This window comes from Protomyctophum bolini, assembly GCF_963924005.1.
Source record: "Protomyctophum bolini genome assembly, chromosome: 19".
Lineage (NCBI taxonomy): Eukaryota > Metazoa > Chordata > Actinopteri > Myctophiformes > Myctophidae > Protomyctophum > Protomyctophum bolini.
The window spans coordinates 20,254,259-20,513,107 of NC_137880.1; the positions used below are offsets into that span (position 1 = coordinate 20,254,259).

Here is a 258,849-nt window from a genome sequence, read left to right on the forward strand (position 1 = left end):
AGACTCTACAACCCAGACCCACTAGATGTAGACCCGCTAGACTGTATACATCAATAGTGAACAACTGTCCTTAAAAGTTCTTAACACATCTGTCTTAGCCATTGACTTGACATATTACACTGCTCCCAGCAGCCAAGGGCGCTCACGTTTTTCTGTGCCATGATGAAAGGCAAGAGGCTTGACTACTTGTCCGTCAAAGGCGGTATCTCCAGCTGATGTTTCTACCGTCGTCAGTCAAAACACTGTCTGTCTGTTTGGAGAATGTGTTAGGGGCAGAGGAGACAGAACACTTGCTTCGGAGTGAGCCCCCCTTCATCCCCCTTTTTAATAACTCTCCTGGATTAAGATAAAGAGGGGGGTATTATGAGCCTGGCAGAGGAAGAGTAGTGGAGACACAGCAGGGACACTCTGTAAAAGACATCACTGACCATCACACTTCACTACAAGATGACTTGATCCACAGACGCTGATGGAAAACCACATGGTTCCAGGTTATTGATAGTTGACTTGGATGGGTGGGTGCATGGTTAAAAAACCAAAACACCAACAAAGATACAGGCAGGAACTAAAATGTATGTAAGTGTAGCAGAGTGGCTCACAGCCTCAGCTAGATTACCTAAAAAGTCTAATATCTCCCCTGGGCTTTAGAGAATTCCCTTTGGTCTTGCGGTTAAGATGTTGGCCCAGATTTGAATCCCGAGCGTTGCATAGGCTAATAAACGATACCCATACAGTGGATGTGCTAACATATACTAAATAAAGACAACCATGGCTTTTATCACAAGACATTGATCAACACTGATCATTTGTAATAACCTATTGGATTGGCCCTATACTTCCAGGTTCAATTCAATTCAAACAACAGTTTAATAAAGATTAATAAGCATTTAATTTAATGTACATACAACTATTTCCACAGTGCAGTCAGGCAGAGGAGGTGTGCAAACAGTGCATGACAAATCCAGGTGTGCTCATTCAACAACACCTTGCACAGCCTCAGGCTCCACCAGTGAACTCACGTCGGCTCCTAGTGGACAAACCCAGTATAGCAACAGGCAACCAGAGCATCCTATACCCATGGAGAGTCCAACTCTATTTCAGCTGCATCCATCATGGGAGATAAAATGTTAAAGAAAAAGATGATCACCCTTTGACTTGAAATGAAACCATTCGAAATAGGCTATATGCTATAGCCTATTATAGCAGGCCAGACCTATCTATATTATACCACGTATAAAAGAGTGCATGTTTGTGAAAAATTAAGTGGATGTGTGGAATAGCATAAAAGTTAAAGGCTATTAAAATATCAGAGAAATGGCCCAGTGACCGGAAACCCCGGTAATAAAGTATGAGTCCAGTAATGGAATTTGGTCCCTCATCCCATCGTGGAATGTGTTTGTCTTCTCTTCTCTTCTTGTGTGCAGACGAGCGTCCTGCGCGCTGTGAGGTGCGGGCTATAGGCTCGTCCCTTTTTCTATACACATTTTGATTGGACGAGGAGACTTCTTAGGAATTTCACGAAACTATTTAAATAGCACTTTGTCCCTTCGGCTTAAACTTCGTTTTTTAGCGGCCGATTAACAACACCAAGGACAACTTACAATCAATAATATATATATTTAAAAAAAACGCTATACACATTAGGATTTAACTGCACTGAAATTTTGGACCTTTTCATTGTAACATTGTTTTCTTTTTTTTATCCTCGAGGACTATTGTTGGATTTCTATATATTTGTGGATTTTATATTTTTGTCGGCTGCTTTCGTTAAACAGGTGGGTGAGCAATACTCTATAGCCTAGTAGCCTATAATAAAGCCTACAGATAGGCTAAGTGATATAATTTATTGAATGTTTCCCAAATCCAGCCTAATTGATCACAAGTGGATTTATTTTTAATATTTGACATTGACATCAAGTGAATAATTGACAACTGTTAATTTTCTGTTATAGGCACCGACATATTGTTTGATCATGAAATTGACAGGGATATTTTTGTTATTGATGCTTTGGACCTGCGAGAGCCAAAGAGTAGCAGGTGAGTTTAGTCATGCTGTATTTCAAGCTTTGGCATTTTTTTTATGTAGAAAATTAACATTATAACTTTAACGGTGGTATGCCTAATGTTGATTAAAATAAATCACATATAGCCTACCCCTGGTTTTAAAATGTTCATCGTTCAATCAGTGCTGCTATGCCAAACAAAAGGCTGACTGCTTATCATTCATGCGCAGAGAGCCGAGATGACAATAGTGTGTTCGACTTATTTGAACGGGTGCAAGTCCCCAAGAAGAACCACGGGGTAACGATGGTGAAAGGAGACGACCCGTACAGTCCCGCCTACAAGATCCTCAACCCGGACCTGATCCCCCCGGTCCCCGAGAACGCCTTTAGGGACCTCGTAGACTCCATCCACGCCGAGAGGGGCTTCCTGCTGCTGCTCAACTTCAAGCAGTTCAAGCGGACGCGCGGAAGTCTGCTGACCGTGGAGAAGCGCGACGGCTCCGGGCCCGTGTTCGAGATCGTGTCCAACGGCAAGGCCAACACGCTGGACATCGTTTACTCCACCGAGAACAAGCAGCAGGTGGTGTCCATCGAGGACGTGGACCTGGCCACGGGCCACTGGAAGAACATCACGCTGTTCGTGCAGGAGGACCGCGCGCAGCTGTACGCGGGATGCGAGGAGGTGAACACCGCGGAGCTGGACGCGTCCATCCTGAGCATTCTCACGCTGGACACGCCGGAGACCGCGCAGCTCCGCATCGGCAAGGGAGCCGTGAAGGACCGATTTATGGTGAGAACACGAAGCTTTATCATGGCTGCACACTGCACAGTAAATCCTAAGTATTCATTGAAATCTGAGAGTGTAGCCTACAGCTATTAGTTAATAGGATATGTGTAGGCTGCTATACGGTACGGGTCAATTTGGTTCTAATTTGTAATAGCCTACCAAATAGACCCGAATATAAATGGGTAAATTAACACTATATGGGATATATGACACTGATGACTTTACTGAGTGGAAACTAAATAGGCTATAAACATGGATTGATTTATGGCTTTTGAAGTCTGATATTGTTGCGTGAGAGAGATTAAGAAATGTCGTGCGCACAGTAAAGTGTTCAGACGCGCCAGGCGCGCACATGCATCAGCGCAGTGCAGAGCCCCAATGTGATGATTTATCTGCGGTTTATATGTTGCTGTTGCGTTGTCATTTTGGGAGGGTTCGGTATTGTGCAGCTCACAAAGCTAAAGTCAGCACTGATGCTTGCAGGGGGTGCTGCAAAACGTGCGCTTTGTGTTTGGAACCACTTTGGACGCCATCCTGCGCAACAAAGGGTGCCAGAACTGTGAGTAAGCATGAGCAAAACCTCTTTTGTATTTATTCATCATTTATCCTCCTGCTTTGCCAAATCCCCTTAGTTAAGGCATGCCTGAATGTGTACAGCTTCCTCCCAAGGAAGTGTTTCAGTTTTCCTCTCATTAACTCAGTTTGCAAACATCTCATGTATGAATTCAAAGTACCATTCTCTGGGCTGCAGAACACATTACCTTAATCACTTTCATTGTGATTTAAAGGGCTGATGACACGCCCCTCGGTAGGTATTAAGATAATGTGGGTGTGTTTAATATCCTACTACACCAAGAACAATTTTCCTGTCACTCGTAATGCACTTATATTCCTTAAATGAACCTGGAGAGAGTTTGCTTGAGGCTCAGTTGAGTCAGTTTATGTGATTGTTACTGGTTGGCTTATACATTATCTTTTTGTTGTTGTGGTCTTTTTCAGCCATACCGACTGATAGCATTATCCTGGAGAATCTCAATGGCTCCTCAGCAATCAGAACAGAGTACACCGGCCATAAGACTAAAGGTAAACACCGCTGCTGAGGCTGTGCCATGTGAATTTACACACTGCTTCTAATCTAATGACAACAGTAACGTATAACTGACCACACTAAGCCCAAAAGTAAAACTTAAATGAATACTACAAATAAAATAGAACACAAGTTCTATTTTATTTTTAACACAAGTTACAACAATAAGCAAGAATGATTTACTTTTGAAGTGCACGTGTCAACCAAGCAATCACCAAGCATTGACTGTGTGTGTGTGTGTGTGTGTGTGTGTGTGTGTGTGTGTGTGTGTGTGTGTGTGTGTACTTGTGTGTGTGTGCGCGTGTGTGTGTGTGTGTGTGTGTGTAGATCTGCAGATGGTGTGTGGCTTCTCTTGTGAGGACCTGGCCAGCATGTTCAAGGAGCTGAAGGGACTGGGTGTGGTGGTCAAAGAGCTGTCCAACGATCTCCGCAAACTGGTAAAACACTGTCTGTCTGTCTGTCTGTCTGTCCTTCTGAGTTTCTCACTTTCTGTATGTATGTGTGTGTGTTTTGTAAACACTGACGACACAGAGGGCCCTGCAATGTTATATGAAGATAGGCATGCCTTCATTCCATATTCATATCTGATATCCGTCTTCCTGTCTGCCCCCCCCCCCCCCCCCCCCCCCCTAATCCCCAGACGGATGAGAACAAGTTGATAAAGAACCGCATCGGAATTCACAGCGGGGTCTGCATTCACAACGGCATTGTGCGCAAGAACAGGGATGAGTGGACCGTTGATGACTGCACTGAGTGTACTTGTCAGGTAATTCACGTGCATGCACAATTGCACACGTTGCAGCCCCTTAAATACACACGTACTGTGCAGTGTTTGCATTTGCAGACCCTTAAATACATCTGCCACTTAATATCTCCTCTATGGTCAATAATTTCTATCACTGGTGGGGATATGTTTTATCCCTGCTTCTGAATTAAGGAGAAATTGGGAAATGAAGTCTGATATATTTGAATTTTATGTTCGATAATATCAGAATTGAACCACATCAACACTAACCCCAACCCTATGTGCGCAGTGCACACACATGCACAAAAAGACAGACACATGCATTAAGTTGCAGACACTCACTCACCGCCCCCCAGCTCCTCCAGCCAGTAATTGCTTGTAGTGTGAATGTCTGGCAGCAAGCCAATGAGGGTTATTGTCGTTTCAAGTGCTAAGTGATTGTCTCATTTCTAGTGTTGCCAAGAGGGACTTGACCAGTGCCACAACAGGATTCTTGCCTATAATTAAGACTTTGGCTCAGATAAGTGGCTAGGATAGAAACGCTTAGGAGAAAAATACCTACAGTATTAATAGGTGTAGTGTAAGGTCCATTTATGTTTTCTTAGTTCCAAAGTGAAAATAACATCCATTATTAGGCTGTTGGCCTTGTTCCCACCTCCCCAGTAGGCAGGTGGATGTCCGCAGGGGTCTCCGTTTGCAGCCAAAATTCCTCCGATTCTGATACAGAGTGGATTTCTTAACGAGTTGGTTACACATGGATTAAGCCTAGTCTCTAGTTTAAAATGGTCCACTAATTGGTTTACACAGTAATCAAAGCTGTGTCGATTGAAATAGTTTCAATGTGCCTCAGTGCCATGCTGAAACAGCAACATCATCCACTCCACTATGGAGTAAACCTATGACATTGCACTGGGTAAATATCCATTATATTTGAGCATATGATCCCTGAACTTTATTTCTGTACTTCTGTAGAATTCCGCTACTGTCTGTCGCAAGATCTCCTGCCCCCTGATCCCCTGTGCCAACGCTACTGTGCCTGATGGAGAGTGTTGTCCTCGCTGTGGAACACGTAAGAACTGCACAGAAAGCATTTATCTCCTCTGTTCTACTCTGAATCTATGTAGCCATATGCAACTTATAACTGCAGATGTGAGTTGGTAGTGGTACTATATTGCTACTGTATGAATGGACCATGTAATCCAGAATTTATATATGTTTCTGAAACAGACGGGCCATTCAAATGCTGCACTATTTACTTTAAGCCATTTGTATGTTATTTACCATAAAACAAAAACTCAGTTATTTCCCTCCCTAGATGTATATGTTTCTACCACAGAGAAAACCATGTTAATTTTAGTGATGATTTAACTGCAATAACATCCCGGTAATATGTTTATGGAACATTGGCGCTTTGTGCCCTGAAACATCTTTGAATCTTCAAGTTGTAATGGCTGCAATTGGCCAAATTGGTTAAAGTGAGATGGAAAATCGGTTGGCTGTTTTTAGTGAAGCCATCTTCCACGCAAGGAGAAGTGACATGTTCCACATACCTATGTGGGCTGGGCCGCGGCGGTTCCCAAAAAAACTAAATAAACAACGAGAGCCGCATTCATCGCTACCTTGGTGCCTTGTTGAAGTCATTACATTGCCCCGGGGCCATGTTTGCAAAATGTGTTTCCTCTTTCGGAAAACGTAAGTCAGTGGGACATCCCTGTGTGTTGTGAGGACAGTGGCTCTCTCTATTTCTTCACTGGCTCTCTCAACACATTGGTCTCTGCCCTTCCTCTCAACAGTGAACCCTCTCTCTGTCCCAGAGACCCAGCTAAATACACACCATTAGCCCTCTGCTTTAAGAGCTTTTCCCTCCTCATTTAGGGCTTTCGGGGAGGAGGTGGGGGGGGGGCGTTCATTCCCTTGCTGAAATAGCTCTTTTATTGTCTCTCTCTCTCTCGTTCTCTCCGTTAGCGAGTGACTATGCAGAGGACGGCTGGTCCCCCTGGTCTGAATGGACCCATTGTTCCGTATCATGTGGGCGGGGCATCCAGCAGCGCGGGCGCTCCTGCGACCGCATCAACAACAACTGCGAGGGCACCTCTGTGCAGACCCGCGACTGCTACCTCCAGGAGTGCGACAAGCGCTGTGAGTTAAAACATGCGAACCCCACTCACATCCACGATGCAGTCACTGCCGTTACTGAATTTGACCTCACTTTGCACTAGCCCTTCCAGACCGGTCTGTTCCCTCTTGACTCCTAATCTCTGACCTTCGACCTGTTTTTGTGACCTCCAGTCAAGCAAGACGGCAGCTGGAGCCACTGGTCGCCATGGTCGTCCTGCTCGGTCACCTGCGGCGCCGGCGTCATCACCCGTATCCGCCTCTGTAACTCCCCCACCCCCCAGCTGGGAGGCAAGGACTGCGAGGGAGAGGGCCGGCAGACTGAGAAGTGCCAGAAATCTCCATGCCCCAGTAGGACCCCCTATTGATTTAATTTAACTCAGTGATGATAACTGTGTTATTTTAACTCGGAGAGTGAACAAATGGAGTCATCCATTTGTACACTCTTGGAGGTACAGACCTGTAAGAGTCCATTTGGTTTCCAACTATCAATCATTTAGCTGGGAACTCCCTGGAACCTGTTGAGAACTACTGATTTAACTTATTTACACTAGTTTATATTCCTGGGTTGCCCAACCAGCTGCATTCACATGTTCAGCATAACAAATTATCATGTCATATCTTCCTCAGTCAATGGCAACTGGGGACCATGGTCACCGTGGGATACCTGCACAGTCACCTGTGGAGGTGGGGTCCAGGCACGTAAACGTCTGTGCAATGACCCTGGTCCCAAATACGGTGGCAAAGAGTGTATTGGTGATGCCAAGGACACCCAGGTCTGCAATAAGAAAAGCTGTCCCATCGGTGAGTCAGTGTCACTGTAATCTCACTTTGTATCATTCATGAGAGTCTTAAGTAGATCTATATCTTTCCCGAGAGTCTTTGGTAGATCATATGACATTCAGGATGCATCAATATTCTTGTGTTCAGACGGGTGTCTGTCCAATCCGTGCTTTGCTGGAGCCAAGTGCACCAGCTTACCCGATGGTTCTTGGAAGTGTGGGAAGTGTCCGGCCGGCTATACCGGCAATGGCATCAAATGCAAGGACATTGATGAGGTGAGATTTATTACACTTACAATTATTTGTTAGTGTAACTGTAAGTGTATTTGTCCCCCTTCGTTATTTATTTATTTATTTATTCATCCATCTATCACTTTGTGACAATGCAATCTATGGTTTCTAAACACAAAAACAGTGCAAAGAGGTCCCTGACGCTTGCTTTGAGTTCAATGGTGTTCACCGCTGTGAGAACACCATCCCTGGTTACAACTGCCTGCCCTGCCCGCCACGTTACTCTGGATCCCAGCCCTTCAGCAAGGGAGTAGAGGAAGCTGCTGCTAAGAAACAGGCATGTACTCGTCCGTCTGTCTGTCTGTCTGTCTGTCTGTCTGGTCTATGGAGCCGTCTGTCCATCAATTAAATTGATTAGTCTGATCAACCACTTAAGTCCTATTATACAGGCAAAAATAGCTTATTTAAAAAATAAGAATCGTTCAATTAACGTACTGAAGGTAAAAGTAATTGTGATGCTAATTTGACATACAAAAACTAATAGAATACGCACATCACTTAGTAGAGGTGCTGGGCTCAAAAGAAAAAGAGAAAAGAACCATCTCATCTGCTCCAAAAGCTATATACTTAACTTTACTGACGACGTTTCGAGCGAAGGCTCTTCATCTGGTCAAACTCGAGATGTGAGTGATCCACCCATTTAAATAGACACCCACGGGTCACGTTACTAGTCAGTGGGTGGAACCAACACAACATGGTTATCAAATCAACTAATCAAATATCACTATATACAGTGTTTCACATTTTACAAATCCACAACAGTGGAAAAAGCATAAATGGACATCATGATTAATAGAATCTATATAAAATAATGATTCACATAATCAGGTATTATTACTTATAATACATTTGAACTCACATCGCCCAAGCCTATAGTTTATGCAATGGTGGACAGATATAAACCTGACATAGTGCCCAACACACTCCTTCATTTTGATCGGGTACTTCTCGGAGCCGAGAACAGAATGCTCTGGACCTGAACCCTCCGTGAACAATCCTTCACCTCATCTTCCAGGTGTGTACGCCCCGCAACCCATGCCTGGACGGAAGCCACGACTGCAACAAGAACGCCCGCTGTAACTACCTGGGGCACTTCGCTGACCCAATGTTCCGCTGCGAGTGCAAGCCTGGCTATGCCGGGAATGGACACATCTGTGGGGAAGACACTGACCTGGACGGATGGCCTAACGCGGACCTGGTGTGTGTGGAGAACGCCACCTACCACTGCAAGAAGGTAGCTTACCAATGGTGAATTTACTCAAGTATCGTACTTCAGTACAATGTTGAGGTACCTTTACTTTACTTGTGTGTTTCGACTTTTCGATACTTTAAACGTAAATGCCACTACATCTCAGAGGCAAATATTGCACTTTTTACTCCACTACAATTATTAGATAGTTGCAAGAATTCAAGGTAGATATTGTAGTTATAGTGGCAGTGGTCTAAAGTACCGTAACTATGTAGTTAGGGTTATGGCGAGGTTTTCGCACCAGAGCATTTTAGGTCTGAGTTAAGTCTAGGAGAGTCAGACAGAGACAGACTTTGTTTTACTTAAGGTTCAGCCAGCAGGCCAAAGCTGTCATTGAGGGTTAATGGTTCAATGCGCTTTACAGAATATAAATGATATATGTCTGTTATAATGTCTGACTGTGACACGTTACATCTAACCTGGTGTTTTCCTCTACTCCAGGACAACTGCCCCAACCTCCCCAACTCAGGTCAGGAAGACTATGACAAGGACGGCATTGGAGACGCTTGTGATGATGACGATGACAACGATGGCATCCCTGATGACAGGGTAAGCAGCTATTGAATAGTGATGATAAAGGTTGGGCTTAGTTATTGTGTGTGTGTGTGTGTGTGTGTGTGTGTGCGTGTGCGTGTGCGTGTGCGTGTGTGTGTGTGTGTGTGTGTGCGTGTGCGTGTGCGTGTGCGTGTGCGTGTGTGTGTGTGTGTGTGTTTTCCTAGCGGGTAATAAGCCAGGAATTTCATTTCATATATTCATCATTCATGACATGTCACATAAAAGTGTGTGTGTGTGTGTGTGTGTGTGTGGGGGGGGGGGGGGGGTGATGCAGCAGGAAAGTGAATGTTTCTCCCTTGGTCTGAGCCAAACCTCAAATTCCAGCACAGAGGTAAAACTCTGAAGGAGCCACAGTGTGTCCTGCTAATCCAACCGTTAGATTTGGGCCCTGGGGGTGGTTTGTGTGAGGGGATTGGGGGACTAAATATGAAGCAACCCTTTCATCGCCATTCTCCCCCTCCCAGCTGTAAATTTAGAGCTACAGCGAGTGACGCGCACCGAATCAGAACATTTGCATCTGGTGTGATTCCAACCACATGAACCACTGCGGCCCTATTCTGAGGCGTACATTCGGCAGAAATAGCCATTCTACAAGCTTGCAACGTATCAGACCAAGTACAGAGTTGAGTTTGAAAGTATATAGAGGGTTTTAGATGTTAGGGGCCAGAAAGTGTGAAAGTGCACGTCCGTTCTCTCCATCAGCCATCTGCCTCGTTCCCCGTCACTGTCCAAACAAAACGACTTAACCTCGCTATCGCTTATATCACCTGTGTCCCTCCAAAACAGGACAACTGCCCGTTCATCTACAACCCCCGACAGTACGACTACGACCGTGACGATGTGGGCGACCGCTGCGACAACTGCCCCTACAACAGCAACCCCGATCAGACAGACACGGACAACAACGGAGAGGGAGACGCCTGCGCTGTGGACATTGATGGAGACGGTGAGGATGATGTCTGTCTGTTGGCAAGGTTGATTTGCTGGGAGCCGGGAGGGGGGGGGGGGGGGGGGGGGGGTTCATGCCTCTGCTTTTGATACATTTTATGTTATCTCCCTGCTTCTGGTCAGACTGGATTAATTACATGTATTTCCGTTTCCGTATTTATTAATCACAAATTGCTGGTTGATGGTTATTTTTGCTATTTGTATATAGAGCTTAAGTGTTATTTATTTTGTACAAATCACTCTCTGTTGGAACCAGTGTTGTAACAATGTATAACACCAAAAGATTTTCAAAAGCTGAATAACTTTTTCCGTATGACCTACTTTATCTACTTTACCTACAGTAGTAGATACCTAGTCAAATCAGACATAGAAAATAATTGCTGCATATCATTCGATCTGACTCTGGAACTAATATGAGTAAAAAAACCAAAAACTTAATCTAAAATATATTACAAACTGAGACAGAAATACAGTATGTGGCAGTGGCCATCTGAGAATGGGAAGGTTCCCGGATTGGCCATAACTGCTTCCGATGAGCAGGTGGTGCCTTGCATGGTTGCTTTTGTTGTCAGTGTGTGAATGGGTGACTGTTACGCTTTGTAAATCACACTGAAAACCTCACAAAATAATTATATAAACATTGAAGCTATAATAATAGTGGGTGGAACCACTGTGTCTGTTTTAACATAAATGCTATATTTATCCGTCAGGCATTCTGAATGAAAAGGACAACTGTCCATATGTGTACAACATTGACCAGAGGGACACAGACCTGGACGGGGTTGGAGATATGTGTGATAACTGCCCCCTGGAACATAATCCTGACCAGGTGTGTACACACACACACACACACAGGCTCACACACACACACACACACACAAACACACACACACACACACACACACAGTTCTGTTTCATTCCAGTTCACCCGCCGACTACAATCCCTCTGCCTTTCTCTATAGCTCAGCATCTCTCTCTTTTTCAGCTGAAAGGGAGCCTTAAGCCCGATTCATACTTCGTCGTATGACAGCGCAGCAAAAATAGCCGACCCACAAGCTCACAACACGTCACATCTGCAACACTTTGTGAGCTTGTAGGTCTGGTATTTTTTCCGTGCGACAGAGCATAAATTAAGCAAGCCGTCTAGGCTTTAGCGTGCTACGTGGAAGGGGGGCGCAAATCCCATGCGAAGCCCAAGGGCACATCAGTTCAATAAGGCGTGCTAGGGGCCGGGGGACCTTGTCAATGGCCCAATGACGTTAGTTGATGTTGCCAGAGTGCATAATCTGACAAAAGAATAAAATGTCCACCACATGAATATGGTAAATTGCTGTGGAAAATGATGACCGTGTGCTGTGTGCATGTTCCATCAGCAAACTATGGCCTGGCCCAGTCCACCTGTGCCATGGTACACTGAAGAGTAGGAATGCTGGAACAGTAGACCTCTGTAGTGGGTGTAGTTTCCACACATTTTCAAAGGGTTTTGTTCTTTTAAAAGTACATGTGTGAAATATCTTGTCCAAATGTTTTGGCCCTTTAAAGACAATGCCCCTCGCAACACCCTCATTTCTTCCCTCCATCACTTAACCCCAGCTGCATGACACCGTGTGTGTGTGTGTGTGTGTGTGTGTGTGTGTGTGTGTGTGTGTGTGTGTGTGTGTGTGTGTAGTTCTGCTTACTACAAGTATGCAGAGCAGGGAGTCGTGTGGTGGGAATCGTGTGGTGGTGTCAACAGATGCAACATACTTTGGAAAAACTGTCAGCTTTAGAAAAGAGAAATAATTGGAAGGCCTAAGAACTGACCCAAAATGAAAGCAGGAAGAGGAGAGGAGTTGAAAGAGAACAGCATGTTGAAAATCACAGCGGTGTAATGAACTGTGAAATTTAATCACATGAATCCTACCATCCTTATTCAGGGGGAACAATTGCAGAAAAGTGTGAAGTCAAGTGAGGGCACCTCGTAATGTTTGTTAAAGGTGCTGTAAAAAATACATTTAAAAGTCCATAGACTTGGCTGACGTGACTTCACGTTTAGTGCTCTAAACAAACATTAAAAGTCCATAAACTTGGCTGCCATATGACATCACTTCAAAAGCCAGACGTTGCTCAAAAAGCATCTGTGACATAATTAATCTCAAGGAGGAAAAAAAAGAGCAGGGAAATACAGAGCCGACCCCAGATTGACTAATAGTTCACTAAGCATAATAAGAGTACTAAGAGAGTTGGAGTGGTTAATCACCAATGCCAAAGTAACTAACTGATCTCTCCTCTACTCCCATCATCTCAGGTGGATTCAGACGACGACCGCGTGGGAGACAAGTGTGACAGCAACCAGGACATCGACGAGGACGGACACCAGAACAACCTGGACAACTGCCCCTACATCCCCAACGCCAACCAGGCTGACCACGACAAGGACGGCAAGGGAGACGCTTGTGACCACGATGACGATAACGACGGCATCCCCGATGACAAGGACAACTGCAGGCTCGCCCACAACCCTGACCAGCTGGACTCCGATGGTGAGTTGGAGTTAAGCTATTGTTGACCGACGAGACTCAGCAGGAGACGCCACTGGTCAACAAATCATTGGAATGCGACAAAAACATCAAGTGAAGGCTTCATGGGGTGTGTAATTGATAGAAAATGTCGTTTTTTGGGTGAACTACTCCTTTAAGTATATTAAGTATTTATGTTTAGTACATCGATTAGAGTAAATTGGACACCTCCTCAACGCTTAGGATAACAGCGCAGAGAATATATTGAATGAATATACTACTGTAATTATGTAACTTTTACAGGTGACGGCCGTGGAGATGCTTGCAAAGATGACTTCGACCAAGACAACGTGCCAGACATCTACGACGTGTGTCCGGAGAACTACGACATCAGCGAGACAGACTTCCGCAAGTTCCAGATGGTACCGCTGGACCCCAAAGGCACCTCCCAAATCGACCCCAACTGGGTGGTTCGCCACCAGGGCAAAGAGCTGGTCCAGACTGTCAACTGTGACCCTGGCATCGCCGTTGGTAAGGCCGATTCTACACAACCTTTTCATGTCAAGCACCACTGAAATTATATGTATTTGACCGCAGATCCCCATCTCATAATATTAATTGCACAAAATGTTCACAATTTTTCAAAAATAGCAGACAGACAAGCTCATAGCGTGCCACTTTGTGCCACACTATGAGCTTGTCAAAGTATAAAATAATAGTTAAAGTGGTTAAAATCTAAAAGACACAGATGCATTCCCAGTTTTAGTCAGTGGATAAACTGAGCGATTGATTCTCCAATCAATATATCATTACTTTGCATTATACAGTCAACATTCCCTAATCAGACGATACTAGTGTATTACAATTTACACCAATTCACCCAAAACAAGTTGACTGACAAATCATGAACACATTCAGAAAGGATGCAAAAAGTAGCACATATGACGTCCATTTCAGGGTATAACTGCCAACTGGTATAACTAGCTCTCAATTATGACGTAATAAAGATGTGGATTAAAGGACCCAATGCCAGGGTGTAATTGGTTTTCGATGGTGACGTAATGACGATATGTTTTAGTGTCGGGAGGATTAAAGGTAATGGCCCTATGGTATGTAATCTGACATCACTGCCATATCAAGCACAAGTAGTCATTACGTCATACGCTGGCACAGCGCATACACATCAAACGGCGACATACGCATCTGTTTGAAGCACTGTACGAAAACTATTACTTAAGTAATGAAACAAAACAGTGTCATTTTCTCACCACTGTTGGTTCTCTCTCACCAGGTTACGACGAGTTCAACGCAGTGGACTTCAGTGGCACCTTTTTCATCAACACTGAGCGAGACGACGACTACGCTGGCTTTGTGTTCGGCTACCAGTCCAGCTCTAGGTTCTACGTGGTCATGTGGAAGCAGATCACTCAGACCTACTGGTCCAACAAGCCCACCAAGGCACAGGGTTACTCGGGCCTGTCCATCAAGGTGGTAAACTCCACTACTGGCCCAGGAGAGCACCTCAGGAATGCTCTGTGGCACACAGGCAATACCCCAGGACAGGTAAGACATGGCGTCAGTCGTCAGATGGGTGGAACGGGTAATCTGGCACGGGTACAACGGGTATTGCATAGCCGGGTGGGGCATGGATCTCGAACTTATGTGCTCTACAGTCGGGCACCAGTCTATAAACTATATATATATATATATATATTTTTTTTTTCTTCTTCTGATTCACAGTGTGATGGTGTTCTGTTTTTGTTGTCTACTTTCTTAGGTGCGCACTCTCTGGCACGACCCGAAGAATGTTGGATGGAAAGACTTCACCGCCTACAGATGGCACCTAATCCACAGACCGAGAACTGGACATATTAGGTGAGCTAGAGGCTAGCGCTGGTCCCATGTAGTTGGGGGAAACAAAGATTATGAGAGATCCGAAAGATTTCTTCAAACTGCATTATTCAAGTCGTTATGTGATTCCGTGTAATTTCACACAACATGTAATGTGCTTTACTTCTACAGAGTTGTGATGTATGAGGGTAAGAAGATCATGGCAGACACTGGTAGCATCTATGACAAGACATACGCCGGTGGGCGACTAGGCCTTTTTGTCTTCTCACAAGAAATGGTATACTTCTCTGACCTCAAGTATGAATGCAGAGGTAAGGATTATAGGTTTATATTGATATTGTGCTACATTTATCATGTATAATTTGGTGAACAAAAACAACATGCTCATTATACTGGACATTAAATACTCAATAAAATGGCAATCAAATAGATCATGATTAAAAAAATACTTTTACTAATAATATTTTTTTCTTCACAGATGCATAAACGCGCTGCACAGGAAGCTCTGAGGAATGCACCTTTCTGTATAAAGTATGAACTCGAGGTATTCCAATGTAAAGGCCAGGGACCGATTTATCTCCGTAACTCTTTCTTCTGCGAGCACGCACACACACACGGATGGAGCTAATGGGCACGTGTGGTCAGCCTCAGGGTAACTTGAAGCTGGTTGGAGTGCAGCACCAACCGGCTGACTGCCAGTTGAGGATCAGAGCCCCCCCCCCCCCCCCTCACCTGCCACCCTTCTCCCTGACCCTGCCATCTACAGAGAGAAGGGGAAGCTAGGGAAACAAATGGACCTTATTGCCCTGTTGCTTTGCACGAGCAGGGAGACCCAACATCTCTGTCCCCAAGCAGGGAGACCCAACACCTCTGTCCCCGAGCAGGGAGACCCAACACCTCTGTCCCCATGCAGCTCTCCTCACTCTGAAAGACCTCGTTCATCGCTGCACGGGAGCAGCTCCCCATAGAGGACTATGCACTTGCAAGCCTTTACATCTCTCTCTCTCTCTCTCTCTCTCTCTCTCTCTCTCTGTGGAACTCAGTGCCTCTCTTCCTTCCTCTCTTCCCATCATAACCTCTCTCTCTCTCCTTCAGAACTCAGTGCCTCTCTCTCTCTCTCTCTGTCTCTCCTCAGTGCCTCTCTCTGTCGCTCCTCTGTGCCTCTCTTACTCTCTGGATGGACGTCCCAAAGAAAAGACTGGTGAATTGATTCCTTTCGCTTTAAAAATCTACCAGGATGTAGATTCCAGAATGACGCAGCACTGAGGCGTCGGAGGATGAAGAAAGCAATAAGACATTTGTTTAGGTAGATTCCAGAATGACGCAGCACTGAGGCGTCGGAGGATGAAGAAAGCAATAAGACATTTGTTTATTTCTTTCTGTCACAGACACTTTTTTTCCTTTTTTTAAGAACCCATTAGGAGTGAGCAAGAATTGGAGGGAACATTATGTTGCGTATGTTTGTGAGTATGTGTGTATGTGGAAGAATGGTTATAAATGTAACATGAAACCTGCTTGCTTTGACCCATCAGGGCAAGAATAGATAGAGAAGAGTTTGCGGAGAATTATTAAAGTAACATGGAAATTTGCTTTTAAGTGTTTTTTAAAACATACCGGGCTTTCATTATCACTGGCTTTGTGGCAGATATTAGAATGATCTATGTTGGTTGACTGAACAGTATTCTCAGGGTGAGATGGAAATAACCATCTTAGCATATCAAACAAAGAAAAAACATGGCGGTACCATGCAAATGTTTAACAAGACAGACATGGAGCCGGTTATATTGAGGCCTCTGAAACACTCCCCCCGACTCAGACATCAAATAAGGGGAATCTCCCTCAGCTCATGAGGCTTTGAATTTGAAAATATGTAAATAAATGTAATTTATTAACTCTTGCCTACAATGTAGGCAGCAAAATAAATTTGAATACTTAATTAAAAAAAAGTGAGACTCCCCCAAAACCTCATGTTGAACAGTGACCCAAATTCAGGTACAGTCAGCCATAATGGTGTCATAAATAAGAAGCACGCTCTGGACAATGTCTACCGTTATCATATCATTCTCTACAAATTAGGTGATTCTTAAGGTAGGTCTACTTAGTGTAATACGTATGTGACCTGTGTGCCTTTTCTTCAGAGAGAGATAAAAAACAAAGGATACTTATGATGTACAAATATTACCTCATTGCTGTTATATAATTCGATCAAACAAAACAAAAAGTACTTTTATTCATTAGCTTTCAAAATGATTGACATCTTACTGCTACTGTAACATGAGCTGTAAATAGTATTATGATTCTTTTAAAACCCCCACTTCCTACCCCATGACCCACCCCAGTGGAAAATACAATGGGAGAGTTTTTTACAGTATATATATAAATGATTTGTGCTATATTATGTATGTCCAATGCTCTTTTTCGCAGATAAATTATTGTTCTGTTTTGTCCTTGCTGTGTTGTGAGAGGTTGATTTGTGTGTATGAGTGTGTAGATAAATGCTATTTAAATAATTTATCGGGATCCGTCGCCAAATTAAGGGGGCGTGTCCATCTGTATAAACGGTTTGCACACTGACGTGAGGATGTTCTGTTCTTTATCGTTTTTACGTTTTTGTTATTGTGTATCATTGTCACCATTATTTTTGTACAATTAGTGTTGCTTGTTTGTAAACATTTTGTACAATGCAAAATGCTGTTTTTATCCATAGCAATTATTTTGTTACGTACTTCCAGAACAATAAATAGTTCTTAAAAGTCAATGCTTGCGCACATTTTACATCTTCAAATGGATAAGATTGTAATACTTTGACTGGCTAGTAAGTTATAGTTTATCCATCCGAGTTGTCAAGGGACATTTTTCTTATGAGGAAAACTTGGCAATGAAACTATAGATGAATCCACGGAGGGGTGCCCTGGGCGCGGCCATAGCTGCGGTGTACCATTAAGTGCTGCGTTACACCGCAGCACTGATTAGCTACACCTGGCCTACAGGGCACTGCTCCGTGGATTAGTCTATAGACATTAGACAACAGCATCATATTGATTAGCTACAGATGTGCTGATGCAAGCATGTCTTGCATTAAAATCCCTAAGTGATAGCTGACTTTTACACCACACTCTTCTTGCAGCTGACATGTGCAGTATGAACGTATAATAACTAAGTTAACCACTTTTAACCTGATGTCCCTATTTTTGGCATGTCATTATAGGCTAAACATTTGACATTTATTTATTTTTTATTTCACCCCCAAAAACTCCGATCTACAAGCTCACAACATGGCACGATGGGACACATCGTGAGCTTGCAGATACGCTATTTCCACTGCATGAAATATGGCATACCGGTAAGTGGTTAAAATTCGTCTGACAGGTTAGAGATACAAATGGGGGAAATGCATACAGGCCGTGACCACTGCTAAAGGCACACATGGCCTGTGATGTGGGCCACGTGAGGAATGTGGCACTGCACTCTCTTCCACAGCTTGATGTTTCCGAACTCACTGTGATCCTGGGCAGACCTTTGAGTGCACGGGTTAAAGAACACCGAGAGCAAATAGTAGGCAGACACAAAGCTTGACATTGACAGGCAGGCTTTGGGCCATGTACGGGAGTGAAGTAATTCAGTTGTCAAGATCGATATACTTAGACAAGCCCTTAATCATACACCTACAGCTACTGCATGGTGATATCCAGATCAAGAATATGCAGTGACATTTCAGTCAAAAGTCCCGAAGTCCTGACGTTGTTCATTCCTGGATCACGGAATTTCTCTATGGAGAATAACATTGGGTCATCTTAGAATTGTCTCAAATAAGAATTGTGAAAAATAAACAAATTGTCCCGGTCAGTCGCTCATATTTAATACAGTCAGTTTCTGGCAAAAAATTATAATTTTGGCGGCAGTAACGTTAGCGTTTGCGTCAGTTGCTTCATATCCATACGAGTCAAAACACATTGGTTTATTTATGGAGCACAGTTCTTATATGACGTGATATTAAACACGTTTATGGGAATTCAGAAGGGGGGGGGGGGGGGGGACGTGACCCAGGTAGGATGCATAAATTGGTGCTCTGTACTATCTATTTTAACTAGGGCAGCAACGATTAACACAAAAACTGCTCATGATGGAGCGTTCCGCCAATTCAATTCCAACTGTCAACTGCTCCTGGCGGAACGCTCCGTCAAATAAGCCAGGTGGTGAGGGAGGGATAGCACTAGTGACTCAAACGGACTGTGGCGCTGCCTATCAGTGGGGTCAGGTGGAGTTGAACGAAGAGGAGCAGTGTATTTCTCTACATGCTATGTCCTCTCGATGGCACTCCTTGCTGGCAGGGGAGCCAGAAGACCTCTCGATGTCGCTCCTCGCTGGCAGGGGAGCCAGAAGGGATCATCAGGAGTAAGCATTAACACACCAGTAAGACGCCTGAGCCCTAAAGGGCGAGGTTGCGTGCACGCATCCTCCTAGGTGACAGCAGACTGCTGGGCGAGCGCCAACATATGGAATGAATTCTGTACTGGCCATATATGGAGCGTGTCTTGAGTGTACATGGTTTGATGTGGTCAGATCAACATATGGAATGTCAGCTCCATAAGATCGAAGGGTGGCAGCGTCATGACCATATGGTCATGATCATATATTGTCATGCATGGGGTGACCAACCAACCAAACAACTGACTGACGGGAAATGTGACCTGCGGTAGCAATAAGTGTGTGTGGAATCTGAGAACTGGCATAACGACTAAATTGGCAGATGGAGAAAAAATAATTGGCAACTAGTAAAAGACACTTTAGTAGACACCATTGACATGAAAGTTCTTGCATGAGAGAACAGAGTCCATGTTTCTTTCTTTTCTCTTTGCCAATGTTTTAAGCAGGTCCTGCAGGGCTCCAAACCTTCCAAATCACAAGCTCCAACCATCACAACTCACCCCGGAGTAGTAATGACAGACCAAAGTGGAGGACCCGTCCAATTATCACCACTACCTTTAATGGGCCAGGAAATAGTGTGTTAGCAAGTCATTCACTGCAAAGGAAATCAAAACGACCCGTGAATTGTAGTGAGTCAGTGACTATAAGGCAAAGTGTTCAAGAATGGAACAAAGGCCATCCACCCCCTAGACTTACAACGCCTTTACAGTATATTTAGTTACTGTAATCCACCCCTGGAAGTGGGTAAAGTGCACTCCCATTCCAGGACCCACTGCCGCAAGACCTCAGACCCAAAACATTGCATTTGGTCTAGTCTCATTTCGTCTCTCAACACCTTTGTACTACTTTGTTGATGTTTATTGAAGTGTTATAGTCCTACATTAAGATGTGGAAGACCCCCCACAGAATCCTATTTCATCCCCCAGCTACCGCAGAGCTCTATAAGCACTTGAATGCTATGGGTTGGAAGAATCGCCTTCTATAGTTCTACAGAGACCACCTGTGCATACAGTATTTGAGACTCAAAGAGGCATAGAAAAACATTTTTATGAACAATAAAGGCTTAGAGAGTCTCAGTGAAAATATAGGGCTGGAATGTGGTTTAAGACCAGGAATTTTCTTTTCATTATGGTATTAATGGTGCGTGCGTGTGTGCATGCGTGGTGGGGGCATCTCAATAACCGAGTGATGAAAACCTACATTCAGTACTTGTTCTAAGTCTGTATTAGTGCGCAAGCATGACATTAACAACAATTCCCGGCTGCAGCCCACATATTGCATTACCCCCCCCCCCCCCCCACACACACACACACACACACACACACACACACACACACACAGCTCATCTCCAAGCTCATAGCGTGTTTGTGCTTGGAGATCCACTATGTTTGGAAAAGGATAATGATAATTTTGAATGTCCAAAATAGGAATGTTGAAAGTGGTTGAACTGGCAATTGATCCCCCTGGCGCCCTCTAGGAGGGGGGGCACATTGAAAACCACTGAGTGCTAGAACAGGTAGCTTACCTTCTAGGGTTCAACTTTCAGATTTAATCCCAGGGTTACCGCACTGGGATAAACCATTCTACCAGCATAACTATTAGCACTGTGTTGAATGGCAATACTGAAACAAAGACATGTTTCTGTTGATTATGTCAGTGTTTGTGACATAACGGCCCCAGCATGGATGCTGTTCTGCTACTGTCCTGCCCCTTAGGGGCCCATAAAATAATTCCCCACGCAGAACAATAAGGTTTCTGTGATTGTTGGCATTCGCAGTGAGATTCCAGACTAGGAAGAGGCATGAACTCTGAACCGGGGGCACCGAGTGCACCTGGTGAACTCCAAACAGGAATGTTGATGTTCTAAGGGGAAAATGGTGACTTTGGACACGAATGATGATGGGAAGGGGGAGAACGTTGGAAACATAATTAGGAAAATATTTATCATGATGTTTACACTTCACCACGTTCAACCTGGCATCCCTATTTTGGGCATTTGTGGCATTTTCCCCCATTTTTAACAATTTGTTTACATAGTTTTTTCTAAAGAGAGCGAAAATAAACAATCTACAAGCTCACAATTGAATTGCATCACAATGAATTGTGAATTGTTTTCCTAATACAAGAGTATACTGTAGGCCCTACAGTATACTCTTGTATTAGAAATAGAAAAATAAATAGAAAAATAAGGGCTTTTAGTGGCTGTTATTTTATCTAACGTTGTGTGCGTATAGATCAATGTATACCTCGATTTATACTTTGATGTATGATGAAATATAAATGGGACTTTATCTTGTGTGTGTGTGTGTGTGCGCATGTGTGCGTGCGTGCACACAGTGTTGTGATACTGTGTTGAGGTAGAGGCAGATGTTTGTCATACATGTTTACTCGCCTCTTCAACTCTCCAACATTGGCTTGGCGTGCTACTTCTCTGTCCTTTACTACCGTTTGTTTTTCTCCAGACATCCCCTGGCTGAAATCCTGAGCGTTAATGTAACTCCAAAGAGTTGACAAATGGCACCAAATGGACCTGTAACTGAGATTTTACTGTGCGGACACTGAGGCAGAGAATGTTCCAAAACATCTCAGAAGAACCCTGCTGGCAGCTGTAGTGTGTGTCTGTGTGACAAGGGTTCCATTATGGATGGAACTCCATTTCTGTTGTTGTTCCTCTTTACTGCTTTGAGACGAGCGCCAATGCCTGCTTTTGCTCCAAGTTTAAAATAAAAATAAAATAAAATAATAAATGAACATGCCGTCTGCTTGACTTTCAAGTGCAGTTCTTCCATTATTCAGGTGGTGGAACACATTGGAATTTAATATTTCTCCAAGCATAGCCAGTTATCGAAAATCTCAAAAAGCAAAGCAGACCATAAAATCCTCAGTCATTTATGTATCCAGTTGAAAGAGTGTACAAATGTAAGCAAATAGACCATTACCAGGCCATTTGCTTTGCAATGAGTTATACTTTGAAAATGGCAATGGGTTTTCTACAGTAAGTTTAGAGTGTACTGTAGAAAACCCATTGCCATTTTCAAAGTAGAACTCATTGCATTTAGTAGTGGTGGAATGTAATTTGACGCAGTCTATTCTATGTCAAATTAACTACAGTACATCAAGTTCAGGTTTCCTACTGTAAGTGTATTAAATGTGTATTAAAGGTCAGGTTATGTTTTGTATTAATGAACAGTATAGAGATGTGAAGCCCATGACCCAGACCCCTAGTTTGGGATGGCTCAGGGTTAAGCAAATATAATGATGAATTAAATACAATCACAATGGAAGGTCGCCTGAACCTTTTTGTGTTTAGCCTTACTGTACTACGTACTGTTTACATTTCTGACTAATAAATAAATAAAATAAATGAAATCTAATATACTGTATAGATTAACTGGTTAGGGGTGACTTAGGGTGATCAAGCTAATCGTTGCACACAGCTAGGATACATCAGACATGTGTCTTCTTATTTCCTTGTGAGTAACTATACAGTTACAACTAAAGGCATGGCAAGCAGTGTTGGTAGTAAAGAACTTTGTTCTAACTTCTAAGAACCTTGTCTGTCATCTGTCCTATCATTGAGCTTGTCTCATTGTAACAAGCTGTTTGCATTGTGGCTCTGCAGAGTAGACACATGAGCTCACAGTGGTGTGTGATGTCCTGTGACATCCCCCTCTCACTATCACATGTTCTGCCTCTCTCCATTAGCCACAGTGGTGTGTGTGATGTCCTGTGACATCCCCCTCTCACTATCACATGTTCTGCCTCTCTCCATTAACCACAGTGGTGTGTGATGTCCTGTGACATCCCCCTCTCACTATCACATGTTCTGCCTCTCTCCATTAACACAGTGGTGTGTGATGTCCTGTGACATCCCCCTCTCACTATCACATGTTCTGCCTCTCTCCATTAACCACAGTGGTGTGTGATGTCCTGTGACATCCCCCTCTCACTATCACATGTTCTGCCTCTCTCCATTAACCACAGTGGTGTGTGATGTCCTGTGACATCCCCCTCTCACTATCACATGTTCTGCCTCTCTCCATTAACCACAGTGGTGTGTGATGTCCTGTGACATCCCCCTCTCACTATCACATGTTCTGCCTCTCTCCATTAACCACAGTGGTGTGTGATGTCCTGTGACATCCCCCTCTCACTATCACATGTTCTGCCTCTCTCCATTAACCACAGTGGTGTGTGATGTCCTGTGACATCCCCCTCTCACTATCACATGTTCTGCCTCTCTCCATTAACACAGTGGTGTGTGATGTCCTGTGACATCCCCCTCTCACTATCACATGTTCTGCCTCTCTCCATTAACACAGTGGTGTGTGATGTCCTGTGACATCCCCCTCTCACATGTTCTGCCTCTCTCCATTAACCACAGTGGTGTGTGATGTCCTGTGACATCCCCCTCTCACTATCACATGTTCTGCCTCTCTCCATTAACCACAGTGGTGTGTGATGTCCTGTGACATCCCCCTCTCACTATCACATGTTCTGCCTCTCTCCATTAACCACAGTGGTGTGTGATGTCCTGTGACATCCCCCTCTCACTATCACATGTTCTGCCTCTCTCCATTACCACAGTGGTGTGTGATGTCCTGTGACATCCCCCTCTCACTATCACATGTTCTGCCTCTCTCCATTAACCACTTTCAAACTGGCATCTCTGTTGGGGTGCATACTTAGTTTAGACTAGTCATTGGTTAGACATGGGTTAAGGTTAGGTTATATACAGTACACACACAAACAAATTACAAATCTAAACTTTGCAAACACTTCCAAACACTTTCCAAAATGTTCAGACATCTATCTATAAATGCACAAAAATAGAACACAATGCTAATTTCACAATATCTTGCGACACCAAAGAAGTACAATACAAGATAGGGCTTAACTGGATTCACAGTTAAAAATGAATATATGTAACGTATTGATGGGTATTTTCAGACTTGTTTGTAGATTTGTTGTTTGTGAGTTTACATGTGCCTTCTTCATGCCCTATGTCCTGTATTTTTCTTGTGGCCTGTGCCCTGTGTCCCACTGATTTTAATTCTCCCCTCCATCAGGCGCCCCGGCTGGCAAGGGGGAGGCAGTTTAGAGACCAGGATTACTGCATGTTTTTGTGAGGGTACCTACCCTAGGGGACAAGGGGAGAACATGCAAACTCCACACAGAAAGGCCCTTTCGCCAACCCCGCCTTCGGGTATGGGCACTGATGACGCAGAGGAGGAAACACGCCGCCAGCGCCCCGAGCGGGAATCGAACCCAGGACCTTCTAGCTGTGAGGCGACAGCACTATACCAACTGTGCCACCGTACAGTCCTTTCTGATTAGCATTATTAATTAGGTTAATTATAAATATTCCCATCAAATTTGGTGATAACCAAAATAACCAGGTGAAAGGTGTCCCTATACTAATCTCAATGTAAGGTCAAGGGGTGGTTCTGGGATAATTGGTTACGGGGAAATAAAGGCAAAATATTTAAATGGAGGGATATTCCAAAATCAGAAGTAAAATATGAATCAAATATGAAATCTAAAACGTATGACGATCTCATTTTAGGAATTTCTTTGTGGGTGTAACTGTATGTCCTGATGTATGATGTCACACATAAATCTAAAAAATAAGTTTATGGCACCTTACACATGAGAAGTTATAAATCAGGCTTTATGGTGGCCAAATGATTTCCGAAATATTTACAGGAATTGTCCAAGAATCGGCCTTAAGGAAGCATATTATCATGCTTTCTTCCGTGGCAAACCGCCTGATCACAGCGTGCAAATGTGAACACAGGCCAGCTGTTTCTCCAATTTGCTGCAGGTGTGATTAAGTGTGGGTTACAGTTTCACAATAAACCGGTTAAATATAGCAACCCTTCATCCAACCATACTATTTCTGCCACTGTAAAAACACAGCACTCCACAGACTCAAACAAGGTGATTTAGCTACACCGTAAATATGGTGTCAAATTGCTGGCACGATGCGGTTTGAACAACTCAAGCTTGCGAAGTGAATGCTGTGTATAAACAGTAGAAGGCAGAGGCCAGACACTAATAGTTTGCTATTCATTAACCGTGCTGGCAGCAGATGAGAGAGGGTTGGGGGGAATGAAGGAAGTAGCCATGGCTTTTAATTTCCTGAAGAAGAGAGCACGCCCAGCTACTGCTCTGCAAGCCTCTGTTTACTGAACGTCCTGTAATTCCCAGTCGGTCATCCCTTTTGCCCAAGCTGTGGCCTTGTGTCGAGTTGGAGAGAGGGAGGGAGAGAGAGAGAGAGAGAGAGAGAGAGAGAGAGATTCAACGTTATTATCCCTGCCACAGCTAACGGTACTGTGGCCCCTGCTAGCTATATTAGGGGTATCAGGATCGCCCATAATCCTTCTCACACTCTTGTTATTCCGCCAACCTCACGCCGACCGCTCGGTGCGACGGTTGTTGTATTTTTTATTTAGCTTTACTGAGAATAAGAAATAAGTTTAGGGTTAGGCATAGTTTTATTGGGGTTAAGTTTAGGAATAAGGTTAGGTTTAACCGTTTAAGCATAATTTACATAGGTTGCTTTAGGAATACCAGTCTGAGCAGTTCCACCAAATCTTTTCAACATTGCGTGGAAGTCTGGGACAGTACCAACGTACTTGCAGCCCGGGACAGTGGTGCCACTCTTTAAGAATTGGGACCAGAGGGTGTGTGCCAATTATAGAGGTATCACATTGCTCAGTCCTCCTGGGAAAGTTTACACCAAGGTACTGGAAAGGAGGGTCCTGGTCGTGGATTCCATCCTGTTCGTGGAACAACTGACCAGCTCTTCACTCTCGCAGGGCCCAGGAGTATGCATACCCAGTCTACATGTGTTTTGTAGACAGAGACAAGCTCATTCATTTATCAGGAAACGGCTCAAATGTGTCAGATGGTTTTCCTTTTGTGGCATTTCTCCATTTGTGGCAACAGAAGGAACAGGGAAATATCATATGCTTTGTGCCCCCCTTCCCCTACAAACACACAGTCACACACACACATACAGTAGGTGCAGTTGTAATAATAAAGGAATTAAAATAAAGTCAACTTTTGGAAATATGATCATTTTCGCCTTATGCACAAAATCCGTATCAGATTGGCCCGATCCTGAGGAAAAACATTGATGATCGGGATCAGAGCCACTTTCACTTGTAGTCGAGCAATAACTTACCAGGAGTATAAATACTTTGACTCAAGTGCTGCGGTTAAGTACTTTGTACACTATACTGGAAAACACATGCAGGTGGGTGTTATAGGAGGACACCGAGTACTCTGTTAATGGCCCTGACATTATCTGTCTGAACACACAGCGGGATGAGCGAGTACCTCGCCAGCATTCATCCTCCAGAGAAAAGAGGAAGCTCTGCAGCTCACGAAGCACCCACAACCCACCACCCCCCACTGCCCTCACGTAGGTGAGACATATAAGAGATAGCTGTGACATACACAGATTTCTATACGTGCCTAAACTCTCCTATATGAGCTCGGCCTTCGCGTGAGAGCGGACATGTCAGCGGTTGCGATAGAGACACTGGTATTTCCCTTTTCGTATCACTGTGAGAATGGAGTCTGACACTATCTGATATTTGATTTGACATAATAAGTGATGATGAGCCACATATTCACTATGGAAAAAGAGTCACTGTATTAAGTCATTTAAGTGGGCCATGCAAACAACAGTGGTAATATCTTGGTAGTAAAATAAAGTTAAGGCACATGCACATAACTACAATGTTAACCACTTTAAGCACCATATATTTTGTCATAGTGTCGCACAAAATAGCAATCTACAAGCTCACAATGCTTTTTTTTTTTAGGTTTTTATAAAAGAAAATCAGGATGAAAGTGATAACGTTTGGATACCTTGCTTACCTAACTTGGCTCATATAACCAATAGCTCTAACCTCTGCGTGATACTGACAGGGCTGGGTTTGTGCAGGAGCAGTGAAAACATGTTTACCTCACCCACTGCCGTCCAGGTTTACTTTAGGTAATAAATCACAGTTTCCACTTCACACATATCCATCCTCACACAAGCGGGAGATGCAGGCCTGTGACTCGTGGAAGACAATAAGCTTTGAGACTCTGCTCCCGTCTGCCTTCTAGAGCCTCAGGGATGAAACTTCCCTGGCAGGCAGAGGAAGAGATGGGACATCCTCCGGTTTGTGTCTCCTGCCAGTACCACAACCACGCTTACAGAGCTGCCCAACGTACTGTACAGACTGACGTAGGTTGACGTAGGGCCGTACCAGAGCCGCGACTCCCAGGCAGCTTGTGTAATAAGCCTCCCGGGGGCGTGTGCCAGACTATCTGACAGTCAAGAAAGAGTGGGAGACCTGCCTGGCTACTGGTTGGAGGCTTGCTGAAGGACTGTATGCCAATCTGTCCGCAGGCAACAACAAAAAAGAATAGAGCTGACAGATGCTTTTGTGGAGCCATCCAGTCAAGTTTCTCTCAAAACCCACATATTTGCATATGTACTGTAGAGAATACTTATTTATCATTGTCAACGCATGTGATTTTGTAAATGATTTTTTTTGTGTCGCACATTGTAATGTTTTCAATTATTGTTAATATATGTCTTGGACTCCAGGAATAGCAACTGTTCTTTTCCCGCGCATCGAACAGGGTTCCATATAACATAATAAGCAAATGAACAAATTCACCTGTTATATTTTCATTCTGATTTGACAGTGCAAGAGCGATACCAAAACTAAAATGCCCAATAGCACTCGTACAGCGATCCATTCACCTGCTGATCCAGGATCTGCAACAGGTACTGAATCCCTTTGATAGTGAAGGTCAGGCTTGGTACTACGCGTATCTAATGACAGATCTGTGGTTCCCGGCAACATACCTTCAGCCATGGTGAGAAGGCTCCACTTACTAGCCTCTGCTGAGACTGCCTTCTGTTATTCTCTCTTCGAAGGCATGCAGTACAGGGCTACTTAGTAGGAGGCTTGCTACTCACATTACTGGGTCACTGGCATTATTTTACTGGGCAGCCCACCTGGGACAGTTTCAAGTGTTTTAGTGGCAAATACCTGTCTAAAGGTTTGCAGGATTGAGAAGGGCTGTATCTAGTGTCACTGTCAAGTAATGGTGATGCATGTACAGTAACCGTCGAATAGACGTCTGAGATAGATAACCAACATAGGGAAATGCACCATTTTCAAAGATGACACTTTTGCAAGCTTAGTTATAGGAAGACAGAAGATTGAACCAGCTAAGCAAATGAAATTTAAAATAGCAAATTGTCTATTTTTGCTTCAGAGATTTAGTGTAGAGGGAAAAACGTAGGGGGCCAAATGGTGAAAATGTTTGCATATCTGCTTGTGAAAACTTGCTCCTTTGTTTTACAGCCGGTGGGGCGACGGACTGGGCCGTCGACGGGGGCAATGAGAGAAACGTGAGGGCACGGTGTTGGGTTGCCTCCAAACCCATTCTGTGGCCTCGATCGGTGGCGCGGTACAAAAGGGTCAAAGAAACCAGAGCCAGAGGTTGCACTGCACTTCTGCAGAGAGGAAGAATGGAGTCCTTTCTCCGTCCAGACGCGGCTAACTGTACCGTACACCTCGGGAAAGCACTCAGCACCAGGGGGGGTGGATGGGTTACCCTGATAATGGACACACACACAGGTCCCTCTTCAGCCTCTCCCCCTCCTTTGCTAGAGGCTAGGGAGGGTTTGAGGCTTTTTTGTGTTGGTGTGAATACACCCGCTCGCTGAGTCACTTCAACCAAGCCTGTCCATTTGTCTGGCGGCAGGGCGAGTGGGGAAAGAAGCACCATGCTTGTTTCATTCGACACCGAAGCCTTTTGTGGCAGGCCTGACTCTTGCTTGTTACCAGGGGTTTGTGCTTTCTATGTGGGAGTACGAAGCCTGACACAAATAAAGCACTTTGAGTGGACGCCACCATTGAAGGCCGCCTCATTTGGTGTTCTCTCCCTGTTCTCTAACTCCCACATGTAGACAATGGCGGCGTAGATTGCTTTGAGAGCGAAACTGGCACATCCATTGTTCGGAAAAAGCCCAGGCGAAACCACCGCAGAGCTTTATGACACTCCCACGAGGTACAGTAAACAACAGCCCTTATATCAAAGAAATATGTAAAACAAATCAGCCCAAACAAAAAAATAAGAAGAATTTCATCGCAAGCCCTGTCCCAGCAAGGCAAAAGCCAAGTTTCTTTGTCTAAAAAGACAGAGATTCTCCCCCAGGGAGCTGCCCCGGTGAACCATGGCTCTGATCGATACCAAACACTCTAAGGGAGAAGGAAGGACATCACATTGCTTCAAGGCCTTTGCATGATTTCACTCTGATATCAAAGACACCTGTCCACATTCTTGCCTGCATCTCCTTCACATAAAAGAGAGTTATAGACTCGCCTGGCTTAACAGACCCCCACCCCCCCTCTCTCAATATGCGATGGCACGATTCTGTGGCTTACATAATAGGGAATGTTCGGAATGCCTGTCCATCAAGGTTGATGGACCTCCACCTGCTGAGTGCAGGCACAAGCCGAGCACAATGGCGCTCTTATCAATTCATCTCCAGCTCAAACGTTGCTCTCCGTGAGTTTCTCCCTCGCTCCTATGCCATTGAATGGTGTAGAAACAAGGGAGAAACGTACAGACCGTCTAAAGAGTGTTTATATTTTTATAGTTTTAACCACTTAAACACACTATAAACTAAAGAGTGTTTACATCTCAGACGCTTGCAAATACTTAACCCCTATAGTAAACAGAGTTGGCTCTGTACTTGATCCGCTCTTTTCCCCTCTACATCAAATCTCTATCGCCGAAAATAGCTGCGTTGTCAGCTTGTAGATCTACTATTTCTGCCGAATGTTCACACCCAGAATAGAGTTTTTAAACAAACAAATGTACAACAAATCATTATACATGGTAGTTTCAGGTGTTAGTGTTTTAAGCTCAGAAGAATCTTTTAAGCTCTGCCCCTCTGGCTTTACTTGGTTTGGGTGTGGTGGGAATCCACTCTCATTCTGTCTCCCATTAGTTTCTCTCATGCCTAATTGTTGACAGTGTGTATACATGTTAAATGTATTGCTTATGTTTATAAAGTGTCAACACAGCCACTGAATATGTGTGACTGCCTTTCACGTTTAAATGTGAATACTATATATTTGTATATTGATAATGAATATGTAATGTGCATTATGTGAAAAGTATCTTTCTGTGAGATATGTTGCACTATACACTATTGTTTAGCTATTTTATTATTTTATCTTTCTTTTCTACCATGTGTATCAATGTGAACCGTGAACAAATAACTGAACATTTATGGTCTTTGGAAAATACTGTACGTGATTTCTGCTTCTGATTAGGGCCATACTACATGATAGTACAGAATTTCATTGCAGTAATAAGTTGCAGTACAGTACTGTATGCTGTAAATTAGGTGCAGACTGACTTGCAGAAGGATCAGCCCAGTAGTATACAGTACAGTGAATGGTTGGACTGTTTATTATTATTATACTACACTACAGTGAGCTCATCTTGTTATGCCTGGCCTAGCCAATGCTTTATGTCCTTTTGCATTAACAGTTTTCGCAGGGATATCAGAGCTGTATTTGTGTGTGTGTGTGTGTGTGTGTGTGTGTGTGTGTGTGTGTGTGTGTGTGTGTGTGTGTGTGTGTGTGTGTATACTGTCAGTAGGCTAGTTTATGTGAAAGCTAAGGAGTTAGAAGAAACTAGAAACCACTCCCTATAAAACTTAAAACACAAGTGTATGTATACGCACATGCACAAATATGCATGCACACACAGTGTCCCACACGCGAGTGGCGAGCAAGAGCGCGAGCGTGTACACACACACACGTAAAAAAAGATGGAATAAACGTTGATCAAAATGTAAAATAAACAAAATCTTCTTCCACCACTGTGCATATTCTAGTGGCAAGGTTATGTTAAGTCAGGGTCAGTGCCAAAGTGTGGACTGAAACTCCTGTGAGACTCTTCTGTGTCCACTGGCCTCCATGCATAACCATGCTGCTGCTTTAAACATCACAATAGTGGCCTCTCCTGTCAGAGGCCCTCTGGACAGCTCCATAGTGCAGACAGAAGACTTTCACACAACGATAAAGTCTGTTTTCTTGCAGATTTCCTAAAGCTTGTGATTACTGAGCTAATTACCAACATTCCTTGGAGACCTTACAGGCTACTGCTTAGAAAACGGCTGCTTACTAGAACAGTGGGGTCCTTATGCTGTGTCTTAGCCAGACATATGTGCGCACACAAATAATGTTGTTCCGTGTGTAAGAACACTACCTGGGCCGCGTATGGTTTACAAATGATGAAACGAGAGAGTAGACAGCAGCAGACACAGAGATGGACCATAGCACTGCTCTTTTCCATATTTACATCATACTGTACATATTGAGGCTTTATCCAGTATATTACTGCAGAGAATTTATAATGGGCTAGGTCGGCGTCCCCTGGCGGACCACTGGTGGGCTTTGAGGATATTGTAAGTGAGCACCCAAATAATTGTCAAAACACTAATATTTAAATTTAAAACCTTGAAAAAATAGCTTTTATTAAAGTTGGGAATCACTGGCCACGGTGATCATAGCAGGAAGTATATAGGAAAATAGCATTTGTGTCAAGGAATGAACATGGCTATTCTTTAACTGCATGTCACCCATATCTTTATAAACCGCCAAAGCCAACTGAACAGGGTCAGGATTGCATTTCTTACAATGGAAGCAAATTGCTCACGATGGGATGTTCATATAACATCAAAGAGGAATTTCGCCACAAGTACAGAAGCGTCACTGTGGCCAATAAGTCTGTGGGCTTGATGTCCTTCCGTTGACTTGCGGCCCATCACAATTTTTGTATAACGTTGTGCCATTGATAACTCTGGGAAACTTAATGTTTCAGCTTTTGCGGGTTTGGAAATGTAATTGATCACGACGGGAAAGGGCAATCGCTGTAAAAACATTAGGCAACTTGTCTACATTGAATAGGAATCTAGAACTATTAGAATTGTCTTTTCATTTCAAATTATAGGATCGGAATCTATTCTGCTGCAACTTAGTACAGAGCCTGTGAAGCCCTGTTTCAGTACAATGCGATCCCATGACAGCAGCGGTTTCCCATCCAAACGAGACAGACAAACGTGACCTAATTCACTGGTGTCGGGCTGGCAGACGCCGAAAATGACAAGGTTGGCCAACTAACGTCAGCGCTGAGCTAGGATGCACCCTAATGGGACAATCATGGTTGTGGCCTTTCATCTACTGTTTGTCTCATCAAACGGCTCCCAAAAAAAAAGAAGAAAAACAAAACACTTAACTCCTGAATCCTCACACAGTAAAATCCTCAGTGTTCATTTATTCATTTGTACACTCTCAAAGGTAACCAAATAAGCCCATTTATATCATTCAACAGTGTCGCAAAAAAGCTTGACATTTTTGATTCTTTGAATTGCCTAATAAATACATAGGGCCAGGTAAGGATGAATATCAGGATTTTACTGTGCATCCCTGTAAATGTTTTCAATGATCCCAAACTGTCTGAGCTGTGATTTAGAGCAGTGGGAGAGCACCTCTTCAGTAATTACATAGAGGTTTTATGCCACTACGCACACGTGAAGGAATATCAAGGTGAGGCAAGGTTTAGTGTAGATGAAGTTCTTTCAGAATTCATGTTTGATGTTTTAGGTACGTGAAATGGGCTCAAAATCCTAAATTAAACACAATTACGGTATCCACAATAGTCTGCATTGAAAGTGAAAAGAGGGTGAGGAACTATTTTGGAGTCGTCGTAATTGTACAATTGTGACAGAAGGGGGAAAACAGCTGGCTACCTAACATATTTGCCTTCAATTCAACTGCAGTGGCAATAGATGCCAAAAATACTCTTGTTATTTGTATCCCAGATATTAAAAATGGAAACACAGGCTCCTGTAATTATGCCGTTCACATTTAAAATGTTCCACTCACTTAACCATGTATTTATGGCGTTATCTACATGGCTATTTGGGAATTAAATAGTTTAAGGCTGCAAACCACTAAAAGGCAGTGAATTGCTTTCATTTCTCCTCCGCCGTCGTACTTTAGCTAAATTCTCATTATGTCTGCAATTTAACGGTTTAAGCGTTTAGTGAGCATTCCGATGTGCTCGTTCAGCAGCATCCTCGCTAATGAACCATTCAAAAGCAGACCGCGTGGTGAGGCCTAAACGTTTCCTAGTTCTATTTAACCGGGATAAGTTAACGGGTCTAATCTTGGTTTGTATTCATCAGCGCAGAAATCATCCGTTTAAAGTAAACCTGTGGCAGGTTTGCAATTGTGAGGCCTGGACTGGTGCAGTTTTATCTGAGGAATGGGTGGGTCGGGTCCAGAGAACCACAAATGAGCTCGATAGGGTTTGCTAGTTGTAAAATCAAAACATCTGTAGGACAGAGGTGCGTGTGGTCCCAGCCACGACACAGATATGAGAGTTTTCTGGAGCTCTGAATTAAATGAACAAATGGTTAACTTGATATAGCCTAAAGTACTTGATGAGACTACGATGTGTTAATCATAAAGTATAAACGCTAATGTTCATGCTAAGAACCACATTTAAAATGTGTAAAGAAACAACAGGAAATAACAGGACCTTTTGAGAAGAATGCAGAACAGACGGCAGGCGACCGACGTACAGTTGCACGAGTTCCACTTCCCAAGCACAAAGATATAGGACTGTCAAGTCACGAGCACTACACACGAAAGGCTAAAGACACCTGGCTCTCCTCAGTGGTGGAAGAAGTACCGTACTCAGATGTTTTACTTAAGTAAAAAAGTCCTGTATTAACATTTTTGCTTCAGTAAAAGTAAAAAACATGGAATACTAGTACCAAACCTAAAAGCATTAGGATAAAAAAATTATAATAATCAGAAATGGCAAGCTCACAATGTATCACGATGCTATTTTTGAATAGCTGAAGTATAAAATAGGGATCCATTGGTTAATATTAATAATCTAAATCTGCAAGGTAACCAACTAACGTTTTAAAATAAGTGTAATGGAGTACAACTATAATAGTATTGACAATGAAAATACTCAAGCTAAATCATCATATACTATAATTGTTACTCAAGTACAGTACTCGGGTAAATGTACTTTGTTAATTTCTAACCACTGGCTCTCCTGTGCCGGAGCTCATCCTGACGTGAAGTCCGTCTGCACACGACACCACTGTGCGTCAGTCAACAGTGCCCCCTGACCTGGGTCACCACGCTACATCAGGTTCCACTTATCTCCCTCTGTCCACTGACACGCGCTGATGTCCAGTGAGCTCCGCTGGACAGCCGCCGCATTCCTCCAATGGTCTCTAATTAAATTCCTCTGAGCACAGATGGGAACGTATCAGGTGACAATAACGTTACATCCATGTTTTTAAAGTAGCGTTAGCATGACTAAGACTGATTTATCAGTCTTGGTCTGTAATATTTCTGAAATATTTCCTTTTTGTGTTTTTTAGGAAATTAACGCCCTATTTGATAAAACGAGCTTGTATATTTGCTACTTTTGCTATTTCTGAGTGGCGATAGGCGATAGCCAGCTTTTGGTGTATGTGCACAAACTATACAGAAACATTAAATCCCATTGACAATGAATGGACAATTTTGAGTAAACACAAACTTTGCGTAACACAAACATTGAAGATGAAGGGGAGGAGGCAACTTCTGATTGGCCAGAATGAGATGATAAATTATGATGTACAATGATAAGATCGCCCCTCACTTAATGATTTTTTAAGTTAAATCCTGAAAATAGTAACTTTTTATCGCGATCTGATGCTTTGTGAGTTTATAGCTCGCCAATTCAAAAAATATATTTATATAATTTACATATACGTATATCTTTTTACTTTCATTCTATAATGACATGCCCTAAATCGTGATAAGATTATTAATTGATTATCTTGATTAACTTGGTTGACTGTGGTACCACATACAGTTATATCACTCTTTGCTGTGGAGTTATGAAGTATTTTAGATTTGATGACATATTCCAGTTTCCTCATAATTTCTTATCTTTGTTAGTGTTAGAAATTACACATACTAGACCTGTGCCCGTTGGCCACCGGCCTACTTGGGAACGATGTAAGTTGGGAGTATGCAATACCCACCCGTTCTTTACCCATCTGTGTCCCTTGATCTCTGATCTATGTGTCTGTCTGCCAGTGTCTGAAGAGTGCAAACTGACTGTGAAAGTGGACTGGTTAAGTCAGTGGCGCCATCGGGACAAAAAAAGTGGGGGGACAATATTCGAGATTGAGAGTTGAGACTAGAGAGCAACTGCAGTTACTGCACGTATGGTAGGCTATATAGCCATGCAGAATGGTCATTGGTCACGTAGGGTAGGCTAGTAAAGGCTACATAGACATGCAGAATGGTCATTGGTCACGTAGGGTAGGCTATAGCCATGCAGAATGGTCATTGGTCACGTAGGGTAGGCTACATAGCCAAATGGGAACGGTACTAGAGAGACCACCAGCACCGGTTGGGAAAACCGATCGGCGCCGATTAACCCTATAGGGTTAAGTAATCAAATGGCAGGTGTGGGGCTGCCATGGCAATCAATTGGCTGGGAATTCTACAGGTGAGGGGACTTAAGCTCATTAGGTCCACTGGCAGAGCCTGACCAGAGCCTTTTGTGGCAGTTCTGGACAACCGTGTGTCCGGCCGACTCAAGGCCGGGCACTGCACTCCCTGTGGTGGGGTGGAACGCGTGTGTCGGTGTGAAGTCGGTGAGGCGAACGGTTCTCGAGTTATGTGGATTACAGATTATTGTAAGATGTTTACATGTACTATACCATCTATGAGACAAATACTCTTCCAGGTTTCATGAATATTAGGGGGAAATTGGAGAGTAGTATATGATTGGCAGGCTGACAAGGAAAGGTTTCTCATAGTTGAGGGAGCTGTGTAGGCTAGAAGTGTAGTACTGCCATAAAATCTGAGTGAAGTGTGTGTGTGTGTGTGTGTGTGTGTGTGTGTGTGTGTGTGTGTGTGTGTGTGTGTGTGTGTGTGTGTGTGTGCGTGTGTTTCCCTTGGCATTCACATTTACATGAACCTGTTGATGCTGGGCCAGACATCTGGGGAAACCCCTCTCTGCGGACTACTGTTAACGCCTCATTCTACAATGGTCCAACGACAGATATAGTTTGTATACATCAAACATACGATTATAATCCATTTGTAATGGATAAAGCCTTGGCCTGGAAGAGAGGTCATCAGGTGGTCTCCAACCATCTTAGAGTGTTTCAACCCTCAACCACTACATTCACCACTGTCACCAGTTGGCGTGTCAGCAGTGATTGGCCAAATCACTGCCCCTCTCATCCAGGCTTCCAACTATAGACGAATCCACAGAGGGGCGCCCTGGGCGCAGCCATCACCGAAGCCCGTACAGTATCAGCCACACCCGGCCAACAGCAAAGGCAGTGTCCTGCCGGCCAGGTGCAGCCAACCAGCGCTGACCACACCCCAGCAACCGCTGTGCCCAGGGCGGACCTGCCCATGTCCTTTCTCTTATTTCAGAGCCAACAGGATGCTCTCTCTGCCTTGTGTGTGCGATTATAATCCATTTATAATGGATAAAGTCTTGGCCTAGAAGAGAAGTCATCAGGTGGTAGAAATATATAGACAGAGGGAGATATATAGACATACAAAGACTACATATACTGTAGGGTGTAGGGGGAGAGAGAGTGAGAGTTGGAGGTGGAGAGAAGCCAGACTTTCCCAGTTTTAAGCAGGCCGTGTGTGGAGTGGCCTGACCAGATCCTGCAGGACCTTGCAGACCACAGGCCTGGCCAGATGCAAACCACTCTGCAATTAATGGGACTGCCTGCTGCAGCTCCAGGGTGTTCCAGATAGTAAATAGGTGCTAATAGAAATCTGACAGACCACATCCCCTTCAAGGCTGAGGCTAAACCAGTTACTTCTTACACACCTAAATACAAATGTCACATGCTAACACTAGACTCCGGAGCCCAAGTAAACATATATCCTGTAAATATATAGTGAATCCACACCCCACAATCTGCAACCCCACAAAATTAGGTGGGGGAGGGTGTTTCAGAATAACCCACTTACAGATTGGCTCACAGTTAGGACTTTCCCCTGTAGTGTAAGCACATGGCACGCTCATTGCCATTTGCTGTGACAAAAAATATACAAATAGCTGATTGCCACTTGGCCATGTCAGATCAGGAATTAGGGTGAGGAAAGTCAAAGGAGTCCAGGACGCTTCATTATGGTAGTGAGTCCATAGTTCAGTGAGGTCATTACAGTCTGCTCTGTGTTACTGGGCAGACCGCTTACAAAATACGGTCCACGTTCCCCATTAGAGGCCCAGTGGGGATAAATTGAGGGATCAACACACTTAGCTACTGTGGCAAGTGGCAACACAAGTAAATCAGATTACGGCCCTTCATGCAAACGCTATTTGTTGTTCTAAACAAAAGCTCATTTGAAAGCACAGGCATTTGCAATGTAAACGAGAACCTGATTCCTCACACAGCAGCGATTGTGCGTTTGTGTTACATAAAGTGACCAAGACCATCCTTTAATATTTAGAGTGAAGCACAAACGGTGCTTGTTGAAATATACTCATGCAACACTTGCATGATACCCGATACCTATAATCCAATTTAGGCATTTAGCACTGACACTCTTAATCCAGAGTGACGATACCGGCTAGATTAATACGCTTTGTTCAAATTTTCTATTTTTATAGCCTACAATTCTAGACAGGTAAAGGTAGAGGGAGTTGATGCAATCATTCTACTATATCTCCTAAATGTGTCAGATCAGGACAACCAGTTCACAGAGGCTGTTTCTACAGTGCATCAGTCGGCTACCATTTGTTGTCAGAAATGCCAACTTCAAGATCAATTCTGTTCCCAAAGTCAACAGAATCTGAGCCCCGAGTATTCCTACACAGCAACACACAAAAAACCTCACAAATGTCAGTGTATGGAGAAATCAGACTGCTAATCGCCCTTTGTCAGCCGGAGACATTCCTGATATTCAGCCCTGGCAACCACGGCTTAGGGAAGCGCATAGATGTTGTTTGACGGCCGTGTCACAGAGCTTAGTGCTTCCCTGGGAGGGGGGACCCCTGCCGTGTAGGATTGTGTTGTATGAACCGCCGCAAGCTAGCGCCAACACAGAATATTGACCGAACCAAAAACTGAAAAAAGGTCATTCCGCAGAGCACCAAAACAAGTTAGACAGCTAATGAATGTGATTAATGAGCCAGCCCTTCATCCAACTGCAGACGATATTGACAGCTCAAAGGGGCGGCGGCAAAATATAGACCGATTGTGGTGACTATAAAACAAACTATTGTTAGTGTGTAATATATTCAGCATGGGACTGCTCTTTCAGAATATTGAGATAAGGTATAAAAGTGATTAATACCTTTGAACTGTCAATCAACCACTATGGGTGAACACACACACACACACACACACACACACACACACACACACACACACACACACACACACACAGAGTTTCAGCAGGTTCTTACAAATTAGAAGCTTAATAGAACCACAACAAAAAACGTTTCTATAATACCTCCACTCATTATTAGAGAAGGCATGCCTGTGGATGATATGGTGGGATTAAAATGGACATTGGGAATTGCTTAGGGAGAAAAAAAAAAGTTGTCTTTACTCATTTGGATTTAGTCTTTTTTATGGTTATGGTTCAATTAAAAATTTGACCGTCTATTATTTTGCGTGTGAAAATTGCATGTTTTCCTAACCACTTTAGCTGACACAGCAACTCACATATAGCCTGGCTCCAGCCCTGAATCGCTAGCCACGCCCATTAAGAAAATATGTTCTGGCGATTGAGAATATGAATAATGAAGTGAAACAAAATGAAAATTCAGACTGTCTTTTTTTTGTTTTTTTACAGTAATTGCACATTTCTACAATCAACTTGCTGATTACAGGCCAAATTCCGCTGAACAGGGGCCCTGAAGACGGAGGTTCCTGACCCAAAATAGCCAGGTCTAACTCTGGCCATTCTCTGGCCAGCAGAGGGGCTGTTTCATGTTATTCTGCTGTTGGCTATTCCTGTCGCTTCTCTACGGGCTTCAGATAAACACTTCCATTCCTCGATCCCAAGGACATAGTTAGGAGACCGCGATTACAGCCTTGGGAGCACCATATAAATATCCCAGTCGAGTGAGGGCCTCTCGACCGCCTTTTCTCTGTTTAACACATTTCCAATGACTCTCTCTCTCTCCCTCTCTCTTGTGCTTGTTGACCTGCGAGGTGAACCTTCTCCGCACGTGCCGAGTTTCCTCATCCTGCCCAGTGCTCGGCTAAATGTAGGTCTGCTCAGACAGCATGGCTCCTTCTGCATGATTTGGCATTGCTGCGTGTTAAAGTCTGAGATATAGACCTACTTGGTTGTGAGATTTTAGATCTGCTATATTTGGTGCGAGACACTCCGTAACCAAGTGTAAATGGGGCATAAGAGCAACGTGCCAAAAGTGAACATTAGTAAACTGAAATACTCTCGCCCTCCCTAACCTCAAAATTATAATGTTTGCATATAGTTTTACATTTGTGTGACTAATTGAGCCCAACTTCAAACAGACAATGCTGAATGAGGCTTACTTGGCTACACAAAGACACACAGCAAACAAAACCAACCTTCCTGCCTCAAGTCAAAGCGAAAGGCGAGAAACACTGAGAAGAAATATGACCAACACTGAGGCTGTGCTTGCCAGGTTCCATTCAGCAGCTGCGGGTTGCCAGGTTCTGAAGGGGAAAACAATGGGAAGCGACAAAGCAAGTGAATGTGGTTGGCGGCAACAAAGTCTCCCCTATCCTTTAATGTGGCTGCTAGCTGTCTCATTGACTGCCAGCGCCCCACTGATTTACACCACAGCAGCGACTTGCAACCCAAACAAACCCCAGACAACTAATTATGTCAGGTCGGCTCTGTCAAAAGCCTATCAGCGTGAAAAGGAGAAGGAGAGAGAATGTTTCCCACAAGAGGTGCATTTCTCTGCGGTATATCTCCAGACAGTATGATCATGGAGCCCTGGTCTATTGCGGCCTAACAGTACACATAGGCCTACTGTACTATGATATGTGCAAAACATTAAGGGAGGTCCAAGGCACTTCAGTTATATCTGAAACATGGAGGATAAATATCAAGATTCAAGAATCAAGAAAGAGTATTTATTTGTCACTACTCATATACAGGTACTGTACAAGCCCCAAATTGCTAGTGTGGAGCAGACAGAGGCTTACCTGCTGCGAGGATGGGGGATTTGGGGGTGTTTTCTATAACTCACGATGGAAGGCTATATAGATCAGTGCACCATCACACTTTTTCATTGAAAACAACCACCTCTGTGTCAAGTTCATCTTCGCCAGGCCGTAAGACTGGGAGACGATGATTATGTTTTTGTCTAATGCCTACCGCACTGCAACTACCACAATATTCATCAGTCATGTTTTGTATTGTCCTTTTCCAATGCCACGTGCAAATCAGTATATCTAACACATGACACATACACATATAATTAACATGTGCTAATTAAAACTCTGACATCATCTCCAATTCCATTTTCTGACGCAAGTACTTTACCAAATTTCAAATTGAGCAAAATATATATATATTATGTTAATATACCAGGTATTACGTCAAGACAGCCAATTATTTTCAGGCAAAAAATGTTGCGTATAAACTCTGTGACTTCAAGTTGAGGTCCTATAATCTCTTCTCATATTTCATGACTGTAATTACAGAATTACTACCAGGAACAATTGTGGTCAGAAACGCCTCAGTTAAATCAAGCAAAACAAGGTTGTTGCATTATATCATCAGAGCTGTACGAATTATCGCAACAGTTTGAGGAGAAACGTGTCAACAGTGCAGTGCTGCTGCACCACAAACCTAGCGTTTGTCAGAACTGCTCCAAGGGGGTCATCAGTACCCATACCCGAGGCAGGGTTGGCGAAAAGGCCTTTCTGTGTGGAGTTTGCATGTTCTCCCCGTGTCCCCTAGGGTAGGTACCCCCACAAAAAAACCTCTCTAAACTACCTCCCCCTGGCCAGCCGGGGCGCCTTATGGAGGGGAAAGGAACTGGTTGGAATAACGTGTTCCCTCTACGTTTAACCGGGAAACTCCCCCTCTGTCAGGTGAAAAGAAGCAGCTTGAACTCCTCATGCATAGACGGAAGCATGAGGTCAGTCTGCTGCCCCCCCTGGTCTTGCCCTACAGAACCCTGCATAGCTTACATGCTTTTTTACTTCCTTTAAGTAAAAGTATCAATACGGCAATGTACGTAGAAATACTCTATTACAAGAAGAAGGCCCATATTCAAAATGTACTTGCGTAAACAGACAAAATGATCAACATCAAAATATACTTAAAGTACCAAAAGTGTGTGTGTGTGTGTGTGTGTGTGTGTGTGACTGTGTGGTGTGTGGTGTGTGTGTGTGTGTGTGTGTGTGTGTGCATCTGTAATCGACGTAACTTGGGCCTCTATATATACACACACACACACACATACTGAAAATTAGAAATACTCGAGTAAAGTAAAACTACCTAATAATTGTACTTACAGTACTTGAGTACATGTACTTAGTTACTTCCCACCACTCCAGCATCAGCCTCTCTCTCAATCCACATCTAAAGGCTGTTTGTCTGCATACTTTCCTACACACCAGGAGTGCCCACAAGTTTACAAGTTTCCCATGCAGTCTTTATGGCACCATCAAGGCCATTTTCTATCTATTTTGTTCTCCTTAGGAATATAATTTGTTCTAATTAGGAATATAAAGGTGTCAGTGAGGGTTTTGACAAGACCACATTTAGTTCTGCTTTATGAAAGAGTATGTCTTTTCATAATTACAACTCATACATATTATAAACATTATAAATGCATCACAAAACTAACATAAAATAACCCAACAACTACAAACTGTACCCACAGCTCAGCATGTTTCCTCGCAGATGAAATGGGAAGTGCCAACACAGCACTGCAGCTTACTGATACTGAACTACAAAGGGAACACAAGACATTTAATATGATGCAGATCTCCGCTCTGTATCTGGAGAGGATGGGAAAAGTCAGACTTGGCTTATCTGGGAACGTTGGCCATTTCCTCCAGTGCTATACACTCCCTCGGGGGGTAGGCACAGTCAAATGGCTATACAGTATCTTTCGCTCTTGTGCTTGGGACACAAGAACAGGGAGCGCCTGTCTGTGGTGGTCCCTTATCAAATAATGGGGGAAGAAAAATACATTTGGGCAAAAGGAAGATGCTAAGTGGCCTGTATCGCTAATTGCATGCTGATGGCATGAGGGGGAAGAAATGGTGGAGTCATGCGCGTCGGGCAGATGTCTCGGCAGAATGAGACTACTGTTAGGAAAAGAATAAGCCACTGAACTGACAGGGCTTTTATTTAACTTTCTGATAAAAATTAAATTAAATTAATTGATCCGAATTATCAGGCAGCACAGGACTAGTTTGCGCAGAGTCGGGTCACAAGCTGAAGTTATACTTACTTTTCTTTTAAACCTTGTAAAGTAAGATGTATCTATTCTATAATCAGATTTGAGTGTTTCCTAAATAATAAAGTGCATCACTGAATACAGTGTATAGTGTATACAGTGCATACAACGCATGCTGAAGCTACACACACTATAGTTACTAGGGGCGGTCCAAGTCATCATTATGATTCCAGCTGTTCAATGGGCAATGGGTCCAGATGCCTACTCCATTGTTCATACAATAGCATTAGATTTTTCTAGGCTGCCAAATATACATTAGACAAGCCTATTTCAAATTTAATGTCATTGGAAACATTGTCGTCTCAGATCTACTGACACTATTCGTTTTAGTCCTAGCAGCATGAGAAAAAACAAAAATAATACATAAAGTCCTGCGCAATTAACTTTGAAATATGTGCACTTTCATCTTGCACATGGGCCGAAGTAGACTTTTTAATGAAACAGATTAATGGCAGTTAATGCTGTTTAATTAAGCAGATCCAAACCAAAAAGTTTGCATCCAAAGAATCAAACACGGAAGCACTGACCATAAACCTTGTTGGTTGCTCTAGTCTGAAGTCTAAACAACTGACACTGTCTATTTTGTCAGAGCCTTTTGTTTAGGCGGGGGTCTGCTCAGCTGTCTTCTCCAACTAGCAGACATTAAAAAGAGCCGTTTGCAATGTTTTGGTTTATTTTTGGTAGACATCCACGCCACAGCTGAAAATAAACCCAGGCCATTTGTTTGTATGCTGAACAGAGTGATTTACATACCAACCTCACTGTGGTGGTCCGCACGCACGCAGAGAAAACACACACACACACACACACACACACACACACAGGCGCACACACACACTACTGTACTATCCTTGTGGGGATTTGGGTTTCCAGCCGTCTGTTTGCCTGGACAGTCCAGGAATTTTGTCTGTCCAGGAAAATATAATTAAACAAAATGTCCAGGAATCTGAGTATTTGTACATTGGTAATAATTGCTTAATAAGCTGTAGGCTGCTTCCAGTGTTCACCCCAATGCCTGTGAAAACCCTCTGGTTTCGACACTCCAACGACACTCCCATAGACTTGTAAATTAAGAATATGTAAAACCAAATTACAGCTAAACCCAGAAGGATTTTTGGAAGTTCATTCAAATAAGGAGTTGCATCACGACAGCTGAAAGAAACCGCTGGCCCCAGTCACTATAGTCAGTGAGGGCTAGATGGCGGTTAGATGGAATGCTTAAAGGGAGGACAACCAGGTTTTATATGTTCATAACAGAGACCCCAGAACCACTTAAAGCATATATGGTGTACCGGAGTCCCACAGGCCTCTAAACTAGTATATTTCAGTTTCCCGTTATTGTGGGCAAATTTTTGCCAAAGCTTTACGGATGCTGGGGTTTAAAGGAGAATTCCATGCTAGAAGGCTTTCTTACCTTTATTTGTAGTCGTTACGTCCCCACCAAAGAGGTCCAGGTGTTATTTTGTGCAAAAGTGCATTATTGGCTATTTCCCCTAATATAAGCCCTGAATGGGGGTTGCGTTTTTGTGCCAATTCGCTTATTTCCATCGAAATAAGTAGTAAAGTGTGCAGCTTGATTTTTGAGCGATGGAAATAAGCAAATTAGCACCCCATAGCCCCATTCAATTCAATTCAATTCAATTCAATTAATTGAGGGCTTATGGTGGGGAAATAGCCGATAATGCGCTTTTGCACCTGGACCTCATTGGTGGGGACGTAACTGTTATATTTAAGAATCCATATTTACTAATTAAATGGGGAAATTAATATCCCAACACTTTAATGTCTAGCTCCGTTGTAAAGGGAGAATTGTAAGAATGTAATCGAGTAAAAGTACTCAAGTCAGAAAGTAACTAATGTATTGCCAGTACTAATGTACTAATGTTTTCCCAGACGGATGTCTGGGTGTCGGACGGATGTGGTACAATCATGGTACTCTGTGGCTCGGGGCATGCAGGATGCCTAATCTCCTTTAAAATCACGAAGTTATTGGTTTATATTGAAGGTAGTTACTGGAGATGCAAGAAACGGGGCCAGAGATTAGCTGCTCACAGAAAGTTTGACGGACGGACGGGGACACACAGATACATGAACGGACAGGGTGCAACTCAGGCCGGCAGAGACAATTACAACTGTTTAGGTGAGCTCAGAGATACAGATCAGAAGAACAAAGATCAAGAAGAATCTAGAATAAAACATCTCACCCTTGTTGAAAGGAGCTAAGATGCACTCTTCTTCATCACTGCGATCACTTCCTCAATAAACTTAGAGCTTTGTATTTGCCACATTGTGCTCGTTTAGTTCCTCCAACCCTTCCATTTCCCTTTCGGCATCATTCTTCAAGCAGTGCTTTCTTATATAAACTGAGCTCTTTTTCTTTTTCTCTACTTCAAATGTCCCTTTCGTCAGTTTATCTTAAACCTCAATTTCTTCCTCTTGTTGATGTTGTGCTTTCATCATTTGGATTACTTCTAGTGCAGCTGCAACTTTGGCTGCTGCTTATCGTTTTATATGCCTTTACAAACAAGAAATTCCATAATTCCGAGTCACACTGAGTCAGCATAACTTCAGAATCACCATTAGTACCACTGAGGAAGTGTTGAGCCTTTTCATTTGCATTATTGAGTGCATGGCATTGAAAGGGTCATTCATTCTCCAGATTTCGACTTGAAATGGCTCTTATTAGCCGCTTGTAGATTGCAGTTAAATACAGTATATTAACATCAACTCACCAGTGTTAGCTTGCTGTGGTCAACATCATCACCATCTTCTTGAAGGTTTGCATGGCTGACTTCAGTTGACTTCAGAGCAGCACTTTCACTGTGTGACAAATTCAATGCATACAGTGTTAAATGTGTTCATCATCATCATCCTCATCATCATCATCCTCATCATCATAACCTTTATTTAAACTCGGAGTACAATTGAGGGGCAAGCTCTCATTTCCAATGTAGCAGAGATACAAAACACAAAATCAATAATATACATTTAAATACAGCAATATCAAATATATGAATCGGAAGACAGTGCTCAAAAACTAAAATAACTATAATTAACAGATAGGCCAAGAATTCATAGTTAACAGTTATTGAACAAAAGTGCTAGAAATAATTTCCCTGAATTGACCCAAGGAAGGCATTGATCAGATTTATAAGGATTTCTGGAGCTCATTCCAATCAAATGGACCACAGACAGAGAATGCTGTTTGCCTATAGCTCTGAGTTGTTAGCAAATGGAACCTTGAGGGTCAGTAAGTCACTCGAGCGGGTCTGATAGGGATTTTGATCCAACATAGATCAAATGTAAGAGGCCACCATTCCTGAGATGGCTTTGAAAATGAACAGATACCAGTGCTAATCACGCCTTTCAGACAAGCCTGCGTTCCCAATAGTGTACAATGATGGGTACCATAACCGTTTCCAGTGACCCATCTTAGGGCAGAATGGTACACCGTATCGAGGTGCTTTACAATGGATGGAGAAGCAATCCTGTAAATAATGTCCCCATAGTCTAGAACAGAGAGAAATGTGGCTTCAATGATTGTCTTTTTACAGGATGCCGGAAAACATGCTTTGTTCCTATAGAGGAACCCAATTTTTGTGAAGATTTTCAATGTTATGTTGAATTAAATGTAGTCCAATTCAATATAGTGTAAAAATTAAATAAAAGCTTTTAGGATTACTTTGACTTAATCTTACATAACGGAAAGGTGAAGGTAAATGAAGGCATCATACAGCCGATTCTGAAGAAGAGCCTTGTGCTTTTTATAGAGGGTTAGACCAGTAGGCTGACAGGAAATGGGGAGAGATGGGGGGGGGGGGACACGCAGTAAAGGCTGTCTGGAACGGGAGTCGAACCCACGGCACACTGCCAGACTGGATTACCAGCCAAGGTGCCTGGACCGCTGAGCCACGGCCCAGGCCAAAATGTCACATGTTTTGGCCCTCAGTGTGTGAGCGTTTATTTATTCTTCTACACAGCTGATCCCATGACCAGAAAGAGACAAGAAAAAGATTGCATTGCCAAAGCATGTGTCAAAAAAACCATTATAATAAAAACATCTAAAATGCTTTTGACCAGCTCTTCCAAGCTTGTTCATGATACTTCACACTTTAATAGACATGCCTGCTTGTAACCGATGGAGAACTTAATTATTATATTGCTCATGAGCTACAGTTAGTAAAAAAAAGTATCTTTCCACTATGTCCACCACTTTCATCCATGTATGTACCAGCTTACGGCCTGACTCACACCTTTCGATCTAGCATACAACATTGATGCATGCTAGATGTAAACAAAGGGTAAGTGTCAATGCATTTCAGGCCTAAGCGTGAAAACGGGAAGCATGAATTAAAAACAATAACAAGCTAAAAACAGAAAATGTACCCCCTTTGAAAAAGAGTGACCTCAAGTGGTCGATGACTGAAATTACGATATAGATTAACATGTTTGTGACACACACACACACACACACACACACACACACACATCTGTGTGTGTGTGTGTGTGTGTGTGTGTGTGTGTGTGTGTGTGTGTGTGTGTGTGTGTGTGTGTGTGTGTTTAAAGGTAGAAAAGGTAGCATCTCTGTAGCATGCAAATTAATTACATAATAGTACATTGAATGTGACTCTGCTAGACTAGAATTGTTGTACTTGCTGTAAGCAATTTTTTTAAAATTTTGCTGTAGCTTTGTGTAGCAAATTGTGGATAGCTTTTGGCTGTTCTCCCTCTATTTATTTTCAAGAAAAAGGTTTAGAAATCCGAGTATCTAAATTCCAGGAATCTAATCCTGTGGCCCAGCATGATGTTAAAATGAACCATAAATATAAATAATTATAATAGAAAGGAGGACTGAGAGAAAAGTTAGTCTACTGCTGCGCCTCAGCCAAAGAAAGGCAAGCCTGGTGCAATTGAAGCCTCTTTTTAAAGTACAAAAAGTATTGACTGACTGTATACTGCATCTTCTTCTGAGTCATGACCTCCTCCTCAAGGACTGTGCCTGCATGCCACGCACTGCTATGCTCATCCGGCTGCTACAATATTATCATTAACCTCCTCTGTAAACAACCAACTGTCTTGTTGAAATCTGACAAATTCTCAGCTCTAAAGGTGGAACCATCCAGGGAGACAGTAAATCTCCACATACGTACACTTGAGATGTAAACGTGGCATAAATCTTCTGCTGCTGCCTTTCCCCTGCCTTTCCCCTGAGGCCTCTTCTTGTGAATGGGGCCTGCCTGGTGTTGTTCACACACCTGCCTACCATTCTCAGCTAACGACCAATCATAGTTGGGACATGGGTGAGGTTTAGGTGAGATGAGAGAGCATCCGAAGGGCTTGACCCCACATAGCCTGAGAAGTCACAGTCATCATGCCGCAGGCTTCGCTCGTGCAGTGCTTTTGGTGAAAGGGCGTTTTCATCCATGTGCACAGGAAAGATTCATGACCATGAGTTAGGAGTTTGTGAATGCTGGCATGCTCTGGACTGAAAAACCACTATGTCCAGTTTGCACAGCCTTAAATAAACATGCTGTGATGTCACAAATAGCCTCACGCAGCTTCAACAAGTGGATTGCCATGTGACTGCACTGTCTGTCACTGACTTCCCATGGGGAGAGGAAGTAGCTTGGTCATTCTGAAACCACTAACCACCTATCAGATGAATGTATGCATGACATATTTCCCACAGCGTGGCTAACATTAGAATTCATCGATTCTGCAGACAATATCAGCCAAGTAAAGTGTAATTATGGAATCCCTTCTGCCTAAGCGTATAATTGTATTTTAGGTTTATCCCTGCTGTCTTGACAACATAAACAATAAACAGTTTGATTCTTGCTTTAATACTCTCGAGTGCATACATTCTGAGTCATCAAAACATTAAGAACAGGATAATTTACTGGGCTGACTTTGCCTCAGCTTGTGTGCAGCTGCTAGTATTATATACAAGTATGTTAAAAGACCACAGAAGATTAGCTTAACTAATGCTAAACAGCCAACAGGAGAGGTGCAGTGGGGTCCTGCTTTTCATTATCACTCACCAGCCAGATAGCTGGCGCACAGAGCCTAGTGTAGACTTTCCAGATGTGCTTGTCCTTGAGTGCTCTTGAGCTCTCCGCTCAGAGATCTCACCTCAGGGCTGGAAACAGACAAGGAAACACACGCAGCAAGGGAGCCAACCGCGGAGCCTCACTCGCTGCCAGGCTTAAAGAAAGTAGCATGGATGCATGCAGGAAGCTGGAGAGACCAAGAGACAGCTGCTCTTTATAAGGTATGCCACGTTAACCCCGGATCTCTGGAGTCAGTGACTGGCGACACTACCTGAGAAAATGCCAGACATATTTTACTTAATTGGTTTCACTCAGCTTACTGTTAATGGGGTTAGTAGTAGTACCCCATATCATTACTATGGATTGTCATTGTCACTATAGATCATCTCTAGTCATCTCTCAAGTGTTGGTGGTAGAAAATGTCATAATCCAAGGACCTATCATGAGAGAAAGTTCACAAATGCTAGATTGAATCCCTGTGAGGTCTCTTCATCACCTCCCAAAATGTAACTTGTGTTGTTCAAAAAGTCAACCCAGAGCAAATGAATCAGATGCTATTCTGCTATTTCACAGAACAAATTTGAAAACACATTTTCAAATTATAAACAATTAAAGTGGGAAATTGGGTGTCTTGTATGAGTGTTTGATATTTGGGTGGCCTAGAAACAAGACAACTCTCAGCCTAAATTATTCTAGTACTCTTCTGTTCAGCCCTTAAAGCAGTAGTGATTGATTCCAGTGAAGTGAGACCACAGCCTCTGGCTCAGCAGCCCACCAAATCGGCGCTATCTCAAACAATGCATGAGTAAAAGCATCAGCACATTCAGACTCCATTAATCTCTTGTCGGATGCAAGCTGAGGACAGTCTGCAGAAGGAATGCATCGCCAATGAGAACACATCAACTATAACCAGACCTGCTCTCTGGCTGTCTCCATGATATCTAAATTCTTCCTGCCAAGATTGCATTTTCTCAACGACAAAGATTATGATTGTGACGGCAAGTGTGGCAATCTTAAGTGATGCGACGGACTTGTGACCGACAGGATGCCGGACCAAAGTTGGAAACCAGATAGACAACGACAAATAAGATCAACGACAGCATCCTGAGAATATCTGGGGAACTTTAATGGATAACAACTGGATCTGCCAGAGAGTGACGCTTCCTGGCTGAAAAACAACACACTCTTTATTACCTAGTCTTTTCATGTTTGTCCAAAGCACCCAGATCACACGCAAAATATTAATACCATAACGACTTCTTACGAGGCATAAACACACATTGAAAGTGCTTGAAATCATATAATCAGAACTGTCACATTATTTTACGGTCCTTGCCAACCTTGAATTCTAGCATTCTTCCTTTGTATGCATGAAGTGAACCAAGAGAAAATGAAATCATCAGAGGGGAAGGAGGTACTGTAACTGGTGAGCATGATGAGTGCATTTCAGGCCACTGTGATGGGATAAGGTGAGGACATCAGTACCGCAGAAGCTATAATGTAATGTGAAAACGCAAAGCCAGGTTTGACAGAAGATTGTGTGTCACACATAGCTGAGATTGACAAAAGAGAAGAGTGCTCATTGGTAATAAAAGGCTGCATGCAGTTTTAGACAGCTAGCTCTCACTGTGCAGGCCTTTGTTTGAGTGAACTGGATAATTTTCTGACGAACAATTCAAATGGAATGACCACTTGCTTTTTATGTGCTGAGGGAAAGTGTCCTGTGACCAATAAAGTTGCAGAGAGTTGTTTCAGTGAAACAGCTCATGTGGAGCAAACTCTAATGACAAATAAATAGACCTGGAACCGATCTGTGTGCATGCGTGCGTCCATGACCCGTGTGTGCATGCGTGCGTAGCATAATTTACTACCTTGAAAGTCTCCAGGAGGATTGTAAAACCAGAAAGAATCGACTGTTCCACCTAATGAACTTATTATATAGATTAAATTGATTAAATATTTTTTGGAGTTGGGGTTATGAAAATATTCAGGTTGGGATTAGGAAGCTTTTAGGCCGGGTTAGGGTGAGTTCGTTTTTTGAAGTTACAGTTTGAGTACGGTTGGGTCATGTTAAAAGGGCATATTTAGTTGTGTACTTTTCTTTGATCACAAGTTGTTTTTCCATGTAAAAGGAAAGCATTTCCAGAACTAGCCTTAATTTGTCCGAGCTATTTCAGTTCCAGTGGAAACTGGCTCATCCATCCACCTCTAAAGCACACACAGTAGTGACAGTGACAGGATTTTTCAACAAGTTTAAACAAGGCTTCCTTTGAGAGAGGTGTAACATGGCCAAAGATTTTTACGGCATTAAGAACGAGTGCAATGGAGGAATGCAACAGCTAGGAGTCACTGAACCCATAGATACTCCCATCCTCTGGTCAAATCCATCACATCTCCCAAGTCCCAAGTGGCTCTTATGAACACTGGTCTGGTCTGCTGTTCTTGACCTCATTCTAAATGTCAAGGAATACATCTAAAAGATTGCAGAGAGCATGACAGTACATTATTTTAAAATCCCATAATATATGCTTCTACTTTGTCATCTGTTCCTTCAGTGGGAGATCACATCAGTTCTTATACAGACAGTGTAAAGCCATAAGTGGGGTCACGATTTCAAACGATTCAAAACAGTACTCAATGCCATAGATCCCAGTGATTCAGTGGATAAAGGGAGTTCAAACCAGACCACACAAAAACAAGTGATACGGCCTTGATTTAAACTGTGCCGGGGGCTGCTGGATTATATAACAAAAACACATGCATGAAGTTACTGCATCATTATCAAAACTAATTACAGCATCGCCTCATAAAGTTGGAGGTGGGAGAAATAAAGTATATCAATCAATGTCAGTAACTGACATCCGGTCTCTACATGGGGAATTGGGTGGAGCCCCCAGAGGAAAATTCTAGCTTTCTTTTTTTTGTCGATGGGTTCCCAGATTGCTATCAAATAAACAAAATAAATTTAATTTTTATTTTATTTGCTACATTTGCTCTTTTTTCGCTGCTTTGGCTCGGCCGGTCCCTGCCCAGATTAGCGTTCAGCTGCTGATTAAACATCATGGCTGACACTTTGATGGTCAAAGGAGTGGCGAATAACAGGGCCAGTTGCCTATATTACACAGTGTGTTTTGAATGTGGCCAATAGAATGCAGAACGGTTCTAAAGGACCTGCCTGTCTGTCTTTCAGCCAAGCCACAGCTGGCTTAGCTGGCTAGATTACAAGAGTATGAATTATAGGCCAGGACTTGAGGTAAGGATGTGTAGGAACTTGAGCGTGAGCTGAAGCCACACATTATTAAAGCATCAATGTCACCATGCACGCAGCAGCTGGCAGTGTGAAGCAATGAACCAGATTTCGCTCTGTACACCATTCTTTCTAAGTGTCTTCTGTGCTTATGTGCTATGCAAGTGCAACGTTCAAGCGTTCAAGGAACTTTTACATTATTGTTACATCTTGTGTCCAGGTAAGAGAAAAACCTATTTTGGTTTGGGTTCCTTCAGACAATACAACTGAATAATGATAAAAATCGCAGAAATGGGTATGATCCGTCTCTGGAAACATTCTATTCTACACAAGCCAGCAGTCCAACAAGTTAGCTGTAAATCCAACATCACTCATTCACTGAATGCAAAAAAAAGTTAAAACTAGGGCATTTATATCTGTGCATTTGGCAGACCACTGCTTTCAGATAATTATGACTTCTGGTCAAATGCAATCAGTATAAAGGATAACAGTGTGCACACTGAACCTCACCTGTTAAAAAAAAACCAAACCTACATGAAATATTCTTTATGATCCTCATTTCTTATGCTTTGCTATAACTCCAACCAAGAAATATTTACTATTTTAAAGATAAGCCACATATTGGTATGATACAGAATGGATGGATGTTAGTCATCTGCACATCATGAACGTCCATTGTACTTTATAATCCTTCTTTTTTTCTTCTTCTTATTTGTCATGTACTGTAAATGTGATGAAAATGGATTGGGATTAGAGGTAAAATAATTATTTGATATAGATATATATCAACATGAACTGCGGAATGCATAGGCATATAATAAATGTCCCATGAAAAAAATAAAAGGCTTGGTATCATAAACAGAACAATTCTACTGCCTTTACTGAAATTCCAAAATGGCAATAAAACCTAGCAAAAAAAGCAGCTAAGAGATAAAACGTGAAGTATCTGGAAGGTCTAGACAAAATATTGGATGGAAGATTTTCTGATCCCATCTGCCACTGAAAACAGAAAAGTAGAGCACCTCTGAATGATCTCAGTACGATAATGTGACCCAGACCATACCTGCATGGCTGGCCTTATAGCAGAGCTAGCATGTGACCCGTCCCAGACCATACCTGCATGGCTGGCCTTATAGCAGAGCTAGCAGTCCTTTTTTCATGTCAAGGACCCCCAGATTGACATGTGTTTTACCCCCATTTGAAAAGATTTTGTGCCAGGGACCACGACCCCCATAAAAGAAGACCATTTGAATAGCGAAAAGACAGAAAGTCAATATACAATTATACATGCTTAAGTATTTAAACTTACTGGAATCCCCTCAAGGACCCCAGGCCCCACTTTGAGCAGCAGTGTAGTAGCTAAATTGATCTGCTATTTATTTTAAAGGTCATACAGATGTGTGCAAATCTTTGACATTTTGTTTTTTGAAGTGAACATTTTTAACTCTTCTGTAGCACGAAATATTTTTAGATGGGTGTCCGCAGCCAAATACATTGGGTGTCCATGACATGAACTTTGTTGCACCGGTCATACTTCCACCGTGGTCATTGAAAGCTCTGTATAGTTGAAAGATGGCTCCTTAGTGAAGTGACAGGCCGGTTATTCTGAGCAGATGCCGTCTTCCCCCAGATCCTCCAAGAATAGGACATAGAAAATGAATTCATTTTCTGGCTGGAGACAACTCTGTTAACAGTCTTCAATGGCAATTAAATTTGCACTTGACCAGGAATGCCAGCTTATATCCCACCAGCACTGAGTGCTGGGGGATACGGGAGGCAGGGTTGCAGGCAGGGCTGCAGTCTCTGGCAGCTGAACAGAAACCTCAGGACCAGAGCTTCCATGTCCTCCTGATACAGGATTTTGCATGAAAAGAAAATGAAGCCATAACTCGTAGCACAGGTGCCTTGCTATGCGGAGCACAGAGGACAGGTGAAGCTTTTATGACTATTATTAACGCATGCCAGTTGGGATATTTTTTTGTTCTTTGGTTCACAATTTGGTCAAGTTGTTTTCCATGAATAATATGTTCCATGAAGCGTGTATTAAACCAGTACAGTATGTGTAGAATCAATCTCTACTATGGCAGTAAATCAATGACACTGACACCACTGTGTTGACAGCCGTTTCGACCGAAAATCAACCGATAATTAACAGTAGGTTACTTTTTACGCCGATCTTATCTAGCCGATCGGCTCGTCTGGAGCCTACTGGCTGCGATTGGCGTTGATGACACGTTAACCGATCTTATCGGTCTAGTCAGGTCTACTGGACATACTGGGAGCATACTGAAAATGACAAGCCTCCTCATATGTACCCTCCCCTAAACTTAATGTCGCAGCGCTAATATTAATGTTTCATTATTATTATTAATGTTCGCCAACCTTAATCCTGTCAGGTCGGCAGAGCATGCCCATACTCATGGAAAACAATGGTACTGATCCTAAGTGATCACGGCGCTCTTGTCTATTGATAACAGTCGAATCGGGTGCAGCCGACTGGTCAAAATCAAAGGAATTACTGCTTCTTTTTTTCACCCAATCAGCTACTTCTCAGTCAGAATTCAATATGTACAATACATGATTAGCCAGTGTTATGGTTCAAAGGTCACGCCATGATGATGACATCGAACTGACAAGGTGGCCTGCCTTTTTAACCAGAACTGATATAGGAATCCATAGGAGGAAACATCGAGCAGATGTTTGAATCCTTGCCATCAAGTGATCAAAAGGACATGTCGACCTCGTAAACCACACACTTCTCAGATTTATAATACATCCCACATTTGAATTGACAACACAAATGGATGACATAATCCCAGACATGAGGCTCTTTAAATAAGGATGGAGTTGAAGCATTTGAAATATTATGGATATTCCTGGGGGGGGGGGGATGTTCAATCTTGTGCCGTAAGTAAGGCATGTGTGCAATATTTGGGTGTATTGCAGGGGTTCCCAAACATTATTATCTTAAGAACCAAACAAGAAAATCTCCCCAGGACCTAAACTTACAAAAAAAATCTATAAAATAACTACAAGTATTGTACATCTACAGTTAGTACATCTCTTATAGGGCTGCAACTATATATTATCTCCTTAACAGTAATTATATTGATTACTTTTTCGATTAATTAAATATCTTTTAGTTCAAACTTTTACACAGTCATCACTGTGGCCTATATACTGTACAGGAGATATAACTATTCACTGGATAGTGCCAGCCAAGCCATGGACTCTCCACAGAACTCATAGTGAGGTCATGACTCATGAGTCACATAACAAACTCAGTCGGCAGAAAGCAAACATCAACAACATTTCCACACGACCTCAGGGAATTCCCAAATGCTGACCCTTGGTCATGATTCTATATACCGGTATATCAATTTCTTTACATTTTGATTTAAATTAAATATTTTTTAACAAGTTATAAACAAGTAAAAAATAAAAGTTTTCAAGAAGACGATACAATTCAAAAACTGGGCCTTTTTATATTATGTGACACTTTTTCTATTGTCATGTGCTACTTGCAGTGAAACATTTCTTTAAATGACTAACGAAGTATAGCAGCACAACGCCGATTTTCAACTAAATAACCTTTAATTATCAGGCAACCTCTTATCAGTCTGAGAGGTTCCTATCTGTGGCTGCTGCCACCAATATACCTACACAAGATAGACTGTAATGTCTGAATTATACTTCTTTACACACCAAAATTAGACGTCTTAGCACAATGTTTACAATGCCTGATCACACTGCGATATGTTGTGAACTTGTAGATCTGCTATTCTCCTTAGCTGACCACAGCCGACTCTCTGCATCCATGCCAGACCAGATCTCCATCTGGTCGCAGGAAAGCTGTCCAAAAATAGAGCCATAGAAGAGTGGCCGTGCACCACCCAAAACCAGCAGTGTGTCGTCTCAGCACCTCGCCCGCTATTGGACAGATGTTCCCCCGGGCCCGATCTGGTTCTTAGCAACAGGGTGGTGGCGTGCCACACCAAGACTTTCCCCAGTGCATCTCATGTGGTTGACCAGCAGCCAGTGATTATTTGGTGATGTATAGAGAGGAGAGGAAAGGAGAAGGGAAGGGAATGGATAAGCTTGACCCATATGTGCCACCCAGAACCCTTAGATCATCTGACAAAGGTCTGCTGACAAAGGATAAACTATAAATCAGGTTATGGTGCTTTTAGTCACAGCAAACTGAAGTGTGTAGTTATTTATAAATAAAATCACACCCGTGTGAAGTGAGGGGCGCTCTTATTGTACATCATCCATTCATTGTCAATGGGAATTTGTATAGGACAAAAATAGCCGATTTCCATGTCCACATATAATGTAAATTCTCCATTCATTGTCAATGGGATTTTAATGTTTGTGTACCCCTCAAAAATATGTTAATAATAATAATTTATAAAAAAGTTATTAGTGCAGCCGCGCCCTGCAGCCGGCGAAAACTAGAGTTCTCATCAGGCCTGAAAGTTAAGGCCCAGCCCTACCTGGGCACTCATCAAACCCTGTACACTCAAGACACTGCCCCCGCTGACACCTTTAAATCTCCATATATGGAGAACTCTAGACGGGCCCGTCCCAAAGTTATTAGTGCAGCCGTGCCCGGCAGCCGGCGAAAAATAGAGTTCTCAACAGGCCTGAAAGTTATGGCCCGGCCCCAACTGGGCACTCATCAAACCCTGTACACTCAAGACACTGCCCTTGCTGCCACCCTTAAATCTCCATATATGGAGTTGACCTGTTCTGACATTCCAATTATGTTGATTTGACCTCATCAAACCCTGTACATTCCATTTTTTATTTTCAAGACACGCTCCATATATGGCCAGACCTCATCAGACCCTGTACACTCAAGACACGCTCCATATGGCCAGTAGAGAATTCATTCCATATGTTGATCTGACCCCCCATGCTAAAATGCCAGCGGTCTGCTGTCACCCAGGCCTACAATATTCTATTGTGTTTCATTGAAGCACATTGAGTCTGAGCTTGTCGTGTGAAATGAGCTACAGTATATAAATAAATGTGACTCGACTTGATAAGAAGGGAGGGGAGGGGAGAACAGGGGAGAGCACGGCAAAGAAAATGGTTAGTAAAATTCTTAATTTTTGAGTGTGAGGGTCCATTTGTGTACACTCAAGAAATTAAGAGTGTTTGACTGTGTAGTTAGGAGAGGAGAATAGGGTAAAGGATTTTTCCCCCAAAATTAAAAATACAACCGTTTGACTGCCTCATGCCACGTCTCTGGCTTTGCTTCCTCCAACACAGTAATGTACAAACACATTTAGCAAACAGAAATGAGTGCTCGGGCTGCCACATGGCTGATTCACACGTCGCTCAGTCACTTCCGTGTTTCCTAATCGCAGCCAGTAGGCTCCCAGACTACATGCAATAGGATAAGATCGTCTTGATAAGTAACCTACTGGTGATTATCCGTTGGTCACATCACGTTCACTTCCATTCTATGCGAGTGAGCTTCCAGTTGCGGTGCATTGGCATGGCACATGCTGTCACATTAAGTGGAGTTAACTCCACATGATGGGACCCAAGTAACTCAGAATGCATTGCTTTAGCTTAACCTCTGACTTGGAATGGCTCGGGATTCATCCTCGTAAGCGGCCTCGCTCTCGGTTGTATTTCTTCGGCAGTGTACTCTTCGCTAACCATCAAAATGCATCAGCTAGTGCCTGGAAATTGGCCAAATTCCTACAGTGATACAGAGAATATAGACAGATGTAACTGTTGTTTCTTGATCACAGGCAATGTTGAAGAATCTCTGAATGGTTGGTAACCAGCATCGTATTCCCAAAATGTAATTAAAGACACTGCTGTAAACAACACGATTCAGTGAACGGTGGCTCTGGAGAAGGAACAGATGTGGTTTTCATTGTTGTCCATCATAGCTTACACGTGTACTGCAGTGCAATACCCTCTATCTCACAAAGCTCCCCATGGGACTTCAAATGACCATGAATCCCTTTCATTAGCCTCTGTTCCCAGGTATAGTCCCTCAAAGAAGGAAGGCTATTGCCATAGACATGTGAAAAATGAACCATGGCATCAGCCTTCTCCCCCCGGGCTGTTTCAAATTGCCTTGATATTATACATCATAGCTCTTATGGAGCTGGAATGCAGAGAATACCTAAGAGGAAGGCCTCTGGGGTACAAATGAAAACCTACAAAATAACTACTGTTGTTTTGGGAGGGAGATAGTCAGGGCAAGTTTATTTGTATATCTTTAAAGTATATCTTTAAAGCATAAACTATGTCACTTTTTTTCTTAATGAATTTTAATAATTAAGACAGTGACAGTGGTTGTATTTTGATCATGTCATGTCTCACCTAGACACAGGATCGGACACGGATTTTGACCTGAAGGTCAAGATTCAATTTATCCTCTGAGCAAGCAGGTAGATCTATTATTTCAGCGTCTATAAAATTCCCAATCCATTGCTCGCCGCATCCGTTTGGTCTGTGAAAAACTACATGGAAAACTGTCATGGCGCCTCTAGCATTTAACAAACTTGCCATTTTTCTGCTATTATATGGCAGTTTTCACGTTCCCTCCCGTTACCCTAGGCGGGAGTGTGAGGCCAGTGACAGTGAAATGTGTGAAAAACCAAAGAGGAATTGAGGATTTTACTTTGTACCTATAGTCTACCTGTAGTGCGGATATGTATGAAAACAACCATGGCACTTAACAGGCTCTGACAGCGAGACTTGTTACGCCAGCTGTGCCCAGACATTTCCTCTATCCTCAGACTCGATAGAACGTGCAGTGGAAAAAACATCACCGTGCACTTCCAACATCAAGTGCACTTCCCTTTACCAACCTACCAAAGAATGTCAGTGACGCATTACACGTTGCAGAATGAAACATTAACTCTGTATGAAAAGACAGGTACCTGACAGCAAATGGAAAACTAATAAAAGAGATTAAGTGAGAGATGTTTTTAATTTGGCTGACTGCTTACATGATTGACTGCCATAAACTCTGGTTAAACTTTATATAACCACAGAGTTCCATTTATATTATAGGGCTCGATCATGTCAATCTTTAAATTGTTCCTAATTGGTGTGCATAAGCAGAAATGCAATTACCAGATATCTCTTAATCAGAATGTGCAAAGTCAAAACTGACTACACAGTACACACTGCCCTCAAGCATATTGATGTGGGGAAGAACAGATGTGTGCGCAACTGCGCATGCCGTTTGTGGAGTTCAGCATTCAACATAGTAGCTGCCAGACTGGACATGAAGCTCAGCTGACCTAGGCCTGTGCAGCTGGATACTGGACTTTTTATCCTGGACCATTCTGAAAATGGGTAACATCAAGTCAGACCCTTTGACCCTCAATACAGAGAGGAGTCCCCCAGGGCTTTGTGCAGAGTCCTCTACTCCATGTATACGCACGACTGCGTTGCCAGACACAGCTCCGATGTAGTCATCAGGTACACTAATATACTGTACAACCAATCGCCTAAATATGGAGATATGGGGATCTCTGATGATGTCAGAAACTGCTGACGTATGGGTCAGGTTGGCCAATCACGGAAGCTGCTGGAAAGTGAATGCCATGCATCTGATGATCTGAATCTGCGTTGTTTAAAGTAAAGTTGTGCTCCTCGTACTTTCCGTGGGAAAAACTAAAACACAAATGGTATAATACATACAAGATGTTGCTGGTGCATTGATACGGATGCATGCGGTCTAGGGGTGTGTTTATATAAATTAGTTACCGGTATATAAACGGAACGCCCCCTAGGAAATATTTACATAAACAGTGCAAGCAAGCTAATGCTGCACGACTACACAAGTTTTATTTATTTTATTTATACAGGGTAAGGCATTTCAAATTGTTATAAAACTAACGTTAGGCACATCCAGTTGGATGTTGAGTCTGCAGACTCTGTTTGGACTGAGTTCCTGGTGAAGGCACGTACACCCACAATCCTTTCCCAGCTTGGGGCATGTCCATTGGCCATTAGCCTCCGATATGGCCCAGTCGATCAAGTACCTTGGGCAGGAGGAGGCCCAGCACATTGATGAGGAGCTCTTCATTGAGTATGGCTTCAGCGTGGACCAGCTGATGGAACTGGCTGGCCTCAGCTGTGCCACAGCAGTTACAAGGGCCTACCCACTCAGTGCTTTGGTCAAAGGCAGACCTTCACTGCTGGTGATCTGTGGACCTGGTAACAATGGAGGCGATGGTCTGGTCTGCGCAAGACATCTTAAACCGTTTGGATATGAGCCTACCATACTGTACCCCAAAAGGCCAAACAAGTCTCTCTTCCATGGCCTGACCACACAGTGTGAGAAAATGGAGATCCCCTTCCTCGCTGAAATGCCTGAGGCCAAATTGATTGATGAGACCTACAACCTGGTGATAGACGCGATATTTGGCTTCAGCTTCAAAGGGGCTGTGAGGGAGCAATTTGGTTCCATCCTTGACGTGCTGAAGAAGACCACCGTGCCAGTAGCTAGCATCGACATCCCCTCAGGTTGGGACGTGGAGCAGGGCAGTGCAGGTGGACTAGAGCCTGACATGCTCATCTCTCTCACTGCACCCAAGAAATCCAAGAGGACAGTATCACTTCCTGGGAGGGAGGTTTGTGCCCCCTGGCTTGGAGCAGAAGTACCAGCTTAACCTTCCTCAGTACCCAAGCACAGACTGTGTTGTACAGCTGTAGAAGTACAGCCTGTTTACCCAAGATTGGGTATTGGGTAAGACTGACGTTATGTATTGTGGCGACTGATACACAACTCAGGAGCGGAGAGTCAGGTTTGCCCATTCACTAGGGCATTTATTGTTTATAATTCAGTGTGTTAGTAAAAAGCAGGTAAAAGAGTAACGTCAAGCTATCAGTGACTATCAGTCACTTTCACATTCAATGTAGTATCAGACCTGGCTGTTTACACCGCAGATACGTTCGCTGTGACCGGGGGACCCGTCTCTGAATGCGTCTATAAAATCACACCCGTGAAGTGAGGGGCGCTCTTATCATCGGTTAACATGTCTGCTCAGACCATACTCTAAAATAAAATATGGACAAAGTGTTCTCCGGGTCTGATATGGACGTAAGATGAAGCCTGTCAGTCCTTGAATTGTAAATTGCCATCTTTCTATCCGTTTGGGCCCAGCTGGCCATTGGCTGGCCCAGACAACGAGGCGGGACTTCCCCCCTTCTTCTTCGTTGGTTTTTATTTTGACTCGAACGGGGGGTGGATCCCGATCATAGACTGTAACGGTAGCCACGCCCCTCAGAACATACTTGACTTTATGGTAATCTTTTTTATAAATGGGACCATAATTTTCCAAAAAGAATATTATGACATGTTTATTAAGGTAATACAGTCTAGGTGAAGTTGGGCCCAAATACATGGACCTCTATGGAGCTACAGTAGGGCTGTCAGAACGAATTTCATAATATGAAAGAAATTCGAATATTAAAAAATATATATATATTCGAAAGCTAAAATTGCCATTCGAATGGAGCTTTTATAATTTATTAATTCTATTTAATATTTTTATTTTGTTTTATGTTATTTTATCCACTCACTAAATGTATTGAGTAACGCATCTACCGCTGTGAAATCTCCCCGGCCGCTTCCACTGCATGTGAAAAGGTGCACGCCGGTCACGTCGCAGAAGAGGTCATTGATTGGCTAAAGTAGGGCCAGATTTCAGGGTAAGCCAATCAGAGACAGTCTACAGCGTGGGCGGGCTTACTGGCTGTTGTAAACGGTAGCAAATTTAATCACAGACACACAAACCCTTGTAACACATACATAGATACTAGTATACTACGCAGACAGAAATCGCCGGTAGAACGAAAATCATAATACAGTCTCACGACGCAACTTTATTGCACATCTGTGCTTGCCTTTCATCCACGCTTCTATAGCCTTTTAAATCTCATTTCCCATCCACGGGCACAAGCAAAGTGATATCAGCATCTTCCACCCGATCTGTGGTGTTGTTTCTGACGAGGGTAGCAACTAGTTAGCATGGGAGCTAACATTAGTTTAACTCTGGTCCATATCGTTAGAAGCCAAGGAGTCCTCCTTAATAACACACTCGATGCTGCGTTTACACGGGCAGACACAGACGAATGCTAATATCATTTGGAGCAGGCCGAGCAGCTACTGTACACGTCTGTTTGCTGGCTTCACAATGAATGATAGATTTTATCGTTGCCTCTGCCCGTGTTTAATGGTCAGGATTTCACTGTCCACAAAAGGCAGACCTGACAAAACTATGCACTTCCCAAAACTCACAAGACATGCCAGCCACGTGTATTATTATAGGCTAAATATGAGCTAAAATAAACAATGTAAATATTCGAATATTTTCGAAAATTACAAATAATTAAGCAATGAAATTCGAATTGGATTATAGAGGTGAACTGACAGCCCTAAGCTACAGTATAGGTTTTTTTTGGGCCCAATGACAGCACCACAACAGGCCATTATATGAACTTTCAGGAAGTCCCGATTTCCTTAGTGGCTTCACAAAATATCTGTCTGACTGCCCCCCTGGCTCAGACAATATGACGTAAAATTGTCCATTCATTGTCAATGGGAATTTAATTTTTGTATAGGACGAAAATAGCAGATTTTCTCAGACACATATCAATGGGAATGTGTAAGACGAAAATCTACACAAATAGCTGAATATAGGAGGGGCTAGCGCTCCTCCAAAAAACACACTTGTGTGAAGTGAGTGGCGCTCTTATCGTCATACATCACATTCGTGCTCAGCCAATCAAATCATCACTATGTGGTACACACAAACACACAAAACCGGCCAATCAAATCATCACAAATGTGGTACACACCAACACATAGGGGCATAGGAGGGGCTAGCGCCGCTCAAACATCACACTTGTGTCACAGGGTGGCATGCTTAAAGCAAACATAAAAAGTCCAGTACTCAGCTGCCAGTGCCACATGACATGTCTGAAGAATTTATCTGTGCAGTGCCCTGTGTCCTGCCTCTCAATCTTGGCACCAATCTTGTAGAAAGAAGAGAGACGAGCCTCCTCCCCTGTTTCACAGCAGGAGGATTGACTGACTGACTGAAGGGATTTAATTAGCTAAAGTAACACCAGTGGTGCACACAACAAACACTTTTACGTGATTACTAGTCACTGACCAGTTGGTGCAACTGGAATTACTATATTGATGTAGCATTTGACCTCTTCTGCATTTTGAGACATGTAGACTTCAAGTTGAAAGCAAACAAGTTGAACTCAGATTTATTAGAATGTTGGTTTAAATTATATTGATGGCTTTTCAATGACTAGGCTTTTTTGAGACATGTGCGCCACACATGACAGCTAAAACTAACCGATGGTTCGTCTGTCACTGAAGTTCCAACTTAATGCACCCCATCTCCTGTTTCAAAGCCAACCTTGTACTGTAGATATACACACGGAAACAGTTTGTGAACTGCAAACCTTCCTCTCCTTTCTTTCATTACGCATTCATACATAAAATCCCGCCCCATACAGAGGGCACTGTGAGGCAGGATAACAAATGAGTCTTTGTTCATTTGGCTTCTGTCTGTACCTTACATCATATTTAGGTTCCAATGCAAAGGGCCCACCACTCTGGAGGGATCAGTATGTGTTCCCAATGGTACACATGAACCCGTAGTGAAAGGGTCCAAGCTTCACATTCTTACAGAATGTGCCGTTTATTCCATCGGAACATGCAGTGTTCCCATGGAAGGACTCCTAGCTCTGTCAGTATTTCTCAGCAGAAATGTCACCTCCGTCGATCCCTTCTTACCCTCCCAGCGTTGCTGCTTTGGATCAGGGGCTGTCAGGGACCTGGGACCCACTGGCACAGGCCTTCCTAAACTTTCCTCTCCTTTCCAAGGGCCCCTATACTTTGAATACCTGTACACTGCCTGTGTGACTTCTAAACTTGCCTGTAGCTGCTGCTGCTTCTCCATCTCACCCTGCCTGAGCTCAGCTATTCCAGCAGCAAGCTGGTCATAATTAAGTCAAGGGCTCTCGACCATCCATGATGAAACCACTTTCACATGGGAAGCGTTCTCCTTGTTTCCACCCCCTGGTGCCCAAGCACCAGTTAGTGATGCAATTAGACTGAGAAAAACACAGACAAGCTTATAAAAAATAATAATACTCTGCTCTTCCCGCAGGTCACTTTCACTCCATGAAAGAAGTTCCCCTCACATAAACTCAGCTCAGTCAAATATGTGAACATAAACAATTGATGGAAATACTGAGGAGGTACTCATCTTTCATACAACAAATTAATCTCACTTGACACAGAGAAATAGCTAAATATACTATATAAATATTGTGTCTGTCGACCTGCCTTTGCCTGGTTTTCCTAGACGAAACCCCGGCCCTTACCCCTCACAACAAAGTTCCATTGATCAAACCTAAACACATTATTAATGATCTTTCAAGTTGACATTTTGGCTGTGACATCAGTGATTCAAAAGTTCCAAAGCTGCACTCATTCGTTTGACTGAACTGAATGGCAAGCTGGTTGTAGGAAAACATTTAGATGTACTTCAAATACCCTCCATAACGCTGTTCAGTCTTCAGTTACATTGTGCTGAAATGTGGCCTTGACCTTTGCTCCTGTTACTGTTGATATACTATACCTGCTGTAAGTCAAGAAATATTTTTTCGGGTGGGTTCATTATAAGGCACTTATACCAAAATTATTTGGGTAGATCAACTTCACAGTGAATGGGACTAGAAGTAAACAATGCCCCGAGAAGTCTGGAATATCGCTTTGGGACATTTCAGTTAATTCAATTGTGTACCATACACACTCTTCTCAGGACATTTTGCCCTTGAACATACAGTATTGCTCAATATAAATGCATTCTTGCGACACTGTGCCCACAAGCATTATATACATGCTTGCGTTTTGGCTGTACATCGTAAGCCGTCTGTCTTTATCATACATACACTATGCAAAGACAAGAACAACAACATCGTAAATTCTTTTTTACTATGACTCACTTTGGCTCGCTTTACCAGGCTCTAAAACCGTGTCCTGGTAGCGACAACAATCAGACCCTGAATAAGACACCAAGAAGTGGACAGCTATGGGGTTCATCCATTGTGCAAGGTATTAAATGAAACACAGTCAAGGCACTATTTCCTTGAGAGGAGGGGACTGATAGACTTTAATGAGCGGGAACACAGTCCCAGACTCCCAGTTGCCGTGTGATGGAACCCAGTTAAGACTGGATAGCAGTAAAGCAGAATCTTTTATTTAGCCTTAAAAGTGGTTGGAAGGATGAGAGAAAGAGATGGAGCAAGAGAGGGGACAGAGAGAACAAGAGAGAGGGACAGAGAGAGAAACAGACAGAATGGAAAATAAGTAGTCAGAGAGAAGAGGAGAGAGAGAGAGAGAGAGAGAGAGAGAGAGAATGGTTACAGACTTGAAGAAACTGGAGTACAGAACATCCCCACAATTTATTTTTCAAGATGTTACTTCATTGTCTCCACCAGGCCGAAGGCATGTGGAGAGAGTAGCCTATGTTTTGCACTGCGTCCATGTGTGTGTAAGTCCGTGTATGTGTGTGCGTATGTCCATCCGTCTGTTAACAGCTAATCTCCAGCACCGTTAACCCGGTCGATGCCAAATTTTGCACACACACTCCCTAGATGCCAACAGCATTGGCTTTCTTTAGCCTGCCTACACAGATGGCAATGGAATATCTGTATTCACTTCTTTTTGTGTACAAAATTGGCTTTGGGCACCAATGTTTAGATTTTTGTAAATATTTGTTAGACACTAGAGTAGCAAGAGGTTATAGAAGTGAGAGGTTAGCTTACAGCAGGTGTGTTATCACGCCCAACTCAGAGTCTAATTGGTTTGACTAGACAGTGGCCTTGTGGTTAGAGTGTTCGCCCTGAAACTGGGAGGTCGGCCGGGTTCGATCCCCGGCCAGGTCATACCAAAGACTATAAAAATGGGACCCAATGCCTCCCTGCTTGCCACTCAGCATCAATGGGTTGGATTGGGGGGTCAAATCAACTAATCAAATGATTCCCGAGCGCGGCATGGCTGCAGCTCACCGCTCCTTGGCTGTGGCTCACCGCTCCAAGAGATGGGTCAAATGCGGAGAACAAATTTCAGTGCGGTAACATGTGTGACAAAATGGACTCACTGAGGGGTCGGTCTCTGCCAGCCGCGAAGCGTAGCGGGCGATCAGTTTGTGCTCTTCGTCCTGTCTGCTGCTGGTATTTTCCGCCGCACTGAAACAAACAGAGAACGAAAGCTCATTTACACCAATCATTCTCCATGGGTTCCAGGGGAATCCGTTTAACAACTTTCACCCTATTTTATACTTTTTATTGCTATTATACTTGGTTGGCTATTCGAAAATATCTTGTAGAGCTTGTACTACTACTACTACTACTTGTCTGCCCCAAACTTTCCAGAACGGCCTGTTATAGTGCCACCAGGAGGCCGACTTTTGAAAAACTACTAAATTACTCGTCCAGATTCTGTCCAAAAATCCCGCAAATCATTACACACTATCTCTATAGTCATGTGTTCAAGACGGATCTGTCCGATATTTCAGATTACATCCTAATTGGCTAACATTGGCTTTCAAATTTGCAGGATTGAACAAAAAGCCTCAAATCATGAACAGAGCGTGCAATTTACGTGAAATCTTTCAGACTTTCCTACTATGCTGAGGAATATATCCCACCCTTTTAACATTGGCCTGTTATAGCGCCACCAGGAGGCCACAACCTGACCTGCATGCCCTGGTGGAGACCTGTGCCCCGAGGGGCACTTTTTCTAGTTCATTGTTGGAATTAACCACCTGAACCATCGCGTAAATATTCTGGGCATGCCATAATAGGAGAGCACAGAGCATTTTAGAAAAACATTCAGTAAAATTAGCAGATCTACAAGCTCACAACTCATCATGTTGTGATACAGTGTGAGCTTGTAGCTCAGTCAGAGAATCTTCAGTGAACGTCTGAAATAGGGACTGCCTGCTGCGCAGACTGCGGTATTAAAAACATTATAGTTCTCTGCTGGCTCCAAAGGAGTTCTATAAAACCCAGCAGTATTATGTCTTAGTTAGGCTACTATGTCAAAAGAGCAAAGGCATGAGCCAATGAGCAGACTTCCCCTGGCAGAGTTGGTCAGAAACGTTCAGAGATATATATTCTTTTTTTTTTTAAATATCCCACGATTTTGTAACCCATTTTTCACCCCTGTGTCAATCATCATGTGATCCTGGTCTCTACACACCCTCCACCAACCTAGTCGCCATATATGGGGGACAAGGGGAGAGCAACGGACTTGAACTCATGCTTCCTTCATGCCTGAGTGTCCAAGTTGCTCCTTTACACCTGACAGGGGGAGTTTCCCTGGTTGGACGTAGCGCGTGGAAGGAACACGTTATTCCAACCAGTTCCTTTCCCCTCCATCAGGCGCCCCGGCTGGCCAGGGGGAGGCTCGTTCAGAGATATTGTCGTTAATGTAGTTATTTGTGATATGCACTTTAGAATTCCAAATATGTTGACTGTTTCCAAGATTGTGCTAATATGCGAAATCTCTGTCCCCTGCATAACTCGAGAACCGTCAGACCAATGGAGTTCAAACTTGGCATGCATATCACCATATATGAAGATCCCTGAAGAATGCACAGAATCTCAGTGTGAACTGTCCTGACCGATGTCAATACTATGACTTGATGACTTCAGAGATTTCCATAGGGGCATAAAAAGAGGACACAGACAGACAGATACAGAGATCTCTATTTTGACTATGAGCATGAACGAGAGAGAGAGAGAGAGAGAGAGAGAGAGAGAGAGAGAGAGAGAGAGAGAGAGAGAGAGAGAGAGAGAGAGAGAGAGAGAGAGAGAGAGATAGAGATAGAGATAGATAGAAGCAGCCATAGCCTAGTCTAGTGGCTAGATAGGCCGTGTGGTAATAGCACGTCCCCAGTAAGGCTATCCAACGTTGAAGCTGCCACTACCTACTGGTGAAAAGAGGAACTGCAGCACTTTCATGGAGGTGGACGGACGTTCATGATGTCATGTGCGTCAGCCCCAGACCTCAAATTTGAGGTCCGGGCAAGGCTAAGCTTCCGCCATTGAGTTATAATTGTACTTCCGGCAGTCTTCCGGGTGCTTCAAAACGCCACTGAGCAACTCCCATTGAAATGAATAGCGTAGGAGCAGGGCTAGCGCTCCAGTTCGGTCTCTATCCTTTTATTACTCTATGGGTAATATAAGGTCACCTGTTCAGCTGGTGCAAGACACCAGCCACCAGCTTGATGAAGCATGAAGCTGAAACAGAATTTCCCCTGTGGGATTAACTTCACCCCTTTTGCAAGCAGATCTTACTTTAATGATGTTTGGGAGACAAGAAACACTTTTCTGGGGGTTTTATGCAGGTAATATGTGTTTTTAGATATTTTAGTATTTCAAAGTGTCCATGATGTCATGGACACTGGGACACATGCACTGCTCCTCCTTGTGGATAGGTGGAGGGCTGTCTTACTGAGACAACATGTAGTCAAGGAAGTAAGTGAGCCCAATACTAAAATATCTAAAAACACATATTACCCACATAAACCCAAGGAAAGTGTTTCTTGTCTCCCAAACATCATTACAATAAGATCTGGTTGCAAAAGGGGGGGAAGTGTCCCTTTAATAAAGGTCTCAGTTCCTTCCTTCCTTCCGTCCTTTCCCATTCATTGCGACTGGCCTGGTAAATACAAAATTGGCTCTGAGAACTAAGACCATGTTTACCACTTTACTCATGCTGTTTTGTCAGCAATGACCCAGTTAATTAAAACTAATTGTTTGGTAAATTGGTTAGGCGAAGGAAAGGGGTTGTTTGTTTGGCTACTGATTGTTATAAGTCCTGGCCTGCATGCATTCAGTGCAGCTCTTTATGAAAAAAAGTCAATTTGCACTTGGCAGCAGCTTTTGGAGCTGAGGTGAGAGTCTGTTCTATGGTCACACATGTCCACCCCGACTCTATCCTTTCTTCCAGGAGCACTTGCAAGCTGATGTAATGTCGTAAAACGACACAATGTGGCCTCGAAGCCAGGACAGTCATAAACCAGTAAATCTTATTTGTTTTTAAACATGCTTCAAAAAACAGTAGTAGTTTTTGCATTTGCGATTGAACTTTATTTATACTTCTCTCTGTGATTGTCTGCCAACTTACCTGACACCGTGTTAACTGCTGCTATGACGAACCCCCTCCCATCTGGTTTTCTAGGTCTGGTACTCGAAACGCGCACAGACAGCTTCATCTTTTTACTGCAAGGACACATGGGCAACATTTTGATAAAGTGGTTGGGCAGTTTTCCCCAAGAATATTAATATATTTTCTCTGTGCAGTTGAGCATTACCTCTAATAATGTGGTCCATTTGCCTCCTTCCCTAGCCCCTCTCGGGCTAGCTAGTACTCCTTCCCCAGTGAAGACAACATTGTCCTTCCGTATTGCTAAAGGGAATTGTCAAATGTCAATGTCTCAATTTAAATATCTAATGACTCCATTTAGGCCTATGTTGGCCAACATGTGTAGGCTAGTACCATAGATATTATATTTTCCATATAAAATTGGTTGGACGTAGCTAGACGTGCTAATAATCAATAAATGCTGTGTAATTCCTGTGCCTAGTGCATGAGGCAATAAGGCAAAGGCTCTGGCATGAGGATGCCTTAGTTGTTTGTGTCCAGCAGGTGGGGCTGGAACACTAATGAACAACAAGTGTCGGAAATCCATAGAAAAAAAACAGGTAGAAATCAGTCGCAACGCAAGTCGCAATCTACTAACTATGGTGACCAGATCCAAACATTTCATTTTATGCCCAATTAAACCGCACCAATGCAACTCCTAGCTTGCAACAAAACAGTTTTAGCCAAGGACATGTTGTCACACCAATGCACTGTGTAGCTTGCAACTGCCATTGGGGATAATGGTTGTGTCATGCAACAGTTGCATGGTGTTTATTGGTGCTACAAAATAAAATAAAAATGGGGAAAGTAGGCCCTATAGGCTACAGTTGGAGGGGGTACAGCAACAAAGCTATGTGATATTGCAATGTTAATTGTATAAAGCTTTTTGAAACAAATATCAGTAATCTTTCAGGACTTGCAGTCACTTTTGGGACAATTAGCAGCATTTTCCCCAAACCTATTTCAAATATTATACAAAAAGATTTCAAATGTATTTAAAGGTAGTAGCTTCCTTGGTCAGTTCCACAGGTACAAAGGATAAAGGTGCAGTCAACTCGTACAGTCATTTTGATGTATGCACAACTATACATTGCTGAGTAACGTATAGTTGTGTATACCGGTACATCATAATGTAATACACTTTAATTTTTTTAATTATTTACAATTTGTTCGATCGATTTCTATGTTGTATTTAATTGTTATAATCATTACTATATTTTCAATTTTTTAGTCAACGGTGGTTGGTGCTGGGGGTATAGGATTTTAAAAAATGAGGCAAGGGGCAAGCCACTGATTGTAGTTGGAAAATATTTTGAATTATTTTCTTTGTATGCCTGTACCTGTATGCCTGTATAAAAAATATATATAATGTAATACACTCTCTGCACAAACCAGTCAGAGGGAAGTAACTTCTGACTTAACCAGACTAAATCCAAACTGAGTGCAAGTGGTATTCTTGTGACCACAAACCCTAGGCTGTGAAGGAGAAGAGAACCCCCTCAACACATTCATTATTTGTATTTTTTTTTTAACTGAGACCACCCCTGAGAAATCCAGCCTGGTCAAGCGGTCATATCTGAGTTGCTGGTGGGCTGGCTGAGGTGGGTGCTGTTGTCGTTGGGTATAAATATCCATGTGTAAATTACACCTTTGGTGGAACAGTAGGCCTACAGTACCTGTGTTTCTCTGTGCTGCTATAGTACGGTTCATGTTGATAGAAAACAAATCACAGTGTTTCAATCAGCTGAAGCTCAGCTAGGCCTCAGGGCCATGCAGGCCACACATGAGGGCCTTTATGATGTGAAGCCCATCTTTGTTCACACATACCGTCAGTGCTCACTTCACATGCAGCACAGCACAGTCATTTCTGGCCCGGCTAAGAATAGCATCGGTGGTCCATTGGTTTAGTGGTCTTGTTTATGGAGTGCAACCACAACGTGACTGCTTCTGTAGATTTATGTCCCTGTCAGCATCTTCATAAGCTAACATTATAGCCACACACACACACACACACACACACACACACACACACACACACACACACACACACACACACACACACACACACACACACACACACACAGTTTTGGTGGAGAGGGAAAAAAGGAGTGGGCCTACAAGTTATTGGTTAATGTGTGTGTCTACTTTTGTTTTCTTTCTCTCTACTCCTCTCATCACTCTAGTCTCTGTTCTTCCATTCTCTCTGCAACACGAGAATTGCTTGGATCTCTATGGTGACATTGGTCTGTACAGGCCTGTGAGGGGGCTGTCAGCCTATACCTTTTGTAAACCAATCTATAGTACAACCTTGGTGCCCATGCTAATCACTGCTAATTACTCCCATCGATTTGATTGATCCAAGCCACTTGATACATTAGCTGGCGGGTGATTGAGGGGTACTTATAGATTTCTTTCTCGAAAAATTACTTTACAGTCAATGACGCCTTAGTATGCTTAGTATGCTGCTGTACAATACAGTACAGTACAGTCAAGGACTCAATGTTATCTCTAAAAGGGCAGATAGGCACTATACATGACAATGAGAAAGGACCATTATATGACATGAGCCTTGACCTCCTGAATTGCTGTGACTCCACTCCACTCACTGTGAAATTAAACATGCCGGTCTCACGTGTGACAGCTGCGCTCCGGTGGTGGGTTGCTGTTTTTGTTCTCTATTTTTAACTGTCAGGAATGGAGAGCAGGCAAGGGACAGGGTGAAGGACTCATTGTTACAACCATGCAGGATAACTTGACCCTACTTAGGTAGGCATCACTCACATCATCTGTCACATTTTTGTTGTTTTTTGTCAGTTGGGTTATCGTGGGTAATAACAGTGATGAACATATGTGCGATTGACAGTGTGCTGCATAGTGAGCTCCAACTAAGCAAGTCCAGTGTCACATTGCTGCTTCCCATTCCCATTATTTTGACAATAATCTAATGCATTTTGTTTTAATTTATGTCAAAAAGAGAATATATGACATTTCCTTGCTGATGTATCATTAAAAAGAATATATAGCCTAAATTGGTGGAGAAGTCCATTATGCCCCTGCAACTGTAATCTATGAGACACTAACGCCCCCTATTGTCAGCACACCATTTAGGACATAGAGTAAGTAGCCTACAGTCACAGTCCTAAATTATTTGGAGAGGCGCCCAAAGACATGGGCTCTGTGTAATCGAACTCCCCACCGGTGTCCCCGGCTAGAGAACTTCAACACCCTGCCTCTCCTCTCACTGTTCCAGCCTACAGATCACTGTTGTAGCAGCCTCCACATTTCTCCGGGTTATCTCCATGGTTATCTATCTCCCTGCTTGACATGCCTTGTCCTCCAGACACCGGGACACCCAGGTGCTAAATAGCCATAGTCATAATTTCAATGGATGGACAGGCTATTTCACATGAACGGTGTTGGTACTAAGATATTTGAAGGGAAATATATATTGCATCGCATTTTCTTTATATAACTGTGTGCTACGGTTGAACACACCCAATTGCGCTGTTATTGGCTAGAACAGCTTATGAATGGGCCATAGCAGGAGGCTTCCCAAGCCTGACCTAGCAGGACCTAAACATCTCTGACAGGCCTGGAAATGATGGTCTTGGGTGCACTCTCTCTTTTCTGTGTGTGTGTGTGTGTGTGTGTGTGTGTGTGTGTGTGTGTGTGTGTGTTAGGGCTGTCCCCAAACATTCAAGGTTCGAATGTTCGCTCGTTAGGGTTGGCACTCAAATCTTAATTAATGGGTTTGAACCATTCGTTTTTTTATATTATATATATATATATTATTATTTTTTCCCCTTTTTTATTAACTCGAAAATATATCTCGGCGAGAATGTTATATATGTTAAAAATGTTAAAAAAGTTTCTCGTGCATTCCTGTCAGAAGTTATGTCTATCTCCTTGTTGTGCTGTCCCGTGTTGTAACCTGCCATTTTATCTACTTTCTAATTATTTGTTTGGCCCGAAAAATTGTGTTTGTCATGATTGGTCCGAATGTTAAAAAAAAATGATCAGAGACATTATTGTAACCCAGATCTTCATGGGGATAAGTGGCGAGGGTTACCATGGCATTTTCAGTTACCATTCACCTGCAATGATAATTGTCACTCTTCAGTATGTTTCTGTCTCACACTCTGAGGCCCGTTCCATTGTTCCCCACTTTAGTCTCATCATTATGCCTCTCCTGGCTACCACCAAGGCTGCTAGAGGCATTATTCTAACACCCAAATTCATAACGCCTCACACAAGATTAACCTGAAGGTCTGAATTATTCCAGAGACGGTCAGAAAATAAAGAAGATTTGTATCATCTTCTCCTCCTGCTACTCTAAAGTGGCTGAACATTTTAAGCAGATTATTCATAAGCATTGGCAAATTCTGGGATCTGACACACCATTAAAACCTTTGGCTAGTGTGCGGCCACTCTTTTGTCTTTTTAAGACTTATCTCCTTAGATGTGTCTGCCGTGAGCTGGCATGCACCACTATAAGACTGGTGTGTGTGTGTGTGTGTGTGTGTGTGTGTGTGTGTGTGTGTGTGTGTGTGTGTGTGTGTGTGTGTGTGTGTGTGTGTGTGTGTGTGTGTGTTTAGCATCCTCCTGCACAGTGCTAGAGGCATTATCTCAGCGGTTCTCACCAAGGGGACCAAGGGGTCCTTGAGGGAGTTCCAGGGAGTCCCCAGCTATGGACCCTTAACTGTAAATGTAAATGGTACCAAATCGACCAATTTGGTTCCATTTGTACACTCTCAGAGTTAAATTAACGTTGATTTTACAATACGAATAAGGGTCCCAGAGATAGAAATGCCATTAAATGGCAGTACATATGCAAGTCAAACTGGGGGTCCTTGAAAATATAATGGTTGAGAGTCACTGCTAGAGCTGTAAAAAAATCTTCCAATGGGGGTCCGCGAGATGAGTGTCAATTTGGGGGTCCTTGACATGAAAAGGTTTGAGAACCAAATAACCAATGCATTATGTTACCTGAGGCTTACTGTCCATCCTTCTGTGCATACAACGTACATCCATACAGTATACGTCTGTCAATTGCTAGTTGCTAGTCAATACTTTTATTTCTACCCTATACATGACAGAGGAAACTATTGTCTACTTTTACTCCACTACAATTATACGAAAACTTTAGTTACTAATTACTTTTCATAATTACACTCACACTAATATATATATTTTGGACTTTGATAATAGCAGATCATCTTTTATGGTCATCAATGTATTAGGATAATTTTGAGACTTATACATTTGCACATACGTGAAAAATGGAATGACATTCCTCTGCATTTAGGAAGAGGAAGAACATCCAGTTTGTAGAGACTTACTTTATTTTAAGGCAACAAATTGCAACGTTTCGATCGACTAGGTCTTAATCAGGCAAATATTACAATGACAGAAAAATTCCTCTGCATTTACCCATCCTAGCTATAACAAGGGAAGAGACACTCCAACACTGCGGCCGGCCGGGGAGGGTGAACGGGAACCTGTTGTTTCCCAGACGGCCTCTACCCATTCCCCTTGTAGGAGATTGTTTTTTGTGCTTGAAGGGGGCTGAAATAGAATTGCTAGCTCCTGCTGTGGTGTACACCATCATAAACGAGCAAGACTCTTGCACACCTTCAAGGCTGGGTAAAAGAAGCCCAAGATCAAATGTTTTTTCAAATGTAAAAAAGTTTTATTTTTGGGGGGCATTTTCAAGCTTTTTAGTTAGAGAGGAAATGGCAGGACAGAGAGATGCGATCCCAGGTCGGCTGAGCAAGGTCTGAGCTTTAAAGGGACATTTCACCACTGGAAGTAACTGCAGTCACTCAAATGTTAAATAATGAAGCCTATGTGTTACTGTTTGACTAGGGTTTGACTGGATTGTTGAATTATTGGGCCTCATTCACACGTACCAAACACCAATCAAGCAAATATTTGGTCGTTTTTTGTTTTTTTGGGCCACCACAATGCTTTTCCAATGGGAGTCACATGGTTTGACCAAACATTTTTGATTGATGAGGGGGGAGGGGCAGAACACCACCAGCAATCAGCAATCAAACACAAATGTTTGATCAAACCATGTGACTCCCATTGGAAAAGCATTGTGGTGGCCCAAACCCCCCCCCAAAAAAACGACTAAGAGGTGTGACAAGTGAGACCACATTTTCATGACAAACCCCAGGAAAGTGTTTCTTGAAAGTGTTCCCCATCCTTGCTGGCATTCTCCAAGGCGTCACACTTGCCCGTTTCTATTTATTATTGTTGTTGATTATGTTCTTCGTATGTCAGTTGATACTATCAATGGTAAGGGCTACAAACTAAACCCTAGGCGAAGCTCTAAATACCTAACCGACACTGACTTCGCTGATGACATATAATCAGTCAATCATTGGAATACACTCAGACTCTCCTGACTTCAGTCTCTTGAACAGGCCTCCAACTGTGTTGGTCTTTATCTCAATGAGACGAAAGCTGAATACGTAAATATATGCAAATCCAACAATAACAACATTATAAAAACACTTAACAACACTCCTCTGAAACAGGTTGATGACTACAAGTATTTGGGTTCATATATATCTTCTTCCCAAAAGGACTTAGTTTCAAACTAGGAAGGGTATGGCCTGGTCAGCCTGCAATGACATGCATAAGATCTGGTCATCCCAGTTTAGTAAGATGTTAAAACTAAAAGTAAAAATGTTTAGGACAACCGTTGAGCCGATTCTACTCTATGGCTCCGAGACATGGACACTTTCAAAGAAACAAGAGTAACGGTTGGATAGCACTCACACCCGCCTTCTAATGAGAGCGCAAAATCTGTCTTGGAAGACTAATCTAATATATGGCAACCTTCCCTGTGTTTCTTCACTAGTCCAATTTAGAAGAACACAGTTTGCCGAGTCCTGCCTCAAAGCAGACCAGAGGTAGAAAACTGTCGTTCCCTGATGTCATCGCTAGGGACACATGCATCAGTAAGTGGGAACTGGGGATGGTAATGAAGGACCGGGAAGTCTGGCGTGGCATTGTGAAATCCATGATCTCGACCGCGGTCGAAAAATGATGATGACAACTCCTTTTTCCCTTTGAGGTTTTGCAATGTGCATGCAGGAGTTTTTCTTGTATACACCATCATCTCATCACCCCAAGCCCAAGACCTACAGTAGGCTATACTGTCATTATGCATAGAACTGGCTTCAAACATCTGTTGCCTGGCAACCACACAAAATAAATATGCCCCTCCCCCCCACCCCCCTTAACAGTAGGAGTAGCAACAGAAAATATTCAGGCTGTTTAAAAGTAATTCATCAACATACCTGACCTGTAGATGTTCATCCAGTATCTGTTCAGCATCTATTCATGATCCTGATAAGTGGAGTTGTTGCTAATGAGGAGTCGACGTGGTGCTGATAACAACACCTTTGATTGCTGCTAGATTTATTTGATCATAATGAACATCAGTTCTATATGTAGGTGAGAGGCATGGTACATGCTTATCTTTTCTCGGAGTCTCTTACCGTACAGCTTTTAATTAATCATCTTCAGCCGATAGCTGCATAGAATTATAGAAATGACCAGGAAGGATATGTATTCAACTCATTTTAATTGGCAATATTTATTGAAGATTAAGCAGAAGGGAGATCCAACCGCGCCTCTAGCCTATGGTGGGCCAGTCTGGTGAATATCAGAGGCAGGACAGGTCACAGGAGAAAAGGAGGCACTGGAGAAGCTCAGACCGTTTAAGCCCTTATTTTATTATCAGGGTGCAAAGTAAAAAAGCGACAACGTTTCGATGTTTCAGTTACATCTTCGTCGAAACGTTGTCGCTTTTTGAGTGGTGCAACCACTCCTACAACCAGCAATGTCCGTGTCCGCCTATGTGTATCTCAGCATGAGTATATGACTATTAGTACCAGTATGGGCGCTGTGCCAGAAACAGAGAGAGAGATAGTGCTGCTCAGTTGCCTGCTAATGAGAGAGAGAGAGAGAGAGAGAGAGAGAGGAGGAGGGGAGGGGGGGAGGGGAGTTGCACCACTCAGTTAACAGTGTGATTTTTTACTTTGCACCCTGATAATAAAATAAGGGCTTAAACTGTCTGAGCTTCTAAAGTGCCTCCTTTTCTGTAATTTATTGAAGATTGTATGTTATACTTTAGTGTCAGGAGAGATCGCAGCCGTGATGCACGCATACGATGCTGTCTGGAGTGCAATTATGGACCAAGAGCTTCCATTTGAACAATGGAACATAAATACTGTCTTCCATTCCTTGTCCAAAGTGGAAGTTGTGTTCCAGATGTTCCTTGAATACTGAGATGTTCCTTGAATACTGAGAATAACAGTGACATCTGTGATCACAACAATGACGCCAGGAATAATACTCTTGACGACAATGGCTGCTGAGATTAAAAATAAACCAAAGCCAATAACAAATAAAGACATTGTTCCCTTGTTTCTATGCCTCAAAAGCTCCTCATGTGCTCCCTCTAAAACCTTCTTTTTTTACAAGACTGAGCTCTTAACTGTTTACAATGGCAAGGATCTCTCCTTGTTTAAAACATACAACAAAATCATGGTTACAAGTTCTGAAAATCTTACAGAACTTTAAAGATTACAGGCTAATTTATACATTGCTTATCATATTGCATAACAGAAGTGTATTTTCAACTGAAAGAGTGTCACTACAATTGCATGTTTGAAATTCAGCCACAGTGCATCTCTGAGACTCAATTAAGACAGCTGCAAGCCAGGCTCTGATCTCTCATTTACATCTGTAGACTTTCACCTCTGCAACAATGGCATCACTCACGGCAACAACCATGGCAACAAAACAAAGAAATAAATAGAAATAAACTGAAGCAACTAAGCAACATTTCAAGCTCAAGCGCTTTGGGCTCTCCAAAGACCACCAGACTCTCATGTTGACTCCAATACGGTTCTTGTTTGTTCCCTGCATCATGAATTAATTTACATTATTACATTATACTGCCAGTACAATTACTCTATTGAAGAATGCCACCTCTCTGACAAGTTTGTAAATGAAACTCCGGTGTCAACCAACCATTAAGAACATGCAGTGAAGTGATAATTTAATGTGCAAAGCAGTCTCCTTTCCTGTCCGTGCATGGGCTACCATAGTAGAACATAGAAAGAGCATAATATTGCTTTCGGTGATCAAATTTCAAAGAAATATAGTCTACCTAGTCCACACTTCTACAGATTTTTGCAGGCCCGACATTATGTGAGTTCTATACTACCTGGCTTCCCTAATAAGCCTAATACTAACCCTATTGATGAATTTCTGTCTTTTGACCCAACGATTAAGGGCGCCATTTCAATATTATATGATATCATTTCAAATTTGAGGCCAGCGCCCTTAGATAAGATAAAGGCAGACTGGGAACATGATCTGGGGCTCACACTGTCTGATGAAGTGTGGGATTCTATTTTTTCCTTCTATACACAAGTCTTCTCTTTGTGCACGACATTGCTTAGTGCAGTTTAAAATAGCCCATAGAGCTCATATGTCTAAGGCTAAACTGGCTAGTATTTATGTATTTAAGTGCAAGAGCGGTGATGAAACTTTGATCCATCAGTATTGGATGTGTCCGAAATTATAACCATTTTGAGGGAATGTGTTCAATACTCTATCCAACATTCTACATCAAAATCTAGACCCAGATCCCTTAGTGACTCTCCTTGGCACTGCTGGAAGGGATGACCTTCCTCTAACACACGTAGAGTGTCGTATATGGTTGACTTTGCCTTGTTGCTCGCTAGGCGTGCCATTCTGCTCAAATGGAAGGATGCTGCCCCGCCTGTGCTCCGTCAGTGGCTTCGTGATATAATGTCCTGTGTCGAGTTGGAGATGTTAAGGTTTTCAATTGCCGGCTCTGAGAAAAGGTTTTACAAGACCTGGGGTCCGTTTATGGCATTCTACCACAACACACAAACTGCATAGTGTGCCGTGCCTATGCCTCGGCCAACGCCAAACCACAACAGAAACTAAATCCGCTCTGCTATGAAAAATCTGCTTTATATTATTATCCTTTTATTTTTATTTTATTTTTTATTTATTTTTATAATTATGTATGCATGGTGCAGCCACTCCATTACGGAGCTTTCTTTCTTTGGCTGATCCATGCCACAGAATGCATCACAGCGAGCAATGGCAGAGGCCATTTAATTATTTAAAAAACATAATATTAATATTTGTATTGTGTTATACCCTTACATAGGTAGACCTTGTATGCCTGGCACTTTTATTTTTATATTTTGTGTACTGTTGGACTATCAACCATAGTCCCATGTACTGTACACAGTACATGTACTGTAAGAAATCAACCATAGTCCCAGCATGTACTGTAAGCCAACACTTTGAATCCCCCATGGCATTTCAGGCTTAACCGTCGATCAATGATGGCTAGTGTGTGCTGGCTGAAATACTCTAGAGAATTGCTCTTTGACGTAGAAATGTCAGGATAAACTATCTTCTTCCCACCTTTGAATAATAGAGCTAGATTTTTTTTCCATTCAGGCATGAGTGCACAATGTTGGCTGATAATGGTTTGTGGAGAGAAGTAGTAGTAGCTTCTGTTTCCTTGTGGACAAAGCAGGGGATTGTGGGTAGCCCTGAGGGGGTTGATGGCTTGACAAATATTTGAGGTGTGACCTGGCTGTGTTTACTTCAGCCAAAGCATTGGTCTGGGCCTGTTGCTATCATCACAACATACATCAGTGTGCAATGGCCATAATACAGTATCAGAATCAGTTGAGATAGAACTGTCCTTTTGAACTGAACATGACAAAGGATTATAAACGGAGACAATTCAGAATTGAGGCTTTCACATTTAAATTAATGGATAAATGATTTGTATAGCACATTTACAGTATTATATGTCCTTACTCATTTGTTCCGGTTTATAAACTGTACATGTTAAATGACCCATTGATTTTCTGCGTGCAATCAATAGCATGGATTAACTTCACAGGAGATCCCCAACCAGGAAGAAAGCAGTACTTCCTTATAGGCAAAGAAAGAGAAAGAGAGAGAGAAATAATAGGTTGATGGTTATATCTAATTTAACATTTGTGGAGTTGGTCACCTGACCAAAAGCGGTTAACAAAACTGGTCGACATGTTCTGTTGCCCCAACAGGGGCAGAAACGGGCAGAAACAAGGCCACAACCACGCTATTTACACACACTACAACTCGCTTACAATTCGCAAACCTGGCAACACTTCTCCGTGTTCTCATAGGCCCTCCAGGCCCGCCCCCACAGCTACTTTTCACTCTCACAATCGGCCATCTTGCTTTTTACTTCGATGCGCGAGTGGACATTTAATGCAAATACATTAATTATAGCTCCAGCAAGCAAACACAAACACCTCAACTCCATCTCATTGTGAATAAGAATTCCGAGGGGAAAAATAATTTTTGGAACGCCACTTTCACCCAGTATGAAGCTAAATGTGGAAGCCGTGTGTGTCACACCAACACTGGTGACCCAGAGAATCCTGTGCCGATTCTCAGGCATCTGGCCTGAGGCACTGCCTGCGAGTTGGCTCTGCGTGCGCTTTTTCCAACTCTCACTGATTTATCCAGCTCACACGTCAATCACAGTCAGCAGCTCTCAGCCTGCACACACACGCACGTCTGTCTTGCGCACACGCGCACACACACACACACACACATACACACACAGGCTAAGGCGAGTGGCAATTTAATGCAAATAAATTATTTATAGGTCCAGCAAGCAAATCATGATGGTCTGTAGGTCACAATCACATTCCGATTTGAGGGGTTGTGTTTTGTATGACATTTTGGCCAGTAGTTTTATATCTATCTCAGCTTTTGCCTGATAGCACACATGCTAACAGTGCTGACCACAACGTTAGCAGCATTTGATGACAGCTTGCCATAGCAACGTACAGTGTGCGCAGACCTAACGTGAGCTTCTGGGACAGAAACTTGCGTTTTCATGACAGCAGCAGCTGCTGCACCCTGTGATAGATACTGTGCTAAAGATGCTAAAGCAACACAAAACAACATCCACACGCAAAACAAACCAGGGACCAGGGTTGCCACATATCGTGGATGTGAGAGTGAAACAAGCAACCAGGTCTATAAAAATGTTAATAGGCCAGTTCAAAGTAGGTAAATCAGAAATGGTCCGGAAATTAGTCTTAAAATAATCAATTATAGTGTTGACTGTCACACTTTGTTGTCTAATGTTGTTTCAGAGCAGTGGAACTCAAACATTTCCATGTCAAGGACTACCAATAGATAAACAAGTCCAAAGTAGCTTATAATGATCAGACTTGGCAACACTGTCTCTAGGTTGAACGTTCGACTTTACAAGCTCACACATATGAAATATGTTTTTTTGAATCTTCAAACTGAGACATATTTGATGATAATACTGTTAGCACAGTCATCATACTCCAAGAGCATACAAATGGAACTAAATGGACCCTGATTTTCCCAGAGAGCAAATGGTATCAAATGGGGGTCTGTGGCCTAATGCATTTCAAACTGGGGCTTCTTGGTATTATATTCTCTGCATATCTTATCAACTTGGGGTGAATATTTCACCACAATACTTTACTGAATATTTCACAAGAATATAACACAAGAGTCAAATGTACGGTCAAATGTAATCACAATATAGGCTACAGATGTAAATATTTATGACAGAGTAAAATGTCGAAAATTAGTGCTATCCCCCCCCCCCCACACACACACACACACACGACAGGCAAGGCTGTTGTTTGCATCGTTAGCAGGCAGCAGCTACCTTGCCACTGCTCTCTGTGACTGTAGTTGTTTCACCATGTTTGCGTATTTATGAGAAATAAAAAACACTTTCTGTTATTATAATAATTTATAACCCATCCGTTACTACATGTGCAGGGCACACTACTGAGTTTAAAAACACAGCTGAAACATGAAGTGGAGTCTGTCAACTCGCAATTTCCTTCTTCCCATATTGTGCTGCAATGTAACTAGGATTCGCCGGCCGAAGGCCGGCGAAATTCTAGTAACATATAAGTGGAAAACTGCTTCCCTGGTGTTGCTGGAGTTATTGTATTGACAGTACGTCATAAAGAGACGAGTTGATCGGGTTCAGGTTTCAGCACCCAGCATTGGCTGGGATTTGCATTGGTGAATTTCTCTGTCTCTCTACCTCCCTCTACCATACATCTCTCTGTCTCTCTAGCTTTCTCTCTCTCTCGCTGATCAAGTGTCATGTCACACACAACAGAAACGTTGTTGACATCAGGGATCTCACGCACGCACGCACACACACACACACACACACACACACACACACACACACACACACACACACACACACCTTCACTTTTATTACACTTACCCGCCATGTGTGTGTGTAATCTCAGATTTCAATTTATCAAAATCAAGTACAAATGACAAAAACACATCTAGTACAGAACATCATGTATACACATTACACATCCATTTACAAATTTATAATGAAGTTAAAATACAGCTATCAGAAAATAAAACCCATATAGGGTCAGTGAATGAACAGTGTAGGGTGGGTGATGGCTTACTTAAGAAGTCACACCTGGCATAGCCTCAGAGACCACAGGTGTTAATTGGACAAACAAATTGGACTCAGAGGTAGGTGTGACCTAGCCTGCGATCCATACTATTTTCTGGTTTCTGATCCGATCAGGAGCAGAAATAACCTTAAGTTATGTTGTAATCACTGGTTGTCCAGGTGACCGGAACCAACGGCCAAAACCAAAGGTGCCGACATCACCCCAAATAATTCCCCGCGATCAAGGACATCATAACTTAAGGACCTTCCCAATAAATGCAGCATAGTTTACCCTTTATGCGGCATAGTTTAGTTTATAGGAATAATGTGATTGGTATATCCATCTTTTATTTCAACTTGTAGCGCCCAACAAGACTAAACTAGTGATTAAATGGGGATTGGGTAAACCAAAACAATGGAATGATACAGTAGTGTTTGAAACTATTGATTGCCAAATGGCAGGCATTCTATACCTTCTTCTTCTCTTGTTATCTCTAAGCACAAACAAATTCCAAATCAACTGTATCGGTTTGGGGAATTTACGTATATTGAATATGATATGAATATTCTTCATGCTAAATACGATAAGGTTATCGCAACTGGCCCACCTTTGCAGTTACTCGCTCTTGCGCCATCTGTGAGCCTAGTAAGTCTATGGAAGTGTCCAATTTGTTTGACTCAGGCTCAAGTGTGACTGCTTAAATCAATCATCACCTAAACTACAAAATTATACAAAATGTGTACATTTGCAGACCATCAGTATCATAATCTATTCAGTGAATATTCATAATAATTAAACAGTGAGGATGAGGATTCATAATAGCCTTCATTCATTTAATCTTGTGGAAATTTGTCACGCTTCAGGGCATCTCTCTGGACTGTACTGGATTTGTACAATATAGTAACCACAAGAACTGTAGCGTCCCTATCCTGGGCATGTGAACAATGAGAAAGAATAGCTCATCTACAAACTTACGTGTCGCATTGCGAGTTGCAACGCGGTGTGATCTTGTAGATCATCTATTTTTGGTGAAGTGATACAGTACTGTAGTGTAGAGGGGGAAAAAGAGGGCCCCGAGTATATACCCCTGGGGCACCCCTGTCAACTGAAGTATATAAGTGGTTAAAGTGAATAAGTGATGTTAGCTCGCTAATCAAAAAGTATTAACGTTTGTAAAAGGTATACCTTGTGAATTTACTGTACATTTGTGGTGGAGTAGCTTTCATGCCTCTGTCTCAAAATGTGTACTGCCACAGCCTGTTTTGCTTTGAAGGTCACAAGACGAGTCTCTCAGGGAACTGAATACAATTCCTCCCACAGAGAAACTAATATAATTTGATGTCCACTCTATCAAGAAACTACTTTCAAGCAAATGCTTGCGGTAGGGCAGAAAACTGTATACAAAATAAATAAACAGCAAAATTCTGAGATTTATTTGAACTCTTACGTGTGTAAACCTGAACCTCACTAATTGGTACTTTAATTCTGAGAGTGTAAACATTGACCATTAGTGTTAATTTAACCCTGAAGGTACATGGACCCTTAGGATTTGTCTGTACCAGTGAAAATGAGCACAGTTTGTTTTTTTAGAAAATAAAAACACAGCAAAGTCACACAAAAACAGAGTCCGAGCCTCTTGCTAAACACCAATGACTGGTGTGGCACTGTGCCCAGTGTTCCAGATGAGAGCTCAGGGGTTCTGTTTTCAGAGGTCCACAGTGGGGATGGTGCTGACCTTGTTGTTCCTGCTGATGCGGCGCTCCGGCCGAGGCCGGGTCTGCTTTGTCTGGATCAGTTCCTCTGGGGTGTTCCCCAGTGGCGGCAGCAGCCTCTTCTTACTGTTCCTGGTCTCAGGGAGCCACTGAGGCGGCAGCTCAAACGGACCGAACCCGAACTGTGTGGCGTCCTCAGCATCCGTCGGCGTAGCTGGGGCAACTTGTGACGAGGAGGTATAAGCACAGATGTGGGCCGGAGAGATCCTGGGCGCCGTGGGCAGAGGGGGAACGACCTCCGTGGTCATCACCAGCATGTCCTTGGTCATTACCCCCGCCCCCTGCTCAGGGTCCTTCTTCTGGATCCCCTCGGCTCGGAGACTGCCGAGTCGGGACTCGCCCTGGTTGTCCTCCATGGATTGAGCGCATGCTCCTGAACGCAGAGATGTGACCCCGTTCTCCGCCTCCTCCTCCTCTTCAGAGGGCCTGAAGATCTGCTGCTGGCCAATGTTGAACATTTCCAGGAGCTGACTTCCAGATCGGCCCGCCATCTCCAGGCCGCCTGACCCCGCCACCCCGCCCTCCCCCGACAGGGACGCCAAGCGCCCCGTGTTGACCACGTTGCGGCGGCTGTAGCGTCTGTGGACCCTGGCCAACAGGTCCATTAAGCTGCGGCGTGCAGATCGGTTGACGGTCAGAAACAGTAGCGGGTTGGTAAGCAACGACATCTTGGGCAGCCAGGCGGCTGTGAGGTACAGGGACAGGGGCAGCTCCTCGCCCTCCACCAGGACAGTGCGGTAGACCACCAGGGCCCCGTAGGGGGCACTGCAGGCGGAGAAGGCCAGCACCATGGCCAGCAACGTGGCGTGAAGCTCGGCCTCCCGCTGCGATACGTAGGGGATGGAGATGCTGCTCTGTGGCGTCCTCAGCGCGGCAATGATGACCTTCTTCTTCTGGCTGGCACTGAGCGCTCTGCGAATCAGCACCATGAAGACGAAGACCAGGGCGAGAGGAAGGATCACCGTTGTGACGTTGTAGACCAGCACGTACACCAGGTGGCCGAGGGACTGGGCGTGGGCGTCTGAGCAGGACGAGGTGACGTACACGTCGGTGACATTGGTCACGGCGAACACGGGCACACTGACCACCACTGCATGGACCCAAATGTAGATGACCAGGTCTCGGGATCTTGCATCCGAGATCTTCCTCTCTAGCGGGTACAGCACAGAGTAGTATCTAGTATACAAGCGACGGGGGGAAAAAACAAAGCATTATAACAGTGTGACCAGTAGAGCCATGGACATACGCTAACTAGAAAGGTGCGCTCCTCTGAGCACAGATCTCCACTAGTCTGGGTTGCGTACCCAGGGCTGTGTCAGTCGTGAGGTGCCAGCCATCAGGACACGAGGAATCTGCGGGGGAATTGTAATATGATTGTGGCACCCCCTATGGTCAGAAGTGAAATTGTTCAATTCTACATTGTGACCTGGTCATGTAAATGGTTTATTAGAAGGATTTGTTGAATATAATAATATTGTGTTTAGTCATGGCATTCTGCAATCAGTTCTTTCAAAAGAACAATGTTCTGAGGAAAAAAACAACTACTAGAATCAAGGACAGGTGTTTTCGATGAATCTATCATGGTTAAAATGGAGTTTGAAGTTACATAGGAAGGGCTTGTCTGATCAAATGAATATCATTCAAATATCTAAATAAAACTTTGTCCTGGGTGCAACAGCCTGAGTAGACATTAAAATGACCCCAAACATGTTTGAAAGTGAAATATCCCTTTCCATATGCTTTGGCTCGCTTTCAAATACGGTTCTCAGAGCCTGGTCCTGCTCAGAAGGTAGTACAACATCCTCAGATAGTATACATACATCAACCTGATGAAGGCGTAGTTGCAGTAGTTGCAGTTTTTGCGTAGTTGCAGTTTTTAGTCTTGCAATGCATTAGCCACTTTTCTACAAGAGTGCCTTGGTAAATTTAGTTCAGAACATATAATTGTGTGTGTGTGTGTGTGTGTGTGTGTGTGTGTGTGTGTGTGTGCGTGTCTGCGTGCGTGCGTGCGTGCGTGCGTGCGTGCGTGTGTGCATGCGTGCCAGAGGGTTCTGTGTGCTTCTGGCTATAGCTCTGAACACTCAAGTCTTGGAACATATCCTCCCAGCATGTGCTCTATCGATCTCCTCCAATCTTACCTCCACAGGAGGTAGATGAATGAAGCAAAAAATACTTTGTCTGCTTTTTGCTGGTCCTACTGTGTAGCATCGATTTTCTTTTCTTTTGTACTTCGGAGTCTGAGGTTTGACTAAATGAATTGCTCCTGCAGACTTGGTCAGGCAATATTTTGATTCATTGGGGGCTGCATGTGCATTAGTCTGACATCCCGTTAGTCCGACTACGTGGCCGTTTAAGGCTGCCTTATACTTGAATACTTTTGTACTTTTTTTTACAAAAGCGTATTGACACAAAAATGTGAGTATACTTCTTCCATCACTGCTAATGAGCAGAGAAAACCGTTGAGTTCCCCACTAGCAGCCTGCTTCACCATTTTTAATTTCTAGCTCCAAACCAAACCCTATACCATTGTAGTGAACACAAAGTTAAATGTTTCCAAGCCAGTTGCAGTGATCATGGTTGATTGTTTTCTTCCCTGGCTTTTATTAAAGGCCCAAACTGTGATACAGGCAAAAGACGAATCAAACGGGTTGTACAAAATAGCAGTGGAGAGTGCTTTATTGTGTGTAGAGTGTACAGTGACACATTTGAACCTTATTACTGTATGCTGTATTTGGGGGCTGTAATAGGTCTGTTGATGGGATCCTTGACGGGATTCTTAAGGTATGGGGGGTGGTTTGAGAACCACTGCCATGAGGCATTGGAGCTTTTATTATTCTCTGTGGTTAAAGAAGATGAACTGACCTGTCGAGCGCGATAGCGGCGAAGCTGAGCACGGTGACGGAGCAGAAGAGCTTTTGGAGGAACTTGATGGCCTTGCAGAGGAACAGCGTGTGCAACCACCAGCAGCAGCGTGGACTGGCACCCAATGCCACGTCGAAGGGCACGCATGCCAGGCTGGCGCAGAGTCCAGAGCATGCCAGGTTCTTGATGAAGCGGCTGGTCACCGTTTTAAACACACTGGTACAACAGGTGCACCACAGCACCGTAGCATTGCCTATAGGGAGCGAGAGACACCGGGTGTTTTACAAAATTGTCTATTTATTTATTGGATACATTTTCAATTGAGGTTGTATAATTTTTTTGGCCAGAAGAAAAACTGTGACTGGAAAAGGAAATATGGCAACTTTCTAACGGTTTGTCAGGTCAGGTGCAACTTTTCTTTTGTCAAATATGTTTTTATTGAACAGATTATAAATTGTTACAAACATTATGATATGAAATAAAATAATACATTTTAGGCCAGGTGCAACTTTACAAAGAAATAATCTGTATAATCAATAATCAATAATGTAAATTAACAGCTACAGTATGAGTACAGAATGGTAGATTGTGTATCAAAATCACTTAATTCCTATACTGTACTTGGTCATATCTGCCGATACCGATTCTGACTGATCACAATGGAAACAAGCCTATGCCCTAGGGGGCTGGGCCCAAAGCCTGTTAATAAAGTATTCAATCAATCAATAAATAGCCTATACTCTTTTCCAAGTGTCTGCTAGTGTTTTCACAACTGAATGACTACTGAATGAGATGAGTACACAAATTAAATGTAGAAAAAGGATTGTACATCCTATTTGGATTTGGCTTTTGTTCTAGACTAGAGGTACTAGAAACTTTTGATTTATATTGAACTCAATGATGGATTTTGAACTCATTTTTATTTTGGCTGGTGAAAACGATTAAATAATCAGGATTTATTATTTCTTTATGGCCGATATGACCAATTCCGATTATGCTACCGATTATATCGTGCATGCCTAAGTACCATGCATAATAAAGGGTATGCGTGTGCCATCTAACTGAATGGCTAAAAACTACTTTCTGGCCTTGACAGCCCATAAATCCAAACAGAAACGTCCTATTTGACTGCATTAGACGACATTAAACGACGTTAAACTCACTTAATTGCCACTCACTTTGCCACTCGATTTGCCACTCACTTTATGCATACGCATACCCTCTATTACTATTTTTCAACTACTACTTCCATCAACAACCTTCCATACAGACACACATCACATTGATTCAAACCATTGTGCAGCATTGTACAGTTGAATAGAGCATTCACCATGCAGGCCTCTCAATCAGACACAGCATGTGAGGCCACACAGCAATCAAACAGGCTATCAAACAGGTTTTGCATTATACTGTAAGTCATGAAAAAATAGGCCAATAGGCAGCATGACCTATATGAGGACTGGACAACATTATGAACCAAGTAATTCAGGGAAAAACCATAAGGCCAATTTGAAAAATATAGCTACACGAATTGACTTCCTTGGCCTACTGGCAGGATTGCACCACAAGTTATTTACAAGATTAGCTACAGACAGCCTGACACACACAAACACACACGCACGCACGCACGCACGCACGCACGCACGCACGCACGCATGCATGCATGCATGCACATAAAAACATAATTTCTGGACTCAAACTTTGGCTTGGAGTATCCACAATTGTGGACTAACCTTGGGTATTGTACGTGTTCCTAAATGTATTCAATCCAATATAGTCCGGGCTGATAAAGCAGGCATCCGTGCTGTCTTTTGTCACTTGTATTGATTGATTGATTGATTGATTGATTGAAGAATTTATTTTACAGATTGGAGAATTACAGTACATTTCAAGCACAACTCAATACAAATCCACCTTTATGTTTCAAATTCTAACCTGGGAGTTGAGGAGCACCATGGCACCTTTTATCACCTATAGCAATAGCGTATAGCAATAGCTATACGCGATAACACCCACCAAATCTAAAGAAGTAAGATTCAAGTATCACATAAAAATTATTATAAACTTGTCATATCACAAATGGCACCAGCGAGTGCTATCTACCTTTCTGGAAGATTTAAAATTAAATTATGCCTCCAATTGTTTAAATAATGCATGTTACGTAGACAGCACTAGAATTGCATTTTATGTAGTCATAGCACTTTATAGTATAGTATAGTATAGTATAGTATAGTATAGTATAGTATAGTATAGTATAGTTTCATTATAGATATTCCACTGTTACGTACTTACATATGTTTCATGATAACTACTTTTATGTATGTGATGTATGGCCATGCTTTTGTTCTTGCTTAATGTAAATCGCTCTGGATTAAGAGCGTCTGCTAAATGCCTAAACTGTACATTGTAAATTGTAATACCACATTGTGTTAGATGAGTGAAACATAACACCTTCTTATTAGCAGCTGTAGAGGAATATATTTTCTTTAACACTTTCTCACACAGCTTCACAAAATGCTATAGTGTACTTCACTCAAATGATTGCTCCTGATTCTCTTTATTTATTTTTATTTCCACCTTTTCCATTCTGTATCTACTGCACTGAAGTATGCTACCCAAGCATTGCAAGCACTGCAAGGATAGGTATGTGACAAATAAAACTGTGAACCTTTTTAAGATTTTCAAAAGAAAAAAAGAAAAAAACATTACCTGCATAATTTGCAGCTGAGCCATTTTCTGCTTTACAAGAGTGAACACTCGAAAGGCACTAATAACTAAATGACTATCCATTTGAATTCACTCATAAAGAACATCTCTGGTGAAGGGCAATTTCAGTATAATGAGAACCCGGCCTATACCAATCATTTAAAAAGGACTTCTGAAAAATCCTAAACATCATCCTTTTACCACTGATGCCACTTCACCCATTTTCAACCTTATCTTCGTATAATTGATCCTTGATTCCTTACTAATGCTTATTATAAGATGGTACCATTTCCATCTACTCACTCTGTGTCTCATTGGTGGGCTGTGGACCAGTTGACATAATCGATGGAGATTCCAAGCTAATAGAAACTACAGACTCATGCTATATTAGAAGCAATTGTTCTTTCATTAATATAGGCCTACATAATATATGAAGATCACGACACTGACCTCGTCAAACCCTGTATAGCCATATAGAGAAGACTGAATCATCACCTAGATCTGCATACAGTATATGGAGCCGCCCAGCAACTCTACATCTGACCTCAAACCCTTAGAGATAGGCTACCTGTCCATTCGAACTCTAAACGGGCCCGCCCAAAAGTTATTAAATGCTAGCGAAAACTCATCAAACCCTGTACACTCAAGCCACCCTTAGATCTCCATATATGGAGCTGACCTGTTCTGACATTCCATATGTTGATCTGACCTCATCAAACCCTGTACACTCAAGACTCGCTCCATATATGGCCACTTTGGCCATATAATAATAATAATAACACAAAATGGTAGCCTGCTTAATATTAATGAGGACCAATTATATAGAGATTGAAAATGGGTGAGGTGCTCTTTTAAAGCCACCCCTTAAGATCACTCTTTATTCCTTGGTCTACACAATAGACTCATATACAGCTCAACCACTGGCCATAATAAAATATCATTAACAACAACCGATTTTCATTTGTTGAGATTGGTGATGGGAGCATATTATGTAAACTAAAGGAAAGTGCACCACTTTGGGGCAGTAAATGCACCTGTCTGGGACTGGGAGACCCAGAAAGGGGCTGCTTCAGTAATTTCATTAGTGTAATGTTTACTTGAAGATAAGGTTCTTCTAACCTTTCTTCTTTTAGTTGTTTTCTCACCAAGTAATTTTTTTCTGTCATATAGGCCTGGTTTATATATTAAAAGTGCATTTATGTTCATGACAGACCAGGGGCCATCATGGCCAAGCCAAACTGTGAATATATAGGCCTATCTATGTCAAATAAATAATTGATTCGGTCTTAAGTGAGTTAACAATTAATTTGACATTTTCACCAGAAATTGCCCCGAAGAGGAATTAGGCAACTGAAGGTGCCTGGTCTGCCAAATGAGTGCCACGTAGGCATAGGCCTACATATTCTCACAAGATTCTACTGTATTTTTGGGGAGAACTCAAAACAGTAAATGCATAATGCCCAAAATTGGGTGCAGGTGCACCATCAATCAAGTGAAATGAGACCCCCGGGGGGCTGGGCCTGGTCGCCTGGATGTGATGTGACTCTGAGGTGAGTGCATGTGTAGTGTGTAGCTACAGTGTACGTGTACTACTCTCACCAATGAGCGATCCTATGAGGATGAAAACTTGTATGGTGGTGGTGAAGTCCCTGTAGGCTTGGTGTTCGACGAGTCGCTGTTGGTGATCCAATCGAGTCACCTCGTTAGATGGACCGCTGTCCCACTGCGTTGGGCTGGAAGAGTTGAGGAGGTTGGCCGGAGTGAAATTCGCTGCACCATCTCCGACCGTTGGAGTCGGAGGCCAGCTCCCAATATCCATGTTCGTTCACAAGACTGTTAGATGTGTATTAGCCAGCCTATGTTTTAAAAACATGGCATGGCGTGAATAAGAGCCTGCACTGCAACAGCACATCCCCCAACTGCGCTCGGAAGCGCGCTGCCCAAGGAGGTGATGCTGGTGCCTTTTCCTTTCCTCCCAAAAACATAACTCGTGTCAACAAATGTATACGTGTGTCAACAGTCAGGTGGTCTATCTGAGAAACGAATGAAGAAACGAATACTCCATACTCCAAAAATAATATAACATATACCGGTACATTAAAACAGGTTAAAAAAGAGAAACAAAAAATACCACAGTTTAAGCTTAGTGCCTATCCTATTTCCATCTGCGGATTTTCTTTTCCAGATTTTTTATTATGCTCAGTCTCAGGTCAGGGCAGCATCCGTGCGCAGCGGGTGTATTACGATACGAATAGAGTGAGTGCATGCGATCGGTTGACCGTGGACGATGTTGAGGACCGGTGATGCTGTTCGCGAGTCTCGCAGTAAACGGAATAACGGATTATAGCCTATTGTCGCTCAACGTCGAATAAATCGGTGTGCCCTGTGTCCAGACGAGTTTACAAACCGCTGCTGCCATCCGCGCTGTCCATTTTATTGGTGGACTCGCTGGTGTTTGTTGAATACCGGTATTTCAATGCATGATGAGGTGCGACGTGCGAGACTGGAGAGACGGCTCCTCCTCTTATTAACAATCAATAATTCAGAATCTTGAATTATACTGGCTAGTGCCACAATTCATTTAAAATGTAATATAGCCTAGGAGCCTATACCAAACAACGAGCAATCACCCAAGTGTCAATTCCGTAGTCAATTCCGTAGCGGTAAATCTTTGTAATTTTAGAGGCAAAACTTGTAACTGAAGACAAGTGTGTTATTTTTCGCAGACCTTTGAGACATTCCTCTTGGGTTAGTTGAATTCTCTTTTGAAAATACCCAAACATGGCAGTGCATACCATGGTCATGCCAAACAATTTAAGTGTATAGCTACTGTGAGTGAAGTTGTTGTAGTGGATGTAGCTATAGGCCTATTAATGTTCATCCAAATTTGATTGATTGATTGATTGAAATATGTATTAACAGTTTGCAGAATTACAGTACATTTCAAGCACAAACTCAATACAAAGACTGTTAACTGTGAGTGGACGATCCAATTAAGCATTACACTTGTTTACAAGAGGGTCCACCTTGTTCAATTCATCAAAACATTTAGAGACTTCTATATAGTCAAAGAACAGAACAGGCGGAATTAATAAAGGAGGTAAAAAGGGAAAAGAAACATATACAGTGAAGGGGAAAGGGGGTGGGGGGTATTCAGATTTTACGGGGCCAGTTTCTTAATGACTGTTGGTAGGGCGTTCCACATTTTGGTGGCATAGGAGTGAAAATAATTTAGTCCCTTGTTTGTGCCGAATCTGGTTGTGCACTCCCTCATGGTGTTGTGGGTGTGGACTTCGTTAACATTAAGTATCTAGACAGGTACATGGGTAAATTGGTGGTGTATCGAATGGCCAGTATCCTATCAACGGAAATTGACTGATCAATCAGTGACTGATCAGTCAGTCAGTCAGTTATAGTTACTGACAGATGCAACTCCTGCATGTGCTTATAAACAGTGGAAGACCATGCATGCAGTCTAGAAATTATGGTTAAAACAATAAGTAGCTAATGATTTTCATTCGAATCCGGTGTAAACACACATCATTTCAGCACATTTCCCCCATGTGATAAATGATTTAGCTAAATGGAGCGTAGCCTGAAGAGTTAGTTCAGACAGTCATACTCGAGGGGGTTCATGCCATGCTCAAAGGCGCATACTATACTCAAGGGGTTAACATGCTGCATTACTATGTGGGCGTATAAGTGTGTGCAAGTCCCTCACGTCATTCGCTGATGTGGCAGTCAGCTGACCAATTGGGCGGGCTACTTAAGTTCACCAGTCTGCATGCTCTTCCTGCCTTCCTCTTCCTCTTGGTTGTTATGTGATGTTTGCTCCCACCACCACCCCAGCACCACCGGTGGGCTCTGTTATTATCTATCTCCCTGCTCTTAATGTTTTACGATGGTGTTTAATCGCGCCGAGCAGGGAGAAAATGCAGCAGAGCCGAACGCGAAGTCTAATATCGTATGCACACTTATGCAATATAGTATTCTCATTCTATAATAAATATTGGTTAAATCTATTCGTGAGTTGTCTGACTGAACTTACCTATGCTTACATTGAAGTTTTTGACATACTTTACTGTACATAATACAAATCGTACCTTTCATATATTTTTTTGTAAATTAATGCCCTAGGCCTATATATACTTCATCATACAAGTGTCGCACAAAAGTAATGAAAATAGAAGATCAGCTATTTTCACTATTTTAAATGTTTGTTTAAATAATAATAAAAAGGAACGGTTTTGGACAAGGTTTGCACCAACACAGCAATAAAATGTTGTTTACATGAAAAGTATTAATCTAAAATGTCTACCGGTATGTTAAAATAAAGTAGGCCTTGCTTCTTATCTTATAGTCCACTTGCCAGAATGTGAACCCAGGCATGTTGAGTACACCAAATTTTTATGTTAGAAATGTTGAGTATGGGTCCCCAGCATGTAGAAACTGCCTACAATTTTCATAATTGCCATAATATGTGACCATACCATTAATAACCTATAAGGGGAAAATCTAAATTTCATCATGCTTTAAGAAGCATTCATGTGACATGTCAAACTAGGAGGTTTTCATGATGCTGAATCCATTCCAAGCCTTAGTTTTGCACAAAAAATACTCCTTGGGCTATAGCCGTCATCACAAATGTGATGATGTCACATTTGGGCAAGTGGCTATGGCCCTTTGTTAGCCCAATGAGTGTTTTTTTTTATTTGTAAAACTAATGCTTGGATAGGAAACTTATATAGGTTATTAATGGTATGGTTACCTATTATGCCAATTATGAAAATTATTAAAAATATGCAAGTTAGCTAGTATCCTGCAGTTTCTACATGCTGGGGACCCATACTCAACATTTGTAACATAAAACCTTGGTGTACTCAACATGTCCGGGTTCACAATGGGGCTCTATGGGCTGACAAGTAGACTATTACACCCTTTTTCTCTTTGACCGAGCACGGAGCACCGCACAGTGACAGTGAGTGACAGGATATTGACCTGACAGCATGAGACTGTACTGCAGCCAGCAGGCTATCAAGCTCTGCATCTACTGTATAGAGACATGTATGCATGCACCTTATCTAGCATGGTAAATACAAAGAGATTCCTATATGTTTTGAAAGAAGCTACAATCATCATGTTACATAACAGAATTGTGGATGGAAATCTTAATGCTGACTCAGAACTCTGGACCAAGCGAGAGCCTGATCTCATGGCTACTTAAATTAATTCACAAAATACCAGGAGAGAATATTGTCTCTCTGAAACCATAATGGGAAACCAAAATGTATTTATTCTACATTTATTTGTCATTATTGACACACTCACCTCAGCAATGCAGTCAGTACTCAGTAGTACATACAAGTTTTAATTGCTATAGCTGTGAAGGCAAGAGCTCAGGGCATTCCCATTTTACCTCCTTTATGATGATTTCCTGCATGTTATTTGGCTATAGGCATTTGGCATAAGTGTATGACTCTAAATGTTATGATGAATTGCAAACTGTTAAATACTTCAATCAATCAATCAAGCTCATATGATCAGATCAGAGCTATGGTACTGACAGGGGATACTGCTTATGAATAATGTGTACTTACTTTACTGGTCAAGATTAAAATTGCCTTTAGCTTCACTACAGATACGGTATAGACAACATCAGTAAATCAAGTCATAAACATTCACAACTGAAAGATGTTGTGTTGTGTTGTGTTGTGTTCTAATGCACTTATTGGCATATGCTTGAACAGGGTTCACATATCCTTTTTCACCTCTCCTTTCAGAAGAAGACCAACTGAGGCCATATCATCTGCTTATTTATACAAACTGTTGAGTGAATTCTACCCTAGTAAAATCAACTGAGTAATATGGCGACAGCCACTACAAACGTGCTTTGTGTTGTGTTGTGTCATTCTTGAGGAGTCTATATACCATATGTGGAACGGGACTGATTATAGCTTCCCACTGGAGTGCAGCGCATTCTAGCCATGCATGTTATCATCATTGAAATTCTTTTCAATTCCCTCAGATGTCTACAAGTTTAGACGTCAGCAGCTCATTTGACTTCAAATTACTAAGTACTTATTAAAGCTGTTTGATAAACCACAGCTACACAATGTCTTCAACATGTAGGCCAAAATGTAACAATTCAGAATGAGTAAAAATACAACTTTGCATTCACTTCAGTATCTTTTCCCTTGTTGTGTCTTCCTCCATTCCTTTTCCTTATTGGCTACTTTGAGACTACAACACCATAGTAACACCATTAACCAATTAATCAAGGACAAGGAAAGGCACAAAAGTTTACCCTGGGGTTTTACTTCTTTCAAAAACAAGACTGAGGAATACCCCTATAAGGCATGACCGAAACTTCATCCTTTCAAGGAATACCACAGACTTTTAGACTGAATATGTTAATTTGTTCAGAAAATGTTGCACTTATTATATAACTACATTCCAATCTAGTCCTATATTTTTGCTGATCAGAGCGGTAGTCACCAAATTATGGTGTTAGATTTACTAGACCGGTTCCCAGCTGTAGTGCTGTAGAGTCGCTAACGATGCAGTTGGAGATCCATGCCCCACCCGGCTATGCAATACCCGTTGTACCCGTGTCAGAGTACCCATTCCACCCATCTGTCTGTGTCCTTTTTATGCCCATCCGTATGCAGATTTCTGAATCTGTCTCTCTGAATCCGTGTCCCTTTATTCCTATATATGGAGTTCTGTGTCAGGCAGGGCCAAATATGGAGTGCTGTGATGTCAGAACAGGCCAGCTCCATATATGGAGCATGTGTAGGGGCTCTGTCGAGGGCCCGGGCTGCCGGGCATAGGCCTTTTGTGGGTCCCACCGACTCAACACCGGGCACTGCACTCCCTGTTGGGGTGTGGAACGCATGTGTTTTTGAAGTCGGTGGGGCGAACGGTTCCCGAGTTACGTGGATTACAACCGTAGGCCTACACACACGTACATACGTACAGAGAAAGGGTGCATATATAGACTAGACCTGTACGAGCCCGTCGCACCAACCATCCAATGCTGTCCACACGCAAGGCAATTTAATACAATATTTTCATTTTTATTAACAATATATTTATTGCATTTTTTTTTTTTGTACAAACAGACAATACAACAAACAAAACAATACACAATACAGACAATACAATTACCCAAAATGAAAAAACAAACAAAACAAAACAACAACATACAGTACGTACATAATAATAATGGCACTCGAATGGCAACAATAACAGAGTCAAACAACAAACAAGACCAAAAACAAACAGCTGCAGAGAAATATTTTCATTTTTGAGCCGAATGCGAATGAAAATAAAAGCTAATACAATGTTTAGGCCTACAATAAACCACAAACAAAGGGGTGGGAATTTTTTTTTCTCTGATGAGAGGTTGTGTAATTAATTATTGTCATGGTTAGGTCATGTGTTATATTATTACTAGGCCTACTATTACTCTGGTGCACAATGTCAGTGTTGTGTCTCAAGTACCTATGAAAATATGTGTGGGGAAAAGGTTATGCAGGAAATGCACACATTTGTGCAATTGAGTGGAGTATCCACTAGAGGGCAATGTCAACACAATGGTAAAAGGATAAAATGTTTATGTAAGAATTAAGCAAACACTGCAACATTTCAAACATTTCAGTCCCAGTAACACCAATATAAACAATAATGAAAGGTGCAATGTTCAGAACAACAGGACAGCAACATTAAAATGAACGAAAAAAAATATATATTTAAAGTAATTGGGCCTTAAGTATTAAAGTATACTCCAAGAATTTGGCAATAGAGCTACAAGTCTTTATTTGGCTGGCTCTGGGTTCACTCACGCCTCCAGCAAAGGTACAGTAGTCTGGCCTGGCCTATACAAATCCACAATGCCAGTTAATGGACTCTTTCCTGGATGAGAGACAAACAAAAAGGGCAAAGAAATTACTGGGGGGCAGGAAGGGAGACAGGGCCGGCTGCAGGATGAAATGACTAGATGAAAATTGCTAGGGTGCACAGTTATTTTATTTCAACATACAACTATAGCGAACTATACAAGTGCTTCTGCCTCCAGAGGGCGCTGTGGACTTTGTGGGGGCTTGGAGAAGTGTTTATCAGCCTATTGACACATGTTGACAGTTGATTGATTTAACAATGAATAGCTGAATGCTGAAATAAAATAACATTTACTGCTGTTAAATAGGCAGCATTTATGTAAGTGTGGTATAGCTACAATCTGCAAACTATTTATACAGTATTCAATCAATCAATAAAAACCTGAGTTTGTCTGTTTCTATACTGTAGCCACAGCAGCATGTATTGAAAGTGTAGCCTACAATCTGCATGCAAACTGTTATAAAGTGTTCAATCAATCAATACAAATAAATTGTCTGAACTGCAGCCACAGCCAGGTCAGACACATTTTCTAAAGCATGTAACCAGCATAAAGCATTAAGTGTACACTGTGCAAACTTATAAACAGTCTATTCAGTCATCAGCCGGCCCTTCCTATAGGCAGAACAGGCAGTTGCCTAGGCGCCATGAGAGGAGGGGGCCAGGGGGAAACAACCAAGCATGCATTTTTTTTAACTCGTATATACAGATTTTTATATAATTCATTGAAAAAGCTCCTTCAAATGTTTAAGTTTTGACAAATCTATGTTTGGGGCATCACAACACATATATAACATAATATGGAAATCCATATTATGCTATGTCATTTGCAGTGGTGGACAGTAACTGTTTACTTGAGTACTGTACTTAACCAAGGGGCCTACCAACTCATTTTGAATACTATAGTACTTGAGTATATACTTTATCCACTACTAGTCATTTGAATTGTATTCTTGTTAGTAACTGGTAACTAAACAGAATAGTCTCAGATACCTTGTTCAGGAGGATGTAATAAAAGAATGCTAGTGTAATTTGGTCATAATCCATGTATTATGATACTCTTTTACCATCTCTTTCTTTCCAGTGTCCACAGTAACAAAGGCTATCCTTATTACAGACTATAGTATTTTTTATAAATTACAAAATATCACCATCCATAGGCATCATGATGTTACTGCAGCATCATAGTGGATTGAAGAAGTCCAATAAGAAGCTGAGAAAGCAACTTTGTTTTGATGCAGCCAGTGACCAGTGACTTTCAACTTCACTTGGAGAAATAGTAATTACTTGAGACATCTGGACTATGAATCAACATGCATGATGCATGACTACCTCTGTCCAAAGATTTCTCTCAGTTGTACCATATTAACGTAATGACAGTCCTTTTTATTATATTCTTCCCACCACTGCCTATATCTCTCATATCTCCACGTAGTGATGCGAGCAGCTCTCGTCTGAAGGCTTCGGTAGAGAGAACTGTATATGTCTCAGCCAGGTGCATTAAGATTCAAAGATTCAATACTGCTCTAAAAACAGACAAACATCACAGATGCAGGCATTGTGAAGACAGAGTAAACAGCACAGACCCTGGTAGACCAAGCTACAGCATAAAGGGGGCTGTGACATCATACAGTAGACTGAGTAGAGGAGTACAGTACATGTCATTGTGGTATGTTTTTTATTGACTTGCCTACCACATCTTGTCACTTATGAAACTGTTGGATGACCAAAAACATTAGCTGAAATCGATGACTATGAACAATGTTTTGACCGAAGCAACAGCTGTAAGTATTTGAAATAGTCTTGCACAGGGCTCTGCAAGCTGAGCGGGCCCTGGAGCTTAAGCTCCCCTATTAAAGTTCCATTGTTAATCCGGGCCTGGACAGAAGGTTGCAGAGAGGTAGGGCACTCCTCCTGGCAGAGATTTGCACTCTAATGTGTGCATCTAGTAAGTTCGAGATGTGTACAATTCTCGTTTTCTTCCAGCACTCACAATCTCTCTCTCTCACACACACACACACACACACACACACACACAGGCTGTACCCTAGCCCTTATTTTAGGACTCGAACTTGGGCAGGAATTTTTTGCCTGTGCCAAAGTGCTTTGTTTGCGACGCAACGCAAAAACCTACCCTTGTAGGAGCCCTGCCCTACCCTACCCTACCAGCCCTACCCTACCAGCAGCAAAGAATACAAAAACAGATACTTACCCAGTTACCGTGAACCATCACGTTCTTCTGCAGATGACAGGCAGTGTCCACAAGTTAGGTGAAATGAGGTGAAATGACAGAACCGGCCGAAATTGTGGCAGTCGACGCAAAAGACGCAACGCAAACGAGTGCAACAGCAGGCAGCCCGACACGACGCAACCGCAGGAAGCCGGAACGCAAACCCAAACGAGAGCAACACCATCAGTAGGCTACCCTGCAGAACCACACCAGCGACAGCAAAGGACAATAAACAAGTTTGTACTAACTGCGCCGCAAGCAGCTCTTCCCAGCAGCAGCTATAGTGTACAGTTCCTACCTCAATGTCTTGTGCAGGGAGGGGGGGCATCGGTCTGGGACACTTCACATGGGCTCCAGGGTAGTGTGGGGGTCCTCGGAAGCCTAAATTAGTGGTGCTGTGGGGCCCACGGACATGGCTCGTCTCAGGATCCAGGGCTTGGTGCTGCCTCCTACACCACTGGTGCAGTGACTCTTCATATTCTGGAATTACATGAAGAGTGTCATTAGTGTTATGTAGGCCTACATCACATTAGAAACACATGTGGCTGTATAGCCTTGTCAGCCCCCACAACTGATATTTTATAATATATATAATTATATATTATAATAGAATACATCAATATTAATTATTAAACCAAAAGTTCAAACATAAATCATAAATCAAATGCTTTCAAAATAAACAAACAGTTAACCAGTTGATCCAAGTTAAGACACCAAGCCTATATGACTCACCGAAGAGTAACCAAAGGTTGTCACAGTGGACAGGACCATGCTGCTGTCAAACATTTCGGCCATCTTGCATAGGTGGGAGTGGAGAGTGTAGGAACTGATGTCACCTTTATACTGCCTTGATTGACAGTTGACATGGGTTGCCATTTGCGGGTTGCCATGTTGGCTGGGTTACATTTCCATTGCCAAGGCAAAAAGCAACAATACAATCAAAACTAAATGTATGTACATTTGAATTGAAAGTCAGAATATTCAATAAATCAGTGTCACACACACGCACATGCGCGTGCGCACACACACAGTGACACACACACACACACACACACACACACAGACGCAACAGCGCAGCGAGAGAGAGAGAGAGAGAGAGAGAGAGAGAGAGAGAACTAACCTTTTTCTCAAATTGTGCCATGCTGGTGTGTGTGTGTGTGTGTGTGTGTGTGTGTGTGTGTGTGTGTGTGTGTGTGTGTGTGTGTGTGTGTTTGTTGCTGATTGGCTGATTGGCTGCAGGCCCATCACCAAATTAATGTGCACAGGGGATTTTGGAGAGAGACACCTGGGACAGCACAACAAGGAGATAGACATAACTTCTGACAGGAATGCACGAGAAACTTACTTTTTAACATATATCACATTCTTGCCGAGATATATTTTCGAGTTAATAAAAAATAAAAATAAACGAATGGTTCAAATGCATTAATTAAGATTCGAGTGCCAACCCTAACGAGCACACACACACACACACACACACACACACACACACACACACACACACACACACACACACACACACACACACACACACACACACACACACACACAAACCATGACAGCTTTCCCTGACATTTTGCCAATATCATCCCAACACCATACAACTTTCTATTTCAGCACTGACTGCAAATAACATTGCTGATATTGTATTTCAGAGCAAACAACACAACTTGTGATGCGTCTGGGTGATAATGTAGCTGCCAGCCTCCGACCTTCAAAATGACAGTACATTGGGCAGAAGATATGTACAGTATGTGTGCTGTCTGGCAAACACACACACACACACACACACACACACACACACACACACACACACACACACACACAGAGAGAGAGAGAGAGAGAGAGAGAGAGAGAGAGAGAGAGAGAGAGAGAGAGAGAGAGAGAGAGAGAGAGAGAGAGAGAGAGAGAGAGAGAGAGAGAGAGAGAGAGAGGAAAGTAAATTCCCATACACGTAGGTCAAGGACATTTCTCAAGACACACACAGAGGCAGAAGACCAGCTTGCTATACAAGCTGGCTGGTAAAAAATCTCTTCCCTGAACAAACAAAACATGAGAAAAGAAATGTCCTTGAATCTTACAGTCTGAGGTTGGCAGGTATACTTAATAAATTAATTAACAAAATCACCTTTTTCTTTGTTATATTGGTCTAGGTAGGGAGTCAATTGCAAAAAATTTGCCTAAACCTCAACCTTAATTATAGGTCAAGCCCAAAGTGCGTAAACCATAAACCCCTTATTGTTTTCGTGTGGATTCCGCCATTTTTTGCAGTTTTGGCAGTTCTGTGCTATCGTTCTTCACGAAATTCGACAATATGGTAGAGGGCCATGAGAATCCCACAGGAACTGAAGCTCACAGTCATTTGTCAAAATTGGTCTACCTCTGACCCTTAGATCTCCCAATGAGTTAATTTTATGATTGCTCGATACAGGCTTGACACCACCTTATAGCTGCTTGCAGCTATATTATTTTGATTAGCTAAACATGGCCTGTTGAAAAACAGGCTCAAACGTGAATTTGTAAAAAGAAAGAAATCTTAGACCTAAACCTAACCCCCTAAAATCCTAATATTTAAACCCCAAAACAATGTTCAACCTTGTCTTGGGGTCAAAAGCTCTCCTCTTATTTGGCTTACACATTTCTGAATTTGATGGCCTTTGCATTAATACCGCCTTTGTCCTTGCAAACAGGCTTTGCTTCCTAACTCAGTAAAACAAAGCATAAACTAGCCTTAACTTCATTATAGCCAACCTTAAACTCAAACTAATGTAACATTTGTCATGAATTGTTTTGGATGGGTGGGGGGGTCATCTATCTAGTTTCATTCCAGTAATATGCATGCCAGACAGGCGCAAACGTGTTCTGTGGACACAAACCCTATGGGCCCAGGTCTTATGACTTAACTTAAGACATGGAGGCGTGACCAATGCGGTTAAGAAATGCAAAATAGAGCGCAAAAAGACTTCAAAGTATTCACATTTTGGTGCCCGTATTTCCCCTAGTGCCCACTCTGCCGGGGTCTGGTACCCAATCTGTTTGGGTGCATACATTTCCCTAGTGCCCATTTCCCTGGTGCCCACTCTGTTTTGGTGCCCACATTTCCCTAGCACACACTCTACTCCCCCCAAAGTGCCCACTCTTCCGGGTACCCACATTTCCCTACTGCCAAGAATGTTTTGGTGCCCACCTTTCCTGTTACCGACATATAAGTAGGTGGGGATCTCTGATTGACTGGCTACATAGACTAAATCGTAGGCAGTGTTTTAGTTTAGTCTTCTTTTTATCTGAATCCAATCCAGTAGAAGCAGGCCTATTGTAAAATCAAATATATTAAAATCAGAGGTTAAACAAAATTCCACCACCATGGAATCTGTTATGGTTTGTGGTACCCCTCTGCCTATTTTGGACATTGTTTTGGACTTTGATTTTGTGTTTTGTTTTCCCCACCTCCTTATTACTACCGTAAGCAAGACACTGAACCCCCCTTCCATGGCTTCCGCCGCAATCGGTGTATGAATGTGTGTGTGAATGGGTGAATGCAATGCACATCTATATGTAAAGCGCCTTGGATAAAGGCGCTATATAAATGCACCATTTACCAGACAGTGATTGCATTGATTTGTTTCTATGTAAACCCTGTTTGCCTTTCAGTTGGTGCTTGGTTCTTGTGAGTAATTGTACAGGTACAACAGAGCTCCTAGGGTTCACTTTCTAGTGTTCAAAGTTTAGTTTTTTATGGTACGCTGTAGCTAATAGACTTAAGCCTGACTAAAACGTACTGTTTTCTTGCCTTTTGCTTTCTTCTGCGCTTTTTGAGCTGTTGGATACATTTTAGTTTTTTATTCTGCATCTGAGCCTCCACCCCTTGGCATTCTTTAGGGTCCCCAACCTTGACAGAATCTAAATTACTTTTCAATAATTTTCCTTTTGCTCTGAGCTGATTTGGTGACGGTTAAGACACAGCAACCACTGATCTACAATGTTGCTGGGGTCCCCCAAAAAGAACTGAGACTGATGTAGCAAATTCATCTCTTAGAAATACAGTAGATTAAATCACTGCATGGTAGCAGTCAGAACCTCAATCTAATGGACAATGTGACTACTCTACTCCAGCGATAACATGTAGATAGATAAATCATTGCATGCATCATGCATGCATATATAGTATACATACATATGCTACAGACATGCACACATGTACAGTATAGTAGCCTACAGTAAATCATACAGGAAATGTGTGGAAGGCAAATGGCCAGTAGAGGGCAGAATATAAACAGCTAAATAAAAGTAAAATCTACTTTTTTTTTATTTTTGTGATTTTAAAGAACTGTAGAACAATAATGACCCTCTGTGTCTGTCTCCTCATAAAAGTGATGGCCTCTTCAAAATATTCCAAGTCAAAGTGTTTGTGGGTGGAAAATCCTCATAGCCCAGAGTCAGAACCACAAAGCATGTATATTTACTAACAGACTGGCTCTTACAATGGACTCTTTTCCTGGCCGGATGAGGCAGAAAAAGATCAATAGAGGTCCTCCATTGATCTTTTTTCACAGGGTGACTGTGGAAAAGGTTGTACACTGCATGAAATGGATCAAAGCTATATATACATTCAACCTGGTGTTATGAACAGGAGTCAGGACTCCAATCTTAATTGTCCTGCTCCTGCCCTGTCCTGTTGCAGAGGCCAAGCGACTCACCACAGTGTCCCCCTTCTCTCCACCAGTGTCCCCCTTCTCTCCACCAGTGTGTCAGACTCGCTCAGAAGAACAACAAACCAAACAAATGTGTTGTACTCCAGTCCAGCTAGTGTAGCATTCTCCACACATTCACCTGACCGCTTCCATCTGCTGTGCACATAAGCTGTGCACAGGGCAGCAGATGCCTTGAATATTAACCCCTCTTGCCATCTATGAGTTTAGACATAATCTCCACTCACTGTAGTGGAGTGAGTTCCCATATATTATTAAAACTGTTCTTTCTTTTTTTTGTGCAAATATATTGAAATAATTCCTTGCCCAGAAAAGTAGTCTATCCTGGCCTTGACCCCTGGCAAAACTGTCCTTCATCCTTTGCCTTAAAGCCACAGCATACGCTATGGACCAGAGCTAGTAAATATGAAACTGTTGCATTGCATTTGTTTAAAACAAATCCATAAACAAATTGTTTGTGTGTAGTTACCCCACTGATGTTACCTTAGAGACATGAAACCATACAAATGTCAATGCACTTAATTGATTGATTGAATAACTGTAGCTGTCATCTGCATAGAGATGACAGATGTCAAAATTATTGTACAGCAGACTCTATACAAGTCGCAAGAAAACCTACAACTTTCTTTTAACGTCCTCCAGGATGCCCTTATTGGTCTCAGAGCAGCATCCACTCTTAAATCCCTAGACTCGATCTGTTTATCACTCATCGATTACGATTTATTACAGGTGATAGCTATGGTACTACTCACCATTGTAAATTTGTATCTTATATAGCAAGGTTGGATGGTCCTCCCTAACGGAGAGACGAGAACTGCATTGGCACCTGTTCTTGTATAAACTAAGCCATGCTTGGAGATTGTCCAAAATACATCTAATCTTTTCTGAAATGGGACTCTGAACCCTACCACACCCGGTCAAGTAATTTCCCCAAATTGAAGGTACCAAAAGTTAACTCTGAACTTGGTAGATCTGCTTTTAGCTTCTGTGGCCCTAATACATAAAATGACCTGCAAACGACAAAGTATGGCTGCAGCTGCATGTGTACGCTCTATTTGTAGTCTCTATCCCCCGTAACTGCACAACCAAGTATTTCACCCACCTTACTTGTAATGTGATGTGACAATAAAGATTGATGGATTGATTGACATTAAAACTGACCACATTGGGTACCCTTGAGTCGTTTTAAAACCTTGGTGAGCATACAGACCCCCACAATATGTAACTGTTTTTAGATCGTTTTGAAATTTGTCATAGCTTTTTATTTGTAAACATATGTAATTCACATGTATACCTTTTGTTTTTCTTATCCTGATCTTCTGATGTATATTGTGATGTTTTTTTTATATGACGACACTGACAATGAGTTTGATTACTCAGTGTAATTTCAAGAATAAACAAAACTTGAATGAATGATTGATTGAATTTGCACTTTCCAGAATGGGTGCAGGTCAAGGAAGGTCAATACAGAATCTGCTACCATAAAAAAGACTTGTTTACATAAGGGTCGTCCATTTTCAATTCATCAAAACATTTAAAGACATACAAATAGGCCTATAGCCTACACTTCTATGCAATAAATAAAGGGGGAAGGGGTACTACACATTGTGTATTATTATTATTTACAATAGACACACCTACTAATATACAATTCCTACAGTGTTGTGCGAAGCTGCGTCCATTGGTTTGTGTACTGTACGTTACTGTAATGGACCCGCCCCTCGGACATGGTTCCTATGGCGACGAGGCAGCGAGGCTGCTGGTCGGGTTCTCACACAGTGTTTCCGCTTATCTAAATAAAGAACTGGCGTAGCAGCGGACGAGGAAGGAACACAGCCTTACTTACACAGTCGATCCGCTCATTTATACACTTAATACAACCCCGGATAGTTCCATCTACACCAGAGTTAATGTCGCGATTGTGAACGACGAGAGGGGGGCTTGCTGATAACCTTCAAATTGGTGAGTCTGCCTTTTCGCCAGCTAAGCATAGGCCATTCTGAAGACCAAGCACTGTACCGTATGCTATGCCTAGCTCTGTGTATATTGCTGTTGGTTCCAAACAGGAGTAATGTCATTAGGCTGAGCCAGTGTAACCATTTGTCAAATATTGTCCGTTTGAAAACTTGTGTCTCCTTATGTTTGTAAACTCAAGGTCTTTAATAGTAGGAATGGTGGATCTGTTTGTCTATAAGTCTTTTGTTTTGTTTAGATAGACAGAGCTGGAGTGTATATAATATTAAAGCATATTACATACCCGGTTATCAGTGGTCAGACATATCTCCACTTTGCCAGTCGCTTATTTGTGGCAGTGAAACTTCAACCGGGTGTCACACTGTGTCTAGTCGAGGTTACAGTGTTGCTACTACTCTGTACTGCAACATTGTTGTTATCATTGGGGAAACATTTCCCCCAAAACAGCAACAGGCCCGAGGCTGTTCTGAAAGTGAAAAAGATTGTTGTGTTGAATAAAGCAATGTGTTTGGAGGGAGAGATTGAAGACATAGGTAGTAGGTACTAAGTGTCTAGTGTCATGCGTTGGGCTAAACCTTTGTTTTGTCTTTGTCCGACATTGTGCATTGTGTGTACTGTGTAGCCCCGCTGTACAGTCTGGCAGCCCACCGCACTCTTTGTTTAAATAGATTGCTGTACAGTCGCACGTGTCGACGCGTGTGACTCGGCTCTGGGCTGTGCTGCTATCAAGGCATTTAACCTCCGAGTTTAGAAACATCCGTAGGTATACGGGACGTCATGTTTTCATTACTTTGTTGCCTCTTTTAAAGTCAGTTTGTTTTTGGGACACAGCGTTCCATTTCATAACTCACGAGGATTTTCTATTAAAACAATGTATTTCTATTATTTATTGATGTCCGCATCAATGTCGGATTTGTTTGCTGTTCTAAGTAACAATCTGTTACTCTACTGACTGGTCAGCGTTACAATTTGTTGTGGCTTGATTTGAAATGGTAACATCATTTCCTATCTAACCTAGATCACTTAATATTTTCTCAATGGACTTGTGTCAAGTGTCTTTAAAGAACAAGGATCCAGTCCGGTTTTCTTCCTAATAAAAATGGCAAAATCAACAGGAAGTTAACATTTTTATTTGAGAGAGAGAGAGAGAGAGATATTGTGTATGTATGTCTTTAATGCTTTGTTTCCTAGTGTAAGGTAGGCCTACTGTTTGCCTGATTTGTTAATATGTTTTTAAGGGGGGGAGACTGCGGATGAAAATGAGCATTTTTGCTAAATCCGGTGTACTTACATTGCATACGTAGTGTCCATTAATATGCATTGTCCTGTCTGTACCTTAGTTACCTTTTACATCACCATCAACAGCCAATAAGGGAGCACCATTCTTACAGTATACATACATACATACATACATACATACATACATACGTACGTTACCTTTTACCCACCCAACACACTCTTTACCTTTCGTCAGAAGTTTTTACATGGCGGCAGCGTCGCGGTACAAAGGCACAAATTAAATCCGAAATGTGGATGGCAGAAATCCACCAAGGACAGCGATCCTAGAATCCGACTTATGGAGGTTTAAAAATCCTCCTTTCAACTGCTTTGCACTGTGAATATATTTTCAATCCCATAGTTGGAACGGTGGGGCGTTGCTATAGTATATATTCATTTTTCATCCCACGATTTTGCAACCCATTTTTTCCCACCCAGTGTCAATTATCTGATGTAATCCTGGGCGCTACACTTCCTCTGCCAACCTGGGGGGCAGCGGACTGACCTCATGCTTCCTTCTATGCATGAGGACTCCAAGCTGCTTCTTTTCACCTGACAGGGGGGAATTTCCCCAGCCAGACATAGCGAGTGGAGGGAACACGTTATTCCGACCAGTTCCTTTCCCCTCCATCAGGTGCCCCGGCTGGCCAGGGGTAGGTCGTTTATAGATCAGGATTACTGCATGTTTTTTGTGAGGGTACCTACCCTAGGGGACACGGGGAGAACATGCAAACTCCACACAGAAAGGCCCTTTCGCCAACCCCGCCTCGGGTATGGGCACTGATGACGCGGAGGAGGGAACACGCCCACAGCGTCCCGGGATCGAACCCAGACCTTCTAGCTGTGAGGCGACAGCACTACCGACTGTGATTTTGGTTACCCCATGGCCTTTATTTTAAAGCCATTGGCATGAAACATGTTGAGAGCATTAGTGCTCCCTGGAAGATGGACCCTATTGATTTTGGGGACCCCATGGCCATTCCATTTCCTCTATTGCCACCCTTATGCCAAAGTTCCACATGCACATAACATATTTAAAAATCTAGTATGCAGGGCAACCCGATAGGCAAATGTTTGGGGCGCGTATCACAAGGGCCCACGCAGGATGCCTTCCTCAGCACGTCCTCCTCGGTTCGACTTCCGGTCGGCCGGACTATTTGCTGTGTCTTTCCCCTGCTCTCTTTCTGCCTTTCCTGTCTCTCTCGCTGTCACTATCAAAACTAGGAAGAATGAGGTTATGGATATCTGAAATGACAGGATAGGAGGAATGTCATTGTAGATATCCGAAACATTAATTGGAACTAGGAAGAACTGAATTCTAGATATCTTTAAATACAATTTCTACTAGTACGAATGTTACTATGGATATCTATAATTACAATTATGACTAGTGAGAATTCAGTTTTGACTAGGAGAAACGTGGTTTTGGATATCTAAAACATATTACAGATAGGAGGGTGGAGCGATTAAAAGTTAAAGCGGCTTACCATAGACCCCTCCACATCGTCGTGGAGCGAAATATTCTGTGGGTCTGCTAATTCTCTCCTTTTTTCTTATCTTTCTTATCCTCTCCAACCCTCCTCTTCATCCTGCTGGCTGTAGCAGTAAGACTAAGGAGGGATGCCCGGGCCCGGCAGGGCTTTAGTTTAGACCACATACTTCTTGACAACAAAGGGGCCTTTCTACGTTGCCTCTTCTCAGGACTCCCTCCATGGGCCCAGCCTGGCTCCTCCACCAGAGGCTGAGGCCATTAGCAGCACTGGGGCCTATCGGGTGGCAATCTCTTCACGGCTGTTTCTCTCTTCCTCGACACATGTCTGTTACACAGCTATACCCAGCTCCCTTTGAGCACCAGAGCCTATATGCAGCTGAGAAGCCACAGTAGCAGCCTGGCAGGCTAGCTGGTTGGTTTCTGAAACTATTATAAATCTCATAGATACCAAGATCAACATGCATCATCAGGAAGTCTGGAGTGCACAAGTGGTGAATAAGATCCTTTTTTGAGACTTTAGTTTCATTGACCCTCTTTCTGTATGACTTTACCTGCATGTTTTGTAATCTGATAGAGCTAAATCACACATCTATCTAGTATCAGAATGGCAGAAACCTCTGTGAGTTTTTGTGTGGCTTTCTATCTGTCCCTGGAATAACCCCGCCACGATCTACTTCAAACTTGGCCGTGTGCTGCCTATGACTCTGGTATGTGCTGATTGGTAACTCATCGGACCGGCTGTTGTCCAGAACAGACAAATCACACCCTGACAGGCACCCATGTGAAGCGAGGGGCGCTCTTATCATCGTACATCATCAAGAATGGTGGTCCCTTATTGGCCAAGGGGTGCCACGACATACATATCCAGCCGATTTGCTCACACATATGATGTAAATTCTCCATTTATTGTCAATGGCATTTAATGTTTGTTTTCAGACACAATCTACACTATAGCTATTTATAGGAATAAAAAAATCACACTTGTGTGAAGTGAGGGGCGGCATTGGCTTCCCTGATTGACCAACCCAACCACTGGCTTGTTTGTGTCACTACACCAGTCCAAGTGGTAGCGTGTGCAGTGGTAGCATGTACATAGCATGTCAATCCATGTATACATTTCAGGAACACAGGTGTCTCTCTGAGGTATAACTCCGGGCACAACCCATCAACTGAGTTAAAACTTGCCACATGTTTCCCATATGGCCTGGGGACATTGTCTCTGGGAATGGAATGCATTCACAACTTGCACTGTTCCCACTTGCGTGGTACCTGAGTAGGCCTGTGTCCCTAGTACAGTAAATTAACCTAAGGTGCATTGAAGATCTGATCACCTAGACTTGTATGGCCAGAATTGGGATGGTCACGTGAATAACAAAAGTATGAATGCTTTTCCAATCCACACATGCTTGAACAGGAATAAATAGTGTATAACCATCAACCACAGATCCAACAGCCACGCAAACCTGCCATCAACTAGTACTGTACATAACAGTGCATGCTTTCCAAAGAAATTGCCAGCTTTCCAAAGGAAATGGCCAACTTATTAGAGTTAGAGGGGAAAAAGCACATTGGCACTCTGCATTTGATATAGTGCAGAAGATCAATGAGATTTGTGTACCTGTAATCTAGCTAAATAATATCTAGACATACCCAAATATTATTTTTTACATTGAAATAAAATAATATGAAAGTATGAATTATTGTGTCGCTGTTGAACACATTTTAGTGTGATGATGCAGCACCACACAGCCCATCTTTTTACAGTGCTACCTTAGAGTGAACAGAGGGTGACTTCAGTCTGTTTTGGCAGTGGCAGCGTTTCTCTCATAAGGACATTCTCTGCAGTCCTGCTGATCCTGTAATCTCCCAGAGAGCTGTGATGTGATCAGCTGCATCTAGTGCTTTTGGACTATGTTTGGACTGTGTTTGCAGCTCCTAGCAGAAGATGAGTCATGAAAGGTCACAACTAGACCAACCGGTTTCCCGGTAAGGCTTGTCGGGGTTTTTTGGTGACTGATCGATTCTGCTTCCTTTTTAGGCCATGACTGAGCACAAATACTAGTCTGATGTTGACTGTGTTGTCTAAGTCTATTTAAACACCATACCCCTGGACAGGGCCATAGAGTGATTTTATGATTCTATGTCCTTTTATGCCAGTTGTGTTTTGTTGACATGCTGCTGAATTATAGCTGTACTGTATTTTGTACCCTGTTCCAGCACTTTGACATATCAAACAAGGAAGTAGGCTTTTTATTTTGTCTAACAGGGTAATGGTTAACGTTCTTGAAGCAAGCCAAGAACGGTAAGTGCTATTGCACATAGTATTTCTTGTCATTCTACACTCACGCAACGCAACCACCTGGTTTCAAACCTGTGTCTCATGGGAAATCAAACATCTACCCCTCAGCCAAAGTGGGATACCCCTCACAACGAGATATATTAGGCTTGTGATTTACTAGGCTAGCCTACTACATGCACTGAGTCTACTATTATAAGTAAGGTAATTCACTAAGAAATCTATGGTTGTCATTTGGAAGCCTTTACTGGAATTATGTTACTGCATTTCACTTAAGTGGTCTTGTTCCAGTGGCTCTGACACAGTGATTCAACCTAATTCAAGCTTATGATAGTACGGTAGTTTGCATGTTACTCATATGCAGTTAGTAGCAAGACTTTGTTTCTGTACTGCTCTTAAAGCAAAGCATGTGTTTAAGTAAGTAGCTTGATGTGCAAATATCACAGCATATCTGTCTGGAAATAATTATGTTATTAAAATCTACAAGGTCCATGCACAAAGTTTGCTGATCATATCTTTAAAGGAACATACCGTCCATACAGAACATAGCTTCACAACACATTCGAATTGGCTATAATAAACACTAGCCAATTTTCCAGTGTTGACTAAACATGACATTCTGCAATTAATAAGTTATGGATGTTTGAATATCCTTTGTAATTCAGTCTTAAGCTAGACTTTTCAAAATGAAAAAGTGAAGCGGGTTGCCAAGTATAATTTAATTGATTGAAGGTGCTCATTAGCTAAACTGGGAGAGTCAACCATAAGAAAAAACATCAAATGAAAAGGTAGTTCTAGTTGTAAAGTGCTGGTTCATAATAGAAGACTTTAAATTCTACAATATCTTTTGGTCCTGTATAGAGCCTCTCCAAAGGGCCTACCTCTCCATGATAGCCTAGTTATGACTGGAAGTGGGTGGAGCAACAGTCAAAAACATGTAACTTTGCCCCCCTTAATAGTGGGTATGCAGCTGCTTTGCTCATTTCCATTTCACAGGCACCAATGCCTACCTATGCAAGTTTGAAGTTTCAGCAAATTGCTTTTCATTCCTTACTGAAATGAATGGAATTGAATGACAAGCCGTGATATGCTTTAGAAATGGTTGGCAGTACTGGCAGTAATATCAAAGTTGTGGTCAATGGGCTAAACATGTCAGACCACCAGTATGATCGTTTAAAAAACAAATGTTGAAAGGCCACACTTACAATTATTTTTGCTATTACTGCTTCACAACATATTGTCGTAAAGCAAATCTGTTTCACCGGGGCCTTGGACTAGCTCCTTCCTCGTTCACAATTTTCAAAGGAAGGTCAAATAAAATACTGGTCTGACAAAAACCGAGACAAACTCAAACCCAAGCTGAACAGCTGACTTTCAGTTCATGAATACATTTAGGCTAACCCACCCATGCTAATGCTTTTGCACTCTAGTTGCCCTCTAAAATCGAAATCATTATCCCATTGACTGCATCACTTATATGGCAATGCAGTAAAGGACTGCAAATAAAGAGAAGAATACAGAGCTTGTCAACTGAGTTTCTGGCAAATGAAGGAGGTATTAGATGTTGGGAAACCAAAAAAAGAGTGGTGGGGGATCCCCCGAAGGCACCAAGCCATCTTGTTCCATTTAATTGGACTGCTATACTTTGAGTTTGCAGAATACCATAACACACAATTAATGGCTTTCTCCTCTCTCAGACTCTTGTGTGAAAGCAATTAAGCAACTTCTGCTTAAGTTTCACTTTGCAAATGTCCTGGCCAGTCAATATTCAGATCCCAGCTGCCTCAGGGAGTCAGTTCATTTGGTGATTATATTTATAAACACTATTCCACGAGAGCAGTACACAAAGTGTAATTTTGATCTGCGTTTAACTTTTGTGTTGTCCTTGTCACAGTATGGGCTTGCATTCTTCAGACTGGAACTCATCTGAGTAATTGTAGAAGCCTTGTGGTGTAACCTTGGCCATAAGCAGCGACGATGTAATGATGCCAACACAGAGAAAGCATCTGTGATCATACTGCCGATGCAGGTCTGGTGCTCGTGTTCTTGAGTATCTGCCTTTTGGCAGGATGCAGTAGCCAAGCTGTCCTGCCAAAAGCAACTTGCGTCATTCTCTCCCACCAGCTGGCGCTGCATGCAGGTACCTCTCTTCCCTTCCCTTGCGAAAAAGAATGGAAAGGTGGCAAGCAGTGTGGTAGGAAGGGTGCTGGTTTTGTATTACTGTGCCGTGTGTGTGTGTGTGTGTGTGTGTGTAAGATATGTGTGTGCATTCGCCCACATGCCGTCTCATCACATAAGCCCTGAGTCCCTCTGTGGCAGTGCCAACGGCAATGCAGCAGCTCCGAGCTCTGCAATCAAATTGGCGTCTCTCACAATGCAGCCGTGCCATTACCGTAGCCATTAGCTCAGCATCCCCGTGTAGCAGTAATGGACCTCCTGGCCTCTCCAGAGGATATACGCTGCCTTCTCGTCTTCCAACAAGTCCAGCTACTGTTACTGGCTAATTCACTGGAATCTCACTCACACAACACAACCCACGTGCACCTGGATCTCATTTATGTAATGATCGTGTACTTCCCCTGCACCCCCATTCCCCATCCCCCACTAATCAAACAACAATTGCTTTTGGGAAGCGAAGTGAGTCTGGTTAGTGGGTGGAGGGGTGTTAATGTTTCTCAGGCCACCAGCACTTTTTAAAGTGTTGTAGCCATAAGCCATTGTATGCTGACTATGCTCTAAACTAATTTGAGCAGATTCTCGTATCTGAAGCCACGAATGCAAAAGCAAACATTGAATAAGCTTGAATTCACACGTAACAACATTACAGATTGACTATGAGCGATGGGGTAAATCTGCAGCGATGAGACTGGGCTTCAAACACAACACAACAAAAGCTGATTCTGACAGGATATCACATCAGGAAAACTCATGCGGTTATATTTTTAATTAAAAAAAATCTACGTTTTCTTGTTTTGACTAATTTGTGTACAAAGAAGATCCGGTAGGTATGCCTACGCCGACCGAATCACTTCTGTTCGCGTTAAGTAAAAAACTATCTGATTGGTCCAAATATGTACACCCACTCCTGAAGTGTATTATTGGAATGCCATTGAGCCACTACGGGATGTAAACAAACTTATTTGATGTCGTCCGATTGTCGCTAAAAACATACACAATAGATGTGTTTGAGGGAGACACTTTAGTTTAGAAGACACTCTAGGAGAAGTGTCTGCAAGGCTGCAGCTGGGTGCATCTCAAACAGCGTGGCGTCTTGTTTACAAAAGAAACCTTGCAAGATGTCCCCGAGAGAGTTGGGAACGCTGCATTACCACTTCAACCAAAACTAGCTACTTTATAAATCTATCTTAAAAGACGAAAATAAAACTGCATGCGTTTTCCTGATGTGATAGAATCAGCCTTTGTTGTGTTTGCTTTATGTGCTAAAAGATTGACTTTGAGAGCTGTTTCCCCCGTTACAATGGAAGTCAATGAGAGCCTATTTTTATTTCTAATATTTACTATTAAACTGCACAACGGAGCGAAATAATTCATGGAATGGACTAGTTTGCTCATAACAAGGTAAGAAAACAAACCCTCTTTCTGAGGTCCACAAATGCTACACACACAGCTTAACCATTTTGACCCGCATTGAAAGCTTGACCAGGATCCTACCGTCGCTAACGTGGTATTGGCCAAGAACTAGCCTGGAAACCAGAAGAATCCCCACGAAGGGAGGGACATTCCCACGAGGGAGGGGCTGGAAGGAGTTCCGCGGCTTGTGATTGGGTGAGATGGGCGCGCTCCCCTGTGTTCATTGTAGGGGGGACGAGGATTTACTAATCGTCGGCCCTGCCGCGGTCTAAAACTAAAGGGCGAAAGGCCCTCCCTTCGTGGAGCGGAAAACTGTGTTGCATTATCCCACAGCTATAAAAAATAGCCCTGGGCAGCTTGGTCTGGCACTTCACACCGACGTTCCAGACTAATATCTACGCAGTACGCAGTGATATTGGTCTGGCCATGCCAGGTTATCGATTCCCAGCTGTGGTGCTTCCAGTTTGGCCAGGCATTCCACCAACAAATATAATTGCCAGTGTTCAAGGGGGGAAACCGGCAGGGTATATGTCCTTGTCACTGCACCAGTGACTCGTACATCTGTTCAGAGAGAGCATGCAGTAACCTCCACATCATGCATTACACTCTCCTGGTGAACTCCTCGCTTTCAGGTGAAAATAAGCAGCTGGTGGTGACTTCGTGGGGGGGAATTGACAGCAACTAATAGAGAAACTGTTGCTCTCTCACAGCTGTTGTCCCAGTAATCCTACCTTTTGAAATATATACGTTGCATCACCCACAGTGGAGCATGATGCCTGATTTATACATTGTTGCTGCCTTCCATGCATTGTCAGCTTGTAGATCTGCTATTTTCAGTGTACTGGTGTGCAACCAAGTATAATTCAGGCGTAATGTCTGGTTGATTCCATCACGAGAGCGATGCTGATGTTATGACAGAACGGCAAGATCAGAGCGAGCCTCCAGCTGTTATTGACGCTGCTGAGAGGCAGAGAGAAAGACACAAAGTCAGAGAGACGGGAAGAGACAGCGAGCTGGAGAATGTTTATTGTTGTCTGTCTAGGGGGCTTGGCTGTGGGAGGGAACAGGCCTCTGTCTGCTGAACCCCAGCATGAGAACAGGAAATGCGCGAGCACAAACGCAACCATCGACTCAGTCATGCATTCACTGTAACAATAATCCAACTACATCATGAGCAGGCCCTATTTCTCTCTCTCTCTCTCCCTCTCTGTCGGTTGCTCTGAGTTATGTAATCCCTACTGAACGCCGATGGTAATCCACCTCTTCTCTCTCGCTCCAACCCTCCCTCCCTCGTGACAGGTTACGACGAAGAGCACTCGCCAGTCGCCTGGGGGGGAAAAGATGTGCGATGGAATGGTAGCGTTTCTGACGAGATCCCCGTCCTTCACCTTCCATCACTCCTCCTCACTAGCCCACAGGCTGGCTGCCTCCGCTCTCTTCCTCATCCTCGCCCTGCTCCCTCATGGTCACACATCAGGTAAGATTTAGCCTACACACACACACACACACACACACACAACCCATTGTGCACAAACGACTCTACCACAGCTCCTCTCCACACATCGACCTACCATCACACACACACACACACCTCCACAACCACCATCATCTTGCGGGTCAGTTATATTAAATTGGTTTCCTTTACCCTTGGGCTGGTCGAATTTCCTTGCTTCTGAGCGCTGGCCGAGAACAGAGGGCCGTTCCAATGCCCCCCGCCCCACCCCCTGTCTGTGCGCTCTGTCCGGACTCCTAATGAGTCACGGTTTTTCCTGCCATTTCTTTATTGAGTTAAACAGAGGCGCTCGGTCTGCGGTCACACCACTGTCATAAGGTTTTTAATCAGCCGCGACATTCACTGTCCTCGGAGGTTTGTAGCTAGCCAGCAGGGTTAGCACACCCGGCCAATCTCGCCATGTCACGACGGGCTCCACATTGAATTCAGCACAGTATGTTTTTTTCTTTTTGTCCTGACATTTGGTTCACACTTTACAGTCGTTGCAGGAGCCACGACTAGATGCACAATTGTGAAGGCTTGTGCTTGGAGGTTGTTTCACGTATAGCCTGGTGATATGCTGCCTGGTTGAACCCCTTCACTTCTATCCATTTCATTTTCCCGTCACTCATCTGACGGTAGGCATACAAACGTGCTCCCCCCCCCCCCCCCCCCCAACACACACAGACACTCCCTGCGCACATATCCAGCTTGTGAATGCTGCCAGATGTCCTTGTCACAGCAAGAAGGCGGCGGATTGTGTGTGTGCGTGCAGGCCGGGATGTTTTGGCCCTAGGGATATTTCAGCTATAATAGATTTTTCCGGCAACACTTAACCTAATATATAGATGATGGAAATGCATGACTATTGCAGTATAAGAATCATAATTGCATCATAAAATGTCAATACTTTATAAAACATCATGTGTCATCATTATGGGACTCTTTTGAGTCATGTACCAGAATGCTCGGTACATTTCTTTGTGCGATAAGACGTTATGAATACCACAACCAAACCAAAAACACTGAAATAGTTCAGTTTGTACTATGATGACGGTATTTGTATTAATTCATTCAGTACACACAAGCTTATGATATGCGTATAATACCATCACGATGACTTATAATGCCTCATAGTCATATAGTAGGTGTCGTATTCAAGCCAGACCCTACTGATTTTCCTTGTTCGATGCTTCATCAAGCATTGCTTAAGTAAATAAGTGTACACGCCTATTATGTCTGAGGGAGAGAGAGAGAGATAAGTGGGAACGAAGGGAGGGAAAAAGCGCTAAGGGACAGTGACAGAGAGAAGGAGAGCAAATGAGCTCAAGAGGGAGAAAGAACGGCACGGCACCCCATGTGTAGCTTCTGTGATGCTCTTATGTAATTCACGTGATTCATGGAGCGCCCAGAGGAGCACGTTTCACACTCACATTCTCTCTCTCGCTCTCACACACACACACACACACACACACACCAAAGCATACAGTATGGCACACACACACACACACCAAAGCATACAGTATGGCTAGGTACAGTATTTTACCCACCTATCATTCTCCACGTGTTGGAACAAGGTGGTGTGTTTCTGTATGTGTGTTAAAAGGCTGTAAGGATGTTACGCTCTATATGCCCAACAGTATGCGTGCGATTGCACTGCTGCCTTTTTAATTAAATCTCCATGCTACTCAGCCAGGTGGGCGGCGGCAGCATCCCCCGATTCTTCCTTCGTAACTCATTGATTTTTGAATCGGTGTTGTCTTTTTTGTTTCCGTTGCCGAGCACATCTCTCTGCTGCTGAGATGGGTCATTATGAGTCTTATTTCACAGGATTCTGTCATCTTCTTGGGTCACTAATGGTTCCTTGGTCCAGTCGCACTTAATTTCCATTCTTTCTCTCCTCCTCCATACATAATTCAAGCAGGTAATCCCCCTGACATATAGGCTATACCGGGAATGAAGATTGCCCCGGACGTTTTCATGAATATGAAATTTCATCACCGCTGTGTGATGTGACAGGCTTATTTTCACGGTCGACACAAACAGTGCACACACTGTATGAATAGGAATGGATACGGCACAATAGAATCCTCAGTGTTAATTTATCCATTTGTAACTGAGAGGGTACGAAATGTAACCAAATGGACCCATGAGGGTTGCATTTGTTTGAGTTAAATTGACACTGAGGATTTTGCTCTGTGAGAAATTATGGATTTGCATTCAGATAGAAAGGACGGCATACGCAAGCATAGAACTCAGTGTGTGTGTGTGTGTGTGTGTGTGTGTGTGTGTGTGTGTGTCATTAACATGAAATTGTACCTTTTTATATGTTTATTATAGCATGGAGTGTTGAGGAACATGGGAGAGAGGGGCGGTGATGGTAACAGAAGGTTGTGAGTCATACTCCTACTGCTATGGCTTCACGCTTTCCACTCCAGCATGCTGAGCTACAGGGTTCATTTGGCCAAATTGGCCCCCAGGGGGGAGATGACTTGAACCACTCTCGTATTGGTGGCTTTGTGTTCTTTGTGAAAAGGTCACACCAACAGGCTCCACCGTTTATAAGCTCAAGCTGCAGTAAGATGCTGCCACCCACCACAATGCCACTTCAAAGCCAGCTTTAGCGTTACCAGACATGCACTGTAAAATCTGTGATAATTGACCTCTGAGCGTGTACAAATGGGCTACATTTCGCCCATTTTGGGGAGTGTACAATTGTTACATTTGTACGCGAAGGTTAATTACTTTTTTCACTATACGGTGCTCAGCTGTTCACACAGTAAACAGGGTTAGCGCATGGCAAAGATATCATCTGCAGTGTCCCTCGAATTACCCGCTTCTTGCTTTGATCCATAATAACACAGGCCTCCAAAAGCATGAGAAGCAGCAGCAAAGCTAAACAAATCCTCCTCTGCATTCCCATCTGGGTGCCAGTAAAAACGAACACACTTGGCATTTGTTTTGTGTTGCTCAGCAGCAGAACGCAAGGGCCAGCTGCTGTCCTGCCTGGAAAACGATGGGTGGCTTCACTCAGGTGGCCTTGAGGGGGGCAGGGTGTTGTTTTCACCGCTGGCTTGTATCGTGTCATCCCATGATGTAACGGAATTACGTCCATTGTTTTGTGAGGAGTTTCGTCCCCTATGGCCTATGCTATAGAGTCACTGAATGAAAAAATGCTCCCACTTGACTGAATGTCACGTATACCCGTTTTGTATCATGTATAAATGTACCATGTCTTCTCTGTGTCTCTCGGTCTATCGGCAGACAGAAGTGAACCGAGGTACTTGTAACTCACAAGGAGCTAGTGTGGTTGACCTACCACCAGGCACAGACAGAATTACACACAGAAGTAGTTCATTTTTTGTGGTTTCAGTTTCGCCATTATGTTACAGAGGATATGGTCATAGACAGTGAGTCAGAATTGGGAAGTTTTAAGGAGAGCAATAATGATGGGAACTTGGAAGCTGAGCTTTCGTTCTCGACATGCTCATCCGCCAAGATACTCCATTGCAACAGTGTTATAAGACATTAGGCAAGCCGCATTGGACTTTGATCTATGTAGGTGCCGTCAAATAGACAAACAATGGCTCTCTGAATTCAGCTGCCTTGTGAAGTTGAAGAACGCTGTACAGGAAAATGCCATTGAGAGCCAGAAGTCTCTCACGCACAGGCCTGCTGTGTGCTCTGTGTGGGGCTGACGTTTATGTATGTGCTTGTGTGAGAACGGGAAATGGCTTGCCTCTGGCCCTGAAGACTAGAGAATGTGAAGTTACTGTGTACAGACAAAAAGAGAGGTAGCAAAGAATGAGAGCAAGAGAGGGAGCTTAAAACTGAGTGCTGCCTTCCTGTTTCCCCTCTGAGTCACGTTTGTTTTTCGTTGGCCAATCGATTGTTATCCAGTCTGAGGTTGACTGAATAATATTTTCCCTGTGCCCAAAGAACTCGTCAATGGCTGTTGCAAAAACCGATCAGCCTCTTGTTTGTATTGGCAATACTCGTCTTGATGTGTATGACGACTGACTGGAAAGGGGTGTCTCAAAAGTCGAGTTGCGAAAGAAAAAGGCTTTGACAACTCCCTTTTCTCTGGTTAATAACAGACTAGGCTTTAGTGGCTAGCATAACGTCACTGCTCTGACCACAGAGGAAAATGTCAAAACGAGCCATGCGCCCCACTTCTGGCATCCTTAAACAGCTATGGTCTCTGGAAGGTTTGTCGCTCTATCTGAAGCACTGCAAAAATTGTTAGATTACTTCTAAAAGCCACAATAATTGCTGTGGTCCTGCCTTCTCATTCTTGGGTCCTCCCAGCCCTCACAGAAAGCTTGCTAGCTAGGTTGGGTTTGCAAGCAAATGAAAGGGAAGGGTAGGGGGTGCAATTGGTAATGTTCAGTTAACTGTTCCAAATGGTCCCCTGAAGACCTGTTAGTAAAGCAGTAAAGCAATATACTGGCTGCTGGCTAATTTCGTTTTTTCTTTCTTTTTTTTCGAAACGTGAGAACAAAGAGGGCTTTTAGGAGGGTGTTGGATACCATTGGGCCAAACCACAGAGAGCTGCCTCTCCACAAGAGATCACCATGCAGTCTGCAATTAGGATTGCTGGAACCATGGTCTTGTCTGCGTGCATGCGTGCGTGCACCTCTGTGCACGTGTCTACTGAGCACACTGCACAGCCTCCTTTTCCGTAATGCCCCCATCCTTATTTTCTTTTCCTACCTTTATTTTTTTCTCTCTCACACTCTTTATCTATCATTCTCTCTCCCCTCTGCGCTGGCAGCCATTAGCCAGGTGAGTCAAGAGGCCATTAGAAGCAGCCCGATAGCATGAGCAATATGTCTTCCTCCACTTCAATTACCTGTGTGTTTATCAGTGCAGAGGGACAAGCACCACGCTCTCTCTCTCTCTCTCTCTCTCTATGACACCCGCCCGCCCGCCCGCCTTGTCATTTAATAGCTCTCTCAACCAATCAAGTCCCACAGTGGAAACTTTACAAACGGCCGGCTACACAAAAGAGACACTCCACAGGGAAAACAATGAGATGCCGCAGTGCAGAGAAGGACAGACATCGCCAGTCTTGCTTTTTCTAGATCCCAGATGGTGGGGGGTGGGCGTTCAAGGACTATAGCCTACGCATCACCACATTCACCGACCATTCACTTGTCTACAGCTGAGCACAGCTCATCGCAGCGGTGTGAAAGTAATCTGGTCTTCAAGTGCATGCATCATGTCCAAGTTGCACTTGAAGATGCACGGTGCAACATCTTAAGTAAGTAGTAAGTAGCCTTGCCGAGCCATGAGGCCCATAGGCCAGGAGCCTATCTCCTGTTTCTGTAGCGTGAGGCAGCTTGATGTACAAGTACACCCCCTGGACATGACGCTAGTATGTCGCAGGGACAATCCAACCCTTGATGCTGAGTGTCAAGCAGGGAGGCACTGGGTCCCATTTTTAGAGTCTTTGGTATGACCCGGCCAGGTATTGAACCCCGACCTCCCAGTCTCAGGGCGGACACTCTAACCACAAGGCCACTGAGCTGGTGCAACATCTTACTTCCTGCTTAATGGTTGCAGCAGTGGCCCGAGAGGTAGAGTGGCCGCTTGGGAATCACAAGGTTCCCGGTACGATCCACAGTTCCTCCTGGCTGCTTGTCAAAGTGTCCTTGAGCAAGACAAGTTGGTGCCTTGCGTGGCTTCTTCCGTCCTCTGCGTGTGAATGTGTGTGTAAATGGGCGCATATAAATGCAACATTTACCATTTATCCAATGAAATGATCTCATTGTCCACACACAGGGGTTAGACTGGTCAATGTGGTGTGTTTAACTTAAACTCCTGCCTGAACGATTGTTTTAGTTTCAAACGCAGTGAAAATAGAAAATCTACAAGCTTGTGACGCGCTGTGAGCTTTTGTCTTGTTTTACGCACCATTGATTGTACAATGCATAGTACAAATGCAATAATAATGCATAGTTAAGTGGTTAATCAGACTAAACAATTTTCAATTCTGTATAAGAAATAATATAACAAAAAAACCACTTGCTTCTCGATTATTCGAGTGACCTACATGAGCAAGATTAGTTGGTTATTGCTTGTAAATAGTCTTTTATGACATGGCCAGAGTGATGCTAGTGTAAAAGGGCGTTTTTCACGACGCTGCACTTAATAACAAACCTGTATTCTAACTTCCTGGCAGAATTGTCCCTGACGACGCAGATGGACTTTGGGTCAAAACCTAGTGACCAAGAAACACGTGTTATGGTTTTCTAGTACAGATACAGTATGCAATGTTTGTATTGCTCTAATGAGCTGCTAAATATATCCCCCCAAGTCTTCAGTCTCTCTTTCTTTAACTTTAGTTTAGTTTCTCTGTTTCTGCCTCTCTGCCTTCTTCTCTGTCTGTCAAATTATCTCTCCTCATCCTCTTCTTGTGCATGTTATTTTGTTTTGTTCGCAACGTGAGTTTAACGGTGCCATCCAGTTCAAATGAGAATGATAAGTTGACGCATAACACACACCACAGTACATGTGCTGGGGACTCGATGAAGGTTGATCATAAATTCAACAACCTACATCATCAATGCCCTCTAATGACGTTACCCATACTAGTGCTCAATAACGCTCGCTCACAGCAAAGCGACGGCCAATTGAACTCAGCACAGACCGTAAGAACTCCTTGCCCTGGCAGCTGACAGTGAGCCAAAGACGAAGGGCTGGGTTGCTGCACACACACGTGTTCTGTCCTGCTGTCTCACGTTTGTTGTCAATTGACAGAGGAGTGAGGGCTTTTGCTGCAACAGGACTCAGGAGTGTGTCACTCCTAGTCTAGTCCGCATACGTCTTTGAGTGTGATGAATAAACAATTCGAAAATGTGTTAATATTTCACATAAAATTTGGTTTTATTCTCTGTGAAAATCTCTTCCGGTATGTAAGGTAAGGACCAGAAGCCCTGCAGATTTCTAAGTAGTCTTCAATGCTTGCTTGTTCATTTTAACCTCAATGTTAGGGCCGAGCACTGACCGGTACGACCCTATTCTAATGCAAGGAAACATTTCTATGCCAAATGAATAGCATTTATTTTGAGAGGCTTGCCTCAAATGATTCACAAGCTCACAACATGCTGCGAAAGCTCACAAGTGTGAGCTTGTGGACCGGCTATTTTCTGCCCCGACGGTGACAATACTAATTCTATGGTCACCCCACTGATTCCTAAAGAACATTTGGGGCTCTATTTTCGTCCATGCTAAACCCCTTATGCCTAAACCACTATTTTGAAAAACATTTTTGAATAGATCAACTAGCCGATCTACATCAACATGTTGTGAGCTTGTAGATTGGTTATTTTAACTATTTTTAACTGAACTAAAAATATTTTTCAAAATAGTAAAAAAAAAAAAAAAGGCAAAGTAGTTTAGGAATAAGGGGTTTAGCATGGACGAAAATAGAGCCCTTGGTGTTTGCCTAATGCCCTTCCTCCACAAGTACTTATCCTCACTGTTTCCCTGACCAGGGGCACTGGCCTGCTGTGCTGTTGATTACATCTCTGCTGCACTTCCTCAGTAGCCTATAGTCTGTTGGCTATGTCACTGCAAGATTTGATTTCAGATGATGTACCACATCACTCTGTAATTAGTATTATGAATTATTATAATTGTTTTCTTGGACCACTGACCACATACATACTGTAACTACTTCGCCAACATACATCCCTAGTCCCATGATCTGCCATGTAGGTGAAATTGGGCCTTACAATACACAATGTGCTAATGTCTATTAACAACATAGTCATTAACTATATATGTGTATAGCAGGTTCCATACATCAAATCCTGTTGCTTTGTAAAATGTCCCGCCTGGTTATGCAAGACCAGAAAGCTGAGACCAAATCCATATGAACAACTGCTTTGCTGCAGCTACATGTTCAACCATCTCCAACACCAGTTGGACAGTGGAGGATGACAACCGCTCCAACATGTGGCTTTGTGTGTCTATTCGCCCCCCTGTCACATCATGTGGGCCAATGGTACATCATCATCATGCATCATCATCATGATAAAAGCATTTAATAGGCACCGCTCACTTCACACAAGTGTGATTTACCTTTTTCTCAGAGGGTATACTGTTATTATTTAGAGTCTGCAACACCGGTATGAAAACTCAGCTCCACTGGTTTATTTGATTCAACGTTTTGATCACTAGGATCTTCTTCAGGAATAGATAAAGATAAAGGTGCACACCCATTCCCTGTCACACTATTCCTGAAGAAGATCCTAGTGATCGAAACGTTGAATCAAATAAACCAGTGGAGCTGAGTTTTCATACCGGTGTTGCGGACTCTATTTTTTTTCTCTTGTACTGCCTTTTGTCCAGCACATGGGCTAGAGTGGAGGTGCATGCTCTATTCTATTACCTTTATGCTGTGATTATTCCCTCCACACACACTCAAACATACATGCACACACGGTCACCGAATGAATATAAAAATGATTAACCCAATTATAATAATTATATTAGGCCTATATACATGCATCCACATATACTAAGTAAGACTGGGTATGTCTAACTAATAATCATAACGAGATTGCCCCCTTCTCCTCAGTGGCTGGAGCAATTGATCTGATTTTTCACACGGGCATTGATGACGCATTCCTGGGGAGTGTGGTTGCCTATAGGCAATATAATACATATTGTGATATTACTGACTGTATATTGTCCAATCATAGAGAGAGAGAGGTGTGGTAAGACTGAGGAGATAGGCCGTGTGGTAAGACTGAGAAGTTATGCCGTGTGGTAATACTGAGAAGATAGGCCGTGTGGTAGGACTGAGAAGATATGCCGTGTGGTAAGACTGAGAAGATAGGCCGTGTGGTAAGACTGAGAAGATAGGCTGTGTGGTAAGACTGAGAAGATAGGCCGTGTGGTAATGGCACGTCCCCAGTAAGGCTATCCAACGTTGAAGCTGCCATTGAAGTGAACATCTTGCTCCCCCAGCCCCTCATCTTGCTGCGTTTACACAAACACACTTACTAGCTACTAGCTAGGATGGTTAGCAGTGGGTAAACGTATAATGCAGGGTATGCTGTACGTGTATATACTGTATATAGCATTTATTTGTAGTCTACTGTGTACAACATCAGCCAGGGAGAGTACTGTATGTCGGTGGTTACAAACAATGTGCCAGGTGTCCTTTGCTTTGAGATTTTGTGACATCCACACATTATTGTTATTGCAATTAAGCAGTATAATATTATGAATATTCTTTTTATTTTCTATATTGGTCGTATATTATGTCATTGTAGATCTGCTCTTTTTGTAATGAATGCATGTGTGCAGCGTGTGCTTTGACTGAGATTTTGTCATGCCCAGTGGCATGAGTTTGAAAACAACTTACTTACGCCCCTACTGGGGTATAGGCCGTCCACATGAGACCTCCAGAGTTCTGACACCCCTACTGGGGTATAGGCCGTCCACATGAGACCTCCAGAGTTCTGACACCCCTACTGGGGTATAGGCCGTCCACATGAGACCTCCAGAGTTCTGACTCCCCTACTGGGGTACAGGCCGTCCACATGAGACCTCCAGAGTTCTGACGCCCTACTGGGGTATAGGCCGTCCACATGAGACCTCCAGAGTTCTGACACCCCTACTGGGGTATAGGCCGTCCACATGAGACCTCCAGAGTTCTGACACCCCTACTGGGGTATAGGCCGTCCACATGAGACCTCCAGAGTTCTGACACCCCTACTGGGGTATAGGCCGTCCACATGAGACCTCCAGAGTTCTCCGTCATTGGCATTCTTCTCTATCTGCGACCAGGTACATCCCAGCCTCTTGGTGTCTGCCTGGAGATCAACCTCTTTAGAGGATTAGAGGTTGAAAACTACTGCTGTAGATAATGCAGTTGTATCAGAAAAGATTACACGCTGCGTGTTAGAATTATTAATAAAATGTTAGACAACATATCCAGAAAATGCTTGAAAGCATTATGCTCAACCTCTTGGTGACTTGCCAAAGCAGTTGCTCTGTCAAAGTCCAGTCCAACTGTGATCGTAACAACTGCTATATTGAGGCTCTACTGTAAAAAGAGGCATTCCAATCCACAGGGTTTGGGATTATAGCTTCATAGCCAGTGAACTAATCCCAGGCCTTACTACTTACTAATTCATGAATTACCAATATTCTGCTTTCGGCAGTGTGACTGCATACCTAAAATATCATGCTGACTGTAAGGGTGCCACAGTTAATAGATTATAAAAAGAAGAAACTTTAATCAAAAGGGCAAACTTCCAGTAGGTGAAGTTCTAGATGACTGGATAACTCTGCACCCTCATCTACTACAATCTGAAAATATATTGAAACCGATATTTACAACCAATAACCATCTTAATCCTGCTCTTGTGTGTTAATCGCAAAATTTAGAAGCAGTTTATTTTTCTTTCTTCTATTTCTCAACGAATCCATATCCATAATTTTATAGAATGTAGTCTTATTAACCCTGTATTAGGCTATCCTACTGTTTCGGACAATGGTGGCGCACATAAATAGCAAAAAATTCAAATCACTACTCATCTCACCAGGACGCTTTGTGAGCTTGTAGATCAGTTATTTTCACTTAAAAAATAGTTAACTGTAATCGAGGCAAAGTTTGAAATGACCATGATATTGATTTGAAGTCATATCCACATGCCCTAACTCTGCCCACATAATCCTGCCTATCAGCCTTTTGGTCAGCAGACATCCTTCGCAGTGCCATCTTACACGACAACATCAATTCCTAATCATATTTGCCACTGATACCTTCAGAAGGACCTGCTGTTGTTGAGTCTACTATACGGCTGCGGTACTGCGGTCAGCACCTCTGTGTCACTGGCTCTGGCAAGCAGCCTCGGATCTGGGCTTTGCTTTAGTGACTTCCACCTTTCACCTTCCGACAAGGGAGCAATGTCCCGGGCGATGGCACTCGTCGTCTACTTCTATTTCAATTCAAAGGGCTATTTCACGAACAGGCATGGGCTGCCTGGAGAACACGATCGGCGTGTGTGTGTGTGTGTGTGTGTGTGTGTGTGTGTGTGAGTGACGTGTGTGTGTGTGGGTGTGTGTGTGTGTGTGTGTGTGTGAGCACATGCACGTGTGTGGGAGGGGTCCCACAGAGCGTTGTCTCTTTGTTTTGTCCCTGAAAGCTGAGAAGAAGGAATGTCTGCCTCCCAGCTGTCCTCGGGAGTGTGAGTGGGGGGTGTTAAAAGAGAAAAGAGAGAGAGGGGGATTCCTCCTGCCTGCCCCCCTGCCTGCCTATACCCATCTGCTCCTAGAGATGGGGGGGCGTGCGCGAGAAGACCAAGGGGGGTTGGTCAGCTCATGCATTATTTACCCTTCAGATGCAAAGTTTTGTGTTCTTCCATTCAGAGGCACGCTGCTTAAATCCCCCCCACCCCCCCAGTCACTCACACCCACTGAGGTGAAACAATAGGTGTAATAACACCACACGTGTCCTCCAGTTAAATGATTCGGCGGGGAGGACGGGTGTTTCTTTCGCAGTTTTTGTCAGAGAGACTTCCTTCAAGCGTACTGTGTGTGTGTGTGTGTGTGTGTGTGTGTGTGTGTGTGCATGCGCGGAAGAGAGGTGGGAGGTGAATTGTGCAGCTGCAAGAAGGCTGTGTGCGATGCTGACACACGGGAGAGTTCCAGGGAACTACCTCGTTCAGACAGGGGTTCTGGGAAATAACGCATGTATTTTGTACTGTTATTCTTTTTTCCTTTTTTCCCCTCTTTTCCGTGGGTGATGCACACCACGTCATGTTGTTGTGCATCTGACATGCCCCCGGACGCTCTGATGCTTGTTGTCGGTGAGCCCCTAGCATACTATACCACTGCAGTGCATACTATACCACATTTTGTGTTTTTGTGCACATGAATCACGCCATACAACACTGTAAAGTACACTGTGTAGGTGAGGCTACATCTATACCCAACCCTGATTTTCAGAATCCCCTCCACCACACACACACACACACACACATCAAAATGTGTGACGTCTGACGTGTGTACCATCCTTCTACGGGGTGGGAGGTTGCATGATGTACACAGACAGGACATTTGCATACTGAGAGCACTGACTGTTCTGCGTGTGCTGCTCAGGCATGTGGCTTTTGTATAAACGTGCCGGCACCTCCCTTGCGCCGCCTCCCCAACCCCTGCCCCCTCCTCCCCAACCCCTGCCCCCTCCTCCTCGCCTTAGTCAGGGAGTGGGACCTCCGCCTTCCCCCAGAGGTCCAAGAGATGGAACAGAGTGTCTGGAAAATAACCCTCACGCTTTTTAAAGAAGGCAATGGTCTCCTCTGTCCTCCTCTCTTTCTCTGTCTCTCCTAGAACAAACCTTTCAGAGGCATATGACTCAGTACATGGTACATTCCTCTGTGTTAATTTACAGTATATTGTTTGTTACCCAGAGAATTTACAAATGGACCCTTACGGATCCATTTGGTTCATTTGTATATATGCTCTTAAGTTAAATTGACAGAGTAGTTTACTGTGTAGGGCCCCCACAACCGTCCGTTATGTGAGCAGAGTGAAGCTGTATTGGTTGTCAGTGATGGCGTGCATAGCTGGCCAACATCTCGTGTTTCTTGGTGTTGGCGGCTTGACACACTCACACACACGGTGGAACATTAGATGACTAGTATCACTCTTGCAGACGGCGCGGCCCCCTGTGAACTGTCCGTGTGTCTCTCTCTCTCACACACACACACACACACACACACACACACACACACACACAGTCACACACACACACACACACACACACACACACACACACACACACACACACACACCTACCTCAGAGTATCACATTTATGTCACCTTCTGACTTTAACACAGTATAGTGTCAAGCGTTCTGAACTATTATACGGCGTGCGTGTGAACGAAAAAACATGAGTTAACCGCAAAGCATGTGCACAGAAACTAGGTGTGTCATATTGGGATTTCAGAAAGATTGCAGCTGCAGTATTAACTTGGGACATGACTTCTAACACAGATATTTTTTGCTTTTAGTTGGAGAGTGATTATATATATTATAATATATATACAAACAAATGAGAAAAGCACACTTTGTGCGCGGTTCGGTTGGCCAAGTCATAGACTGTGACGTAAGCTAAAGTGCCATTTACGCCTCTGCATTGTGTCTGTGATCTGTGTGCGTTCGCAGTTTCCCTATCCGTGATGCGATGGACCGATTACGCAAGTTATTTTCTTAAAATATGCCCTTATGTTGGTGGTGTCAACGGTGTTGAAACTCTTGCTGATCACTGCAGAAGCCTGGGTTCCATTCCTGGTGTTGTGTGGCGCCTCTGGCTTCTCCAGGTGCAAATACAAATGCTTGATGATTAGGAGTTTGGATGGAGCACCAAGCGGTGGGTTTCATCGTGGGGTTCCTGGTGATCCCCAGCAGCTAAATTATTGATAATCAGGAACGAAATGGACCGTTGCTGTCCCCGGGATAAAAACAAAGCGTATACAAATCTAAATGGGGGTCTGTGGCCTACTTCATATCAAACTGGGGGTCCTTGAAATGAAAAGGGTTTAGAATCAATGCTCATTGTACTGTACTCAGTGTACTGTATATATTGCTCTCTAATACTGACAGCTTGGCTGAAAAAAAGAAAAGGTACTGGATTAGCACAAGAGATAGAGGAGTGTGACACAAAAACACCCTCTGTCCCCATGTACAAAAACAACAACAACAGAGGGGTCGGGGATTGACCAACGAAAGGAACAAAAACATATTTACTAGGCCAGAAAGGGTATCATCCTCCTCTTGGTCTTTAGCCTAATCCTCCCACTGCCACACAAACACGCACACACACACAAACACCCAACCCCCCCCCCCCCCCCCCCCCCCCCCCCCCATTGCTGTCATCCTTGAAGTGGGACCAAACAGCTGGCTCCAGAATTCATCTGTGCAAAATAATGTGATCTGCTCCAGCATGTAATGAAGGATAATTAGAACTTTAATTTGCTCGGGCTGAGAGGGTGAAGGCCCTTGAATCCAACCCCCCCCCAACATGCACACACGCACGCGCACGTACACACACACACACACACACACACACAGAAATACATGATGGACACCATCTCTCTACTCCTTCCGTCCACCCCTAGAAGGCAGGCAGCACTGGTGACAGATGGACAAGGGGAGAGATATTCGCAGCCTAGCCCAGTGGAGTGCATGGCAAGGGGATTTTGACACCCCCATGCCCCCCCACGTGGCCTCCAGTGTCCCCTGGAGAAGTCCCAACACAGTGGGTGTCAGAATGAGCCACTGTACTCCCAGCCCAATCCTCCCACCGAAAGTGCCTGCTTCTTTTTTGTTTGTTCTTTGCTTTTCTTTTTCAGTATCAGTTGGTTTTGCACCGTGCTGCGGAGCAAAGTACTAATGCATACTAGCGTTTTAGCTTTTCTTTGCCGTGTGTGCAGTGGTGTAATGGTGATTATTTTTTCGCTACCACGGCATTTTAATGGCGGCACATGAACGCGCACGCCCGCATAGCTAATAGCCTAGTATGAGAGTTTTACACACGCAAACACACACAAGTAGACAGCTGGTGACAAATTAATTAATTCAAACGACCATAAAACAACAGTAACAACACACTCTACCAGCCTTAACTAGCACCATTATACTGTGGTTATTATACTACTGGTTCCGACGTGTCAATTGAAAAAGAGATTGGTACCACACCGTGGTACTGTGTTCTATGAGCATGATACCACTGCGTGTGTGCTTGAAAACGGGCAATTGTTGCTTAACTTCAAATACTGCGCACACTACAAAAAATACTTAATAACTTCACACATACAATCCTACAAAACAAGATAGAAACAGACACAACCAAACAGAACAAACCTATGGCAATTAAAGGATTTATCTTCCAGTTCACCTCACTAACTGACACGAGAGCAGTCTTGACATGTCATCTGTTCTGATTGTTTTCCCACGCACATAACTCCATTTTTTATTTATTGTTTTTTTTGTACTTAGCAATTCCTTCTCCACCCTCAGTTTTTGGTCTTATTAATCATCAGAGGAATCGGTGAGTTTTCAGCTTGTGTTGAACAGTGACTCATTCCAGGCCTCATACTCGACACAGGCACAGGCATGTGCCAACTCCACTGCACACCAATCCACATGTAGATTAGTGCTCCAATAATAAAAGTGCACCCTCTTATTTGCATAACACATAGATAGACAGTACATTACAATCCTCTCAGTGTTTATTTAAATCCATTTGTAACTCGGGAGTGTGTACAAATGTACCCGTGTGGGTCCATGTGGTTACATTTGTACACACTCTTGAGTTAACTGTACTCTTCCCTCCCTCCCCCCAGTGTGGTATGTGCTGTGGCTGGCTGCCGCCTTCTCCCACCATTGTTATTGTACCGAGTGTTTCCCTCACTTCTGATCTATCGGTGGGCCTGCCACAGCATGCTGCTTCCCTTCGCTCAGGGCCACAGGGCTGTGCCAGGCCGTCTTTTACCTACTCTCTCTCTCTCTCTCTCTCTCTCTCTCTCTCTCTCTCTCTCTCTCTGTCTGTCCTCCTTGTCTGCCATTTCTCTTCTCTCCCTGTCTGTCTCTCATTCTGTCTCTATCACACACTCTCACTGCTGCTGCTTTCCCTCTGTGCATTTGTGTTTTTTTAAATCTCTTTGTTTCTTAAGACACGTCATGTGCAACACACACACACACACACACACACACACACACACACACACACATTGATTAAAGTTCTCAGTCGCCATGACTAATTTCAGTCATTTGGATTCCATAGAAGCCAGCATGTCTTCTATGAAACCATGCCATGCACCTGGATTTTCGGTTATTATTATTTTAAGATGAAAGAGTATTTGTTTGAGTGGTCAAACTAGCAGTGTTGTTAGAATATGAATGGTCTCGTAAATTTCATACAAGCAAAAGTGAACTCAATCTGTGAGTTGTTCAACTGTTTGGGTGTAGCTGATCTCAATTGTCTTTCTTTTATTCATTTTTTGGGGATTTCCACAGTAACAACACCCCCATTTATCCTCAGTCTGTTTTACTTTTCTGTGAAATCACTGGAGGGTTGCCACCTCTCCTGTTGACATTTAAAAGGACAGATCGTCCCCAAAAGATTGCCAACTCACTGTTAGCAGATATGATATGGATTGCTCATCCTCTCTGATACACCACCTCTCACTCTTAGTCGACTTGTGGTACCTTTTCACAAGTGTGTTTTTTACATTTAATTTCTTTTTTTTGCTGAGCTGAACAGATGTTGAATTTGTGCCTCATGGCCTCGATCATCATTAGTGTCTACCCAGCCTGAGACTCTTACTTCCATTTCCCCATGGAAGTGTCATCCCACACAGGGAAGTGGTTTGATGTCGAAATTCTGCGCTGCTCGCAACTTTCCCACTGCAGTCTTTTCTCTGACATCACGCTATCGATGTTACGCTCCGTCTCTGCCGTTCTTACTGTGAGGTTGTCATGGATTTTGAGTTGTGAAGGTCTTCTTGGATGTGTAGCCGTGTGTGTGTGTGTGTGTGTGTGTGTGTGTGTGTGTGTGTGTGTGTGTACAGATCGGCTTATTATATTATACTAAGGATTTTTATAGGAAAGACCATTCAAATCCTGCGTTAATATAACTCTGAGAGTGTACACATGTAACCAAATGGACCACTGAGAATTTCACCATGTATACTCACCCCTCCATCAGAGTGTGATATGCATGCCTTTCTCGTATGTGCACATGGTGTGCATTTATCCCCATGGCAACCCCATCAGTTGAGTGAGAAAGCTCCACGATAGCGCAGCGGTTTCCATTAGCACCCATCTGTCACCTATACAGTTCTATTAACCACAATACATCAATGGAAAGGCCCACAGCTAAAGGCTATTGTCCCCTTCCTGTTCTAAACTGTCCCCGAGGCCTGTTTGTCCCTCTGCTACCTCGCAGCCGGAGGCATCAATTCATCAGCATGTCCATTATCACCAGGGAGTGCGGGTGGGGGGGATGGGGTCATGGTGATTATGGCCTGAAGCATCTTAAAGGAAGGCCACTTGGGTCATGGTGTCAGATGTCATTCATGGCCAGAAATGGCGCACGTGCGAGTGTGTGTCCAAGTGCATTAACCACTTAAACGCTATATACTTTGTTGGTCCCCCAGGCGACTGTGCACTTGGCCCCCCTCCTTTCCCCTCTACAACAAACGTTGTTGCCAAAAAGGCCAATGTCCAAGCTCACAATGTGCCTCTTGCCTATTTTTGCAGAATGTTCGCCTGTTATGCTGCACCGAAGAGAGTGTGTGTGTGTGTGACCTTTGCAGTAACCTTGTAATGGTTTCCAGTGTGGCCACACACCTGCGTGCGTGTGTGCGTGAGTGAGTGAGAGAGTTAAAGACCTTTGCTGTAACCTTGCAATGGTTTCCAGTGTGGCCACACTGAACATCTGTTCCAAACACTGGTGTCACACCAGTCCTTGCTGGCAGTGACGACGACTCCGTGGGGGCGGCGGGGCTCGAGCCCCCATGATGAATTAGACCTGAATATGTAGGCCTACAGTATATTCGCCTAGTCGGTTTGTCCCGTTTGTACCGCGCCAGGTCACGCCGCGCCCGTTCGTGCAATTCTCGTCTTTGCATTGACTTTGTATGTTATCGCACCGCTCTAACCATCCAAGTCTGAACGCACGTTAACACCTCTTTTATCCGGGGGGCGGGTGGGCCGCGTTGCCTGTCCCCTTGTACACATGCAGATCAGGCATTCAAATGCTAATCTTGTTTTACCTGCCAGGTAGGGTACAGTACTGTACTCTGCTTAGGCTACTTGTTCACAATGAAAAGGAGTAGCCTATCAGATGACTTGGGGGCTTAGCGGGGGGAGGAGGGGCGCCCACATGGCGATTATAAAAACATTTCGTCTCTGCTTGCTGGGCAGGTTTTTGTTACCAACTGTTGGTTTTAGAATGTGGGTGCACACGCAGGCAAACCAGATTTCACATCAAATGAAACAGTGAAATTAACTGAAATTAACAGGATAGAGTGGAAATCATAGGATTGTTTTGCGATGGAATAGAATTCGACCATTCTGAAGGATGAACTCTACTCTAGCACCAATGGTTTCATTACCAACTGTACCCTTTTTTTTGGTGCTCCAAATAATCTGGGTCAGTCTGTAAAATCAGTAGCACTGACAATATATTCAGCCACCTGCATGGTCTTGTCTCTGCGCAGGTGGTGTAACATTACCTCAGACATGCCGGATTTAGGTTGTGCTGTTCATGCCAGATTGTAGCTCTGAGGGAAATGAAGGCCTAGCCTAGCCACCACCACATGCATGTATATGACACGCATGCATGCATGTGGTGGTGGTGGCTAGGCACTGTGATAGTTTCCTGGCATGAATTCCTACAGATAATTTGTCCTTCCATACATGAAACAAACAAGCACGCACGCACGCACAAACACACACACACACACACACACACACACACACACACGCACGGCATGGGAAAATTAATCGAAACACAATTAACTTTGCGACGCCAAGCTTTGTCCCGTTCCTACAGTATTGGCTCAGTAGAGCTTCGGCTTCTAAAACTACTGTCCTCCTCGCCGTCGGAACAAATCTTGGCACATGATGAAGAGCGCTCAATGAGCAGAAGAGAATGGAGAGGCTTAGTTAATTGAGACCTGGATGGTATAAGTTTTGACACTTTAATGCACCATAGTCATTCCTGGAGCCAGTGCTGATAAGCATGACTGCGTACGTTTCCTGGGGACGTGCATTTGTGCCAGCTAATTTGGTTTGCATTCTTGTGTGAAGTATGCACCAGCCTTCACACTCCAAAAAATGTTTGGTTATAGAATTTACAGTACAATTGTCTAGATTGACTATGAGCTTGCCTTCAAGTAAGGTCCCACATGACAGGAGTTAAATTTGGTTAAATTGGCCCCGGAGTCAGAGAGACATTATATCAATAATAATTTAATCAAAAATAAAGATACAGTCTACCCCACTTCACATTTAGCCTGCTGGTCAGAAGACACCCACTAACCGTGCCCCTTAACTCTGTCTGCAGGTTGTCCGCAGCCACCCGGCATCCAGCATGGAGACCTGGTTAACCAGACGGAAGCTAACCGGGGCTCCTTCCCCCTGGGGACACTGTTGATGTACAGCTGTGACCCTGGCTACACCCCAGAAGGAGCCACCTCCATCACCTGTGTCGGCTCTGGAGAATGGTCCCACCAGTCTCTGCGCTGCATCCGCAGCAACGGTGAGGAAAAACACATCCATACTGTATACCTCAGTGTTTATTCAACTCTGAGAGTGTGCAAATGTAACGAAATTGACCTGTTAGGGTTTGCTTTGTTACATTTGTACCCTCTCAGAGTCACAAAGTGATGAATTAACACAGCTTCAGGATGCAAGGAATACGTAACATTGCCTTATTATGAGAAAACACTTTAGCTTTGTTTGAATTTAGGGTTTTGTACTGAAAGTTCACATTCGCTTTTGTGGTCTTGTTATCCTTCCATGATCTTTAAAGTACCACATAAATATAATTTGTGTTGTGCTTATTTGAAAATAATTTGCGCTGCTGACTGAACTAAAGGCCCACTGAAATATATTTACACTAGTAGTTTTAGTTATGTCAAATGTTCATACTCATTACTGGTAATGTAAACCTTCCCCAATCCTAAGCAAGTTATGAGGTTGAGAATATGCACTCTCGTCTCTCATACCTGTACTTTGCCTGAACTCCCTGAACCCACCCAATGTAGAAATACACCCTCACAAACACACAAACAGTGAGGATACACTTATATTAGTCTCGCCTAGTCAGACAATCAGAGATCTGCCTACTGATACGTCGGGGAGAATCTAAATTCAATGAATGGACTTGGAGTAACCAGTGCTAACAAACGCCCACTGCTCTGAAAACCAATCCTGATACCACCCATATTAAGCACAACCCTTAAGTCTTTGTATTGTTTCTGTAAAACTGTTATTTTTGAAAATGACAACGTCTTTTGCCCAGTTTTAGACCCGTTTTTGGTTCTTGGGTGCTCTGATTCTGAGACAGTATGTCACTGTTGCATAGTACAGTAATGGTGTATAACAACACAACAACTCTCCTTAAAGCGATTGTCCTAACTCTCTCTCTCTCCTCAGTGTGTATGCCCCCCACGGAGCCAGAGAACGGGGGGTACCGGTGTCACCCGACACCCTGCCACCGCCTCACCCAGAAGACGGTCATCGAGTACTTCTGTGACGAGGGCTACGCGCTGAAGGGAGACTATAAGTTCCTCACCTGTGAGAACGGAGAGTGGGACGCCCCCATGCAGATCAGCTGCAGGCTCAGCCAAGGTGTGTGTACGTGCGTGCGTGCGTGCGTGCGCGTGCGAACAAAACAGAGAGTCTATCAGGGTTCTCCAAGTTTTCCCCAAGGGCCAAATTAGGTCTAGGGTGACATGCAGAGGGCCAGGCCTTTTCTTTCTGTCTTTCTTTTTTTTTAATGTTTATTTGAATTATTCATTATTTATGAATAAATATTGACTATATTTTTACTTCATCGTGCCCAGGTAATGATACAATCCAAGGATCTACCAAAGTTCAACATTATTTTGAATGTACAGTAGGCTGTAAATATGTTTATTGTGTTGCTACTCACATAGCTTTGTGCAATGGCAGGCGGGTAGTTTTGGACAGTTTTATTCAAGGTGTGATTCAACTGATTTTTCAATGGCAGGACTGTCCTTGCATAAGCTAATCATTTTAATCTCTCTCTCTCACCCTATCTCTCTATCTCTGTTTTTCTGCCTCTTTCTCACAAACTCTTTTTCTTTGTTGTTGCGTCCCTCAGACAAAGAGCCCAGCTCGCCGCTCGGCATGCCAGCTCTGTCTATTGTGGCATCCACAGCCAGTTCTGTGGCACTCATCCTGCTGCTGGTGGTGCTGTTTGTACTGCTGCAGCCAAAACTCAAGTCCTTCCATCACAGCAGGTAAGCTAGTGATAACCAACCAAATCTGCCATTGTCAACATTTTTGCTGTATTAGGCTCCTCCACCCGCAAATCAACAGTGCTAACTATGGCATGAAGACTTTGAGTGGATGACATGTCTTATATAATTATAATTACAGCACTTCATCTTTAGGACATACATTACCTCCATAGTAACTAATACACTCAGAAGCCTAGCAAACCCTTGAATCATTCATTTTCCTGGAGGTCAGTTGAGTGGCCCTGTATCCCAGACAAGATAAGAAAGCTTCACATCAGGGGACCGATTTATTTGAGAAGAGTACTGCCGAAGCAGACTGATTTATTTCAAACACAGTCCCAATGGGTCCCATTTCAAAGTGAGGACTGACAGTATCTCTGTTCTTTTGTAAAACATGGCTCATCTTTCTTTTATTTTGAGAACATTCAGTTGTGAGAACACAAGAAAGCATATTGTCTCAGTCGGGTGGAAACCTCAAAACCTAAAAAAAAACAGTTCAGGTTTTCAGGTTCAAATTCTAAAATAGAATCACGGCTCTAAAATAGAATCGTCGAGCTTGTAGATCTGCTACTTTTGATGCTTTTGGATGCTGTAGTATGATCAAGTAGTGTGTCAATTTATGAAAAAACACAAATGGTTTAAATATGGAGATAAGGTTTCTGCCCGACATCAATGATATGTAGTACTCTAGATATAGTAGACAAGCTACTCTATGGCTAGTTCCATAATTGCACACAGCTCAACTATTGTAAAAGTATTACCGTAGTTAAAGCAATCTTTCAGTCATATAGCACTGTAATTAGGGCTCCTGTCCTAGAGGAGATTGAACAATCACACCTTGATCACTTGCATAGAGACACAACACACAACTGGCTTACACTGCTGGTCTGTTTTTGTGTCCCCTGCAGAAGAGAGCAGGGTGTATCGGGCCAGTCCAGCTCCATAATGGTGGAGGGTGTCCAGGTGGCCCTGCCCTCCTACGAGGAGGCAGTTTACGGCAGCAGTGGAGCACAAGTCGGTACCGTGGCTCCCCCCCCACCCCCTCCCGCCCCCTTAGAGTCCCGTGTCCCCATTGTGCTCTCCGAGGGCCTCCCCCGGGGGGCGGAGGGTGGCGCTGGTCCCAGTGGAAGCCGAGGCCATTGTGGAGATTTGGACTTCTGCCTCCCTTCCACTTCCTCTTCCTCCCGACGTCATGCAGAAACGGCACTGGTTCATCAGGCCCCCTCCACATCATCCTCGTCGTCCTTATCGTCATGGGCCAGGGAACACCCCAGGGGTGCGTGTGCGGCCCCCATTCCCCTCCGTAGAGACTCTGATAGCAGCGACCAGCACAGTCTGCTCTCAGTCACCTCTGTGGATGAGTTCTCTGACGGTAAGGCAGACTCCATAAGACATTAAGATCAGGTTATTTATGTGGAATTGCCAATAAAACTGTTTCTCTTGTGCCTGGGCCATGGCTCAGCGGTCCAGTCACCTTGGCTGGGGACCATATATATAAAATAAAGGCGAAAGCTGCAAAAAAACATTATGTATGTATGGATTTAGAAATCATTCTCAGCTACAACAAAGCATTTGTATTAATGTTCTAGGCTATTACCTGAAATGGATTTAAGGATTCTGAGATCCCATAATACTGAGCTGTCTAGTTCTCTGTGTCTAATAAGTCTTGTGTTGTGGTCTCTGGCAGATATTCCTCTGTTGAAGGAAGCATGAAGCCTGCCAGCAGCTGTCCAGGATGGACTGTGGCCGCTCCCGTCATCCCTCAGCCCACCTTCCTAATCTTCCTCCTCCCAGCCTGTAGAGCAAAGACAAGAACTATGCCCATTCCCCATCCGACACTCCTATGCCATTGATCCGCCCCACACCCCCCTGCACAACGATGATGGCCACCAAAACCGTTCATGCATCTCTGTTCTCCGCACCCGCTTAATCGATGGGATGGAGGCACTGGAGCCACTGCGCTCCAAGATACCGGACCGAACACAAGACGAACATGCGAACGTTAAAGTGGGAGTTGAGCTCACAATGAATCCTGTAGATGTAATGTACATGAGCAAAAGCATACATATTGAGTCAAGGTTTTGTATTTAAGTAGGCTACCATGTAATACTATGTGCACTCTACTCTGCCCAAGCGTACTTCTCAGTCAGTAGCCCACTTTACTGGACACGGCTACAGCAATTGAGACCTATCAAAGCCTGCTTTATACTTCATTGTACAGCGGCATTGAACATATTTCCTTCTTCAAAAACAAAAAAATCTGCGAGTGACACTGTCGTACGGCTAAGTATAAACCAGGTTTGACCAGGAGTACTGCAAATAGAACATAATGTGTGCGTTGAGCTTCCCTTAACTCCTACTGTGGTATACAGAGACTGTTCTTAAAAAGTGACAAGATGCCCAGGCTTGTGGCGCTCTTTGTGAATGCTGCATGTTGTTAGTAGTTACCACTGGCACAGGCACACAGTGACACACTTGGTTCTCTCTCTCTCTCCCTCCCTCTTGTCATTCTGTCTCTCTGGGCTTTCTTATTCTTCCTCTGTGCATTTCTCTCTCTCACTCTCTCCTTGACTATCCTGGCGCCTGGCGTATGTATAATGAGAAGGACAACCACATCACAAGATCAAACAGCAGGGCTCAGGCTTTTTACAATGCGCCAAATCTGTGACAAAAAAGAAGAAAAACGACCTTGCCTTTTCTGTCGGCCACCAGTATCTTCACCTTTTCTCTCACATTAAATGGTGTTTTTTAACCACATCCCTATTATGGGGACGAACATTCAGCAAAAATAGCTCATTTACAAGCTCATAACATCACATTGCAACGGGTTGTGAGCTTGTAGATTGACTATTTTTGGCAAAGCGTTTTGGTGTTAAGGGAAATACTAGCAGAGCTAGTATAGAGCCCTGTGGGATCCCAGGTCAACTAAGTATACTATGGGGTCTAAGTGTTTTAACTAAAGCACATCATGTGTAGCCATTTTTTGTGTTTCGAATCATGTAAAAGGGGGTGAAATGTGGTTTTGTTTGAGAGCCAGTCGAACTGTTGGTTAAGCGTGGGACTGAACTTTGGGGTTGCTTTGTAACTTTGGTTTTTATTTAAAAATGTTCCCCTCACTCTTACGGTATTTATTGTTTGCCGTGTGGCAAAATTTGGTCTGCTGAGATGCTAAATCTGGCTTTGCAACATGGTGGGTGTTTGTGTGTCTGTTGATCAGTTAGGCGTGAGAGAGTACACATGCAGTGTACCAGCCCCCCAGTAGAGAAATATGCTTTACCAGATGGCTTAACAAAGACCTGCTGTCTTGCAACACTGGGAAAATCTCCCTTCTCTGCTTTGAATAAGTCACACGAATAAACCAGCATTTAGGTAAGCAATGAAACGAGTACACAATATGTGTATTATTAGTCTGCTTCACAGACAGAGACTAGAACAAGTATCATTTCTGCTGAGTGGCTGGAAAACAAGCATTGTTAGTGTAACTGGGTCACATCCACCTTCACTGAGCTCTTGGAAAATGTCCTCTTCTGAGCATGTATGTTATTGACACTACTGCAACTGGTTGCAGTGAAAGAAAGTAATGTTTTATGTATTGCCACCCACCCACATACACATTTTTCTCTATTGTCAGGTAAACACAGTTTAGTCTCACCTTCCAGTTATAATCTCTTGATAATATGCATTAATTGTGGTCACCCCCAGAAACACACAACTCTGATGAGGACCGATGAATCTATTATCATTTTATCATTTATTTTCATCAACTGTGGCCATCCGTCATTGTCAACAGTTACATGGAAGCAAACAGAAAATGGTTGCCTTAGACTCGCATGTACATTTACTTATTTTAGTTTGATACTTTTTGAGCCTCCACATTTGTTGCTTTACAATGTTGCGATGTCTTCTGTATTCCCAAATGGCCTTACTCTATTTCTTTTCTATTCTCTATGCATACAACTGTTGTTTTTTATTTTTATTTTTTCAGTGAGTTTACTTTTTGTTTTGGACACGGATAAAAAAAAATGTCCATCCTTCTCTGTCCTCCCTAAGGCTTTTCCAGCTACTGTGACGGTGAAAAGCCCTATCGGCCCAAATGGCCAATTATATTTCACTATCTTTGCTTCTCTTATGCTAAAAAGCATTCAAATGGGGGATTGAAAAAAAGAAAAAACGTCCAGAACTATGGTCCAGAAGCACTGTTGTACAGTGTTGCTTCCCTCTTCACATCTTGACTCTTATGTTTTATTTCTTTCAGCTTTGGTTTTTCCTCTGTACATGGCAGTGGGTGTGAAGATAGTAATTTAATATTTGTATAAAGTTTATTTAATTCTACATTGTGTATATAACTTTCTAATTAAAGCTTTCTTTTGAAGTGTGAATGATGATCAAGTCTGTTTGTCTATAGTATACCCAATGTTGATAATTCACAATCAAACAAAGTGTAAGACAGCTGATTTATAGCTTTCAGTACATTGCCCCCAATTTGGGAATCCAATAGGCCTATGCCTTAATTACGTCAAAGTCAAATATTTGCAATCCCAAAGTCAACAACGCCCTTTAAAGTTGCATGTAATGCAACTTTCGCAGATAAGTAAGCCTGGGACCGAGGCTACATGTAATGGGGCCTGCTAGTCCTGGAAGTGTTATGGTAGAGTTTACAACCCATAGTCCAGGGGAATGGTCGGAATAAATGTACAACCACTCACGACTCAGTATAGACTAGTACAATCATAGGCCTACTGTGTAAACTTAGCTGTTAAACAAACGCAACAACAAAATCGTTCATGACGTATGCCTTTGACGAAGACAAAATATTGCGAGCCTTGCTGCTAGGAGTCGAGGACACGTCCTCGGGACACAATCCATGCTCTCGTGTTTTCGTCTGGCATTGAAGAGCAATGAAATCAAGAAAATAAACTAAAGTGTAGTTTTATATACAGTGACTATGGCTTTAGATGTTCATGTAAAGTCTGAGAGAGTGTTTGTATAGGCAAGCTACTCACGTTTGTGTGTAAGTGTAAAGTAGTTAAACTCTAGTATAAACTAGTTAATAGTCTTTAATACGAGGTATATAAATCAGACATCCCTCCGGGCTATGGGATGTGAACTCAGAAGGACCACAGGAAAGGCCTGTGTATGAGCGACACCAAGTGGTCATAAAAAGAAAACGCATCCTTGTTTTTCCTTTTTTGGTTTCTTCCCCCAGCCATTGGTCCCGCCTCTCCTCAGTGAGAAGAAAACAGGCTCCATTTTGTGATTGTACTTGCTTGTAGCTACACTGCACACACACACCTTGCCAGTGATACACCAAGAACGTAATTTCGCCTGGACAACAGAAAAGGTATGCTTTCACACAATAAATTCACGATAGGACGAGAATATAAGTTGTATAACCGTTGCGTTTGGCTGTTTATTTATCGTCAGTATTCCATTGTGAGAAATGTTGTGTCGCGTGGATATATCTTAAGACTGCTGTAGGGGAGAAGGCCCGACTTGCGACCTGACTCTTTTGTTCAAGCGAGAAAGTAAAGGTCGTGTTATTACTGATTTTGCAAATGAAATGCATTTCTCCTTGTCTGTATTGAATTCCATCGGCAGCCAGTGAAACAATTAGCGTTTGTTTTTTAACGCATTTAACGTTCCCATGATGTCGACAGATGAGTGGTGGTGGCTCTCGTATCTTCATCGGCCGACTGAACCCGTCGGCACGGGAGAGGGATGTGGAGAAATTCTTCAAAGGCTACGGTCGCATCCGTGATATCGACTTGAAGAGAGGATTCGGCTTTGTGGTGAGCGTTCATTTAAGGCCACAATCAGTTGGTTTCATGTTCTACTTTACCCTGGATTGGATTCGATGAGATGAACCACTGTAACCCAGGCGCGAGGCCAGCCCCCTTCGCAGGGCTCCATACGGTTCACTGATTTTGTCCTCTCCACACCAAATGTTTTCGCCGAAAATAACAAATCTAGCAGCTCTGAGTTTGCTTGCAGATGTTCTATTTTCACCCTAGTCCGTATTCTGTACGACCAAGAATAGGGGTTAAATGTATCAAGAATGAACGACCCCCTCCCCCATCCATTGATTCAATCAAAGATGGTGCCCAATTGTAGCCACTAGAGTCGAAATGGGCCATGTTTACTAGATCCCACGAGTGTTGCTGGCACAGAAAGTTCCATAATAAAGTTGATTTTATCCTGAAAAGTGTCAACATATTCTATATAGGCCTATATCATAGATTTATTTGATCAAGTCTCACTTTTGCTTGGTTTCACTTTCTACCCCTAAAAGCAAAAGTCAGACTCACTATGTCTATGAATATTGTCAATAAAAGGAATTTAAATCTGAAATGGGTAGCACATCCAAAATTACAAATGGAGGACGCATTTCACATTTCCACTTTTTATTTATTTATTGGCACACACAAATAAAGGAACATCATGTACGCGTTATGGCTAAGAGCCTTGATCAGAACAATTGCTCTGATACGTCACACGCAATACTATATTTTTGGTATGTATATTGGATTTTGTGTCTACTCCACTGAGGCCCATTTTCCACCGGTTGGTTCCCAATGGGAACCGGTTCAGTTATTTTTGGCCAGAGCTCCAAAATTGCAAATTCCAAACTCGTTCAGAAGCTCACCTTCATTTCTCCATTAGAATGAATAAACTCGTGCTTAATGGCTTCCCAAACAGGAAGCCACCTACAGATAAGGAAGTAAACTGGTGATGTTGCATGTCTTCTTTTGTTGTCTTGGGTTCAGTGGACAGGTGGTGCCATCTTGTGAGCTTTTCAGCTATTACATGGTGTGACCTCAAGTTCTCTTTCTATTATATGGCTCATCCAATAATTGAGGAGGGAATCCCTGCTTGGCCAGGGAGGGGAGATATTATACTTGTATTCTGAGCTTCACATACTAATTGCCAACTAGTACCAAACACCAGGGTGACTGCTTACATTTCTAGTAGCAAGTAGGGAGACCACCCCCAACCACTGCATGTCAGGTGTGCTATTTATATTTTATGAACATACTCTACCATACACATTGGTTAGCAGTGTTGCCGACACCAGAATCCGTCTTGAGAGATTACAAATGCACAAACCAACACTGAGGACCGTATTGTTCAGTGTTTGTACTGAGGTAGGTTTGTTGGTTCTTTCTGCAGGAGTTTGATGACCACAGAGATGCTGAAGATGCTGTGTATGAACTTGACGGCAAGGAGCTTTGCAACGAGAGGTAGGTAGTCTGCCATAGACCACGTAGGCATGTATGGTACAAACATAATGGGACCTCACTTACAATATGGTTAAGGTGTTACAATACAGTGAACTGAATACAATGTTAATTATAATTATTTGTAACTGAGTGCACTCACAGATGGACCGGTTTCATTTGTACACGGTGTTAGATCGCCGTGTAGAGTTTGTAGACTACTGCTTTTTGCTCTCTGTATTCAGCATTTTGGGCCTATAGTGTGATTAGAGTTATTGAGCTGATGAGCGTTTCTGAGTTTAGTACTCTGTCCTTCCCAGAGTGACCATTGAGCACGCACGTGTGCGTCTGCGTGGCGGCAGAGGTAGAGATGGCGGAGGAGGAAGAGGAGGTGGTGGAGGAGGAGGAGGTGGTGGAGGTGGTGGAGGAGGAGGCCGTTTCTCCGACCGCTACGGACGAGGTTCTCAGGATGGACGCAGGTTGGTACCATTTTTGGTGTTTTGCCCCCTCCTTTTTCCCAAGGGTTAGCCAAAATTCTTTGGTGAAGGTATCAGATCTTCAAGCACACTAGGGGCCCTTTTCCACCAAAAGCTTTGGTTGTAAAACTGGTTCCGTTCTGTTTTCACTGGAAACACCCTGAACTTGTTCAATATTGGGTGGGGAAAAAATAACCAAACCGGTTCAACCCCAGTGGAAAAGGGGCCGGTGTCGTTTTTGCATAATGTTTGTCTATTATGACACCTGCAATAGGGACACTAGGATTCATCCTATGCTGAGATGTCTATCCTTTATGTGATGGAGCCATAATTCTGTATTTCAGTCGGAACCCGCCCCCCATGCGCACAGAGAACCGTCTGATCGTGGAGAACCTGTCCTCTCGTGTTAGCTGGCAGGTGAGTTTTCCCCTCATGTCTCGGAACCCCTACATGACTGTTCAACATAGAGCAGTCTCTCTGCTGCTGCAACAACAGCAACTCTTGTGTCCACTCAACAGAATATAGTTCTTAATGCCAAAATATCAATTCTTATTTGCAATCAAAACAGTGATCTCATGTAGAGCTAATATGATCAAGAAAATCTATTATGATGTGGCCCAGTGTGTTCTTTTAAAAATCTGCAGATGCTCTATTAAATCCACATTTACACAATTAATTGATGAAAGAAGTAAACAAAGACAAAAAAAACGTAATTTGTTCGTGTTTTTTAATTTTAACCAATTCTTCACCCCTTTATTTGCCAGCCTCACTGTTGTGTCGTATGGAAGAGTTGCCTTATGGTGGAGCAAACCCCCTCAGGGTCCGTCTGTCTGGGTTGAGCCCATGGCGTCAGCCAGTGTGTCCCCTACTACCCCACTCCTAGTTGACACCTGATGGTCACGGGAGCGCTCGCTCGCCCCTCTAGAGGCGCTGGTGACAACCTTCGCTCGCTCGCTCGCACGCACCGTCCCCCCCCTTCCACCTTCCTGAGGGTGGGGGAAGAGGCGCCAGGTGTGTGGGACGGCGGGCAGGCCTTGGCCCGAGAGCGAATGTGAGAGAGAGAGGGAAACGCAGAGAGTGGCAGAGAGAGGCAAGAGAGTCGATGGTGCTGGTGATGACGATGGTGGCAACGGCAACGACGGCGTATTGATCGATGGGTTTCGTTAATTTGAGAGGCTTCGATCGATATCTCTGCCCCGCCCAGCATCCAACCCACCCCTCCTCCCTCCCTTGACCCCCACCCTCTCCCTCCCTCCCCCACACTCTCCCTCCCTCCCCATGCCCCCCCCCCCCCCCCCCACTCATGGTGTGTTCCCGCAACGTCACAAACGAGAGAGAGACAGAGAGAGAGTGTGTTCCACCCAGGGTGATCGAGCGAGGATAAAAATGCTGCTGTTATCCTGAAGGGTACGGTCTTTCACAGGTAGTAGTTTCCTCTCTTCCACCCTGTTCACTCTCTTTACTGAGGCGGGGTGCCGAGGAAGGGGCGGACACGGGCTCGGAGTCCCGTGCCCTCCTCACCGCGGGACAGTGGGGCTTTTAGCGCCACACGCTGCCCGCGTGGCGCCTCTGCAACTCATGCAGACGGTATATTGACCTCTGTGTAGTTTTGTACAAGGAGAGGAAGGGCGCAAATACCCCAGAGCTGAGGCACACATTTGTAAACATGCCTTTAGCTTGGCACACATTTGAGGTGATTAATTCTAGGCACATGCGCTCCTCTTAACGCACCCACACACAGCCAGTCATTGACAAAACCCAGCCTAAATTTTCTGGTGTTGAATGGGGTCCTTCAGGTTCTTGCTCCCTTCCTCTTTCTGATCTGCAATAGCTTGCGTAGTAGCACCTCAGCATATCTAACCCATCTTTCTCTTTTGGATAAATTACAACATGTTTTAAATAATGATTCAGCCTGTGCTTGTGTCCTGAGCGCTGCTTTAACGTCAATGCTTTTCATGCGGGTAGGACCTGAAAGATTTCATGAGACAAGCTGGAGAGGTGACGTTTGCTGATGCCCATCGCCCTAAGCTCAACGAAGGGTAAGAAGATGAGACTTCTTTATCCTGCTAATGTTGCTGTTTCACTTGACTTCACTCATGTGTTTTAACCACTTAAATCCTACATACTTTGTTGACTGGGATCCCCCATGGCGCTATACTTTGTCATCTACCGTTTTCTCTCTTCACCAAAGTATTCAATTTAGAATAGGGTTCATGTGGTTAAAGTCGAGACACATTCTTTACTATGTCATGAAGCATCTTTCTCGTACTAAAGTACTGCACACCATGATTTTATTTCTGCAGAGTGGTTGAGTTTGCCTCTCACAGTGACCTGAAAAATGCCCTTGAGAAGCTGTCTGGAAAGGAAATCAATGGCAGGAAAATCAAGCTCATTGAGGCAGCCAAGAAGAGGTGAGGTTTTTTTCCACTTTCCCCTCAATCCACAGTGACTTATTGATGGTGTTTCAGAGAAATTTACCCGTTGATGCTGCTAAGCTAGCTCCTACGACTTAGCATGGTTTGTCCCGAGGAGAGAATAAGTGATCTTTCTCTCTGCTCCAGGTCCTCCCGGAGTCGTTCCCGTTCCCGTAGCTCCTCTCGCTCCCGCTCCCGTTCCCGCTCCCGTGGGCGTTCCCAGTCACGCTCACCAAGGCGGTCACGCTCCCGAAGCCCCAAGGCGTACAACCGCTCCCGGTCACGATCCCACAGCGGCACGCCGCCCGCCACCAAGTCTCCACCTCCGGGCCAGAGAGACAAGGAGCCTGCCGCTAGGCACTCCTCCAACGGCAACAAATCTCACACGCCCTCGCCTCCCCCTGCCCAGAGAGGCTCCCGATCCCCTCCGAGAGGCTCCCGCTCCCCTCCGAGAGGCTCCCGTTCCCCTCCGAGAGGCTCCCGCTCCCCTCCGAGAGGCTCCCGCTCCCCCCCGAGAGGCTCCCGCTCCCCCCCAAGAGGCTCCCGCTCCCCCCCAAGAGGCTCCCGCTCCCCCCCAAGAGGCTCCCGCTCCCCGAGAGGCTCCAGATCTCGCTCCCGCTCTCGGTCTGCTGATAGCCGCCACTAAAAGCAGGTGGGAGAGAATATCAGTCTGCGTGCCCACACACACACACACACACATGCGCACACACTCACTCACACTCACACACATTTATACAGTTCATGGTATTTTTGTCAGTCATCTGTGAGAATTACTTATCTCATTGGCTGATAGTTAAAATCTGTAGTTTAGTAACACCAAGATGGCCAACTGATGTGATAGAATACTGTGAATTCACTCAGGCACACCTGTTCTATATAACATACATACATAAGGTATATACCTATTCATATCTCCAAAGGAAGCGATGTGCTCCTGTAGTTCTGTTTGGGGTGTCAAATTGACACAACTGTCCTTTCCTTGTGGACACTTTTAGTGCATTGGTTCATATTTTGATGGCAAGTTAGGAAGTATTTTGGACTCATTCAAAAAAGGTTGCCACATTCTACAAAAATCGTGTCTTCAGATCTCTTCGCATAAAATGTGCTAGTTAGCTTTTTTGTTTTTTCATTGATTTCTCTACAATGGATGTAATGAAGTCCAGCTAAGCAATGCTTGACTTTGCTTTGCTTTTGATTGTTTTTACTAGTAATGATGGGATAGTTTTTTTTATTCATCTTTCCAAGTACTATCGTGAATCCTCTTTGATAGCATGAGCTACTGAAATTGTGCTTAGTTGTGGTCGTATTTTTGCGAAGGGTTTTGGTTGCAGCTATTCTATAATAAAGGTTTTGCCGTTTGTTGCCCTTTGTGAAAACCTTGTATTGTGGGGGGGAAAGGATACATTTCAAGATTAAATAATGCTCTTCATTGACAGTCTACAATTGCAGTTATTTTTTTCCCCCTTCTATACATTTAAGAATGTTTTGCTTGCTTTAGGGATGTTGTCTAAAGCATCATAGTTAATATATATCTATCTCACGTCGGTTGGCGAAACAAGGCAACCAATTGGTGAAAATTGCTGATCTACAATGGTGTGAGCTTGTTTTGTAGGTCATGGTGTGTATGAACTGTACCATAAACATGACTTTTCTTTTAACAATACTTAATTAATTCAACGGTCAACAAAAACTTTTTTGAAGTTCAAAGTAACTTACAGTATTTCAGAGTAGTAGCTATGATTTGAAAAAGAAAATATATACATTACAAAATTGCACAGTTTGAAGCCATAGCTCTCACAAGGTCAGTTACAGCATGGGACAGTCATACAATATGGCAAAAAAACACTGAACCATGAAAGGAAGATGCACACAAGCAATGTTGGGCAATCTACATTAAAATGTTACTAGTTACTAGTCTAATGAAACTAGCAAGCTACACTACAAGTTACATTTAGTAAAAGTAGCTAGCTACAAGCTACTGTATACGTGCTTTTGTCAAGTTAATTATTTAAAAGCTAGTAAAGCTATCCATAAGCGACTAGTAAATGTAGTTAAGCTAGTAAGCTGATGCCCAACACTGCACAAAATAACTGTTTGTTGCCCAACTTTTATAAGACATTGTTCTAGAACTGATGAAGGTTGAGATGACTGCAACGTTTGGGTGGAGGCTGAGTTAAGCAAAATCAGAACTCCCTCTTAATGCAAAACGGGTGTAGTCTCACCATGTTATGCATTGAGTTAATCAATGCATACCAGATAAACCAGCCATCCCCAGTCTCACATTCAGAGTCATGACTCATGACATGTCTCTGTCATCATGACATGATTACAACTAAGGCAAGCGTGTCTGTTACTTCGAAATAAATAACTTTTCTATCCAAGACCCTTAGCTACTGTCCGCGACAATTCGAGCCTGTCACAGTCTGTATTACAGTTCGGAATTGATTTCTGTGCGCCGTGGGAATTGTTTTGTTTCTAATGTCAGCTTTTCAGACACTGCATACAGTACATAGTGATTTTTTCACATCAACAGTAATGCTGACAACTGTCAGTGACGGCCTATAATGGCTGCATTTATGCGGTCTCACAATGCTGTTCATTTTCTATTCCAAGTTCGTTGAACAATACACAGTCAAATCCTCAGTGTATTTTATGGTTTAGTACAACAGAAGGAACAGGTAACAGCTTTTTCAGTATGCTTGGTTAGCAAAAGAGTTCACACAGCTGGAGAGAATGTTGAAAGGTTCTGTGAGATGCATCCATCATACAGAATTATCAGTGGGCTCTACCTCCTCCGGAGTGGTGGAGGCTGGCTGGTACGTCTTCTTCTCTGTAGGAGGGCAGAGGAAAGAGAGTTCACTGTGGTCAGATTGTTCTGGAGAAGCCAACAGAGTAAACAAAATTACTCATGTGAAATTCAACTATTCAACAATTTACATACCGGTATGCATGTGTGCTTTTTCAACTGGATTTTTGTTAAGTTGCAGTTTTTTGTGCTATCGATTATGTTTAGAACTAACTTTGACACTAGACTATGACGTTTATTTTTCAATCCTCATGGCCGCCAATTTATCACAGTTTAGCTGTGATCTATGGTGTGCATAGTGGATGACCCACCTTTGACCTTGAACCTCTGGTGACATCTAAACAGCACAATGATCATGGCTGCTTCCATCAGCTGGAAAACTATGTAGACCATGGGAAAGATGTACAGAGGTCCAATCACGTCTGGTGGAAATGCTACCTTCAATACAGTGGTGCACAGCTGGATGTTCTGACAGCCAGTTTCCATGGCGATGGTCCTCCGGCCCCTGAGAGGCTCATTCATAAGTCATAGAAACACAGAGAGAGGTACATGATTATTTCATGTGTTGTGGCATGATTAATGGGTACATAAATAACGGCTTTGGGCCAAGTATCCATTAGGGTTCTGATTTGACCTGGAAAGCTATAGAAAAGTTGCACAAAACAGATTAATCTAAACGAAATAAATAAACAAACTATTTTCGTGAAAACATGTTCTTTTCTGTGAGCAGCACTATTGTGAAGTAAAATTAGGCATATCCCGTTAAAATCAGGAACGCATCTGTGTCATTTTATATTTTTATTATTATTTATTAAAAAATAGCATACAAGCTCACAATGCATCACTTTGTGCTGCGTTGAGAACTTTTTGAGTGGTGCTAGCCACTCCAAGGAACACACAGCACCACTCAGTTCAGACGGGTCTGATTTTGAACATTTTTGACAAATCTTGAAAGTGTGAGAAGCCATTACTGAAGCCATTTGTACTGCCACTGATGATCTAATGTGCGCATGATCGTCAATCTTCCACATCTACTGTAAATCACTACTCACGATCCATTGAGTCTGAAGATGGAGGAGAGGACGTAACCAAACGTATAACCTATGAAGGGCATTAGAGCAGCAATGGCCATGAGCGGAGGAGACAGGACTGTCAGGATGGAGCCACCGACCCCAACGCTGGCCATGATTCCCACAACCAAAGTAGCAACACACATTATAGACATTCCCACCTGAGGAAAGAGGAAAAATTAGACTGGTCTCATGTAACTAATACTTTGGGTGTTTTTGTCAGAATGTTCAAGGGACAAGGACATAAGACATGGCCAAGACATCATGTGATGGAACATGGCAGCTGGCAACCGTTAGCTTAAGTAACAGACTGGGGTCAGTCAACATTTTGGCCTTTTGGGAAAACAAAAAGCAAATTTAAGGTCTTAAGCAAGGCTATACATCACATCGCCATGTCCATCTTACTTCAGTCTCCCATGTTGTTAACGCTCTGACCTTGGTGATGGTCTTGGAGTACTGTGGCTTATAGTAGTTGATGAGGATTCCGATACCGCACGGTACGAGGGTCATGACCAGCGCCAAGATGATGCCACCGTAAGGCACAGCGTTCTCCAGACCAGAGAAGCCCTGGCAGTACAGGTATAGCAGCAGGGGCATCATTCCCAGAGCCAGCACAGTGGAGCAGGAGGTCATCACAATACTGAGACAAATACACACACAAAACAATGTTCTCACCCCATTTGCTTTTCAAATCGGTCACATATATTTTGAGTAGAGATCAACAGAAGCGAACACAGAGTGATGAGTGACTCACTACCCCCCACCCACCCCACACACACACACACACACAGCAGGAAACCAACAAATCTATACTCCCATGGAAGTATATTGTGAAAGACATAAATACACATGGACCACTGGAATGTACACTACAGAACGAACTGGTAAGGATAACTGCTGTAAACGTTTCTTGTCAAAAGATGGTTCTTTTACTCAACATATTACTGTGCTAATTATCCAAATACTCACTGTTGTAGGCTGGCTGACACTGAATATCTCTGCTGTCGGGCAGAAACCAGCTCAGTCTAAAATTTACATTTTCAGGAAATTAAAAATAATAATAAAAGAAAACCGTATATTTTTAAAACAAAGCAATACTGACTCATACAAGTTTGTATTGTGACTTTATATTGTCAATTGCTTGCATGAGCAGGGGGGAGATTGTGGAGTTAGTTGCTTTAGCTTCAGCAGACAGTTTTGAGGGTCAAATGGATTTAGCTGGTTTAGTCAGAAGCACCTTTTAATAATTTTCATTGGTTCAATATTTTTTCAACCAACACACAGATTAATGGGGGAAAATGGAGTTATAGCTGGTTTCTGCCAGACAGTGAGCAACAATATATTATAAATCTTCATTTACTGTAGATAGTCTGTACATATATCCATTCATAAATTTATGATTTATGTTCAAATGATAGATTATACATATTTATGTTTAGGGATAGAATATACGTGCAAATGGCTAGGGTCATACTTCAAAAGTATCTTCGTAACCTACATCCAGGCTACTTGTTCATTTTCACACATTTTGAGTAAATGGATGCCTAACATGTGTTAGTTCAGTATTTTGAGTGATTTATTAAGTACATAATCAAATCAATAGAATGCAAAAATACAAAAATACATAGTAATATATAGTATTGTTTGCCTTGCGAGTGCCTTGGGGGTAAACCTTTACTTTTCACTGTGATATGGGAGGTTTTAATTCAGGGTATCTGGGCAACGTCTCTACCCATTTGTAGAATCTGCTTCCAGATATTCTGCCATCTGTCTTAAACAACAATCTTACTAGCCTCAGTCCACTTCAATTCGGCATAGAGTAGCGCAAACATTGCTCACTCTCTGCTGATTTCTGATTGTCTGCACCTTTGTAAAATGGACATACACACGTACACATGTACACACACACGCTCCTCTCTCTCTCTGTCGCTCATTAGTCTCATGTCGCGCAGCTGCGCATATATTCTCCTGCCTATGCCATAAAAAGCATAGGTGAGTTCCAGGCTACAATCTTACAGTATGCCTGAATATTCTGTGCTACAAGAACATGGCTCAAGGCCAGTTCTTTATAATGTTTATGGGAGCCATTCTGTTGCCTAACTGTGACCCTGACATTCCTAAAATGGACTTAATGTAATTAAGTGCTAGCATGCAGCGACATCAGAAGATAGGAACCAGAAGAAGGTCGATTAAGTAGAAGTTAGAACTATATTTCTTGCAATATTTCCAACTATTCATCTGGATGTAAGTTAACATATTAATCTATCAATGTCAATACTACTAATACAAGTGATCACGGCATTTAACTTGTTAGTCAGTGGCTGTATTAATGGATACAGTTCTTTCTGACCTAATCAGATAAGAACCATAGAGATCTGATAGAAATGGAATGTACGTGTGCCACTGTGTCCTGACGTGTTGTACCATAAAGTGTGTCTAGGAACTCAAATCAAGCAGGAACCTAATGGGGTGACTGACCTGACGGTTAAAGTTAAAAAGCATTATCCTACTATGGCATTATTATGATTATTTCACGGCTTGATGGCCAGGTGGGCGATTGTGGGTGTCCAGCAGTTCATTCAACTCTGATAATAAAATGAGAGCTGCCGGTGATTAGTGGTACATGACATACACATTTTATTGACAAACGGCATTAGGGCTGCAACTATGATTATCTTTCTAATTGTTTTATTTTTATTTTTTAATAATGAACTAAATCGATTTGTCTGATTAAGCACTTAGTCTCTATTTCATATACCATACAGCAGTGTCATACACATCGCAACTTTTGTAGTGTTGTTATAATTATGGAGTAATGTCTAGTAATCTTATAGAGCTTTTTTGTGTGCTATTTTTGCTACTATACCTAAAAACAAAGAAATCATTATTATTTAAATTAAATGTTGCATCCCTATGAAACAGCATTTTGGATGGTTGCTATTCTTATATGATAATTTCATGGCTTAATGATCAGGTGGGCGATGAGATGTCCAGCAGGTCATTCAACTCTGATAATACGATGATTAGTGGTACATGACATGCACAGGATTGACGCAAGGCGTCTTTGCTTCTTGTGATGTCAGAAATGAAAAACAATCCCACAGGCCAAGGCTACTGAACATCGCCATAACAGAGATGGCCAGGAAAGCACATGATGTGCAACTAATTATCAGCCTGGCCTTTTATGAAGTGATAATGCATGTCTTGTGGGGATGTGAGAGTGATAAATGCTATAATACATAATGTCTGGCTCCCTCCTTGGCATGCAGCCTACTATTACATTGTTTAATGGTCTGGCAGGAACCAGCCAATTATAGTTATTATCATATTCATCTCTTTCATCAGACAGCCACCCCAGCCCACATATAGAATGCCCACAACCGGAAGGTCAAAAACTATTCTAGACTTTCATAATGTACTGTTAGCAAACAAATTCTCCACATATTCTTAGCTGTTTTATATTGTCTCCACCAGGCCGAAGGCATGGGGAGAGAGTATATTTGCACTTCGTCCGTCCGTGTGTGTGTGTGTGTGTGTCCGTCCATGTATGTGTCCGTCCGTCCGTCCGTCTGTGTACAGCTAATCTCCGGCACCGTTAACCTGGTCGATGCCAAATTTGCCAAAACACACACTCCCTGGATGCCAACAATGAACCTCTGCCCCAAAACTTCCAGAACGGCCTGTTATAGCGACTTTTGAAAAAAGATTTTTTTTATATTGCTCCTCCAGATTCTGTCCAAATATCCCGCAAATCATTACACATCCGATATTTCATATTCCATCAACATTGGCTTTCAAAGTTGGCAGGATTGGACCGTTTTGAACAAAAAGCCTCAAATCATGAACGCAGCGTGCAATTTACTTGAAATCTTTCACTGACTTTCCTACTAGGCTGAGAAATATATCCCACCCTTTTCACATTGGTCTATTATAGCACCACCAGGAGGCCACAACCTGACCTGCCCTGGTGGAGACCTGTGCCCCGAGGGGCAATTTATTTAGTTCCATTCTCTTACTTTATCCAACCAACTCAAGTTGACTGATATACAGTACTGATATTAGAAGACACATGATGACATTATGGGGATATGGGTACATTTCCTAATAATGATGATACAATCAGGCAAGCTGATGGTACACTTCTAACTCCCTTTTCTGTCTGAAATTTCTTAATCTCAGACTTCCCAGTAACTGACAACATTGTCGCACTTCCACGGAACAGAAAATACAACATCTTCACTTTGCTTCATTAGGGACCACATGCAATACCTTCACGGACCACCAGTGGTCCACGGACCACCTGTTGAAAACCCCTGCTCAGGACCATTCGCAGCAAATAACCTCTATAACAAAATCACACATCAGAGATGGAGCGCATGCACTGTATATACCTGAGGTTCATGTCTCCTTGCAGAGCCAGGGCCAGGATGTTGGAGAGGTTTCCTCCTGGACAGCATCCACAGATCAGCACTGCTACAGCGGCCATTGGTTCTAACTGGAACACCTGGAGCACAGGAACAGTACATGTAAGGGTCAGTAGCAGCCAGCCACTGACATATTGATAAAGGGGTCGATAAATGAGATGGCAGCTCGCACACAGAAGTTCAAAGCTTCAGGTCCTCTTAACGAGGCCGGGCTGCCATGATCATGATATGATCATGATATGATCATCAACATACAATGTCCACATTACAGTTCCTTACCTTAACTGACGTTTCACCTTATCAATCCATTTTTCAACAGATGAATTTGTACAGTATGCATTTGTACAGATGAATGGAGACGATTAAGCATAATATTTGCGATTATCTCGAATAGTTGCTGCCAGCTGATTACGGTATGTAATATAATTGTGACAGGCCTATCAGTGTATATACTAACCTTAGCCAGGCAGAAGGATGTGAGAGGCATGACTCCATACTGGGCCACCACAGCTATAGCCACACCCTTGGGTCTCACTATGTGGGCCTGAAGAGAGAAGAGATGGTTCATCATACCAACACCATGTCTTTCTTAACCTCATCCATGCAATGTACATGTACAAAAGTACAAAAATATCATCATCGAGATACAAAAGTAAAAGTAGGCCTACTGATTGTGCACAATGTCCCATTTCCTTAAGTTCAAAATGTATGAAAAGATCTGTAGTGGTTAGTATGTTTTGTAATAATAATCTAAATCTATAAAGTGTTACTTTATTTCAAAAACCAAACAAATTGCAGAGCTACAAGCTCACAACGTTTCACGATACGATCTATTGTGATCTTGAGCTATTTTCGCTATGCATCATACAAAATATGAAAAATACCGTTAAATATACTGTCTTTACATTACTTTTGTACCCTCTCTGAGATACAAATGGATTAATTTACACTGAGGGATTTTATTGTGTATCAGTTAAATTTGTCTATGAGAATCATTATGACACTTTAGTGCACTGGCCAAAACAAAACATGAAATCATAAAATGAAAATTGTCTTGTCACACACTTTATGTACTGTATGTTAGTGTAGCTACATCCTCCCACATTTTATGTATATTTTGTTTTGTTTTGTGAACATTTTCCCCTATAATGCACAAAATAGGGACACGAGGTTGAAAGTAGGGGGCAAGATTACCTTGATTTTGCCAACCTCCATGGTGCAACCCAGTGATATCATAGTAATGAACAGGATGACTACAGTGATGAGGCTGATAGCCTGGTCCATGGCTGCTGATATGAGCCGAGGCTCTAACAAAACACTACTGGTATTAGCAGCTGTGATGTTATACGAGAAGCTGTCATTCTGCCACAGATCTGAGTCGTCATATAGTAGCTCCATTGAGTAGTCCTCCATGATGGGTCGTTTCACGGTAGCATCGGTTGTTGGGGTATCCTGAGAAAGGTGGACATACAGGTAGACGGGCACGCACACATAGATGTACCCATGGATTGGACACACACATTCATAGCAAGGGAGAGAGGAGAGATCAGTAAATTGTTCTTAGAGTTTGAAAGTATAATTACATCATCCACTGTAATGATAACACAGGCACATGTAATGCCTCTACTGTTCTCTGAACAAGACATGAATTCTTAAATATGGCTTGGATCCCCTTTTTCTTTATTTTCACAAGGCATTGCTTTCTCGCTTTAATTTCATCATGGCAGCATTGACAAGCTGCTATGACAAGCTAAAGACTGATCAAGAGATCATATGTCTCATCTCATCCTTATTAGAGAGAAAGATTTGCAGTTGGTCAGCCCACTGAGCCCAGCATGCATCTAATTTCATGGTCTTTCATCTAAGAAGACAATCATTTTGCTTTGGTCACAGACCCCTGATATATATATTTTTTAACCATTTATATTTTAATTGAACAAATATTATCTAAGCATTTATTCCTTCAGTTTATGCCTTGAATATGTAGTTTTGATTACACTTTGATGCAGTTAACTCAGCTGACTGTTTAATCTGTGAATGAGTAAGAAGATAAGCTACAGTTTTCTTAAATTTTCCTTTTTCAAAAGATGAGGATAACAACCATCTGTTGCCGGATTAACCCTCCCTAGGGCCCCCGGGCTAGAAAAAAGTCAGGGCCAGACAGACAGACAGACAGACAGACAGACAGACAGACAGACAGATACTTTTTGTGTAATTTTGGGGTACCCAGCCCCCCTCCCGCCCGCCCCAAAAAAGAGAGGGAGGCAGGCAGGCAGACAGACAGACTAGTCGCTGTCCATGGTGCTGAATGTATGCAGCCACTAGTAGCCAGTAGTGCACTAATGCAGTTTTACAGCAAAATATTTCACAATGTGCTCTGAATCTGATATACGGAAGTGGTGGTGTCACTGCTGGTGTGTGTGTGTGTGTGTGTGTGTGTGTGTGTGTGTGTGTGTGTGTGTGTGTGTGTGTGTGTGTGTGTGTGTGTGTGTGTGTGTGTGTGACAAACATTGCATTATATAAAGCTGATATAACCTAGAAAACCTCAGTGAAAATGCTGATAAGAAACCTATTTGGAGGGACTATTTTATGTGTGCAAACATTGCACAGAATGAGTAAACAGAAACAAATGCAACATTTATCACAAACTTCAAAGATTATCTTACCTGGTGGGACAGAGCACCTTCTTTCCTCTGATCACTAAGACAAATGTGCTCCTCTGTGAGGTTTCACGGTTTATAACTTTTGAAATTTGGTTAATTATTATCAACAAAGCCTATAGCCTATCACACAGGTAGTACTAGGGTCCACTCACCTATTCATCTTATCTATGCTCTTCCTGCAGAGAATAACACCCAGGGCAGCTGCAGACAGCCAAAAGCATACCTATTGTTTACCTCGGGTGACACATTCTCAACAGTCACTCACAGGAAGTTGGTAAACAGAAAACTCGATGATGATTCCAAGTCAATAAATCTAACAGTTGCTGTTGTTTGCAGTGCCTTGCAAGTAATCAGATTGCTGCTTTAGCTTCTGCAGTGCTAAACTTGAGGTTGCTTTATGTGTGTATATACTGTATATATATGTTAGCATGTACTGAACAAATTTGTGATGGTATAATATATTCTTTACTTTCTTGGTGTCAAAAATGTTTGAACATTTCCCCACAGCGGTAATCGCTAATCCAGTTGGTGTTGACTTTGAGGTGTAAACATGGATGAAGCCAAAGCCTCTCAAACTTTTGCGAGTTTATGGCTTAGAGATTATGCCATTGAAGTTTGTGAGATGCGGTATTGCACAGTAGCCACAGTAAGCCACTACAGTACCACTACAGTGGTAAAACATACTCTCTCCCCAAGCCTTCGGCCTGGTGGAGACAATTACAGTACACCCATCAACCTTATGATAATTATGCTTGGAAGCACCATCTAGTGGACACTTAATTTATACATGTTGCTTAAAGTAGTTTTGAGCAGGCTAGTTTTACATCATTTCATGGCTGTAAAAAAAAAAAGGAATATGAAATATCCAAAAAAGTTATATGTCATATACATGGCTGTTTTGAACATCTTCTTTTTGAAACATTCTATCTATGCTATGTGTATACTTTTAGCCAATATTAGGTTTTTGAAAGGAACCAATTATGAACCCAATATCAGATGCACTGACTTGCCTATTGCCAAACAAGTTTTTGGATTTAGGAAATGTTATAACACTAAGTAACTAATTTACTATGCTTAGATCCTTTGTTTCTCTATTAAACAAAAATAAAGTATTATCAAGTTTAGTTAGCCTTTAGTTTTCATTTAATCGTGGAAGTTAACTGAAAACCAGTTCTCTGGGCCTCATCATGGTAAAAACAATTTAAAAGAACATTACAATAAAATACATTGAATGGTCAGCAAGATGGAACGATGGACGATATATGAAATCAAAGCATTTGACATGCACGACCACAAGAACTGATGCTGTGAATAATGTTGGATGGATTCCCACCACATCCCCTATACTCTCTCCTCCCCCTTCCATAAGTCATCCATAGAAAACAATAGCAAGGGCAAAAACATCCAGGCCTAACATTGACTTAAGGCTGGGGGGTGAAAAGCCACAAAAGAAACAGCATTTTATAGGTTTATCAGGCCAGCGCCATATGGGGGGAGGGGAGGGCGACTCCATGTGGCCTGGACTGATCAGTAATTACAGGCCTGCACTGGACATGCCCACATGCCTCCTCCAGTCACTGCCCGTGTCAGCCACAGCTAATCAATGTCTGCTCCTTACTTGCCCTGTGCAGGCAGGCGATTATGGACTGAAGGGCTGATCAAATGCAATATAACTCACTGTGGCCTGTGTGTGTGTGGCGTGCGTGTGTGCGTGCGTGAGCATACGGGTCTAGTTTCCGTTAGAAAGGTGTCATGATTGATCCAACAAGGGAGAATCAGTTGTCACACAGGACACAAATAGAGGTAAAGAGACATATCTGCTTCAAGAATGAATAGAAATTTGAAATAATGTACCAAAAACTAAAGGGAGTCTCAGAATTTGAAATCAAAATTGGTTTAAAAACAAAAAAGAAACATGTCATTGCAAGCAAAAGATGATGCTAATCTCTTTTATTATGCAAGTAGACCTTGGTTCAAGTCCACGAGTTTCAAGTGACCACCCTCTGGTAAAGCTCAAAGAAGAGAGGTGGGGGGCGTCATGTCATGATGACAGTGGATGCATTATTGAGGCCCAACCTTATTGTGTTGTCATGCCTTAAATAGGCTATACTGTTACAGACCTAATTTCTGGGTGACCCTGTTTGTCTGCACTGCTGCAGGACATAGCTAATATGATAAAGGGAATGAGAGAGGGGTGGACCAGAGGAATGGGGAAGGAGGCGAGGGAGAAAAGGGGTATGATAAAGACAGAATGAGAGGGAGACCAAGGGAGGAAAAGCTAATAGGAGGAGGAGGGTCATAGTAGGTTGCTATTATGTACTGGCAGTAAGGGTGTCAGCAGCATCTGCTGTGGCCTGCTGACCTGCCAGGGGAAGGGTTGAGACAGCTCTAGGCTTTGTTTTTACACATTTGTTGATCCACTGTTGCAGGGCAAATAATCCACTATGTAAGCTCCTTATGTACAGCATGAATTTTGAGGAGAAAAAAAAGAGAAAATAAAACAGATTATCTGCTATTTGGTCCAACACATAGACTGTAGAAGGTCCAACACCACCCCGACCCCCACATGCTGTTGAGCTACTAGCAAAAGGAGAAATAGTAGTGAATAGCAGAGCTCTACAACAAGCAAGCGTTTCATGTCATATGAATGATATGACAGAATACATTAGGCATCTTGTGAAGGCTGGGTTGAAGAATAATGGGAAAACAAAGATATACAAAATTACTAATCAAATAGTGGCGCAACTGTAGGTTTAGCCTGGTCTGCAACTGTCAATGCCTTGTAGAAAGAAAGAAAGAAAGAACAGAAGGGCACCCATAGCTGAAGGGGTTTGACAATGTATTGTGTGTGTGTGTGTGTGTGTGTGTGTGTGTGTGTGTGTGTGTGTGTGAGAGAGAGAGAGAGAGAGAGAGAGAGAGAGAGATATCTATCAGCAAAGGTGGAAGAAACAACATATATTATAGTCATAGCGTATAGCCCCTATCCATCATCAGCAGCCTAATTGACCAAATAAACAATAGAAGGCGCAGCTACGTGAGACACGTGGATATCGTAGCCTGACACACAGCGACGAACTTGAACTACAATTTCCGTGGTGCAGCGGGTAGTACAACTCATCTCAATGATGCCTACAGCGTAGGCTCCTGGGTCTTGTAGTTTATCAAATTCAAAATATATGTTAAGTAAATAAAATACACCATTTCAGAGTCGGCCATCCCTCCATTTTTATCCGCACTTCACCTGTGGCTAAATAAAAGACGAACGCAACTATGTTATACTAATGCAGAGTTACGTCCCAGGGTTAGAAGTTGAGAACTACAGCGCAGCGAAATGAAACTACAAGTCCCGTGACTCCGTCGACGCGTCGATTGGGACGCAAGGCGTGTCGCCGGAACAGTGTGTGTCCGTGTGGAGTGAAGTCACGTGTAATCCATCCAGCTCGCAGCTCACTGACTCAGTGCTGTCTAAACATTACTGAACGCTCTGCCTCCTCTAGTCTGGCTGCTGGTCTGGAGCGCCTGATCGGTGTTAACGTTGATCCATGTTGTTTTTCACTCGCCCGTTCTTTTAAAATAGACCCTTTCGCCGAAGAATGAGTGATAATGAAGATATCGATGTTGATAGTGACGTGAGTATATTCGGCAATAGTTTATTTTTCTCCCCCTCCCTCTGAATATCATTTTTTTGCTAACCTAGTAGCTGGCTAGCTGGCGTTAGCCAGCCTTTAAGCAGACTAGCTTTGCTGTTGTTTTCTGTGTGAGAGAAGTATTTCTGCGAGGTTCTCTGGGAACCTCGGTTCGTAATTTTGGGAGGTAATGCTTCTTTTGTTTTTGCCTCATTCCTTTTGCTAAACTGCTAAACTGTTTTAGAACCTAGTTACTGTAGGCAATTGGTCAAGTGTGGAGAAAAAAATGTGGCTACAATTGCACTTTTTTGTTCTGTTTTCTTTGCAGGAAGACTCACCGAGATATCATGGTGTGGTGCGTAATGCTAGGGGAATTTAATGCCCCAACGCCGACATTTTTTTTACTGTACATTTGATCATGTTGCATTTATCATTCTGTTAATTCAGTTGAATTGAATCTGCTGTATGTTGGTTGGTAGAAATGTGACTTTACACTAAAGAATGGGAGACCGTCCGGAGACGTGCAAAACTACTGCTGCGTCTGATTAAGAGTAACTCAATTCTTTAATGAAATCAATATCAATACTATATTAACTGCATGCCAAGTTAATGTGTGTGTGTTTGCTTTCAATTGGGGGGGACTATACAATTCTGCCGCGATTTGAACACGGTGCAAAGCTATAACCTTAGTGCAATGCAGGGTATCCCCCGCGATCCATCCGTATGTTTACGCGGCCATAGGGAGTTGGTGAATGGTGACACGACATCTATATTTAGACCAAAGCTTTATAATACTGAATAGCTGCATTGGTTTAGGAATGCACAATAAAGCATGCTGTGTGAGTAGCTGTTCCGATCAGCGTTCCCTTCGTTTCACGGGGATTCCGTTCATGATCAGATGCGCCAAGCACATTACACATCTAGGTCATATCGGTACAGAGTCACCATTTGCATTCATGTTCCATCGATGATTTGTTTGGTTCTACTGAAAATGAACGTGTGTAGAGCTGCAGCCGAGCCTGCTACTCGTATACAAAGTGTCGTGTCAGGAAGGGTGCTGCAGGATGTTTTCCTGTGTTGCAGCCAGTGATTAGAGCCATCTTCTCTCGACAGGCCATTGAGTCCTGGCAGGCTAAATGAATGACGTAGCCGCATCGCATACCGGCGAGAAAAACACCCTGCACGACATTTCTTTTGCACAGCAGAACATAAAGGCATAACCCCGCTCAAATAGATAAATCATATGCAAACTGTGAATGCAAAGGGGCATATAGGGTAGGCCATCACCTGTGTGTTGCTTTCAACTGATACTATTTTGTTATAATCAAACCTGTTATTTTATTGCCCTCCAAAAAGCATGAGGTCATTCTGTCAGCAATGTTGGCTTTTGCATTCTTGGGTGTGAATGAAAGCACATTTAGAGCACATTAATTAACATTAATACAAATATAATAATACAAGAACTGTACCTGCTTTCAGTCTAACAAATGCGTCACAAATGCTTTATAATTTAATTTGTGAACACATGACTAAATTGACTATATGCAACGTGAGACCCACCACTACAGTATACTTGAAAGTCAGGCAATTGCATCTAGCTTGGCCCACCTAGTCCCTTAGGAATGTTGCTGTGGAATAAACACTTGGCTTACACACAATTGAGATGAGAGGAACCATTAGTACACAATTGAGATGAGAGGAACCATTAGTACAAACAGTGGACAGAGAATTGCAAACATGGGTGGATGGGCATCTAAAATGGCTTTGTGTGTGTGTGTGTGTGTGTGTGTGTGTGTGTATATATATATATAGAGAGAGATAAATTAAAACTGTCAGTGCACCATGGCATAGATTGTACAAGTCTCGAACACTGGCCCAACAAAATATATTCCCTCATTTGGTGTTATGATGATGGAGGTGAAGACGAGAGCGCTGTCTAACATGTCAGTTCAAAATCTGTAGGTGTTCAAGTGAGTTGAGATCTGGTGACTGTGAAGGCCATAGCATATGATTCACATTTTCGTACGACCATTCAGTGACCCCCACAGCATGTACCGTTCTCTACGTGTATACAGTGTACAGTAAAGTTTATTCACTGCAACACAACCATACTTTTAATGTAGTTGTCATTGGACTTTTTTTTTGTTTTTACTAAAACAGTCTGATGCATCCTGCATTGACGTCTTTGTCACCTGAGGAAGAGTTTCTCTTCTGTTTTTCGTTACATATCACACAAGCATGATCATCCAATGTGTGCCTTTGGCCACAATTTCTGACCCCATTTACTCGTATCTTTCCCATAGATGAAATTGCAGACGCCACATTCCTATTGAGATACTACTAGTTGAGCAGTCTTTGTGAGTCTCCTGCCAGCTGTGCCTCAATCACGAACTACTGTAGCTTGTCCGATATCTTTACCTTACCATCATGAGGGATGGTGATAATTGCGTCATGCGGTACACCTGTATGGAAACATCTACATTTCTACACTCAATTATGCTGACTTTTACTTAATTTGACACATGGCCTGTCTGTACTTCAGTTATCCATCTGTGTACAGTAAAATATACAATTCATTTATCTGTGTTTATACATTTTAGTGTAATCATATTGGTCAGAGATAAGTTATCTATATGCACACCGGAAAAAATATAAATGTATCCGTCTACACAAGACACTTAATGTATCTTTTGTCAAAGAGAGAATTCATTTATGCAAGTCTAAGATATGCATTAATCTGAGAGATACATAAATGAAGTGGTCTCAACTCCATTAAAACGTTATGCTAATTTGTTGTTTTCTCCTGTTCAATGGGCTATATCTGAGATTGAAGTGTTTCTGCTGTATGATTTATCATGCTTTAGTGCTCAAAGAAATCCCTGCAAGGAAGAAAAAAAAGTGAACATCTTTAATATTTCACTTACTAAACTGAATGGCAAAAGCTTTCAAGATTGCAAGGAGACCACTGGTCTCAACAGTAGCTGTGAGCTCTTCCATTCAGCACCTGGAGTAGTAGTTATATAATGTCTTTCAGCCAGGTATGAATAGAATGGGAAGGCAGGTTGGCTGCCATGCCCTCTGAGACAGCCAGCAACTGGGATCAGTTATATGATGGCAGGCATGATAATGGTTGCACTTAGGAAATTTGACACCTGTTTTCGAGGTGCTTAATGACCCAGATACCATATCCCACTCACGACCTAGGTAGCATGAAGAGACACCTGTAGTAAAGTTAACCTGACAGAGTAGCAATATACAAAATTGAATGTGCTGTGTTTGCCCAGGCTGTCGAATACGGCACCTCGAGCAAATGTTTGTGTACTCATTTTGACGTTTAAGTATAACATTGAGATTTGAAGTATAACATCATATGTTGCAAACAAGAAAGGCACATTATTAAATTGCTAACAATTGTATTTGATAATTGTTCTGATGGTAAATTGATTATAATTAATTGTCTCCACCAGGCCGAAGGCATGGGGAAAGAGTAGGTTTTGCACTCCATCCGTGTCCGTTTGTGGACAGCTAATCTCTGGCACCGTTGGCTTGATCGCAGCCACACTCTGCACACATACTCCCTGACATTTTGCATGCACATTCCCAGTAGACGGAGGAAGAAATACCACTTGAAAATGTTCTACTCAGCCTCATGGTGGCGCTATAACTGTCCGATTAGTGTTTTTACCTATAACTGCACCGATCTGTGTAAAACCTTGTATGCATACTCCCTGGAGGCCAAGGAAAAACATTTGCCTTGAATTTTCACATCTGCTCTTTATAGCGCCACCAGGAGGCCGACGTATGTAAAACACATTTTCTTATATTACTCCTTCAGATTTTATCCAAATTTCACACTAATCGGTACACATGATCTCCATAGTCATGTGATCAAGACTGGTTTGTTTGATGTCTCATATTCCATCCTGATTGGCTAAGATTGGCTTCCAAAGTTTTCAGGAGTAGCCCGTTTTGTACCCGTTCTGTACAAAATGCCGTGTCAATGCAGTGTCCGATTGCGGTGAAACTGTACGCATATTCCCACTAGGCTGATGAAGAAATGTCACTTGACAGTTTTCAAATCGGCCTCATGGCGGCACTAGAACAGGCCAAGTCGCGTCTTCACATAACTGCACCGATCTGCGTAAAACGTTGTATGCACACTCCCTACAGGCACAGCCCACCTGATACTAGTTGGATGTCACGTGATAAAGCATCTACCCTGCCTCATATCAAAATGGCTGCCAGACTCATAATTGTGCATTCCATCGATACCAGTCATCTGCTTGTTTACAGTAGGGTTAATGGAGGGAGAGCTGTCACGCCTCATGGTTGAATTTGTGTATATTATGAAGTAGTGGCACATGGCTCTCATAGTGGAAACGCCTATCCTAAACGGTTTTTACTGTTGTGCAATAGGCAGCAGCAGCTGTCTCCATACTTGCATTCCACACTCTAGTGCCTTGTCATGAAATGGGCATGGTGGCTGGGTATTGCAGATCGGCAATTATTTTTTTTGTCTGCAGTCCACAGTGGGTAGTAAATGGCAAAATTAGCCAGCCGATGGCAGCCACTTTATTGAATAAGGATTGTTTTTCAAGTCTTCAGGTCTCAACTCTTATCCTAGGCGCCCAGAGTATACTGTAGCTGTTTTCAGTACTGCCCTCTAATGAAGGAGTAAAACTTAATTTATAGTGCGATTGTTTGCATTAAAGTCATTTATTTTTGGTTAGAGACACATACAAGGAAGTATAAATAGACGTAATAGTCTTTGGGTAACCAGGTGAATCACTCACTTTAATCATAATAGATGCTGAAGTCCTGCATCCATCCTCCACGACTGCATGGGGCTGCATATATTTAGATATAAAGCCCTCAGTCTAATTTTATGTGAACTGTAAATCTGCATAGACGCTGTTTAAAATATTCTTAACTGACTGTCCTTAGCCTGAGCTAACGTGTTAGGTTTCTGGTCTAGAGGGGGCGGGTCGTGGCAGAGATTTGTGCCCTGACGAAAATGAAAGCCTGGGTACCGAGGCTAGACTCATTGACATCGGACATGGTGATGATGTTGTCAAATGCCCATACCCAACTGTGCAAAAATGTCAGCATGTTTACTTTTCCTGGCATTAGTTGTGCTCGTAGAGTTGCGAGAATATATACGTCCACGCCCACCATTTGCCATTAAGCGCGTTCTGAATTCTGAAGAGCTGTCACGTTCTGATGAGCTGTCAGCTTTTTGTCAGGTGAAACCTGACTTATGAATGCTCATGAAATGTAAGCGATCAATTTGCGACCTAGTCATACTGATCTGATTGGCTCCTCTGGCAAATGGGACACCAAGCAACGGCAAAGCTGCCCTCTGGCCAATGGGAAGGGGATATCCCTGGCAGCCACGCAGTGTTGTTGGGTGAAATCAACCCCTCCCCTACTGGGTGGGGTTTTGCCTTACTGGGCGGGGTTTTTCCTTTTCTTTTACATGCCTTGGGCGTGTTATAATGAAGTAGTCTCTAGAAAAGCATTCCAGCAGCCAGCTCGTAGCATGCGTCGTTAGGCATTAGACTTTCAATGAATCCATACCTCCTGGGTTGAGTGGGTTCGGATGCTCCCAATTCTTTTTGCGGATAAAGTGAAATTAGCTTTGGTCCGACATGTGTTGCAACGTGCTTGTGGGTTATGTCTAGGTCCACGATTTTGTAACTCATTTTTCACCCCTGTGTCAATGATCTAATGTGATCCTGGGCTCTACACAACCTCCACCAACCTGGGGAGAGCAACGGACTTGAACTCATGCTTCCTTCATGCCTGAGTGTCCAAGTTGCTCCTTTACACCTGACAGGGGGGAGTTTCCCTGGTCGGACATAGCGCGTGGAAGGAACACGTTATTCCAACCAGTTCCTTTCCCCTCCATCAGGCGCCCCGGCTGGCCATGGGGTAGGGTTAGTAATAGTAATGCTTGACATACAGTACATGTTCACCCACATGCGTTGCGACGTGCTTGCGGTTCTATTTAGGTTTGGGATAGGGTTAGTAATAGTAATGCTTGACACATGCCCACATGCGTTGCGACGTGCATTAAAAAGCATTAAAAAAGAAGGCTTTAATTGACGGAGATCTATGGCAAATGGCAATTAGGGTTGGGTGACTATACGAATCTATCGTCAATCATGATTTTACGAGTCCAATCGCAGATTATTTTTATTAGGCGATTTGTCGTGGCAATTCTTTCTTTTGCAAAATGATATTAACCTACAGCGAGTAGTGTGAGCAAAATGCAAATCAATTTGGGCCAGCAAAGCAAACAGCGGCCGTGTGGAAAACCCCCTCCTTTATAATGGTATGCTCCCAGAGAACAGCTCACACACTCACGCTGGGCTGGCTGCATAGAGTAGGCTGGCTTCCTGGCCGGGACCGAGGCTAATGTACTAGTGTAGCCTACATGTTGTTGCTCCGGAGTCCGCAGTTAAATAATATACAGTCACACCAGAATGCACACTAGTGCTGTCTCGTGTCTCATCACAACCCAATGTGCGACCTGTGAAGTAAAAACGGGAGTGACAAATCATTAGCAACAAGCTAACAGGCTGGTGGTGGTGTTGGCTCGCTTGTTGCTGCTGATTCAACGCACTGATTGAACTTCACTTCATCTCCGCCTGTACACCAGCGCTGCAAAAACACAGACAGATCTACAAGCTCTCAACGCGTTGCAAACGGGGCTGCAGAGATGCTTTATCGCCCAACCTTAATGGCGCGGAAACTGTTAACGTGCGGATATTCACTATTCTACTGATAATGGAATTATTGAATAATTGTCACAATCCATAGCATTATCTTGAGTGTTTTTATGGCTATAAAAGATGAAATCTTATATCCTCCGAGTCCCATACCCATCCCTAATTTTGCCATCCTGCACAATGTAATAACTCATAACCGAACTTCGTTATGGGGAGTGTGGAATGAGGAAAGGTGGTTTTAAATTGGCAGTTAAATATGAATGCAACCAAAGCACAATTTTAGCATGTCCCGTGACTTTTAAAAAGTTACTTTGACACCATAATTTAAAAATGATTTATGATGGCACAGAGATACTATTAGCAGCTCATCAGCTCTATTCTTTGGGGAGAGTTCTGCTGGAATAGGAATGAATTAACTTCCTGCCTTATGAAAAATGAACAAACATAGATATATATAGATAAAGATAGCATGATGAAGCCTGTTGCTATTTCACTGCATTTGAAGACAGTTTGTGCGTGTTTGTTCCTTTTTTATTGTCGGGCACCATACCCTCTCCTACACACCTGTCGCCTGTAGGTGTGCAAAAGCTTTTCTTTTTATTTATAACTTCCTGCCTTCTTGTTAGTCAGAATGTAATACAAACATACGTGACACAGCAGATTTATTTTCTTTTATCTCTTCTACTTGTTGTGGTTAGTTTGGTTTTGTGATGAAAGGAAAGTCATAAAGCATGAGAAATGAAATTGCCACCAGCTGTTATGCTATTATGCCAGCAGCTTGGTAAAATAACAAAACGTTCCTAATGCACACACACGATCCTAATGATGGTCACGTGACTTCTACCACGTCTCAAGATATGACTTGAACACATTACAATAGTTGGCTGACTAACCTTGTCTTTTTTGGGAGTGTATTATCATTTTGATTGGACAAAACATGATTGGGCCCTGGACTTCTGTCTCAAACTAGAGAAGGCTGGATTGGTTAGTGCAAGACTGTATCTTACTGGGTGCTAGTAAAGAACTGAGATAGGGTATTATTGTGACATTTTTTGTGGGGCACTAGCCCTCCAATGCATGGCTTTTTAAGATTAGGTGACAGGTCATATGGCAGCCAAGTCTATGGGATTTGTAAGGTTTGTGCCACTTATGACGTAACCCGGTCCCGTTTGCCAGCCAAGTCTATATGGACTCTATGGCCAAGTAGAATGTTTAGAAGTTTTAAGTTAAAAAGTCTATGGACTTTAATGTTTGTTTAGGGCACTAAATGACGAGTAACACGTCATGTGGCCGATATAAATACAGTGGGCACCCATCACTTCACACAAGTGTGATTTTTTTCCTAAAAGCTTGGACTGCAGTAATAAGTGAAAATTGTTAAAGCAAAAATAGCCGATCTGCAAGTCATAGTTCCTTGTACATCGTCGATTTTCTTTTATGAACAAAGTATATATATATATATATATATATATATATATCAAATGTTATAACACTAAAAATGCTAAAAAATACAAAAAATGGGTGTTTGAAGTACATTGCATAAGTGTTTATTCCATGTGCAACAGTCTTTGCAGCTAGCCAACAGGCTTGCTGGTTTATTCAGTTGATGTAATCCTCAACCAGGATCTGGCAGCCTCCAATTCCTCGTCTCAATAGCTTTAGTGTTTGATCATGACTTAGTGCAGCCACTCCTGTATGGCACACGTAATGAAGGGCAGTGGTGGTGGGTAGAGACAGTGATTCCAGAAAGTAGGCCAACATTGATAGTAAATTTAAATTATATTAAACGAAACAAGACTAGTACATGGATGTCTCTCTTGCTTACATTGTCTTACATTATTTGACTAAATATTTCAGTATAAAATATACATGCTTCTGTGGCCTACTGGCAGTGTGCACAAGATATTTGGCAATGACAATGATTGGTCCAGCGTTTTGCAAGATTAGATCCGGACACACATGCATGCAGGCCCAACAATCCTAAAGACGGCTAATTCTTTATTGAAAAATCACACCCGTGTGAAGTGAGGGGCGCTAATATATTAAAGTCTAACTCGTGTTGATTAGGTGATGTAATGGTGAAACAAACATTAAATGCCATTAACAATAAAGAGACAATATGACGTAAATGACACATTATGACATAAATGTTAAACCTGTGTATAGGAGGAAATCATTAATAAACGTTGACAAAAAAAGGACTCCTAGACTACTTAAAATAATTTGGGTATAGGTTGCTTGGACTTTTCAACATTGCTGTCACATTTCTGATTTCTTAACCTTTGAACAAGCTTCTTCCTAGTTAGCCCATCTATATTGATATAATGGCTTCACATTGGTAATCATGGATTAGTTAAATGCTGACTGTAAACAGAAATGTAGACTGCAGGTATATGGTGTTTAATCTATATTGACCCTTGAGGGTCTGTTTTGAGCCAGTGCAGGGGACTGGGGGGCAGTAGGGAGTCCTAACCCCCCCTCCCCACACTGGTCTGCTGCCAGGCTGAAGGACCCCCTTGTGACTTTCTCATTGCAGGCAGACAAACGGGCACACCACAATGCACTGGAGCGCAAGCGTAGGGACCACATCAAAGACAGCTTTCACAGCCTACGGGACTCCGTGCCTGCCTTACAAGGGGAAAAGGTTGGTAAAGCCTGCACTGGGCAGCTGTAGCCCTGCAGGAGGTCAACCCAACCCGTTTTGGAGCAAACTTTGAGCGGTTTGGGATTTGTATAAGATTATTTGTCAATTGTGTTTTGCTTATTATTGTTGACTGCTTAATTTTTGCTAGATGATTTAACCTGCACGTTTAGTTACAAAATGTAATGCATTATCTAAGTCAGTGGTTTTCAACCTTTTTCATATCGAGGTCCATTATTTATTCGACATTTGAGCCACGGACCACCATTTGATGAGATTTAGCCTCTCAGACCCTAATCTTAGAATATTGTTCACAATTACATAATGTATTGATGTGGTACCAATACGAGAAATAACAATTCTTCTACATTCTCTAATTGTACAGATGTTTAACAATAATTCCACTCTTGAGAGCGTAAAATTAAACCAAATGGACTCTTATGGGTCCATTTGGTTTTATTTTACTCTCTCGAGTTAAAGATCTATAAGGCTCAACTCCATCATTTAGCCGGGGACCACCTGGAACCCCCTGAAGGATCACTGGTTGAAAACCACTGACTAACACATTTTATCAATGTAATTCTTCTGGTGTTAACTGCTGTTGTTTCTGAACCTGTATGCTAAAGCTTGAGTTATCATTACTTGAGCTCTGGTGTCGCGTACCGAAAATGGCGGGACTACAAGCTCGGGAGTGCAACACGTTGTGAGCTTGTAGATTAGCTGTTTTTCAGTGCGCAACACCAGCACGCAAAAAAGGCATATAACGCAGAGAGACCCACCCAGCTGCTTGTTGCTGGGTACACTTGTGCTCGTCCATGGAGAATAGGAGATGGAAACCAGAGACTAGGATGAGGGCAGATGGTAGTAGAGTACAGAATGGCAGCCAGAGACACAGTGATGTGGTCTAAATACTTGGCCCAGCATCAGGAAGTTATTATGAGGACATTTTGTTGGTCTTTTCCTGTTTTGACATCCCCGACATTGAGAGCATTTAGATCTTTCCCTCCACCGCACCCCCCCCCAAGTGCTACGCCTCCCTTCAGTACAGTAGACGGATGTGCTGAGATATATAGGATGTTTCTCAATAGTGTTGTTGCATTAACAATATATATATTATATGGAGTTCATCTGCCTTCCCCTTTCCAAGTTAATTTCTAGTGTATTGTCTGAGAAGAAGGTCCAGAAATTCCTAAAATTTAATGTAGCAGACATCTACATATTCCATCAAAAAGCAGTAGAGAATGTATTATATTTGATAGAGATTAAAAAATGTCATACTGTATATAAATATATTAATGAACATTGCAAGTGGCAAAATCAATAAAAATGCTTATATTCTAATAAAGGTTGATGGGAGTGTTTCCACCTTTTTTATTTCCACCACAGAATTATGGGAATTATGGGTTTCCCACAATTTGAACTTCATGGGACGTTGGGGTGTGGCAGGGGTAAAGTACCAGCCCACTGGTTCGAATCCACTGCGGTGCAACCGGCTTGGCCGACTATGTCTATACAAACACAATTGGGCCGTTCCTAGGGGGAGGGAAGCTGGGAGGGTCACTACTCACTGCACATGTTCCTATGGGCTGTGTTGGTGCCTGTCGGCGGGGAATGTTGACCGGGAGGAGCAGGACGAAGGGTCTACGCGTCCTCTCTCTCTGGGTTCCTCACTGGCTCCTCGCTGTCCAAGCAGCAGTAGGAGGAATTCATTGCCATAATGACTACAAATTGGGGAGAAAATAAAATTGTTAAAAAAAATAATGGGCTGCAGCACTGCTCAATTAAAAAGAAAAACGTATTCCTACCTCAGCATTCTGGGAATAAGTGAGTCTTGGTGGTGATAAAAGATAGGTCACATATATGGACAATATCATGGTACAGATGCGTTTGATTGGCATTGATTAGAGATCTTGCAAGTGTTCTAGCCGTCAATCAAACCCAAGGCCTTGACCTTGTAGTTCTAGCCAGCATTTCCTAGTTGATTGTTTAGGCATGAGTAAGTAAGCCAGCCTATAGGATTTGTTCACCAAAGTGGCTTAAGCAGTATTTGGTTAATGTGATACGTAAACACAGGCATTCATAACGGTTGCCAGAGTCAGACCGAATGCCCCCGTCATGTCATATTATGCCCAATTCATACTTGAAAATGGGCAATCTACAAGTTAACGGGTTGCAAATGTGGCACACAGTGAGCTTATAGATCTATTTTCAGTCCATGAAGCATAAATTAGGCTCTGAACTGTTCAGAGGAGTTGTGTACAACTTGCCTCTGAACAGCTGGATTATTGTTGTCCTAGATTTTCTGCACTCTGCTGCAGTACAGTTGTCCCACCAGGCGGACTGCAGCTTTGAAGCCTGTGGTTCTGTCTTATGTTGTGGCATGGCAGAAACAAGGGCTTTGTGTTAGAAATGTGATAAGGACACTGCAACCTTGCGTCATGCTTTAGGTTTTCATTTGTCGCTGACAGCAATCTATCAAACAGGCGTCCCGAGCTCAAATCCTAGACAAAGCCACAGAGTACATCCAGTACATGAGGCGGAAAAACCACACGCACCAGCAGGACATCGACGACCTGAAGAGGCAGAATGCCCTGCTGGAACAGCAAGGTAAGACCATAAGTAAGTTGCGCTTCTATGAATACCATGCACATACACCCTAATTTTCAGTTGTTCACCACTTGTCGGTCTGCTTGATGGAAGCATCTGTATGACCTACCTCTTCCCCCACCTTGGGTGGTTGTTTTTCCTCTCTCCTTTGATGGTCTCACCAGTCATCACTGCATCCTTCCTCTTGTTTTGTCCTGTGCAGTGCGTGCTCTGGAGAAGGTGAAGGGCTCCACCCAGCTCCAGGCCAGCTACTCGTCGTCCGACAGCAGCCTCTACACCAACCCCAAGGGCAGCGCCGTGTCGGCCTTCGACGGAGGCTCTGACTCCAGCTCCGAGTCTGAGTCAGAGGAGAGGCCCAACAGGAAGAAGCTGCGTGGGGAGACCAGCTAGAGAGCACAGCTGACCCCCGACCCCGTCCTTTTCTCTCTCTCCTTCCATCTCTCGTCTGGGGTGGACTCGCTCTGGAGACTGCTGATCCTTCAATGAGAACCGTCTGTCCGACCCCCACCCCCCCAGCCCTCCACACAATCTCAAAGAGAGGAGGGGGGAGCCAGCAGGGTGGTAGACGACTGCAGAAATCCACATACAGTACAGTAGAGCTTTGATTTTTATCTTGATTATCGCCCCTTCCTCTTATCTCTCTTGTTTTCCCTTGGTCTCTCGTTGACCCTCCAGCATTGGTACCCCTCCCCAAACAACATCAACAATCCAAAACCCCAAATGAGGCAGCTTGGCTACTTAAGGACTTGATGCTTTTTGTACCCTTGATTCACTCCCCTCTTTCCCAATGAGGGAGAGAGGGCGAGCCAGGCAGGCGTACCCCTCCAAGCACTGCTATATATATATATATATAATATATATATATATATATAATTATATATATATATATAATTTGTTTATTTTGTTGATTATTCTTGATAAGAAACCAGTTTAGAATTTACACACACATCTAGATGACATGTCCTGGAGAAGTTTACCTTTTTAAAAATGATTTAAAAAAAAAAGAAGAACATTTGTAGCCTACTTTTCCACTAAAGAATGTGAAGATGCTTTGAAGCAAATGTTGATGTTAAAAGTGACAACCCACCTCAGGCCCACTGGATTGCAGATGTTTTCCATTTTGACACGTTTATTAACAGATGACAAAAAGGACATATAGCTCCTTTGTTAAAATTGATGTTTTGGAAAAAGAGGAGAAACTCCTCAACTTGTATTGTATTTTGTCCTTTAGCTTGAACTAGTGAATGACTTTAGATGGCTGAATACGTTAGGCAATATTGGTTTTATATACTCTACGGCATTAATTGGATGTTTTAAAGTTCTCTAAAAGTATGTTATGCATTTTGTAGTATTCTCGCAAATAATGGGGAAAATACCAATTTGTCACGTGTTGTTTTCCTTAAGGGTATAAAATAGGTATTTGAATGTCAAAAAGTAGTTCCCATTTTTCAGTACGAGAAGAAAAGTCTGTTAATGTGTTGTGCTTTACAAAGTCAAATCTGTAATGTTGCTGAATCTCCCCCTCCCACCTGAGGAAAAAAGGAAGCATTTTTGCTTGTCTAGGAAATGTGTGTGTATGTATATCGTTTCAATTTTATTTCCATTTAGGAGGATATAATTAGTGTTATAGTCTGTTTGTCCGATTCCATTCCATGGAAATTACAGGTATGTTGTACATACTGCCAACAATTGTCTTGCAAGTTAAGGCCTACCTTACTATGAGACTATAAAATAAACTATTTTATCCTTTAAGACGATTTCTGTAATTATTATGGTATTTTTAGCTAAGCATTAAACTGTTCCAAAACTAAGTTAAGTTAATTTGGGTTAGTGGGAATGCTTTCTAGTCTCCAATTGCCACTTGAAAGGTAGGTACCCCTCATGAAAATTGTGACAAAATAGAAAACACCCCTCAAAACCAGTAGCTTGCCACCGTTTTGCGGCTTTGCCCCATTGCTTTCGTAGCCTTACTCTTGAGCACAGTAGGACTTTACGAGGCTACCTGAAATGTGATCACCTGCGTGCTGCAGTGTTGTGTAACTACGGTGCACAGACAGCGTCAGGTTTTTCTGGTTTATGTCGAAGCCGACACGTCTGGTGTGGGGAACTAAGGTAGACCCATGTACTTTGCTGCATGATAGTGTAATGATCTCTCCTTAATGCAATGTATGTAAAGAAAAACGCCAGTTTGATTCAGGTCACATCTCCACTCTTAGCATTTCTATGCTGGATAGAAACAAATGCCATAATCATATAATTTCCTTCTATGTTTGACCTTTCATCCTTGGAACGTGGCATTACCATGGCAGTTATTTTACTTGTCTCAAAACATCCCCGTCAATTCAAATTCTGTCCGGAGCAAAATCATGGTCTGCATCTCCACATGCAGTCTAGTGGCCTCCTCCATGTAGGGCTAAAGATTTAATTCAGATTTAATTTCAGAACATATTGAGGACACGGGTGCAGGTATTTGTTCCCACATACCAAGAGTCTGACAGTCATTAGTCCGACACCCTACCCATACACTAACCTAACCGCAGGCGGATGCCATTGATGATATGCACACGGCTGCCAGCTTGCCAGCATCAACTTCCCATAGACGGCCCATTCATTCAAACGGAACAGTCCTATCTAATTGTATTAAATAACGTCAAACTCGCCAACGTTGCAGCTGTACGGAAAGCTTGAATTATCCTCTTTCTATCTGCATAGAAGGTGCTATACAAATAAAGTTTATTATTATTATGAGTAGCTGTCTGCCTTCCTGCCTGTCCAATTGTCCATGAGTAGCTGTCTGTCTGTCTATGAGTAGCTGTCTGCCTTCCTGCCTGTCCAATTGTCCATGAGTAGCTGTCTGCCTGCCTGTCCAATTCTCCATGAGTAGCTGTCTGTCTGCCTGTCTATGAGTAGCTGTCTGACTGCCTGCCTGTCCAATTCTCCATGAGTAGCTGTCTGTCTGTCTGCCTGTCTATGAGTAGCTGTCTGCCTGCCTGCCAGCCAGCAAGTTGGTTAACAGAAAATAAATTGTTATGGCTGAGTAAAATAAAATACAATAAACACAATTTGCCTGAAAATAGATTACCCAGCTATGACCTTTTTCATGAAAGAAAATTAGTAGTGATATGGCTGACTGAGTAAAATAAAACAATCTACCTGATAATAGATAGCTATAAGTGAAGAGCAATTTCCGCAATTTCCATTTCCATTTCAACCATTTCCGCAATTTCCATTTCCTCATTTCCACCATTTCCGCAATTTCCATTTCCAACTATTAATGGCAGCTGGGTTTCATCATTCAAATAAAATAGAATTCTGTCCGTTTAGCTATAAAATTATGTCAGGGAATAGGGATACAGAGTATATGTCTATCATTTGCATTGCATCTCTCCCCCCCCCCAAGCTTTTATTTTCGTTCGAGTAATAGTACAACTCTAATAGTATTACTTATAATAATGTAATTAAAGATAACTTCATTCAGATTTATTTATTTTTATTTCATTTATTTTTTTTTATTTTTTTTAGATTTTCATTGGTGGGCCAGTCATAATGGTCCCGCGGGCCTGATGTGGCCCGCGGGTCTGAGGTTGAGTATCACTGGTGTAGATCGTCTTACAAACATTAAATTCCCATTGACAATGAATGGAGAATTTACGTCATGTCTGAGCAATAAGAGCGCCCCTCACTTGTGATTATTCATGCTCAGTTTGATAATTTACCTTCTCACACCATTCTGAAAAAGCACATCGTTTATTACTACCATTGTTAGACTGAAACTCTTTACAGGTACTGTACATTTTACTTAACACGACCTTACAAAAGAGGCCCTTGAGGAAACCTTTATGGCTTTACAAACAAATGCAGTCAAACAGAGCTTCCCACATGATTCTACTCCTTTATTCAGACCGCCCACCACCACCCTACAATCCTGACCCTCTTAGTCTGTTGAGCGCCATCTGAACATTTACTGGAGCCTTGTCTACACCTAGGCCTGACCGCTGTAGGTGGCTTCAGGTGCACTTCCCAGAGCTAGCTGGCTAACGGCATGGTCGGTGACACATCCACTGGTCCCTAGGACTGTCCTTCTGCAGAGCCACAGGCAGCTTCAGTCTCTGATGGATTGTGAGTGTTCGAGGCTCCTCGTCTCTGGTCCTTGTCAGGGACAGGCAACTGGTGAAAGTGCTGCAGGGCCTGCGCCACCTTTTCCGGGCAGATGTTGTAGACCGGATGGGATGGGGCCTTACATCAGGAACCAAGGTAGAAAAGAGACACTCATTTACCAGTTTGCTGTGTTTAAATCACTTAAGACCTATATGCACACTTCAATGACAGTACCTAGTTTCTGTTTTTCACATGGTCACATGTAACTTTCATTTTTTAAAGATTTTACATCATATTTGATTTGGCTTTTGTTCTAGATTATTTTGAGACCGATACGGCATTTGTATGTAATCTGAAACCTACATTTATTACGTCACCATCGAAAGCCGGTTATATCCCGTCATTGATACCTTCATTACGTCACACTCATCCAGCTATTCTCTACTGCTCCATCCCTCCAACCCAATCCCTGCTGGAACCTCACCAGTCTGTTCTCCTCTTTGCCAAGGATCATCTCATGGTGGAGGTCCATGTTCCCAAAGTGTTGCGCCACAGAGAGGCCACTCAGGCAATAACAGGTGTGATAAAAATCCCTGGACCTGGACAGAGGAAGACAAAGCTCAAAACACTTTTAAGAGAGACCATTTACACCATCACTACTGATTGTCTGAGTTGCTGACAGCCAGAGTGAAAAAAGTATGCGTTGGTGCCTCCATGTGTTTATAGGAGGATTTTACCAAAATTAGAGCGAAACTGATATTTAGAATCTATAAATGGATAATCGAGAAGCAATATTTTTTTGTTCACATATTTCAACAACTCGACACAATCATTTAATAGATTCTTTATAATTGTCTAAATTGATTAGTCTGATTAACCACTTAACCTTGTACTTTGTTTTTCTATGGTGGCATTAGCTGATCTACAAGCTCACAATGCATTGCATGTGCTATTTTTGCAATTCATTTTAATGTATATATTTTTTTCATTAGTCGTAATCAAGGCAAACATTTGATACTAATCTTAATACTGATTTGAAGTCCTATCGGCCAACTCTAGTCTATAGTGTGTCCAGATGGTGTGGTACTGACTTGCCAGGTTTATCCAGAAGGCCTCCTGCTGGGTTCTGACAGCACAGGAGGATGTACTCCTGCAAAGCCTGCTGCTCAAACATCCATTTCTCTCGGCTCAGATCAGACCCGCCTGCAGAGGGATAGTTCCATAAAGCATTGACCTGTGATATAGGGCTGCAACTACTCATCCATTCTTATCTAGATAGATTACTTCATCTATAGATTTTTATTTTTTTCATATAACAAATTAACGTAATTTGTCCGAATGTAAAAGACAGTCACTCTCACTGTATGGCGAAACTTTTAGCACATAAATGAACACAGACAAAACAGATTCATTGGTGTGGACTGACATAGAAGTACCTTTTTCTTTGAAGAAGGCTCTGTGGAGCAGAGGCAGGAGTCCAGCCTGCCAGAAGGAATAACAGCCATCCACCAGTTTGTTACAACGGCCCTGGAAGCCTCCCTCAAAGCGCATCTGTCTACTGACCACCCACCCCTGAGGAGACAGGGCAGTCACACAAATACCATTTAATGAGAGTACTATGCTATATCAGTCACCATCCCTCTGCCATGGAGGGATGGTGACTGATTTTGGATGCAGGCCTGTCGTTGGCATTCGACAGAATCGTAATGATGTCGTTATACACTTAACATATCGCCGCATATTTGTGCATGGGTATCAGACAGCTACTGATATCACACCTGTCCAATAATAACGTAATCCTACAAGCTCAGGACGCGTCACATTCTGAGCCTCTAGATCTGCTACAAACACCATATAATGACAGTGAAACAACGTTTTATTTTCAGCTCATAATATCACTGTGATTACGATTGTATGCAACCCCTCAGGCTGCCATTACAACAGGGCTTATCTGTTAAACAAGGTAGTTGAAATCCCATGAGGTCACACAGCACCAGGGATACAGACACGATGGAAGGAGGAGGAAAAAGGGGGAATTCATTATTAGCAAAATAGCTGGGAATCTGTCATATTGTCACCATAGAAACCTGTAATTGGAGCCCTCCCAGTCTGTGTGGAATAGACAGTCATTATGGGATTGGGTTTTAAATTGTAATATCAGATGGGGTCCTAACTGTCTGTTGGGAGGGGGGGTGAATGTTTAGATAACTAGCCCATGAAGTCATTTTAGCACAAAACTACTAATGGAAAAATCATAGTGATTCCACACCAAGCAAAGTCAGTCAGTGAACACTGGGCGCTTGCCGTTATCTCGTGTCTCATGGAGCCCAAGTTCAGTGTGTCAGTACAGTTACCTGCCTCATGCACTTTACTGGATGTGTTGGATTCTAGTGTATTTTTGTTAGTCATATCGGAGTGCATAAAGGTATGTAATTTGACCAGAGTTCCTCAGTAAATCTTCATGCATGTGGACTGTTGAGCTTAGGGCAGTTCTTGGGTGACGTGACCAGGTGCTGTACATTTTGACTGAAATTGCATTATATTGCTACCCTTTCACTGCAGCAAAGATGTATTAGCAGCTTCTGCACAGTTCCTCGTTGATGTGACTTTCTTTGCACAAGCTGTTGTTTGAACACTACCTGTGGGTGTTGGTTGTTTATTTTTTGATCAGGTCAAAAAAGTAAGAGAAGTCAAGGGATAGCATCTCTGTGGCTGATAGGGATAGCATCTCTGAAGGCTGATAGGGATAGCATCTCTGAAGGCTGATAGGGATAGCATCTCTGTGCCTAACAGCTGACACGGGGAGTATTATGGGATTGGAGTGTTTCCTATCAACCCAACAAATTAGTCTTCCTTTCATTATCCACTTAGTATTGCAACTATACTTTGTGTGCTCTTTTCTCTCTATACACCAAATCTCTTTGCTGAAAATAGCCGATCTACAAGCTCACAAGTGCTGAGATGTGTTTTTCTTATAATTTTGAAACTACACGAGGACCCTCACCAGCAGGGATTTGAGATCCAGCATGTGCTCCTTGCCCAGGATGACCATGGCAGCTGTACCACAGAAAGTGTAGCCTCCGTGGGCTTCTAAGCCCGGTACTCCTCCAAGACCACCCTCCCAGTTCTGACACCTAGTCACACAAAGAGTCAAATGAGAACCACGTCACTTGTATTTATTTGACAGTAGTATTCGGGTTGACTGTAGAATGGGACAGTCACGATGGCGTCGTTAGTGTTGTGTACCTGACGATCCAACTCGGTGTGTCTTCAAAGAGTTTGGACGAGAGAATGTTGGTAAGTGATGCCACCGATGCCGCACAATAGGCGCTCCTGTGGAAACACGTAAGCCCAGACATAAATTATGGCCATTTGTCATTCAGTACTACGTCTTTACAAATATTTAGTTTAGCCTGTAGGTAGTGTTTGGCCATGTCAATCTCTAATGTCCAACAGACATTACAAGAGCTAGTAACTTAGTAATGCATGTATGTGTAGGAATAGAGAGGCAAGTGGCATGCCAATGCCTGCAAATTCCTGGGATGCTCCTGTCTACGTACTGTACAGTACATCGCTGGACAACAAGTGCTGTCCCAGTGGGACACTGGCGATTTGAATTAAGATAATGATGGGTAATTGAAGATACTTTCAGTGAAAACATTTAACTAATTTATTGCGGCTAACTGTTAGCATAAACCCCAGTTCCAGGTGCCACCATACGCGTTTACTTTAAAAGACCTCCCTGCCCCCCACACACACTCGCTACAGACACTCAAGTATCATTGAAACAAGCACACACACTGTTTACCTTTCGTCAGAAGCTTTTACATGGCGGGAGCGTCGCGGTACAAAGGCACAAATTAAATCCGAAATTTAGATGGCAGAAAATCTGTCAAGGACAACTCTCCTGGAGTCCAATTTATGGAGTTTGAAAAATTTCCTTTTGCTTTACACCGTGATTATATTTTCAATCCCATGGCTGGAACGGTGGGGCGTTGCCATAGGAACCGGACCAATGTTAAACGCTGCAGTGGGACTCAACCATTGTATATGTTGGTGTTATACTGTAGATACGGACCTGGGACATGATGCCCCCTAGTGTCAGGGTACGTATATATACAGACTTAAGAATTAATTTCTTTGAGGGTGAAACTGATTCATGTCCTATCTACAATTCTGCATATCTGCAATATGATTTCAATCTCATCTCAGAGAGACATCTGGTGTATCTCTTGAAGGAGAGAGAGAGAGAGAATTGAGAAGAAAAGAGTGGAGGGTGGTAGTGTTATCTCCCAGTGAAACCATGGCGATGGCCCTCACCTGACATCCACCTCCCCTCCTATGTGCATCACAAAGGAACCATCTGGCTGCTTCACTGACCACAGGAAGTCTAGCAGCCTCTCCCTGGAGACGGAACACATCAAATGTAGAGTAAGGAGAAGAGGGGAGATGACCACGTCAAACAAGTTGAGCGGGGTGTCAAACAAAAGTGATATGTAGAAAAATAATAAATACAGAGGAAAAAACAGGACAAACGGGAAGGTGGGTGGAATAGAGGAAGACGGAGCGAGGAACAGAGGAGAGGTGCGGAAGCAGGGAACGAAGAGAGATGATACAGACAGATGGCAGTGGAAGGGTGAATTAGCATCAAAATACACAGTAAAATCCCCTGTAGGAATCAGGGCAGGAATTTCACGGCGGCCATGGCCGTCGTTGTCCCTCTCTTTGGCTGTGTGCCCCTCGAAAAAGTATATGCCCAGATAGCCACAGTGGCCGTGGTGCCCCGACCAGCGCCCACAGCAGTTCATTTTACCGTTTTTACTCTGTGCAATTTTCCAGTCATTACGGTAACCAATGTTCCCCTCACGTCCAGCGCAGAACAAATCTGTGTTGTAGTTGTGTTGCCATTTGCCAAGTGGTTTGAATCTTTTGCGTTACTTGCTTTAATAACTACCCCCGCTGGTCGCCATGACACACACATGCACGCCTCCTCCTCCGCGCCACACATACACGCATAACGGCCAAGCGACACCAGGCTTTTCTCGCCCGTTTACTCTAAACGCGCGGACCGTGCGTGCGTAAGCCAAATGCCCTGGCTACATCGATCTGTCAGACGCGCGGCAGGTTTGTGCGGGACCTTGCGGGAGGATATATAGATACATATATAGATATATATATACGGATATATAGATAGCATGGAGGCATACGCACGTAAAAAAATTAGAACCGATCCTATTTTTTGAGCACGCGTAGGATGGCCTGCGGTATCCGTGCGTCTGCTGTAGCTGGTATCATTGACATAAATTGGTCCTATCCAAACGCACTGTACGCGCGCAGTAAACACATACTCACACGCGCAAAATTGTCTGGTGTAGCTTGGCCGTAAGAGAGTAAAGAGAGGGCATTTAGCCCACACGCTGCCTACTAGTGTAGCTAATCTAGCTATCCGGTCAAACTATCACTCAAAACAAAATAATGTTTTCTATCGGCGGTCCTACGTCACATGCATTAACATTGGTCGCTGGTCGGACATGGTCCAGCTGATTTATTTTTGTCTAACGCGAAACAGCATGGCTGTCCATACAAGGAGGAGATTAACTACTGTATCTATCTAGCCCACCAAAACAAACATTTATGTACTTTTGCGTCGCATTATTGATAGCGACAGAAAAATACCATGGATATAATGAAACAATTGTTCCCCTCTGCACAGCACACATTACTCCAGGTAACAATAAAAAACTGATCTGAAGCTGCACTTTCACATTTCACTTTGTGTTTATCTCAGTCCTGCAGCCCCACAATGGAGAAATAATATCATCTGTCACTAACCTCGATCTCTACAATGCCATGTTATTCAGCTTTTCTAAACCAAGCCCTTATTCAAAAGTTATGTAGGCTGTCATTGTATTTTCTGTGAATGAACTCACAGTTTAACCCAGTGATCCTCAGCCATTAAAATTTCAAGGACCCCCAAATTAAATGTATATGAATTAGCCTAGGGTGAATTGTAACATTTCCCAGCTAGCCAGGAATGCTCTACATCAGGGTCGGGGTGTGCAACCTTTATCCGCCACATGGTCACTTAGTCGTTATCCTATGCCAGACAGTGAAAACCACCATTGTCTTATTTTATGCTTAAAACTAATACAAGCACTGAATAATGAAATTAATAATTTAGTAATACAATCTAACAACGAATGAGCCAATAATGTAATAATAATAATAATGTAATAATAGTTAATTCCCAGCTTTCCATCGACGCTTCACTTGATATTGTCCAATAAGAATTTAGAATCTCATCCTCAACCACAGACAGTGCTGAGGAGTAAACGGTGAAATCAAGTAGGGCAGTGCAGGCAGGGATCAAGGCCTCTGTGGCCGAGGGGCACACGGCCAAACAGAAGGGCAACGAGATGCAACGAGGCTGCCGTGAAATTCCTGCCCTGGTCGTCGACGTGTTACGGAGTCAGAGTAAAATGCAGATGGTGTTGTACAGTACCTGTTGATGACATTGTAGGCCTCCTCTGTGCCGATAATGCAGAGGGCGTTAACAGCGGCGTAGGTGGGAGCCAGGTGGGCGTGCTGACCAGGTCCCCCGGCAAACCCCCCCGTCGGGCTCTGGCAGCGTGCCAGGAACTGGCACACGCTAGAGAGAGACACAACCAAAGACATAGACCACAACATGGTTAGAGAGAGAGAGACAAATACACACATGTTGTGTAGTATCTTCATGGTTAGAGAAGGCCTGATTTAAAACCCTACAATCTGAGCAGGGGGAAAAGGGATATAGTTATATACTGTATATTGGGCAGAAACCTTGTATCGCCATATTTAATCTTTTAGTGTAATTTATGTATTACTTGTGCAAGTACTGCGATCAGCTGGGTATGTATGTATGCATGCATGCATGTATGTATGTACAGTATGCATGTATGTATGTCAGTATCCTCCAATGGTACGTTTCAAGGTTGATATGAGGTCAATAACGGGTCTAAAGGATTTAGAATAGCAGAGAGCTCTAGAACTCAGAGCACAGTCGTACCCGGTCCCAGACAGAGAGCTCTATAGGGATTCAGAGAAGCAGTCGTACCAGCAGTGGTGCTACTGCAAGCGCTCTGCAAGACGCAAGTTGTCATCTCGACAGAGATGACTGTTAATTAATGCAACTATTTGAATTTATACTATCATATGACACTGTTGCACAAAAGCAGCGAATACTTTTTGAACATCTTTTACATTTTTCATCTATAACTACATACCCAAAATGGGGATGGGAGGTTGAAAAGTATTGTGACTAAATAATAACTACACTAGATCCATTGGAACACAGGTGCATTTGGTTTCCACCCGATAGCGACAATCGCCACCCTCATTCAGTGACTTACTGACTTTACACTGAGAGACCGTTGAGCTAGAACAATAGAATAACACATACTGTAGTGATGTTGGAAATCTCCTGGGGGTTAATTTGCAACTGAATGAGAGTAATGAGACGAGTTGTTGAACAAGAACAAGCATGCTCAGCAAACCTCTGCAAAGATCGAGTTAAAAGTACTTTATTGTGCTTAGGGAGATTATTTTAAAACTGAATTTATGTTTGTTACTTCATTCCCTTTGTTCTCTTTCTTTCAGAGGCAATTCTGCTACTCATTATCTCAAAAACATTCACTTGCAAATCGGAGGTCAGAGCTGCATGTCTCTGAGGGCTGGCGCCTCTCTAGCAGACGTGGCAGCGAACAGAGACCATCTGAACCACAGTTTCCTGTCAACGTGGCGCTGGTCTCCATGCACCAGTCTGCTGCCCTACTTTAAAGTACAATGGTCATTTAAACCCCAGTGCAGTGTTAACATTGACATGCCTCGCCAATACTGATCCAGTGACGGGCTTCAAGTCAATGCACAGTGGGAGGAGGTGAAATGACTGACGGTGGGGGGTTTCAGGGACAATTCGAACAGAGCCTCTGTGTGCAGTTCATCCGAGTGCAAGGGCCTAACCCTGGCACAGGGTAGTGCCAACCGGTGGGTTGGCATGCTTCACGGTTACTGAAAGAGCAGAAGCCAGTGGGTTGGGCAACCTGGCATGGCTGTGCTCCCTTCTCTGCTTGCTGCTGTACTTTCTAGAGGCTGCCGTTCAAACAGATGGGTGACATTATGGTGGCAATAGTGCCTTTTGACGTGCTTATGTTTTGACCAGATTTGATTAAATAAAACTAGAAAAGACATTTGCACCTAGAATCATGGCTGCTTTCAAATACGGTGAGGAGTGAGTCAGAGTGCATATGGGCTTTTACGTGTGTGTGTGCGTGCGTGTGTGTACAGAGAGAGTGTGTTTCTATGTAATTTGTAGGCATGTAACGATTTAACCGTTTCCGCGCCATTGCCGAAACCCTTCGGCAATTGCGCTTTTATAGTGCATTCGATTGAGCGACCCATAATGCTACTCACGTTAGCCGGTTAGCTAGCTGTGTTGTTAGCACAGCACTGGATCGTTCATCTTAGATCGTCGTCGCCATAATAATCCATTCTATCCGTTTCTTTCAATCGCCTGTATCTCCTATTCCTTGTCCCAGATGGCATTTTGGTCAAAACAGCGTTTCTTTGACGGCACAGAGACGGCGATGTGGAGCTCTCCAGTGCTCCGGCATAGATCGATCATGTAAACAAAGGTTGTCTTGGCAACGTCTAGCTGGGAGGGATAATCCACTTCCGGTCGAGTGAAAATGTGGCTTTTCTAAATAAGAGCTCGACTGGAAAGAATGCTGGCGTGAATTATGGTAATTTAAAATGGTAATTTTTCTGGAAAATATTTTGTTTAAAATATCGTGAAAAATCGTATCGTGAACATCATATCGTGATACGAATCGTATCGTGAGTTGAGTGAATCATTACATGCCTAGTAATTTGGTTTCAATTATGATGTGCTTTCTTATTTTCCATTAATCTGCTGATCTATCTTCTAGAAGCCATTGAGGACTAAATTGCTTTATTTAGTTTCTCAACTGATTCAATCCACTAAGCGACTCAAAGCAACAATTTGTGGGTGCAACCACACCCACACGGTGCAACCCACTCGTTTAGCTGTACCTCGTTGTAAAGGTGACTAATCAACGAGTACAATGAATGATATAAAATATAATACCAATTGGTATTATTAAAGTGCAGAAATAATGGACCAAAGTTATGTTTCCGAACTTTTTGTGCCGAGTTCTCACACACACACACGACTATCTGTGACAATCTGTGGTAGTAATTTTAAGTTGCTAGCATGAAGCATGAAAGTACTGCAGAGGCGTTGTGTGGGCACCATATTATTAACATGTTACATTTTTCAGAGAGAGAATGACTCACTCGGAGGCCACAGCAGTGGGGATGGGCTCTTCCAGCAGTTCTAGACTGTGCAGGATCCAATAGCACAACCACGGTCTGCTAGCATCCAGACACTACACACACACACACACACACACACAAAAGATGACCAATTACAATGGAATGAATTACATTTCATCGTTAAGATCACTCAATCAGAAAAAAGATGGACTGACATGGGGGAAAAAACACATACCGTCTGCCAGAGGCAGAGGAGAAGCTGAGCTTACAGGAGGAAAATTAATGGGTCTGCACTGTAAATAACCATCACATAATGGTTTGGAGTGGTGAGATTCACCAAGGCACACCTTCAGTACCAGAACTACTAAAGAGGTGGCGGTCAATCCACTATATTAAGATGGAAACTGCGGTCAAATCAAGAACTCAACTACATTTCGTAACACAAACTACCATCAACGATATTTAAAATACATACAGTATGACCAAGAGCTCAGTATGTATGTCATTACTCATTGTAGGTCTGTAATGATATCACGCAAACCTATGTCTCCCGTTTCTGGCTAGAGGGAATGTCAGGCACTCACACAATTGACTGCCCTTAGGGTAGGACATAGGAAACACAGTAACAAACTTGAGTGCTAAGAAGATTCCATGTAATAGCAGACACACACTTACCAGTGAGCAGTAGGTTTTACAGGCCCTTCATTCGTAAATTAGTAATAATTACTATCACCAAAGGACTGATGTAACTGTATGCCATAATGTAGCGTGAGATCTTAGGAAAACTGGCTGGGATTTTAAAGGGCTTGATAAACATCGCTACGCATGGTGTTCGTACCGAACATAGCCAATCTACAAGCTCACAACACATCACGATGCTACGTGTTGTGTGGTGAGCTTGTAGATCTGCTACATTCAGTACCCAACACTGGCGCACACCTACGTACAAATCTGGCTTAAGGATTGGGATGTAGGTATGTCACCGACTGGACACCGCAGAGCTAACCCTGACGTGAAGTGTGCTTCTGTACCTCATAAGCGTCTGACAGATGACGTAAGCCCTTCTTGAGATATTGGTAGTGTTGTTCTCGCAACAGAGTTGGCCTAAGGAGATAAAAACAGTATTATTATTATTATTATTATTATAAGATGCCTAGCAGGCATCTTATGTCATAATGGTCAAAGGCAAATAATTCAAGGCACACATTAGGGAAAGTCATAGTTTTATAAACATTCTTTGAAACTAATTTGAACCGTCTTTGGAAATACTGTTCTTTGGCTTTATGGAGGGCACATTTTCATACAGGGGCTTGATCGATAGCATGGGATGAGAGATCACAGGACTCATCCTGATAAGTTGTTAGAAGTCCTTGCGTGCAAAAATAACACCATGGAACACTGACTCATAAGCTTGTATACAATTAAACTGTATATCTTTCAAAATGATCAACCCTCCCCTCCCCCAAAACGACTGCTCGCCCATGCCCAAGGATCAGACATATATTAGGTATATCATATTTGAGTTTATCATTCCATTGTGGTGTGACAATTTGTGAGTGGATTTGGGCTCCGAGATGCAGCAGGCGCTAGTTCTGGCTGTTTGTATAAGCGCAGGGAGGTTCAGATCTCCAAGAGTCACCCACAGCAGAGATGATACTCCCCCTACTCCATGTGCTGTTTGCCCTTTTCAATCTGTGGTGTGCCAAGTCTCCTGTAATTAGTGTCTACCTACTATGCTGGGCTAGTCACAGATCATTGCCCCCAAAGGATTCATAGCAGCAGGACCACGCTGTGGCAACAACAACAAACAAACAAAGACAACAGGAGGACACCTCATCCGTGTCACCAGCCCAGCTTTTACTTCAGCTTATCCACCCGTTTCCCATGGAGCTTCATTTTGTGTGCTTCACTTCCTCCACACTTCCTATTCAGTTGTCACAGCCAGTGTTGCCATGTCTGTTTATTTATTTTTGACTTGTTTCTAAAGTGTACAGTAGTTTTGAGCTTGCCTCAGCAACCAGTGGAACCAAACCATTCAGTTCCCACATTATTTAACGTCAAGGAACCCCAGATTAATATGTAATTGTCCACCCTCCTCCACCTGAAAATATTTTGTGCCAGGGACCCCCATACAAGATTTGTGTTGTAAAAATCTTTCAAAAATACTAAAAATATTTCTAATTATTCTCAATATGTTTTTAAACAACAGATGTACAACCTCACAATGTGTCGCTGTGAGCTTGTAGATATGCTATTTTCAAATATCCAATGTAAAGTAAATCATTTGGGCTTATTTTCATAGACCTGGCCACTTGCAAGTGTGCCTTGCGATAGGTGCTGGGTAATTAATCACACCACCTGCCAATTGTGTGTGAACCAAACTATTGTGTTTCCCTGGTCAATTGGTGATGACGTCTGCTGTGAATTCAGAATAGGACATATTCGTAAAATCAGTTCAGCGATCATGCCGGCCCCCCTCGCCCGGAGAGACAGACGTCCGTGTGCATCTCGTGAAAAAGTGGAGATAACTGACTAAATACACGTTTTGTGCCAGAATTGTCACATGGATATAAAACTAGAGGACCATCTTTCACTCCACGTCTTTGGAATTATTTAATGGGTGAGTACAAACGGAGCATTTATCACATTTAGGCCGCCAATTTACAACCTGAATTCAACAATGCCGTACTTACTGTGGTAAACTGTGCATTTGCTTGTAAACACTGATGACTTCATCGATGTTGGTTTCAACTTTTCTCTATTCAATGAATGTATAGACATGGAAGAGAAAGTGAAGACACAGTGAACAGTTTGTGTGTGTGGTAGCAAGAGCAGAGCAGAACACACATGGGCATTTCCCACATCAACCTTGCTTTAGATTTTAATCCCTAAATTTAGAGCTGCGAGCAACAGTTAATGAAACTAATCGATTTGCCTCTATTCATTGATATATAAAAAGTTAATCAAGCAATCATGCTTAATTATTCGGTTAATTTGAAAAATAAATGACAGTTGTAGGCAGCTCTATCTACTCTAAATGATTAACAAGCATCCTCCAGTGCCACAGATGTTGCCTGAGCCTGACTCAGACAGCGAGTCTCACCCCCAGGACTTCTGCTATAGTCTTCTTTTTGGCCAGTGTTCTTTTGTCACTCTAGCCGTGTGGATGCAATTATTTATATAATATAACTGGTCTGGTGCCATTATTTGAGTACGTAGAGATACTGAGGTATAGCAACAACAGCTAACAAAAGGGGTCTTTCTTGTCCTTTGTTGCATTCATTAACAACACCTCTCCACATTAAATGAACACGTACACCTGCTACGTGGGAACCGCAGCGCCCAATCGTGATTCCTCATTAATCTTGTTAAATGCTGGCAAAGCTCTAGCTTGCTATGGTTAAAGTTAGCAAGCTAATGCTCGAACAACGACTCGCCCATTCACTAGTTGTCCTGTATACAACCGTGCCAGCCAGGGACGCGCGCTCTGCCCCAGGATCTGTGTGATGCGTTTATTACATCCTTATTACATTTATCCATACTAGTCAGACAAGCCTATCCCTTCATTCCTCGCGTCTCCGTTAGCCACACGGCGGGCTGGCTAGGCTAAGCACCTGCTCCACAGAAGTCACTGTTTCCACGCCGTCGTCGGTGAGCAGTTCCGCGGGGTGACATTCTCTGAAGCAGCGGAGAGGCGGCGGACTGTCCATGGCGCTCTGACTGGTGGTCGCTGGACGCAGACGGGCGGCTATGTTTCGGCTTTGTGTGTGTGTGTAGCGAGGCTGAGCTGTAGAGTTATATTTCTTTGACACACCGGTGACACCGCGGTATGTATGTATGTTGTTGCTGCTACCATAGAGCCTGCTACTGCCGTGCCGCCTACTTCCTGCTGACTGTGCAGTGGTGGGCGGAGACTGCGCGCGCGCGCAAACACGCACTATACACACTTGGACGTGTACGCACGCCGTACGCGTGATTTCTTTCTACGTCCGAGCATGGTCCTATTATAGTTATTTAAACATAGATCACATTTTAACGCACTGATGTTATTAATTATTATATGCCTTTATCTTCTGGATGATTTAACCTCCAATGGAAACGGTGCCACAAAACACCCCAGAGAATTACCTGCAAGAAAGTGAAGGCTCGTTTGAGAAATATTAAGAACAATCAAAGCATTGATGTCCATTTATATTATTGGAAACACCCAAGTTGAGCTCAAACCAAGATAAGGAGGGACTTGGAAGCAAAAGGAATGCCCATAGCAGATGTACCCATCATAGGGATGGATGCAGTCCTAATTGGCGTAGACCAATATTGGAAAATGGTCACAGGAAAAATGGAGAGACTGAATGAAGGACTAGTTGCACTGGAAAGTGTATTTGGATGGCTGCCGGTGCAAGGAGAAGTCACCATGCTAAATATCATAACTGAAGTTGTGGACATTGAAGTGATGCACATCAGCGTCGGAGAGGAACAGGCACTGTCAGATCAGTTACGCAACTTTTGGGAAATCGAATCCCAGTTGGAATCCACATGAAATAAATGCATTCTGAGAAGGAAGACATGGCAGTGTATCCCAAGCATAGAGTTATTATACTCTAAGATCCCAAGCCATGCATATCCACGGATATCCCAAGCCGTGCATGCCTATTCCCCTGAGGAAGAAATGCCACTTGCCACTCCCTTACACCTGGGAAAAACTGAATCCATTCTCTTCGGATCAAATAGTAATCTCAAAAAGGCAGATGGCTTCTTGGTTAGAGTGGGTGACGATATTATCACACGGAAGGATAAAATTACCTACCTAGGTTCCATCCTGGAGGCCAATCTTTCCGGTGATAAGATGGCCACCAACGTAATCAAAAAAGTCAATAAAAGAACAAGATTCCTCTACAGGATCTCCTCACTGGTCGACAAAAACACCTTGAAGACCTTAACAGGAGCCCTCGTACAAGGTTTCTTTGACTATGCATCCACCTCCTGGTACCACAGCACCTCAAAGGCCGTTAAAACAAGGCTCCAGACCTCCCAAAACAAACTGGTCAGGCTCCTACTTGGCCTCACCCCCCGAACCCACCTCACCCCTGCCCACTTTGACAGGCTGGGATGGCTTAGGGTCGACGACAGAGTACAGCATCTTGCAATGGGTCTGGTCCACAAGATTCGATACACCACCAAGATACCCATGTACCTGTCTAAATACTTCCTTAATGTAAACGAAGTCCACACCCACAACACCAGAGGGAGTGCAACAAACCATCTATACAACCCAGATTCGGCACAAACAAGGGACTAAATTCTTTTCGCTCCTATGCGACCAAAATGTGGAACGCCCTACCAACAGTCATTAAGACATGTGAATCCCTTGGCTCCTTCAAAACTGCTCTCAAAGGGCACCTACGGATGGCTGCAATTCGAAACTGGCCTCTGTAAAAGCTGAATTTTTATCTGGATTGTACTATGTTTTTGTATGGACGTGGTGTTGGGTGCCTGCACATATGCACACATGGCATCAACGCATGGTGTTGTGTGCAGGCGCCCTACACTCTGTCTTTCGTTTTCTTTTATCCCCCTGTTCCCCTCACTGTATATATATTTTATTCCCTTTTCGCTTCCTATATGATGAATTCCTGCTGTTCTTTAACTACATAGAAGTGTCTATTTGTTTGTCTCTAAATGTTTTGATGAATTGAACAATGTGGACCCTGTTGTAAACAAGTGTAAGGCTTAATTGGGTCGTCCACTCACAGTTAACAGTCTTTGTATTGAGTTTGTGCTTGAAATGTACTGTAATTCTGCAAACTGTTAATAAAGATTTCAATCAATCAATCAAAAACAGTTTTCAAATCAGCCTCATGGTGGCGCTACAACAGGCCAAGTTGCGTCTCTCTCTCTCTCTCTCTCTCACACACACACACACACACACACACACACACACACACACACACTGTAAACATGCTATTTGGCCATATTTTATTTTGGTGACTATTAATTGTTGGTGTATGAACCCATGTAGCCTAGCAGCCTTTTCCTATATCATTCCAGCAATATCCATGTAATTAATAATAATAATGGTAGTATATTGTCCTCCCATTGCTGTGTGTCACTCAGTGTTGCTAGGAGGAGCGCATCTCCCCACCGCGCCCACTGGAGACAGTGGATGCTGGAGGAGCACTTCTGCTTTGTTATCCACCGCCGTCACCGACAACTGGCAGCGTCACTGATGATGATCAAAGGAAAGTGTCCGGGTGTAGAAGAACGAGCACTCACAGTCATTTGTATTTCGAGCAGACATGGCATTTGTGTGGGGAAGATTCGGTAATTCGTCGCTGAGTTAGCTGGCCGTGCCGTGCGTATTTCTTAACACTATGGCTAAGCAGTATGATGTGCTCTTTAGACTCCTGCTCCTCGGGGATTCCGGGGTTGGGAAAACATGTTTATTATGCAGATTTACCGACAACGAATTTCATCCGTCTCACATCTCTACAATCGGTAAGAAGATCGCCCGCGTCTGCATATGTCAGCATGATCGTTTTCGTAAATAATTATTCAGCAGTGTGTTGATCAACACATTTCATCCATCTGATCTGACTGATCTCCACAGACCACAACTCGCATTGGTGCACACGTATTGATACGGGCTAAGGCTACCTACCTACCTCACTAACAAATTAATGTCGTAGCCTACAAATTAAATTAGCTTTGCAGTGTATTGAATTTGCAGTGTATTCTCGTGATCAAAATTTCTAAATTAATGTCACGTTCAGGATTATTTTAGCATGAATTCCTTCAGGATAATGATCAAACACATGCAGGTGTACAGGGTAGCCTATGATGATGTTACATATAGGCTATTGTTTCAAACCCAAGCTAGTAGTGTGTTTATTGTACAGTAGCCTAATTAAGTAGGCTACAAATGTGGGATTATTTATTTGGTAGATTCAAATTGTCTTTTTACTTGTAAATTTAAAAAAGAAGGTTGCCCGACCACCACCATCATTAAGATTGCCAGAGCAGAACTAATTGATAGTAATACTACCTGTGCACCTGGATTAGCCCCCTCTATGAAGGATGCATTAATGCAGCAGAACTATTCTCAATTTCTCATAGCTAATATGGACTGATATCTCTGACCATTGTATGACTCAAAGCATGAGCCACAAAAACACTGTACTGCATGCACAGGTATAGGCTACTATGACTGTGGAAGCCATCTCATCATTTGCAGTAATTGGCCTTTCCTTGTATCGCTTTTAATCACCAATTTGATAGATGCTAGTTACTATAAGCAGATATGTTGGTTACTTGTTCACACACCTGTACTTTGGCATACAGTTAGCTTGACCACAAATTATAAAATAGCATTTTTTTATCAATATGCTATTTTCTTTTAAGCATTATGCATTTATTCGCTCAGTATAAGCATGTTCTAAATGAAGACCAGGGGTCACGGTGGCACAGTCGGTAGTGCTGTCGCCTCACAGAAGGTCCTGGGTTCGATTCCCGCTGGGTACGCTGTGGACGCTGGGGGCGTGTTCCTTCCTCTGTGTCATCAGTGCCCATACCCGAGGGGAGTTTGGCAAAAGGGCCCTTCTGTGTGGAGTTTGGATAAAAAAATAAAAAAAAGAAGACCAGACAGAAATTTGTGCAGCAGATGATCCCTGAAAACATCTGCTCCTTTAAATATAATGGGTTCACCAAAAGCAAAGTGTTTGGTGCTGTTGTTTGTTTCCATCTCTGTTGTTAGCATACAAGCTTTACCAGAGAAACCCCACAGCTTTCATGAAATTGGTGAGATGAGACCGAACCACCTATAATATTAAGTTAACACCCTGCCCTTAATCAACACACTTAAAAATCTGACTGTATACTAATTAAGTTCAAACTTACCATACTGTGGCAGGCTGTGAGGTGAGCCTCCCGTTTGTTAATTGTAGCTGCTTAAACATACCTTGTGAGGATTTAGGGAAAGGCTCACTGGCACCATTGTGTTCTCCTCGCAGTATGTACTGTGTATTAATCCATTTGTAACTCAGGGAGTGTACAAATAACCAAATGGACCCATCACCCATCTCAGAGTTAAATTAAAATGTATATTTACAGTGCTCCGGGTGATGGCCACTTGTGCAGGCAGCTTGGCTGGGATATTTTTGTTGTACTTTAGGGTTCTATTCAACAGCATCCGTTCATAAGCCATAAGAAATACTCCCAGTGTCATTTTCATGACCTGGCAGTATTTCAGGGACCTCTCCTCTAGCAGAGCTAAACAAAACACAAGGAGGTCCACAGAGAGAAGATGACCAACATCAGTACAGCCCCTAGTACACCCCCGATCAATAAATAATTTCCCAACCTTCAGGGAGACAGAGAGATATACTGTACATTTTCTTCCATGTCCTCCTCGTGGCTACCTCTATAATTCATGGATTAATAATGACTCTGATGTTCATCTCAACTCTCTTGAAAACTGCTGCAATATCTCGATAGTTGTGCTTGTTTACCCATAAATGGTCACGGGTAAAAAGCTGATGCACATCTTATTCAGCAGACAGACTAAAGACTTTATGTCATGCTGTAACTGTGTTTTTGTGGAATTGCCCAAGGCATTCACACATTAAAGGTTGCGGTGGCAGGTCAGGGCCAAATCGATGCTCTTTTTCTTTTCCTTTTTTCTTTGGCTACTACTACAGTGGCTACATCAAATAAATATATAACTGTAGTGTATTCCCACCAAAACATTCCAATATGCAGTATGTTATATGTTATTGGAGGCAGGGGAGTCTTTTTCGATGTCCACAATATTTTGGAAATATGGAAATATCACAACTGAATGTTGGCCTACTATGAGCTTAAATAACACCACATTTGTCTAGGTACCATATGTGTACATGAAGACATCACTCCAAATGAAACACCCTAATGACAAATACAATTTACACAATGTAAGATGTGTGAGACATGATAGTTGGATTCAAACGTGTGTCCTTGCTATTACTACTACTTAATTCATGGCCTGTCATACGATGGTGTCGTGCGCTGACACCGTTGCACAACAAAGGATGAATCAGGCCTCACAAGGAGTTACTTTTAATACTGTCATCCAACAACATTCTGTACTTCAAGACCATCTGCTCCTAGTGGTGCGTACTTCCTTGACAGTAGCTGGAGAGATGATTTAGTGATGGTATTCAGTCACACTGCTGATTTTAATCTCCTCCCTCACCTAGGCAGTCTTTTAACGGTTCTCCTTGGTGCTTGTGGCTGTCACACTGGCTATGAGGGATGGCCTCAGGCCTTGCCCTAGATCATGGCTCAATAAGCACCTGTCCGCATGCTGTTGATCATGTTTGCTCTACCAGAGTCCCACACCACAATTTAACTATTTATCAGACGCAACGAAGCTACCTCCACCTCCTATCAAGCCACCTCCAATCGGGTCACCGTCCTTCACCTGTGTATATAAAGCCCATCCAACCCCCTGTTCTCCCTCTGTTCTCGCTTTCATCATCCCTCCCCCCACCCACCCTAATTCTCATCCTACTCCCTCTAACATCTCCTAACAGATCCCTAAGGGGGGTTCGTTGTGCCCGGGAGCACGGCGGATCCCCAAAGCCTCCCCACCTCGGCTTAAATTACCCGACGTTACCCGACGTCGACGTCGAGCGGGTCATCTTCGTTCTGTTCATTGTTCGTTCCTTCATCGTGTCATGCATCTTTCGTCTGTCTAAATCTGTTAAATGTCTTCATTGGTGGTGTGGTCCTTGATAGTGAAAAGTGTGCTAAACTAAGTAGGCCATTGTGACACTAAATACAAATGATGCACCATATTGGCCTGGATTCAAATAAGCTCAGCCAAAGAAGCAGGAATAGCTATTGTACCATTCTTCATTTCAAAGGGAATTGTGCAGCACACTGTCATGGCTATTTTCAAACATACCGTAGCTGTTTATCCAGACTTGCCCTAAAGTCAAAAGTTGTTGACAAATGTGAGTGTGTAATGATAATTGCAGATGACAGGCCTGTTGCCTTGTTCCCATCACTGGTGACTTTTCGTCAGTGTCAGGGCATCCATTAGAGAGATTGTCACACAGCTGAACACATCATCGTCATGGTAATTAAACAAGTCACTTTTGGGTGTGTACCCATTAGTGTTGACATGGCTTTCCCACTGTCTGATTGTGAAACAATGTCGTGTCAAATTAACTGCTATCTTGTGCTTGTTTGTGCACTGTCAAGTCTGTCATGGTTCACTATCTGAAACACAGTAGCTCTTCTTGCAAAATGCAACAGTGGCTTTGCCTCATGCATGTTGCTGGTCAGGTTAATTGTATTGAACTGCTTAATATTGATTTGCCTAAAGAGAGTTTTCAGTTAACCATGTTCTGCACAGAAGATAGTCATGTAAAACAAATGTTCCCTTATTTCATCTCCATCTGATCAATACAGACAGAGATCAGAGAGAATGAGGATTGAACTAAACGGAGCAAACATATATCTTCTAATACGGTGATTATACAGGGGTGAAATGTCTCTTATACTTTTATTGTTTTTACATCAAAATGTAAAAAAGGGGAAAGAGCACACTAGAAAAGCTTTTACTGCTAGTAAAGACTTAAATCCACATGTCAATCCATTTCAGAGTTGCTTTAATTGTAAATTCATTGGAAGCTAGCTGCTTCTAATTTCAGACAGCTTGAACACTATTATTGTTGCAGGTTTGCACAGTCAAATCCTTTCACTCTGGAATGTGGTTATTATTATCAAATAAGACTACCGGTATCTGAGTATCTGCCACCAAAGCTGTCATCTATAAATGTAAATAATATTGTTGTTCCTCAACTGTTATCTTTTTTTCTTGCAGGAATTGATTTCAAAATGAAGACACTCATAATAGATGGCATCAAAGTCCGAATACAGATATGGTAAGATGGCAGAGCTCTCTCATCTAAGATGCTTCAGAAACTGTTTACCAAATCATTATAAACAGTAAAATCATCAGCATTGTTTAAAGTCTGAGAGTATGTCTACACAGTACACAGCTACACACACATCAAAATGTCACCATGCACTCCATGGTCCCACAATGGCCTACGCTTCTTATACTTGGCTGGCCCCCTATACCTTTTTCCCTAAATACTAATACTAAATCTCTATGTCGAAAATAGCCGATATACAAGCTCACAACGATTTGTAATGCCACATGACCTTGTAGATCTGTTTTGCAGATACATTACGTGTGTGTGTGTGTGTGTGTGTGTGTGTGTGTGTGTGTGTGTGTGTGTGTGTGTGTGTGTGTGTGTGTGTGTGTGTGTGTGTGTGTGTGTGTGTGTGTGTGTGTGTGCGTGTGCGTGTGCGTGCATGCGTGCGTGTGTGCGTCTATGTGTTCTGATAGGGACACAGCTGGCCAGGAGAGATACCAGACCATCACTAAACAATACTACAGACGAGCACAGGTACAGTTTCGTTCCATTTTTTTTTTCAATGGTTTGAGACCAATTGATCTGGAATTGAACATGGACATTGACCATGGGCATACAGTGTGCAGGGACTATAGTTAGGCAGATTTTTCTTATAGGCTACTAGCATTCGTCTGTAGTCGCAGTCAAGGTTCCAATCTCAAGCCTGCACGTACAGCAGTTAGGGCACATGCAGTGAATGGTTAAATAATTTTAGTTAAACTATAACATTTCTAATAACAAGCCAGATCATAATTTCTGTGATCATTAATCTCTTTAGGTAGGCTATTATTCCCTCGATAAGGATTGGAACAATCCAAAAGTAATTTTCTCTGACGCCCCAAATACCTAAACTGACTCCGCCAGATGGTGGCGGTATTGATTCACAAGTTCACAACACAGCCTTCATCTGGGATCACTCAACCTCGCCTCACCAGGCTTTCCACCACCTCGGAGGAAAGCCTGGTCTCTGTTTCAAAAGTCTGTATGATCCTGTCGGGAGCGGATGATATCGTTACGTCATGTTGTAGTATTGTTTTGTAGTCGACAGGCAGGAACAACAGGCGGCGGCAACTTCCTTTTCCCTCTCAATAAAAGCTCTCGTAGCCTGTAGCTTTTATTGAGAGAAATCGGTTTGAGGGAAAAGGAAGTTGCCGCCTGTTGTTCCTGCCTGTCGACTACAAAACAATACTACAACATGACGTAACGATATCATCCGCTCCCGACAGGATCATATACCCTAAATGAAATGGTGCCCAGGCTACTCGTGGAGTAGCGATGAACCGGCCACAGCTCGGACCAATCAGCGGCAGCTATGGGTGGGATCTGCCAATCACCTGCCAAGTTGCATGAAAATAGGGCCCGCCTTCTTCAGCGATTGGGCTACAGTGATTCCAGTCGGTTGTGAAACATGGCGTCTTCCATCTGGCGAAGTCAGGTTACAAAATACCCATAAGTCACACAAGCACATTCCGGTCATAAATGTCAAAAGAGTTATTTTGCAAAGGGCGAAAACACCTTTCTAACACCATTGGTGATTTTGATGTGGGTTCATACATCAAGCCAATAAAACCCAACATTATCTTCTATAGGACAGCTTTGGCATAGTCAGCAGACTTCTAATGCCACATGGCAGATAATAATGCCACAACACTGTGAGATTACTCAAGATGCGCACTGTGAGCATGTCACAATTATAATATCAATGTAGGCCAAAGTCCACCTCTTTCAAGTGACTGGTGACGTCTGACTCTCAACCCAACAGGGGATTTTCCTGGTATATGACATCACAAGTGAGCGGTCCTTCCAGCACATTATGAAGTGGGCCAGTGACGTGGACGAGGTGAGCTCCCAGCTGTCATTTCCTTCATGGCTCTGTCTGTTTCTGGGATCTGTCTTGGCATGCTTCCCATTAATTGTAATCTTGGTTTCATTTCCTGAAGGCCGCCTTTCTCATTTTCCTTCCCTAAATGTGTGTCACTTCCTTGCAGTATGCCCCTGACAAGGTCCAGAAGATCTTAGTGGGGAACAAGTCAGATGAGGTGGACAAGAGGCAAGTGGCTACAGAACAGGGCAACAAGGTGCGTCCCCCTCCCTATTGGTTGTTTAGCTTAACCCAGTGTATTTTGAGTTGAATAGCAATGCTCATTTAGTTTGAGTTAGTATTAGGTTCTGTAAACCAGTGGTTCTCAAAGTGGGTCCCCAGCAAAATGAGGACACTTTCATTTCCCTATAATTTCTCTGGCTAGAATTTTGTTGTTATTGTCTTGTCCTCCAGCTGGCCAAGGCTTATGGAATGGACTTCTTCGAGACAAGTGCCTTCACCAACCACAACATCACAGAGGTGATTATGCAGAATGTCCCATTTCACAAGTTTTCAAATGTATAAAAATCTAATGTATCATTAATGTATCAAAATCTTATAGAAAGAATATAGCTTCTTCAAGTAAGAAATATTCCATAATGTGGAGTCAGTTCAAACTCCAGTTCAAGCCATCCATTAATTTATTCCAAATGTATAGCTGTCTGATACTGACTAAATTGAATACCAAAAAAGGGGTTTTGAGGTAGGTGGGACATTTTGGCAACTTTTTAACATAGCTCATCATTTCCAGCACATTTCGACCAATAAGAAAACACTGATTAGAAGTATATTTCCGGGGGGGGGGGGGGGGTGCATGATAACCCCCTCCAGTGACTCCACTAGAAATGTCTGCATGGTCGCTTGAGTCTCGTCTGTTTACTGTCTCCAAGCTGTGTTTGTTGCCCCCCTTACACCACTGTGGTGTCTTCAATCACACCACTGTGGTGTCTTCACTCACACCACTGTGGTGTACTGTCTTCCCTCCCAGTCCTTCACAAGACTGGCGGAGCAGGTGCTTGCGGCCAATAAGAAGGACCTGGACCTTCTGCGCACATCCATCACCGATGAGCTCAACCTCACCGCCCTGGAGGAGGAGGAGGGCATCTGCGACGATGCAATGGCCGACACGCCCAAGGGCTGCTGGTGCTGAAGGGTTAATAACAGCATCCGTTCTTCTCCTTCAGACACTTTGTCACATTCCACGTTTTTCTGAATTCACATGATGAAAGGTTGTTGGCGTTCTTGGCATTTCTTTCCATAATAAGGCTAGCAGCTATACCTGTCCCTGGACTTCAGATGTTTACGCCGTTTGTGCTAAACTAAGGAGCTGAAGAAGCTGCGTCTGGGGAAGAAAGTGACAATATTTCAGATAAGTGAACATTTTCTCTGTAAGGAACAGGATCTTCACCCACAAAGGCCCTAGTCACTGAACCAGTTCCAAAAATGGACAAACCAGATCCCTATCTCGTGCCAGTTGTTAGGCGACGTCTGATATTGGATTGGAACATGAGGCAATGTGGGAGAGCTAGATTTATCACGCAATGGCAGATGGCTTTCCTATACCTGTTCCATTGCCTCGCGCTAGACTAGAGGATAGATTTGTAATTGTCCACCACTGTCTGGCAAAATTCTCTCAATGTATTTCGAGGCTGATTTTCCAAGCGCTGTGTCCAGAATTGACAATGAGGTTGACCACAAGGCTAGGTGCCTTGCAAACCAATAACACAATTAAATGTATTTGCTATGGTACTATAATGTAGCTGTGGTTACTGTGTTGCCTTTCTCTTCTTGTATGTGCACATGTGATCTCTAACCCTCACACCAGAGGGTTCTATATGCATTCAAAATACAGCAGACATACAGTATACAGTACCTGTACATGCCGGTTAGCTGTTCCCACAGTACACACTGTTCTACGACCAGTTACACAGCTGACTGCAGTTGTGATGGCTGTCCATATCCATGACACTATTATGAAACATTATGCAGCCATTTTCTTTTGAAATTGTCATGCAAAGTTGGATATCACAGGCAGTTGTGCATTTTATAATTTCTTACTTTAAGACTAGATGTATCATATATTATGGCCTGTGTTAGAATAGGTTTCCCACTGACCAGTTTACAGAATTGAAGGTATTTAATTCTAGTTTGTTTATAGATGATGGTAGTACCCTATGATAACTGCAGCAGGTAGCTGGACTTACAACTGTCCATAATATTGTACATACAAGATTTTCAGCATCATAGTCATCATGAGCATAAGAGATCAAGTTAATGAATTACAATCGGGGCTGTATACAAATAAATGTTGACAGTGATATAGATGGTCTAAAAACTATTGGCTCTGTAATTATGTTTTTTTAATTATTCAGCTGTTTCTTGCTCTTTTTTGTTTTGTTTTATTTACCACTGTGGACATTCCTTTTAAATCAGATTTTCCAGAATTATCAAGGGACCAGTGAGAGACTTGCATGTGTCAACACTGATTCTTAATTCTGTTCCCCTTCATTTATTTTCTTCTGCACAACTTCAGTGAAGTTAATAAATAGAATCATAATGCAAGAGAATGGTATTTGACCAGAGTTGCCTGTTAGAGATTTCTACAGACTGATCATCATAGGACTAAACCCTAATTTATGCTCTGTTTTTGTGCCGCCGTCATACAGTACGACGTCATATTGCTAAATGCTACTAAAAAGGCGGAGTTGTATTGAATATCCTGGACTATGCTCTAGATACGTAAATGTATCTTTATAGTGTTTGATGATGAAGTGTTTTGTTTGTTAATTTTTGTTTCTTTTGGATTAGGCTACTTAAATTGTGAATTTGTGAAAACATATGTGCGACATGTTATTAAAAAAGAAGAGAGAGCTGTCAGATGGTTTAGAGTATACTCTACAGTCTACATATTATGTGGGCCCATTTTGTCTCTACTATGAGACACTGCTATGTGGACCCTAGCTACCCTAGTCACAATGTGGGCCCTATAGCCAGTCAATTCAGTTCAGTTCAATTCAAATGCGCTTTATTAGCATTGGGCACAGACTTTGATATTGCCAAAGCAAGTAAAGTGTGAAATAAAATCACACCTGTGTGAAGTGAGCGGTGCAACTGTAGTGTGTGTGTGTGTGTCCCTGTGGGGGTCCCGCAACATCCAGACCCCCAGGAACGTGCCCAGGGGGCTGGCCCGGTTCCAGCGAGCTTTCCTGCGTCCGAAACGGTCGAGAAATGACAGAGTTACCGTGTTGCGGTCCCCGGGGGGTCCCCGGAACAGTCGAGAAATTACAGAGTTATCGTGTTGCAACTTTCCGTGCTTATCTGTGCTGGGACACGTAGACATACGTACATACATACATAGGGACAGACATAGCTGAGTAATGGAGAGGAGGCACCACTCAAAAACAATACAATAAATTATATACAATTAAAACACTGACTATTGAAGGAATACTGACTTATTGCCACCTCATAACAATTTTTTTCATTGCCATCTTTCTTTAATTTGAGTTAAATAAAATTAGTAAATATGAGTTAAAACATTTGACTCGTGTGGGCTCCCTTATTTTGCCATGTATTCCCCTAGTAGTCTACAATGTAGACTACTAGGGGAATACATGGCAAAATGTAGACTCTACATGACAAAACGGGGGCTCGTTATAGCTATTCAGTTGGTTTAGATTTTAGATTTTGTTTTGTTGGGTCAATACCTGATACCAAACCACCTGAACCTGACACTTAACTATAGAACTAGAATAAATACATGTGTAAACAGCTGTGAAGCACAGAAACTTTGCAATCAAATATAAAGTTAGAAAAACTTTAAATTAAATACAAAAACATAATAAATACAAATAGCAAGCTTTCAAATTTAGAGGTAGCATGTTAATGTGCAGTATAGGTCTATGTACAGAGATCAGTATGTTGCATATAGATAGTGCAGGAAGGAATACACATGATTGACAGTTTATGATGCTTGTATTGTATTGAATGTCCTTTTCCTGTTACAATGCCCCACAAATCTTATACTGTGTCATATTGGCTCATTAGTTGTAGCCATAGGCCTATGCATCTGTGAAACTTTGTGAGGTTGCAGCTATGGTGCAAGACAGTGTTGCATTGTATGACTGAGCATAAATCAGGTGTTATTGGAGTCTTTATGAAGCAGGAGTTGAGCCAGATAGTTGAAACAATCGCCCATGCTGACATTCAGAGATGCGAGGAGGTGGTGCACACTGGCCCAGCCAGGAGGATATAATGTCACTGTCACCTCTTGGGCCAGTCTGTCTGTGCACCACCCCCATGATAAAATGTCAAGGGTCACTTCAATTACAAGTCACACTTGTCTTGAGGTAATTGAAACCGCTTTTTTCCACAATATTCTAAAGCGTTTTAGTCTCATCACAAATCTTTGGTCTGAAAGTTATAGCTGAAAGCCTTCGTACTAATAAATAATAAATAAATACATTAAAAAATGTCCAGTGCAATCACAGTGTACCCAGTGGTTCCCAAACCTTTTAGCCTGTGACCCTAAGATGTTTGCCCGGGACCCAATCTAGTGAAAGTAGCAGATCTACCAGCTCACAAAGCATCGCTTGTAGATCGGCTATTTTCACTACTTCTTAAACATTTGCTTTCTAATATATGGAATTTATTTGATTTCATCATGAATTAATTTTGCTTTTTAGGGAATGTTTTTTGAAAATGTTTTGAAATTATAATAATGTTTTTATAAACTGTAGGAAACAACAACAAAAAAAGGGACCCATGAAAATGTGTCCGCGACCAACACAGGGGTCGCGAACCACTGCCCTACTATACACATCCTCTGTGTCGGTGCTTTATGTTGTGAAGGCATTTGTTCCGACATACCAAGAGTCCGACAGTCATTAGTCCGACACCCTACCCAAACTAACCTAACCCTAATGACTTTGGTTTCCAAGGCCAACCTAACCCTAACCGCACGCAGACGCCACGGGTGATTTGTAACCTGCAGCACGGGTGATTTGTAACCTGCAGCACGGGTGATTTGTAACTGGCAACACATGTCAGACTTTTGGTGTGTTGGATAAAAGTCTGCACCCCTCTTTAGAGGGAGGCCTCTGTCTCTTCCACCTCACTGATCTGTTCCACAGAATTAGGTGACTGGACAGCAGGAGGAAACTGGAGGGGGAGAAACACATACAGCACCCTTCAGTTCACGTGGGAGTATTTGGGGTTTGATGATGATAATGAAGATGATGATGAAGATAGTGCGTGCCGTGCGTGCGTGTTATTTACATGGAGTGCAGCATCATTTTCCAAGAAGGCTTTGTACTTTATGGGAGGCTGAGGAACACGGGGAAATAAAACATTGTACACCCTGAAACCAAAACGAAAAACACAAACACACAAATTGCATACAATGATTGTATAGCTTAGAAGAGAAAAGAGCATATCCTTCCTGTAACGTGGTGGTTTGGTGTCTTTCCTCTTTTCAGCCGTCGTTGAAGGCGCATGTTTGTTTTTTTAAGTGTCTCTCTATGCAGTTTCACGTTACTTATTTTTACATTACCTGCCTGCCTGCTATGTGTATCAATTATTTTATTTGCGATAATTCTATTTTATAATAGATTAGCTTGCTTGACTATTGCACCACTAGTCCTTTACAAAATAATCTACATCTAGGGTTATTTTAACAAAACATGTGGGAGGGGAGAAGGAAAGAAAGACAGATGAGAAAGTGTGCGTGCGTGCGTGTGTGAGAGAGAGAGAGAGAGAGAGAGAGCAGTTACCTGATCTTGCAAGATCTGACCAGCAACAGCACAGAAAGGAGGACCATGGGTATTCCAAGGGAAATAGCTAGAATAACCCAGTTGAAGCTTGTATTGGATCTCGCCCTCGGTGTACCTGGATCCAGAGCTACGCACGCACGCGCACACACACACACACACACACACACACACACACACACACACACACAGAAGAGCATAGAAGAGCATTTTGCAAGGAGTTGCGACTATAGTTGCATTGGTGCGGTCTGTCCTTAAGGTTCCCTGAATGGCATAGTTTTTTTAAATATTTTTCTCAGTGTTCTGAAGCGCAGTGATCTACATTATGTATTTTTCCTTTCTAATTCCAACCAACTAACATATAGATATAAGCTACAAATGGTTTGAACTGAACTGTTGCTTCTGGCAACTATAAAGACTCACTGATGGTATCACTCCATTCACTCCAGTGTTCTTCCACAGGTCCGGAGCAGTATGTGTTCTTTGTCCGTATCTTCACTTTGTAAGAAAGTGTGGGATCTACATTGTCTTCTTCATACAGCTGCTTGCCTTTAACACGACGTTCCTATTTTGGGCATGTCATAGGTGAACATTTACAAATAAATACATTATTTTTATTTTTATAACATGTTAATGTATTAACAACATGTGACAGATAAGATAATACCAAACAATATTACCAAACACAAATATAATTTGTCTTCCAATTCCTAGTGTAGCACCCAGCCAATACCCGGCCCACAACAGCCCTGCCAGTCAGGTTTAGCCCTTTTGGCACGACGGGTTGTTTGTCGGTTTAGCAAGTGGGAGACATGGGGTTCAATCCCCGCTCCTGCACATCAATACAGCATGTTATTGTAAAAATAATAATGAGAAGGGAAGTAACATGCATTTACAGTATACATTTGAATAAATGTCATGGGATTTGTTTAGCAGGGCCAGGAAGTGTACATTCAATGTACTCTACACACCTTTTTATCCCCATTGATGTCCAGCTCGTATATAAAGCAGGGTGCTTTAGGTTCTCCTGACCGAGGAACGGGCAAATCCCACCTCACAACCAGAATACTTCGACTTGTCATGGAAATATTGATGTTAGCTGGAGGAGATAGAACTTCTACGCACACACACACACACACACACACACACATGCACGTGCATGAGCACCTAGTAAAACAACCATTGTTGTGAACAAATAATGTGTGTGATAACTTATAAGGCTTAATTAGTGATTGTATCTGCCTTTGGATATATTACCAATTTCAGCAATGTTCAATTTATTATAGTAGATCGTCCATGTGTCAGGTGTCAGAGACATTGATGATTGATTGGTGACGTTGATGCGTAGGATTATAGAGGACATATTATCCTTTACTTTGTGGACAAGACTCGCAGAAGTAATTCCTGTCTCCAATGTTTCTGCCGCCTTGAGAGTCCAGTTCTCGTAGGAAATGGTCTTGTTACCGTCACAAGTACTGAGGATGGGACACAAAAACACAAATTAACAGTTGTGTTGAGTCAAGACATCTGGGGGTGCATGAGTTCTGAGTCGACAGTATGTACTGAGACCGCCCATCAGAAGTTTGGACGTAGGAAGGAGCATATACTGGCGTTTAGTTGGACACCTTAGTGAACATGCACTATTGTATCTCATTGTCACATTTACCTGTTTAATGAAGAACTTGGAAAATGTGACTGAGACAATATCCAGAGGCAAGAAAACAACCAGGTGCTCAAGGGAGATGTGTAGGTAGATAAAAGATGTAAAAAATAGTTAAAAAGTGCTCCTGCATCAATCGGGATAAGACATCAATTGAAAAAAGATGGAGATCCGGGCACTCAAAATATTCATAAGAGAAGAAGAATCTTTATTATACCAACATGTTTCGACCTATACCGGTCTTCATCAGCCCTGATGAAGACGGTATAGGTCGAAACAACTCTGTCTTTTTTCAATTTCCAATTGGTATCTTTTTTCGATAGGTTTATCCAAACATTGTATGCGTCCACAAAGTCTGCCTCACATTCAGTGTCACTGCTCTGCTTTGGACGTTACAACAAAACACCACAAATTAGAACCCCAGTTGTCTGGTTGTTCACAAGATGTGTCCATGCTCACAACTATTGATCTTGGCATCCTAATGACACTGAATTTGTGGGGTGTAGTCTACAGTTCTCTTTAACGGCATCTCTACTGTTAAAAGGAAGCGAACTATGGACGAAGGAGAGTGAAGGAGCCATTCTTTTTGTGTGCCTCTGGTTGTGGGCGTGTTCACCCTTGAGGGACGTGCATAGGTGAATAGATAGATGCAACAAGTCAGTTGATTGCAGGTATGAGCACAGGGGGAGAGGATCACACAGTTTTACCGTTAGGTTTGATTTGCAATAGCAAAAGTGTGCTATTATTCATTCTACTCTATATAATAAGTGGAAACAACGCCCAACAGCAATTAACAGGTTAAAAACAGTTTTGCTGTGCCCAGCCAAGTAGCTTAATTGTTGTTAAAAATGGTTACTACAAAGAGGTTCAGAGTGTACCTGATGGAGGCGAAGGCTTGTGTGCTGTTTTGGAAAGAGGCTATGGTGCAGTTGAGTATGTTTGTTGGATAGAGGAGGCATTGTTCATGCAAATAGTCTGCATGACACTCCTGATCCGGAGGGATCTGCTGCATCTGTCCTGATGTATCTCTGTGATAGCAGCTGGTCTCCTGGTTTAACAAACAGGGATATGAAAGACATACGACACAGAGGGCAGAAAGTCTGAAATGAAAGTGATAATTTACACAATAGGCCAGCTCACCATTCTATAATTCAAAGACTCTCCATAGAGGCATAGATCTGATTCAGAATCTGTTAACAGAGAAACAGCAAGTATTATAGAGAATAGAGTGCAAGACAATTGAATAATAAAACTACTCTGCATTGACACATGCACGCACGCACGCACACACACACACACACACACACACACACACACACACACACACACACACACACACATTTTTTTCACTCACCACTCTGCAAACCCCAGCAGGCATGCAGAACCAACCAAAAGTTCCAAAATACATGGACAGGAGAGTGTTTCATAGCCATCCTAATACACACACGCGCACACACACGCACACGCACACACACACACACACACACACACACACACACACACACACACACACACACACACACACACACACACACACAGAGAGAGTTAAAAGCCTGTGTAACTGTCCCAGCAATGGGTATTTTGTACTTTTCTATTTCTATTTTTCCATTTCTAGTTTCTATTCTATTTTATTGCTCACCTTTCTGAAAATGTATATGTGAACATTATGTAGGTTTATTTGGGTACATATAAATGCATGGTGATATAGTATTAGTGCCATCTACTGTGCTCTGTTTTGGTGGTCTGTCTGGTTCATGGGCAGGTTGAATTAGGCTCACCTGCTCTAATCACCTCATTTAAAGCACCTGTGGGTCTTGGGCATGTCAGATCAGAACAAACAGAGCAGAGCTGCAGAGAGGAGCTCTCTCATGTCAGAGAGTCTGACATGACAAAGACAAGAAAGAAAATAATATGAAAGAACTTAACTGAACTCCTAAATAATCTGTGCAGAAGGCGCATACGGTATGTTCCCCGTTTTGTTTGTTTCTGTAAAATTTTAATTGGTTACCTTTCATTGTGTTTGCAGTACATTTAATTGTTTCATTGTATTTAAAGGTATATTGTGATGTGATTTCCTTACAGTTTTTCACGGTTGCCACTTGGGATAAATAAAAAGCCCTCAGTGAAATCAGTTGGATCGTTGTCATATTTCTGCCACGGATGAAGAGGGTTTAGGAGCAGTTACACTTACAGCCTGACTAAACGTTTTTTTCCACACATCACTGTGCTGTAAGAGCTGTCAGCTTGTCTTGTACAACATGTCATTTCCTGCATTTCACAACTCCAATCAGAAGTTCTCAAATTTAGAAAGATTGGCAAATGTTAAACATATCTGGTGTTTCCAGTGTAATGATAATCATTGGCTTTTCTCTAATAACAAGACTAGGCCACAACCTAGGGGCGGCAGTGGCTCAGTGTGTGTGAATGGGTGATCTATGTAAAGACATAAAGTTATATGTGTAAAGTGCCTTGGATAAAGGCGTTATATAAATGACCATTTACAACCTATATAGCTGAACCGTGTATATGGAATGCCATAGAGCTGACAGGACTGGGGCTGTGCAAGTCCACTTAAAATTCGGTCAAAATTCGCTATCCACCATAACAGTATGTCAGTCAAAATGTTGGTTATTAATAATGAATTGCATTTTTATAGCGCTTTTATAGTGCTCAAAGCGCTTTACAATGGTTCATTCATTCATACATTGGGAGGTGAAGCGGCGAACAGTCGACGCCAGCGTCCTCACTTCCCACATTCACACACCAATGGTGGCAAGCACACACCGACCGACTCATTGGAGGCTTAATATTAATATTAAGACTGATCACATTGAGCACAATGGAAACATGTCCCCAGGACTTTTTGTGTTATCCTTTTAGCTTTAATGTCTTGCTGTTTTACATTCTTGACAAATTTTCAATCAATCAATACTACTACTTCTACTACTACTAACAACAACAACAATAATAGTGCCTACTGTAGCTTTGCTATTTCACTAACAAACTAAAACGTACAAACAAAAAACAACGAATATCATCCATTTATGTCAACTTTAACGAACATGAAGCAGCATCCAGAGTTTGTTATAGGAGCGGAGACAGTAAATGGACACTAAGTGTCACATATAGGCTAAAGTAAGGCCTATATCGTAGATCTCACAGTCTTTTCAGCTTTTCCAGTGCACTTTGAATTTGTGAAGTCACTGCACTTTTTACTAATACTACAGATATATTTTTACATCACCAAGTCGCATTGGTCTGCTTTTGTGACGCATTATGAGCTTGTAGATCTGCTATTTTCTATTAATTTTAGTAGCCTACTATATTTTGATGCTAAAACCTTTGTACATTTCAAGCTCCAAAACAGGTGCTCCCAATCTGATAAAGTCAACAGTACACCCTCATTTATAACTCTAAACTCTTAATGGTACACCCACACGTACATAACACACCGACAGAGAGATACCAAGTCAAACCGAATTTGTACTTTTTAAACTACTATGTTTTGGCTTGAAGTGAGCCCACATAGTTTAGGAACAATATTTTCAAGTTGTAATTAGTTCCTGCATTTTGCAGTGACATCTTTGTTAAGAAAGTATTCCAAAATATGTTATTCACAATGGTTACCGTCTAGCTGTCTTCTGTGTGCTGACAGTCTCTGGTCCACAGAAGTCTATGACACAGCTATAAGCTCTGAGCCACTACTAGGTCTGAGAACAGTGACACAACAATGCCACTTCCTCCCATACACATGCACGCACCGTCGCACGCACAGTCGCACGCACGCACGGTCACACACACACACACACACACACACACACACACACACACACACACACACACACACACACACACACACTGAAACAAAAAAACACTGAAACCACACACACACACACACACTGAAACAAAAAAACACTGAAACCACACACACACCCACCCTTCCCTTTCTTTGAATATACCGGTATAGGTATTGTTCCTCTGAAATACACTGACGTGTTCATAAGGACATTACCAAAGACTCTAGAGAAATTAAACCCAAGTGTGTTTACTAGAACTGGTGATATGTAGGGATAGGAAAGCTATTAAGATGGAAACATAGAGTATAGCAAATCACCTATTAATTACCATGGCCTACCATTAGACAGTAGCAAAATAATTATAATATAACAAAAAAAACTATAACAATCTAAATTCAGTCAAGCAAAGGATTACAGCAAACAGACACTTTAATTATGTTATTTTGGTTCCTCACACATTTAGATATTTAATATTTTAGTTACTTATTAACTAGAGATTTATTATTATTATTGGATCTAAGTGACAATAACGTTAATCTAAATCTCTCTTTAAAAAATAAAAAAACACCTGTCTTTCTGGCCTATGTATCAGCTCGATCCCTGACAGAATGTATGATTCTGAATGACCATGAACATCATTGTTGTCAATCATTTAATGGAACATTTCTAGCCTGGGAAGCATTCCTTTTTGGTTTTATATCTACTCCTGGGCTTTTTGATCAAAATGCACAAAACCTTCTACATGAGAATTTAGGACCAATATCTAATGAAAATGTTGGGCTTTTGTTTTAAAGGGTTAGTTTTTAAGCTTTGATGAGCCAATGAATATTGCAGTTTTATGAAAATGTTTTGCCCCTAACAACACATACACATGCACTTTGTTGTACGAACATCTGTGATACCTGCAATACCGCTGGGTGACCTAAAGTGGCACTGTTGAGCAGCCTGTTGAGCCTGCACAGCTGATTGATTGATTGAAGTATTTATTAACAGTTTGGAGAATTACAGTACATTTCAAGCACAACTCAATACAAAGACTGTTAACTGTGGACGACACCAAAATTACACTTGTTTACAATAGGGTCCCGATCCACCCTTTTGAAATCATCAGAACATGTAGAGAGATGTACAAATATACATATATAACCAAAAATCACACCTGTGTGAAGTGAGTGGTGCAACTCCGTGTGGGGGTCCCAGGGGGGTCCCAGGAAGTTCCAGACCAGACTCACAGGAATGCGGCCAGGGTGCCGGCCAGGTTCCGGCGAGTCGCCCCGCATCCGAAACGGTTGCGAAATGACATAGTTACCGTGTGGGAGTCCCCGGAACATCCAGACTCCCAGGAACGTGCCCAGGGGGCCGGCCCGGTGCAGGCGAGCTGCCCCGTGTCCGAAATGGTTGAGAAAATGCACTGTCTGTGCATATCGAGAAAATAATCAAGATAAGTTAATTGAACCTACAGTTGATTCACTTTTTTCCATTTTCAAAGTTCAAACTATAAATAAGAGCAGCCTCCCAAGTTTTTTGTATTTGTTGCTTGCTTGTTCTTTTTTCTTTATTATTATTATTTATTTTTTCAAAAAAAAACACATTTGAAAATATGGGATCAATTGTTTGTGGGATATGTAGTTCCCCATTTCACCAAACAAAGTACATTCATGTGAAAGAAACATGTAAGAAAAACTACAAGTACCAGAATAACGGCACATTTCTTGCGCATGCGCCGAGACACAATGAACTGAAGGGAGTTAAAGGAAACGTTAACCGAATCCGATCATAGGAATAGATAGAGCTCTGAGCCAGCAGCGACTAGCGAGTACAGTGAGTAGATTGCATGAAATAGTAGGGAATGAATCTGCTATCATCTTGTTTCAGGCGATAGTTCACACAAACTGTCGTAGTCATTTCGTTACGAGTGGCATTCAGAAAATACAACCGTACTGGATTGAGAAGCAGACAGATAGGAGAGGCGACAACATTTAAGCTATTCGTCTAGGTCTCTACTAGGAGGACACCGGAATCTCCGCCGCTAGTAAGCTAACGTTAGCTATAACTCTGTAGCAGAGTCAGTGCTGCTGGGCCCAGGACAGCGAAAGACCATTTCACTTGTCTTTGTTACAATTAGTTTGCTGCCGTGTCCACACCACAGAATGGCTTGTGGGGCTACTCTGAAACGGACCATGGACTTTGATCCACTAATGAGCCCCTGTGCTTCTCCCAAGAGGAGGAGGTGCGCCCCGATCATCTCGTCTGCAGGAGGTTCCTCCACTTCTTCACCACAGAAGTACCTGCGTATGGAGCCCTCACCATTCGGACAGGTCGCCTCTTCTCGACTCACTACGGGTAAGCTGCGTTCTCAACCGCCTGTTGAGTGTCCACTGTCCAGTCAGTCCAGAATATTATGTCAGTCTTGAGAGAGTAATATAAATGCAACCATTTGTAAACAATGAGTTTCATTCAAGAGTCCATTTGCTTCCAAAGTTGCACATTTTGTAAAGGCCCATTTGTGTACACAGAGTTCACAGAGCTAATTGTACTCTGATATTTTGTCAGACGTGTAGTGTTTATTAAGAGAGCCAAACATGGAGTCTTGTGTACATACATAGTGTTTTCACGTGATGGTTCTCTCACGTAGGTCACTAGAGACAATGCATGCCAAACTATTTGAAAGTGAACAGATGAGTCATTTACGTTACAAATGTTTTTCCCAACTTTAATTTCAGAGCAAATTCTTCAAAACATAAAGCAGGAGTACAAACGGTTGCAGAAACGAAGGCACCTGGACAGTGCATTCCATCAGGTAGACGGCTGCTGTCCTTTGGACCTCCAAACCCACAACGCTGTACAGACTGGATCTACCCTGCCAGGTAGCTGTATAGACTGATTATCTGTCTGGTGAATTGTGACAGCCCCTTTCAAGGTCACATAAAAAACCAGTCTGTATGGTAGAATTGTAATAAGCGGAGTAAAATATCCACTTTTCCATGAGCTGCACATGGACAACATTCACCTTGGGCGAGTGGCCCGGTATGACTGATGGACTGAATTGACCAACATTTCCTCTGATCACTACAAACGTGCGTCATCACAAATTGACCAGAGAAGCACAAATGTATGGGCACACAATTTGCCAGTGCCAGAGTTGAACTGGGTTTTAATAAGTTGACAACAACATTGCCCTGGTCCAGTGCGTTAGCGAACTCACTAACGCACTGGACCACGGCTAACAACAACGCAAAGTTGTGGTTAGTGTCCAACCTGAGATTGGGAGGTCGGGGGATTGATCAAGTCATACCAAATACTGTAAAATGGTACCCATTGCTCAACACTTAATTTAATTGGGCAATGGCACAAGTCCCTGAGACATACTAGGAGGTGTACTTGTATATCAAGCTGCCTCACACTAAGGAAGTAGGACTTGGCCTCATGAGCTTTGAGCCAGAGCCACAAGCTACTAAAAATAAAAAATAAATCCAAATCACTTCCGACCCTCTTTGACAAAATAATGGGCAAGCAAATTACTTGTCTTTGGGTCAAAATATTTTGGTCATTAAGTGTGACTGTGTGTTAATAGTGATGATGTGAATTGCTCCATACAGGTACGTCCTCTGGTGCCTCATCTCCAACCAAAAAAGAGCAGCCTTTATTTTCCCTTCGACAAGTCGGAATGATCTGTGAACGACTACTGAAGGAGCGTGAGGAGAAAATCCGTGAGGAATACAATGAGATATTGACTGCCAAGCTTGCAGGTAAGTCTTGGAGGAGGTGATGCAGAAAGCAGGTGTTGATGATGTAGGGTTGGTCTGTTTTTTACGCTTGTGCCAAGAGTCAAGAAATATTCTCTCTTTTCAACAGAGCAATATGATGCCTTTGTCAAGTTCACTCATGATCAGCTAATGCGAAGGTTTGGAGAGCAGCCTGCTAGCTGTGAGTATATTTGGGTCATTGATTGTTGTTTCTTTCTTCTAGTTTTTTTTCTTTAAAAGGTGACAGTTGAAATACTTCATCTTCAGCCTCATTATTAATCTTCCATACAGGAAAGACAGATTTATTTTTAAATCTCTGAAGAAAATAATTCACTTTACTATAGCAAGTTTAAGAGCAACATAACTTAAGCCCTATATACTTATCTGCCTGGGGTACCTGGTCTATCCTTGGCCCTAATTTTTTCAGTACTCTATACCAGAGGTTCCCAACCACCTGTGCCGGTCCACGGGACATGTTCCAACAGTATGTATACACGAGAAGGGAATCCCAAGTTTTCCCGACTGTGAATCTATGTGCCACCAGGATTTTCCAAACCGGTGAAACGTTGGTTGAATGAAGATACTAAGGATTTGTCTGTGGTTTATAAACGGCTTTGAGTGCGTGTTATTTCCGTGTTGCATAGCACTGTCGAATCCTTGGTATCTTTGCCATTCACATGTGTTCAGCGAGCAGCTGCAGCAGCGTAACAAGCTGTACCCTATTTTGTCACGCTTGCGCTAATGAAACAAAACACTACACGGTATGGGATTATTATTTCATGTCAAAACATGCGTCAGAAGATGATGTAACCCAGGTAAAGTAATGTGTCACCCTGAATGATTAAAGTTTTCCACATGTCCAAAGTCATTTCTGAAAAAGACGAACCTTTTTTTACTAGTTGATATAACACCATTTATGTCAATGATATAACAAACATTATGTTGTGATATAATAATATAGCTGTGGGTAGGCTACTTGAGGCCAGCCAACTGTCTTCTGTGTTTTGGTACGATGATACGCGACCGCGACGAATCCACCGTAGACATGTTATGAGCAACAGCACGACCCGTTAATAAAAACGAGTGCTTCCAAACGCCAACAAGGAATTTCTTAGTGATGCAGAAGCTTGCTTTTTAAGACTTAATTTAGTAATGCACTCATGCCATTCCGGTGTTTATTTTTTATTCCTCCACAGATGTTTCCTGAGTGGGACCACATGCCATTGGAGAATAATACCATTTTTGCTGCGAGCTGCTCCACAGGCCCTTTGGTCTCATTGGGAACATCTCCTACCTGTGCCATATCGCCTTTCTGTGGACACACTGTCTCAAGCCTCAGTGGCATCCACAATCGCTGTTGCAAATAGTGTTTAGGGCAGGGGTCTTCAACAGGGCGTCCGGGACCCCTAGGAGGTCCTCAGAGTTACATTAGGGTGTCCATCAAATGTTTGTTTTTACATTAACCACTTTAACCATACAATTCCTTTTCTGAGTGGAACATCATCCGAAAATAGCTGACTACAAGTTCACAACCACGCCTCACACTACAGAGAGAGCTTATAGTCGGCTATTTTCAGCAATGAGACCTGGTGTAGGGAGAGAATAAAAGAGCAGATCAATATCAACATGAATCCAACACTGACGGTGCTGTCAAACAAGTCTATGAAGCCAGAAAAGGTTGAATCTGCAACACAGTGTTATACAATATGTATTATGTAGTGGGGGTCCCTGCTTCGTCGCTCTCTGTCTTATGTTCCTTGGCCTGAAAATCGTTGAAGACTCCTGCTTTAGGGGTCTTCCTGCTGTTAACATGTGCGATGGACCTCTGTGAATTTACCAGTGGCCTCTTTTAACTGCCATGTCTTATTTATTTGGCTTTGTTTTGATGTTGCCTTTGTGAAGGTACACTGCCATTACACATACTGGGGTTTTTCCCATGTTCATTTGTTTTGCAGAGGTGATGATGTGTATACTCTTGTGTATAGTTAATCAATTACATTGCTGAAGAAAGGGATTGTTCACACAGATGTTATAAACTGAAGCCGGTCAGAAACAGGTATCTTGGCATTGTTCAACAATGTTTGAAGTTGTACTGGTAATTACATTTGTACACACTGTATTTTTATTTTGTCTAAAATTGTATCTTTTTTTTTGCTTGATTGTGTTCCTTCTACAATATTTCATTTGTTTTTATTTGATTTGCAATAGGTGTAACAGGGCTTTGGTTTAGAACTATTAAATAAAGTGTTTACAAAACAAGTGTACCTTTTTGAATTTGTCATTATGAAATTAAGCATTTTAATTCAATCAATCAATTTTAATCTTGGGGACCCTATTTTGGGAATTTATTTAATATAGTAGGTCTACAAGCTCATACCGGTTATTGTTTATTCAAAAGTGTTTAGTTTTGAACTTTTGATGTGAGGCAAATAAAAGCAAAAATGCTTGTTTCCACTGGTGCATTTACCGCTGGTCCATAGCCCTAATGCCCTTTGCCCCCGTTAGAGCCAGAGCTAGGATCCAGTCAACATTAAAACAATAAAAATACAGATTAAAACAATTGATCAACTCGACTCATACAGTCAGTGTGGAAGAGGAGTAAATCAAACAGACCCCTTCAGGGCGGTGACGTTGTGAATGGAGTGTTTCGATTGGATCCTCCGAAAGAAAGGGGCGGTTGAGGAAGTGTTTAGTCCACATTGTTGACGTTTGGTCTATATGATGCGCCTATGAGCGAGATAACTACATTAGCTCCCATTGTTTAATGTCCTGTTTAAGTAATACAACAACATGGCTTGTTTCTTTAGGAGAAGCATTGCAGCGAAGGTAAGAACTTGAAAATACTGTTTGAGGGGGCTAATGCATGTGGAACAGTTCAGAGTTGCAAGGTTAAAATGCGTGTCTGTCTCTGGAGCACACTTAGCCCCACAAGCAGAACCCAAATGTAGTAAAGTTTCTGACACTATCAAATTTCATAAAAGCTTTATGTAGGGTTCCGAGAGGGGCTAGAGCACACTGGACCATGGGGTGATTAGAAGGCACACAAAAAATAACATTGTGATGTCGCTTCGCTTAGAGGGAAACGTGTTCACATGTTATTGAAAGATTCTGGGTATTTTCTTCCTAGCTGTCCAGGATTTTGCAGCAACCCGAAGATGCTTTTATATCAGCTCTCTCAGCAGTTCCAGCTTCAAAGAAACAGTTAAGTTTGTATGTGTGACTGAGTGAGAGAGATCCAATCCATTCATAATTATACTTATCTCATGTCCCTGATCTTGTGCTTTTCAGACAGAATGCTGACTTCAGACTGCCAATCAACACACTATTTAAGGATGGGATTGTACCATCCAAAGGAGACCTCCAGTCACAGGCAGAAGCCTTAATTAATGAGGTGCGAGTCATCACTGAGCAAACAAATATGTTTCCCACATTAAGACCGTGTCTCATAGAGTGAACGTTTGTAGAGCTTTAAAAATATGCTTATGTAGTAGTACACAGAGGCCTGGATTGAACCCAGGACTCCCACTCGCCAGACCAACGCGCAACCTACCGTGCCAATAGGGCTGAGCCCCGGGGGCCGGATAACCTCGCCTCACCAGGCTTTCCACCACCTCGGAGGAAAGCCTGGTCTCTGTTTCAAAAGTCTGTATGATCCGGTCGGGAGCGGATGATATCGTTATGTCATGTTGTAGTATTGTTTTGTAGTCAGGCAGGAACAACAGGGCGGCAACTTCCTTTTCTCCTCAAACCGAATTTTCTCAATAAAAGCTCTCGTAGCATGTAGCTTTTATTGAGAAAAATCGGTTTGAGTGAAAAGGAAGTTGCCGCCCCGTTGTTCCTGCCTGTCGACTATAAAACAATACTACAACATGATGTAACGATATCATCCGCTCCCGACCGGAGCATATACACTAAATGAAATGGTGCCCAGGTTGCGCGTTGGTCTGGCAAGTGGGAGCCCGGGTTCAATCCCTGCTTCCGCACAATGCTACACTTATGTTTGCACCGTAATATCACATCTATAGACGGGGCCGTGCAGAGAGCATTGAGAGGGCCCAAACCCAAGAAAAGGGCACATTTGTGCGTGCGCAGTGTGCACCGATTTTTGGGGGTGGTCATGGTGGTACCCATGGCACCCTCATTTTTAAAATCTGCCCTCTCAGTTAAGAGTTTTAGTTTTATGTACATATTGTTTTACTATATAAAAATGAGATGTGCCCCCCTCGCCATTTTCAACTGCAGAATAACTTGGCCCATGTCATTGGACAGTAATATAAGCAATATGTTCTCATTGCAATGTAAACATCATAAATATAATAAGGCAAAAGGACAGGGGCTCAACCCCCTAAAGCCCCCCTCTGCATGTGCCTGTCTATAGAGCACTAGCTGGTTCTCAAACGTTTTCATGCCAAGGACCCCCAAATTGATAAGATGTCGTGCCATAAGAGTAGATTTGTGCTTGGCAAAGTGTGAGATAGGGTTCACATGGTTACAGAGATTTTATGCTATATTAACAAATGTTGGTGACCTCCTCAAACCCAATTCGGGTCCCCGGGACCCCACTTTGAGAACCACTGTTTCATTCTGCTAGTTTTAAATCCAAAAAGGCACGATAAACTCTTCACAAGTCAATTTATTAATTGCTGCGAATGGGGGGCCAGCCCATGTCATCTATTATGAAATTGTAATGTTTAGCACCCTGTCTCTCACATCCCTCGCGCAAGGCCACACTCCAGGGGTCCTCATCCCACTTCTGACACCAATGTAACATTTAGCACCCTGAGCTGGAGTCGAACCGGGCCTCCAACTCAGTAGACAAGGCAAACAACAAGCCGCACCAAGAGAGCTAGCTCACTTGGAGGAGGAAGTTACAGCCGGGTCTTTCGCAGGGTCGTTGCACTACCCCCTCCTTTCTGAAGCGCGCCCCCACACTCCTCGAGTTCCTCACGTCAGGGCACACTCCAGGGGTCCTCATCCCACTTCTGACACCAATGTAACATTTAGCACCCTGAGCTGGAGTCGAATCCCAGCCTCCAACTCAATAGACAAGGCAGGCAAGCAACAAGCCGCGCCAAGAGAGCTAGCTCACTTGGAGGAGCAAGTTACAGCCGGGTCTTTCGCAAGATCGTTGTTACACTATCCATTCGAAACTTCTGGCAAAACCATTTATTTCGTAAAATATGTAACATTTCCCACACGATTCACACAGACACATTAGAATGCCTCCAAGATGAATTCCTCCACAAACATGCATTGTTGGTGGGTATTCTTTGGCTTTAGATTCTACAATATCAAAATTCTAGGTTTAGTGATTCATTGTCCTCACTGTGTCTCATTAGTTGAAGCCGGACAGTGTTGTAGAGGACATATCTGCTGGACGTGGAGTGATCAACTTCAGAGTTCATAGGAAGATCCTCGTGCAGGTATAATTTGTATTTAATTATATATTTTTCACTATAGAGAGGAAAATGCACTAGTGTGAATGAAGTATTATAACTAACTTCACAGAAGCATTACAATGTTTTCATGGTGATCTCTGTTCTAGAAAATGTTGGAGACCCCTGATGAAAGATTTGGGTTAAATAGTGAGCTTTTGAACAGACTGGAGAAAGGACGGACATTGGTTGAATACAGGTATGTCTGATAATGCATTTGTAGAGTTTCAAAAGACCAGGTCTCACACACACTCACACATAAATATTTATATGGTTTTATTTTGCAGTTCTCCAAATATTGCAAAAAAGTTTCATGCTGGACACCTGCGGTCCACAATCATCGGTGAGTCTCATGTAGTTCATATATTCATCAGCAGAGGGCAGGGCAGATTAAATTATGCACTTTAAACGCAAGGATAAAGTCCCTAAATAAATTGAAGCAGAAAAATACATATGTACTTATTTAGTTTGTTTATTTATTCCCCTCCCATGCTTTTTATTATTTGTCCTGTGTTTGATTCTCAAATGTTTGAATGCTGTATAATGTCCCTCTATTCACAGAAAACCTTAAGGTACATATCTAGGATCTGTAGGATTGGGATGTTTTTTCTTTCAATCCATTTAAGACTTGGAAGGTCTTATAAGTGCACAGACATTTTAACAGTTTTCCATGGACTTATGAGACTTTACTAAAATATGATTTAAATGATTTGGCCCTGATTTCTCTGAATGGTCATCATTTTCAATTTACATTTTTACAGGTAATTTCATCGCTAACCTTAAGCAGTGTCTGGGAAATGAGGTTATTCGGGTGAACTACCTTGGAGATTGGGGCATGCAGTTTGGTGAGTGAATAAAAAGGATGTTTAATATTAGCAGATTCACCCACAACCTTTATTATACAAAGTAGGGAGATGCCTATCACATCACGAGTAGCACCAAATCAGTTAGCCTGTTAGACCACTATACATAAAACCCCAAATATGATGAGGAAGCCTGATTGTTCAAAATTGGGTATTTGTGGCTTTAGAAGAGACGTAGGGGAGCCCAAAAAAACACACACAAAATCGGAAAAGTTGAATTTCATGTTGTAAGACCTTTAATGTTGTCAGCCCGGAAATAATACATTGGATTGCAGGAATACTGGGAGCCGGCTTTGAGAAGGATGGAAGCCAGGAGAAGCTGAAAGAGAATCCTCTGCAGCATTTATTTGATGTGAGTTTGCATATTTTCATGAAGGGGTTTTAGACATTTTACCATTGTGTGTCTGCCCTGTATTCTGAGCTATCGTATATCAAAAAACAGTTTGACAGACGGGTTTGTGGTCTTCTGTCTGATCTTGCTGATATAATGTGATTTTTGTCTTTCAGGTCTACGTGCAAGTCAACAGGGAGGCAGAAATCAATGAGGACTTATGGCACGCTGCCAGAGAATTCTTTAGACAGCTGGAGCATCACGAAGACAAAGCTATGTCACTGTGGCAACAGTTCAGGGAAATCACTGTGAAGGAGTATGAACAGGTTTATAAGGTAAAACTAACCACAGTGATTAAACACTTAAATACTTCAACCTGGCATCCCTATTTTATATATTTTTTAAAACAAACAAAAAACAACTGATCTACAAACTCACATCATGACACATTGGGAGCTAGTAGATTGGCTATTTCTTCTATTTGTGTTTAACCACTTGAATGACTATTCTGGGGGGATCTGCTATTTTTGGAAATGAGATTTGGTACATTTTGTACTGTAGACGGAAAAAAGTACAGTTGTAAGTAACTCAAGTCACTCAGTCAGAATAGAGGGTTCAAGTGAGTAAATCTTAGAATGACATGAAGCTTGCAGATCAAACTAAGAAGTATTGTACAAATAACATGGCAGTTTACAGACTTAGTAAAGTGTCCGATGGTTTAACTTTGTGTCGTCTCTGTTTCTCAGCGTTTAGGAGTCCGCTTCGACATTTACTCTGGGGAGTCCTTTCACGAGGGACAAACCCAGGAGGTGGTACAGCGACTACAAAACCTGGGGCTGCTGAAAACCACAGAGTGTGTATTCTTACACAATCAGTTATGATCAGTACACACTACACAGAATGACGTGTACCAATGACAGCTGTGCATGGTTTCTGAGAAGGAAAAAAGGCTTAAATCTGTGAAAAGTGTGAATTTTAAAGTTAACTGTAGGAACTCTAGTTTGTCACAACTTCACATTGTGAAATGAAAAGCCTTAACAGAGTCAGAGTTGGTGAACACTGCCTCGAGGCTATTCGTCATTTTGTTCTATAAATCTTGACATGAGATTAAAAAGAATGCTTGAATTATTATGTAAATTACAAATTCCATACCATGGATATACATTTGATTGGAATGACTCAATCCTTGCCTCTATCACCGTTATCTCTCAATGTCTGTTCTGTTGACAGAAAGGGAACTGGAGTTGTTGACCTTTCTCCCACCGGAGACATGTCCAGGTATTCTACAGTACTCCGCAGTGATGGTACGTCTCTCTACATCACCAGGTCAGTACTAGTAATAAAGTAAAAAGAAAATAAATGAAGACAAGCTGATATATTGGTCTGGCCAATATATCAGCCATTATTGGGGTTGGTATGCGATATCAACAATTAAGCACCCGATGCGTCTGGATTTTTAAGTGGTGCAACCACTTCATTAAGTAGCTTTGTGTGTGCCTGGCTGGCTGTGTCTGAGCATGAAAATAGCATTTGGTTGGTTTTCAAAACCAAGTCTCACTGTTGTGCAGCCTAACACACACACATACATATTAACTGTATATATGATAATTTCAGGTGTATCAGTACAGTACAGTACAGTAGAGGGACCCCCACACGGTAACTCTGTCATTTCTCAACCGTTTCGGACACGGGGCGGCTTGCCGGAACCTGCCCTCCACCCTGGCCTGGGGGTCTGGATGTTCCGGGGACTTTATGCCCAATAATCTGGCATCGGTCGAGTTCTATATAGAACCATCATAGTGGCAGTGTAGAAAATAGGTTATTAGAGCTACTAGTCCTTACCCGTATGGATATATGAACACCAAATTATGTAAAGTGTCGGTAATGCGATTTAATAGATCATAGTATTGATGTAGGTAATTTGAGTTGTTTGATTTGGGATGAGCTTGCGAAGTTGGGATGGGCACAAAATTATTATTTTTAGGCAGGTGACAGACACACACGCATGCACATACTGTACACACACACACAGTGCCCCGTCGTTGCCACAGAGTTATGTTATTTGTCCCGGCCGGCTCGTGTGGACTGACATGCACAAGCGCGCGACCCGTCAGCGGACGTCACACATGCACGTGCGCTTGACCCGTCGTTGCGCAATAAAAGGGAAACTGTAACTGCCATTGACCAGAAAATGTATTTATGTCCTGGAATATTACAACAATTCTAAGTTGTCAGTTGAACAGTGCATGGGAACGAGCTGTTGAGTAGGTGGTGATGATAACACCAGATTTGTGTGTGTGTGTGTGTGTTTCAGAGATATTGCTGCAGCCATAGACCGAAAGGAAAAGCATAATTTCCATGAGATGATTTATGTGGTAAGGATACTATATATATATATATATATAGTCACATTTGACATATTGGCTCGCCACACACACACATTTTTTCAGTCGATGTAATGTCAAATGTCGGGTCACTTCCCGGTGTAAATCATGGCAAATAAACTCAAACCTTACACTTTTATCTAATTATTTTTGTTTTGTTTTAAACTATAGTGATTCAACTTAACTGTCTAATGGCGTGTGCTGTGGGTGTATCATTTATCATTGACCCTCCCCCCCCCCCCCCCTACCAAGACGGACAAAAGTCAGCAGAATCACTTCGGGCAGTTGTTCCAGATCCTCCTGGCAATGGGACATTCTTGGGCTCAGAGGTAGCTCGAAATTCAAAGCAGTGTGACCAGTGAACTGAATAATCTGATTTACATGACAAATTGGATAGTATCACTGTTTTGAAGAAATGCACACATTTTGGTACATTTGAGCTGAGGTTGAATCGATTCACTTAATGAATGTACTACACTGACTGACGTCTGATGTCTTTAACCCATTAATACAGATTTGATACTTTGGTTATTAAAAATAGCAGATACACAAGCTTATAGCTTACATAGCTATACATGGCTAAGCTTATAGCTTACAACTTATACATTGTGCCGTGCTATGAACTTGTAGATCTGCTATTTTTTTGAAGAATAATGCAAATTTGTGCAAATCTTAAAAAGTTTTAAAGCGATAATTGTTAACTCAAATCTTTGAACAAAATATTTTGAGATCCGCAGGCGAATACATTTTGAGCACCACTGATATAAGCGTATATTTGTAAAAACAACTGTTGAAGGTATTTGTTAAAAACTGTAGAAGGCATTTGTAGAACCGGCCTCATGCCTTAATGTCCCATCTGTCCGCTGCAGGTGCCGGCATGTGTCCTTTGGCCTGGTACAGGGCATGAAGACCAGGCGTGGTGAAGTGATTTTTCTGGAGGACATACTGGATGAGGCTCGTGCCAGGATGCTGCACAACATGAGCCAGGCAAAAAGTAACAAGCTCCCAAAACATTTACCACATGAATAATAGCATCCCTATTTAATTCTGAGCATGTCATGATAGATGAACTTGCTAGGGTACCTAGTATAGACCTCTGGGGGAACCGGTCAGCAAAGTATATAGAGTTTTAGTGGTCAAGCACTTACTAGCAGTTCAAGTTGCCAAATATGTAGTGAAAGCCAACAATGCTTTATCAGCCTTTTCCAGCCCTAAATACTGTATCACCTTTTCACGTTATGATACATATTATCCTTAATATTACTGTTGGCACTTGGCAGGCATGTAGTAGTCTGCGCTCCGTAATTTGTTTTGTCACTCCGCTAGTCAGTCTGGAAAGGGTCCTATCTCCAAGGTAGGCAGGACATGTAAAAGGTAGAAATTGACCTGTGGATTCTGTTGGGGAAGAAAACACCAGTTTGACGTTGTATCAAATGCACAGTGCGTAGCTACTGCTGTTGCCCTGCAACGTACGTATCATTTAGTCCGGGAGCTAGGCCCAGCCCTCATAATGTTTTCTGCTACCTTTTTTTTTTTAAACCTTTTTTCCTGTTAGCATATACCTTGGGCCATCTCAAAATGAAGGGAACACCCCCAACTCAGGCCGTTTGGTTTCAAGGGCCCCAAAACCCCTTTTTGTCTCTGGCAAAATTGTGTAAAGGCAAATATGAATTCTCTAAAATTACATAAATACACATGGTCTGCACTATACCTCAAAATCGGTCAGTCAGTATCAGCTATACATTTGGAATAAATTATTGAACTAACTCCACATCATGGAATATTTCCTACTTGAATGAGCTATATGTTAAACAGTTGGCAAAGTATCCCATTTGCCATTTTTATGCAAATGAGTGCCGCAATTATATAAAAATCAGACCCATCTGAAGTGAGTGGTGCTGTTGGGGTGTCTGACGATTGGTTGTCTTACTATTGGTTGTCTGACTATTGGTTCCGTACTTTGCTGACACTGTACTGTACTTCGTAGTACTGTACTCAGGGCTTAAGGTTCTCAGTCCTGGGGACTGATTTCAGTCCTGAGGATCTCATAGGGGTCATTTAATGAGATCAGTGCAGATTAGCAAAAAAACATTTTCAGTCTTGGGATTGTTTTTGGCTTTAAGCCCTGTGTACTGTACTGTACTTTGTTGTACTGCACTTTGTTGTACTGTGCTTCGTAGTACTGTACTGTACTTCATAACTGTACTGTACTTCATAGTACTGTACTGTACCTCATTCTGTACTGTACTATACTACACTGTACTTCATAGTACTGTACTGTGCTACACTACACTGTACTTCATAGTACTGTACTGTGCTACACTACACTGTACTTCATAGTACTGTACTGTACTTCGTAGTACTGTATGGTACTTCATAGTACTGTACTGTACTTCGTAGTACTGTATGGTACTTCATAGTACTGTATGGTACTTCATAGTACTGTACTGTACTTTGTAGTACAGTACTGTACTGTGCTGTAGTTGTTGAGCGCCACTTTGTCATGTGGTGTGCACGGCAACACGTTGTGAGCTTGTAGATCTGAGAAGAAATGCTGTACTGTACCGCGTGTGTGTATGTGCTCTACTGGCCACTTTAAACATGCATACACGTACATACACATACATACACACATAGCTCCACATAGGAGTCAAAAACGATTTTCACTATATTGAACTTGCACAAATAAGGTGTCTAGACCTGTTTTGATGGTCAAGGATCTCAGTGAAACTATTCTTAAACATTAATGTTAACTTATACAAGTGAGCTGATGAAGCTATTGTGGAAAAACCAAACCCCTATGATGAAGGGCAGGGATGGTTGAAAACCAAAGGAGGGTTGAATTCAGTGTTGTCCTGCAGTCCAGTCCTACCAACCTGACTGGTTGATCTCCTTGTCACGGGAGAGCATGGACAAGAAGACAAAGAAGCGAGTTCTATGAACACGATGACTGATTAACATGACTGTGCATTTGGTTCTGCATGGTGTAGACTAGTGTATAGGGTCAGGGACCAGGGTGGTCACTGTTTACACACTGGGTGGTCACTCTTTACACACTGTTGCTTGCCTATCTATAGGGTGGAATACTGTAATGGATTGTGTGACTGTGTGTATTTTGTAGTGCATAGTGCAGGCCATAATGTGTATACTGCTGTTTAGCCTACTATTGTTCATACTGAGGATGTTTTTTGTATCATATTACGCTATATGCTATAAAGCAGTGGTTTTCAACCAGTGGTCCGGGAGGGGGTTCCAGGTGGTCCCAAGCTGTCCCAATGATGGAGAGTTGGTAACCAAATGGACCCTTATTAGATCTTTAACGCTTGAGAGTGTAAAATGAAACCAAATGGACCAAGAGTAAAATTATTGTTAAACATCTGCATTACTTAATTTACAAGAAATCTACACAATTTGAGTAATGGACAATAGTATACACATTATAAAATGGCCTGCACTATGCAGAACTAAATACAAACAGTCACACAATCCATTACAGTATTCTGCCCTGTACACACTCGCAGGCAAATATGTAACCAACAGTAGGCGTACACAGTAGTAGTATCAGTTTGTTTTGTACTACTGAATCTGACATAGTGGACTACTGAATCAAATTAGTGTTGACTTTTTACCGTAGGTTTTACTCTCGAGTCTCGAACTGGCGCAATTTATTTCAACACTTATGGAGAAAAGAATGGACAGAGTGGCGCTGGCTGATTAGCAACAACGTGGCTATGTAATGGGTGATTTGTGACAAAACAAATCACGGAACGCAGCTGGAAAACCAGGCTAGGCATGTAGGGGTGATGTCAGAGATGAAGCCTAGGTACCATGTAGCTATGGGAGAGTGGGATGTGCATGGATTTTTAGAAGTTGCTCTTAAGCAACATATTAGTGGAAGCTAGTTGTGTAATTGCCTCTTTCCAAATCATACCAACAGCAACAAAAGAAATGGAGAACCCTGAGGACACCGCTGAGAAAGTGGGAATCAGTGCACTCATCATTCAAGTGAGTGAACTCAACAGAAAGAGTTATTCTTTTATGCATTGAGGGCCAGAATTTATAGTAATAATAATGACAAGAACATGCTCGGAAGGTAACCGGAAGCCTCGCCCCAAAACACACTCGCTCCCATTTTATGAACAGACCGCTCGCCCCAGCAGAACCCTCACCCCACAACGATGGTCCACCCGCCACACCAGTGCAAAACGATCACCCCGAACACGCTTAAATTGGTTCACTCAACACCCCTTTTAATTCACACACATCCTGCGAAGGTTTTAACAACAAATGCGTGAGTGGGCCATCAGGCGATTGAGAGCCCACGTTCAGCAGCCAACGGCACCACACAGTCCAAATAAGCAAGCCGTGGCGGACAGAATAGGTCATCACCTGAACCAAAACAAGCACTCCCTTCCCCCTGTCACAGCCAATCACAAGGTACCTGAGTTCAAGGTGTCCCCTGCCACCCTAGGAAAAACAACGCCCCATTGTAGTTACACACTCTTGTTTACTTCATTCTTTCCAGGATTTCAAAGGTCCCCTGGAGTCAGATTATAAATTTGAATGGGACAGGATGCTGCAGGCGAAGGGAGACACAGGGGTCTTCCTGCAGTACACGCACGCCCGCCTCTGCAGGTGGGTAATCGTCAACAGTTGGTTCTTAAACCTTTTCTTTTCAAGAACCCCCATAACTCATATGTTGAATTTTCATGTTTACAGTCTGATAGAGATGCAAGGTAATGGTCAGGAGCTTGAATTGGATCCTTCTGTTCTTCTTGAGCCGAGTAGTATATGCATTCTACAGCACCTCCTTTGGTAAGTTATTTAAGCACTCTTTAACCACTCAAACCCTATATACGTATTTGACATGGGTCCCCAGGATAATTGGTCCACTCCGCCTCTACATCAATTCTCTTCACCGAAAATAGCTGATCTACCAGCTATGTCATGTTGTGAGGCGTTGAGAGCTTGTAGACGCTAGGCTTCATGTAGTTAATATAGCCTCAATGTCTTCTCATATTGTCAATGAGTAGCTGAGAAAAGTAAAGGATATCCATTTGAGTTAGAAAGCGATGTTACAAATACTGTCATATGATCCTTCTCTACTTCTTTGCATTGTATCAACCAAAACACCTGCTCTTTGTTTGCTTTGTAGCTATGATGAGGTGTTATACCACTCCGCCCAGGATTTGCAACCCAAACATCTGGTCAACTTCCTGTTGAAGCTGAGGTAAGGGGCAGGATGGTAGATCTATGGGTTTGTCCAGCAAATATTAGTTTAAACAATATGAAATAATGAATAATAAAAAGATAAAAAAGTGGTCCAAGGCACTCTGTTCCAGTCATGTGAAACGCGTTTCGGCTACAAGCCTTTGTCAGGGTCCCATAGTTATGTCGTTATATAGCGACCAGAGTTAAATCATCATTTCATTGAATACAATCAGTGTCAGTATAATCAATGTCAGAACAATAAATGTCAGAGCATCAATGTCAGCACATTCAATATTTACCTCATAACATAATTATGTCCACACAGTTTAAAAGTACATGGATACCAATACGTCTAGGAGACTGTAGAAAAGGAAAAGATGGAACACCAATCTTTGGGTTTCTGTCTTTTTATTTTCTACAATCTCCTAGACGTATTGTACTTTTAAACTGTGTGAACATAATTATGATTTAACTTTGGTCGCTATATAACGACGTCATGTTGCACTGTCATAACTATGGGACCCTGTAGGCGAAACGCGTTGGTCCATTTTTAATGATCTTTGCCATGCCATAAAATAAAGGCTTTTTCACTTGAGTGCCTTGGACCCCTTTTTTATCTTTTCATGTTTTGAACCCTCGCCAACGAGCACCTGTTTTCAGTTAACAACTACAAAGGACCACGGCATTATTTTAAATAAGTCTTACTGTGTTTCAGCCACCTGGTTGCCTCAGCACTCAGGGAGTTGCCAGTGAAAGGAAGCCCTCACAATGTTGCACAGGTAGGAACTTCAGAAGCCCTGGGCTGTGACTACACTTTAAGCAATCAATTATGTGCCAACTGAGCTTTGAAGAATTTAAAATGCACCAAACAGAAACATGATGAATTATATTTCAGACATTTTCATCTTTAATCACTTGAACACTTAAACATTCTGCCTAAGTAAGAAGAAGTTCTGATATTTTTGGCGAAGATATTTGATATTTGGTGTATGGGTAAAAAGACGTAGGGGGCCTAATCACCGGTTAGCAAAGTATAGGTACATACATTTGGTTAAGCATGTAAACCTCAAATAGTTAATGAACAGATTGTAGTAATATTACTTTTCGTTGTAATATTACATTTCTCCAATTAGTCATGGGTCCATATTTCAAAGCTTTTAATTATTGATCACTAGCTGGGGAAAACATGTGGGCTTCTTATTACTTTTATGGCTTGCTAACAAGAGCTGTTATAAACGTAAATATGTCATATTTTGACACCCATTTTGTTGCTTGTCAGGCAAGGCTGCGACTATTCAGCAGGACCCGCTCTGTTTTGGCCAACGGGATGAGAATTCTGGGCATCACACCTGTTTACAAGATGTAAATCTGTCTATTAGATGCAATTTCACTGCTGCTAATGCTATACTATACAGTTGTGTAAATAAAATAAACTGTTTTTTTTTAGTGAAACATCCATCTCTGACCAGTCTCTTCTACAGATACCAGCAATTATCGTAGAAATGTATTTGGATAGCACTTCAAAACAGTGCTATTAGGTGAAATGTCAGGTGAGATATCAGCGGGTCGGTGACAAAATGGGGTCGGCAAGATGGCAAATGAATCCGAGTTGAAAGGCATGTATCAGGTTTGTTAAAATGTAGTCTTGATGGTTTCATGTAATTTTAACATTACAGAATGCTCCTGGAAAAACAACCTGGCTGCATAAGATTTAAAATACCAGCATTCTAGTTGATGCCTCTAGTTGCAGCCTTGTGGTGCCCATAGGCATGACAATGAAGAAGTTGTTGGTGAAAGTCTAGAAAAGGCCATCTCTACAGCATGTTTAAATGACAGTATATTATAATCTAATTACTGAGCAGAACTGACACACTGCACTTATACACTATATCCATCATCGTTTAATAAACAGTGAAATAATTATTTCAAACAAATGGACATGGTAAAAACACGATAAAACATAATCACAAAAGATTGAAGTGATTCACTATGAGCCAGGTCCTGGCTTAAAAACTTGTGATCAGCAAATTAGAAAAAAAGACTGACCTTGTAGGGCTGGGTGATATGGATAAATCAAATATCACAATTATTTTGAATAAATATCGATATTGTGATTTGTCATTGTGACAATATCAGGCTATCTTTTTGAAATGTCAAACTTTGAAAGTATAAACTATAAAATAAGGTGTAAGTCTTTAAAACCAAGGAAAGACGACACTTTTGCTATGTAACAATATCCCAAATCCCAGATTATATCTAGTATCATATCAATATAATATCGATATATTGCCCAGCCATAGTAACATGCCTCAACCAAAAATGACTGAGGCCTTCCATGTTGAGCAGTGCAAGTGAGAGTTCCGTTATCCACAGTATGACATACTTGGCATGATCTGCGTATCAGTCTCTATACTCCAGCATCCAGATAACGATTGATTTCAGTGACTGTGTAGTCTTTTCGAACTATGAACAACTAATTGAAAGGGACAGCTTTCTAGCATCAATTGCCAAAAAATATATAAAATCTTGAAAATTAAAACAATTAAAAAAGAGACAGAATTAAATAACTGACATAAAAATACCCAACTTTTCTTAAAATAAACTAAATATTGATCTTGTCACTCCCACGTGGGGGGATTTAGGTGATTAGTCGTGAAGGTGTGGATAAACCTACATGCAAACACAGGCTGTCCTCTGTAAAGTACTGAATTCAGAGTCAATCCCAATGGAAATTTGTTTGAAAGTAAAAGTTGGAGAGTGGCTCAGCAATGCTCCATTGCTCTTGCATGGAGCTTGTCCTCCAATAAACAAAAGCTGTTCTCGCACAGCTCGTGTATTCAAACCGTGATGAGTTTCTGTTTGGATTCCTTGTCTGCGTCCAACCTGGACAACTTGGATGTGTCCTGCTTTGGAAGGCCATACAGATAGATGGACACACACACCAGCGAGGCTCCAGAAGCAAATGTGACCGCTGTGAAATATGAGACAACTATTTAATACATTATCCAAAGCCATAATTGTATTAATGCATGACATCTTGTAGTTGAATCAGGGGGGCAGTCAGACGGATATTTTGTGAAGCCACTAAGGAAATGAAAGTTCATATAATGGCCTGTTGTGGCGCTGTCACTGGACCCAGAAAAACCCATAGCCCCATAGAAGTCCATGTATTTGGGCCCAACTTCACCTAGACTGTATTACCTTAATAAACATGGTCATGAATACTTTTTGCTTCCAGTCACTAGTTTAAAGTCTCATTTCTAATGTCATAATATTCTTTTTGGAAAATTATGGTCCCATTTATTAAAATAAAGTCGCGCATGTTCTGAGGGGCGTGGCTACCGTTACAGTCTATGAACGGGATCCCCCACCCACTCGAGTCAAAATAAAAACAACGAAGAAGAAGGGGGAAGTCCCGCCTCGTTGTCTGGGCCAGCCAATGGGCCAGCTGGCCTGAACTGGGCCAAAACGGATCTAGAAAGATGGCGACTTCCATTGCAAGGACTGACAGGCTTCATTTTACGTTCACGTTAGACCCGCGGAACGCTTTGTCCATATTTTTTACAGTCTATGAGTTGAATACTTGATTGTGATTGGTCAATCAAGGCACCGTTGAAAGAACGATGGTCTGTTATTTCTGAATAAGAGACCACTATTCTGCCTCTTACATCACTGGGGAAGCTTTTCTGCCTCTTACATCACTGTGGAAGCTTGTAAGCAAACAAATTTTACTGGGGCCAAATTAGTAAGTCGGTAAACGTGTAATAAGCAGGATAATGTAGGAGATGGTCATCATTGCAAAGTAAACCCCAACGGGGTGAGGTAGAACCTTTGCTTTGGTTCTGCACCTGAACCTAGGAATGCATGACAACATTTAATTACAAAGTGTGAAAGCCTGACTCACTTATCTGTAGGCCAAACAACAGGACCGAAGCCACAGTGGAGAGAACGATGGCGGCCGCGGCAGAGAAGCCCTTCATGATGTTGTCCGTGTACTTGACTACCACCGATGTATAGAGACCCCCCACGCTGGCCAGGACTGGATGGAAGAGAACAATCAATTGCAGCATGTGAGATAAATACTACAATGAAGGGGAGAAATGTGAACAGTTACTGGCTTCGTTTGACTTACATACTACGAAGCACACCCATGGTGTGTAACCAAAGAAGAAGCCTTTCGTGATGACCTTGTCACCCTCTGTCATGTAAACGCCAGCGAGGGTGACCACGATGCCAGACAGGTACATCTGGATGTTCCTCACCCACAGGGACGTGTCTGAGCTCTTCAGTACCTTCTCAAAGTACACACCTTCACCAGAGCCAACACACAAGACATAACCACATTAACCCTGGCCTCCCTATGTTGGGCATGTCATTATAGGCTTACATTTTCTAAATGTCTACTAAGTTGGGTTAAGGTACTTTATGAGCACATTAAGCTGTAAGAACACTACCTGCAAATCCAGAGCACAGGACAGCAACAGCAATGGCTACGAACCCGACAACGGGGTTTTGCTCAATCTGAAAAAGAAAACGGATGCACAGACGGGGACAACAAAGGTATTTACTATGAGCAAATTACACATCCAATCAGTTTTACAGGAGGACAATTATTTAGTGGGACAGGATCCTACAGACAAATAAGGGAAGACATGTAATTGTGGGTAAATTGTGTGGACGACAGGGCAATATACTGTAATATTGACTTTGTGATATGAGACTAGATATCAACTGGGATTTTGGATATATTCTAATATGATAAATTATCTCAAATAAAATATGATGTGGCAAAAGTGTTTTTTGAAAATAGCTCGTAGATCTATAGATCTTTGGAAAATATAAAAATAGTAATATTTGATTTTATCCATATCACCCATCCCTAAAAACACATCCACTCATCTGTAACCAGCGCGACTAACTACAAGACTAACTTTTTAAACACTACCTGGACCCCAGTGACTTCTGCAGGTTTCCACTGGACAAGGGTCACACCCCCGCAGAGCATGAAGACAGAGAACCACTGCAGCCGGCTGAGGGAGCGGCCCAGCATGAGGACTGTACACAAGGCTGTGCACGGGATCTTCAACTGGTACGTCACCTACACACACACACACACACACACACAGAGAGAGCCAGGAAACCACAGGGAAACCAGTCAGACAAGGTGCCATCCAAACGCTTTTAGGATGAGGGAAGTTTGTATATTTGCCCTCCTTAAGTCCTTGGCTTTGTGGCATCCTTATTTTGGCCTCCCATATTCATAATAATAATAAATAAAACAAAGCAGAACAACGTCGTGTTGTGTTTATAGCGAACTAAGACGGTTGTATCCCCACTCAAAATGCACACTTGCCCGATCGGGCAACCCGGTAGCAACCTTCACCTGCCCGACCATTTTTTTTACTTGCCCCGGGCAGCGGTTAGTGTCAAGCCCTGAACATGCATAGGTTTAGAAATAGATGCACAACGCTGCTACCTTAGGGGATCAAAAATGCATTTTAAAATATACAAATGGCGGTTTAAAAGACATTTAAAGGCCAAATATATACATTTGTGAAAATAGCAGATCTATAAGTTCGCCAACACATCGCACAGCACTGCGACGTGTTGTAAGCTTGTAATTTTTTTTTAAAGTATAATAGAGCTTAATAATTGATGTTATCAACAATTCATAATAGAAACTAGGTGAACATATTTAAAATCACTAATTATGTCAATGTGACTCCTCTGAAACTCTGAAAGACCCATGGGGATTAGCCACATTACCTGATACACAGCTGCATCTAGGTTGCTCAGGGCCAGAAAGGCCATGTTATTCTGAACTGCATACACTACGGAAGGAATGCTCAGTTTCAGCAACTCTCTGGGACTTCTAATTACATGTTCCACAAGGGAGTTCTTCAGCCTGCTAGGACTACCCGTTTCCCTGTAGAAAGACAAATGGGGACAAACTTGTTCAAACAAAGGAATGCCATGGTGATATACTGTATATTTGTATAGTTTTGTATACCAACTGAACACCTGTTATGTAAGCTCCTTTACTGTATGTTGGCGCTTGGCAGGACTTCCTTTAACCCGGTCATTCAGCAGTATTGGTGTGACCCACAAGAGTAAGACCGACAGTTTGTGATGGGATAAAGAATATTTTCATTGCTAATGTAGGAGGCTTACATAGAACACCACCCACTTTACACTGGAACAATATATCTGGGCTGGATTTCCCTAAACAAAAGTATCCTAAATCAGGTTAATCTCAGTTCAACTGTCTGTTAAGTTTAAACATAATGTTGAAAACACAGGCCACAAATAATTTCATATTCCAGATGTTTGTTGTGCAGAAATAGAAATACAGTATCTCACATGGCAGTTGTTGAATAATACCCTATTAAATACAATAGCTCTGTAAAGATCATCTCAAGGCCACAGTAGAATGCCATGCAACTGGATCATGTTCACTGTGGCCTTGTTTATGGGGGGGGGGGGGGGGGATCATATCATATCTCTATAATGCAATTATCATACTTCTGAATTTATTCTGCTTGAGGTGCATATATTTTGGCAAACCTGCCTTTTCAATGATGCACTTGACACTGGTAATATAAATCACGTAGTTATTCAATGTAGTTATCGAACCCCAACCTCCCAGTCTCAGGGCGGACACTAACCACAAGGCCACTGAGCTGGTACAAACACATACACTTCTTTATTTATTTTAAATTGAATAAATTGCCGATCTACATGCTTATAACATGTTACGATGCATAACATCATGTTACGATGCATTGTGAGCTATTTTTGCTACTTTCGTGTGACGCCGTAGTATGAAGAGGTCGGTATATGTAAGGGACAAATGTGTGCATATTTCCTGTATTTTCCTCATCTAGCCATAAGACATTGATTTATTTTTAGAACTTGGGAGGAACTGTTTCCCCCACCCACCCCTTTTCCCCCTCACTGTATATGTTTTTGTCCCTTTTTACCTCCTCTATGATGATTTCCTTTTTTTGGCTATATAGTAGTGTATATTTTTGTCTCTAAATGTTATGATGAATTGAACATGGTGGACCCTATTGTAAACAAGCATAATGCTTTATGGTGTCATCCACAGTTAACAGTCTTGTATTGAGTTGTGCTTGAAATGTACTGTAATTCTCCAATCAATCAATTTCATATATACAGTATATGCCATACACAGATTGCTTCCATTTGTTTCATACTCACTTTGCCAACATCCCAAGACTCAGTATTAACTTAATGACTTCCGTGATGCACACTGCAGTAGTGGAGAAGTACAGCTCTGATGAGATCGTCCTTGTGTATCGCAGTGCCACTGTGTAAGTTGCTGCCACTACTGTCATTACTGACAAGCAGTATAATTTGAACACAACACTTACAGGTTCTGAAAGGAAAAGAGAAATATGAATGTAAAAGTAAATGATACCAGAGTTACAAATTATCAGTTTGTAATTCTGAGATTGTACAAATGTAAGTATGTAATCAAATGGACCACTGGTTGGTTCCATAGACTGTAAAAGGTTGGTTCTAGCCTATACACTCCTATGCAGAGAATTAACAACAACAACACAGCATAGCAAACAACACAACCTAATGACTCGTGTGGCTGGCAAAAGGCAGACGTCTATTCATGTTTCCCCTAGATAGCTACCATTTTCGCTCTGGCTGTTAGGCAATAACTAAATGCTAAACCATCTCCACTGTGATCGATAAAACTCACCGTTAGCCATTGTTGTTTTTTGTTGTGCGTCTGAGTGGCGAATGATAAGGTCGTCCCGCTACATATTCTTGGATGATTGTGTGTGGAATGTGAATTATATTATATCCTGATCACATCCTCATCTGTAGCTGTACTGCTTCGCTCTGTGTTGTTGGTCCGACCGCTGGCTCCCACAATGCAATGCATAGAGCGAGAGCGACATCTACGACTTCGGTGGGCTCAGACTGGGATTGATTCGCCTTCAGATTCTAGATCCGGTCTAGAGCAGATATGGGAACGGTCTTTGAGCGTGCACGTTGTGCATGAAAATGACCGGATGCACGAGGTGGGCTCTAGGTCGGATCTGAGCACTGACATGTAAATAGACACCAGGCTTTCCATCGTTATACGCCTGGCCCTGGGGAGTCGTGACGCGGGGTTAGATGGGTTTGTTTCTTTGTCTTACTTGTGCCGGCTGTTCTTCTGCGCCTCGAACGATCAACGATGTCACTGGCAAAGGGTTTTTAGGAATTAGGTCCTAGAATAAGAAGGTTCGAAGAACCTAACTCGTTATTTTCATTGTCTTCATCCAATTGGTCCGATTGAATGATTGATTGAATACTTTATTAACAGTTTGCAAAAAAAGTACAGAAAGTACAGTTCTATACAAAATGATGATAAAAGCATTAAACCCAAGAAGGCATGTTTCTATTGGGACACTAAATGCCCAGAGGTCTCATTTCCATTGTATTTTCAAAGAGAAATGCCTTCAAAGTATTTAGAATACAAAATAAATAATAGGCTACTTTGGAAAATGGAAATGGCCACAGGCCCAGGGCATTAGGCTCTGCTGATTGTGTCCATTCATTCCACTCCATGCATGGGAGCTTTTACACTCCATGCATGGGAGCTTTTCTGGGTCTAGAGTTTTTTTTTCCAGAGATAGTCCAGTGTTAGCGAGTTTATACACTCAATTCAATTCAATTTTATTATAGTGTCAAATCACAACAAGTTGTCTCAAGACACTTTACAACCAACAAAGATCCACCCAGAGCAAGCAACATTGCGACAATGGTAACGAAAAACTCCCCTTTAGGAAGGAACGTCAGGCAGAACCCGATACACTGGACCATGGGCTATACCACTCTGTTTGATTGATTGATTGAAATATTTATTAACAGTTTGCAGAATTACAGTACATTTCAAGCACAAACTCAATACAAAGACTGTTAACTGTGAGTGGACGACCCAATTAAGCATTACACTTGTTTACAACAGGGTCCACCATGTTCAATTCATCGAAACATTCAGAGACATACAAATAGACACTTCTATATACCGGTAGTTAAAGAACAGAACAGGAATTCATCATAAAGGAAGCAAAAAGGGAAAATAAACATATACAGTGAGGGGAAAAGGGGGGGGCGGTGGGGGGGGATTCAGATTTTACGGGGGCCAGTTTCGAATTGCAGCCGTCCGTAGGTGCCCTTTGAGAGCGGTTTTGAAGGAGTCAAGGGATTCACATGTCTTAATGACTGTTGGTAGGGCGTTCCACATTTTGGTGGCATAGGAGCGAAAATAAGTTAGTCCCTTGTTTGTGCCGAATCTGGGTTGTACATGGTTTGTTGCACTCCCTCTGGTGTTGTGGGTGTGGACTTCGTTTACATTAAAGATGGAGTGCCACAATTCTTGTATTTTTCCAGTTTTTCATGTGTCTATGAGGTGACAGTACTTCATTAGACACCCTGGAGTTGTTTTTATGTGCAATGGTGTATAGAGCGTCGCAGTCCCTCCCCCTTTCAGAACGGCGAGTGGCCCAGGAAATGAAAAGCAATGCATTTTTCCCATAGCCGTTTCTGAAAGTATTTATTTAAAGACGGTTACGCCGCGGACAAAGCCAACTCGGATCGTGACAAATCATGACAATGAACACAATATTTTGGCCCGATCAAATAATTTATAAGAAGAAAAACAAAACAAATAGTCTTGTCTCCTGCCTTTATTTTCTTCTTTCTAATGATTTGATCGGCCCAAAATATTGTGTTCATTGTCATGATTTGTCACGATCTGAGTTGGCTTTGTCCGCGGCGTAACCGTCTTTAAATAAATACTGATGTCATGTCGTTTACATATATTAGGAACAGTAAAGGCCCTAGTATGCTTCCTTGTGGAACGCCACAGCTCACTGGGAGGGGGGGGACAGCGTTCCGTTCACCTCCACCATCTGTTCTCTCCCCCTCCAGGTAGGATTGCATCCAGCTCACTGATGTGCTATCAAAACCAATAGTTTTTAGCTTGTTAACCAGTATGGAGTGGTTCACAGTGTCAAAAGCCTTTTGGAGGTCCAGCATGACCATGCCGCAGTATTTGCCAGCATCCACCTCGTGTTTGATGTGGTCGCTCAAATAGAGGAGTAATGTGTCAGTGGAGTGGGATGTTCTGAAACCAGATTGGAACTCATACATTAATCTATTAGTGGCAAGATACTTTTCAACCTGTTCATAGACTATTTTTCCATCACTTTCGAGATGGAGCTTAGAATAGAAATAGGGCGGTAGTTGCCGGGTTCTAATTTACTCCCTTTTTTGTACAGGGGGTTACTTTGGCCAGTTTAAAATCTTGGGGGACCTGTCCCTGTTTGATGGAGAGGTTTACTATGTGGGTGATGACTGGAGCTTTGGCTGAGTCTCTGAGAAATTTGGAGGGAATATTGTCATGGCCAGTGGCCTTGTGGGGTTGGAGGGCACTCAGTTTTTTAAGTACCTCCGCAGTTGTTACCATTGCCATTTTAAAATCATCTTTACAAACACCTAGGTTTTTGTAGAAGGCTTTGATGTGCTCTACACCAAAACGCCCAGAGTGGGAGGGCAGTTTGTTAACCAGCATTGTTGTAATGTTTGTAAAGAAGATGTTTAAGTGATTGGCTACATCAAGCTTGTCAGTGTGTCATTCGATTTGATGTTTATCTTTGTAAACCTGGTTTTTAGTTTCTGACCACAGCCTAGTTGGTTGTTTAGTAGCTTCCCGAGGATTGTTTTTGTTTTCCTCTGCTTTATCATTGATAAAGTTACTTTTGGCTGATTTGGTCATGGCAGTTACACTGTTTCTTAGCTTGTTACATTGGGTTTTTAGGATGCCCAGTTTGGTTTGGAGATCACTGTCGAAGTGCTTGCGCTTGGCTAGCTTGGACTTGCATTTAAGAAGTTCAGAGCATTTTTTGTCTCTGGCTTTCATTGCAGTCAGTATGTCCGAATTCATCCATGGCTCCGAGCGGGTTTTGACCCTGATGGTTCTCAAAGGAGCCATGTTGTTTAGTACTGATGTAAATTTGGTTTGAAAGCCAAGCCATGGTTCTTCGACTAGTGAGCTTCTGAGCTCATCGGACCAATCCAGACTCTCCAGTTCAAGGTTAAAGGCCTCGCTAGAGTAGGTATGGTAGAGTATGTTAGTAGCCTGGCTACATAACACATGTGCAGGTTGGAGGAGGTTTCCCTACTCTTCCATTGAGACATTTATTTTAGACACTGGTGTTGGGTAGAACACCTATTGGTTGATGGATAGTACTACTGCCTGAAGCTCATAAGCCATGGGATATATTTCCCATATTAACCAAATGGGGATACCATCTGGATAGATACATTTTGTCTCCCATATGGATATGGGATCAAGGGTTCGAAGGCCTGGTAGGACATACAGTAAATGTGAAGATATTATCTAGTAATTTAGTATTTTAGGTGAGCCCTTACACATGCTTCTGATACAAACAGTCCTTGATTCTACAATGCATCGAATACAACGCTAACAGATGAAGAACGGCTTGATTGACCAATCAGAATCAACGCCAATGTGACGTCAGAGCACTGGCTATATTTATAATATTCCCCAAAATGTTTTCCCCAAATTGGTCTCTGCCTGCATACCTGAAAGTATATGGCATGACCCGACAATACAAGATGATTCTGGGAGCATTGGCCGGTGTGGCCGGCATCAGCTTTGCTATAATCTGGTCCAGACCAAATGCTTTCTGTCCATCAGTGTACCTCCAGAGTAATGACGAATGGCCTGCTGGCATGATTATGGTGGATGGCCAGGCTGAACTATCGACCCGCATTGAAGCCCTTACTCTGTGCATGTCAGAGCTGAAGGAAGAGATGAAGGCACTGAAGCATGCTCTACTCACAATTCAGGACCATGTGACTAATGAGCTGAGAGGACAAAGTGTAGCCGTAGCGCTCAGGCCATCTAGAACCAGACTCCTCCAAAGGAGCATGCGTACACGCAGGAAAATGGCTTCAAGGACCATATCTGGATCCAGAGCTGTTTCTCAGAGTTCAGACGAAGAAAGCGACAGTGGTTATATTACTGCCGTAACAGACTTCGAGCAAGAAGAGTCATCACTTGATGAGGGTCATAGTGGGGAGGAAGAGCGTGCGGACAATCTATCCATAATTCTCAAAGGGATTGACACTTTGCATCAAGGCACTGAATTTGACAAAAGAGAAAGCCTCAACATTTTGCTAGCAAAGCGAGAGGAGCTTGGACAGAATTCAACATTTCTATGGCGACTACTACGTGCCTATTGTGATATACACGACATCAGCTCCAGCCTGGAGGAAAAGAAGACCCATGGAGAGAGCGGGAAACAAGTAGGAGAAGAAGCCATGAGGCTGGATCCATCTTGTGCTGAAATTCATCAGTGGTATGCCATCATGTGTGGTTTGATTGCAGAATATGACACGGTGCAGAACAAGATGAAGAATGGCTGGTTATTCAAGGACCATGTAGATAAAGCCATTGAGCTTAAGCCACAAGACCCCTTTTCCTACTACCTACTGGGACGTTGGTGCTATGTGGTGGCTCAGTTATCGTGGATTGAGAAGAAAATTGCCGCTATGTTATTTGGAGAGACTCCAAGTGCCACGATCCAAGATGCACTGACACATTTTCTTAAGGTCGAGGATATTCATCCTAGATATTCCAAAGCAAACTATGTGTTTTTAGCCAAGTGCTATAGTGACCTGGGTCAGACAAGGGAGGCTAGAAAGATGTGCGAAGCTGCTTGTTCAATGGATCCTGTTTCTAGAGATGATGAAGGAGCACAGAGGGATCTAGACTTGCTTTGCCCATCGCTTGGTGTCCAATAGTTCAATGTTTTGATGACCATTGTTCCACAGATTAGAAAGCTGATATTTTATCTACTATATAGGGATTGCAAATGGAACCTTTGTGCTACATGACACTCGTGTAACCATTAGATGATATATGCTGCATTAGGGACAGAGTTACAACCATCTTGTGAGACTATGTTTTACTACATTTCAGAAATAGGTTATACTGTATCTGATCATACTGTATATGTGAGTGATTATTTGTGCACAGAGCATCTCACAGTGTACAGGATATTGTTGACAGGACAAGAGTGACATTTAAACAGAATTTAAGTGAATTGTTCCTTATAGGTGCATTACGTGATTTTCTTTTTTCAAATAAGTGTTAAATAGCTCTATATTCTGATATACATTCTGAATCATTGGTTTGATCAGCAACGGGTCTCACTGTCTCTCCAGCTATTAAGTAAACAGAAAATGCATTTCCCAGGGCGGAAATAGAGAACTCCTACATGATACAGGATAAACAAGTACATTTGGAAGTGATGATACAGAAATGAGCAGACAAAATTGATACCGGAACACTATACATTTTAAGTTGAAAAATGCGTTCTCTCCTGATTGTCTGAAACTGGAAACACACCACCTAAAAATGTATTTCATGTTTATTAAAGACACAGAGACAGGGAGACCCCTGTTACTGAACAAACACAAATAGCAATGATTACTATAAAAATATAACCCAAAGACACTTGAGTTAATCAGTGTTAGCTTTAGGCTTAAGGTAGCTTAAGGAGTCCAGTCATTTCTCCAATAATGTAACAAATACCACAATTCAGTATAAAAACGACAAACGTGACTTTCATCTAAGTTTCATAGTAGTGTTTGTCATCCACACTTTCATCATGTCACTCTGAAAAAGGGAGAGATCTTGCAAACCGCTGCATTGAGAAGCGTCACATTTCTTAATAAATGTAAACCAAGGCAGTACCTGTGTTTAGTGTGTGTTTACACACACACTAAAAGCTGGACCCCCTCAAAAACAGGAAAGAGTATGTTAGAGAGAGAATGAGAATGTTACGAATGACACTAGGTGTCACATAGACAGACCGCATCAGTAAATCGACTCTGTGGGATCCAACCCAGGGCAAAGCGAGGAGGGGAAAGAAGCGCACCACCTATGTAGACACACTGCAGTGTGACAGCTTAGCTAACAACACTATAGAGCTCAAGAACCTGATGTTAGGACTCAGGAGAGTGTGGAGGGCAGCGATCCAGGAGTCCCCAGTTAGTGTTGGCTAGACATCACTCTCGCAGTAACTGATGTGGTCGCTCAAATAGAGGAGGGGTCGCTCAAAGAGATGAGGCACGTGTCAGTGGAATGGGATGTTCTGAAGCCGAATTCGAATTTAGTTTTCGTTTTTTATCCGCAAGATACTTTTCAACCTTTTTATAGACAATTCTTTCCATCACTTTCGAGATGGAGTTAAGAGTAGAAATAGGGCGTTAGTTGCCGGGGTCTAATTTGCTGCCTTTCTTGTGCAGGGGGGTTACTTTCGCAAGTTTGAAATCTTGAGGGACCTGTCCCTGTTTGATGGAGAGTTATGTGGGTGATGATTGGAGCAATGGAGACGGCTGAGTCTCTGAGAAATGTGGAGGGAAATTGTCATGGCCAGCGGCCTTGTTGGGTTGCTGAACCTCACGAGTTGTTAACCATTACCAGTTTAAAATTGTCTTTGCAATGCATACACCTAGGATTTTGTATTAAGCTTTGCTCTACACCAAAACGCCCAGAGTGGGAGGGCAGTTTGTTAACCAGAGTTGTGGCTATGTTTGTAAAGAAGATGTTTAAGTAATTTGCCACATTGATGTTTGTAAACCTGGTTTTCAGTTTCTGACTGCAGCCTAGTTGGTTGTTCAGCATCCAAAGCTGCCATGGTTTGTTTTTGTTTTCCTCTGCTTCATCATTGATTGTTACATTTTTATTTTTTACTAAACCAAATTATAACTCAGCAAAAGGAAAGCTATCCGACACATTGAAGAAACAACCCAAAAGCAGAGCAAACTAGTATTTTGCTATTGGCTCTAAAGTCTAAACGGAGAATACACTGTGGCAGAATACCTGAGCACTACATGTGACCGACCGAAAACAAAGAAAAGTCTTGACTAGGTACAGACTCGGTGAGCACAGTTGGCCCGGCCGTCATAGTCAGACCTGGCTCCCTAGAGAAGACAGACTATGCACCCACTATGATTGCGCACAAAATTAAGTGGAAACTGTCTGAGCATATCTTCTGGGCGAAGTACAACAATGTGCAAACACAGCAACAAGACTTGAGCTGCCGTGATAGGAGAAGGATATCCTTCTGCAACAGACAACCAATAAAGACTATTAATCATTGTGTGTATTCCTGCACTGTATGCATGTAGTGACCTCGGTACATAGAAATGGATTTCTTGGATACAGTATTCTACTGTTCAAACTGACGATCAAATCTAATCTAATCAAATTTATTTATATAGCACATTTAAAAACAATTCTCTGACCAAAGTGCTTTACAAGGCAGAATATAGTACAGTGCAATACAATACAATACAGTAAAATTAGGTTCTTAGTTTACCTATATGATCCTAGATTACTATATTTACTGTAAAGTTGCTCTGGATCAAGTGCTAAATGCTAAATGGGTATAGTTTAGGAGGAGCAATTCACACAGTAACGCTGAGTAACGATGTAATGCGGTTATTGGAGCGGTTATTTCATTCTGTGACCACGCACGCACATGCCGTGGGAGTGTGAGGGAATAATTATAGGATGACCTACAAAAACAAACTAGAACGCACCACTGGCTACTTCCTTAGCCTACTGGCAACTAACACAAGAAAAGTGTGCTCATCATTGGTCCAGTTGTTTGTAAGGTGTGCTGTATTCTTCTAATCTTAATATAATCTAAACTAATCATTTTAGTAGTGTCCTCAAAAGTTGAGTACGGAAAATGACCATGTATGCAGCTGAAATTGAGGACGGAAAAATGCAGAAATTGGCGGTATGATTGGCTGGAAGGTGTGCCCTTCTGCGCTGTGATTGTCTGAGGGGTCAGAAAACAGTGCTCGAGCACTGTTCATACAGCCCTAGGGTGTGACAAGCTGGAGTTTGAAATACATTGTTTGTTGTTTTTTTTTGTTTGTGGTGTTTGCCTTTATTTCATATTTTTTATAGAGGGACAGACAGTAGGCTGACAGGAAATGGGGGAGAGAGATGGGGGGGTGACACGAAAAAGGCTGTCGGGATCGGGAGTTGAAACCGCTGCACACATCGGCCAAGGTGCCTGGACTGCTGAGCCACGGCCCAGGCCATGACAACTGTTTTAAAGTGTTGCACAGTGACAACTAAAGTCTCTGTAATGTTTATTTACTAAAAAACTATCTAAAATAAAGGAATTTAAGGTTATTAAAGCTGGGCTGTTAAGTTGCCTGAGTCCAGTGCATTCTGCCAACTTCCGGTCCAGGACTTCGCCTAGCCATACTGACCCCACGAAGTCAACAGTCGTAACTCCGGCTCTGACAATGACATCACATCAATTTGCATATAATAGACACAAACTGTTGTGCTCAACCTATCGGCCTCACGATTGGCCAAGCTGTGATGGTTAAATGGGTTGTGCTGATTAAATGCGTCAATACGAGCAGATTAGTTTAGAAGGTGTAGTCGTTGCCGAGAGAGAACCTGAAAGAGAAGATCCGTTTTCCAGAGAGAGAACCAGAGACAGAAGAGTCACCAGAATTGACTGCCTCGTGGAACTGCCAGCTCCTGGTAGAGACCACCACAGCACCACCAACCAACCAACCGATCAACCCAGTCTACAGACCAGCAGCAGGATTTAAACTAACTGCCATTCTGCCATCATGGGTCAAAGTGTTTCTACAGAATCTACACGCAAACCCCGTCGTCCTGGTCCATACTTGCTGAGGGCCAGAGACTCCCTTGATCAGGTACGTGTCCGGTGTCATCATGATCCAACCTATTTAGTTTTATCAGGAAATTGACTGACTATTGACATAATGATGTAGAATAGATGACAGTTGAGGGTATTTTGGAGCTGCTTGCTAACAGAAGTTTAAATTTGTAGTTGTTTTGATTTGAAAACAGACTGGACTGTTGGCCTAGCTCATACTGGTCCATTTGGTCCCTTGACTTCTGAACTTCTAATGGATTTTTTAGTTCTGAACATATTGAAGGCATCATCATATAGCCTACTGTAGGTTAGCTACTACTAGTAGTTTTGATTTGAAAATGGACTGTTAAAAAAAGGCAGTTTTATGATGTTGAAAGACTATTCTCTGCGGTGGGAAAAGAAACACAAAATCCCAAGTGTTTGTACATATTACAAGACTAATAAAATGTAAGCTGAATATTTTGAGTAAACTAGATTCAGTTACTGTGAGTAAATCTGGAAAAAAAAGAAAGAAAACAGGCATTATATAGTCTCTAGGTCAGGGGTGCTCACACTCCTGATGAAGGCCACATAGGCCGAAACGTTGCCGTTTCCCTATTACAGTTTCTTCACTGTATTGAAGACAGCACCTTAGCCTCTCCTATGCACCTGTCGCCTGTAGGTGTGCAAAAGCCTTGCTTGTTATTGATCTACCAACCCAAAAAATATCCCATTGCTGAAAATAGTTTAAAAATATACTTGAATAGCGCCACTGGTGTTACATAATATGACAAACACACTTGGAATGGAATGCTATTGATTTGTTGTTTGTCCACACACTCTTGAAAACAAAGTATTCCATTGTGGATTAATTGATTATCAATCAAGTCACCTTAAATCAAGTGTCAAAAAATGACAAAAATAGTATTGTACTAAAATAAATCTGGTTTTAAATCAGGTTAATCTGAAAAGAATATTAAATAACAACTTTCTATTTAATTTCCAGGTTGATTTGAAGTTGAAGGGTGCCATTCTACCACTCCAAAAAACCCTGGTCCACACATTGACCAGTGGAACAGTAGCCACAGTGGATCCCAACACACCCGGGAGCACCTTTGCTGAGGTAAGTGTTTCATGGGGAACCATAAACGTCATTTCCTCATAAATATATTTACTATAATGTTAAATGGACATGTTTGACAATGACACGTTAAAGAAAATGTACACTTTGGTAGTGGGTTGTATAGTTAACTCTTGGGAAAATGTCTAATCTCTCTTTTGGGTCTTGAGGTAAAAGGTTTGGGAACCACTGATTTAAAATGTTCTCTCCATTGACTTACATTGCATGATTTGTAACAGGTCTCAAAGTCTCTTTTTTGCACGCAAACACAAACAAAGTGGATCCTGATACTGCATAAAAAGTCCACTTCCCATTGATTTGTTGCAGAATCCATTTGGTTTGTGTTTGTGTGCTGAAACGGTGACTTTGAGGCCTGTTTCATCGTGCAATGTAAGTCAATGGGTTTCTAATTTCTAATCAACAGTGTAACTGCTGAAGATATCTCACCATTTATTTGATTTACATCATGGCAAATTAACTACACTACCCAAATCTCTACCAAAGGTTTGCTTTAACACTAGTGTATGTGCCTATAAACAATCAATTGATAGTTATTTTTACTGATAATATACAGATAGTTTAAATTATATTTTTGTCTAAAAGTTAAAACATCTTTAAATGAAAAGGTTCTACATTCTGACAGTGTTGGTTCAGTAACTCCCTGTCTCTAGATCTTAATAAACAGAGCATTTTACAATTTATGCACAAGAACAAAGCATGTGGTAATACATCAAATACACAACAATAGTCATCAAGAATCATACGTAAGCTAAGAACCTAAAAGTGGAATAGGCTATCTATACAATGAAACTGTGCATATACACTATAGTGTTATGTCTACAAAAATGCTATCTATATTGCATAAGTTCAGCCTTTGCAGATGCCTGAAAGATCATCAAGGCTAGGGCAAGTGCTTTTTGTAACCATATATTTTTATTAACTATACCTGCTCTATATTAAAATAAATAGTCTGTCCTGTCAGGTTGAGGTTGAAGCCTCTACACCTGGAGATGCTCTGCCTCCAGCATACAAATCCTCCACCCACCACCACCACACTGAAGACGAGGGTTATGGCACTATTGACAGAGTCCATGGGGGTACCACTGTATCCATCCTGAAGAAGGGTCGTGTCCCCTCCAATGAGGGCACCAAGGACAGAGACAATGGGCGTCATCCACAGAACACGCGGCGAGTCAGATTTCACAACTCTGTTCAGAGATTTGAGTACCCGCCACCCGCTCCTCATACTCGGCACTCCAACACTCTGCAGTCAGACTCCTCATACAACAGCGGAAGGATGTCTACCCCCAGGGTTTATGCCTATGATGTACCTACAATGAGGTGGTGAAGACCAGGCATAGACTGTAAATACAGACAAAGAAACGAGGCACTGGAACAATCCAAGACTGTAAAATTTAAATGTTGTCCAGCTTTGTGTCTGTGTGTACCTCATAGCGATGATTTAATTGGCAGAGAGCTTAAAAAGTGAGGACAGAAATGGGAGGATGTCAAAAGTGATTGGCCGGAATGTGATGATGTATGATGATAAGAGCGCCCCTCACTTTACACGAGTGTGATTTGTTTTTATTTGTACTGTATCACGAGCATCTTCAGAGTTACGCACAGCAAAGGCAAGGACAGCTTTCTGAAGGCTGCCAGCAGATGAGTACAGTAACCTGGGCCGTCCCTTCAATTAGCCCATGGTTGGCTGTAGGTTGAAAAGACAATCAATCATAGACTTTATACAGAAATAACCTACCTACCTATGACTGTTAATCATTAATCACTGTATATATACAATTTCATTAGCACTTCATTAAAATATTAAGAATGACATACAAAAGGCATTTAGTGGCAAACGGAAATACATGTTGATGTACTGGGGCGCCCGCTGGCCTAATGGTCCATGGGCGCATGCCACAGTAGGCTCTGACCTGACAGTGAAGTGGTCCTTTAAGGCATATTTTGAAACTATAATTATGGTAATGATGATATTCAAATTATTCACAGACAGGCCCCATCAAGGAGCCCATGGAAACCACAGATCTAAGTGAGAAACGATATTGATATTTTCAACTACCACAGCAGAGGGCAGCAGTAGCCCATGCAGCTGTCACTGTCTAGAGCGGTCTAGAATGCATTATACTGTAAATCTCAACAGTTACAGACTATATAGGGGAGCTAGCTGGGCATTAGTCCCTACCATTGATTTCCCAGATGGTCATTTGGTGTGCTGCAATCTGCAATGCACCAGTCTGTATGTGTGTTCGTTGATTCAAAGAAGAAGTATTGGGACACACAAAGATGGTCGGCCATGGTCTAAGAGTATATTTCGTTGCTGTCGGAAGGAAACCACCTAACTCATTTTTTTAGGTTTATCATTTATTTGCATAAATAAATGCTATTGAGCACCCTTTACGTCGGTTGGTTAAAATACTATTGAACCAATGGAAAGGATCCGATGGTAATTCCGACGGAGCATTAGTCCGACATGCGGGAACAACGCTCAAACATGCGCTGCTCCCGTGCTGGCGGTTATCGTTAGGTTTGAGGTAGGTTCAGGTTGTTGGTCTATATGACTGTCGGACCAATAATAAAAACCTCTTAAGTCTTAAAATGTAGCATTTGGCCTCTTTATGATGGGCCCACTGTGGGCAGTTCAGAAACCGTCTTCCAGTGACATCATCGATGGGGAATACAAGCTAATAGAAACTGCAGGCTTTCTAGTCCTGAAAAGTTGCAATGCGAAAATGGAAGCCATCGTTCTCACGATAATGGAAATCTAAACATTTTTGTAAAAGAATATTGTTTAAAAGAAATCTGCCTAATGATGTCACTGGAAGACGGTTTCTAAACTGCCCACAGCCCTCCTATGAGACACAGACTGAGTAGAAAAAAATCGTGCCATTTTATCATCATTATTAGTGAGGACCTATTATATGAAGATGAAGATGAAAAGTGGTCCTTTAAGTGAAACTGCATCAGATCCTAAAAAAAATATGTGGGCACTTTAAAGCACCATTCACACTGAACACTATAATGATAACTATATCATCCACCATTGGACCCCCAAATGGATACTGACAGTTCCCTGTAGTTACAGTTAGGCTATAAACAATAAACATTTTTCCTTAGTTTGTGCTTGTGCTTCATGATTTGTATTTGTTTTCTCTTTAATCTCTGGGAGGTAGATTGGTTCTCATCAGCCGGAGTGCACCTGGGCCCGGTGTTCGTCCCCACTTTAAAGCCCTGCCTTCCTGTGGAGGCGCTTCAGTAAGTTTTGCTTTTGTACCTTACCGTAATGTAGGCCTACCCTTTCCAACATTTTTGTTAACACACATACAGCTTCATTACAATCATTTTGCATCAGTTTGTGGCTCAACAACCCCGCTCCCCCTTCCACGCACACACACAACATTGATGGACATAAACAACTGAAAAAGCACGAGTTCAGTGTCTTTAATGGGTTTTCTCAGCAGTCAGCCATAACAACCCCACTATGTTACAGACGTCGACTGCTCCCCTCCCCCGTACTGGCACGTTACCTTGGAAACACGCTCCTACCCGCCTCCTCCATCTTCTGGTATACAGCCCTCCCACACGCACATCCGTTTATCAGCATCCGTGTTCCTCCTCCCATATCCCATCCTGAGATATCCTTACACAGATCTGTACAATATTTGACAACCCTAAAGGCTATGTGAGGCAAGCGCAGCTTTAGATGAGATGTGTGTAGATGGGTGCCATTTTCAAACAATGAAGTGAAACAATTTCATGAGTAACATTCTAAAGTTGTGGATGTTTGGGACAACAGTCTGCTTTTGAGGATACTTTTATCCCTTTCAGCTGGATTTTGTACTTCATCGTAGGGCGGTATCTTGCGTCGAAAATAGCCGGTCTGTAACCTCACAACAATGCGAACATGCAACGTGTTGTGAGCTTGTAGATCACCCCAGAGTTAGTGTCGAAGTGTCCTTGAGCAAGACACTGAACCCCTAATTGCTCCTGATGTGCTAGTTGGTGCCTTGTATGGTTTCCGCCACCATCGGTGTATGAATGTGTGTGTGAATGGGTGAATGTAATGCACAATCTATGTAAAGCGCCTTGGATAAAGGCGCTATATAAATGCACCATTTTTTTTACCTATCTTCGGCATGCGACACAGTTGTATGACAAAGCATAAATCAGGCTTAAGTCATCCTCATTGATTTGAACCAGCTGTTCCTGAAATTCTGAGCCTCATCAATGCTTCAGGTGTCACCGCCCACACCAGGATTCTAAACAGAGATAGTGCTGCACCCCCAAGGGAGTTGAAATATAGAATGTCTCCATAGAAATGCATAGTAGGCTACTGAATACATCTGTGTCTTTTAGCATGCCATTTCTATGTCAGTTACGCCAATACATTTCTATTTCCCATATCATTAAGGTATACTGGCACGTTCTTTAGCCTCCCATTATACAAAATATAATGTAAGAAATGGTGTACATGCCAAACACATCAAGCCACAATTTGTTACCATTGGCAGAGATGACTATGGGCAGTTAATATGCACCATGCTCATTTGGTTCTGCCCAGAATGGCAAAGCAATTGATGTAGATCACTCAAAGCAACAGTTAATCATTATGTCCAAACAAGAGTTCAAAACAACAACCTAAATTTGACAACTGTAAACTGCAATAGATCTCTTAAAAACATTTTCTATTGTCACTACTTTTACTATTAGCGTTCACTTGGTGTCCAAGAAAGATTTTTCTTCCCACTGACACTATATGTTGTATATTTATTTTGTATTGGAGTGAAAGTTCCTTAACTTTCTCAGTAAAACCTTTTGTTTTAATAAATCCCCAGGCTGACAGATGGTGGCAGTATGTACGGCATACAGTGTTGGAATGGAATCATTCAGAGTAGAACTCCCAAAGCGTTCTGAACTTTTGGCTGCAATGTTAGATGTACCATTTTGTCGCTACCTTAAAGATATACCTCACATCAAAAAGTCAAGTACTTAAGTTGTGAATATGAATATCTTGACAGTGTTTAGCAACTACGTCTAAGACATGTTTATCATGTCTGTTGCTTGTTGTACAACAACGGGAGAAGGATTGTTCAGTGACACTACCAGCTTGAAGTATGCCTAAACAGGAGAGCTGCACTGGTGCCTGGCAGGGGACCTGCTGCAACTGGAGCTCTGGCATCAATAATATAGTGATGGATTAGTCAGCCTGACCCCTCCGTCTGCCCCTGTTAACCTGTGGGAAGTAAAGAACCCTATGACATTAAACTGTAAACCACAGACAGGGCACTGTGCTACAAAACCTCCAGGCTGTACAGCTCTGCTTACACTTTCATGAATCTGGGTTTTAAAAGGGAATGTGTTCAATCCGCCTGGGGCTGGATTTCCTGGTTGCCCAGTTTTAGCATTCTCAAAACTATGGCTTATTTAGTTCATCTCATTGTGGCAAATGAAACTGATTGCTTGCTTGGGCTGGCTGGCTGATTTGGGCGTTGGCCTAGTCAGGAAACATTGTGGAGGTTCACGTCTCAATATGTCATTGTTTTGAACAATAATATTAAGGCAATAATGCTGCATTGGATGCAGCAGAGGGAGATATGTAGCAGAGAGAGACAGAAAAGATGGGAGTGATGACATGTGATCATGGTTGTGGGATCACGATGAATCCATGATAATGCATCTGCCTGCCTTATGTGATTAAACCAGTGGTTTTCAAAGCACATACTGACATCAGTGCACGATCGGACTGACAACAAATGCACCTTTAAAACCCTTTGACCGATTACTTCAATACCTCAAATACAAGAGATATGTGTACACTGACAAGGGAGTCTCTTTTGTGACCTTTCTCTTCTGCATGACACAATTAGAAAGCCACACACATAGACAAACCGACAATCCCACTTAATTATATGGACCCATGTGCACACTGCACACACAAGGAACTACAGAAACGTCTCAGACCCATGTGTACACACAAGGAGAATGTCTCCTGTGCACACAATACAGCAATTTAGTCTTTGCAGGATTCCGCACTCCAGTGAGTTAGATAAAACATTAGAAGGCGACTCAAGCCTCATACATGCAAGGAAGGAGGTTTGAGTTGTAGAAGGAAAAAAAAAGAACTCTCTGCCCCATTTTCAGAGCATGGGAAATTGAGTCTTTCCATCAGAGGAGTGGGTGCATTCGGTATTACTGAGGTTAACAAGTTCAGCTCCCATCCCTGCGATTCACTCCGGCCATTAGTGTCCTTCCAGCAATCAAATAGTGGATATGCGTGGCAGCTGTAGGCTGAACCATGAGGTTTTTGAGAGCTTTACAGAGAGTCAAAGACACATCCAAAAAGTGATCACTGACAGAAAAGGAAGTGAGAGACACACAGAGAGAGAGAGAGAGAGAGAGAGAGAGAGAACAAAATAAATTAACATGAAAACAATGGCTGCCAAAGCCTCATTGTGCAGTGGTGGGCACGGCAGTGTGGCACGCCGCCAGGGAAAGGTTGGAAGAAGAAGAGGCGATGGTTTTCGGGGCCTGGCACCTGTATACAGGAAGAGGAAATTAAATCACACACTATAAGGCCACTGCCTTAACTGCCTCAACTTGTTGGCTGTGGCGTGAGGGTATTACAATTGGACCCCAATTAAAAATCATGGTATTATTATTATTTTAACCTTGACATTTTTGTTTTCATAGTGATACCAATAAATAAAAGCTGAGTATACTATGTAGTTCAACTCATCCAAGCTAGAATGGATTGATTGACCATAACGTGCTCTGAACATGCACGAGGGTCAGCTGCCGTGCTAAGTGGCCAGATGGGTATATAATTATGTCCCTCAAAACGAACTAGCACATACTGTACATACAACATACACATATGTTTGACCATGGAACAGGTTAATCAGATTAGCCACTAGAGTTGGTATTACAGGCAGCGCTCGGCTCGCCTCTGTGGAGATCAGATTAAGACCACATAGACAGGACGTGGTTGATCCTACATAATCCATTTTAAAGATCCATTGACTCTAAACCTGTTAAGTCAGTTGTACCCAAGCTGAGAGGTAAATGCTGGTTTATCAGGCACACACAAACACAAACTGTTCCCATTACTAAGAGGTTCCCTACATTAATGCATTGCGCTGAAAGGGACATATTTATATATATATATATATATATCTTCAACACAGATTTGTCTTGTATGGTCTAAACTACAATTACAATACTATATGTCTGTGTGATATATCTGTGTCTATATTCTTTATTCATTCAGATCCCCATTAGCTGCCACCAAAGTAGCAGCTACTCTTCCTGCGGTCCACTACCCTAACCCTAGTACCCTTGTTCATCCGAAAGAATGGAGACAGCAGGTAAGACACCCGCTATGTGTAAGCACTTACCACGAGGGCCCCACTTCCAATGTCTCATGCCCGGGCATCAGGTTATGACCAGAAGTGAGTGTGTGTGACGTGTAGTGAGCTTGCCGATCTGCTATTTGCGGCGAATGTTCGCCTATTATGACATGCCCAGAATATTGACGCCAAGGGTTCATGTGGTTAGTCTAACTCTTGGACTGTTAGAATATACCATTGCCTTCTCATAGTGAAATTAGAATTTTACAGTGTAGCGGTTGGTCAAGTTGTCTATTCCATGGAGGCAGACACTGAGAGACTGGGCTTCAGGCTTACCAGGAACGTGACTTTCGGACCCGTCCTGCTCTGTCCTTGGTGGGAGAACTGTCTGATGAGGGACTTTGGTTAGACTCAGCCTCTGGTGAACAAGCTAATGAGCCAGTGGTCGGAGGACTCGTGTCCAACTCCAGGAACATGATGTTCTCAGCCTATACACACAACCGCCCACACACACACACACACACACACACACACACACACACACACACACACACACACACACACACACACACACACACACACACACACACACACACACACACACACACACACACACACACACACACACACACACACACACACACACACACACACAGTGGTGAAGATGTAGTATGTACACTGGTCTACTGGCAGAGGTAATAGTAGTCTGCTCTTTCCTTACACTGTTTAATGGTGTATAATGTTATGTAGCCTAGTTATGATATCTTTAGGATTTGGAATTGTAATACCGTGATATGGCATACAGTAAGTGCTTCCTGGTTTTAATCACTTAAGCCCTATTTTATATTTGGAAATTTGGAAAATCGCCTACAAGCTTACAACGTGTCGTGCATCATTGTCGACACATTGTGAGCTTGTAGATTGGCTATTCTTGAAATACATGTTCATGTACAGTGCAGTATACACACACACACATGCAGAGCCACGTACCCTGTATCTGGAATGAACTCCCATCGCTATGGCAACCCTGGCATACTGGCTGATGGGTCGCTTGTAACCTACTGCCGAGGTTGGTCTCTTCTTCATCTGGGAGAATTTACTAAATGGGCGGGGGGGCGCAGTAGTTAATAGTTAATCAATACCAGAGATGCAAGTACTATTAACATATTTTACTCAAGTAAAAGTAGCAATACCACAATATAAAGATACTCTGTTACAAGTAAAAGGCCACGTTATGTGAGTAAAAGTAATCGTTTCACAGTAACACTTAAAGCTGCAGTAGCAGGCTGACCTCTCAGCAGGAACCAGAGGCTGGAACCTCCACTGGTCCTCCTCGGAGTCAAAGGTCAGCCTGTTCATTATCTTGTTCTTCTCTTCCGGAGGAATGAAGTTCTCTATGATTAGATACCTGTGTGTACAAACGCACGCACGCATGCACATGCACACAACCACACACACACACACACACACACACACACACACACACACACACACACACACACACACACACACACAATATATAAACTCACAACACCAACTTTGATGAGGTTTTTTTTAAATCACGCCCGTGTGAAGTGAGGGGCACTAATACAGTATATTAAAGTCTATCTCATGTTGATTAGGTGATGTAATGGTGATGTAAAACAAACGGTGAACTAAAGACAAACATTAAACCTAGCAGCCCCTCAAAAATAAATTTTGTGAGGGGTGTTGTTTTCATACATCTCATTCCGGCCAATCACAATTTGCGTCCTCACCTTCGTCTTCAATCTTTGTGTATATTTTTAATTTCCTGAAAAATGAACATTTTGGATTTGGTTTCCTCCCGACAGCAGAGATATAATACCAGTAAGACGCCCTGAGGGCAAGAAGCACTGAAACAAAAGGTCTGGGAATGCCCATATATGGACTTTCTTTTTTAATTGACGTTTTCGGTCCGGGTAGGGTGTAAAATTGGTGCTAATTAGTAAGGCCAGGGCCAGCCCAGTTAGGGCCCAGGTAGGGCCGGGCCTTAATGTTCGGGCCTGTTGAGAACTATAGTTTTTGTCGGCTGCCGGTCGCGGCTGCGCTAATAACTTTGGGGCGGGCCCGTCTAGAGTTTGAATGGACAGGTCAAAAGGGAGACATCGAAGAGGACGGTCAGATGTCAGAACAGGTCAGCTGCATATATGGAGATCTATGGGTGTAAGGTTTGAGGTCAGATGTAGAGTTGCTGGCCGGCTCCATATATGCAGATCTAGGTAATGATCCAGTCTTGCATGAGGTCAATGTCGTGATCTTCATGTATGGAGAGGGCCATATATGGAGAGTGTCACGAGGCGTGATGGAGGAAAACTACAAAATATAAATGTTTCAGAAAATGAAAAATATATATTTTTAAGGAAATTAATAAAACCTTATATTTTTAAACGATGCTATACTGCCTCATCAAAGTTGGTGTTCATAATACATTAATTTGTTAAACTTTTGCTTCAACCAGCCCTTTCGGCCCTTATGGCTTGCGTCTGAGCAGCCATCTGCTGGGTGGAGCAGAAAACGCAATATCCCCTCTCCCAGGCACCAGAAACATTTCTGAGGTGAAAGGAGAGCTTATCATCTCTGCTGATTATTCTGCACATCATCCTCGGACTCACTTGAACTTGAGCTCTCTGGTAAGCTCGTTCTGCGTCTGCTCCAGCTCCTGTCTGCTCCGCACATGCTCATCGTTCACATCCTGGATCTCTGCCTTGATGCACTGGAGTTTGGCATAGAGCTAGAGAGAGAGAGAGAGAGAGAGAGAGAGAGAATGAAACAAAGATGGTGACAGCCAGAATAACTGAGCCAGTGAAAGCAGAAATTGAAAAAGATGAGGCAGAGCAGAGGTGTTGAGAAAGGAGTAAGAAAAAGGCGATTCCAAAAGACAAAGAGACGGAGACAAAAGGAGTGAGGGAGAGAATGAGATAGACAGACAGACAGCGAGATAAATATGGTAGATAGAGTGATAGAGGAGGGACTGGTCGACAGGGCTGCAGACTCGGTTGCCCATGGCAACACCACCGGAGGCACTGGTGTCTGGAGGAATGGCCAACCAATGGGAGCACACCAACATGACAACCCTCCCCTCACATTTTCCCTGCGTATTTGCTTATAGCTAGCTGCTCAGTGTAGCTTCCACACCC

At 42.7% G+C, this 258,849-nt stretch overlaps 15 protein-coding genes and 1 long non-coding RNA gene across 23 annotated transcripts in view; 10 read left to right on the forward strand and 6 right to left on the reverse strand.

Annotated features, from left to right (window-relative positions):
* Positions 1 to 1,565: 1,565 nt before the first annotated feature.
* Positions 1,566 to 17,669, forward strand: thbs1b (thrombospondin 1b). Of its 2 annotated transcripts, none has more exons than XM_080791049.1 (23): positions 1,566 to 1,775; positions 1,953 to 2,037; positions 2,234 to 2,793; positions 3,274 to 3,349; positions 3,790 to 3,873; positions 4,205 to 4,314; positions 4,518 to 4,643; positions 5,595 to 5,691; positions 6,588 to 6,761; positions 6,912 to 7,088; positions 7,368 to 7,541; positions 7,668 to 7,795; positions 7,935 to 8,087; positions 8,826 to 9,044; positions 9,501 to 9,608; positions 10,401 to 10,560; positions 11,273 to 11,391; positions 12,850 to 13,084; positions 13,364 to 13,591; positions 14,352 to 14,623; positions 14,838 to 14,935; positions 15,083 to 15,222; positions 15,390 to 17,669. In XM_080791049.1, exons 2-23 carry the CDS (start codon positions 1,974 to 1,976, stop codon positions 15,395 to 15,397), a joined length of 3,510 nt encoding a protein of 1,169 aa, XP_080647175.1. In that variant the 5' UTR covers positions 1,566 to 1,775; positions 1,953 to 1,973; the 3' UTR covers positions 15,398 to 17,669. The 2 variants fall into 2 exon arrangements, with proteins under 2 accessions (XP_080647175.1, XP_080647176.1); XM_080791050.1 differs by having other exon boundaries at positions 1,566 to 1,771; positions 1,951 to 2,037.
* Positions 17,670 to 60,228: 42,559 nt separating this feature from the next.
* Positions 60,229 to 60,879, forward strand: LOC308333782 (NAD(P)H-hydrate epimerase-like; the record flags this gene model as incomplete). The annotated part of the gene is made up of 1 exon (XM_080790262.1): positions 60,229 to 60,879. One exon carries the CDS (start codon positions 60,229 to 60,231, stop codon positions 60,877 to 60,879), a length of 651 nt encoding a protein of 216 aa, XP_080646388.1.
* A 23,837-nt stretch (positions 60,880 to 84,716) lies between these two features.
* Positions 84,717 to 92,255, reverse strand: gpr176 (G protein-coupled receptor 176; the record flags this gene model as incomplete). Its single annotated transcript, XM_080791408.1, has 3 exons — positions 91,951 to 92,255; positions 87,646 to 87,898; positions 84,717 to 85,959 (listed from the first exon to the last, which is right to left on the reverse strand). The coding sequence occupies exons 1-3, from the start codon at positions 92,168 to 92,170 to the stop codon at positions 84,717 to 84,719; spliced, it is 1,716 nt and encodes a 571-aa protein (XP_080647534.1). The 5' UTR covers positions 92,171 to 92,255.
* A 14,697-nt stretch (positions 92,256 to 106,952) lies between these two features.
* Positions 106,953 to 142,712, forward strand: susd6 (sushi domain containing 6). The gene is made up of 7 exons (XM_080790562.1): positions 106,953 to 107,148; positions 117,117 to 117,294; positions 136,410 to 136,604; positions 137,504 to 137,698; positions 138,195 to 138,333; positions 139,242 to 139,705; positions 140,021 to 142,712. The coding sequence occupies exons 2-7, from the start codon at positions 117,159 to 117,161 to the stop codon at positions 140,044 to 140,046; spliced, it is 1,155 nt and encodes a 384-aa protein (XP_080646688.1). The 5' UTR covers positions 106,953 to 107,148; positions 117,117 to 117,158; the 3' UTR covers positions 140,047 to 142,712.
* An 853-nt stretch (positions 142,713 to 143,565) lies between these two features.
* Positions 143,566 to 149,868, forward strand: srsf5b (serine and arginine rich splicing factor 5b). Its single transcript, XM_080790927.1, has 8 exons — positions 143,566 to 143,674; positions 143,991 to 144,122; positions 145,501 to 145,571; positions 145,868 to 146,026; positions 146,368 to 146,440; positions 147,989 to 148,062; positions 148,327 to 148,434; positions 148,585 to 149,868. Exons 2-8 carry the CDS (start codon positions 143,991 to 143,993, stop codon positions 149,081 to 149,083), a joined length of 1,116 nt encoding a protein of 371 aa, XP_080647053.1. The 5' UTR covers positions 143,566 to 143,674; the 3' UTR covers positions 149,084 to 149,868.
* Positions 149,869 to 151,199: 1,331 nt separating this feature from the next.
* On the reverse strand, positions 151,200 to 158,027 carry slc10a1 (solute carrier family 10 member 1; the record flags this gene model as incomplete). The annotated part of the gene is made up of 7 exons (XM_080791409.1): positions 157,932 to 158,027; positions 157,195 to 157,281; positions 156,705 to 156,817; positions 152,749 to 152,953; positions 152,296 to 152,474; positions 151,555 to 151,748; positions 151,200 to 151,267 (listed from the first exon to the last, which is right to left on the reverse strand). The coding sequence occupies exons 1-7, from the start codon at positions 158,019 to 158,021 to the stop codon at positions 151,200 to 151,202; spliced, it is 936 nt and encodes a 311-aa protein (XP_080647535.1). The 5' UTR covers positions 158,022 to 158,027.
* Positions 158,028 to 162,855: 4,828 nt separating this feature from the next.
* On the forward strand, positions 162,856 to 176,757 carry max (myc associated factor X). Of its 4 annotated transcripts, none has more exons than XM_080791574.1 (5): positions 162,856 to 163,029; positions 163,355 to 163,381; positions 172,294 to 172,401; positions 174,867 to 175,017; positions 175,208 to 176,757. In XM_080791574.1, exons 1-5 carry the CDS (start codon positions 162,994 to 162,996, stop codon positions 175,393 to 175,395), a joined length of 510 nt encoding a protein of 169 aa, XP_080647700.1. In that variant the 5' UTR covers positions 162,856 to 162,993; the 3' UTR covers positions 175,396 to 176,757. The 4 variants fall into 4 exon arrangements, with proteins under 4 accessions (XP_080647700.1, XP_080647701.1, XP_080647702.1 ...); XM_080791575.1 differs by having other exon boundaries at positions 174,867 to 175,005; XM_080791576.1 differs by lacking the exon at positions 163,355 to 163,381.
* A 1,976-nt stretch (positions 176,758 to 178,733) lies between these two features.
* Positions 178,734 to 192,317, reverse strand: fntb (farnesyltransferase, CAAX box, subunit beta). 2 transcript variants are annotated; one of them, XM_080790516.1, is made up of 12 exons: positions 192,048 to 192,317; positions 191,127 to 191,191; positions 189,465 to 189,537; positions 188,455 to 188,546; positions 185,606 to 185,752; positions 183,424 to 183,507; positions 182,350 to 182,436; positions 182,108 to 182,237; positions 180,540 to 180,675; positions 180,195 to 180,306; positions 179,588 to 179,702; positions 178,734 to 179,241 (listed from the first exon to the last, which is right to left on the reverse strand). In XM_080790516.1, the coding sequence occupies exons 1-12, from the start codon at positions 192,141 to 192,143 to the stop codon at positions 179,074 to 179,076; spliced, it is 1,305 nt and encodes a 434-aa protein (XP_080646642.1). In that variant the 5' UTR covers positions 192,144 to 192,317; the 3' UTR covers positions 178,734 to 179,073. The 2 variants fall into 2 exon arrangements, 1 of the variants encoding a protein (XP_080646642.1); XR_013965846.1 differs by having other exon boundaries at positions 179,102 to 179,241; positions 180,199 to 180,306.
* Positions 192,318 to 194,748: 2,431 nt separating this feature from the next.
* On the forward strand, positions 194,749 to 204,126 carry rab15 (RAB15, member RAS oncogene family). 2 transcript variants are annotated; one of them, XM_080790518.1, is made up of 8 exons: positions 194,749 to 194,928; positions 199,298 to 199,358; positions 199,829 to 199,889; positions 201,157 to 201,234; positions 201,383 to 201,472; positions 201,670 to 201,735; positions 202,244 to 202,408; positions 202,521 to 204,126. In XM_080790518.1, exons 1-7 carry the CDS (start codon positions 194,805 to 194,807, stop codon positions 202,403 to 202,405), a joined length of 642 nt encoding a protein of 213 aa, XP_080646644.1. In that variant the 5' UTR covers positions 194,749 to 194,804; the 3' UTR covers positions 202,406 to 202,408; positions 202,521 to 204,126. The 2 variants fall into 2 exon arrangements, with proteins under 2 accessions (XP_080646644.1, XP_080646643.1); XM_080790517.1 differs by having other exon boundaries at positions 202,244 to 204,126.
* Positions 204,127 to 204,885: 759 nt separating this feature from the next.
* On the reverse strand, positions 204,886 to 212,344 carry LOC308334218 (uncharacterized protein). The gene is made up of 9 exons (XM_080790856.1): positions 212,311 to 212,344; positions 209,824 to 209,873; positions 209,562 to 209,731; positions 208,281 to 208,498; positions 207,995 to 208,140; positions 207,447 to 207,588; positions 207,027 to 207,153; positions 206,533 to 206,580; positions 204,886 to 206,415 (listed from the first exon to the last, which is right to left on the reverse strand). Exons 2-8 carry the CDS (start codon positions 209,824 to 209,826, stop codon positions 206,571 to 206,573), a joined length of 816 nt encoding a protein of 271 aa, XP_080646982.1. The 5' UTR covers positions 209,827 to 209,873; positions 212,311 to 212,344; the 3' UTR covers positions 204,886 to 206,415; positions 206,533 to 206,570.
* Positions 212,345 to 214,271: 1,927 nt separating this feature from the next.
* Positions 214,272 to 218,479, forward strand: akirin2 (akirin 2). Its single transcript, XM_080791090.1, has 5 exons — positions 214,272 to 214,823; positions 215,204 to 215,347; positions 216,080 to 216,229; positions 216,336 to 216,407; positions 217,423 to 218,479. The coding sequence occupies exons 1-5, from the start codon at positions 214,631 to 214,633 to the stop codon at positions 217,431 to 217,433; spliced, it is 570 nt and encodes a 189-aa protein (XP_080647216.1). The 5' UTR covers positions 214,272 to 214,630; the 3' UTR covers positions 217,434 to 218,479.
* A 447-nt stretch (positions 218,480 to 218,926) lies between these two features.
* Positions 218,927 to 232,190, forward strand: LOC308334425 (putative arginine--tRNA ligase, mitochondrial). 2 transcript variants are annotated; one of them, XM_080791160.1, is made up of 20 exons: positions 218,927 to 219,052; positions 219,354 to 219,427; positions 219,515 to 219,617; positions 221,566 to 221,649; positions 221,772 to 221,860; positions 221,949 to 222,004; positions 222,423 to 222,506; positions 222,800 to 222,876; positions 223,032 to 223,190; positions 223,602 to 223,708; positions 224,086 to 224,181; positions 225,170 to 225,230; positions 225,492 to 225,568; positions 226,109 to 226,233; positions 229,177 to 229,244; positions 229,765 to 229,874; positions 229,959 to 230,054; positions 230,395 to 230,469; positions 231,166 to 231,229; positions 231,730 to 232,190. In XM_080791160.1, the coding sequence occupies exons 1-20, from the start codon at positions 219,017 to 219,019 to the stop codon at positions 231,814 to 231,816; spliced, it is 1,728 nt and encodes a 575-aa protein (XP_080647286.1). In that variant the 5' UTR covers positions 218,927 to 219,016; the 3' UTR covers positions 231,817 to 232,190. The 2 variants fall into 2 exon arrangements, with proteins under 2 accessions (XP_080647286.1, XP_080647287.1); XM_080791161.1 differs by lacking the exon at positions 229,959 to 230,054.
* Positions 232,191 to 232,328: 138 nt separating this feature from the next.
* Positions 232,329 to 238,353, reverse strand: slc35a1 (solute carrier family 35 member A1). Its single transcript, XM_080791162.1, has 8 exons — positions 238,186 to 238,353; positions 237,672 to 237,849; positions 236,217 to 236,376; positions 235,396 to 235,548; positions 234,905 to 234,971; positions 234,583 to 234,759; positions 234,355 to 234,489; positions 232,329 to 233,421 (listed from the first exon to the last, which is right to left on the reverse strand). Exons 1-8 carry the CDS (start codon positions 238,193 to 238,195, stop codon positions 233,288 to 233,290), a joined length of 1,014 nt encoding a protein of 337 aa, XP_080647288.1. The 5' UTR covers positions 238,196 to 238,353; the 3' UTR covers positions 232,329 to 233,287.
* Positions 238,354 to 242,117: 3,764 nt separating this feature from the next.
* On the forward strand, positions 242,118 to 243,308 carry LOC308334607 (regulator of microtubule dynamics protein 2-like; the record flags this gene model as incomplete). The annotated part of the gene is made up of 1 exon (XM_080791410.1): positions 242,118 to 243,308. The coding sequence occupies one exon, from the start codon at positions 242,118 to 242,120 to the stop codon at positions 243,306 to 243,308; it is 1,191 nt and encodes a 396-aa protein (XP_080647536.1).
* Positions 243,309 to 247,181: 3,873 nt separating this feature from the next.
* On the forward strand, positions 247,182 to 248,816 carry LOC308333977. The gene is made up of 3 exons (XR_013965847.1): positions 247,182 to 247,265; positions 248,214 to 248,330; positions 248,752 to 248,816. It is a non-coding gene; the product is annotated as an uncharacterized lncRNA (long non-coding RNA).
* Positions 248,817 to 251,941: 3,125 nt separating this feature from the next.
* The window catches only part of kif3ca (kinesin family member 3Ca), a 22,538-nt gene continuing 15,630 nt past the window's right edge, over positions 251,942 to 258,849 (reverse strand). Inside the window, exons 4-8 of the mRNA XM_080790329.1 lie at positions 258,325 to 258,443; positions 256,983 to 257,099; positions 256,682 to 256,790; positions 256,028 to 256,179; positions 251,942 to 254,880 (exon numbers count right to left, since the gene is read on the reverse strand). Of these exons, the coding sequence (XP_080646455.1) occupies positions 254,793 to 254,880; positions 256,028 to 256,179; positions 256,682 to 256,790; positions 256,983 to 257,099; positions 258,325 to 258,443 (585 nt within the window). The 3' untranslated portion in view covers positions 251,942 to 254,792. The remainder of the gene's footprint in view (positions 254,881 to 256,027; positions 256,180 to 256,681; positions 256,791 to 256,982; positions 257,100 to 258,324; positions 258,444 to 258,849) is intronic.

Bases quoted from the DNA above. Each gene is read 5' to 3' on its own strand.
- max (XM_080791574.1), top strand. From the start codon at position 162,994: ATGAGTGATAATGAAGATATCGATGTTGATAGTGAC. The intron at 172,402-174,866 runs GTTGGTAAAGCC...TGTCGCTGACAG, and splicing joins CTGCCTTACAAGGGGAAAAG to CAATCTATCAAACAGGCGTC. The intron at 175,018-175,207 runs GTAAGTTGCGCT...TGTCCTGTGCAG, and splicing joins ACAGCAAGGTAAGACCATAA to TGCGTGCTCTGGAGAAGGTG.
- thbs1b (XM_080791049.1), top strand. From the start codon at position 1,974: ATGAAATTGACAGGGATATTTTTGTTATTGATGCTTTGGACCTGCGAG. The intron at 5,692-6,587 runs GTAAGAACTGCA...TCTCTCCGTTAG, and splicing joins TTGTCCTCGCTGTGGAACAC to CGAGTGACTATGCAGAGGAC. The intron at 8,088-8,825 runs GCATGTACTCGT...CTCATCTTCCAG, and splicing joins AAGCTGCTGCTAAGAAACAG to GTGTGTACGCCCCGCAACCC.
- slc35a1 (XM_080791162.1), bottom strand. The intron at 234,972-235,395 runs GTAGTGTTTAAA...TTTCTTTTTCAG, and splicing joins CAGAAGTCACTGGGGTCCAG to ATTGAGCAAAACCCCGTTGT. The intron at 234,760-234,904 runs GTAGTGTTCTTA...GCTCTGGTGAAG, and splicing joins CCTGTGCTCTGGATTTGCAG to GTGTGTACTTTGAGAAGGTA.
- srsf5b (XM_080790927.1), top strand. From the start codon at position 143,991: ATGAGTGGTGGTGGCTCTCGTATCTTCATCGGCCGACTGAACCCGTCG. The intron at 145,572-145,867 runs GTAGGTAGTCTG...TGTCCTTCCCAG, and splicing joins AAGGAGCTTTGCAACGAGAG to AGTGACCATTGAGCACGCAC. The intron at 146,441-147,988 runs GTGAGTTTTCCC...TCATGCGGGTAG, and splicing joins CCTCTCGTGTTAGCTGGCAG to GACCTGAAAGATTTCATGAG.
- LOC308334218 (XM_080790856.1), bottom strand. The intron at 207,589-207,994 runs GTGTGTAGAGTA...TGCCCAAAATAG, and splicing joins ACATCAATGGGGATAAAAAG to GAACGTCGTGTTAAAGGCAA. The intron at 207,154-207,446 runs GTGAGTCTTTAT...GTGCGTGCGTAG, and splicing joins TGAATGGAGTGATACCATCA to CTCTGGATCCAGGTACACCG.
- akirin2 (XM_080791090.1), top strand. From the start codon at position 214,631: ATGGCTTGTGGGGCTACTCTGAAACGGACCATGGACTTTGATCCACTA. The intron at 214,824-215,203 runs GTAAGCTGCGTT...CTTTAATTTCAG, and splicing joins CTCTTCTCGACTCACTACGG to AGCAAATTCTTCAAAACATA. The intron at 215,348-216,079 runs GTAGCTGTATAG...TGCTCCATACAG, and splicing joins GACTGGATCTACCCTGCCAG to GTACGTCCTCTGGTGCCTCA.
- LOC308334425 (XM_080791160.1), top strand. From the start codon at position 219,017: ATGGCTTGTTTCTTTAGGAGAAGCATTGCAGCGAAG. The intron at 222,507-222,799 runs GTGAGTGAATAA...ATTGGATTGCAG, and splicing joins AGATTGGGGCATGCAGTTTG to GAATACTGGGAGCCGGCTTT. The intron at 230,055-230,394 runs GTAAGTTATTTA...TTTGCTTTGTAG, and splicing joins ATTCTACAGCACCTCCTTTG to CTATGATGAGGTGTTATACC.
- susd6 (XM_080790562.1), top strand. From the start codon at position 117,159: ATGTGCGATGGAATGGTAGCGTTTCTGACGAGATCCCCGTCCTTCACC. The intron at 117,295-136,409 runs GTAAGATTTAGC...CTCTGTCTGCAG, and splicing joins CCCTCATGGTCACACATCAG to GTTGTCCGCAGCCACCCGGC. The intron at 137,699-138,194 runs GTGTGTGTACGT...TGCGTCCCTCAG, and splicing joins CAGCTGCAGGCTCAGCCAAG to ACAAAGAGCCCAGCTCGCCG.
- fntb (XM_080790516.1), bottom strand. From the start codon at position 192,143: ATGGACAGTCCGCCGCCTCTCCGCTGCTTCAGAGAATGTCACCCCGCG. The intron at 183,508-185,605 runs GTACTGTACAAC...TTCCGTCTCCAG, and splicing joins GCCTACAATGTCATCAACAG to GGAGAGGCTGCTAGACTTCC. The intron at 182,437-183,423 runs GTGAGGGCCATC...GTGTTTCCACAG, and splicing joins GGAGGGGAGGTGGATGTCAG to GAGCGCCTATTGTGCGGCAT.
- rab15 (XM_080790517.1), top strand. From the start codon at position 194,805: ATGGCTAAGCAGTATGATGTGCTCTTTAGACTCCTGCTCCTCGGGGAT. The intron at 199,359-199,828 runs GTAAGATGGCAG...GTGTTCTGATAG, and splicing joins AAAGTCCGAATACAGATATG to GGACACAGCTGGCCAGGAGA. The intron at 199,890-201,156 runs GTACAGTTTCGT...TCAACCCAACAG, and splicing joins AATACTACAGACGAGCACAG to GGGATTTTCCTGGTATATGA.